Consider the following 205,663-nt stretch of genomic DNA (forward strand, 5'->3'; position numbering starts at 1 on the left):
ACACTTCTATAATGTAGGCCAGTATGTCAGACTGGTTAAGGTCCCAGCCGTGGCAATAATGATGTGCAAGTACTCTCATGGAAAGAATTTGAACTGTTAATGCACTTAGGGGTCAATCCAAACACCTGGCCAGCAGTGACAGGGCTTGATGGCATAGCCACCACCACTTCCACAGCCCCAGCTTAGTGCACAAAGATGCCTGGATCAGGCCCATTGCCATTATGTGACAGGTTAGCACAAGATGCAGTGGATATTGTACTATGCCAGCCTGCCCGGGCCTTTCCCCTGAAATATTTTGGGGGGTTTCTGCAGCCTACTACTGCCGAGAATGCCACTGGCTTCCACCCACCATTTTGGCTGGCAAATTGGGGCACTCCTCACCAGCACAGCTTCCCTGTTGGTGGTGGCAGAGGGACATTTTTGCCTCATTCAAGCCCTCTCCAGTATGGCGGATCAGGGGTTTGGACTTCTTTGCCGGCTTTAAAGGCATCTTAATGATTGGCTGTGTACATACCAAGCATTTGAAACACACAGTGCTCATTTTTTTCTCAGAACACTTCTGTACACATCACTTTGCAGTTATACATACCTGTGTACTACACCAATAGTTGAAACAGCAACTATATCACTGCTATCCATACACATGGGCAGGCATGTACTTTGCAGGTACTGTACATCTGTATTCCATTGTGGGCATGCACACAGGTATTTGTTTACCTGTACACACACCTTTTTATTTTTGAGATATAAGATTTTGTATATATCAGACTTTCCCAAAACAGTAGGTTAAAAAAGAAGTGTGAATCCCACCCAGTCCCACCAGTAGCTCATCTTCCCTCAGTTCTGGAAACCTGAAATCCATTATGGGTATGTCTGCAGGTACCTGGGTGTGCATGGCCAATTTAAAAAATATATTTTTGAGATATATGTTTTCCAGTATATGAGACTTTCACAAAACAGCATATTAAAAAAAGAAAAGATGTGTCATTCCAGCCACACCAGTAGCGCACTGGTAAAGCAGAACCTAAGGTTAAGGTGGAGGTGAATGAACAATCAGAAGCTAAATGATGGTCCCAAGGGGCAGAAAGGAAGTGGGAGGTTCCACTTTGATACACATCCACTGTAATGTCACTGACCGCCACAAGAAAGTACTGTTTACATGCACTTTCCTTTAGACATACATCAGCTGAAGTGTGAATTTATTCAGTGTTAAAATCTCATTTTGCATCAAAACTGGTTGGTGAAAAAATGCATTAACTCATCAAGAGAAACAGTATATTCTGGATCTGGCTTGACATTGTGTGCACGCACACAAGAAAGCACACAGAGCCCACCAACTGTAGCGTTTACACAGCTTTATCACTGACCTACTTAAGTATCAAATCACTACTGACTACAGTGAAATTATGTCCAGGGCCTATAAAGAAATGTTTGGAGAACCTGAGGCCTTCCTTTGAAGATCTATGCTGGAAATCATAATGTTTGGGATCAATTTTATTTGCTAACATTTGTCATTCACATTGGATTTTTCCAAGCAAGCGCTAGAACATGCGAGTTGGTTGGTGTTGTTGCTTCTTTTCTTCCTCCTCCAGTTTTCTTGGCACTGCAAAGCAATATAGCTACTTCCCACACATTTACATTATTTCTGTTAGATTCTAAAAGGGGGAAAGTGACAGGAATGAAACAGGAAAGCAAACAAATTCAGGCCCTAATTCTTCATAAAGTTAAGTCCTGTTCAGGTGTTTTATGCTTCATGCGATTAACATCGCACAGTATCCCTGTTGTCATGTCTCGTACCCATACTCTGTCCATATGTTGGGTGCAGGGAGGGGAATTCACATTTGGATACTAACTTACCTAATTCCCACTTCTCAAACAATACAGTACGGCCCCGCTTTACGGCGCTTCATTCATGCGGCAGTTTTCAATTAGGGAAAGGCCCCGCTCTTACAGCGCTTGTTCCGCTAATACGGCGGGTTTTTTCCATCGAGCATCATTTTGACGTCATTTTCGCATGACATGGCCCATTATAGTCTATGGGGCCCCGCTTTACGGCGATTTCCGCTTTATGGTGGGGGCCTGGTCCCTAACCCGCCGTATTAGCGGGGCCCTACTGTACACAAATGAAAACACAGGTATCCTTCAAGATCTACACTTCTCTGAATTTTGTGTTCAGTCTTCCAACCACGTGTACAAAAATGCATATACTGTGAGAAATTGTGGATAAAACCTACGTATGAGTGAAAAGAAGATACAAAAATGCATTATACTAGGGGAAATAGCTCTCAACATGTATGTATATTAAGCAAAACTGCATGCAACACATACATTTAGGAGAATGGTTTTGAGGATTAACAAACAAAAATAACAAATTGGGTTGTCTCCAACAAAGTTCTACTGAGAGTAGACCCACTGAAATAAATTGACCTCAGTCAATGATCTCAATTAATTTCACTGGATCTGCTTTGAGTATGACTAACACTGATTGGACAGAATCCATTATTCCTCAACGAGAAGTCCCATTCTGTTTTAAATGGGAACTATTTTGAAAGCATTTCCTCAGGGAAATCTTTTTTTATTTTATTTTAATACTCTTGATCAGGGGTGGGGAATCTTTCACTGAACTTTGTGAACTACAGCTCACATCAGCCTTACCAAGCGTGGCCAATGGCCAGTGATGATGGGAGCTGTAGTAGAGTAACATCTGGAAGGCCAAATGTTCCCCACTCCTACTCTAGATCAACATATTGTCTCCAACCTGAACTTGCATCACCTTTGATTACTTAATCAAAACTCTAAATTTCTTGTAAGAAGTAATGGACACCTTATTATGACAGTTCTTGCTTAAGGACAAGTTTAAATCCAACAAATGAGCTTAAGCATGCCTAACTCTGTGTTGGATTTAGGCCAATACACTTTATTTCAAAGCATAAGAATTACCACAAAGTGGAGCCTGGGAGACACCCTCTCTCCTACATCTTTTCTGTTCTACAGTCAATCATCCATTCCTTCTTCCCCATACTCTTGAGTGTTGCAAGGCCACATAGAAGTAGTGTCCTTGGAAGCTGGCCTGCAGTTCTTTGGTTTCTTTCTTATGGGAGAATAATCAAAGTCTACAGACATTAAACAATTCTAAGAATGGCATTTACATTTCCCAAGACTAAAACAAATGAAAGAAGCAGCATAGATCCAAATACCTGCTGATTTTAAAATAGTTCCACAGTATTTGAATTATATATTGTTAAATATCAGTGGCTGAAACCCAAACTTACATGTTTTCTTTAAAGGACACCTCCCATAATTCTCAATAAATTAAATGCTTTGGGGCTCACATGAATGGAACTTATGAGGCAAAATGGCACCATGATTTTGGGTGCCTTTTAAGAATTCTCTGGCAATATGTCCCCCTTTATAGATTTTCTGAACGAATACAGTTAAACTTTTGGGATGAAAAGGTATCAGAGACAGATCATTTTTATTCCAGCAAATTTGTCTGATGCACAAAAAGAGCCTCTGCATACCTACTTGTCTGTGCAGATAGTCTGAAGCAATGCCGTGATGCTGTAATGCTGTCCGAAGGAAGAATTGTGTGGTAAGAGCGCCCGGTTCTCCTGGCCTTGATGTCACTTGCTCTGCAGCCAAAGCTGATTTTTTGGGTGTGTGTTGAGAAGGGCTGCTCTCTTAGATAGCCATAGCACAGAATTATTTAACTGTGTTACAAGCACTGTAACTTTAAAATCTGATGCCTAAGCTTGCTTGCCCCTCTTTTCACTACCAAGCCTTTTTCCTCTGTGTGCCAAGTCTTTTTAGATTGCAGTCCTGAGGGCAGGGCTTGTCTTTACTACTGACAATTTTTCCATTAATCATTCGTTCATCCCACATTTTCAATGCACTTCCCCGCCACTTTTCAAACTGCAAAAAAATCCATTTTTTAAAAAAGTTGATTTGTTACACTAAGGTGACAAAGTGTTTTACTCCACCTTAAATGCACAAATATAAAGTTCTGGTATGGGCTTGAATTCATCCTGCAAAATAGGATGAAACCTGAGGATGTAAATGCAAAAATTCAACAGCTTTTTGAATCAGCTGCAATGCCTGTTTTGTACCACATTTTATTTTGAAAAATACATCAAGCTCCGTAGCTCCCCCTTGTGCTTTTCAAATCACAAACACTGTGCACCATATAGTCATGTTTTAAAATACACCTATAAACTGTAGAAAATAAATTTCATTATAACAATTTAAATATTAATCATTCCATATAATTTAACCTTGTTGCAAGTCATCTCAGAAATGCTGAGTTACAAGTGCTAGGGGGGATAGTTGTCATTTCTGATTGACACATCCAACAACCACTCATTGTATAAAGACCCAAACAGACTAAAATGATTAAGAATTGTGAATAAAATAAAATTGAATGCTAAAATTCATTGCAAGGGCTTGTATCCAAAGTGTATTCAAGGGAAAAGGCATGCATGTTCAGCTTATGGTTTTCACTGCAGAAGTTTCTACAAGCAAAGACACTAGCAGCCGTGGGATCTACTACAATAAAAACAGCAAGCAAGGCTTTGGCTGCTTCTCCACCAGAAACAGAAAAACTTTCACAAGAATATATAATGCTCCTAACTTCATCCAATGAGCTGATGCCGACTTACCTTGGGGTATTTTTCAGCCATGCCTGCAAATATGTAGAATGTGAAAAGAGATCATTTTCTGGGGTGGGTGGGTGGCTAAAGTCCTTTAGCTCCCCTGAATCGGGATATAAATTAGGCTTGATGGCAAGTTTCACAACAGTATAACACAAACTTAAGGGGAATGCCTACAAGCCCACTGTTGTCTCAGGCTAAATTTCCATGGCTTCAGGACCTACCTGAAATCCGGCTGAGTGTAGAGGAGCTGTTAAGCATTGACAGTGAAATAGACATGACAGGCAATGGAGGAAAGGCCCAAAAGGTGTGAAATTGACTAGCAAGGCTCTAACCGCTCCTGAATCTGATGAATATATTGATAAATGGCATAAAGTACTCTCTCAATATTGGGCAAAAGCTCTGGAACCGTGGAAACTAAAGTCTCTGCCTTCCCCTCAAAACTGGACAATATAGCCAAGACTGCCAATGAAGTTATGAATCTAAGCCTGGAACTTCAACCACCAGTTAAAGAGCTAAAAATGGTGAACATGGATCTGGACTATTGCCTGGCAGAACAAGAATACAGAAATCATTGTCAGAATATTAAATGGAGAGGCATTCCTGAACGAAAGGAGGGGCAGACATGTCAGTGTTTCTGGCTACTTGGCTAAATATGATTCAATTGGGCTTTACTGTATCAGTGGATAATATAGAATGGGCACACTGAGTCCTTGGCTCCAGAACACCCTCGGATGACTATCCGAGCAACATTATTGCCCACTTTGAATGCTTCAAGGTTAAAGATAAAGTCTTCAAAGCACTCCAAAGTATTAAAGATCTTTGATACCAAGATCACCTGGTCTAAGTCTTTCAGGACCTCAGTTTAGAAACCTTAAAAAGATGCAAACAATTCAAATGAGTTACAACAGTGATGTGGGAAGAGGGAATACCTTATTGCTGGGGATTGCCCTTCGAAATGGTTGTTACTTAAAAGAGCAAGTTGCTCAGTGCACATTGTGTGAAGCAAGCTGAAAAAATCCTAGTACACCTTGGGATACACTTAGCTGCTCCAGGGTTCGAAGACGGAAACATGCGGCATGCGAGGAGAATCAGTTTTGGAAGAGGAAAGAGAAATGCGATAAGGTGCCGGGGGCGACAGGAAATCTTTCATATCATACTATCAGCCTTAAGAAATTGCATGTATTTTTCAAACTAGCAGTCATTGAAGATCTAATATTGACTATCTGCATATCCTGAAAAAGGGGTGGGCTGTTAACATCACTACAGGACTATTCCAAGTACCCACAAGCCCTCCCCCACCAGCCTCACGGCTGAGGCTTCCAAATATGGGAAACACTGCCTGAAAGGGATTTCAAGGTTGAGTGTTTGTTATTGGTTGTTTAATTGTTTATTATTTGTTAACTGTTGTAGAGTACAGATTCTAATGAGTTTAGGAGTACTTTCAAGTGAAAATATGGGGTAAATGAGCGTTTGGATGAATATCCAATATGGCAGGTGAGCGGCTCAAAATTGTCTCTTTGAATGTCAATGGATTGGGGACAGTTGATAAAAGAGCATGAATCGAAATGGTGCTTATGCGAAAGAACCCAGATGTTATTTTACTGCAAGAGATCCACCAGTGAAAGCGAGCAGTAGGGCTGATATTGAAGGGAAAATGGTTGGAGGCGCAAGTAAGTGCTCTGGGCACCTCCAAGTCCAGGAGGGTGGCCATACGTTTTGCAAGCAAATGCCCATTTGTTACAGAGGACTCTATTATTGATGGGGGGGGTTTGATATGTCTTTGTTAAAGGGTTCTTTTATGGAGAGTTTTATACATTTGTTTCAGTATATGTTCCAAACTCGGGGCAATGGGAATTTCTAAAGAGGGTGTTTGCCACATTGTCTAGTTAGTTAGGGTAGTTAATTGTTGGAGCGGACCTAAGTGAGATGATAAACCCAAGTCTAGACAGAGGCAAGAATACTTTACAAGATTCTAAGGGTCCATCCAAAATGATGAAACATCAGAGACAATGATTTGATTGATGTCTGGAAGGAACACCATCCAATGGAAAGAGATTATACTTTCCATTTTCTGAGATTTAAAATGCATTCCTGTATAGACCTAATTCTGGTTGATAAGGAAGTTTGAAATAAAGTGGGAGACTCATGAATAGGGACAATAACGGTTTCTGACCACACCTCTTTCTGTTTCACTGGAGAGAACTGACTCTCATTGCCGTTCATTTCAATGGTGTTTCCCAGTTCAACTTTTAGCGCATTAGGAGATTTGCAATTCATTGAAAGAAAATATTTAATCTTACTTCAAGACCAATGCAACTCCAGAGGCGGAGGGTAGTCTTGGATGCTGCAAAGGCAGTTCTAGGGGTTTATGCACAGGGGAACTGAGTTGCCTAAATATTCCCAAAAGGGCAGCAAGAGAAGCATTATTATATGACATAGAGTTACTTAGTATGGAATATAACAGGACTGGCAGCTCTAATACCTATAGATTACTGTCTGGTAAAAGTACTGAGTTGCAATCTTAAGATGCGAAAAAAATACAGAAGAGGCTTGCTTATGTTTGTAGCAGGTATTATGAATTTAGTAATAAGGGGTCCAAACTATTAGCACATGAAATAAAAAAATAAAAAACTTCATAATGTGCTAAGTGGAATCAGGAATGGGGAGAGGAATATCTGCTATAAGTCCATGGATATTTCACTAGCATTTGCTAAATTTTATGAAGATTTATATTCCTCTGATTATCCCGACCCAAGGTCTATAGATGCCTATCTAACTAAACTTAAACTTCCACAACTATTACAGGATCAGGATGCCATGCTGACAGAGGCAAGTATCTGAACAAAAAATTAAGGATGCAATTGCTCAGGAGCAGCATGGGAAAACTCCAGGAATTGATGGTTTCAGCAGGGAATTCTATAGAACATTTAAACAACAACTGCTTCCCCACTTACATCAGTTGTTTAATTTCATCTTAAATGGTTCAGATATCCCCAATTCCTGGCAAGAACCCTACATTGTTGTCTTGTTGAAACCGGGCAAGGACACCATGCAAATGGGGTCTTACCTCCCAAATTCACTAATAAACAATAATGCAAAGTTGTTCACCTCTATTTTAGTTCAATGTTTAAGCACATTCATGGGCATGCTAGTCACTACAGATCAATCTGGATTTATACCACAAAGACAAATTGCAGGCTCTATCAGGAGAGTTTTTAACACAAAAATACACAGCTAATGTTGAGCATAAAAAAGTTGTATTACTATATTTAGATGCTTTTAAGGTGTTTGATAGGATGGAATGAGTTTTTTAAAATAAATTTGTTGTGCCTATGAATTAGGTTTGAGCAGCTCATGGACCATTTGTACTCTCCCATCTCTGCGAGAATACAGGTAAATGGCCAGACTCGTTTCCTATTTGTATTCTGAGAGGCACTAAGCAGGGGTGCCCATTGTCCCCCCTGCTCTTGGCTGCTATTATCGAGGTTTTGACAATACAGTAACAATCTGTTCCTGTTGTTGAAGGACTAACAGCAGGGGGCAAGCAACAGATTAGCAACCTGTACTCTGATATTTTTCTGTCAGTTGTAATGCCCAGCAGGCAATTCATCCTATTTATAACATTTTCACAGAATTCAAGGTGTCAGGCTTGGAAATCAACTGGTCTAAATCAAAACTTCTTTGTACAAATTTTTCTTCTGATGACCAATTGGACTGGTGGTTTTTAGATATTTAGGGATAATTATTACAAAAGATTGGTGTCAACTTAAAAGAAACATGAAGCTAGTTACTACAGAAATGGTTAGTAATCTGGTCATGGGAATATCTTTCTTTGTCACGGTTCAGGAAATGGGCAGTGGTGAAAATGTCAATATTGCCAATTTTTTTGTTCATTTTTCAAGTACTGCCTATTGTTCTCTTTGAAAAATAGCTTAAAATGTGGCAAGGTATAATTGAGAAGTTCATACATGGGGGAAAGAGGAGCCGCATTATTCGAAATACATTATACAGGCACAAACTGAAGGGTGGCTAGGGCTCCCACACCTTCAATCTTATTACCATGCCTGTCATTTCAAACAGCTAATTCACATAATCAAAGGTTCTGATTCAGTTGCTTGGTGGATTTGGAACTGGGCCTTTTCCCATTAAAATTGAGAGCTTTACCTTTCTATATGTTGAATAAGAGGGTGTTAGGGACAATAGAAAACCTGTTCCTTAGGGCTACTATGACAGCCTAGAACAAATAGGCTAAAAAGTCAGCCCCATTGCCTTCCCTCTTTCTCCCCATTCTAGAGCACATTAAGTTCAGACATGATGCATTTCTTCAATACAAGGACTGGGAGTCAAAAGGAATTTTCCAAATTTGTGACCTCTATAATAATGGGCAACCGTCGTCAGAAGGTGAACTCTGTGAGAAAGGGGGGTTTAAAGCTCTCCTGGCTTCAGATTGCCCAAATTCGGTCATTTGCTCAAGCTCTTCTCACTCAAGGGGATACACTCAGAGATCCAATGTGGTATGAATGAATATCTTTCAATGTGGATGGTAACTGCAAAGGGTTAGTTTCAAGAATTTATCATGCTTTAACTGAGGAAATGACTAGAGATTCCATGAGGGTTAAAAGGGGCTGGGAGTTAGATCTGGGTTGTGAAATATCTGATGAAAAGTAGAACTCTATTGGGGGGAAAGCTTCTTTCAAAGCAATGTCAGCTAAAATCCAGGAAGAACCATTTAAAATAGTTCACAGGTGGCACTTGACACCATTGAAACTTCATAGGATCAACCCAACCATTCTGGGGGACTGCTGGAGAGGCTGTGGGGGTGGTTCATTTTTCCATTTATGGTGGGAATGTAAGTTTGCTAAAGATTTTTGGATTAATGTTTTCACTAAAATCTCTGATATCACAGGACAATTGCTTGTGCCAGAACCATCACTGGCTCTTTTGTTGTTAGATTTTTCTGATGGGCCCCAGCTGATTCATAGGAAGTTAGTTGCACTCCTCCTTGCCGCTACAAGGCAGGAACTGGCCTCCCATTGGGAAACTACTGGCTTTTCTATGAAGGGGTAGTTGGATAAAATTTGGGATATGGCTCTTTTCAAATGCCTAGAATATCAGAACAGGGCTGTCTATGGGTGAGCCAAGAAAGATAAATTTAACGCTATATGGTTCCCTTTCCTGTCTTATGTTAATTGTGATGATCAACTACTGCAACCACCTCTAACTTAAATATAATTATGGTAGGGGTATGTCAGGAACTAATATGTTTACTTTTTCTATATCTTCTCACATTTTTATTTTTCCCACATGATGCAGTGAAATGGCTTCACACCCATCAGATTAGTCCACTGCAAATTTTCCCTGTGCTAATTATTTTGTCTGCCTATGTACTCAATTTAATGTTTTCTTTGTTTTATACCAATGCTTCTTGTTATTTGTTGATGCTTCTTTTGAAAACAAATAAAAACGTTTTAAAAGTTCATTTTCTCAACTCTCAAGTCTTTCTGTTTTACCACATCCTTCTAAACAGGCAGCCAAGTTTATAGTGGGCACTTGCCAATCTTCTTCAGAAACAGCAAACAACATCAGGTTTCAGAATGGCCAAACACACTTAACACTGGCTTACAGTTTGCAGCACATGGCATCTCCTGCTTAAAATAGAAAGTAATGTGAAAACCATATTAGTTTCTCCTGAAATTGTCTTCGACAGCAACAAGACTTTCAGTATGCTAAAATAATCAAGGCTTTGTGTTTTGCAGCCTTTTCATGTATAGTTTGCCAACACTGGCATCAATTGGTTTGGCAATCCAAGCCCCTTCAATAATACCAAATGTAGCTTTGTTTGTTATTCAGAAGCTTGCTTACAAGAGACATACTAATGGCTACATTTTATAACTTCAAGAAATGGGGCAATTTTCACTGACACACTTTGGAAACTGCCTTTAGGCAGTTTAGATGCTGTTTCTTTAGTAAATATTTAGGCCTCAGGCTGTTCTGATGTAAAAATACCAGTTAAATCTTCATATGAAGTGTTGGTATATACAGCTCTTGCTCTATTCTTCTTGGTTGATTTTTGACGTGCTTTTGATTGAAAGAAGTTCTGAATTGTATTTTGTCTTTTTATTTCTCTTGGAATTAACTCAAATACATTAAATGTTGTGTTAAACATAATTTAAACATAATGTTAACAGAAAGTTAATGCAAAATAAGCCAAAACACAAATAAGTTTAATTTCTAAAACAAAAAATGTTTTTAAATGTTGATACTGTCAAACCTATTATGCTTCAGCATGTACATGTATTTTAATCTAAGAATTAACTAATAAATGAGGTCGAATGAATCCAATGGCAGGTTTTTAATGGAGGAATTTAAATTGCCATTTAAGGAGATCAGAGATAAAGCCTGAGTTGGACTTCAGTTTCCAAAGAAGTTCTTAAAAAAGGTCCTCAAGCCAAAACAAAAACAGGGCAGCAACTGTGTTACCCACACATAGTGTTTCAATTTCATTTCACACTCTCAATCAACATGAAACTGAACAACACTAGATGTGTTTTTTAGGTAAGTGTACATGTCGGGAAACCATTGGTCTCCATTTCAATACTACAGAGAACTCACATGTTATCAAGACACAGCGAGTAATTATAAAATTATATTTTCATATATCGTTAATGATAAGAGTCTGCGAGCATCTAATTACCTTAAGTCGGTACAACACAGACCAAACAGAGCTCAGAGAGGAACAAACATCAAACTGTCACCTCCCTTTATTATCTTCCTCTCAACCCACCGGCAATCAATTGCTTGCCCGTCTGTCCCTCTTACACAAACAGCCGTCGCGCTTTCTCCTCTTACTAACCATGCAAAATGGAGCTTCCCAACCTTCAAACAGGAAATTAGGGGGCGTGAGTTTTACTTCAGTTGCGAACACTCGCCCGCGCTCGCTCTCTGGACTTTTAACGTAACTTCCGGTTTCTCTTTGCCCCGCCCCAGCTCCTGAACCAATCGTATCGTCCTTATTTTCTCCTCCTCCCACTTTCCCCACCTCCTTCAATCCCACCAGTGCCGAGATGCCCTATTGAGGCTATCGCCGGAGTTCGCTCTCGACGTCTGCGTGCGCGTTCTTCGCTTCCCCCGCTCCTCCTGCCCCCTCCCGGCGTACTCACGACTACCAGACGCTGATGTAGCAAAGGAGAGATGGCGGTGCCGAAGGAAACCGTGGTGGGCAGACCGAGGACAGAGGCGCCGCGAGGGCTCCGTCTCGAGCTGTAACCGGCCTTTCTCCTAATCCGCCCCCCGTGCCTTTCGGCACACCGGAAAGGGAGCGACTTGCTCCCTCCCCTTCCGAGCGCCCCTCAGTGCTGTAAAGGGGTAAAACCGGCCCACCGGGAAGCTTCTGGTTGTTATTATGCCTGGCTCCTCCGTACCGCTCCAGGGCGCAGAGAGCGTCTCCGCTGCTCGAGGCTGATGCTAATTATTCTTCTGGCTCCGGCCGCCGCCGCTACCACCGCCACTTTGGGCTCCTAGTACCGCGCCAGGATAGACGGGCTGTTCGCCAGCCATGTATTTCCTGAGTGGGTGGCCTAAGAGGCTGCTCTGCCCCATGGAGGCTCAGGAGTCCCCGCTCCGTATTCAGGCGGACCCGCAACGGACTTTGTTCGCCGTGTTGTCCCCGTCTCAGCTCAACATTTGGTACAACAGGGTGAGTGGGAGAGACCCTCGCTGTGTTGTCATCACCTACTTTTCTGCACCAATCTTCTCCAAGTTGCTTTGCTCTCTCTCTCTCTTGTCTACTGGATCTTTCCATCTGTTTTAACTGGGCAGGATAAGATCAAAAGTATGGTTTTTATGGGTTTGATCCAAACTTTGAAGGTCTGAGTTCAAATCCTTGCTCAGTCATGACTTTAATGTGTGACTTTGGCTATCCTCTTTCTTTTTCTAGCTTCTGTTTTCCAATAGCAAATTTGGAAATGATCTCTCTCGCAGAGCTGGTGTGCTGGATTTTGAAGTGCATTTCATGTTAAATTGCGGTATTAAGGGGACGCATCAAAAAGACCCATGGGGACTACCCAGTGTGTTTGTGTTGCAGGGTATAGATCTGTTGAACTATTAGCGGAGGGTCCATTAAGCTGAGGGATGCTTGCCAACCTAGCCTCATCCATATAGCCTTCAGACGAACTCATTTCAGGGTGTTGCTTACATTCATAAGTAGCTCTGCAAATAAGAGAAAGTTGAGATTAAAGTATGCTTATTTAAAGGAACATAGCCCTGCAGGAGTTCTGGGTGTCTAGGTCTTTGGCAGTGTAAATAGTTGCTGAAGTTGAAGTCTCTTCTCTCTGTTTTTCCCCACAGTCTTCAATTCAGTGTATGGGTATGTCTGATCTGTGTTTCACTTCTGTTTTCTACTATGTTATAGCAGTGACTTTTGTACATGCAAATTAATATTTCCAGTGATCTCTTCACTAAACGTCTAACAGCAACAGTCTTTTTTTAAAGTAGGTTTTTAAAGAACTCTCTAGTCCCTGGAAAGTGTAATGGTAACCTGTATCTACATTTTGATCCCAGATGATTGGTCTTTGTGCGTATTCACTTTGTATATGTTTGGAAATAATGAAATAACAATTCTGGTTGTACACCTGAAGCTTCATTGTTAGGCTTTTGCACAGGCTCCTGTTAAGAAACAGACAAGTATCATTTATTAGATCTGGAAGACTATATTTTGTTTGAATTTTACACAACCAGTCTGTACCTTTCAACCACAACTTGGCAATGACAGTTCTACTGCCAGTAGTTACCAGTTTCACCATATGGCAGGAATGGGGAGCTGCTGGCCCTCCAAATGATGTCTGATTCCACCTCTCATTGGCCCCAGTCAGCATGTCCAGTGGCCAAGAATGATGAGAAGTGCAATCAAACAACATCTGGAGGGTCACAGCTTTCCCATCTCTGCCATATGGTGTTCATGCTTTAACAAAATACTCTAGTGTTGAAATTTCAAAGTCTGTGGTGGAATTGGATTCTAGTATCCTATCAATCTGTTGCTTTAAGTTGGTCAGAATTTTGTTGACTTTTTGAAAAGGGCAACAAAAGAAGGCAAATTTCATATGCCAATAGATTGTTTAGCTTCTACTTCAGCTGATGCCTATGATGCAACATTTTACAATGTCACTTTGTCACTTGGAGCACTGGCTGATGGCTTACGATGAGCTGAGTCTGCATCTCTGATGCTATCACAGTCACATTTCAGGACTGTGATCTTAAATACATTTATGACCAACGTCCTCATGCCAATAATTTGTGGTAGTCATATCTACTTGGGAAAGTTTTATTATGGATCTGGTTGCTGCATATAAAAAGGATATTATAGATCTGGATAATATGCAGAAAAGGCCAACTAATATAGAGATGAGTACAGCACCTTTCCTTTGAGAAAAGGCAAGCATTTGGGGCTTTTTAGTTTAGAAAAAGGGTAGCTTGGGGGCCTCATGAGAGAGTTAAAAAAATAGCAAGGGGACACAGTGTTTTTCCATGTCACAATACTAGAACTTACCCAACCTAACTAGAGGCTACGCAGATAAGTTAGTTAATGGTAGGTTCAGGGTAGGCAAAAGAAAGTACTGCTTAATTCCTGGTATAATTAACTGGAATTCACTGCCACAAGATGTGGTGATGACTAGCATGTTGTTGTTGTTGTTGTTATGTGCCTTCAAGTCGATTATGACTTATGGCGACCCTATGAATCAACGACCTCCAGTAGCATCTGTTGTGAACCTCCCTGTTCAGATCTTGTAAGTTCAGGTCTGTGGCTTCCTTTATGGAATCAATCCATCTTTTGTTTGGCCTTCCTCTTTTTCTACTCCCTTCTGTTTTTCCCAGCATGTCTTTTCTAGTGAATCATGTCTTCTCATTATGTGTCCAAAGTATGATAACCTCAGCAGCTTAGATGGCTTTAAATAAATTAGGGTGCATTCCTATGCACACTTACCTAAGAATAAGCCATGCTGAACACAAAAGAATTTACTAATGGGTAAACAAGGTTAGGATTATTTTGTTAAATGCTTCAGTAGTCTGTTTTCTGTCTACACAATGGGACTTCCCCACAAAGCAGTTCTAGGAGTTTTCCTTACCCTCTGGAGCAGATAAGGGGGATGGCTCAGGGGACAATTGACAGTAAGGGCAGTTCAGCAATGGAACCGACTGCCTAGGGAAGTGGTGGGATCCCCTTTGCTGGATGTCTTCAAGCAGAGGCTGGACAGCTATCTGCGGTAGATGCGCTAGCTGTGGATTTCCTGCTGTGAGCAGGGGGTTGGCCTCGATGGCCTACAAGGCCCCTTCCAACTCTATGATTCTATGACAAGAGAAGAGAAATTCCCCATTGTGCAGACACAAGTCCTTGTGCTAACAGGACAATTTTGTTGGATACAGTCCTTATGCTGGTGTCTTGAGAACTGGGTTACCAAGGTATGTCTGTATAGATAGGGCTTCTTCTGTCAAATGTCAAACCTCACATATAAAGACTGAGCAGCAGATGGCTACTTGAAAGTCACTTTGTTGTCCCTGAAATGTGTACCTTTTCTAAGGATTCTTCAGGGATAGTCCCAAAATGCACTCCCTTTTGTTGAAAAATTCCAATGCCTTGTCTTTAAACTGTGAAATAAATATTGATGGCATTAAAATAATTGTTAGTGTAGAAGTGGCAGTAGTTGCAAAGAACTTCTTGGAGCGTCAGTAAGATGAATTTTCTTTGTTTTGCATTGTAGTTTGAAAATAATTTTTCTTAATTGCATTGCCCTCTGCCACCATATCAAAGATTATCGCTATTACTAGGGTTTCCAGTGTGGCAACCATGGACACAATAACATCCTCAGCTATCCCTTGGTACCTTTCAAGGTTCCCTGCCTCTCCCATTTTTTTTAACTAATTGAAGTTTTTGGTTGTTCAGGGCAATTGCCTGTTATTTGGGAGATGGCCTGCTTTTTTGTCTGTGTTTTGAGGTGTATAGGTATCTAGCTTTTTTGGTAGAGAGTTCTGAGCATCTCCAGTTTTTCTTTTGTGAAATTGGTATTTTGTGATGCCAATGACAGCTTCTTAGATTGCCACATGTGGCTGTGGACCCAAAAAGGTTGGAGGGCCCTGTATATGTGCAGGTAGGATGCTAGTCATTAGCTTGATGTCTTGAAATCCTCCCAGACCTGAAGTGCCAGGTTCAATGTGGCCTCATGCAACAACTTATGATGTGGAAGGAGCCAAAGTTCAGAAGTAGAACATCAGTTTTGAATGCCTGAAATGCATGACTCAGTCCCAGAATCTCTCTTTCAATAACTTTCAGATATAGCAGGACAGGGAAGGATCTCTATAGACTTTGGAGAGCCACTGCTATTTAATACTGACGGTAGTGAACCTCTTGATTCAGAAACTGGAAGTGCAACTTTGTGCATACATTGTAAGCAAATAATAACTTGTAATGCAACATTTCAACTCGCTTCTGTTTATGGTACAGCCTTCAGTATGCTGTACATTGGACTGCATGCAGCTTGCTGTTGCATAATCATTTTGTGCAGCACAGAAATATCAATATGGCAATGCTGGGAAGTACTGCTGTGCTGGAATTGGGGGAGAGATGAGCTTGCAAGAGTGGAACTAAGTCTGTTATGGTGCTGAGACCTTATCGCCCAATCATATTACCTGGGGTTTGAAAAGCTGCTGAAACGTCACTTTTCTTCACAGGGGTGTTAACATCGGTTCCTTACTGTGAGTGAGTGTGATATGTAGATATATACACGCACACATATGGTGACTTCAGAAAAGATGTTAATTCTCTGACTCTTCAGTTCATTTGTATTATAAGTTTGAAATACTTCTGAAAATCTTTCAGCAGGGCCAGAAAACACAAGACTTGACAAGTTGGGGTTGGCTTGTTTAAGTCATTTAACTATATATGCATTTTGAAAGATAAAATCAAATTAGGTCAGGGATTTAGTATTAGTAATTAATACTGAAGTGCTTCAGTTGCTATATTATACTAATTATGCTGACTTCCAAATGTAGCAAACATTGGATCAAATGTTCTAAAGACAATCTGTTGGTTAAATGACAAGGAGAGGCAAGCTTTCTTCGAAATAATTGTGTAAAAGTTCTGTATATAGAAACAGAAAAAAGTCTTTTCTTCACCCTTGACCCAAACAAGTTGTCAGCTTTGTTTCCTGATTTAGAATATGGCAATTTTTGATCAGAAGGATTAACGTTTAAGTCTTATTTGTATTATATATTGTGAAATACATTTTTAGATTTACCTAAAGATTGGATAATTTTATACCTCAGACAAGCAATGGTGGTTTACTGCTATTTAGGAAAGTGATGTGCAAGTGCATGTGTTTGTGGGTTAGAAATAAAAATTGAATAAATTAAAATGGAACTGTTCATATTCTTATAAAGTTTAAAATATTAAATGTGTTTTCTGTAGTTTGGTAGGCTTAAATCAAAGCATGCTTGGGAAGAGCTGACATTTGTTTGTAGAACTCTGAAAGTAAACACTGTAGTAGGCAGAAAGTAAAGGAAATTCATAAATCAAGAATGCCTAAAATAATTAGGGCTGTTATAAGGTGAAGGTAGCAAAGACAATTAAAAATAGATATTCTGCTTGGCTTTACAAGGGTGCCACCTTAATTTCAGGTAGGAACTTGTTCTCAAAGCATGAAGCAACTTGGGCTTCATAGAAAAACAGTACAAGCAAGAGGACCCTTTTCTTTAAAATGTATTTTTCTTTAAAAACATTTCTGCTATCCCCACTTTGGACTTGGACATCTCTCCTCTGTCCATAATGTTCCCAGTATGAGAATAAAATCAAGTGGTAACTGACGCTAAATCAATAAATGTCACTTGTCAATAACACATGAAATGTTTTCTAGCTCCTAAGGTCTGAATCTGCCTGAAAAAGATGTGTCTTTTGAATTGCCAGGCATGCATTTAACTAGCTTTCTCATACTAATTATGAGCATTGAATGTTTGGTATCCTGTGTTGTGCGCAGAGCAGCATTGTAAAGCTTAATATATGGTCATTCTTGTTGATACCTGTCAGACAGGATAGTGTCAGTATGTTGCTGACTTGCAGTGCCACAGAATGTGGGACAGGGTTGTCTGCATGATTTGCCAAATACCCAGTATGGTGCATTTGCTTCACCCATCATGATAATCCTGGGGGGGGGGGGGAGTAGAACAAGTTTCTTTTGTATGGTGTTCATAATATTTAAAATGTATATAAATTAAAAGCATTTATATTGAGCCCAATCTTTATTTTAATTGCTGTTTAGAATGGTTATTTTCCAAATTCCATTTTGGTGTTAAAACTAGTTTCTTTGTAACAGTTTCCAAAAGGGAAGGAGTGTTAACCTGTTGTAGCAAAAACAAGAGTCTTGTGTCGCCTCAAAATCTTAACAAATATGTTATGTCATGAGCCATGGATGGAGAACCTGTGGCCCTCCGGATGTTGCTGGTCTACAGATCCCATCATCCCTGATCATTAGCAATGCTGGCTGGGTTGATGGGACTTGGAGTTCAACAATGCCCCATCCTTGGCATTTGGAGGGGAATGCTATTGTCACTAAATGAAACTTTTTTTAACAGTAGACTTTTTACTTTTGAGTTCCTTAATAGGCTAATTGCATTGAGAGGTGTATATTGTCAAAGGAACTATAAAAACTCAATACATTTTGAAAATGTAATGTTTTTTACCATGTTAAATCTCTTTTCAAAGTGTATTAATAAATATCACTGCTTTTACTGTGAAATTGCTCTGAGATGTTTTATGGTAAGCAATTCATAAATAGAATCCAGTAATATAGATTTTATATCAGAGTCTCTGCATTAGATGCGTCCTGTTGCTGTTTGAGAGAATTGCATCCATGAAAATATTCAGTAAGCTTGGTTGAGTTTTTAAAGTTTGAAATGTGGGTGATTTAACTGTATCTCCTTGTCCCCCCAGCCCAGTGTGTTAATTGTAAGCTACAAAGAATCACCAAAAGCAGCACTGCAATTTGGATCGTATGATCAAGCTGAATGGAGGCCTGATAGCACCATGATAGCTGTTTCAGTGAGTAAAAAAAGCTGGGTTTTTTAATGATATATTGGTAATGATTTAATGTCCAAAGGAATCCACCATGCTATAAAAACACATTATATTTAAAGGAAAGCTATTATCCTTTATTTTTAGAAAATATTACATACCTGCGTTACTTCTCTGCATTACAGTAATGTACAATTTATAGGCAAGGACTTAACATTGCTAAGTGGGAACAGCCTAAGGGGAGTTATCCACATTACTTTTTCCTATTAATGTATGTAGAAAAATGGTTAGACTCGGGGAATGGTTGAAGAGATATTTAGTGTATGACTAGTTGGACATGGCCCACAGCTTCTGAGTGTATGCACCACCAAGTACTACAGTTGAAACCTACAAGACAGTAGTATCCATGACTAAAATGAGGTGTTGTGTTATAAAGGTGTGTTTCTCAGGGCATTACCAGCTGCTTGCTACAAATGTGACTAGGAAAGGGTGATGTAGGGAGCTGGCTTAAATGTAAAGTAGTCTCTTCCCAAGAAATCTTCAGAGGAAGGTATGCATCTTGTAAAATGAGTGTGCTTTGCTTGGTAAGAATATTCATAGCCTTGTATATATTGGGCAGGAGAGCTGAATCCTATATTATTATTATTTATTTACTTATTAAATTTATATACCGCCCCATAGCCGAAGCTTCCTGGGCGGTTCATAGTAAGATGAAAAACGGCATGTTGCATGCATATGTTCTGTATAAGCAGAGCATGTGTCTTTATTAATATGTAAGGTAGAAATATTTGTGGTATTGAAAGGAGAGAAAGAGAGAGAAGGAATAATGGGAAGTCTTGATCTCATTCGTTTAGTGCCCCAAACTAGAGCAATTATTAGGCCTCCAAACTGTAATGGGTGTTTTTAATTGCAGTTGGCAGAATTTTTATTGTTGGAGATGAAAGTTAATGCCCACCACTGTGGTATTTTAAATTATGGCATGTTACTGTAACTGTCATTTTACTATGACCAGGAAACAATGCTAATGATAAGTCTGACAGTTCATGTTGTCTTCAGTTGAACTTTCAGCTAGGGTGAGCCTGGTGTTGCAAACTGCTTGAATCTCTCTTTGTACCTGAAATTGGTAAAAAAAAAAATCCATACTTAGTCATACATGCAGTAGAGCCATTGAAATTAATGCAATGTACATTATCTATGATAAGTTTCATTGATTTCATTGGGTCTTCTGTAAGTATGACTTATGGAGCTAATCTATAATGTCGAGTTCTTATTTTCCTTAAGTTCTGGGCATGCTAACATTACTAAAAAATTTATACCCCCTTTCAAAAATGCCAAGATGGTATCCAGCCCCCCCCCCAAAAGATGTAGTTTTAAAGTATTTCAAATGTAACAATTTTTAAAATTCTGTCAAGAACTTGAGGGCTGTACAGAAATGACCTGCAAAATCTATGTATGTTCAGTTCTGAATGGTTAAACGTGACACTTTTTTGTTGCTTGTGTTTGCTAATGCACTAACATTTGGCTGAGTAGCTGCCACTACTAGAAACTGCTCAAGTCTGAAACACTTAAGGGCTGTAGGTTTCACTTTAGCAGGCTCATTTACAGCAAACGTAGCCTCATGAGAGGTCTAAACCAAACAGTGCACTCTATGTTTAGGAAGACTTAACTTAACATAGATGTCTTAAATATGCAAAAACTTCATACGTGCCACTGATGTTTTCAATTTGTTCAAGAATGTACTGGCCTAAATAAGGATTTTCAATTCTTCAAGAAATTCCTGCCCCGACCAATTTATAAATAACTACTTTCATGCAGACTTTCATTTTATATAAGTGGCATGTAGTATTCTCATTTTAGGCTGCAATCCAATATCCACTGACCTGGGAGTAAGTTCCATTGAACCCAATGGAGCTTATTTCTGTTGGGTTGCACTGTTAGTTCTTAAAAATGAATGCCTTTGAAAAGGTAGATGTTCTTAAATTGTTCACTTTGTACTTTGTGTAATTGCTCCTCTGCTCTTCAGTGACAAGGCAGTGAATCTCTTCACATTCACATAAAGTTCTATTTTTAGTTGTGTAATAGTGAATTTCTTTTGGAAAGTTGCTCCCCTTAAGCATTGTAAGTAACTGAAGTCTCATGTAATGGCTTATTAAGAAGCAGTAAAAAATTCATCTGAGACTGCAGCTTTCAGATGCTTCACTAGCTAGCTTTATTTAGAACCAAAGTTGACTCTTGGTAATCTTTTTGCTGAGTTATATTCCGAAGTACTGTATTGCCAGCAGTTTTGATTAAATTGCTGGCAATAATTAGTAATGGATATCCTAAATTATTTCAGGCTTGCAATTTGAAATCGTCTTATCCCAGTGATGGCTAAATAGACATTGAAACAGTTAAACACTTACTCTGAAACACGTACTCTGTATTTACCACAAAGGGATGATATTAATGGAACCAAGCTACAGCTTAAAAATGTTGATATCAGTATTGTCTGATGATGTGTTCAGTTATAGTACCTTTAGGCTAGAGCAGTGATTCCCAACCTGGGGGCCGTGACCCCCAGGGGGGCCGCAAAGAAATCTAGAGGGGCCGCGAACAGTAAAGAAATTAATTCTTAATTTTTTTTCAAAAGGTCTTCACTGCCTGGACGTTGTCTGCTTCCCACTGCCGCTGCAGATGACACCTCCCCCTTGCTCCAAGCGAGAGGGGAGGATTTTTGCTGAAGAGCCAGAGCATCCTTCAGGCGCACCGAGGGCAGGCTTCTGCCTACAAAATACATGGCAAATGCCAAAGGAGGATGAGGGTGTAGATATCAGGAAGAGTAGGGGATTACTATCACCAACTCCCATCTCCTCGCACTGCTGCTGCTGCTGACACCCTTACTCAGAATGAAAGGAGAGGGCTTTTCGTGGAGCAAAAAGAAGCAAGGCTGCAAGGAAAGGCTGCTTTTCTCCTTCCTTCCTGGTGGCCAACCTCCCTCCCTGGGGGGAGGGGGTCATGAAATTTTTGAGCTTAGAAAGAGGGTCCCACGCTCATAAAGGTTGGGAACCATTGGGCTAAAGGTTTTCAAACTTTTGATTGTAGAAATGGAGTGTTAAAATTTATTTGAACATGTTTGTTGATAATTTGGTCTGTGGCTACAGTTCTTGTTAAAGCACACTGGCTGCATTATGCTGATGATTAACCATGGTTAGGCAAATTAGTTAATGCATGCAGCCCGCGTACTTCTACTTTGCTCTGTTGGAGAGCACAGGTGCGTTAGCTTATGCATAAGGCATGAGCTGTGTAGTGGAACATGACAAGGTGGTTGTTAAACTATGCAGTGTTCAGACTGTCTTAAATGTATATTTAAACTAGCTCCTTTCCATTGTGCTTGAAAGACAATACAGAGCCAGGTCAGGTGCTGAAACAATGTAATCTGCTATTGCTGACCCACTTCTACCAGGAATGGAAGCTTTTGAACAGTCTTCTAGAGCAGTGTCTAATACAACACATTACAGTTGTCTGATCTTGAGGTTACAAAAGTATGAATGACATCTGAAAATAAAGGATCACAATGTTTTCACCATTTGTTGAAAAACACTTTTAGCCACAATTGCAAACTGGATAATTTTTTGTTTTGTTTTTTGAACCAGCTGAATTGTTCTCTGGAAACCTCAAACTGGTGCTAAAATGTTGCTCGGAGCTGGCTCAGAAGAGGGCTTGAAACTGGGAAAACTGAATGCAAGTGTCTTGTGTCGCCACCCTTGGTTTTCTCAAATGTAAGCTTTCTCTTGTTTCATACAAGTGAATGAAGCAAGTATGCTCAATTCACTTGGATGGAAAACATTTGAATGAAAGCTTTGAATTCTACCAGCGCTCACAGGATTTGGTGGCTTGGCTTTGTCAGTTGCAGAAACTAGGTGTTTGACTCAAATTTCACAGTCACTGAAAGTTGGTGACATGTCCCAAACTATCCAGTATAAAATAAGAGCATTACTGAACGTTTACATAGCACAATGTAGGCTAACTATATTTTAGGCTAATTGTGATGACAGTGTAGACAGAAATGAGCCTTGTAATATTATCAACTAACATTGAGGATGGAATTCAAGAAGGTCTTTTGTGCATTAATGTTAAAGTGAGAGTTCTACATCGTATTGCCTTACTCTTCCTGCTGGCATAAGGTAGCTAGTGAGTATAAATTATTTAAAGATGACTAAAAAGTGAAGAAAGCAAGTTAGGATTAGGTAGTGTTATCTTTCACTTTGTATTTGTTGTTCTGCAAGAATTGTCATTAAATGGAATATGATCAAAAATTGTACTTATTTTGCAGTTCAAGAAGAAATCTAAAGATATGTATTTGACTTGGATTTTTTAAAGTTCTGCTTCTAAAATTGAAGGAGTGTTCCTGGTGGAACAATTAGAGAAATAGGTTAACAAGTGTGTGTGTTGCTTCTACATCTGTATCCTTAACTGAAAAACAGGAAACCATGCATGGAAAGAAACCTGAAACCTTCAGTTTTCCTCCTTCAGTCTTACCACTCTCAGAAGCATACTCGACCAGTATTAAATGACTGAAATGGGAAAAGTAGTTAAGACCAGCTTTCTCATTTGGATAGATAACGTCCACTGTCTGCGAAGCTGCTTTGGATTTTGGATTCACTCAGCTTCTGTGTTTCACTGCTAAACAAGTGTAGGAATATCTTATTTATGTCTTATTAATTTCATGACATTTACCTCTAAGTAACTTCAGGACACTCAAATTCACAATTAAGGGGAAAATAGGGCTAGATGAATATAGTAATCAAATATTTTGGAACAGAAGAATGCTTACTGAAAAATCTGTGCCAGAAGAAATATCTGCCATTCCCCTCTTCCTAAATTTCAACTCTTTCTAGTTCAGTCCATTACAGATGTACAACTCATTCCATGGAAAAAGGGTTTTCGCTTACTTGGGAGAGGAGGCAGGGATTGAAATATAGGTAACAGTACCTATCACACTTGACTACTATAAGAATGTGTATTATGTGTAACTTAGAAAATAACATTATACTGTGTGAAAATGTTTATTAATATGAAATTTAGAAATAAGAGGCCCTGTTCAGATGTAACGGGAAACCATGGTTTCCTGCTACATAAAAGAGGTTTATGAGTCTTGGACTCCTCTCAAGTTGCTATGGTCCATACAATCTTCATTTCGTTCGTAAGGAAACCTCTCCATTCAGGGTGGGCTATGAGCGCCTGTACCTTGCTTTGTTCAGTGGAATAGATTAAAGCTGCTACTGGTGTATTACCCACCTTGCTATCTATTAGAATACCTGACTGAGCTGATGGAGGTTGTCTCAACTGTGGTGTTGGAGAACCCTAGGATGCTGGGAGACTTCAATATTCATGCTGAAGCTACCTAGATTGGGCCATCTTGGGATTTTATGGCCTCCATGACAACCATAGGTCTGTCCCAAGTTCTCCTTGCCCAATGTATAGAGCAGGACATACCCTTGGTTTGGTCTACCTTGGGGCATGAGGCAGGTAGTCTAGATGGGGGGAGCAGATTTGAATTATGATGAGACCATTATCTGCTGAAGCTTGGTCTTGCAGTGCCAGTCCCTACTGTGGTGATGGGGGACACTTTAGGGTGTTTTGCCCCTGGAGACTAATGGAACGGGAGGGATTTCTAGATGTTTTGGGAGTTTTCTAGAAGCCAAGCTTGTTAAAGCCTTGTTCTTGCTTAGAGATGTGAAGGCCTGGGGAAAAAAATAGAAATATTGGACCCAGGTTCAGGCTTTCACATCTCTAGTCTCATTGTACAATGGCAAGATGTACTGGGCTATTGACATGGTTGCTCTTGAGTGCCTTCTCTGATACTGTGGAGCCCAAAAGACTTCCTGGTTTTCCAGGGAGCTCCAGGCTGTGAACAGGTTGGGCAATGGCTAGAGCATATGTGGTGTAATGACCGAAGCTGATTGGACACATGCTAGAACTTACAGTCATGCCCATTGCATGGTAGTGAAGGCAGCAGAGAAGGCTAATTTCACTGCCTTCGTTGCATTTTTGAGGAGCTGGCTGGCAGAGATATTCCATGTGGTGAGAAGACTGTTGAATCTGTCCTAGGAAACAAGAGTGCTGGAATCATTGAAGGCCTTCTGTGACAAGTTTACCAGGGACTCTGAGGATAAAATAACTCATTTCCATGTTGAATGCTACTATTATCACAGAGCCAGATGAAGTGTCTGACCTAACATCTTACAAACTTGTGGGATCAGTTTTAGTTGGTGAGGCCTGAGGACATGGACAGGTTGCTTGTAGTGGTTCAGTCCACCATATTATTTATTTATTATTTGATTTATATCCCGCCCTTCCTCCCAGCAGGAGCCCAAGGCAGCAAACAAAAGCACCAAAAACATCATAAAAAGACTTTAAAATACATTAAAACAAAACATCTTTAATTTTTTTTAAAAAAGCTTTCAAGACATCTTTAAAAAAAAAGGTTTAAAAACATATTAAAAAGCAATTCCAACACAAATGCAGACTGCTTTCTCAACCCCTGCCCATCATGGCTTATTTAAGCTAGCTGGGGCGGTGCCTAGCTGCATCCAGGGAGTGTGTGTATGTAGGGTGCTTGGTGCCTTGAAGGAGACAGTAGCATGGCCACTCCTAAATCAGTCTTCTGTGGACCCTGATATTGATGGCTATCACCAGGTCACAAATACCCTTTTTGGGGCTAAGGTGCCTGAGACAGTGTTGGTATTCCAACTGCATACTGTCTTGGAGGAAACTGATTATCCTGTCCCATTTCAGTCTGGATTCAGGCCTGGTTTGGCTACAGAATTGCCCTTGCTTGCCCTAATGGATAATCTTCTTTGGGAAAGGGACGGAGGGAGTGTGACCTTGTTCTTGCTTGATTTCTCACTGTCTTTCAATACCATTGACCACAGTATCCTCCTGCACAGTTTCTGTGAGTTGGAAGTTGGTGGCACTGTGTTGCACTCCAGGTTCAAAGAACAGTGATGGAGGATTATCTGTCCACCTCCTGGAAACTGTGCTGCAAGGTGTCACAGGGCACTATTTTATCTTCAATGTTGTTTCATATGTATATGAAGTGTCTGGGAGGGGTCATTAGGAGATTTAGGTCATGGGTCTATTTCTCTGGTGCATCTCCATCAGGAGAGGCTGTGACTGTTTTGAACTAGTGCCTGGATGCTGTGGTGGGGCTGGATGAGGTGTACTGAGACTGAATCCTGGTAAGATGGAGACTCTGTGGGCAAGTGGTTTCTAGGTCCAGAAGTTGAGTTCACTGGTTCTGCATAGGGTTGCAATCCCTCTGAAGAAACAGGTACATAGTTTGAGGGTGCTTCTAGATCTATCTTTGGTAAGATTAATCAACTTAGGTTGGTACACCAACGACACCCTTTCCTGGACAGGGAATTGGTCGGCCACCGTGATTTATGCATTGGTAACCTCACAATTGGACTACTGTAATGAACTCTGTGGAGCTTTCTTGGGATTGATCCAGAAGCTGCAGCTGCTGCAGAACACTGCGGCTAGTTGGAGTGCAGCTCCTGGATGCGCACATATTATATCTGTGCTGAGGGAACCGCCAATCAGCAACTGGGCTATGCTTGAGGTCTTGTTATTAACATATAAAGTCCTAAACAACTCAGGGCCAGGTTACCTGAAAGGACACCTCTCCCTGCATACTCCTGTCAGATCACTTAGCTCATATGGGGAAATTCTACTCATGGTTCCACATCTTTCAGAATATGGTAGGACTGTGACCTGGAATGGGTATTTTCTGCTATTGTTCCTGTACTGTTAAATGCCCTTCCCTCTGCCATCCTTGAAGCAGCAAGCACAAGTTGCTTCAGTTGTTTGCCCAGGCTTTCCCTGACTCATAAGATCCGAGCAGTTTTGAGTCCATGAATACCTGTTTTTATGTGCTTTTATACTACTGTTTTGTTGGTTTTGTATTTAATTACGTTATTTATTTTATGTAGTACGCTGCTTAATTTTTTTAAAATATGAAGTGGTTTATAAATGCTTTTGAATAAATACATAAAAATTAAACCAGGATCAAAGCCCACAGAGATGTTTAAGTCCATTGATTTCAGTGGATCTACTCTGAGTATGACCAACGTGGGATATCACCCACATGTTTGAGGGCTTAAGCATCTGTTTGCCATTGTGTGAGTGTGCTATTGTGTGTCTATGTGGACAAATGTGTGTGCAAAGTTCTATACTACTATATTCAGCATGGTTAAATGTAGCTTCTCACAGAAGGTTCCTCTGCCCAATTTTGGGGTATTCCCCACCCCTACAAATATCCCTTTGCATCACGGCCTTCCCCATTCAGCAGGGTTACTAAATCTCTGGGAGAGGCTTTTTAGGGACTGAAAAATCAACTTCATTTGGATCCTATCCATAGGCTTTTCTTTTGATGGTAATGATTTATTAGATTTTTATCCCACCCTTCCTTCCAAAGGATCCCAGGGCAACAAGCAAAACAATACAAAGATTTGAAAAACATTAAAAACAATCACGTAGATACAACACATAATGCTTTAAGCTAGATCAAAGTTCATGTGAGAACTTTTTACGTGTGAATCTTTTATTGTAATATCTTGCTTCTTTCAGACTGCAAATGGATACATCATGTTTTTTCATCTTCCATCAGCAAGAGACAAGTATCTTTATGAGCCAGTTTATCCCAAGTAAGTGTTCTAATAAGCACTTCACTTCTTTCCATTGTACAGTACCAAAAAAAGTTTCAAACTTTCTTGTAAAATTTCTGGTTAAGGACTGTATAAAGTAAGTTATTCAGTGCTTTGATGTATTATTGAACAGTGTTACTTAATCTGAACAGCTGATCACAGGAAGAAATTGCTAATAGGACCACACTTTGACACCTGACACACAAAATATTGTATCAGCAAATCTTCTCTCTCAAGAAGAAGGGACTGAAAACTTGTGGCCCTCCAGATGCTGTTGGACTACAGCTCCCATTTTTCCAGACTAGTAGTCTGGAATTGGAGTCCAATCACTTCTGGAAGGCTATATGTTTCCCATTCCTGCTTTAGAGAGTGTACACTTGCAGTTATTGTAGCGGCTGATGCTTCTCCACCTGAAAGACTGGTACTATCCAAATTGCTTTGGGCTTTAGTGCCCCCACTTTGAGAGGTAAGATTGATGGTCAGGGCTGTTTCTGTGGTGGCACCCAGATTTTGGAACACCCTCCAAAGGTATATTCATCAGGCCTCTATTATCTTTTAGTTGCAATTAAAACCTTTGTTATTTGCTCAAGTTGTTAGTGACATTTTAACTTGTGCTACCTTCTTACATATAATTTCATGGCAGTTGGTTTTCGTTTGTAACCAGTCTTGGGAGTCTATATTGGTTGAAAGGCAGGATAGAAATTAAATGAATGTATGTGTGATATATACAGAGGGGGGAGGGGGAGGCCTTGAAAGTGCAATGAACAGGAAGGGTCCTTTTGTTCATGGAAGTGCTTTTGATCCAGTGGAGACTTCCATGTTGTTCATCTTCCATGTTGTTCCATCCAGAGCAGACTTTATTTGAGTGGGGTGCACAGAGGGAAGGGAGAATCCTGTCTACCAGGAGTTGAACTTCACTCACAGGCAAACTGGATTCAAGCTCACATACAGAATGCTGATGTGGTCCGTCAGAATATAAATGTGTCCCACTGGAATGTTTTTATCTGTTTTTTAATATACAACACAAACCACAACTAACAAATTCCCTGGAATATGATTTTTAAAATCACGTGTTGCACATTTTAAAACTTGGTGTTGGTTGGTTGTCAGCATTCTAAGATACTGCCAATAAACGATAAAACAATTCACAACACTTCTGTGCTGTAAAATAGTTTCTAGTTTGTCTCAAGAAATTAAATAAAAGCTTCTGTGAGCCCATAGCACCGGTACAAAGAGGATCTTTGCATGTCTTGCCTACCTCCATTCAGGAGGTGCAGTTGGAACAGTGATGCATGCAGAAACATAGGGTGTGAAGTCATTTAGGTCCAGGTAATTCTTGTTCTTTTTATGCTATTAAAAAAAAATCCTCAGGTGTAAACAGAGCCTTCAATTTTAATTCATAAAATAATTGTACCTTCAGTCAAAAATGTTTTGGAAACACTGCTATAGATCTAATTACAACAATAGGGCTATAAATGATTAATACTGTCAAGAATGCCTGGTTTGAAAGGGTGTTAGCTAAAATGGTTTGTGGTAAGGAATTGTGGGGAAAACATCTTGCCTGAATTAGGGCCTCTGGGAGGCTGTGAGACTGTCAGTTCTCAGTGAATTAAGCAGTAAGCAATAACACCTGCTTAATAGTCTGAGACTGGTACCTCAAAGCCACAGGCCTGGGAAGGTTCCTGGGGAGGTTGGAGAAGTGTATGACCGACCATTGGGTACGAAAACTCCAGAAGGTTTCATCATCAGAAATTGGCTAATTAATTCCTGGTTGATTGGCTAATTAATTCTTGGCTGTTGCTGGGCCTTTCCCCATAAAAGTAGAACTAAGACTCTAGGTCTTTGTTCCCCAATGTTCCTTGGTGCTACCTGATGTTGGGATTCCATCTTCCATCTGCTATCCAGGCTATACACCTCTGGGGAGATGTGGAATCATGGAGTTACTCTGCTGGCTTACCTATATTACGTGAGTATAGATTAGGCTAGACAGCTTTGTTATTTTTATCTGTGATTTGAACTCTCTACCTTCCATATTTTTACCTAGCCCTTGCGGGTGTTTGGTTTAAGGAATTATTTTGCTGCTCTATTTTTGCACTTGTATTTTATTTTAATAAAACTACCTTTTATTTACCTGTGTGTGTTCATTTCAGGGGGAAATTGGCTCTGAATCCAGCACCTTGGCTAATTAGCCACAGACTACTGTATAGTTTGGTATTTTGCCTTCAGGCTCCAAGACAAAGAGTGCGTCTTTGGCTCTTGTCTGTTGGAATCCTTGATAGTTCTATTTCTGGCTCTTTCTGTTTCCCCTTGGCCCAGAGTGGGTGACTAGGTTTAAGGGGTGGTGGCAGTCTACCTACCTTGCAGGGTTGGTGTTGGTTTAACTCAGCCCTGGTAAGGGAGGTAGAGGTTGTGCCTGGCTGGGGTCAATTGTCCTGGATTTGAGAGTTGACCCCGATGGAAACTTGTGAGTTCTTGACACTTACCAGACTGGCACTAACTGGAAACAGCTGGATGTGATGTTGACTTTTTTCCATTTATATTTCTGCTTTAAAATGGCAAGCAAAATGAATGTGTTTTGCTTACATCACAAGTACTTACGTTAAGGGGACACATTTTGTCAGTGCCCTTACAAGAAAGAAGGATAGTAGTCTTCTATTCACAGACTTCTGCTTAAGTTCAACAAATACTGAAAGCTAGTTCTGTAAATTGATTGGTGTTATCAAATAAGGGAGGTTATGTTATAATGTCAAGAAATCATTCTCCATGAAACACTGACTCTTCACCATATCTGTATTTTGTAAAATGTGCTGTACATTCCTATGTCTACTCAGAAACCCCAATGAGTTCAGGGTGGGTTGGTGGGACAGCAGAATGACTACCATGCCTCAGAAGCCTGCACCCTCATCTGTTCCATACAGATGAGATTCTGTTGTCATTGGAAAGATTTGTGAAAGTGTAGTGCGAAAGCAAACATTCAGTTGGGGAATGATTGGGCTAATTGTTTAGAAAGGCCCACAGACATTATTTTGAAATTGGTGTTGCTGGCAGTTGTGTAGTATTGGGCTTTAAGGGGTTGTTGACTTCTTCTGCTAGACTATTCTACTTAATTCATTGGAGTAAAACCCAAGAATAAATAGGAGTTGATATTTGAATGGAGCCAAGACTACAGGTGGCTCTGTTCCAGTTGCTGAGTCTTTCTTCCATTTCAGAGTGGAACTTGGAAGATTGTCAGTGTTGGCCTTAAGCCATGTTCAGGGATTCTGTTCCCAAGTGTGTTTAAAGAACACAGCTCAGTCTTCAACCTAAATTTTAGCATGGTGATGGAAAGCTGATTAAAATGTAAGTGAAGCCAAATTAAAATCACGTGAGAAGTTAATGCTAGGCAAAAAAATTTATGAGCATGTCATGTGTAAATTATGTGAATTCAGAATTTTATTCAGGATGGTTCCACAGGGATACAGTTATACTGGAGATATGCCTGTTAAGCGTCATTGACATTATGTTCCAGTGTTTCAGTAGATGTTAACAACTTAAAACTAATTGATAAATAAAAAATGACATATTGCATGCTGTGAGTCTCTTACTAACTCTAAATAAGACTTTCCTCTTGATCTTGTTGCCCCATCCCTTGAATTTCCCTACACCCTCTTTGAGATACCTTTGAGAAGTGACAGCAGTCAGTAAAATGTTATGTTTGTATTAAGTGCATACTTTGTGTCCTGTACTGTTATTTGTAATATATAGAAAAAATCCAATAAGAATAATTAAAAAAAAGAAAAAAATAACAACAATAATTTGGACAGTTGCCGATGTGGCAACACAGATGAAACATTCCTTCCTGCTTCTGTCACAGCATACATTCATAGTTTAAAGGTTAATTGAAATACTGAAACAGATTCACAAGGATGTGTGCCACATTTAAGCACTTAAAATGTTTGTGAGAACCTTGCATATGCCACATGCCTCTCTCCCAGTTGTTGCAGCCAAGGGAGCGAGAGTGGAAATTGAGAGATCCTATCTCCTGCCCTGACTGTTCCAGAACTGCCACTGCCTGGGACTGATTTCTGGCTTGATTCCCTCCTAGTAAGGTGATACTGAAAAGAGAGCAGGTTTTGCTGGAGAGCAATGTCACAGCCCTGTTGGTTACTTGAGGCATTTAAGAGTAACATTTTATTTGTTTATTTATTTGATTGATTGATATCCCACCCTTCCTCCCCAGCAGGAGCCCAGGATGGCAAACAAAAGCACTAAAAACACTTTAAAACATCATAAAAACAGACATTAAGATACATTTAAACAAAACAACTTCAAAAAAAATTTTTTTAAAAAGCTTTGAAGATTTTTTTTAAAAAAAAGGTTAAAAACATATTGTTTTTTAAAAAAAGGTTTAAAAGCATTTTAAAAAGCAATTCCAACACAGAATCAGACTGGGATATGGTCTCAACTTAAAAGGCTTGTTGAAAGAGGAAGGTTTGGAATTTAGATTTTCTTTTTGAGGGAGAGTAAGATCCTATTTATCTGGAAGGGCAGAGTAATGAATTGGATTTGTGGGGGAGAGAAAGAAGATAGAATCGGCTGTGGCACTGGAGGGAGGCATGAACAGGGAAGGAAAGAATGCTGGATGTGACAACATTCAATGATAGGCTGGGAGCTGCTGCTTTGGGTGCTAGACAAAGGAAATGGAGTTGGAACAAAACTGTGTTTCTCCTTGGCTGCATTCTAGCTCCTCTTAGTTGAAGCATAGTGATTTATTTTTTATTTATTTATTTTATTTTATTCGATTTATTAGTCGCTCATCTGGCTGGAAACCCAGCCACTCTGAGCGACGTACAAAATAAAGGCATATAAACATAAGACTTAAAAGTATATAAACATCAAAAAAGAAGCAATAAAACTACACAACATAGTAGAAGCTATCCCCCAACCCACACAGCCCAACCCAAAGATCAGAAAGTCCTCCTAAAGAAAGAAAGTCCTCCTAAAGTGATCCCAAATACATCTCAGGCTTTCATGCCTCTTGTCCCCCTGGGAGCTCCTGTCCCCTAGTAAGAGTAATAGAAACACTGTCTATTACCTTTGCAAAATCATGGAGGATGGGTGGATGATTGGAGGAGGGCTAATGTTGTCCCTATCTTCAAAAAGGAGGAACCTGGAAACTACAGAACAATCAGCCTGACATAAATCCTTGGGAAAATTCTGGAGCAGATTATAAAGTGGTCAGTCTATAAGCACGTTGAAAACAATGCAGTGATTACTAGAAACCAACATGGATTTGTCATCAACTCCTGCCAGACTAATCTTATCTCACTTTTTGATCAGGTAACCTTCTGCTCTGGACATAATATATCTCAACTTCAGCAAAGCTTTTGACAAAGTGCCCCATGATATTCTGATTAACTAGTTAGCTAAATGTGGGCTGGATGGAACAACTATCAGGTGGATCCATAGTTGGCTACAGAATCGTACTTAAAGAGTGCTTATTAATGGTTCCTTCTCAAACTGGGGAGAGGTAACAAGTGGGGTACCGCAGGGCTTGCTCCTGGGCCCTGTGCTCTTAACATTTTTATTAATCACTTGGATGAGGAGGTGCAGAGAACGCTTATCAAATTTGCAGATTATACAAAATTGGGAGGGATAGGTAATACCCTGGAGGGCAGAAACAAAATTCAAAGGGATCTTGATAGGCTGGAGCATTGGGCTGAAAACAACAGAATGAAATTTAGCAGGGATAAGTGCAAAGTTCTACACCTAGGAAAAAGAAACCAAATGCACAGTTAAAAGAAGGGGGATACCTGGCTCAGCCATACTACATGCAAGAAGGATCTTGGGATTGTTGTTGATTACAAGTTGAATAAGAGCCAACAGTGTGATGTGTCTGCAAAAAAAGGCAAATGCTATTTTAGACTGCAGAAGTATAGTTTCCAAATCACATATAGTACTAGTTCCCCTCTATTCAGCACTGGCTAGTCTTCATCTTGAGTACTGCATCCAGTTCTGGACGCTGCACTTTAAGAAGGAGCCAGACAAACTGAGACAGGTTCAGAGGAGGGCAATGAGGATGATCAGGGAACTGGAAACAAAGCCCTCTGAGGAGAGACTGAAAGAACTGGGCATGTTTAGCCTTGAGAAGAAAAGACTGAGAGGAGATATGATAAAACTCTTCAAGTATTTGAAAGGTTGCCACACAGAGGAGGGGCAGGATCCCTTTTTGATCATCCCAAAGTGCAGGACACAAAATAATGGGTTCAAGTTACATGAAGCCAGATTTCGGCTGAACATCAGGGACAATCCTAACTGTTAGAGCGGTATGACAATGGAACCAATTACCCATTGAGGTGGTGGGCTTTCCAGCACTGGAGGCAGCTGGACAGCCATCCATCGGGTATACTTTAAGCTTGATTCCTGCATTGAACAGGGGGTTGGACTCGATGGCCTTATAGGCTCCTTCCAACTCCACTATTCTATGATTGTCATTGTTGGGCATCAGAGATCAGGAGGGGAAAATAAAGGGCACCAGTTTAAAATTGTGGTGTGTATGGTTATAATGGGGAAAGTTGTTGGAAGCAAAAACATGAAAACTATTTGACAGATTTATAAACTGTCTTTCCACCATTTAGATCTTCAAGATGGCTCAACACATGTTCCCGTGACACATTCCTTTCACATCTATAGATGTTTAGGGTTTTCCAGTGTTGATTCTGTCTTTCACTGTCACTATTAAAATGATCAACGATAAACAAAGCACCAAAGCTTTATGAAGCATTTGAACTCACATTTATCTAGAGTTCCAGTCAAGCTCATATTGGGCAAGGATTTGTGATGCTATGGCCTACTGAAAGTGTCGATGACTAACTCAACTGGCGTGAATTATATATATATATATGTTTTGGTTGGTTCTTCTGCTATACACCAAACTCCTTAAATCAAGCTTGCTTTGAGATGAGGTCACACAGGCTAATTTGTTGTAACATACATGCCATGGCAGGCATTCCTGGCATTGGTTCTGATTTTTTGGCCTTTGACTAACTGCTTGCCTGTTGCATCATGCATGATTCTGTGTTCTCTGTGGGACTGGGTGGAAACAAGGTGCTGAGATGATGCTGTTCTGACCCTTCTAAGTCTAGTGTCTTATTCTTCTGGCTATATTGATACAAGAAGGGTAGTCAAGCTGTGTTCCTCCAGATGTTCCTGGACTACAGCTCCGATTATCACTAACCATTGCGCATGCTGGTTGGCTGGGGCTGATGGGAGATGTAGTCCAACAACATCTGGGGGGCACTGGTCCCCCATTCCAGACTTACAATACTCTCCTCTCAGTAACTGATTATATATCTTGCCAGAATACTCTGGGCCTGGGGTAGCCTATGCAGTACTCTCCTGACCATTAGCCATGCTGCTGGGGGATAATGGATGCTATAGTCCAAAATATCTGGGTACCATGCTGGCTCCTCCAGTTCTGGGGCAGGGAGATCTACCCACCAGTCTTGATAGCTTCCCAGTCTCTACTCTATAAGCTAGAGTGCAAGTAGCACTTGTTGTAGTCAAAAGGTTGTGGCATTTTTTTAAAGGCACTGGAAGAGCTCCTGGGAGCTCTCTTTTGAGTCAGTATGTTGGTGATGGAGAAAAGTATTTTATTGAACACTAAAGCATCCATCTGCTGAAAATAACCTTTTCCTGACCAACCTGGATAATTGTTATCCTGAAAAGCAATGCTGCTCCCGTGAATAGTCCTCTTTCCTTATAAAGATAATCTTAGTATGATAGAAATAATTAAGTGCTTGGATTCTAGTGCAAAGTAGCTCACTCTTATAGTTTTATCTAGCAAATGATCAGTAAAACAAATAGTTTTGTTCTAGTGAAATTCAGTGTCCTTTAATAAATAATTTTAAAATAAGAACTGCAAGGAGATTCAAAGGGATATATTCACTGAGTACAATAATTGTGCCCATGGGATCAAAGTGCCTTCAGTGCTTGTACACAGTAGAACTTGGATTGCTGTGTCAACTATCAGTCTGGCTGTTTTTCTTCATGTGAATGTTTCTAGACAGAGCTTTGTTTACGTTATTGTAGAAGATTATTTTTAAAACAAGGGGGTGCCTTTATACTTAATTTGCTGCATCCCAAGGATATGGACAGAATGCTCAGTGAGGCCGACTACATGTCCTCTTGATCCCTGCCCATCATGGTTGGTAAAATGTAGTAGGAGGAGATTGACTGGATGAGTCCAGGGAGTAGTCCAAGACACTGGGAAGGAATTATGCCCAGTGCCTTGAAAGAGGTTGTGGTACAACCCCACTTGAAGAGGTCCTTTCTGGATCTAGAGGTTTTAGAAAACGACCACTCAGTCTCTAATCCTTCCTGGGCAAGTTGATCGAGAGGGTGGTGGATGGCCTGCTGCAGGCATTTCTGGAGGAAGCAGATTATCTAGATCCATTCCAGTCTGGTTTCTGGCCAGGTTTTGGGAAAGAATAGCCTTGATGGCCCTAATTGATAACCTTTATCAGGAGAGAGATGGGCAATGTGATCTTGTTGACTCTCCTTGATTTCTCAGTGGCTTTTGACACCATTGACCTTCTGGAGTGACTGAAGAAGGTGAGAGTTGGCGGTACTATATTGCAGTGATTCCACTCCTACCTGCAGGACCACTACCAGAAAGTAGTACTAGGAGATGGTTGCTTGGCTCCATGTCTTTTTGACTGTAGGGTCCATTCCGTCTCCTATGCTGTTTAACATCTATAGGAAACTGTTGGGAGCTATCATCCAGGGATTTGGTGCATGGTGTCATCAGTATGCTACATTCTCAATGCATAAGCAGTATCTCTCCATTCCATCTCAATCTGGAGAAGCTGTGAAAGTGTTGGGCAGGTGTCTGGAAGCAGTGATAGCCTGGATAGCAGCCAACAAACCGAGGCTAGCTCCTGATAAGACAGAAGTGCTGTGGGTGGGTGGTTCCTGTTTTCAGAAATTAGGTGTATGACTTGTTCTGGGGGAGATGCTACTTCCTCTAAAGAAACAGGTTCATAGTCTGGGAGTACTCCTGTCACTAGAATTCCAAGGGGCTTCGCTGGCTAGGAGTCCTTATGGCCAGCTGAGGTTGATTTGCCAGCTATGGCTATTCTTGAACGGGGATAGCCTGGTCTCAGTTGTCCATGCTGTAATGATTTCCTGTCTGGACTACTGTAATGTGCTGTATGTGGGGCTGTCACCCTGGGTGTTCAAGATATTTTGTTTCATTGTATAGCCTGTTTTCAAGTCAGAAGCTGACTTCCAGTTGGGTCTGCTCACGTAATAGGACTTCTTGTCTTCCACCCTGAAGCTGCCTGCATGCCCATCAAATCTGTTCTGTAAGGTTAGGGGACCTTCTGGAGTGATTTGAAGTGCAGGGGACGTCAGTGGGGAGGAGAAGGGGAAATTACCCAGCATCTGCATCTTTATTTCAAGAATTGATTGAAACAGCCTAGTAATATTTAGCATTGAAAAGATTTTTTCATTTCAGTGTTCTGGGTTTGTTTGTTTTTTAAAGAGGAAGCCCCCATATGAAAGGAACACCACACTATAAGGAAGAACAATGTGCCCCATCATTAAATCTGGAGAAGAAGCAAGTATTGGATTTGCAAGCATCTATAACCAGGTATGGTAAATCATAATTTATTCATCTGCTTCAGTGCCAGTGCAGAATGTGTGATAGCAGTAAATAAGGAAATACTGGTGTAACACTTGAGACATTGAGAATATGGGATTGTGTGATGCCAAGCAGAAACATGGAAACTGGCTATCTGTCCTTCTACTCTGATCAGCAGCAGATCTTGGGGTTCTTAGGCAGAGGGTCTTTCCCAGCATCTGCTACTGATTCTTGGCAGATTGCACAGATCAAACCTTGGGCCCTGTAAATCATGTGTATTGTCTGTTTCTCTAACCCTGCATATCACATCCGCAGTGTTTCTACCTTTTCATCTATGATACAGATTTTTGGATGTTCTGGAGAGTACTTGATAAAAGCATCAATAATACACCTTGCACCAGACCACCTATCCCCCACCAGGAATTCTGATTTGAAAGCCGAGTTGCGTGTAAGGGGAGGAATGGTATTTTTGCTTCAAGTACAGCAGTTAACTCATCTCAAAATATTAATGGCCCAATTAGTGGTATTGATTTTTTCCCAGTTAATATTGTGCTTATCCTCTAACTCTGTAAGCAAAAGATAACTTAAGTGCAAACTATGAGCCAAGTTGATAGCAATGCACTTTGGTAGATAAATAACACATGGCAACATCCTATAATCATTAAAATTGTCCCCTTCATAAGAACTTATTTCTTTGCCCAAAATTATGCCAAACTTTGATTGTCACAAATGTGAACATGACTGCTTCTTAAACCATTTTCTTATTTGGTATAACCTTATGTATGCTGACTTCTCTTGACAAACAACTCTGTCAGTATACCTGTTGACTTGAGAAATTATCTTCAAGCAGATAATTTCCTCCTTTCCTGTCTGCAACTCTCTGCTTAATCGGTTTATTGATTAGGATGTTGTGAGCCTGACAACTTGAAATAAATGCTGTTAGTTGATTCTAGTCACTGTATTGGAATACAGCTTTATTCTTTGATTGGTCAGTTAGTTCTGCTTTCTCAAATGCTTTTTTTCTAATAGGTTGTCCTATCCTGGAGGTTCAGAATAGCTTGAATACTCCTGAAAATCCTCCAGCCATTTGAGATGCATTATTCTTGATACGTTATTGTGGAGAAAAGTAGTGTGATTGGAAATCCCCTGAGATAATGAAGATGTACATAGACATGCAGCAGATGGCAGGCACTCTGGTTCAGCTGGGAATAAACATGGAATTGGTTGTTGGCAGTTAGTATCATGTTGGTGTCACCAGCATGCGCTTGTTTATCAGTGTTAAGTTCTCAGAGACCAGGACTGAAAGTGTGTGGTACCAGAGCAGGGTTTGAAACTAAGACATCCTAATCCTCTTCTGTACAGTCCTGTGCACTTCAGATTCTTTAAGTATACTATAATAAAATGGGATTCATAATTCCATTTACTATCACTCTATTTTTAAAATCCCTTAAGCACTAATTATGTAATAAATTTTTATCTCATGTTTAAAAACTTGATATTTTCATTACATATATTAACAAGGCTTTATATAGTACCAAGGTTTTAGTGGCTTTACTAAATTTGGAATTTCCTACAACTTTATCTATACGTTTGGTTATTTAAAAATATACCATAAATGTTGTATCTAAAACGAGAGATACTGGGATTGCCAGTAGTGTAGATTCTATACAATTGAATTTTGAATTTAAGATCACGCATGCATGCACGCTGCTACTTACAGTTATGAAGAAACCCTTCTTTAGTTTGGATAGTAGAAAATTAGCCTGGTAGAATCTGGTGCTGATATACATAACCAGAGCTTGGAAAAGTTACTTTTTTGAACTACAGCTCCCATCAGCCTAATCCAGTGGCCATGTTGCCTAGGGCTGATGGGAGTTGTAGTTCAAAAAAAGTAACTTTTCCAAGCTCTGCATAAGACATATTCCGTGCACAAGGAAGAATAAGCTGTTGCAAGTCTTGGGATTGCATGCTCCTCCTCTCCTCTCAGTTTCACTTTTGCTTATGGTATACCACAGCTTGCCATGTGGTCTGATCCTACAACTGTGGTTAGCATTAACACTGTGTAAACAAGAAACCACAGCCAAAGCTGGCTTGTTTTAAGTTAAGCATAATTAATATGAGTAGCAGTTTGTTGGTCTGCACAGCACTAAAGCCACACTAAAAGCAGAAACAAAAGGCTGCAAACTCCTCCTGGCTCCGTGTGTGTGGGGAGAGAGTACACAAGTCTGCGGCTCATTGCCACTCATTTGTGCTTATGCATATTATGCTAAAACATGGTTTTGTATGTCATGTGGACACAGCCATAAATGTGCCAAAATTTTCGCCTGCCTTTAGATGAGGTTAGCTTATTACTGTACATTTTAGATATATTTTTAGCAAGTCCTGCCACTTTTTTATTACCTTTGACCTGAAATTCCGTTCTTATGCTTTGGGAAGGTTGAGGGTACACTCTGCCCTTCTGAAAGTATAGAGAAAAGGAAATAGGAATAAATCAAAGAATAACATTGATAGGAGCACCATTTCAGTTTACGTATGGCAGTTGGGGGAGATTGATAGCAGTGTTCAAAGATGTACTCTTAGATACATTGAAGAAGATGATGATGATAATGATTAAGCAGTACAATAAGAACCTTTCTTGTGGGTCGCTTCTAGGACACCTAATAACTATGTGCTCTGGGGAGAAATGGGGGGTAGAGGGTCTGCCTCACTTCCTAAAAGATGGCCTATGTTACAGGAATACTTGCTTTTATTTTCAGATTTATGTCTAAAAAATGTCCAGTAATCAGTCACTGTGGGTGAACTTACTGCATTGGACATATGCTCATTAAGAAACGGGAAGAAATTTTTAAAAAAATATGAAATAAGCTCTAAAATGTGTTTGTATGTTGAATAAATTAACCCTTCTCTTTCATCTTCAGTGTCTGATATGTGCTTTTCTTGTAGCTTACAGTCCATGCTGGAGGATCTACTTGTTGCTACTATTGATGGTTTCCTCCATCTTATTCACTGGGATGGCATGACGAATGGAAGGAAAGCCATAAACCTCTGCACAGTACCATTTTCTGTGGATCTGCATTCTTCTAGAGGTATTATTTCTCTGTCTGGGCATAAAAAAGTGGAAAATTCTTCACTAAAATGAAACCTACGTTTTCCTGTCCTTATAGCTAACATGAACCTTTTTTCCTGTTCTGTACAAGTGGGTAGTTCCACTTGTTGTACTACTTTATTATGTGGAAAAAGAACAAGTGACAGTAAAAGAAAAAAATAGATTGAAGTGTGACAATGGCAGCTTTTAATAATTGATCCTATTTACCGCCAGGTTCATTCCTGGGATTTGAAGATGTGCACATCAAAGATATGGAATACTGTGCTACTCTTGATGGGTTTGCTGTCGTGTTTAATGATGGCAGAGTTGGTTTTATTACACCAGTGTCAATTGGATTCACAGCAGAGGTATGATTAGTTGCTTGTCTGCATTTTCTAGACTGTAATGGAATATCCCCAGTCCTGCATTAGAGTTTGTATTAATCAGTTCTAATCCTTTAACATCTGCTTCCTTTCCAACATTAATTCTGCATTATTTGCCTAAATTGGATTTACACTCTCCCCTCATCTTTTGCACGTTATAAATTGATTATTTTAAGATCCTCTGTTGGACAGTATTTATACATTCTGTGTTTTTAAAGTAAAGAGACATGCCTTTTAGCACCTTATGGATTCAGTAGTCGTGTACTGAACTGCACTTTTACTGATTATTGTAACCTGTTAATTGTTATGTTCCTTTATAGTATAATTTGTAAGCCTTGCAGAATGGCTATTTGGTTCATAATAACATCAAGCTGCTTTTCAAAATACAGCTGTGAAAACTATTTCAGCTGCTGCTTTTTATGCTAAATAGTACATCTTTTCAAAGAACTGCACTGGCCAACAGGATCTGGAAGGCCATAGGTTCCCCATTCCTATTGGATGCTGAATTGCCAGTTATCTGAGTACTTGGTATCACTAAATTTACAAATAGGTGTACAGTATGCATGGCTTCAAGTTGTAGCACATTGTGGCAGCCTTTGCATTTTTGGCCTATTAAGCCAAGATGTGCATAACCTTCAGGCACTAGCACAGCTGCTTGCTCCTCTCCTTGGATGAGTGGCAAAATGAGCTGGAAGTCACAGTTAAGCGTCCTATTAAGTCTGCACCAGGAGACTGCAGGTAGTGGCCTCCAAGCCACAGTCTGGAAGCTATAGTTTATAGCTGGTTTCCAGTTCCTGGCTTGTTTCAAAGGTATTAGTCATAGCTTCCAGTTCAGGCATAGTAGCTAAATGTAGCTTTCTGGTAGTTTACTTGCTCACACAAAGAAAAGAGTGAAGCATGAGAAATGGGGTACATGAAGCTCATGCGTGTTGCAGCTTATAAAACTAAGATTTGATTGTGCAAACTTGGCCTTTGTTTAAGACTATAAACAAGTTGCTTGGATAAAACCTTTGTAATATGTCTTGCAGCAGCTCCATGGTGTTTGGGCACAAGATGTTTTGGATGGAACCTGTGTGGCTGTGAACAACAAATACAGATTGATGGCATTTGGGTGCACAAAGTAAGTTGCATGTCTTAATCTGGAATGAAAAAGGAACGAACTTGGTATCTTCTTCTGTAGTATATCTACTGTTAAAGCTGTACTTAGAGTTTCTGAATCCCTGGTTAGGACGTCTCCTGAGGGAGTTTGTTGCACTGTTCTTTAAAGATCTTGAGCAAGTGTATCTTGGGACACATTAATTAGTGAAGTGAAGCACTTTGCAAATTACATGCTAGATTGGAAAAAATGAGCTGTCAGTTGTTTACTATAGTCTTGCCACCATAACAAGTAAATGCTTCACATTCCTCCATAGTCATTACAGTCTAAATATATAAAACTAGAGGGGCTCTTCCCCCCTGCTCGCTTCACTCGCCAAACTCCATCCCCAAACACACACCTCACGCACCCCCAAACGCAGACACACCCCTGGCACCCACAAACGCTCATAGGGCCTTAACACATAAGGACTCTGAAGCACACACACTTGCAAATGCACCCCTCAGGTAAAGGCAAATGCCCTCAGCCACCCCACTCCCCTCACCAACCCCCCTCAGTTTTCCCCAGTGCCTTCAAACATTGGAGTGCACCAGTCGCCATGGGCCAGCTAACGCTCTTCGCTTGTCCCTGTGCTGTGTTGCTGCCCCGCTCTGCCACTTTCCCCTCAATAAACAGCACTGCTGTGCAGCATGCCTAGGCCACCTCCCCACCTAGGCCGTTCACTTGCCCCCCTCCCAGCTGCCACCTCTGCCACCACTTGCCTCTGGCTGCTCTCCTTCCCCCCACGGCTGCTTGCCTGCTTGCTCCACCCCTACTCAATCGCCTGACTGCGCCACAGTTGCCCATTCACCTTGCTCACCCTACACCCAGCTCCTCCGCTTGCTTGGTCGCTTGTCCCCTACCAGCCACCCTTGTTTCCCTCATGCCTTCCCCTTGCTTGCACCCTGCAGCCATGCCTGCCCCATGTGATGCTGTGTGATACCGTGACGGCTTAGAAAAAATATTATATAGTTTGATAGATATCAGTGATCTGGAACATAATTTCCTTTTAGAGCTGGCAGATGTGTTTTTAGTTTAGTTTCTGTTCTCACTTGGTCACTTAGTAGAGTACCCTAGTATATTATTCAGATTTTATTTTTGGAGAACATTCAAGTGAATATATTATTTTGTTAGGAAAATCCCTATGTGATACTGCTTTTGTGGCTGTTCATGAAATATGTCTGGTCTTGTTCCCAGCAATATTCGTTGTGTCTCTGGGCTATCCTCCATCCCAAATTGCATTTATCAAAATGTTGTTTCAGGATTTAGTGATGTTGTTCATCTCTGAAACATGTAGACTTCTTTCCTCAATTATGATTATGAGAGTGCTCCATAGATGACTAGATAATAATAAATCCTAACCATATTCAATCTGAAGATGTTTGTGCTGGCAATTTTAGATTGGAGTATACTAGCAGCAGCACATGGTTTTAAAACATGACAGTGTAGTTGCAGGGACTTCACAACAGCATTGCTGGTGGATAATTCACCACAATTTCCAAAAAGAGCAACATCTTTTTAACTTATTAAACAAAAAAGCAATATAATGTCTAAGTCTAAGATTTGTGTCAAGTCATTGTAACTTCCTCTTTAATACAAGTGTAATTGAGTGGTGCTTCATATTTCATTGCAAGGAGCTAACTAGAAAGATTGAAAAGGGTGAAGTCAGCCAGAGTTTTTCCTGTGCCTGTATTACTACAGAATGTTTTCAATTTGTAAAGAACTATGCCATATGCCACTTTCCACTAACTTTGAAAGTTAAAGCACAGACAGTTGCTAAAAAATCTTGGCTCTTATTATTAATAGTACTGCATGGTTTGACATACTTAAAACCTGAATTTGGTGTGATGGTGGTTATTTAAAATAGATGTGAAACTGAGCCCTGTTTTAGAAAGTTGAGATACTGGCCTTGTTATGTAGATACTCCTAAATGCATCTCTACAAATCTGTTCTTGTTCATATTCTCTTTTTTGTGTTTCTAGGATGTGTACAGTCTAGCTGTACCTGTGTCTGAAAATATTTGCAAATATAACACAACAGCTTTAATACATGTATATAATACAAAATTATATAAGGAATTTTGTAACCAGGCAGAAACCCAGTCTCATACCAGCCTTCTAGCACTTGCCTTTGTAGCGTGGGAGGTGATCCTATAGAGATGCTACTGAAGTGTATAGAAGTGGCAAAACAGTGTGAGAAATACCTCATGAATGAGCTGATAGAGCAGGCAGCTTTAAACATTTCCTTGAAGAATAAACAGGATTTTGGAATGGGGACATCAACTCCTGTTACACTTGGTTGCACTTGGCTTATAAATATTGGGAACCCTAAAATAAATATGCACATACCTAGTATGCACCCTTGAAATAACTTTCATTACTCTTGAACCTGATTAGTAGAGCAAAGCTATACAGTAAACTTTTAACAGATGAATATAGATTGGAAGATACTGTCTTCATGCATATCAGTTGCACTGTGATTTATAATTTCATTTTCACATACCTTTAGTGTTCTGACTGAATAAAATCTTAAGATTTAGATCTTGCACTGGAACTATTTGTAGAGTAAAAAGCACCTTGTTAAATTAGAGAATGATAATATTTAATTAAACCATTGCTGGGAGGAAGCACCCATGCTGATTAACTCCAAATTTGTAAGACTTTAATTCCTTTTACACAAAATATTATCTGAAATAAAAAAGACTGTCTTACATTCCTATTTCCCATGGTCTTTTTGTCATTCCTTAGAATTTATGCTTGTTGCGTAACGCCCAGTTCAGGCCTACAATTGAAAGGAAGGTTTAGGGGTTAGGAGCAAACAGTGGGGATTGCATGGACTTTCCCTCCCTTTATTTATTTATTTAAAATATTTCTATCCCGCCCTTCTACCCTATAATAGGGCACTCAGGGCGGCTTACAAAAATAAAATAAAATATATACATAATAAAATTGTAAACAGTAAAATCACAAAAACATTAAAATAAATTTAAAATACATAAAATACAGTTAAAATACATTAAATACAACACACACACACATACACTAAAGGGACGCAGAAGGCATAAAATCAGTGTCAGGCTCTACCTTCAATCCTTCCCAAAGGCTCTCCGGAACAAGATTGTTTTCAGAAGTCTCCGGAAAACCAACAGGGAGGGAGCAGAGCGAACCTCTTGGGGTAGAGTATTCCAAAGCTTGGGGGCCACAGCTGAGAAAGCTCTCTCCCGCGTGCCTGTCAGTCTAACATCTTTCACTCCAGGCACGCAGAGGACACCAGAGGCAGATGATTTTAAATCCCGGGCAGGTACATATGGGCGTAAGCGGTCCCTCAGGTACATTGGTCCAAGGCCATTCAGGGCTTTAGAATTGGGCCCGGAAGCAAATTGGGATATGCTCCCTGAGCCATGCTCCAGTTAACATTCTGGCTGCTGCATTTTGAACCAACTGCAATTTCCGAACCGTTTTCAAAGGCAGCCCCACATAGAGTGTGTTACAGAAATCAAACCTCGATGTCACCAATGCATGTGTCACTGTGGCCAAGTCAACTGCCTTCAGGAACAGACGCAGCTGGTAGACCAGTTTGAGTTGGCCAAAAGCACTCCTGGCTACCACAGCCACCTGATATTCAAGCAGCAGGGCAGGATCCAGGAGGACTCCCAAACTGCAGACCTGCTCCTTCAAGGGGAGTACAACCCCATCCAGAACAGGTTGCAACCCCGTCCCTGGTGCAGTTTTTCCCTTGACCAGCAGTACTTCCTCCTTGTCTGGATTAAGTTTCAGTTTGTTAGCCCACATCCAGCCCTTCACAGCCTCCAGGCACCAATTTAGGATGAGCACTCCCTCCCTGAAATCAGGTGGCAGGGAGAGATAGAGCTGAGTGTCATCAGCATATTGATGACATTGTACTCCAGATCTCCTGATGACCTCTCCCAGCGGTTTCATATAAATGTTAAAGAGCATGGGAAACAGAATGGAACCTTGCGGTACCCCACAGGCCAACGGCCAGGGGGTCAAGCAGTAGTCTCCCAGCACCACTTTCTGGGTCCTGTCTGTCAGGTAGGACCGGAGCCACCATAAAACAGTGCCTCCCAATCCCATCTCAGCTAGACCGCCCAGAAGGATACCATGGTCGATCGTATCGAAGGCTGCCAAGAGGTCCAGCAGCACCAAACAGGGATGCACTCCCCCTGTCTGATGCATGGTGTAGGTCATCAAGCAGGGCGGCCAAGGCAGTCTCTGTCCCATGACTAGGCCTGAAGCCTGATTGAAAAGGGTCTAGATGATCCGATTTATCCAGGAAAACTGAAAGCTGAGCAGCCACTACCCTTTCAATCACCTTGCCCAGAAAGGGGAGATTAGAGACTGGGCAGAAGTTGTTAAGATCTGCAGGGTCTAATGAAGGCTTTTTTTAACAAAGGTCTTATCACAGCCTCCTTCAACAATGTTGGCATAGAACCTTCCCTTAGGGAGGTGTTGATTAAATATGCCAACCAGTCAGCCACTCCCCTCTGGCAGATTTGATTAACCAGGATGGGCAAGGGTCAAGGGAACAAGTAGTGGCCCTCGATTCTCCCAGAATCCTGTCCACATCCTCAGGCTTCACAAGCTGAAAAGTATCCATAGAAAAATGACAAGAGGACGCTTTGGGGACATCTGGCACAACTGTAGTTAATGAGGAGTCCAAGTCAGTCCGAATGTGAGCAATTTTATCTACAAAGTGCCTCGCAAACATGTCACAGCGAGCGACTGAGGGCTCAGAGTCTAATGAAGGGCCAGAGCCCAAAAGACCCCAGACCACCCGGAAAAGCATCGCTGGACGACACTGAGCAGACGCAATGGTGGCAGAGAAGTACCCTTTCTTCGCTGCCATCACTGCCACATGATAGGCTCAAAAATGGGCTCTAGCCTGTGTTCGATCGGAAGCAGACTGAGTTTTTCTCCATTGTTGCTCTAGCCGTCATCATCCCTGTCGTTTCATTAGGCCCAAGGTTGAGTAAACCAAGGCGGGCTTCTCCAGGTGACTGCTTCCGGTAAGACACATTTTTTCTGCCCTGCGATTTATGTTACTTAGAGACGTTTAAAAACCTCGTAAACAAAGGAAACAACGATAAAGTGCTTGAGCTGAGATATAGTTAACACAGAGCATCTTTTTTTCTAAACCGAAACTGGGCTGCCAGCTGTTTCCTGGAGGAGTTGATGTAATTGCTGTGGAAAAGCTGAACTGCAAACTGTAAATCATAGGGACTGTTTCATCCCTTACTTTGTATTTTCAGTCAATCTCAAAGCAAGGAAATAAAAAGTGAACTTCTAAGAAGTACCAAGGTTAAGGCACGGATATAACATGTTATAATTTGCTGCAATTGTCACCCTAGCAGCAGATAAGAGCAACCAGTAACTTTAGAACGATATATATCTCTGTTTTACACGAAAGAGAAGGTGGATGTTACAGTGGAATTATACACTTAATATTATAAATGGCTTATAAAGCCAAAATGAACCAGGATGCGGGAATATTTTTAAATGATGACACTATCTCATCTGGTGTACAATTAAAGATCACAAGCTTCTTTCCTACAGTATCAAATCTGCCACGTGTGCCCTTTAAGCCACAGCCAAACCATACTGCATCCTCAACGCCGAAATTAACCCATGAATGGTCATTGGAACACCTTGCTATGGTTAACAATACGAAGAAAAACTACACAGCCAAAAGTCTTGCTGAGGAATTAAAAGATGCAGGCTTTAATTCCTCCCTAAACTCGTTTTATGAGGGACCTCCTTCAGAAATTTTGACCATCGATTCTTATCAGCTGCACTCTGAGCAAGATTCACCCCTTAAAAATACAGAAGTAGAATTGACAAATCTCATTCCGGAAGAAGTATATTTAAAATGGCAGAATCCACTAATACAAGAAATACAACTCCTCAAAAATTACATCCTAGAAACAAATAATCTTCTCACCACTTTGGTGCAAGAAATGGTCCCCAGGCGATGCAATAACAAGGATGAGCACAAATTTGATGAGAATATAAACTCAGGACATACAAACAAACCCGTTTGCGTCCCTGATAAGAAAGAAAAGACCCAGTTAAAGAAAAAAACTCAGTCACGTAAGAAGAACAAGGAAACTAAAAAATCAAAAAATCTTAAAAATCTGAAAGTCACCAAATCCAAGAATTTTAATTTTAAGCCTTTGTTTAAAATAATGGACTTTCAATCTAAAGTGAACTCCACTAAACTTGATCGACATGTTAATTCTGCCAAACATATATCAAGAAAGATTAAATTAATGTCTGACAAAGAGGATAGCTTATCAAACATCGACCTTAGTGCTAATTCGAAGGAAATAAGAATTACTTCGGGAACAACTCGTGCCTCTTCCAGCTTGGAAGATGGATATGCTTCACTTAATATATCTCCGTTATTCTGGAATTTAGCATTACAACCTGATAAGCTGGTAATATCTTATAAAAAAACAATAAGAGGTAACAGCTTAAATTTCCCGAGTTTCTTCTTTTTGGACCAGTGCTTGGGAAAAATGTTTCACAAAGGACCACGTATGAACTATATTAAATCATTGGTGAATATCTCAGTAAACCCTCTCGAATGGAGATTGGTAGCGACCTTCCACTCTCGATATATGGCCAACCAAATCTTCCATGCAAGGGAGGTTTTGATGAAAGATAAAGGTATTAGGATACATAGATATTTCGTCAACATCGCGCCACCGGGACCGTTGGTGGCCTTATATGCTCCTGATACCTGCGACCCACTAACAACTATAGAAGGGAGGAAAAGACAGACTTCTTTACAGACAGTTTCGGAATTGTCATCACTAGCTTTGGATCACTTAACTGAGACAAATCAACTGTCACACTACATGAAGGAATTGGAACCGGAGGAGATAGAATTAACAGAATTATATGCTCAACTGCCTGATCAAGAGAGGACAATCTTTATTAACAAACTGAATAAGCTGATACAGCAACTCAAGTCACTTGACTCTGAGACAAAGCAGCAAAGAGACTCATCTGAACTTAAGACATCTTCGGCTCCAAAGTTGAGGAGCTTTTCAAACAACTTAACCAGAGCTAGTAAAATCAACACCCAACATAGACTAATTATGGTAGGTGATGACTGGAATAATGCCAAGTTTTTATATCCGGCAGAATTAGGTTCTCCTTCCTGTCAGAGTGATGTCTTTACAGATAACAACATTGAATCCCTATCAAGTAATGAAAGTTTCTTTTCTGAAAAAGCCAACTGACATTCTTTGTCTACAAACAAACACGTCCCTCATCGTGACGACATATCAACTTTATCCTCTGTGTACAATAAGACATTCTTTCAAACCAATGAATCCATCTCCTTTCTATCCTGGAATATTTCGGGCTGGAAAGCAAAGGAAAAAGATCCGGAACTGTTAGCTTATATTAGTAAATATGATATAGTTGCATTACAGGAGACTTGGTTAAACCTTACGCCTTTTTTAAATGGCTATTTATCCTATTACCTCCCTGCCATCCCCCCAGATAACAAGAAGGGTAGAGCGAGAGGCGGTCTGGCTGTGTTTGTTTCTACTGCACTGATGGCAAAACATACAGAATTACAAGCCAGGGGAAGCTTTGCCATGTCAGTTCTTTTGACTTTTCAGACAGAGTCTATCTTGATAATAAATCTCTATATACCCCCTACGAATCAAAGGAATTATACAAGTTGGATTTGGAATGACATTGAAAAATATCTCTCAGAACTAGAATGTAAATATCCAAATGCAAATTTAATTCTTCTGGGTGATTTAAATGCGAGAACTGGGCCCAACAACAAAGCTCTCCTCACTTCCAATTTGTGGGGTGGAGAAGATATAGAATACTATACTCCCTCCCTCGAGAGGACATCTAAAGACATAAAAATAAATTTTGGGGGAATATGTTTAACGCGGTTAGTGGCCATTCACGATCTCCAGATACTAAATGGTCTTACCTATATATCTGGTAGCGAGGAATTCACCTTCATTTCAAAAAATGGATGCAGTGTAATAGATTATGTTATTGTATTGAAACATTTATTAAGATCAATTAATACCTTTAAAGTGGGAAACAAGCATAATAGCGATCATTTACCCCTTATTTTTTTGCATCATTGTTCAGAGAATTATAGATTAAAAGCTGAGTATAATCCTATTTTAAATTCCACTTACCTAATACATAAAAAGACAATATGGTCTCCGATTTTAAATATAAAAATGCAAAAATTTTTTAATACGTTCTGGGCTCTAAATACTCGCGACCAGATAATGAAGGAAGAGAATATATGCACACTTCTGAAAGAGTATGAACTATTAATATTACACATGAACTCCATTTTACTGCCCAAAATAAGTAAAATTAAACCAAAATTGAATGTAAGAGCAAAAGCCATTTGGTTTGATAATGAGTGTTTCGAATTAAAACGCCAACTACGTGAAATCTATCGACAGTATCGACACTGCAACACTAAATTTTTACCGGCAGAATATTATGCTATAAAAAATAAATACAAGTTGACCTTGGCCAAAAAGAAAAGGCTCGCCATACTAGACGATTGGAAAACTCTAATTGAGGCGACTAGATCTCAAGATTCAAAAACTTTTTGGCAAATTATATCTAACTCGCTAAAATCCTCAATCTATAATCCATGCACTATTCCTCCCCAAAAATGGGAACAGTTCTTCTTGGAACTCTACACAAATGACTGTACCAAGTATTATAACACCAATTTACCCCCTGATTTCTCTGATTTACCCCAATGGGATCCAGTTACCCCTGGTGAAATTAGAGAATTAATAGCAGCTTTAAAACCTGCTAAGGCTCCTGGCCCTGATAATATACCTCCAGAGCTTCTGAAAAATTTTTCAGATTGGTGGGTCCCGTTGTTAGCGAATGTTTTTACCAAAATTAACAACACTGGCCACATTCCAGACAAATGGCGAAAAGCTATAGTGGTACCGATCTATAAAAAAGGAGGAAAAGAGGATCCATCAAATTACCGTCCAATTAGTCTACTCTCTACAATTGGAAAGCTCTATTCATCCCATTTAAAATCAAAATTACATAAATGGTTGGAAGAAAAAAACATTCTTGGTGATGAACAGGCTGGGTTTAGAATAGGGCGTTCAGTTTTGGATCACAGCTTGTTGTTAAGTTTTCTCGCGGAAAAATATAGGAAATCTAGAGGAAATGGTCTCTACGTGGCATTCGTGGATTTAAAGGCAGCATTTGACTCCATTTCAAGAGAACACCTTTGGAGCAAACTTGAAAAATACCAAATTGATAAACGGCTACTCTTTTTAATCTATAATTTACATTGTCAAAATTCTATGCAGGTTCGCTGCGGCCCCGAGGGTAGATTAACTTCTCCAGTTCCCATTGCCAAAGGCGTAAGGCAGGGATGCATTTTAGCCCCTTCACTGTTTTCACTCTATCTCAATGACCTAAATGCGTTATGCACAGCAAGTGATTATCATTCCCCAAAGATTGGGGAATTATCCTGCCCTCTTTTATTATATGCTGATGACGCTGTTTTACTGTCCCTTTCCAAGGTTGGTCTTAAACGCCTTCTAAGAACTTTTATGACCTACTGTACACGTAATTATTTAACAATCAATTTTTCTAAAACAAATATCTTAGTCTTCTCTCCAAGGAAAAATACAGGTACTTGGACAGTAAACGGCCATCAAATAGCTTTAGTTTCTCAGTATAAGTACTTGGGCATAATCTTCCATTCGTCCTTATGTTGGGCTGCGCATATAAAAGCCATGATTGCTAAGGCACGGATCTCAATAAATCAACTCCTACGTTACTTCTTTCATAAAGGGGGAAATTACGTTCCAGCAGCTATCAGGGTTTTTAAATTAAAAATCATCCCCCAGCTGCTATACGGAACCCCAATATGGATTCATGAGTTTAAAGCTTCAATTGAAGCAGTGCTCTCTAACTTCCTTCGCCGCCTGTTGGGAGTGCCAAGATGTGCACCAGCGGCTGCCCTCAGATTGGAAGCTGGCATTTCGTCTATTGAATCCCAGGCATGGTTGTTAGCTTCAAAATACTGGGTTAAATTATCATACGAGCAGCCTCAGGGATATTTAAATCAAATATGGAGTGACACTTACGTGGCAAGTTGGAACAAAAATATGGGGTTGAAATTTTCTTCTATAGGGCTATCAACTGCCTATTTATCTACACAACCCCCTAATATGGCCAAACAACAAATTCGTACACGTCTTAAAGATATTGATTTCCAACAAAATATCTCAATGGCCACAAAAACTTGCTCTCCATTATATTTTCATTTAAACTTTGATACGTTCCACTATGCCCCATATCTAGATTTTCTTATACTCCCTAAACTGCGTCTGGCTTTTACGAAAGCCAGATTCAACTCATTACACTCTTCTCTTTTAATAGGGAGATACCAAGGAATACCATACGTAAATCGCCTATGTCCTTGTGAGTCTGAAAAAATTGAAACGCTTTATCATGTGATATTTGAATGTCATTTATACGATTCTATACGTGCTCAATTTTTATCAAGTAGTATAGATAATACATCCTCAATGTCTCCTGAGAATAGGTTGTGCTATTTATTATCCGGACTAAACAAACAAATTACTTTGAATATGGCTAAATTTGTATATACGGCTCAATTACAACGCTTGGAAATTTAGTAGACCCAGATCATGTAAAAATAATGTCGCTGTTTTTAAAAAAACTTACTGTATTATTTTTAACTCTATTTTAACTAAATTGTCTGTACAATGTTTTGATAATTGTTGGGTCCATGACCGCAAATAAATAAAGAGTAAACCAAGGTGTATTATGGGCCTTCCCTGGTGGGAGAGGGTCCTTTGGAGCAATAGTGTCCACTGCCTGGGTCACCTCCATATTCCAGAGATTGACCAGGGCTTTGGCAGTATCACCAGCCATGCTAGGAATATCCCCTAGAGCATTCAGGAAGTCTTCTGGATCCATGAGTCTCCAGGGGTGGACCATCTTAATCAGCCCTTCACCCCTGCGAAGGTTACTGGGGGCACAAAGTCTAAACCTTGACAGGTAGTGATCTGTCCATGACAACAGAGTCACTTAGAACCCCTCCACCCTCAGATCACCTTCTTCCTGTCCCGAACAGAACACAAGATCCAGTGTGTGTCCTGCCACATGCGTTGGTCCAGATGATATTAGAGACAGCCTAATGGTTGTCATGGCAGCCATGAAGTCCTGAGCTGGACCTGTGAGTCTAACCTTGGCATGTATGTTAAAGTCACCCAGGACCATCAACCTGGGGAACTGCAACACCAACGCCGAGACCAGCTCCACCAGTTCAGGGAGAGAGACTGTTGGGCAGCGGGATGGACGGTACACCAACAGAATCCCTACTCTGTCTCCCTGACCCAACACCAGGCACACACACTCAAAGCTGGAGGTGTTAGGGACAGGGTACCTGACAGGGAAGATAGATTCCCTGCAGACAATTGCGACCCCACCTCCCCGTTCCCTTGATCTAGGCTGCTGGAGTGCCACAAAACCTGGTGGGCAGAGCTGGGAGAAACCTACTCCGCCTTGGTCATTTAGCCAGGTTTCGGTAATACAAGCAAGGTCAGCGCATTCATCCAGGATTAAGTCCTGAATTAAAGTGGTTTTATTAGTCACTGACCTTGCATTCATCAGCAGGACAGTAAGATCCAGGGAGTTCCCAGCATAGCTACCAGTGTCCCAAGGGTTGGAAGGGGGACCGGGAGGGATGCTAGCACGAAGATGTCTTATATCCCTTCCCCTGTAACGGCCAGTCTGCCTCCCACCGCTATTACATCCCCTGCCCAGTATTACCTCAATGGCAGGCCCCCGACTACTCCTACCCTGGCACATGTTAAAAGAAGCCTGACCCCGGGGGAGGGGGGAGCCTTGGCTAGAGGTGGCTCTTATAAAAGGGAGCTCTCTTCCCCACCCTCTGGCAGTTGTCTTCTCCCTTGCTAGCCCCAACTGGCTTCAGCTGGCACCCAGGCCTTGCAGGGGGTAGCAGCTGACACCCGAGGAAGCCTGCAGATGGAGTTTTGCAGGAGGCCACAGCAGCAAGGTGTAGGTCCTGCTGGGATTCTCTCACCTTCCTCAGGGCTTATGAGTGAATTTACCCCTCTTCCCCATCTAATTTCAGTATTGTGTGTGGGGTCAAGCTCCTAAGTTCCTTTTGAGAACTGCTGGTTTTAACTGGTTTGTAGATGTGTACATGGTTGTGCTTTAACCTGGTCTGTTGATGATCACATAAGAATTTCACTTGTAGACTGGATTGCCTTTCAGTCTAGATTTCAATCCAGTTTTGGGGACTGAAATTACCTTGGCTGCTGTGAACTGGTCAGGGTGTATGTTGGTTCATGTGGACCACTCTGCAGCTCTTGATACCTTTTGACTATGGTATTCTTCCTGATCATCTTGGTGGAACGGGAGTAGAGGGGTACAGTTTTGTGAAGCTCTGTCCTTTCCTGGAGGGCAAGTTCCAGACAGTGGTGCTGGATGATTTCTGGTTGATATCTTGGCCAGCTATGGTATTTTGCAGGGTTGCTTATGAGATTGCTGGAGGAATGCCCGGAGAAGTTTTGAGCTGGCTGTCACTGACATGCAGGTGATTCACAGCTCTAAATCTGTGTACCAATTCAGTCTGAGACACTGTGTAGCTTCTCGAGGATTTTCTTGTCCACTAGGCTTTTGAGTTGTCTGTTTATAGTTTTGTTGAATTCTGGCTCTTGGGGATATATCAGTTTAAATGCATTATTGCTGTCTTTTGTATTTTAGTGATTGTTTTTATTTTTATGTGTTTTGCTTGCTAGCCACTTAGGCTGCCTCTGTTTTGGAGGGGGAAAGTGAGATAGAAACCAATGTATAAATATAAATCAACCAACCCTTCTTGACAGCTTGATTTTATGCATATTTATTTGAAGTTAGGCCTTACCTACACCATACCGTTAAAGCACTATTTATACCACTTAAAGCAGTCTTGGCTTCCCTAAAGAATCCTAGGAACTGTAGTTTGTAAAGAGTGCTGAGAGTTGTTAGGAGTCCCCTGTTCCCTCATGGAACCGCAATTCCCAGTGTTCCCTGGAAAGAGGGGTTGATTGTTAAACCACTCTGAGAATGGTAGGGATTTTTAAAATGCTTACTTGCCTGGAAAATGTGTTTTACATGGAAAATAAAGATTGATGAACAGTGTTTTTTTTCAGTGGTTCGGTACAAGTTTATACAACTGATCATTCTACGGGGGCTATGCAGCTGTCTCATAAACTGGAGCTAACACCCAAACAATATCCTGGTGAGTCTGAGCACAATAAGATTGATGTGGAGTTCTGTAGTTCTTCCCCCCCCCAATATATAGTCCATTCTGATTCAATGTAGAATTTAATTATTTTGCAAATGATGGCAGGTGGTAATGAGCATTATCCTAAAGGCTGCACTGTGTTTCCAGTTGGCACAGATTTTATCATGGTAAGCTCATGGACTATTTTGAGTAAATTGAAACCTGTGTTTGCATATGGAGCCAGTGCTCTGGATTGTAGCAACTGCTGACTATTTTTTTTACTATCTTTATGATTGAACAGTGAATACATTTTAAATAGACCTCCATTTTTATTGCAAGATTTTAAACCATTTTTTAAAACAAAGGAAGAAATGTAAGAGATTTTAAAACTTTTTTATACTCCTCCTTTATTAAATCAGATTTGAGGGCTGTGTGCAGCATACATTATTATCATTATCATTTTAATTGAATTTATATCCTGCTCTTCCTCCCAAAGGAGGCCAAGGTGGCAAAACAAAACAATTTAACAAGAAAAAGAAAAGCATATTAAAAACGTTCCAAAACACAATTACAATTGAAAACATTTTGAAACACAGCTTAAAATACAACCCTGCTCCCAAAGAAAATGGCAGATAAACTAAAACTTCTTTAGTTAAATCAGTGAAAATGACTGGATATTTTTTTTTTTGCCTGGCTGGTGCCTAAATAATTTATTTATTTATTTATTTAGTTGCATTTCTAAACCGCCCTATAGCTAGCAGCTCCCAGGGCGGTGTACAACATGATAAAACCACAATATTTAAAATACAGCAAGTGTGTATTGCGCAGACAATATAAACATTATATAAACAAAGTAAAAGAAAACTAAAAAAAAAATAAGATTAAAAGCTTAAAATACTTTAAAATGCCTGGGTGAAGAGGTGGGTTTTTACCTGGCGCCGGAAAGATGACAGAGAAGGCGCCAGGCGTATCTCATCTGGGAGGGCATTCCATAATTCGGGGGCCACCACCGAAAAGGCCCTAGATCTTGTTACTGTTCTCCGGGCCTCTGTATGGGTTGGGACCCGGAGAAGGGCCTTAGACGTCGAGCGGAGTGAACGGGTAGGAACATAGCGGGAGAGGCGTTCCATCAGATATTGCGGTCCAGTGCCATTAAGGGCTTTATAGGTAAGGACCAACACTTTGAATCTGGCCCGGAAACATATTGGAAGCCAGTGCAGTTGGGCCAGAATAGGTGTTATGTGGTCGAATTTCTTCGTCCCAGTAAGAACTCTGGCCGCAGCATTCTGCACTAGCTGAAGTTTCCGAATCGTTTTCAAAGGTAACCCTATGTAGAGAGCATTACAGTAATCCAATCTAGAGGTTACCAGAGCGTGAATAACTGAGGCTAGGTTCTCCCTGTCCAGATAGGGTCGTAGTTGGGCTACCAGCCAAAGCTGGTAGAATGCATTTCGTGCCACCGAGGCTACCTGGGCCTCAAATGACAGAAGCGGATCTAATAAGATCCCCAAACTACGGACCTGTTCCTTTAGGGGGAGTGTAACCCCATCTAGGGCAGGTCTGACATCAACCATCTGAGCAGAGGGCCCCCCAACTAGCAGCATCTCAGTCTTGTCAGGATTGAGTTTCAGTTTGTTTGCTCTCATCCAGTCCATTATCGCGGCCAGGCAGCGGTTCAGTACAGCAACAGCCTCACCTGAAGAAGATGAAAAGGAGAAATAGAGCTGCGTATCATCAGCATATTGCTGGAAACGCACTCCATAACTCCTGATGACCTCACCCAGCGGCTTCATATAGATATTAAAAAGCATGGGGGACAGAACTGAGCCCTGCGGGACCCCATACTGGAGCACCCAGGGACTCGAGTAGTGTTCCCCAAGCATCACCTTCTGGAGACGATTCCCAAGATAGGAGCACAGCCACCGCCAAGCAGTGCCTCCAACTCCTAAATCCGCGAGTCGCCCCAGAAGGATACCATGGTCGATGGTATCAAAAGCCGCCGAGAGATCAAGGAGAACCAACAGAGTTACACTCCCTCTGTCTTTCTCCCGACAGAGGTCATCATACAGGGCGACCAAGGCTGTTTCTGTACCAAACCCCGGCCGAAAGCCGGATTGAAATGGATCCAGATAATCAGTTTCATCCAAGAGGGCCTGGAGTTGGCGAGCGACCACGCGCTCTAGAACCTTGCCCAGAAATGGAACATTTGCTACCGGCCTATAGTTGTTAAAATTATCAGTGTCCAAGGAGGGCTTTTTTAGGAGCGGTTGCACTACCGCCTGTTTCAGGCAAGGTGGGACCACTCCCTCTCGTAACAAGGCATTAATCACCTCCTTGGCCCAGCCGGCCGTTCCATTTCTGCTAGCTTTTATTAGCCACGAGGGGCAAGGGTCCAGAGCGGAAGTAGTAGCCCGTATCTGTCCAAGCACCTTGTCCACATCCTCGAGCTGTACCAACTGAAACTCACCCAATAAAAAAGGACAAGACTGTGTTCTGGACACCTCATTAGATTCAACTGTTACAATATTGGAGTCAAGGTCCCGACGGATGTTTATGATCTTGTCTTGGAAGTGCCTCGCAAACTCATTACAGCGGGCCATTGATGGTAATATTGTGTCCGGAGAACCAGAGTGTAAAAGTCTCCGGACAACCTTATAAAGTTCCGCTGGGCGGTTACAAGATGACTGAATGGAGGTAGCGAAGTATTGCTTCTTCGCCATCCTCACCGCCTTCACATAGCGCTTCGTGGAGGCCTTCACAAGTGCATAATTACAGCCGTCGGGAGTTCGTCTCCATTTACCCTCCAACCGTCTCCTTTCTTGCTTCATCACTCTTAGCTCCTCGGTAAACCAAGGGACCAATTGAGCTCTGCAATGGAGAGGGCGTACCGGGGCGATTGTGTCAACTGCCCGGGTCATTTCCGTATTCCACAGAGTGACCAGGGTTTCGACAGGATCGTCAGTTTTATCAGCCGGAAAATCCCCCAGAGCCCTCTGAAATCCTTCAGGATTCATTAGTCTCCGGGGACGGACCATCTTAATTGGTCCTCCACCCTTGCAGAGGGGAGAAGACGATGTGAGTCTAAATCTCAAGAGGCGATGATCTGTCCATGACAAAGGAATAGATGTAAGATTCCTCACTGCCAGATCATCTTCCCCCATTCCAGTGGCAAAAATCAAGTCTAGAGTATGTCCTGACACATGCGTTGGGCCAGTAACAAATTGAGACAGCCCCATGGCTGTCATGGAGGTCATGAAGTCCTGAGCTGCTCCAGAGGCGGCCTCGGCATGAATGTTGAGATCCCCCAATACCAAAAGTTTGGGAGATCGCAACACCAAGTCCGAGACCACCTCTGTCAGCTCAGTTAGGGAAGCTGTTGGGCAGCAGGGTGGACGGTACACCAACAGTATTCCCAGTCTGTCTCGCTGGCCCAACGTAATGTGCAGACACTCCAGGCCATTAGCCACTTGGATGGGGTGCCTAACAAGAGAGATGGAACTTCTATAGACCACATCGATTCCCCCTCCCCGACTCTCGGATCTACCCAGATGCTGAACCGAATACCCAGGTGGGCACAACTGGGAGAGATTAATAATAGTGTATGTGTCAAGTGACCCTCTTTGGGAGGGCATTCCATAACCAGGGCACCAGCAGTAAAATATTCTAGTACAAAATATCTCCAAAAGGATATGTGAGGGTATGTGTATGTACTTCACACAAAAATGCATGAAAGGACAGTGGCTAGAATACCCAAAATGAAATAGTTGAACAGTAATAAAATGGCATGAGAAGGTAAAGAGAATTTGTGGAACAATTTCAGTACTAAATTATAGACACTCCAGATTGCTTCACATGCACATGATCATCGCTTGATGACTACATCAAATTATTACTTTCATATATGATCGAGTTACCATAGGCCAAACTTTCATTGCCTCCTCTGTCAGCTTCAAACATAATTATCAGTGGAATCACTGCACACATTCATTTGCTAGCGAAGAATTGAATAAATAAGCAGTGTATATGCATGTGTGAAATAGCCCACATAAGGCTCCCATAAGCACAAGAGATAACTAGCACCACTTTGTTGCTGCCATGTTATTTTTGTTTTGGGGGATTTTGATACTTTGAAATTAGGATGTTGCTTGGCTTGTTCTCAGTCAATTTGTTTTCGTTTGAAGTTTGCAAACTACTGTATTCATTTTCTTACACCTTTGAAAGTCTTTCAATTTTCTTCTGTCAAAAGCTGGAAATTTTGGCAGTCATTAGGGCATCCAGCATCAGTTGCCAAGGAGAAAAGTAGAATCAATTACAACAAATCTGGTAACATGTCTTGGTTATTTATATATGAGGTCCTCCCAAAGATATTGATTCATTAAGCAGTTCAAGCCAAACATAAAATTCAAAGACTAACAAGGGTTAATTCAGAAATGACTTGGAAGTAGTTATATTCTCTTCTCTACTTTAGTTGTGCCTGCTTGTTCATTGCTGTTGAAAATTGGAACAATTGAGTTTTTATAGACATTTAAGTTTAAATATTGTCATAGAACTCTACAGAAACTCCAAGTTGAGAAACAGACTAGTAGTTCAACATGCTTGACTAATTTCCTTCTGCTATTTATACAACATGAATATATAATGAATTTGTTTTAGTAATAAAAATACACATGGAGTGGCTGGTTACCAGGAAGAAATGTGTACTTAGCATCTCCATGGAGGGAGGCAGGATGCTTCTAAATACCAGTTGCTGGAAACCACAGGAGGGGAGGGTGTGCTTGCATGCCTGCCCTGCTTCTGGGCTTCCCACAGACATCTAGTTGGCCACTGTGAGAACAGAATGCTGGACTGGCTGTCTCATCCAGCAGGGACTACTTATGTTCTTAACATTTTTAGATCAAGTGTATCCTGTAAAATTGAGAATCTCATTTTGCTTTCTGGAACAATGTGCCTAGAGGGCAGCTGTAAACTCTGCTCATGCTGTTCCAAGATGGTTTACTAACCTGAAAGGAATTGTGGTAGGGACCCAAAAAGATAAGAGCCTGTTGGTATGCTGTAAGAATAAGGATATGGTAGGCATATATCTCCCACTCACCTTGTTAATTCCTTGGCCTCTGTATGCACAGCTAGGGGTGGGGAGATATTGCTCTGTTGAGCTTATGGAAGTCTTCCATGAGTCACTACAGCTCACTTGACTGGATTGTGCCCCTTGAGTATTAATGGCTTATAAAGTCTGCATCTGTAGTGGAATGGCTTTTTAAGACATTTTTAATGTTTTATCACGTGTTTGCTGTCCTGGACTCCCTTTTGGAGGAAAGGTGGGATATAAATGTAATAATAAATAAACAAATAGTTCCTCCCTTTAAAATACTTTAAAAACAAGAGCATGTTTTTGTGAGGTTACATTGTGGATTTTTGTGGATTTCAATAGATATCTGGAACAAAACAGGAGCTGTTAAACTAATCAGATGGTCTCCTGATAGTTGTGTTGTTATGGTGACTTGGGAATGTGGAGGCCTTTCCTTATGGAGTGTATTTGGTGCACAGCTGATCTGTACTCTTGGAGGAGACTTTGCGTAAGTATCTTTTAAACCATATTGTTACTGAGGAAGTTGAGTAAAATGGTCTGGCATGTCTTTTGTTCAGCTTTTTGTTTAGTGCACATAGTTCTGTATTTTACATAACATTTTCATAACTACAGCATTTCTCCTGGCTCATCATTTGATAACTATTTAACATAGACCTCTGAGTGGACGAGTAAAATATTATAGGTTAGGCTGCATTTGTTTCTATCAGAACAATCTCTCTGACACTTAAAAAACCCCAAATATTATTATTATTAATGTCTTGGAATAAGACTTTGTCCCAAGCTACAAAACCTAATTCTTTCTGAATCCCATTATGTTTCTCTTGCCTCTTTTCCTTTACCTCACCACCCCTCCACTCACTTTACTTTCATGAACTTATTGTATCCCTGTTGCTCCTAACACTTGCCATTTTTAGCCTCATCAATCTATGCTTGACTGTCTTGAAGCTTCTGAAAGGGATCAGGTGTTTCCCACTACAGTTGCAAAGTGTAGGTCTCGTAGGTTTCTGTGGTATTTTTGCTTTTTATGTTTGGAGTGGGACTTATCTAGGCTTACAGGAATACTTCCTGCTTGGCTATATATCCAATATAGGGGCCAGATTTGAGAAAATTGAATTTCACTTGCTGTAATTGTACTTCTTAAATATTAACTGCTTAGAGAAAATGTTTCTTGTTTTAAAGAATTTTAAAGAATTTAAAGGGGGGGGGAAATGCCTCTTGTGATATCCTGAAAATAGAAAAGAAGGCATGTACTTTCCCAAAGGTAGGGCTTTTCCTTCAGTTTAATATATCTGGGTTCAGAAAGAAGGATCTGGGAAGTGTGTGTGTGTGTGTAAAGTTTGTTTTTTAAACCATTATGAATGCTACATAAAAACTTCATGTCTGTTTTTTAAAAGCCTTGTTTGAATCTGTTTTTTTTAAGTCATCGGTCTGATGGTACCAAAAAAGACCCTTTAAAGATCAGCTCTATGGTAAGCACTGTTTGAGCATATCTCTCTTGTATACAAGTGGTGTGATCAAATTTCATTTAAGTACATTCAATATTAATTTATCTGGATTTTATACATTGTTTTCAACTAGTTTTTGTCTTCCTGTTTAATGGTATAATTCAGGAGTTCTCAGGATTACTTTTGTCACCTAATTTAATCAGGAAAAGACATTCAAGTTAATTGAGGCTTGCCAAAAATTATTCCTTTGTCTGAGCCAGTCTTTCAGAACTTGGACACATGCCCCGCTTGGCATCACCTTGTAAGCCAAAGAAGTAGACGATACGGTCATATAGTTGCTAGGGTATGATAATGATGGGCAAGGCTTTTCATGCCTGTGCTGGGCAAGGCAAGTGCTACTGATATGGGGGGTGGTGTCTAGCTTTTATCCAGTAGTCTCATCTACTATTTCCATTGGCCTGAGGCAAGCTTGTATGTGTTGTCTCTAGGCCATGGGAGTTGCCAGAAGAAGAAGGCCAGCCAGTGACAGATGGGGAAGTATAAAGGACTAGTAGCAGAGGGGATAGTGAACAACGAGGAGGAAGGCGACCTACTGTTTCCAAAAAAAAATTGCTACAAAATATTTCTCCTCTAGTTTTCCCCCCCAGTAGTTTTAAGCAATTGATAAAGTTTTTTTATCTTGTTTTCCAGAGTTGGGGAACAGAAGGTTATCATCTATGGGTGATTGATGCAAATAGCTCTGGGAATTCAGTGACAGAGAGAAACTGTAAAAATCAATCCCAGCATTTTGGTATATTGCAGTTTCAGTTCATCAAGAGTGCACTCACAGTTAACCCTTGCATAGTAAGTATCCAAGAGTCTTCATGTTTAGTTGTATGATAGTTCTAAGTAACTTTTCATGCACCTTTGGCTAAGTTTTAACCTAATTTTGATTACAAAAGTTTTCCTTGTTTAAAAAAATAGCAAGAAAGAGTTCCCCTAGTAAACCTGGTAGCAAACCCTGCTGTGCAAAGTCACTGTCTGATTAAAGCCTTTCAAAAGTGAATGTGATCACATTTTAAAACAAATTTATTTAGTAATTTAATCCATTTTAATTGAACTCTTATTGATATCTTTTACTGTTTACTGTTTGTTAACTTGAAGTATTTATTAATTGTTTCATAGAGCAACCAGGAGCAGGTCCTCCTTCAGGGAGAAGATCGCTTGTACTTGAACTGTGGTGATGCAATACAAACTCAGAATCCTAGAAATTCCTCAGCGCATTCTGAACATAAAGCTCTCAAAGAAAGAGGACAGTTTTCAGATGGCAGCTTAGATTCTCAGGGGTTAAGCACTTTATTAGGGCACAGACATTGGCATGTTGTACAGGTAATGTCCTTTCTTGGTATTTTTACTGCTGACTTCCATCTCATCTCTTATTTATTATACACTTGTATCATATAGGTAGGAGAGGATCAGGTGAAGGCTAATGACTTTCCAAGAGCACATAACGAGCTTTTTGGCTGACTTGGAATTTGAGCCTGGGTCTTCCGTATCAAGATCCAACATTCAATCCAGTAATGTCTGTCCTTCCCTAGGAATAAAGAATCTTGATCATTATAAATCTTACTTTCTACAGTAGCTTCCTAATTGAAAATGATTTCTTGTGGCATTTGAAGAAATATAAAATGCTAGTCTCAAAACATATAAACTGTCTTGCTTTGAGGTTGAGCAGTACCTCTGTATTGTTTATAATTGTATAAATTATTTTTGCTGTTGCTTATAATCAAATTATTTTTGTTACCAGTATATCATGGAAATCACAGAAGGCAATGTTCTAGTGAAGTAATTATTCTCTCTGTCTCTGCCTGGGTACAACCAGAGCATTGACTATTCAGTGGAGAAGGATTCAACTAAACAGTTAGAATATCAACAGTTAATTTCAAAGGCAGGGGGCCCCAATAGTTAAAAGTTGGCCACACGTTATGTTGGAGTTTCATGCTTGGAGCCCCCATTGGAATTTTATTTTTGTAAAAACATCTGTGGAAGGTCACCATTTCCATTTGGAATTGGAGAGAGTGGGAGATCTTTGGGAGAAAAGGAGCCATGGTTTAAAAGCTTAATATCCTGACTTGTTCACTGATTCATGGGGTCGCCATAAGTCGTAGTCGACTTGGAGGCACATAACAACAACCACCACCATAGTTTCCCAGTTTGAATACAGTAGGGCCCCACTCACACGCCAGGTTCCGTTCCGGACCCCTGCTGTAAAGCGGAAATTGCTGTTAAGTGAAACCCATTGCCGATAATGGGATGCATCATGCGAAAATGACGTCAAAATGGCACATGACGGAAAAAACGCCATAAAAATGGAACAAGTGCCTTGATGCAGGGACTTTCCCTAATTGAAAGCCGCCGCATTGGCGAAGCTCTGTAAAGCGGGGCCCTACTGTACAACCAGAAGGTATGGTTAACTTTGGCTTCCAGCTTGTTTTGCTGCTCGTGCACAGGGAGGAGTTAAGCAGCTGGGTGCCCACGCAGCTGATATTTCCAATACAGATTTGAAGGTTTAGCTTTGAAGCCACGTAACAGTTTACAAGGTGGAAAGCAGAGATACTTGAAAGAAAAACATAGACTTTCATGAATAGTAGCAGTTTTTATGATCTGCCTTCTTTGTTTTTTGTTTTTAGATACACAACACCTATTTAGAGATCAATTGGCCTATAAGGGTGAGTTGTTTAAAAAATCTTTATATTTTACAGCTTTAGATTGCCTTTATATGTAAATGTTATAAAGTTAACAAAATGATATAGGTTAAGGAAACTTCCATTCAATGTCATTACAGAGGCGGGAGTAAAGGGGGCAAGTAGTGAACTAGTGCCTCATTCTTCCTATTAAGACTGACAATTTGTATTTGTTTCCCTCCTGTGAACAGTTTTCTGCCATTGATAAGATGGGACAGAATGTAGCTGTAGTTGGCAAGTTTGGTTTTGCACATTACTCTTTGCTTTCCAAAAAATGGAAACTGTTCGGAAACATTACCCAGGTGAGTGGTGGTTTTAGTGTACTTGAAGGAAGAACAAAATAATATATTACTGTTTTTAAAAGTACTTTTGTCAGTTCAGAGAATGAAGACCATTAACTGCTGCTAGTCCATTCTAAGTTATTACGTTTCCTGAAATGTGAGGCACTCTGCATGATTTTGAATTTGTAGCTGGTATCTTCTCCCCATAACATAAAGGATCAGGAGTGGCTACAAGTTGGACAAATATAACTTTGTAAGAGAAGAGGGAATGTTTACTAAGAGATAGAGCTTTCTCATAGTAATTTCCTAAAGGGTCCAAAACGGCAGAGCTTTTGGCAGAAGCACAGAGCAGTAGGCTGGTGCAGTGGTGCTTCTTCTGAAAAAAGAGAGGACAGAGGAGATCATGCTGTCTTTGACTTCTCCTCACTGATACGCTTGTTGTAGAAAGAGGATGCAGGCCCCAAGGAGCCAATAGGGCCAGGATGTCATGGAACTTGCTGTTTTTTGTACTCTCAATCAACAGACTATTCTGATGAAGTTTGGCTGGGAAGGGAAGAGCAGAGATTACTAAAGAAACCATTGGGGGATCACCCCTTCACTAGAGCCAAACCAAACGGCACATGTTTAATAAAGGTACACTTGTCTGCCTCTCTCTAAAGCAGGGGTGGATGATAAATTTTGTGTACTAAGTGGACATAGGGAAGGGGGAAGCAAACTTCCTCCACCTTTTTTGCAGTGCTCTTCTGCTTTAAGCCATTCCCCTGGCCTGATTTTGATCCTAGAAATGAGCTGGCAGGGAGAAAACGGCTTAAAGCAGTGGAATGTAGTCATGTAAAGTGGGGGAGGTGTTTGTTTCCCCCTTTCATGCATTCTGTTAAACCCCCAGCCACAACCGCTTTTATAGCCAAATGACTGCATCTGGTTTGGCTCTGAGCCAGGCAGCATTGCACTCCTTGCTTGCTGTGGATTTGGTGAGACTGAAACACTGCTTGGTCTGGATCTTGGCCAGGCAGCATCACGTTACCTGCTTACCGTGGATGTGGTGAGACTGGAATGTTGCCTAGTCATTGGCAGAGCTCGTACTTTGTATGCTGGAAGGTCCCAGGTTCATTCTGTGGTTTCCCCAATCAGAAGGATCAGGCAGCAGTTGATATGGAAAACCCCTGCTTTGAGATTCTGGAGGGCTGTAGCCAGTCTGAGTAAACAACCCTAGGCTAAATGGACAAATAGTCTGACCTGGTATAAGACATCTTTCTTTATTTGTTGCTGTTTCTCTTTTTTGTGAGCCATTCAGTGCTATTCATTTGAGATGTGAGCGCTTATCAATGGTTCCTTCTCAAACTAGGGGGACATAACTAGCAGGGTACCAGAGGGCTAAGTCCTGGGCTCTGGGCTCTTCCACATTTTTATTAATGACTTGGATGAGGAGGTGCAGGGAATGCTTATCAAATTTGCAGATGATACAAAATTGGGAGGGATAGCTAATACCCTGGAAGATGGAAACAAAATTCAAAGTGATCTTGATAGGCTGGAGCATTGGGCTGAAAACAGAATGGAGTTTAACAGGGATAAGTGCAAAGTTCTACATCTAGGAAAAAGAAACCAAATGCACAGTTATAAGAAGGGGGAAACTTGGCTGAGCTATACAACATGCAAGAAGGATCTTGGAATTGTTGATCATCAGCTGAATATGAGCCAACAGTGCGATACGTCTGCAAAAAAGGCATATGCTATTTTTGGCTGCATTAACAGAAGTATAGTTTCCATATTGCTGGCTAGGCCTCATTCTTCAGTCCTGCATCCAGTTCTGGACACTGCATTTTAAGAAGGATGCAGACAAACTGAAAGAGGATCAGAGGAGGGCGACAAGGATGATCAGGTGACTGGAAACAAAGTCCTGTGAGGAGAAACTGAAAGAACTGGGCATGTTTAGCCTTGAGAAGAGAAGACTGAGGAGATACAGGAGAGCATTCTTCAAGCACTTGAAAGGCTGTCACATACAGGAGGGCCAAGATCTCTTCTCAATCATCTCAGAGTGCAGGACACTGAATAATGGGCTCAAGTTACAGGAAGCCAGATTTCAACTGAACACCAGGAACATCTTCCTAACTGTTAGAGCGGTATGACAATGGAATTAATTACCTAGGGGTGAGCTCTGCAGCAATGGAGGCATTCAAGAGGCAGCTGGACAGCCACCTGTCAAGTATGCCTTAATTTGGTTTCCTCCATTGAGCAGGGGGTTGGACTCGGTGGCCTCATAGGCTCCTTCCAACTCCACTATTCTATGATTCCATGATAGGACTTATTGTCTTGATATATCTGTCATCTACTGTGAACATGTGAAACAATAAAGTGATTAGCTTAATCTTTGTGATCCTAATTTTTTATTGCTGCATACTTTATTGTGTTTAGATTAGTTTTCCTTGCAATGATGAACATAGTTTACAAATGTCTTTGGCATTTATAGATAAACTATTTAACTGACAATTGATTTTTTTAAACAAATTATTGAATCCTCCCCCCCCTTTTTTTTTTTTTTTTTACTTTAAGGAACAAAACATGACTGTGACTGGTGGCTTAGCATGGTGGAATGATTTCATTGTTATTACTTGTTATAACTTAAGTGACCGCCAAGAAGAGGTAAGGCATGGGTCTTTAAAATAGACAATTTGCTGTCCCATTGAGCAGGTGACTTTATTGGATACCCATTGTTGCTAAAGATGAGAGACTGGCAAGCCCAAAAAACATTCTGACAAGTCTCAGTTTTCTGTTTGTACAAATGTGGTGATGAAGGTTGTGTGGAATTTTATGAGATGTTAAGTTCATCTCTTAGTGAGTTTAATGGCAGAAATTGACTTCTCCCTTCAGAGATCAATAAGGAGTACTAAAGAATTGACTGTGCTTATGGGGGTGCTTATGGGGAGGTTCATAATCATTTTTTCCCAGAGATACCTATGCAGAAGAACAGGGAAATGGAGGACTGAATGTATCCATGCAAGTGTCTTGGCTGATTTCTTTTATGTAAAAAGGGGAGCAGTCATAGAAATAACAGGTTATATGTGAAGTAGAATTTATGAAATATCTTTTTTTATCCTCTGTATCTGATGGTCTGGCAAGGCCCTAGGTTCTGCTGACCAAACTATAGATCAACAATAGGCTGCTTAGCATGTTTGTCTTGGGGATGGAGCTTGAGAATTAATTTTCTCTTTATTTATTGCATTAGACTCATAATCTGTGATATATAGTTCACAATAGTTGTTGTTTCTCTGTTTCATGTTTTTTCAGCTACGGGTATATTTGCGGACAGCCAATCTGGACAACGCATTTGCCCATATCACCAAACTGCAGGCAGAAACATTATTACTCAGTGTTTTTCGGGACATAGTAATTTTGTTTAGAGCAGACTGTTCTATTTGCCTTTATAGTATTAAAAGAAAACCCGATGGGTGAGTTTAATATGAAAGTTATTTTGTAACCTAGTTTCTTTCCTTGTTGCTTTTAGAGTGAGTGAGTGTGCGAGCGCGCACAAGTGAGTGTGTTGGGGATAAAATTTAGTACCTTTCCTACAACATCTTAGAAAGTAGGCAACTTTTACAAGATCAGTTGTACACCACAATTAGCACTGAGCCAAAGAATGGTATGCATTTGTGGCCATTTCTGACATCGTGCCACATTCCACAAGGTTCCTCAAGGAATGGATCCCAAGGAAACAGACTTTAAGCATGAGGCCTCATTTTTCCTTAGCAGTACTGCTCAGACAAAATTAAACTTTGGTTAGTTATGAAATTAATATCTTACTGCAACATGGTTAGAGTGTTGTGAAGTAGTGGAGAGAGGTAGTGTGGTGTACTAGGACCAGGGAACCCAGGTTCAAATCCCCACTCAGCCATGAAGCTCACTTGGGGTGACCTTGAGCCAGTTCCTATTTCTCAACCTAAACTACCTCAGAGGATTGTGGTGAGGATAAAATGGAGAGGTGGAGAACTATGTATTGGAGGAAAGGTGGGATATACATGTAATAAATAAAATGCTATACTCAGACTGTCCTCAATTTAATTTTGCTTGAACAAGACCTGGGGAACGATTACCTGGAATATTTACAGTATTGTTGATTATAGTATTTGAAGATTAACAAAACTGATAAATTAAGGTATTAGAGGATCTATAACAGGGATGGGGAATCTCAGGCCTGGGGGCCAAATGTGGTGTCTTTACCTGGCCCCCAGAACTCTCCCCAGGCCACCCACACCCCTCCTCAGACTGCACCCCCCACTGGCCGTGCTCTGTCTCCTGCTCAAGTGTCCTTTGCCTAGCTGGTATGTCCTTGAACTGTGAAAATACCTTGTTTGCCTGGAGGGGGGTGGTGTGCGCAGAAACCTCATGCTCTTGCGTAGTTGGAATGTCTGACTATGCAAAGGGAAGAGTCACGCCCATTTTGCATCTAGCCTCACCTGCTTTTGTTTCCAGATCCATCCACCACTAGCATATGGCCTCTAGAAGGCAACCAATAAGGATGGGGGAGAAATTTGATTCAGTTCATGCTTAAAGTTGCAATGTATCCAATCTGCACTTTCTGAAATATGAGAACTGAAATCCAGCCATTGTTTGAAATTTGCACTTATCCAAATTGTGCAGTGCAGTTCTCTAACCAAACAATTTTTACAAAAATGAATATATTAGGAGAAAGTGTGCATAAATATGAACATATTTGTGGAAATAAGATACAAAAATTCATTATATTAGGAGAAAATGCTTGCAAAAATGTGTACATTAGTCAAAAACTGCATATAAAAACGTGTTAGGAGAAATTTGCATTAAAATATTGAAAAACTTGCCTGGAGGATTTTCCTTTAAAAATGTTGCAAATTGCTGTAGAAATGTGAAGAACTAAATTTAAGAATGGAAAGATGTAAACTGGAGGGAACTGAAATTGGCACATCCTTCCATCTCTAGCTGCCCAAGATGGAATGTGACTTAAAAGTTCCCACTCCTGATCTATAAGTTCTATGAAAGGAAATGGACTGCCTTCAAGTCGATTCTGACTTATGACGACCCTGTGAATAGGGTTTTCATGGTAAGTGGTATTCAGAGGTGGTGTACCATTGCCTTCCTCTGAAGCTGAGAGGCAGTGACTGGCCCAAGGTCACCCAGTGGGCTTCATGGCTGTGTAGGGATTCGAACCCTGGTCTCCCAGGTCATAGTCCAACACTCTAACCACTACACCACACTGGCTTATAATTAATATTCTATACAGTTAGGAACATTGTCATCATTTTTGCCTTCATCTTTCAGCCCTAATCCTACCACCAGTATTCAGGTTCTTCAGGAGGTTTCTATGTCACGATATATTCCTCATCCCTTCCTTGTTGTGTCTGTTACTTTAACGTCTGTGAGAACAGAGACTGGCATCAGCTTGAAAATGCCGCAGCAGGTATGTACAGATGCAGTATTTCAGAACTGCAGATAAAATGATACAGTAGCACCGCTGTGTGAACTGGTACAGCTTAAGGGCTGTTCCATAAGTTAGATATTCTTAGTACAGTAGGGCCCCACTCATATGGCGGGTTAGTTTCCAGACCCCTGCCGAAAAGCGAAAAACGGCGTAAAGCAGAACACAGCATCAAAATGGCGATAAAAAAGGCAGGCAAGTCTGACAGCACCATGGTCCTCAAGGGAGAGCAATGGTGGCCGTCATGGTAGACAGGTGCCGGGGGGGGCATTGACAGGTCAACCACCCCTGCAGTTGACTAGCGGAGCCAAGAACCGCCGCCGCACACTCTAGGTGCTCTGTGCCACCAAGTGCTGCCGCCTCCCTCCTCAACCGGAGCCACAACCGCAAGCTCCGAAAAAAGAAAGGGGGGAAGGGAGGGAAAAAGGCTGTCGCCAGGGGAGAGAGCCGCCGCCGTGAGCTCCAAAGGTGTCGCAGTAGCGAGTACAAGGAGCCTTTGCCACACGCCCCAGGCAGCTGCAGTAGCAAGCCATGGAGGGAGGTAGCCGTCGCCGCGAGGCCAGGTGGGAAGAGGACAGACCATGACACGGTCAAACAGGTCATGAGCAGAAGCTGCTGCCGCCACCGCCAGCTTCACACTCGCCACTTCTGGCTGCAGGCGCAGAAACAGCCCTGGAGGAGGGAGAGACGTTGCTGCCGCAGCTCCAAAAACAGAGGCAGCACCAGAAGCCTTCACCGTCCCCAAACAAAAGAGGGGCAGGCAGGGTAAAAATGAAGAGGGGGGAACAACTGAAACCAAACACCCCAAACCAGCTCCACGAACGGATGAAGGTGAAAGAGGGAGGGCGGAAAAGCTGGGACAAAACCCCCAACAACAACCGACCCGCAGTCCCAACACACTCTCTCACACACATTACCCATGTGATGGCATGCTACCGCCATATTAGCAAATTGCCGAGAAGCGGAACGCCGAGAAGCAGGGCCCTAGTGTACAATATTTTAGAATGGAAGCTGAAAACTAAATAAACAAAAAAAGCTGTGTAGACTAGTGACAGAGAGGCATGCATTTTATAATTTCAGTAGCATGTGATTTCCTTCTATGATTCAAGACCTGTAATTTCAGCAAAGTGTTTAATAAAATCTGTTGGTCACAAAATCTGATTGGAATGTTCAAATGCGGTGGGTAGGGAAATGGGTACATTTGGGTAGAGAAGTGTGGAATTGCACACATGCACCCCTGAGGGGCCATGTTTGCAGTTGGGGTTTTTACTGGACTCAGTGCTGTCTGTGGAATCATGGGTGGTGGTGGCAGCCAAGAGTGTCTTTCAACAACTTAGGTTGGTACACTGGTTATGTATCCTGGATAGGAAAATGCATGTGCTAGTTTTACTTATGTGCTCTAAGCAGAGCTGCGTTTGAATATATCCTTGAAACTTGGTTGTGCAAAATGTGGCTGCTTGCTTGTTTGGGGCTGGAGAGTCAGAATATATTGTACTGATTGTGTACCAGTTACATTGCTTACCAGTGTATTTCTGGGCCCAATTCAGAATGCTGTTTTTGACCTGTAAAGTCTTAAACAGTTGGGCCAGGGTATTTGAAGAAGTGCCAGAACCCATATGAAGCTGTCCATGATTTAAAGTCTTCAAAAATCAGGTCGACATGCACTAGGAACAGGACCTTCTCAGCAGTGACCCCTACCTTATGGAGCTGCCTCCAGGGGAGGTTCAGTTGGCTTCTACAATTGCAGTATTCAAAAATACTTTTAGAACCCACCTATTTACTTTTAGAACCCAAGCTTTGCAAAATGTACACTTCAAAAACTCCAAAAACAATTGTGGAATGATGGCACTGACTATTCTGCAGCATAATCTCCAGTGGATATGAGGAGTGTCTCAGTTTGCACAAGATAAAAAAGTGGGAGGTGAAATATATTCTAGCAAATTTCTAGGTGTGCTGTTTTTAATTGACCGTGCCCACTTTTCCTTAAGTGGAGTCGTTTAAGCACAGCAGGCTGAACACATACATCTTGGGCAGGCCAAGTCTGTGTGTTTCCAGCAGCTGTATTCATTGCTTAAGTAGCAATATATTGTAATCAGTCTGATTTTACATCAAACTGCTGTTTCAGATTCAACTGTTCAGGCACCCAAAATAGAAATAGAAGATAACCTCCAGTTTGAAATGCAAAGGGCTGTCTTCACTATCATATGACACTGACCAATAAAAAGGCTTTGAAATTAATCAACATAAATTTGACACAGATTTCTAGGATGAATAATGGTTGTAAACCGCCCAGAGAGCTTCGGCTATGGGGCGGTATACAAATGAGTAAATGAATAAATAAATAAATAAATGAGAGAAATACATAATTTTCTAGGTTAGATTCTCTGTAGAAATAGTAGTCACACAGGAAAGAAGCAAAGAAGAACACCAACAAACATACAAAAATATAATTTTCTATCTTTGGAGACGGCAGGTGTTGCCACCACTCACCATATGCTCAGAGGCACACGTTACCAAATTCTTTCAAGCTACACAGGAAGTGGATTGGACTGTGAAAGACCAACCCAAATTGTCTTTGCATTTTGACAAATTTGTAGGGCAGTACTATATCTCAGAGAGGCGGTCAGGTTTCCTGCTCCCCTGGTGCATTTACTATAGCTGCCCAATTTCCCTGCTTTTTAAAGTTTGATAGAAAGATCTGTGGGCTATAGGTACCTTCTTAAACTGCAAGTTTTTTTGCATGTTAGTGAATTCCCTGCTTTTTAATCCAGGAGGTACGAAATGGGATCCTGTGCACGTTTGCTGAGAATGGATTGATCATTTGCATGCTTATTGAGTTCAAAGGGATTTACTTCCCTGCAGTCATGCTTAGCATAGGTGAATCTGACCATGGGGAAGGAGGCGAAGAGGGAGGGAGGGCTGAAGTGGGCAGGGGAGGAGGAGAGAAGGGGGAGGAGGAGAGGGGGAAGGAGGGGGGTCTGATCATTTGCATGGTTATTGAGTTCAATGGGATTTACTAGCTAAAACCGAGCATGGAGGAGGAGGAGGGAGAGCAGACAAGAGAGGAAAGGACAAAGCAAGGAGGAGGGGGAGGCGATTTGAAGGGCAGTGAGAGGGGATGGAAGGGGCAAAAGGGAGGGGGATAGGAGAGAGATGGGGAAGTTTGATCATTTGAGTGCTTTTTGAGTTCATGGGATTTACTCTAGTACAATCATAGTATAGGTGTGGGATAGGATAGGTGAAACTGACCCGGGGGAGAGAACAGTGGAAGGGTAACAGGAGGGGAGGAGATTGGGTGGGTGGGCACTGGGCAGAAGGAAAGCCTCTTTCCAAACAAAAAACTCTGAACAGTATTGTTTTTCATGGTTCCCCCACTTTTTTATTCTACAGCAGGCCCATGTAGTCTGCCACCCAAATTTAAACCAAAGCTGCCACTGATCACATCCACACCAGACCTTGATTTCACTTTAGACAGTCATGGCTTCTCCCAAAGAATCCTGGGAAGTGTAGTTTGTGAAGCATGCTGAGAGTTGCTAGGAGATGTCCTGTTCCCCTCACTGAGCTACAGTCCGTAGAAGAGGGGCTGACTGTTAAACCACTCTGGTCACTAGAGCTTTGTCAGGGGAATAGAAGTCTCCTAACAACTCTCAGCACCCTTCACAAACTACACTCCCCAGGATTCTTTGGGGGAAGCCATGACTGTCTAAATTGATGCATTTTTTCTGGAGGGACATATTGCAGCCCCATTGAAGGAGACAGTTGTTAGGCTCCTAAAAAAAACACCACACCCTGATCCTTGGGGAATTATTGGCCACTTTATAAATATGCCTTCGATTCCTTGGGGAACTTGATCGCACAGCCAAGCCAGCTGGTTGTCAGGTGTTTGGGAAGTGCTTTGAAAAGGGTGTTCATGCTTGGCACTTTCCAAGCTGCTTTCTGCTGGTATCGGCTGTGTGGTAAGGTTCCCCATGTAAGCTAAGACAGATTTAGAAATAGATCCCCAAATCAGAAGGAGCAGGGTTTTTTTTAAAAAAAGAAGGAATCTGTCTCCTTCAGTGGGTCTGGAATATGCTGAGCACAGAGCTGACAAAGCCCCTTGTGCTGCAGAGCACTGCATAAGGGATTTTGAGTGGTGGACAGGATGCCCCACCTTGTTAATCATCTGATGTCATGATGACATCAGGTGATTGACAGGTAGCTTGTCCAACCCACCTTTCAAAGTTGGCCCATGGCGGGGACAGGTAGGGATCTGGCCCACTGGACCAAAAGGGTTCCTCACCCCTGGTCTACACGAAACCACTAGGAGAGATTGTTGGGGAGCGTGGGGTCAGGTGTCAGTATGCTGATGATGCCCTGCTCTGGTTTTCCTTTTCACCTAAGCCAGGTGAGGCAGCGAGATGCTTCAGTTCATTTCTATGATAAGTGGTCAACTGGGTGAGGATGACTAAACACTTTCAAATGTTTTTATAAATATTGTGTTGTTAACGCATTTGCAGTTCAGCATAAACATGGAAGATTCTGCAGAGCTGAGAAAAGTAATACTGGTTTCTCTTTCTTTAAGGCCTGCGAAGCAGAGAGCATTATGTTAAACTTAGCAGGACAGTTAATTATGGTGCAAAGGGATCGGTCTGGTCCACAGATACGAGAGAAGGAGAGTAGTCCCAACCAAAGGAAACTTGTGAGTTAACCTGAGAATATCATCTTCTAAAACAGTAAAAGGAATGTGCAGTGTGAATGAGTAGTAGTAGCTTATAACACAAAACAGCTAGGATGCTGTATGAATAGACAGCTCCAAAATTTGTATGTACTCAAATTATTTACAAGCCAGTTTTTCTAGCTGTTTTGTGCACAGATTCTCACTATAAACTGTCTAATGTTTTGTTTTTTAAATGTCTGCCTACCATAGCCACTAATGGGAGACTGACTCTTATTAAACTAGCATTGACTGGTCAATGTACAAGGCCATTCAAAACTATTTTATTTGTTCTATAATTTCATACTTTATTGCTGTAACCATCCCTGGGTCCTTGTGATGAAGAGTGGGTAGGATATCTAATAAACAAATTCAGATATACCTTTGTCACAAAATCAGAAATAATTATGTGAAACATGGTGGTACCTTCGCAAATCGAGAAAGAAAGGTAATATGAGCCTCTAGAATCCATCACAAATACTTAGACATTAGTTTTGTAGTACTTTATCAAACTTGAGCTTTCATCCCTGTGTACTTACAGGCAACCTATGTTACTACTGGAGATAACACACAGGTAAATAATAGAGAAAGCTACCTTTAAACAGTGCTATTCCTTGATATTTATAAAATAATTCTATGGAGAAGTATTAGGGATAATGAGAGACATGTGAAAACTGTTCAGCTGGGAAAAGATCTGGAAAAACTGGATCCATTACAAAAACTGACACCTGAATGTATTTATTGTGTGTGGAGAGAGAGAGAGACAGAAGTTGGTGGAGTGGTTTCTGTGTGACTTGTACAAAACCTTTTAAAGAACTTGTATGAAAAGGTAGAAGAACATAGTTTTTAAAGGAACTCCTTTTTTTTTTTAGCTGCCATTTTGTGCTCCAGTTGTACTTGCCCAGTCTGTTGAAAATGTTTGGACTACATGTCGTTCTAATAAACAGAAAAGACACTTATTGGAGGCTCTGTGGCTCAGCTGTGGTGGCTCAGGTATGAAAGTCTGGCTTCCTTTGTTTCCCAGGGACCACCGCAAACCACATTCCTTTCTGTCAAGACGGATCATGCTGCCTTTCCATATTAACATATACCCTTTGGCTGTTCTGTTTGAAGATGCCTTGGTTCTTGGTGCTGTCAATGACACTGTGCTCTATGACTGTTTATACACTCACAGCAGCGCTGTAGAACATTTAGAGGTTCTCTTCCCTTTCTGTATTGTTGAGAGAACATCTCAGATCTACCTCCATCACATTTTGCGCCAGCTTTTGGTGAGGAACCTGGGCGAACAAGCCTTGCTTTTGGCTCACTCCTGTGCCATGTTACCGTACTTTCCTCATGTGCTAGAACTGATGCTTCATGAAGTGCTGGAAGAAGAAGCTACCTCGCGGGATCCAATTCCCGACCCTCTACTGCCCACTGTGGCTAAATTCATTACAGAGTTCCCCCTCTTCCTGCAGACAGTTGTTCATTGTGCTAGGAAGACAGAATATGCCCTGTGGAATTATCTCTTTGCTGCTGTTGGGAATCCGAAAGACTTGTTTGAGGAGTGTTTAATGGCCCAGGACTTAGACACAGCTGCTTCCTACCTTATTATTCTTCAGGTAACTGTTCTCCTGTACATGTAAGATGATCTCAGGTGGGTTTTGAGCTCACTATGACAAATTTACTTTTTTTTTGTTAAGTTTGTTGTATCCAACTTATGTTCTACTCATAATAGACATACTGAAATTAATGAGTGTGACTAATGTCAGATCAGAGCTTGGAAAAGTTACTTTTTTTGAACTACAACTCCCATCAGCCCCAGCCAGCATGGCCACTGGATTGGGCTGATGGGAGTTGTAGTTCAGAAAAGTAACTTTTCCAAGCTCTGTGTCAGATACAACCCTGTGTTTACAGAACAACTGAAACAAAAATGATTTTGGAGATGGGAGGGGAAGCTTCTGGCATTGGTCCTATCTTTCTCGTTAGGGATGTTTAGTGGCTTTCATGCATTAATCTTTGGGGGTTCCCATGTGGAAGCACTGATCCATACAACAGGTGGCTCCAGGCCATCCTACTGACAACCCCGTGATATCCATGGAGTATCTAAGTAGTGCTGTGGTTATTTAGATTCCCAAAATGAACTGAAAGCATGCAGCCTGAAGTGTTTAAGATTTCTGCCAGAAGAATTCTATTTCTTGAACCTTGTAGGAGAAACAAACACATCATTGGCTCCCATCTAAAAGTGTTTTGTGTTGCTTCTAGAACATGGAAGTTCCAGCAGTTAGTAGGCAACATGCAACTTTGCTATTCAATACTGCTTTGGAGCAGGGAAAATGGGATCTTTGTCGGCACATGATCAGATTTTTGAAAGCCATTGGCTCTGGAGAATCGGAGACACCCCCTCCTACACCAACTACTCAGGTTTGTTAGAGGAACCCAATAGAGCTGTCATAGATACTATTGGGTAATTATAAAGAAGTAATTTCATGTATAGTTACAGCTGAAAGACTATATTGCCTATAACACTGAATGGTATTGTCTGTTCTCCCTAGAGCTGAATGGGAGACTAAACGATATGATTACGTTGTATCCAAATTGACAGGCTACATTTAAAGAAGGGAGTAATAACTTTGTATGACTTACATGGCTGATGATAATGGATAATCAATAAAAAATGTAAATATTGATTTTAAAAATCTGATGTGTATTGTCCTAGTTCTCTGGCAGCATTTCTCCCTGTTGTATATTTTCTTGTTGCTTTCTTCGATGTAGGAACCTAGTTCAAGTGGTGGCTTTGAGTTCTTCAGACATCGCAGCATTAGCTTGTCCCAGTCTGGAGACAGCCTTCCTGCTGGCAAGTTTAACTTACAGAAAACCTTGAGCATGCCCTCTGGTCCATCTGGCAAAAGGTAATGTGATACCAGAGGTTACAATTGGTGTGATGGTAGCATTTAATTTGTGAAATCGCTTCCTGTTCTCTTCCTGTTTCAGCAGAGTCTAGTTACGTTACATAGCAGAATTTATATATCAGTAATAATGCTATATTTAATGTCAAAATCTGATAGTAGTCCAACAATATTCTTGAAAGATAAGGCATAGATCAGCAAAAAAGTTTAGTGGCAGCTAATATTAAATTAATTTGGTTTTATTCATATCTTCTGATTTTTCTGTGCTGCATAGGTGGAGTAAAGACAGTGAGTGTGCTGAGAATATGTACATTGATATGATGTTATGGAGACATGCTCGACGCCTTCTAGAAGAAATCCAACTTAAGGACCTTGGGTGCTTTGCTGCACAGCTGGGCTTTGAGCTGATAGGTTGGTTGTGTAAGGAGCGCACCAGAGCTGCCCGTGTAGAGGATTTTGTAACAGCATTGAAGAAACTGCACAATGATTTTCTCTGGCCATTTCCAGTTATTCCAGTTTGTTCCATAAACTCTCCTCTCAAGAATGGAAAGTATAGGACAGGTACTGTATCATCAACTTTAGTTTGAGTAACTAGGCAATAAAAGCACCATTAGGCCTAACAGAAATGTGGAACAAAAGCTGAATAACCTTGAGCTTCCTGTTCCTCTCTATTTCCAAGTTGGTTGTATGTGTGTTAAATCCAAGGTTGATCTCACTATGTAGATAGTTTCAGAGTCCTGTTTGCATGCAAATCACATTGCACTGAAATAATTAGATTAAGCAAATTTTAATTGTTTGGTGAATCTTTGAAACCCCTTCTATAATCATGTACTTGCTGAGAGCTACTTTAAAAAAATGAGTTGGCAGCCAATATAAAAATGCAGCAAATGGTTATTGGAAGAGAATCGTGAACATTATACAGCTTAAAAAGTGTAGTATAGAGGGCGTGTGTGCACATGGGTGTGTGTACACACACAGAGATTCAAAATCCTCCAGGACTATTATATGAACTAGGCATGAAATCTTGGACCAGTGTTTCTTGGCTATCAGAGGCATAGATTGTTCATATGTTTTCTTTTCCAGTAATAGGTGAACAGCTCTTAAAATCACACTCCGCTGACAGCTTTTTGAACATGGAAATGGACACTGGCATTCCCAATGTGCCACGAAGTCACAGCTGGCTTGGTGCCATCAATTCCTCCCAAAGAGAGATGGATGCAGCATCATCCCACGGCCCTCACATGCAGGAGGCATTCCTCTCACCTTTGTTAAACAAAGGTGTGTGACTACATCATTCCCATACTTGGCTTTCTTCAAGTTCTCTGTAAATGCATTAAGTATTATTTTTTCAGTGGGGGTGGGAATAATGTTTTATACCATCTTAGGGCTGTCTTTCGCTTTCTGGTCCAGTATTTTGTTTTAATTCTTAGGGAACAGAAGGAAAAATGATTAAATGTTGGAACACAAACAGTGCTGATAATGACTGGATCTAGGTTTACCAAGCTTTAGAGTAGACCCATTGAAGTCAATGGGATGAAGTCTAAGTCTAATCTGCAGTGTTTGAAATTAAAATTAGGTAGCAACGTTAGCAACAGAACAGATCGTGCTGCAAGCAGTGTGAGGCAGATCTCCCCTAGAAACCGTAGGAAAAAGTTGTGTATAAAAAGAAGGAAATTTTAAAAAACACCACCACCAGATCAATTTTTGGGGAAAGTTCCTCTAAGAAAGAAATATCCTGTCTCCTTGCCAACTCACGTGTTAGAGGAAAATGATTTGAGAGAGGTGCATTTTTATTATGAGTTTTTTTATCCAGCACTAAAGTTGAGAGAAATGCAGAGACCTATCTTTCAAAGAAGGTATATTAAGGGATTTCTTTGGGAGCGGAACAACTGTGTGATTCACAGTAAATGAAAGAGCACATCATGCTCAGAGGTAGTATAGAAATCAGCATGTCTGTAGTTGTACTGCAGAGTATTGAGAGTGGCCTCTAATGCAGAATCTGGTAGGCACAAGAATCACAGCAGTCTTTATTTTAGAAAACCAGACAAGTGTTGTGTCAGAAGGAAAGTGGAGAGCAGAGCAATCCTAACCTGGCCTGGGAGGAGCAGAGCAGCAGATCCACTGTTGCATTTGAAGCCCAGCCAGCTGGTGTTGGCAGAGCAGGAGCTGGGGAGGAGATTTTTCTGCTTTTTACTGCACCAGCTCCAGTAGCTGAGGGGTCTGGCCCCTTACGGGAAATTTGTAGGTGCCCTGCCCTGAAACTCCCCATTTTGGGGCTTAATGCTTGCTACTGCTTGGCATTCCTCTTCACTGGCAAGGAGAAACCAACACACCATCCTAACCAACCTCCCTGAGCAAGCAACATACGGGGGTCTTAGGATCATCCTCTGAGCTATTCTGATTAAATGCTTTGAAATTAGATGGTTTTGGGGTAGGACCTGGTAATCAGGAGGCGATCCAACAATGTCGCTAAACAGAGCTACCAGTTCACTTCATATCCTCCAGCCTCCCACCCATCAACCTCTACATGTATATTGTTCCCAAATATTGTGTGCCCCCATCCTTCTTCCCCTGTACTTGGCAAAACTCTCCAAAGAAATGTGTACTTTTATCCATTTTGCACAAATGTTTCTAGTTTGCAAAACATTTTCCATCATACACTTGATTTATTATTTAGTCAGAAAAGGGGAGGATAGCAAAAAGGCAATTGTTGTCAAAAGGTGCTAAGGATAGTTGCTTGTTTATTGAAGCAGTATGAGTTCTTGCCTAACACATTTTGGGTTTATCATACTTGTTATCGGATTCAGTAGTCACTTCTTGTCTCCTGCATGAGTTCCTTCACCTTCTTCATATGTTATCTGTTGACTCTTTCCTGGGTTATCACACAGAAGTCATGCCTTTTCCTTGAGCCTCCCAATGTTGCTTTATTATGTATTTGTTTTTAAGTGGAATTCATTTCAATTCCCTAGAAATTCATGTTGCTTGTGCCTATATGGCATCGATCTGGGTCACTTTGCTCCTTCCACTAGTACCTGGAACAGACAAACCACAATCCCTGTCTTAGAGCTCTTTCCAACCAAAAGGCATGGTTTGTTTCAGTCCGGTCTGTAGCAAAGATTTGTTCTTGGCTTACAGATCGTGGTTTGAGCATAGGAACCCGTGATGCCAGGTTTGAACATAATATTAAGCCAGGGATCATGCATCGTTGCTCCTGTGCCCGAATGGGGAAGCTGCAAAGTAGCTGAGATAAGCGCATTCACAGTGCATGAATGCACTGGCTTACTGCAAGAGTAGGGAACCTTTTTGGCCCAGTGGGCCAACTTTGACAGGCCAACATAATAATTTAAGCCAGCTGCATGACATCAGGTGATGGAGAATTTGGCTATCCTGCACACCTGTCAGAGTTGGCCCATGGAGATGGGTGGAGGAGATAGTGACCAAGCAGGATTGACATCACCGCCCATTAGCTGATGCATGAGGAGTTCTATCCAGCTTACTGCAGAATGTACTGTAGCTGATCCAGCACATCTCTACCTGCCCCATACCTGATGTTATATGTAATTCAGGTGTGGGACAGGTGGCCATGGTTTGGGTAAAATGGCCTCACACAGTAAATGGAGAGACCTGGCAGGCCAAATTTGGCCCACGGGCTGAAGGTTCCCCACCCCAGCATACTGTGACCTGCAAATTGAGCCATTGAATGAATATGTGTGAACTGAGCCTTCACTCCTGAATGCATTTGTGTGTTTTTTCTTGGACATGTTATTGAGAGAGAAATATATCTGATTTTGAAGTTGGTGCCTTAGGCTAAAAGCTAAACCTCTGACTAAAGCTAACGTGGGAACCATGTCATAACCAGTTGGTCATTGCAGAACATTTTAAAAATATAAGATCAGTATTTTATTTCCTACAAAATAAAAGCAGTGAGACCTAAATAAGCCCTGCCTAATTGCTTTAAAAATAGGATTGGAGGGGGAGAAAAAGATTTACAACACAAATGCTATCTTTTGCTATGGTCACTTAAGAGTCTCATTAATTTACAGCTAAATCCTAACCATGTCTACTCAAAAGTAAGTCCAATTGAATTCAATGGGATTTACTCCCGGTATGTAGAATTAGCATTGCAGCTTTACTCTCAGAAAATTGAGTATTAGATTAAAGCTTCATATTGGGAAGGTTTTCAAAACACTGCCCTCTTCTACAGCCCTGAAAAATTTAAACTTGACTCCTCATAAATAGAAAAGCATAACACATTGTAATGGCATTTAGATCTGCACACAGAGAGAAAGCTATAAACTTAGTTTGAGATTTTCAGACAAGCTGGAAAAAACATTTTTCTGGACTTGCAATTGGTTCTAGCTATTGCCTTAAGGTCAACAAATCAGTTGTCAATCACAACTGCACTTATTGGCTGCAAACCTGAAAGGGAGGGATTAGAGCAGCCAGTTACGAGCTCATTTAACAGAAGTTGTGGAGGGGGTGGCTGATGTTTTGGTGTATATTTCTTGAACCAGACCACCTAGAAACTTATTTTTTAAAAAGATGAAAGCCAGGAGTCCAGAGATTGAGGTGACTTACCTGGAGTCCCAGAGGACCCCAAAAATCCAGAGTCTCTGGGCAAAAACCAGAGACCTGACAACCCTATCCCAGAGTGCAGGACCCAGAATAATGGGCTCAAGTTACAGGAAGCCAGATTTCGGCTGAACATCAGGAAAAGCTTCCTAACTGTTACAGTAGTGAAACCAATTACCCAGGGAGGTGATGGGCTCTCCAACACTGGAGACATTCAAGAGGCAGCTGTACAGCCACCTGTTGGGTATGCTTTAAGTTAGATTCCTGCGTTGAGCAGGGAGCTGGACTCAATGGCCTTATAGGCCCCTTCCAACTCTACTGTTCTATGATTCTGTGACTAAAGCTTGTAATACAGACATGCACATATTATGTTAGTCTGGGTTTCTGCATGGCCATAGAAGAAATAGTTTGACTTTTAGAAAATGTTTTAAGGCTACCTATTCGTTTCCGAGCCAGATTCAAGGTGCTGGTTTTGACCTATAAAGCCTTACACGGTGTGGGACCGCAATATCTGATGGAACGCCTCTCCCGCTGTGAACCTACCCGTTCACTTCGTTCAGTATCTAAGGCCCTCCTCCGGGTACCAACCCATCAGGATGCCCGGAGGATTGTTATTAGATCTAGGGCCTTTTCTGTGGTGGCCCCTGAACTATGGAACAGCTTACCTGAGGAGATACGCCTGGCGCCTACGGTACTTTCTTTTAGGCGCCAGGTTAAGACCTGGTTATACTCCCAGGCATTTTAACATTCATGTTTTATATTTAATGTTTTTATTCTACTTTGTTGTGATTTTGTATGTTTTATTGTAACTTTGTATTTTAACTCTGCTGTTCACCGCCCAGAGAGCTATTCGCTATGGGCGGTCTATAAATAAAATAAATAAATAAATAAATAAATATACTGCCACAGAGAATCTTCAGGACATTCTTAGTTTAATTAGCATCCTAGATTTGTTTTAGCTGAATTCTGAAATAGCCTCTTGGAAATCCCTAATCCATTAATGCTTCTCTTAACCTTTTGTTCCAATCCAAGTTGTACACTAATTAAATGAATGTTTTGACAGGTGATGAATGCAGTATTGGTTCAGCAACAGATTTGACAGAAACAAGCTCAATAGTGGATGGAGACTGGACTGTGGTGGATGAAAACTTCTCAACACTGAGTTTAACACAATCAGAGTTGGAGCATATCTCCTTGGAGCTGGCCAGTAAAGGACCACACAAGTCACAGGTTCAGCTGCGGTAAGTTAGGTTGGACTTTATATTAGAGGGATGGTATTTGATATGAACCACTCTTAGCAGGTGGGCACAAAAGGGCAGCAGTCATGTAGTGGTACTAGAGGTTTCTTTTGCTTTTAACTTTTCACCTTGTTTTTCTGTAGATACTTGCTTCATATTTTTATGGAAGCAGGATGTCTGGACTGGTGCATTATTATAGGCCTTATTCTCCGAGAATCTTCAATAATCAATCAAGTTTTCAGCCTAATGCAATCTTCAGAGGTTGATGGAGAGATGCTGCAGAATATAAAGACGGGATTGCAGGCAGTAGATAGATGGGCCTCTACTGACTGGTAAGTTTCATGAGCCTTGTCCCTTTGTCTGCTACCTCAATCTGCATGCAGTTGAATATAGCATTTAAGTACACCGGATTGTGAACCTAGTTATAAAAGATGAATTCTTTAACTTTGAATAGGAATTGTTTAATGACTTGAATAATAAAATCTTCTGAGGCGTGATCTGTTTTGAAGCCCTTTCAAAACAATCTGTTCTACCTTTATTTTTTTTCTATTTCAGTTGCTTTCTAACAGCAGAGTTCTTGCCTCAGGTTTTAAAGAACTGCACAACACTCTGAAAACAGAATCCTGTATTTATCTGCAGAATAACCAGTATATGAATGTACCTCACAGTCTCTTGAAGTGTGCTGGGTGTGTGTGGGGAATAACCAGTGTATGCATACACTTCCAGCTTTCATGGTATGGGAGAGTTGGACACCATATGAGTAACGTGGGCTTTCATTGTTTGAAGTGTTTCCACAGTCCTTAATTTATGAGCAGAGCTCATACAAGTTCAGTACATCCAGTTCTGAATTTTAATGACCAGGAGAAGGTCAAAGCCTGAATTAAGAGTTTTAAGATAACTAAAATGACTTTCCTCCTTACTTTATGTTCTTTAGCCTTGGGTATAAGCCATTTTTAACAGTCATCAAGCCACAACTGCAGAAGCTGAGTGAGATAGCAGAGGAACAAGTGAAACAAGAAGCCTTTCAACCTGCAAACCTGTCAAGGGTAACTGAACAAGCCAGTCCAAGGGCAGAAGAAAGTAGAAGTTCAGCTAGCCACAGTGCAAGTCCTCAAAGTGACACTGGCAGTAGCACTACAATTCGACATGATGAAGTCATGATTGGAGAGGAGGAGGAGGAGGATTCATTCCAGGAAGCCAGTTATGACTGCACTGTGTCCTAACACAACATTGGAACATTTGGCTGATCATATTAATAAGAGCACAGCTTCATAGTAATGGCATTTAAGAATACTGCTTTTGGGAAAAAAGTAATCAAAGCCTTCAATACTTTAACTTGTTTTTTATTTTAATGCTGATTTTCTTTTAGATGTGTTAACTAGAGAACGTTCTTAAATCTGTGAATGCTTCATAGTAAGCAGTCTTGGCTCTTTCATTTATAAAATGGCTGTATTGAAAAGCAAGAGTATTGTAATTGTAGTTTTCATACCAAGATAAATTTATTTTGAAGACCTTATTTTATTCCCCTCTGTTCCTCACAGATTTCCCTGTTACATTTTGAGTACTTGATCATGCAGAAGGACATCTTTTCTATACCAGTACACAAGATCACTGTTGGGTTCCTTTGGGATGCTAGAACAATGCAATCTAATATTTGGACATTCTGAATTAAATCAGTCCCCCCTGGAGAATGAGACAATACTTAAGAGGAGTGTTTGTCTAATTTTCAGCTTGTTTAGGTTTTGAACCCCAACTTTAAAAATTCAGCAATAAAGCTAATTAGGATGACAGCTTGGTACATTCTGCTTAGCTTGATTGCCTGAAACAAATGATGGCCTGATTGAGCTAGGCTGTACCTGTTTTATATATTATGCTGTTTGATATGACTAAACTTTTTATATTAAAGAATTGTAAAATAATTATGTATGTTTTGTGAATACTCTTGTATATTCTGTTCATGCTTTTGGTGCTTGTACCACTGTGGAGAGTAACCCTCTCTAACTTGCATGCTTGGACCTTTTATTCCAGGAAAATTAAAAGCAGAGTTACACTTCCATCAGGATGCGACAAACTTTCACTGACTCTTCATGAGTAGTAGCCGTTGCTAGGGACTTCATTTTGTCACTGGCCCATTCAGATGTATTCTAACCAAATTTTAAACAAATAACTGATGGTTCTTATTTATTTCACTTGTAAATTGTTTTTCTCAAGATGAGTTTTATGTAAATAGAACCACCTTCTATAGTACTGTTGTTAAGGCTGCATAATGACAATGTACAGTGTATATACTTAAACCACCACCTTGCAAATATTTTATAATACATATACTTGTAACTAATTACAAATGTTTATTTTAACTCTGATACAACAATGTTATGAAAAGCTGGCTGCAGCAGAGTCTCATGGTTGCTTTGAGGTACTTATTTTTTTCTGTCTGCTGTCCCTAATATGTGTAATATGAAATACCCATAACAGTATTAACATTTAAACATTGGTTGGTTTCTACTGTGCAATTGAGGGTGGGGGGAGAGAAGTGCAACACTTGTACTTTTTATACAAAAACTAACACTATTTTTATAATGTGGATATAATGCATACTGATATGGACCAAAATCATCTTATTATACAGAAGTATGAGCATCATTGTCTGACACAACCTTGGTTCAGTTACTCAGTTTGTTCATGCAGTTCTCTCTATGGATACTTAACTGGTAATATGTTCTGAACATTAAAAAAGAACTTTAAATATATAGATTATAATTTTGTATATTCCTCCGGAAGACAAGAAAGAATGGTCTTTTAATGGATAAATGTAACTAGATAAGTTTTTTTTGCTGTCGCTTAGCCCTTACCATTGGTAAGACTGTTAGTACTGGTACATGTGCAATATTTTTTAAATAAAAAGACAAAGGGTGGAAATGATGTAGCAGATCCATACTTCTTGTTAGTTTGATGTGCTACTTTGTGTAACATTAAGAATGTAAGTATCTATTTTTATTTCTTCGGGAAGAAATATTCAGCTTTTTTCTACGTTTGATAGGTTTTAGAAAGTTGACATTGCATATTTTGGGGTAAGAAGAACACAGATGAGTACTGCTACACACACCATTAGTTTTGTTACAGGATTCAGAAAGGTTTCAGTCTGCTCTCTAACGCTCATAACTCTTACCTAGTTTCAAAAGTGTAGTTGTTACTTCCCATGGAAGCTAAGCAGTGCCTTACCTTCTTCCTACATTGGAAACATTCTGCTGCCTTTGAAGGCAAAATGCTCTGAAATTAACCAATTCGCTTTTGTTTGTCCAAGCACCTGTTTGCTGCCCTGGGCTCCTTTGGGAGGAAGGTGGGCTGTAAATTTAATAAATACCGCACAACTGTAGAAGAGTTGAAATTTTTTTTAAAGAGGAGCTTAACTAAACAGAAGAAGAGGGGATATGTCATAACCTCAGATTCATGTTCCTTTGTAACATTTTATACAGAGTTAGGGTCCCACTTGTCACAGAATCTGCCAAGCTGCAGGACAAAAATCACCTCCAGTGGCGGAAGTTATAAAGGAGTGGGCTGCTTGAAGCAGGGCTTTTACAATGGAAGCATACCCTCCCTACCCTGCTGCTGTAAAGTCTGGTCCCTGTCTCTTGTCTGCTTAATAGAGCTCATCTGTTACTTTCTTTCATTGACTGGTCTGTTCTTTTCATCCACACTCCTAATTGTAACCATGTGCCCTCTACCAGACTCATCCTCTAGCACCTTTTCTAATGTTTTTAAAAATTGCCATACAACCACTCCCTTGACATCACTAACTACTGGCCAATTTTCATTTTCCCCCTTGCATCCAAACATCGAGTGCATACTATTCATTTTCCATCTTGACTTTCTTTTCCAACTTCTTGTCCCTCTCTGCACCCTACTACAAGTGTCCTTGCTAAGATCACAGTGATCTTTCTGCTAAACCCCAAAGTATCTGGTTTTGTCTTCATTGATTTCTGCCTCTGAGCACTTTCTTCCACTTCATTCCTGTAGATTTCATGACAGTATTAACTGGCTGTCTTCCAGTCTCAGATTGCTCATTTGATATTTTCACTCACATACACACCACCTCTGCTTTCCTTCTATCTGTTGGAGGACCCTCAGTGTTGTGTTCTTGCTACTCTCTACTTATATGATGTTGGGTGTGGGTCACATAAAGAGAAGGCTCAAAAAGAGTTTATGGGCATGGCTAATCAGCTGTGCCAGCAAAGTCCTGTGCATACCCCTTAAGCTCTGATGATCACCTGAATGTCAGGATTTGTGAAACCCAGTGGGTATGGCTTGACCAAAATGGATTCATGAGCCAAATGGGGAGGCCTGGTGGCCTTAATTAAGCCCATGCCGTGTAGGTTCCCTGCTACTACTCTACATGTAGGGTAGTTAACTGCAGCTTTCCAGATATTGCCAGATGATGATTCCCATCATCGCTGGCTATACTGGCTGGGGTGAGAGGAGTTGAGAGTCCAACAGCTCCTAAAGGACTAAAGGTCACCCTTATGCTAAACTGTTTCCTTCACTGACATCAAATCACCTCGCTTTCAGGACTACCTCTTTAGTGGTGCTATCCAGAAATACTTATGTTCCTATGTCTTCCTTGTCTGTCCAGTTTCACATCTGCAGCTACTGGTCCGAGATGAGACCTTCAAATGAATATATTAAACTCAACAAGTCAAGACTGAGCTGCTACTATTCTCCTAAGCTCTTATTATTTATTTATTTATTTAATTAATTACATTTTTAAACCGCCCTATAGCAACAAGCTCTCAGGGCGGTGTACAAAAGATAAAAAACAGGTTAAAACACAAACATAAAAACAATACAATATAAAAAGATATAAACAAGATGAGACAAAAACAAATTAAAATAAAGTTTAAAATTTAAAATTTTAAAATGCCTGGGCAAAGAGGTAGGTCTTTACCTGGCGCTGAAAAGATGACAAGGAAGGCGCCAGGCGTATCTTGTCAGGGAGGGCGTTCCATAACTCGGGGGCCACCACCGAGAAGGCCCTAGCTCTAGTTATTACTCTCCGGGCCTCCATATGCGTTGGAACCTGGAGAAGGGCCTTTGATGTCAGGCGCAGTGAACGGGCTGGTACATAGCGGGAGAGGCGTTCCACCAGGTATTGTGGTTCAATGCCGTTAAGGGCTTTATAGATAAGAACCAACACTTTGAATCCGGCCTGGAAACATATTGGTAGCCAGTGCAGCTGGGCCAGGACAGGTGTTATATGATCGTATTTTTTAGTCCCGGTAAGAACTCTGGCCGCAGCATTCTGCACTAGCTGAAGTTTCCGAACCGTCTTCAGAGGTAACCCTACGTAGAGTGCATTACAGTAGTCCAATCTAGAGGTTACCAGAGCATGGATAACTGTGGCAAGGTTCTCCCTGTCCAGATAGGGTCGTAGTTGGGCTACCAGCCGAAGCTGGTAGAACGCATTCCGTGCCACCGAGGCTGAGCCTCCAGTGACAGGTGCGGATCTAATAAGACCCCCAAACTATGGACCTGCTCCTTTAGGGGGAGTGTAACCCCATCTAGGGCAGGTCAGACAGCAACCATCTGGGCAGAGGGCCCCCCAACTAGCAGCATCTCAGTCTTGTCAGGATTGAGTCTCAGTTTATTAGCTCTCATCCAGTCCATTATCGCTGCCAGGCAGTGGTTTAGTACATTGACAGCCTCACCTGAAGAAGATGAAAAGGAGAAGTAGAGCTGCGTATCATCAGCATATTGCTGGAAACGCACTCCAAATCTCCTTATGACCTCACCCATATCTTCATATAGATATTGAAAAGCGTGGGGGACAGAACTGAACCCTGTGGGACCCCATATTGGAGTACCCAGGGATTCGAGTAATGCTCCCCAAGCACCAACTTCTGGAGACGATTCTCGAGGTAGGAGCACAGCCACTGCCAAGCAGTGCCTCCAACTCCTAAATCCGCAAGTTGCCCCAGAAGGATACCATGGTCGATGGTATCAAAAGCCGCTGAGAGGTCCAGGAGAACCAACAGAGTTACACTCCCTCTGTCTTTCTCCCGACAGAGGTCATCATACAGGGCGACCAAGGCTGTTTCTGTACCAAACCCCGGCCGAAAGCCGGATTGAAATGGATCCAGATAATCAGTTTCATCCAGGAGAGCCTGGAGCTGGCGAGCGACCACGCGCTCTAAAACCTTGCCCAGGAATGGGACATTTGCTACCGGTCTATAGTTGTCTAGGTTTTCAGGGTCCAAGGAGGGTTTTTTTAGGAGCGGTTTCACCACCGCCTGTTTCAGACAGAGTGGCACCACTCCCTCTCGTAAAGAGGCATTGATCACCTCCTTGGCCCATCCGGCTGTTCCATTCCTGCTAGCTTTTATTAGCCACGAGGGGAAAGGATCCAGAGCAGACGTGGTCGCCCGCACCTGTCCACGCACCTTGTCCACATTCTCAAGCTGTACCAACTGAAATTCATCCAATAAAACAGGACAGGACTGTGCTCTGGACACCTCATTAGGATCAACTGCTACAATATTGGAGTCAAGGTCCCGGCGGATGTTCATGATCTTATCTTGGAAGTGTCTCGCAAACTCATTACAGCGAGCTGTTGATGATATTACTGCGTTCTGAGGACCAGAATGTAAAAGTCCCCGAACAACTTTATAAAGCTCCGCTGGGCGGTTGGAAGATGACTGAATGGAGGCAGCAAAATACTGCTTTTTTGCTGCCTTCACCGCCTTCACATAGAGCTTGGAGGAGATCTTCACAAGTTCACAAGTTATAATCATCATCGCCAACCACTCTGACAGAGCAACTAACTTTGGCTTTTAGCTTTGAATGTAGAAATCTATAGGCAAGAGGCAATTGGTTACCAAATTGTGTTGCTTTCTCTTCTGTACCACATTTTTTAAAAAAAGAATTATTAGTATATCTCATATCTTACCTTTATAGCAACCTTAGCTCTCGTCTGTATCACCTCTAAAATTCACCCAGCAAACAGCTATTGCTCAGACCTCTGAACCTCTCACTAGTCTCCCACCCCCTAACATACAGAGTATAAACTCCTTCCTTAGCTTTGTAAAGAAGCCCCATTGCCCTTCTGCTTTGTCTGTAGTGTCCCTGCCTATGAACTCCATTCCCTCCAGTCCCACCCAATATTCTAAGCTAGCATTGTACAAACTGCCCCCTCTACCACATAGGTAGCCATAGGCATGTTTGGCTACTCCCCTCCTGCTACTGAAATTAAGCTTGCAAGGCACATTCTATGGTAGCCAATAGAATATATTGCAGTGCCCACAACAGTTTCTCTATTATTCAAATGTGCCCACAGGCCTAAAAAGATTGGTGACCCCTGATAATTTCAGTGCTGAGGTATTTCCTCACCAATACCTGTTTTCCCTTTAAACAACTCTAACAACAATCCCTGTAAAGAGAGCCCAAGTGGTAGTGCTCCATGGCAGAGGACTCTAAGAATGAAACAGTTTTCTAGCTACAGGAAACTTAACAAAATAGGATTTCACCAGAAAACAAAATTTCTTCATAAAATTATTTTATTTAGCATCTGTGATCTTTTACATACATTCTAGTATCTGTTTGGCCTCTTATATGTTTGTCTCTTCCATAGCTCTTCCAACACACTTGTATAAATCATGACCTGGTTCTCAAATAGAAGACAAGTTAGCAAGCATACATCTCTTTAATATATCACTTTAGGGAGCAGGTGAGGGCTTGGAGGTTGAATGCTTGGTCCCAAAAACAGTTCTTGCACAGAGGACTTGTATGGCTGGGAGAAGGGGAAACTAGGACCTAACTCCTTTATTTATTTTTTTAGTTTTCTATCTGAAGAGGTGTGTTTTTGGTATGGTAGAACACATGAATCACATTGAACCTTATATATGCACTCTGAAGTGATACATTTCAAGCACAGGTTTAACAACTCATCTACTAGTCCGTAATATGTTTACAAAAACCAGGCCCATAGTTAAGCCAGCTAGACAAAAGAAGTGGGTTTTTTATGCAGTAAACTCAGGAGTTTTGTTCACAGACACTCACTTTGTCATTCAGAACTTTTAAGCTGAAGAGGACCACACTGGGCCCTTCAGTGGAATACTGGAACAAGGGAAGACAAGATAGAATGATCAACAACAGAATTCATGTGCTAAACAACTACATTTTTTTTTTAAAAGGCAGTTCACAAAAAAGGCATCCCACTATTTCTTTCAGCTACTGAATAAATGATGCAACCTGAGTCAGGCAAAGTTGCTTTTCTTTCAAGGAACAAAAAAGTTATTACTTGCCCTGATGTTCTTCCTAACATGCTCTGAGATGTTTAGGTATTTTTCATTGTTCCATATGTACATCATGCAGAGAGTTATTTTTAAAATGTTCTATAACTTTAGAGGCACATTGTAAATCAGTTCAGGAAAGGCTTTGGATTCTTAATTTCTCCATTCCCAGTTTATTGGAGAACTCACGATGTACAAAAAACAGTGCACTGATTTTTAACACAGGTTGCAAAAGCAGTTACATCAAGATGCAAATATCTGCAAGACATTTTAGGATAGATGAACGGTACTTCCTCTACATTTTTTAAATGAATGCAAACTGCTATATGCAAGACCAGTTGCTTTAGGACCATGAGTTCATGCACATATTAATGTAGGCTACATTTGGTGGGCTTTGCTTGAAATGTTTGGGTTCTAAGTACAAAGCAATACTGTTACTTAAGGCCAACTGAAGTATTCCACTAAACATGTGCCACCATACAACAGCCATACATTTATGTTTTCCCCTCTAACTGCTAGTAGAACTCATCTTGTGTCCTGATGTTGTGACATTCTGCATTTCCTTGCAGTCAACAACCAAGGCTGTGGAGCAGAAGCAGTAAAAAGCAGACAACAATGTCACCATAGAAGGCAAGTTCTACAAGAAGCTATGGAGAGGGAAGGGTGAGCTAAATGCACAGCTGCTCGTTTCAGCAGCACACAAGCATCTAGAGTAATACCTAGGTTGGCACTGGCCCTAACTTGAATTATACATAAGCAACATTTTCCAAGACACTGACCAACATTAAGTTAATGCCGATCAATTCAGAATTATTGGCTTTTTAAAATAAAACTGACATGGCAAATCCTTCCTATGGGAAAATTGAAGAATATAGCCCATTTGACAATCAAGCTGAAGTCCTAGGGATTTAGGACTGGATCAGGATAGCATCACCTTTACTTTGAGGCAAGTCTCTTGAATTGAACTTACTTTGGAGTAAAATTCTCATCTTGCCCTTTGCATATGGTTTTATTGCCACCCTACATTTGTGAAAGCCAGTCCAAACACATGATTTGGACTCTGTGTGATTTGCCATCTTTGCAGCAACATCACAGACCTCAGCCTCAATGAACTCAAAGGGACAACATAAGCTTACATTCTGTTACTAGGCTTAACTGGGTAATGGTTATCTTCCTAGCGCCGCTTCTCTCTTCATATGCTACATATATGTTCACAGCTGTGAACATCTACTCACATAGAGTAGTAACCTACACATTTTATAAAAGAGGTTCCCTGGGCATGTCAGCAAGTGCAAGTTTTTCGCATCCTACAGTTGGGGGGCTCATGTTACTTATACTAATGCCCTGAGCAGAAATAAAATGGTATATTCTCTTCCTCTTAGCTGTACAAATAAAGTAGAAGATGCAATTAACTTAAGAAGGGGGGAGGGGCTGCCATTTGAAGTACTTTCTATGTTTTGACCAGAACGTTTCCCCAAAAGAATTATTTGACAGGACCTGAAGCTTCTGTCCCAAATTATCATTGCATACCAATTTTAAGCAGATCTTTTTCTGCTTTTTATATCCCTTCACATTTTGCTTCTTTCACCAGCAAATGGCTTCAAATTTATGTCAGACTGTTTTCAGCCTACTTTTAGAGTAAAAAAAAGAAAAAGCAATTCTCTCCAACATATTCTCCTTCTGAAACACATTTTCCCTTACGCCCTGAAATCTTTGGGCTTTGAACGTTTAAGAGCAAAATCCAAAACATTAATACCATTAAAACAAAACATAGCTCTTCAAAAACATTGAGTTCAGTGGGGCTTACTCACATGAAACTGGGCATACTAGTGTAGTCTAAGAAAATCAGTGGAAAAAAGAAAAAATAGCAATTCGGTTACCAGATGAGAATAGTATGTTCAAAATCTGACTCAAGAGTTGTTCATTCCAATGTCTTGAGAAAAGCACATTTTATACATTTCCTGTGAGTGGAAGCTTATAGTTTTCATTAACTTATAGGAAATCAACTAAATAAGAGTTGATAACTAACAATTCAGCAACTACTGAATAACTAAATAATAGGAGTTAATAACAATTCAGCAACTAACAATTCAGCAACTGTTCAGCAGTTGCTGAATTGTTAGTATTGCTAACAAAAACAAAACACACAGATGTGTACACAGAAGGCCAAAGTGGATAGCTCAGTGCTTACAAGTATACAAGTTGGTGCTATGTGCTTGCATCAGATATATAATCTAGCCTTCATGCCACTTGATTCCCTTAGAAAAGTGAGCAGAAGATGGGGTTGATCCAACTCCTACTCAAAGACACTGTAGTAGAACATTAGTACAAGGCTCCAGAAAGGGAATACCAACATTTTAGAAAGGCAAACAATAAAACCAGCACAGGCAAAATCAGCAGTCCGAAAAGACTAATCATCAAGTCCTCTGCTATTAGAATTTAAAGAACTTTGATTACAGAGTGAATTCTAAATAGGTATTAGTAGTTCAGAACTGTGATCATCATGAACACTCCTTTGTCTTCCATGATGTCGTCTTAAAAGTCTCTGAGAGCTAACACCTTACTTTAGCTAATTAGAACAGATCAAATTAAAATGTTACTGGAGAGCAGCACTCATATTGTTTAAAGCCTGTGAAGTATTTTACATTGTGCTTGGAATTCCTGCACAAAGCCCCTTTTATTGCAAAATGCCCAGGAGGGCTACTCTAAAGTCACTTCCCCAAAGGCAGCTGTCATGTTAAGTCGACTACAAGTGAACTGGCCGTTCAAGTGGGAGCAGGAGGCAACATTTTTTATAAAAAAGCACAGGTTTCTCTCTCCACCCACCACCCCCAAAGGAAATATAGTAGCTTCTTATGTGTATGTATTAAAGCTGCCATAGAAATACACGCATGTCTAAAGTATTTTTCATAGTATTTTTGTCAATACTACTCTTTCTTCCAACTTGCCCAAACTTCCATTGAATGAAAGTTGCATCCAACAATGTAGAAACAATAATTGACCTTTGTGTTATTTTTGGATTAAAAGATAAATTGATCATAGGTGGAGACCCAACTTGTGGGAAACGTCCAGTTGGGAAATCTTTCCATTAAGGCATGCAATTGAGGTGACATCTGATCTTCCCCAAAGAAATAATGGGTAACTACAGCAAGGGTGACCATTCCTTTCGTGGGCTTATCAGAGGCCTGAAAAACAAACAAGACAAAAGGCATATTAAGCAAATATGTTCCATATGTACATAAGTCAGTGTGATGTAGTGGTTAGAGTGTCAGATTAGCAACTGGGAGACCAGGGTTAAAATCCCTACTCTGCCATGAATCTTGCTGGGTGACCTCAGGCCAGTCACAGTCTCTCAACGTAACCTACCTCACAGGGTTATTGGGATAAAAAGGAGAGGAGAATCATGTATGCCACCTTGAGCTCCTTAGAGGAAAGGTGGGATAAAAATGAATAAAAATAAATGAAAGTGAAAACTTGATGGCTGACAAACCATAGCCTTCCAAAATCAAGGGCAAGGAACATAAACTGTACAATTTAAGACAATGGATTTTGAACTGACAGAGTAGTTTCCTGCCCATTCTTTACGGGAAAGCCCAAGCCATAGAAGACACCAGGCCACTTTAAAAATGCTATGAGAAGGGGAGAGATCAGAGACAAAATTATGATGAAAAGCAATCAGCAAGACAGTCTAGACTGCTGGGATTGATTTAGAGATGGATTGTGGATTTGGCCTTGTGAGACAATTACAAATAGTAGGTTGGCTTTAAACACAGTGCAGACTTTTACATTTGACTAATGTTTATCATGGTTAAAGCTCACCAGATTCCTTCATAGCCAGAGTTTGTTAACCCACTTTATACACTGATTTCAAACTCTGGACTATTCTGATTAGTGCTGAAATACAGCATAGCAGATATATGGAACACGCAAAATTCCTCTCAAGTTCTATAAAAGTCAACTTGGGGGGGGGGGACTTCTATCCCAAACACATTCTCTTTTACTGAGTAGGAAGAATATCTCCCCCACTCTAGCAATATCAGTAGCAACAGTGGCTAATTCCCTCTGTTATCATGGCTGCAAGCTCAAGAAATACATAGGCTTTGAATTGGCTTAGGATATGGAACTTAATATCTGCTTCAGCAAGACACATGTCTGATTTCACTGACAGGCAAGTGTCTCGAAATGGAAGAAAAAACCCAGCGGCGGCTAATCTTTTTTGGGCTGATGGCAGCACTGACCCACAGAACCCTTCAGGGCCTGCACAGGAAAGTGGCCATAGCCAAAGTGTTAAAGTGAGTCTTGTTAAAATGTTTTTTAAGGGCACATTTTGGGAGGTCAATAATATCTTTTGGCAGCACAGAATTGCAATTTTATTGATGTGGAAGCAGTCAGGTTTTTTTTAAAAAAAACCCGACATGTTTTGGATGACTTTGCAGTTCAAGGGTATACTTTTATTCAATGGACTAATAGACAAAGTGAACGGATTCCATCTTCCACATATGGGATTCTATGGAATGATTTGCTAGGATAAATAAAACACATGGCTTTCCTACTCAGGAAATGAAACTAAGATTGTTCGTCACCTACATTTATATTGCAAAAAAGATGTACCACATGTTATGTTTTTTCAATATAATGAAATAGTTTAATTAAAAAATGAACAAAAATTCATGGGGGGGCACAAAAAAACCTGTTTGCATCACAGCGGGGGGGGGGGAACCTTAGGTACAATCAAAATTGTGTGTGTGTATATATGGACCACTTTAGGGGTGTCTTGGGGGCTGATAAAACCCCTTTGGGGGGTCAGATATAACCCTCAGCCCACAAGTTAGCCCCACTCCCAAAGTAAATGCTCTCTTTATCAAGGACACTTTGAAGCCAAGGTTTGCAAGCAGCAGCCACAAGCTGGGGGGAGGGGTGAGTTTAGAAATGTGCAGCATAGAAAGAAAGCCTGTAAAAAAAAGATTAATCAATAAAATATATTCATAACTATGTTCCCAAAAGGCAAATATTTTAACAGAATTCAAGAAGGAATTCTAAGAAAAAAAGACTGTATGTTGATATAGTCTCACCTTCAACTCTACCCAGAAATGCCACGGCAAGGCCTGGAGTCCATGTGAATAATATACAAAATAATCTCCGCCTACGTTATTAGCAACAGGTGTTCCATCTCCAAGAGACCACCTGGACAGTGTTGATCCTTGATGTGGTCGCAGATATACCGACATGTAACTTGGACCTAAAGCACCAGGCAGACAAAGATTTCCACATGAACGTAGAATAAAGAAAGGAGGAGCTTTTGCAGGTATACTAGAACTGGCATGATTTTCTTCATATCCCACAGGAAATTTCCTCATGTCCCTACTGCTTGTTTTAAGAATAGAAGAACCACCTTGCTGGATCAGACCAAAAGGTCCATTTTGTCCCACATTCTGTTCCCACAGTGGCCAATCCTATGCCTATGAGAAGCCCACAAACAGAACACGTGCACAAGAGCTGCTCATGTTCCCCAGCAACTGGTATATGGAGGCATGCTGCTTCTGGTGCAGGAAGTATCAGCATCCCCGCTCCACTCACAGGTGTATTGCATAGCAAGAAGTCTTAACAGTTCGAGATGTCACTAAGGATATGACCAATCAAACGATTCAGTCAACCAAAGGACAACTGGAAGTGTCAGTTGTGAGTCTCGTATTCTTTGCAGTTTCACAAAAACTACAATTTCCAGATTTCCTTGTAAAAAACTGTGACTCCTGTTAGGTAAAAGTTAATTAATTAATTACATTTATATACTGCCCCATAGCCAAAGCTCTCTGAGCCATTTACAAAAATTAAAAACAATGAACATTAAAAACAAATATACAGTTTTTGTATATTTTCAAATTCATAGTATAAATATGATAAACTAAGCAGCAGACAGTGGAATTCGAAGAGCAAAAGGGCTCCAGAACAGAAGAACACTGTATGTGTGTGTGTGTGTGTGTGTGTATTTTATTTGTTTTTAATCTATAAGTGAGTGCGTATCTGAGCATCTGAGTGCTTGTTGCTCGCTCCTTGGGGTTGCTGTCCCTCGAGACAGCTGAAGTCCCTAGTAAGGGAGGGATTGAAGGTAGAGCCTGACACCGATTTTATGCGTTCTGCATTAAATTTTACCTTTGTAGTCCCTTTAGTATATATGTGTGTGTGTATTTTATGTATTTTAATTGTATTTAAAATTTATTTTAATGTTTTGTGATTTTACTGTTTACAATTTTATGATGTACTTGTTTGATTTTATTTTTGTAAGCTGCTGTGAGTGCCCTATTATATGGTAGAAGGGCAGGAGAAAAATATTTTAAATAAATAAATAAATAAGCAAATAAGTGCTGCAAGGACTGGGACCCCTGCCTGACCCTGGCTCGAGAGAGAGGCTGCAGTTAATCTTGCAGCCTCTTGTATCTGCTGCTGGCTGGGGCAGGAGGCATAAAAGCCCAGCTGCCCTTGGGCAGCAGGTTTGCTGCTGGCAGAGTCACCACCGAAGGGGCACCTTAGGGAGTCCAGAGGGCGAGGGCGCTACCCCCTTCTATTACCTTTTCTTTTTAATTTGTTTTCTTTTAAACTAATCTAGAGGAGATTGGTGGTGGGGAGGGTGTGTGGTGCATGTGTAGTTCCTGCACAGGGTGGGAGCCTGTGCAGTGAACTGCATGATAGGAGAAAGTCACCAGATGCCTTCAGAGTGAGAGTCTGTTACTGGCAGAAGGCTGGCCCTCCCTGGGTGTGAGACAGGAGGGGGAGTAGATGGGCCCTGTGTGAAAAAGCTTGAATGGGTATGACTGTTGCCAATTCTCTCAGAGGCCTACTGGGATAATGGGTTCCATCAGGCTTTGTTGGTGGGCTCGCATTGGGTCCATATCGGGTGTTTAGGAGGAGTTTTAGTATGGAGGAACATGGGTGATGCTACCCCAATTTCAGTGATTATGGGCAGAGGGAAATATAGCCATGGGGAGGTGGTGAATTACCATAGAAGACGAGGGCAAGCCTATCTGCGCCTTGTTCCTTGCTGCCACTCCTCTCATGGATGGCTTCCTCGTTGCTCATCTGCTGTGCCCACTGGCCTGTGCATGTTGTTGTTTAATGCCAGATCGGTACACAATAAGACCACTCTCATCCATGATTTGACTGTGGATGAAGGTGCCGATTTGGTGTGCATTACCAAGGCCTGGGTGGGTGAGCTGGGAGGAGTTGATCTGACGCAACTTTGCCCACCTAAATACTCGGTGCAACACCACCACAGGCTGCAGGGACGGGCGGGAGGAGTTGCTGTGGTCTACAGAACTTCCATCTCCGTCACCAGGAAACTACTCTGTCTTGGAGCTGGCTGTGAGGGTCTGCACCTGGTGTCAGGCCGAGGAGACAGTAAACTAGGGTTGCTGCTGGTGTACCGTCCACCCTGTTGCCCAGCAGCTTCTCTGACCAAGGTGGCAGAGGCCGTCTCAGCTGTGGTGTTGGAGCCCAGAAAGATAGTGCTGGGTGATTTTAATGTCCATGCTGAGGCTGCCTCTAGTGTTCCAGCTCGGGACTTCATGGCCTCCATGATGACCATGGGCTGTCTCAAGTTGTTACTACCCCAACACATAGGGCATGGCACACCCTCAACTTGGTTTTTGCTCCAGATGGAGGAAGGGGTGGTCTAGAGATAGGGGGGTGGATGTCACCCCATTGTCATGGTCAGATCACTTCCTGGTGAAGTTTAGACTTATGGCTCTGATCCTTCCCTGCAGGGGTGGTGGACAGATTAAAGTGGTCGTCCCCCCCCCGAAGCCTATGGCATCCACAGGATTCCTGAATGCCTGGCGGTAGTTCCCAGTAGATAGAGCAGGTGACCCTGCTGAAGCCCTCGTCACGTTGTGGAATGCCCTTTCTGGCATTGTGGAGCCCGGCTTGCACCTTGGTACACCAGTGAGCTAAGGGCAATGAAACAGGCTGCACGACGGCTACAGCGTGAGTGCTGTGAAGCTGATTGGGCACGAGTAAAACATCATAAACGTACCTACTGTGTGGTGGTGAGGGCGGCGAAGAAGGCCCACTTCTCTGCCTCCATCGCATCCTCAAGTAGCCATCCAGTGGAGCTTTACTGTATCATCAGGGGTCTGTTAACATCAGCTCGAGGAAATGGAGTTTTAGACCCTTCGGAGGCCCACTGTGAATTGTTTGCAAGGCACTTTGAGGGTAAAGTTGCTTGCCTCCGTAGCAGTCTTGATGCCCCCTCCACATTTACTGTAGTCCCCAATGAGGTGTGTAGTGCAATGTCTGCTGCAACTTCTTGGGAATGGTTTCAGTGGATGAGGCCTGATGCCATAGAAAAGGTGCTTGCGATGATGTGGCCAGCAACATGTCCTCTCGACCCTTGACTTCTTGGTTTATTAAAGTTTGACAAGGGGGTCTGACCGAGTGGATCCAGGGAGTGGTCAACGCATCATTGCAGGAGGGAGTGGTTCCAGCCGCCTTGAAAGAGAGCTGATCCGACCACTCCTGAAAAAGCCCACCCTGGACCCATTGGTTTGTGACAACTACCGACCGGTTGAAAATATCCCCTTTTTAGGGAAGGTGATTGAGAGGGTTGTGGCGCAGCAATTGCAAGTAGTCTTGGATGAAGCAGATTATCTTGACCCATCCCAGTCTGGGTTCAGGCCTGGTTATGGGACTGAGTAGGCCTTGGTCGCCCTGATGGATGACCTTTATTGGGAGAAGGACAGGGTGAGTGTGACCCTGTTATTCTTACTTGATCTCTCAGTGGCTTTTGATACCATTAACCATAGTATCCTTCTGGGCCGACTTGGTGAGATGAGTATTGGAGGCACTGTTTTACAGTGGTTCCGATCTTATCTCCAGGGTTGCTATCAGTGAATAGCATTGGGTGACTGTCTTTCGGCCCCCTAGCAGTTGTGCTGTGGGGTGCTGCAGGGTACCATCTTGTCCCCCATGCTGTTTAACATCTATATGAAGCCCTTGGGAGCGGTCACAGGAGATTTGGGGCAAGGTGTCAGCAGTATGCTGATGATGCCCAGCTCTATTTCTCCGTAACATCTGAATCGGGAGAGGCCGTGCAAGCCCTGGACTGCTGCCTGGACTTGGTGGTGGGCTGGATGAGGGCCAATAAACTGAGTCTGAATCCTAGCAAGACGGAGGCACTGTGGGTTGGTGGTTCCCGAGTTCGGATAATTGGTCAGTTGCCTGCTTTGGATGGGGTCGTACTCCCTCTGAAAGAGCAGGTCTGTAGTCTGGGGGTGCTCCTGGATCCATCTTTGTAGCTAGAGGCCCAGGTGACCTTAGTGGCTAGGAGTGCCTTTTACCAGCTTCGGCTGGTAAGATAGCTGTGGCCATTTGTGGACCGGGATAGCTTGACTACTGTTGTCCACACACTGGTAACATCCAGGCTGGATTACTGTAATGTGCTCTATGTGGGGTTGCCCTTGAGGTTGGTCCGGAAGCTGCAGCTGGTACAAAATGAGGCAGTGAGACTGCCCACTGGGGCAGGGTATCGCCAACATGTCACCCCGCTGCTGAAAGAATTGCATTGACTGCCCATTTGCTACTGGGCCAAGTTCAAGGTTCTAGTTTTGGTGTACAAAGCCGTATACAGCTCCGGACCAGGATATCTGAAAGACCATCTTAATCCTTATACACCCAGTCGATCACCGCGCTCTGCAGGTGAGGGCCTTCTGCAGATACCATCTTATCAGGAGGTTCGTTCTGCACAATATAGGAAACGGACCTTTAGTGTGATGGCACCTACCCTGCGGAATTCCCTCCCCTTGAATATGAGGCAGGCTCTGCTATCTCTTCGGTGCCTTTTGAAGACTTTCCTCTTTCAACAAACCTTTTAAGTTGAGACCTATCCCAGTTTGCATCTGTGCAATTCTGCTTGTTAATATGTTTTTTTTAATGTTTTTAACCCATTTTTAAAAGCTTTTAAAAGCTTTTTAAAAAAATGTTTTTAACATTGTTTTAATGTATTTTAAGGTCTGTTTTTAACATGTTTAAAGTGTTTTTAGCATTTCTTTTTGCCGCCCTGGGCTCTTGCTGGGAGGAAGGGCGGGATATAAATCAAATAAATAAATAAATAAATAAATAAGCAAGCTGCTTTGAAGGCCTTCAAGCACAATACATATTTAAATAAATTCCCAAAGGGTAGCCTCTTGCTGCAGAGACGAGAAACTTGTCACATCTCAGAGACCAACAAATTTATTGTGGCATAACTTTTCATAGGAAAGAACGTGTTTCAGATGCGCTTTATCACGTGCATGTTGCAGCTGTGACATGATGCATTTCCTACGTCTGGGAACTTGGACAGGCAAAACAACCCTGATTTACTCTCCATACTTTAGGCTTGGCATTGCTAGCCGCAAAAGCCAGGACACTTCCTACTGAAATGTTACAAATCAAAGAAGAATGGCCCATCAACTCACCTGCTATTTGAAAGGTTAACTTTGTAGAATCCCAGGGCATTTGCTCTTTGGAAAGAAGCTGAAAGCGAACAGGTTCCTTGGGAGTAATAACTGGAGCAGGAAGATACCAATTCTTTCTATAAGAAAAAAGGTTGTGTTTATAATTTATGTGACTCTCCTAAACAATATTTTTAAAGTACCCTAAATTATTGCTTAGTATTAAATCTGACAAACTGACAGACTCTGTGCAGTGCAACTGGCCATATTACACTGCGAAACACTGACAGGTCTTAGAGTCAGCCACAAACACGCTAAAGAAATCTAATTCTGCATGTAAAAACCAAAAACAAAACAACAAGCATTTCATAAATCAAAGGTTTAATCGACAGATTCCCAAAAGAAAAGAATTATACTTTTAAAAATCCAAAACTTACTCAAAGATTATACACATAAATACTTTTCACAGTGAAACAGCAGATTTGCTTAACTGTTTTTAATATTGAATTTTAAATTGTTGTAACATGCCCTGGGATCTGCTGGTGAAGGGACGGTAATAAATGTAATAGTAATAATAAATGTTGCTTGGGTAGTGTTGGAAATGTAACACTAAATTTAAAGTTTTAAAGAAGGCAATTGTAAGATAAACAACTAAGTTTTTAAGATGTAACATTGCTATTCCCTCTAATATGGAGGAACCTCTGCAGTCCCATGCTTACAAGTTGGGCCAGTCAAAAATAAAGTAGTGGTTGCTGTATGCAGAAGTATATTAGTTTGCAAATTAAAAGAAGATGCCACTGCCATCATCTCCCCCTCCCCCCAAAGGAGCAATTGTTCAGTGGCTTTCAGGAATTACTGAATCTTGAGGGTAGGGGAGAAAAAAGAAAAGAGAAAAATGGAAAAGTGGGGTGGCTGTGTTGGGCTGATTTTATACTGCACTTTATTCCATTATTCTGACTATTTCTTACCTGGTAATTTGCACATTATATTTGATATTTCACAAGACATACAAGCTAGCTCCAGAATTCTAATGAAATGTAGTGCAAGTTTAGCACAAATTTCTGTGACAAGATACCAGAAATAATCCACTAGCAAGGCTGGGAACCCAGAAGATCATGGGAGTTTTTTGCTAGCTGCAGCCACTCACGTGACAGGCATCCCAGCATGCAGTGCGTTCCCACCCTTTAGTTGCACAGGGGTTTTTTGCCTGATGAAAATTGTACCGGTATTCCGGAATTGGCTCAGATAGCAGCAGCATTTCCCACACACACTCTTGTGTCAATACAACTAAAATAATTTTAAAAGTCAGATCCTAAAGGGAGAGGGCTTGCATGGTGATGGGAGATAATCTTAGACCTCCTACACAGTGGGGAACAGTGCGCATGCGTATAATGGGTGAGAGAAAAAAACAAGCCTTGTGAAAGACAGTTGCACAAAATGCCGGTATATTGGCTGAAAAAGCTGCTGTTCCTTTATGCAAAAAGTACGCAGGGTGAAAGGGATTTTAGAAATCGGGACAGAAGCGCTACCTTTTAATCCGTTAAACTAATGCAATCAGCCCCATGTGTGAAAGCAGCCATGTGGAATGGTCAGCTTCAGTCCCAACAACTCAGATTATCCTGGAAGGTGGACATGAGGGTTGGGGGTGAGGTGGGGAATATGCATCGTGTGGTTTAAACAGTCCCCAGCCCTGAAAAAGTCCCATACAAGGAGGCTCTGGGAGGAAGGAAAGGAAAAAACAGCCTTTCCCCTCCCCCCTCTTTCTAGCCACCCCCCCCATAGCAATAAAGCACAAAGATCTAGTACTGGCTGCCAGCCCTGAAACTATATAGCACAGCATGTGAAGCTTTCAGGATGGTAGGAAAGAAAGAAAAACCTGTCCCTTTTCCTTTCGCTTCTCCTGAAAATCCCACCATCTGCAAGCCCTAAATTGCAGTACAAGACTTCTGTTCCAGGCTAGTTTGAGCCCTAAACAGGGGCACTCCTCTTAGGAATGCTGTAACATTTTGTTGCAAGTCCCCACTTGTATGCATTTCTTGCAAGTCCTCACTTGTATGCATTTCAATTTAACTATTGCTTGTAAGTCACTTTGGGACTTTTCATGGTGGAAAACAATTCACACATTCAATAAACCTAACCTAAGTAATTAAATAATTGAAGGTATTTGTTGATTTTTGAAAAGTCTTCCATAAGTTGATAGTCCTATTAAAAATTGAATGGTTCATTGAAGAGATGTTGCTACCAACCTGAATAAATAGTCAACTGGAAGGATCCAAGGTAAGCCACAGAGAGGCGATTCTTCCTCACATTTTGTTCTAACAGAGTCATTGAGTTCAGGTATATGTGGAGTGACATGAGACATTCCACCATAATCAAGCCCATTAATCCATATCCCAGAATCACTTTTTGCCAAGTGTCCATCCAGGCTATGAAATCTTCGACTCATGTGCTGGAAAAGTGACCAAACAAACCAGAAAATTTGGATTCCTGATATCTGTTCAGCAGCCATGCTATGACAATCCATAAAAAGAATATTAAGTGCTACTACTGAGGCAACAATTTTGCAATACAGAGTTTATTTTCTACCCTCAAGGGAAAAAACTAATACCCACTTGGATGATGTCAAAAATATTTTGGAACAGGTAATCACAGAATGTTCTGCGGGTCTGACCTGAGTGAAGGGTTCAGTAAGAAGGTGCTTGGAGTTTGCCTAGAGAGACTATGGAGGCAGGTATGGATATCAGAACCTGAATTAAGATATGCTAATCAAGCTTCAAGTTTATACATAGCTCAGAAAAACTATATTAAATTAGATGCCATGAGTACCTAAGTTTGAGAAGTATCAATAAATACTTTCAGTTCGGGGGTCAATGGGAACACATTCAGACTTGAAAGAGCAGTAAAGGTGTATTTGTTACCCACTTAAGAATACATCACGAAAGAAATTTCATCTTGACCCCAGATGGAACCACTAAGGTTAGTTTCTAGATTCAAACTGCAGTTTGAATACAGGGGAAGATTGTTTCCCTCTAGTATCATCACCACCTTCCTTTGTTTATCCATAGTATATTTAAACAGCAGCACAGTACATATGAACCAGCCGTGTCATATACTTACTGAGTCTCATGCACTGCGTTTCAAACAGCAAGGCCTGGAGGCACGAGCAGCAAGTCATTCTTGTTTTCTAACCAGCCATATCCATACTTGTGGACTGGCAGCAATGAACATCTGTTTTACACAAGGCTGTAAGGCACACCCAGTGACATGTCACAGACAGATCTAGGGCACCTTCGTGTAGAGATGGGCAAATCAATCAGTTTTGGTTTCTCATTTTTCCAATCTTAAATTCAGTTCTCCACATTTTTATATCAGTCTGCTCCATTTTAAGTCCTCATGAAAATTCACCAGCATTTTAGTGCTGATATTTCCTAATATACACATTTTTGCATGCAATTTTGTCTCACATACATATTTTTGCATGCAATTTCTAATAAACACATTTTAATGCAGTTTGCTATAGTATATGCATTTTGGTATGCATTACTTGGCTACAGAATTGCGCTGTACAATTTAGGCTTGCGAATTTTGAAGGATGTCTGAATGCCAGTTTGCGCCTTGTGGTGGAAACTGCAACTTAGGAAGGTTTGCCTTTACATGCAAACTGATCCAAATTTCCCCCAATCCCAACTTTGGTGCAGAAATATATTCCACCCCCTTTCAAGCAATATGCTGTGCTGACCATCCAACCACCCAGTGCACAAAACAAGGTTCATAAAGGTGGGCAAGCTGTTACTAATTTGGGTAGGCTGTTAAATTATTTGTCCCAATCTTCTGGGTGTTACTAGCCCCATTTCACTGCAGGGGAAATTATAAATTGCCAAGTGATGAAAGATCAGAAGCAGAGTCGCTATAGCAAGCTATACAAGCTCTCAGGCCACATCTTTCATTACAATTACATGCATCCTCCTTTGCATTTCTTACCTGAAGAAAGATTCGCTTAGGCCTTGGGTTTGCAGAATCTGAACTGTAAGGGAAGAAGATTCCACTGCAAACAAGGATGAGCGTAACTGCAAAAATGGTTGTTAATGTTATTATTGTCATCTTTGTGCTTTTGGCAAGGTAGATAAAATTAAGCTGAAAAACAGAAGAAGAAAAGCAAGGATAAGAATATTTCGCTTATAAAAATGCATCTAGAAAAACAGCTTAGTGAACTTGCAGCTTTTAAAAAAATTAGGTTTATGTTATACTATATCACAAGGACTTCTTATCCTCATTATAGCTCTGGGGAAAAACCAGGAGTAGCACTGTAACAAAATTCCAGGGCTGAGCACCATATCCCTTAATTCTAAGAATATGCACTTGGCTCCAGTCAGCAGACTTTCGGGTTCTGGTAAGAAAACAATGCTGAAGTCTGCACATGTCTGACTTAGAAACTGTCATATTCAAGCAGAGATCTGAACCTGGACCTTTCATGTATGTGCTTTAGTAAGGTCAAGAGTCAGCGAGTAGGCATAGCATTTACTAGAATGCAGCATTCTGAAAATCTCAGCTTTTGTAAAAATAAAAGATTCTCTTCCTTGGAGCTGTGAAGAGAGTAAGGGCAATGGTTAGTGAAATCTTAGACGCCTGAGGAGTTTTGTGCAGAATTTTCAGTGGTTGGAAGTTGGGTTTCAGTGCTTTGCAGAGTTCCTTACCCTTCCTCATAACTAGCAGTAGCAGCATGAAGTATGTCAATTAATAGACATGATTCACTAGAAAAGACAATAATACTGGGAAAAACTGAAGGGAGTAGAAAAAGAGGAAGACCAAACAAGAGATGGATTGATTCCATAAAGGAAGCCACAGACCTGAACTTACACGGTCTGAGCAGGGTGGTTTATAACAAATGCCACTGGAGATCACTGATTCATAGGGTCGCCGTAAGTCGTAATTGACTTGGGCACATAACACAAACACATAATTTGCATATATTGGAGCAAAAAACGTGAGTGTACACAGTTCTGCTGATCACACAACCATCCACAGAACAAACAAAGGTTCAAGAAGCGACTGACCTGCTAATTTTTGTCTGTGTGGGCTTAATTTTCTGGGGTTAATTCTTTGTTTTTATCTGCAGGGTATAACCATCTCTATTTTACAAGAGGGAAAACTCTAAAAATGTGACCAAAGATCAGAAACAGTCCATAACAAACTGCACCTAAGACCCAAGCTCTCAGGCCACACATTTTTCATGGACAAAAGAAGAGAGATGTTGAGAAAATAGGCTCAGAAAATTCATTGTTGCATTTATGGAGATTCTACTACACCGGAGCAAAATTTTACATGTGCATTTAAAAATCACAGAACTGTCTGAGGGCACATGATGGCATTTTTAAACCTACAGATCAAAGGTTAAGGCTGTGATCCTATACAGCAGGAATGGGGAACTGCTGGCCCTCCAGATGTTGCTGAACTACAACTCCCATCATCCCTGACCATTGGTCATGTTTGCTAGGGCTGATGGGAGTTGTAGTTCTGTAACACCTGGAGAGCCAAATGTCCCCCATTCCTGCTATACCTTGAATTCACCTTGAATTCAATGGGACTTGCTTCTGAATAGGCATGTATTGGATTGCACTGTAAATCAGCTTATTTATAGAACACAAAGTATTTCTTAAAGCATTCTTACAAAGTAGGAAGACAGAAGTATAGACACTATAACAAAAAAAGCAGCCAATATTATATCAGGTGGAATTTCTGAACCACTGCGTCCCATGATGGGAACGAACATTTCAAATATAATCCAGTTGAGGTATATTAAATAGAGGTGCGGAATAAACATCCCCAGGAAGTAAACTGCAACAAATTTCATTGTGGCACCTACAAGACAGAGAGAGAGAGAGAGAGAGATAAATAAGCAGCTGGCAGTATAGGAATTCTAGACGTCAACATCATCTACTACATTACAACATAGATACCATTTGACATAGTCACAAAACAAAGTACAACTTGTCAGCAAGAGCCTATATAAGCATTATTTTTGAGTCAACATGGCTCTATACAAACAGCATGTAGAACAGATTTTCCGACAATGTGAACTGTCATATTGATTTAATTTTTTTTTAAAAAAATAAATTGTGTAAGTCTACAGAGCAGGACCGGCACACACAAGAGGGAGAAACATCAGGGCACATTGGGAGACCATGCTTTCTTCAAGTTAAACTAGCAAGAGAGTGCAAGCATTAAACTCGTGAAAAAAGAGGATGGTATTTCAAGGCTATACAGCCCGAACAGTGCACTTTGTTTTGATGACTCTGCCAGGCACAGGTTGGCAGTGGCAGGTGGGAGTCTAGCCAAGAGCTTTATAAAGAATGGCATGTCAACCCAGCAGGTTCCATCATGGGAGGAGTCTTGTGAAGGCAGGAGTCTTGTGAAGGCAGGAGTCTATAAGCAGAAGCCTTGCAGTGGGCCTCTGGTATTGCAGAGACCCTGTGAGCGATCCGCAGGCCCCTCAGCTGTCCCACATTCTTTGGTGTAACAAAAAAAGCAGAAAAAATGTTGACCTTTCTCTTTTTGCCCTAAGAGACCAGGGGTTGCAGTCAACCACGTCCTACTCAGAGTAGATCCACTGAAATTAATGAACCTAAGTTAATTGTGCGTATTAACTTCAATGGATCTACTATGAGTAGAACTAGCATCCCAAGGGTTCAAATCCCCATTCGGCTATGAAGCTCATTGGGTGACCTTGGGCCAGCAGCTGCATCACAAGAGCCAGATGGTGCTGAGACTTACAGCTTGAGAGTGGGAGAGTGCATGAGCAGGAAGCACCAGCAGCCCGCATGAGCAGCAAGGCCTCCCCAAACCAGGTAGCTTGGAGACCCATGGGAGAGGGAAGGAGAGCACCGCGGCGAGAGGAAGAGCAACCACAAGGCCTGAATGTCAGTGACCCCTGGGGAGAAGAGCAGGATGCTATACAACCCATTTGGGCTGATGGAGGAGAAAAGGAAGCTTCAGCGCATGCCAGCGCTTGGAGGCACTGGGGAGATTGTGAAGAGGAGAGCTGGCAAGGGGCGCACATTGCCTGCAGAGTGTTTGGGAGTGCCTGGTTATGTGTACTTAGGTAGGGGTGTGTGTGTGTGTGTCTGGGGAGTATCTCTCTCTCTCTCTGTGTTTTTAGCTCTCTCTGTGTGTGTGTTTTTGGGAGTGCCTGGGTGCATGTTTGGGGGCACCTGTGTGTGTGTGTTTGGGGGTGCCTGGGGCTGTACGGGTGTGTTTGGCAGTGCTGTAGGGTGAGGTGGGGTTGGCATGCAAAGTGTGCAGGGGCAACAGCCCCCTAAATAAATAAATAAATATGCAGCGCTGGGTTTGCTGTTCTGTTGCTCCTCAGCCCCAGTTTTGATTGCCATTACTCTTTAGTTCCCAACTGTGTACATTTCCACTAGCATTTCTGCCTTAATAAACCATAATAATTTATATTGGAACACTTTAAAATCATTTGCAGACATTGCAGTCCTTACAAGAACCCTGAAAGGGTCAGTCTTGAGCCTTATTATCATACCTTTTTCTTTGAATTCCTTATATGTCATTAATTTTGTGAGTAGAGGAAACACTACCCATATTGCACTGACAAATGCTGAGGAAAGTCCTAGGTAAGTAAGTAAAGCTAGTGTAATTGACCAAAAAACCAATGGAATATCAAAAAAGATCTCTCCAAGGAACTGTTCATTTGTATTCTGGGAAAAGAAAAACAAAATCAAATACAAGTTTAAATCCCCATGCATTTACTTTTAATGGCAAACTTTCCGACCATCTTAAAAAGCAGACTTGCAGTGCAATTCAAACCCAAGATCTGCTGGAATAAGCAAGTTTGCAGTAGGTGGATCTTGAGTTTGGAATAGGGGTAACTGATGCCAGCATAACTGAATGTGAGTTCCACCAGTTTCCTATATTTAGGATTGCTCTGGAACAGCTCTCTCATATGCATATCTACTGAGACGTTAAGTGCCACAATGTTCAAAGGGACTTACTCCCAGGTAACAGGGTAAAGGAATGCAGCCTAAGCCCTTTTCTGTGTTTTTCTTAATGTTTGTACTAATATGGCCTGAAGAACCTTGATATTTTACATTAAATTCGAAGCTTGTGTTTGCTTTGCCTTAAGATTGCAAAAGGATTCTGGATTTGGAAGTTTCTCTTAAGGAAAAGGGTCGTTCAGATCTGAAATGTGCCAGGCTTTAATAAACAGCTTCTATTTGACAACAAAACATTTTTACTGCCTTGGGACTGACCTTGGCATTCTTGGTTTCCTCTTTTGGTTTTCTTCTTTACATCATGTCTACTGACATCACCAATATATAGCTTCAAGTTCTAAACTAGCTCATGAAGAATATAATACTGTTCATCTGTTGCAATTCACAGTGCTTTTATTATGCACTATGTTTATTATTAAGGCTGATATTTATTATACTAATTAGCTTTATTTAACTAATACACTATTCAACAGTCAAGCTGTAACTGTGTATTTGAATTTACTCCCCGACTTCAGAATGAAAGATGATTGACGCGCAGAGTTTCTCCTGCCAAGACACTGCCATTGCCTGAGGACTCTGTCGTCCCCACTCACCCGCCCGCCCACCACAGGCAGCATGCCAACCTAGAGTTTTCAGCCAACTATCATTAGGCTGCTGGCTAAATATGTGTAGGAGGAGGACAAAACAAACTTGGCCCCTGAATCTTGTAGCCTGGACAAGATAAGCACAGAAAGCAATCTAGTCTGTGGACAGTCAGTGAAATACAGCTATGAGTTTTGTCTCAGTACTCAATGGAAGGAAAGGGCCATAGCTCAGCAGTGGAGCACATGCTTGACAAGCAGAAGGTTCAATCTCTGGAATGTCTGCTTAAAAGGAATCAGGGAGCAGGTGATGGGCATGACCTCGGCCAAAGATGCTGCAGAGCAGCTGCCAGTCAGTAGACAACACAGGATAAAGCAGCTTTATGACTAACTCTGACACAGAATGAACGAACGTTGAATTTAGGCTTATATGTTTATAATTAAAGGAAAACCAGAGAATAACTATTTTAAATCGAATTATACATGCACCACTTACTTTAAAGTAGAATGTCTTGGCTAATGTATGTAGAAGAATTAGTTTAGCCAAAGCTGCAGTTCCATACAGAAAAACTGAGACATAGAAGTGGGAATACCAAGAAAGCGAGTGTCCAATGAGAGAAATAAACACTGCTACAATAAGGATTCCAACCAAGGTGGCAATCCAACTAAGGACTGTGAAGCCAAAGGCAACTGCAAGCACCTTCAGATAACTAACTGCGGAAAGAGAAAGAAAAATAGACAAAGCCCAGATTAATACATTTCTTCTAGCAGAATGCTTCCTCTAGCTAGAATGTCTAAAGCTGCAGAATCCAAGCTAACAGCACCTCACCCAAGAAACAAAGGACTCTTTTCAGGATTGGGGTGTAAATGACCAGGCAGTCTTGTGTCCTATTAAAATCAACAGCATGCCTAACCTTGTTTAGATTAGTCCCATGGGCCTCATTTCAGAGCTTAAAACTCTCCAGTGGCATTTCAATGTGCAGTACACTCTCCTATTGCATAGACAGAGACTCCCTTTGCTCACAGTAGCAATCGCTACAGTGTGATGCCTCTACAATGTACAGCCCAGAGGCAAACTATTTTCCTGACTGTGGGCAGCATTCAATGCACTTGTTTCATTAGCCCAAGGATCTACACTTGTGCAACAGCACTTCTCTCCTCCCCTCATGCATGCTCCATGCCCTCCCCATATCTGCTCTAGAGGGTTGGGTGAACATGTTTATGAGGTGTTTGGGGGGAGGAGAGGGTGAGAAGTTCCACTGTGCAAGTGTAAATCCTAATGCTAAAAGAACTTGCTACTTAGTGCTATATTGGATACAAGCCTGTAAATCTGCAGCCATTAAGGATGGCTCTCATCCTTTTATATTGTAGTGCAATAGCTACAGGTAACCCATCACAGCATCCCACTGGATACTAGGAAAGACAGAGTGGTGCTTTTGGTCAATAAGAAAGCCCATCCAGGAACTGTTATTCAGCTGGTTCTGGTCAGATAGTGCTCCCTCTTAAAGATCATATTTGCAAGCTGGGAGTGCTTCTGGACCCAGTCCTGCTCCTGGAGGGACCAGGCTGCAGCTCTGACTAGGAGAGTGTTTGCATACATACAGCTGAAGTTTTCACTGTGGCTCTTTCCAGAGAAAATAGATCTGGCCTCTCTCACACACATGTTTAAATAGCCTACTGGTTCCATTGTTGTCATGTAACACTCCAAAATGAAACAATTAAATGTTTAAGGGCAATAGACCGGGTGGCACCAAAACGTCCTCTCCCCCTGAACAGAACTCAGACTGCACCCTGGTACACACCACGGTTACGCCGTCTGAGACAGGAGGTGAGACGACTAGAACGCCGATGGCGGAAGTCGCGCGCTGAAGGCGATCGAACACTGGTTAGAGCGGCAATAGCGGCCTACCAGCGGGCAACAAAGGCAGCAAAGAGGCATTTTTTTGCTGCCTCTATTGCGTCGGCAGAGTGCTGTCCCAGGAGGTTGTTCCAAGTGGTCCGAAGCCTGGTCGGTCCAGTTGCTCAGGAACCTATGGAACATTCAAAAGCCTCCTGTGACACATTTGTAAAACACTTTGCCGATAAAGTCGAGCGCCTAAAGGGCAAGATTCCGTACGTCGTGGTTACAAGTAGTGGTCCAGAGACGGCCAGTTGCAATCCGGTCTGCTGGGATCGGTTTCAGCTTCTTCTCTCTGATGACGTGGACAAGGTGCTCTCTACTGTGAAACCAACCACTTGCTTGCTTGATCCTTGCCCTTCATGGCTCATTGTAAGCTGTAAAGAGAGACTGGGCAAAGGGATCAGGGCAATGGTAAATGCATCCTTGGAGGAGGGTGCAATGCCATTAGCCCTCAAGGAGGCAGTGATAAGACCTCTTTTGAAAAAGCCCTCCTTGGACCCCCAAGATTTAAACAACTTTCGCCCAGTCTCCAATTTACCATTCTTGGGCAAGGTGATTGAGCGTGTGGTGGCTAAACAGTTACAGACACACTTGGAGGAAGCAGATTATTTAGATCCTTTCCAATCAGGCTTCAGGACTGGACATGGAACTGAAACAGCCTTGGTCGCTCTGGTGGATGATATGAGGAGGGCGTTGGATAGGGGAGAACATACTTTCCTCGTCCTCCTGGATCTCTCAGCGACTTTCGATACTGTTGACCACGGTATCCTGTTAAATCGCTTGGAGGGATTGGGAATGGGAGGCACTGTTTTACGGTGGTTCCGTTCCTATCTCTCCAACAGATATCAATGAGTAGCGTTGGGGGATGAGGTTTCAGACCCTTGGCCCCTTAATTGTGGTGTGCCACAGGGCTCTATCCTCGCCCCCATGCTATTCAACATTTATATGAAACCGCTGGGAGCTATCATCAGGAGTTTTGGGCTGCAGTGTCACCAGTATGCGGATGACACGCAGCTCTATCTCTCGTTTAAATCCTCACCAGAGTTGGCTGTGGAAACCTTGTCCAATTGCCTGGAGTCCGTAAGTGGATGGATGGGAGAGAACAGGCTGAGGCTGAACCCCGACAAGACCGAGGTGTTACTGGTGGGGGATAAGGGAAGGTTGGGAAACTTTGACCTGGTGCTTAATGGGGTGAGACTGCCCCTAAAGGACCAGGTCCGCAGCCTGGGGGTCATTTTGGACTCTCAACTGTCCATGGAGCCCCAGGTAGCTGCAGTAAGTCGGGCAGCCTGGTACCAACTTCATCTGGTACAGAGGCTGCGACCCTACCTTCCTATACATCTGCTTCCACGAGTGATACATGCCCTGGTCTCCTCTCGATTAGACTACTGTAATGCGCTCTACGTGGGGTTACCCTTGAAGACGGTCCAGAAATTGCAGCTGGTACAGAATGCGGCGGCACGCTTAATAAAGCAAAGCCATCGCTGGGATCATGTCACCCCAGTGTTGATGGAGCTACACTGGTTGCCAGTTGTATACCGGGCCCAATTCAAGGTGTTGGTATTAACCTTTAAATCCCTAAATGGTTTCGGCCCAGTTTATCTGAAGGAACGCCTCCAGTATCACCAAATATGCCGCCAAACAAGATCGGCCTCACAAGACCTTCTCTCGGTCCCACCGGTGAAAACAGCTAGGCTGGTGCGGACCAGAGAGAGGGACTTCTCGGTCGTGGCCCCCACCCTCTGGAACTTGCTTCCTTTTGACCTTCGACATGCCTCCTCCCTGATGGCTTTTCGTCGAGCCTTAAAGACCTTGTTATTCAGGCAGGCCTATGGGATTTCTGGGGTGGGTTAGGCTATTACTAACAGGTGGTTTACTGTTGTATGAATATGTTTTAAATTGTGTTTTATATTGTGTAAGTCGCCCAGAGTGTCTGTTAAGTCAGACAGATGGGCGACTAACAAATAAAATTTTATTATTATTTATTATAATGGGGAAAAGTAAGTGCTACCAAGCATTCCCTCTTGGGTGATTTGACAAAATGTCATAAAATGGTACCAGCAGGATCCAGAAACCAGCAGGCAGAGCTTTTGTGTGTGCATCACTGCTTCTAAAGGACCCCTTTCCATTGCTCCTCCAAGACACCCTGAAAGTTAGGGGTCCTTCCAGAACAACCTTAACGCAATGCAAGGCACTGCAATTGGCAGAAGCAATTCAGAAAAAGCCCCTGTTCTTGACTAGGTATCTTGGACTTTTTGGATCTCAGGCTAGGTGTCTTGGGTTCGTTTTTAGGGTCTGTCACATGTAGCTGATGCTCTCTCTAAAGAGTTCATCCTCTCCACCTCCAACAGTTTAAAACTTAGCAACCGCAGCTTTCTTTGTAGGATGTGGGAGGCGCAGCAGCAAAAACTACAGCCAGTGTGGTGTAATGGTTAGGGTACTGGACTATGACCTGGGAGACCAAGGTTTGAATTCCCACTCAGCCATGAAGCCGACTGGGTGGCTTTGGGTGAGTCACTGTCTCTCAGCCTAACCTACTTCACTTTGCTGCGAGGATAAAATGGATAGGTGGAAGAGTGTGTACACCACCTTGAGCTCCTTGGGAAAGAAGGTGGGATATAAATATAATAATAACTTAAAATAAAAAAGAAAGCTTTGATCACACAAACGGCTTGTTTGCCTGTGCATAAATGGGATTTACCATAATTAAATATAATTAGTCCCACTTTGTCAGAAAGCCATACACAGAAGTGGACTTACCTCTTTTTCTGGGCTGCAATGTTTTTTTTCCTAGATAAAGAATGGCAACTGCTATAATGATATAGTTCATAATGGAGCCAACACGAGCTGGGTAGGCCACAACGAACATACCAAACACATCAAAGAAGACAACATTTCCATGTCGATATTCATGAGATTTGGCCAGTTTGTCTGACTTTGCTAAGTATCTTAGCATACCCAGAATATTATCACCTTTGGAAAAATATAAATGTGTATTTAGGATTTGTCTTTTCCTCAGCATTTTCACATACAATTCCATTAAGTATATGACAGAACAGAGCATATCTTAAGGAAGACATCGGGACCGTTTCAGAATCTGAGTTTCTTTATCAAAAGAAGTCAAAAAAGGAAAGGAAAGTGAACCATAACTGGACTTTATGCTGCTGTTCTTAGCACTATGAAACTTTACAAATTAATACTCTTAATGAATTGTTGTCTCTAAAATATAGTGGAGAAAACTACAGTGTGAAGAACAAATAATTCCCCTTCCTATCTGAAACACATTTTCAAGAATGATAAAGAAAGCAGATAAAACATAACCAAGTAGACAGTTCAAGTAAAAGTGTATAAAAGGGTGTGAGATCTATAAATTATCTTCATTAATTAAAGTTTAAAATTAACTTCACACAGCCCAAATAGTGCGGATCAAGACACAGAGCCAATTAATGTAATTTGATTTTCTGTTACATTTATTTATTTATTATTTCAGTGTGTATGCCGCTTTTCCACATCCCATGCACAAAGTGGCTCACAACACATGAGCAAAATATGCACCTCAATACATAGTTACCTCAATGCATCATGACAGTAAGTCTAATGCCAATTTGTTTCAAAATAGAATATGACAATCCAAATAAATAAGTTCATTTGGACAACATGGATATTTTAACATATTTAGATTTTCTGCCTGTATGTTTGCTTTTTTCAGAATGTTATGATAAAATAAGGCCTGTGGTTTTAAGTTAACAACCAACATGGAAAGTAATATTTCAGGTTTGCACTGCTATAAAATCCATGAGAAACTTTCAATACCAACCTGCCCTCTGAATAGAATCTGTCAGAATTCGGTCAGCTGTGTCATACTTCGTATGGTAGATGTAACCATTTTCAATGAAAGCCAGATCTATCCCTATCAATATAATTTAATTATAATGTTATCAAACTAAAAATATTCAACTAAACCAAATCACTTTAAAAAAACTAATAAAATTAATTATAATCATCTGTTTTACCAAATAGCCATGTTCAGATGCATGCCTATGACTTCAACAACCATGGCTGTGTGCTCTCCCTCACTGCCTCCCTCCCCTCCTCCTCTTGTATGCCAGATTCAGCATGGAGGAGTTCTCTGTTAGATCTGATCAGTAGCAAACTATGACTTTGCTGAAAAAGTCATAGTAGGTTGGCTAAAGCTTCCGTTACCCTTATTCATTCATTCTAACAGTTCACAGTGCCCACTCTGTTTCTGTAGGTTTGACATATTAATTAGGGAACTAAAGAACGCCTGTATTTCAGATGGTTGTGGAACATTAAGGTCCAACCAGGAACAGTTTTCTGTATTGCAGCTTGTATTTATTTTGATAGATTTTAATATGTAGGCTGAAACGTACAGTGAACTTCAAACCAACAGTGATATTTTTTGTTTCATGTATTTTACATAGAGCAAATGCAAATATCTTGCTTAATTAGTGCAGCAGTTAATCCCAGATTTTGGGGCATAAGTCTGGAGTCCTTGCAATCCAGTGTGCCCCCAAACAACCAGACAGTCAGTGATGGCATCAATCTGTGGTGAGCTATGAATCACTGTGCTGTCAGCCAAGGCAGAAACCACCTGATACCATTTTAATATACTGAACTTCTCCCAAAGTGACAAGAGTAGCAGCCTATTCAATGCCACTTTTGGGGTCATGGGACCAATGAGATCACTGAAGCAACAAAAGGGCAGGCTGAGCACTCTTGGCATTGGATTAGCTGACTTCACTGCCACACTCGTAACTTGGTAAATTAAAATGGTGGCAGGCAGCTGCAGACATGGGTGCCAGTGCTGTGAGCTTGAAGGCACCCTTGCTCTTTTGCGAACCCAGTCCATGGGGCAGGGAGGGTCTGAGCCTGCCCAGATCTCAGTCTGCCCCACTCTCATCACTGAACTGCATCAAGCCCAACTTGAGCCTGATGACCTCCTGCCTTCCATCCCAGCCAGTGTGAGCAACAGGGCTGCAGATGTGGCAACGGCTCTGCCACTTTGTTGCATCTGACTACTGCTCGGCCAGGATTTCCTGTAACAGAACTGTAGTCACAGTGCTTTCATGGTGCAGTTTATCATTGTTGGTTTGAAATCTGTGCACTGCATGCATCTCAACATTAGTCATATTGCCCCAGACAAGAAATACCTGAAGTTCCTTCTAGGTTGCACTAAAAAGCTAAATCTGAGCACTAAACATCCAGATCACAAGTATTTGCTTGCATGACTCACATAGATGATCATCTTTCCACCTGCTTTCCTTTGTCCTTCTTGATATCCAAGCAAGCACAAATAATTGTCCAATAAAACTAGGTATCAAACAACATACCTGGAATGTTGCCAAAGTCCCTGTAAATACGGAAATCTGTTTCTGCAGGGATAATACCACTCTGAAACACTTCTTGAGCCACAACACAACCAAAAGGGTGCTTTGCAGCAGATATATATGCTTGTACCAGCCAGGGGTTTTCAGGTCCTGCGATAATTAGAAAACAATTGCAAAATGAAGAGACATTGAACTTAAATTTGTGTCATGTATTTGATCTGCAGCATGCCCTATCCTAAAGACACAGGCTTGAATCATAAGACAAGTTATGGGAAATAACTTAGGGAATGGGGATAGGGACATTTCTTTGCCTGCACTTCTCTATCTCACATTGCTCAGTCAGAGAATCTCTTCATAGGGCACAGCCAGGTGCACAGGGGAAGCGGAGATTGGAAGCTTCCCTTTCACGAACCTCCTTTCCTTATCTTAACATCCAGTCCGTAAGGTGTAGAATTATAAAGAGCAAGAAAATACATCTTGATTTTAGTTTTTAGTTCCAATAAAGATGAACATAAATATCCTTGAAATATGGCAGTTTATATCCTTTGAGCTGGCTCCAGAGATGTGTGAGCAGAGTTCTGCTGGTGGAACACTCCTACTCAAGGAAGGGGATGGGGCAGAACAGGCCATTTCTGCCAGGTGTTTTCCCCATTGTAGCCCCTTCGCGCTTCCCAAAAATTCTGCATCAGAGGATTGAAGGATCTTTGGGAGCAGTATGGGAGATGGAGCAGGAGACTATATGGAAGCTTGCACTAGATTGCAGAATCTTCCATAAATATTTTATTTATTTTTATTTTATTACATTTATATTCTCCCAAAGAAGCTCAGGGTCATTTTTGTGTGTGTTATTTTGCAGAAGGGCTATACTGGATCCAATCCTTTGAATTGCATCACAATCAGTTGTGAACTATGTCAGTGCAACACTATCAAGTCCATAATGTGGGACAGTTGCTTTTGAAAAAAAGTGCTTGTTCCTCTGCTTCATTGCTTGAGGAGACACATTAGCTGTTTAATTATCTATGTCTATATCGCTCTTCATAAAAATCTTGCCCAGAGCAGTTCACAAAGTAGGCTGAAACAGTAATAGCAATAAAAATATATGATTTTCATTCAATAGTCATTCAGCAACCAATGCACACAATTCAATCAATATAAAATAATCCAATAGCACAGTAAGACAAACTCCTTTCTAGTGGAGTACTATTTGTGTCATTCTTCATTATTCAATGCTTATAAATATATAAGAATATAAGGAAAGGAAGAAGCACATTCATTAATCTACTTGCAAACCGGAATGTGATCCACTCTCTCCTCACAACTAGCTCATTGCCTGCCTCTGTTTCACAAAGTTGTATTTCTCATTCGTAACTTAAATTTCTACTCCACTTTAGGTGCACCAAAGGATTTGGATTAGGGTTGCCAGGTTCAATCCCTGAGACTGATCCTGTATCTTTAGGAGAAGAGAAAGTCAGCCAAGTGCAGATGTTCTTGCAACCCTGTAATGGGAAAAACCACAAGGTGGAATTCTCCCTTCCCCCTGCACAACTTTTAAAGATACAGAAGACCTCTTAGAGGCTGGGCCTGGCAACCAAGAGGTCTTCTGTATCTTTTAAAGTTGTGCAGAGGGAAGGGAGAATTCCACCTTGTGGTTTTTCCCACTACAATGTTGCAAGAACACCTGCACTTGGCTGACTTTCTCTTCTCCTAAAGATACAGGATCAGTCTCAGGCCCTGAACCTGGCAACCCTAGTTCTAGCCTAGCCTTCTCTTATATGCTGATGTGGAAGGATTTGGGGTGGGGATATGGAGGAATATTCAGTCAGGTAAGCCCCCATCTACAGTCTGAAATGGTATAGATCAGGCACAGATTTAATTTGCACAGGGAGAACTAGACCAATAATCAGAGCCTTGCTGAGCTCTCGAGTAATGAAAGAGGCTTGCTTAATGTTCAAGCCACTCCCTTCAGCTAAGTTTTGACTGGATTTTAAAGTGCAGAGCCTGGGACTGAAGCTTGTGCCTAAGTAGCCTCTTTTAAAGATACAGAAGACATCTTAGAGGCTTGGCCTGGCAACCAAGAGGTCTTCTGTATCTTTTAAAGTTGTGCAGGGGGAAGGGAGAATTCCACCTTGTGGTTTTTCCCATTACAGGGTTGCAAGAACACCTGCACTTGGCTGACTTTCTTTTCTCCTAAAGATACAGGATCAGTCTCAGGGATTGAACCTGGCAACTCTAATTTGGATATATGACTGCCAGATACCATGTGATTCATCACAACCTGCTCTCAGGTCTAAGATTATAACCAAGTGGACCCCAGGCAAGCATCCAAAACTGGGGAGCTACTGATGAAAATGCCATCTTTGTTGTTCTCACAATAACAACACCAGAGACGAGTACACTTGGGACTCCAGGCAGGCAGGCACAGAGATTATTTGTGAGTGTCAGCAAAGGTTATGTACGTGAAGAGGCTGTTTCGCAGGTACTGAAGCTCCTTGCAGTTGCCCCAAGAATCACTGTACACTCAACAGAGTCAAGCTGGAAGGGCAGGTTTAGCTACTACGTTGGAGTCAATTCCTGCTATACCTGTACTCACCACCAGAATGGCAGGTTTACAGGCCAAAAGCTGGTGCACTGAGCAATATCAGAACAATACACTGATTATTAAAACGTTAGTGTTCTCCAAGAGAAGGACCAGGGAAATCATGATACAGCAAGCATATTGCCAGCAGTCTCATAGTCCTATGCTACTTTCTACGACCTGGGAGACCAGGGTTCGAATCCCCACATAGCCGTGAAGCTCGCTGGGTGACCTTGGGCCAGTCACTGCCTCTCAGCCTCATGAAAACCCTATTCAGAGGGTCACCATAAGTCGGAATCGACTTGAAGGCAGTACACACACACACACACAATACACAGATATGAACAATCTCTGTGAAAAACCATTTAGATAGAAAATGGATTATAATAAAAGTTTTTTAAAAGGGAGTGGTGATTATAAAGGCTATTGGGAAACAATAATAGGAAGCACCCTCTCCCCAAATGCTGCCTTTTTATGACTACTGTAATCAAGACCACATTACACTGCTTAGGTTCAACTGCACTTTTACTGTTTTACTCCATTTCATTCGGCTACTTTTACTTTTATTTTTGACACTCACTTAAGCAAACATAAATCTCAATGAGGATCCAGACTTAATCACACTTAGAGTAGACCCTTGAAATCAACTGAATTTGTTAGTCATGATGAACTGAAGTCCCATTTATTTCAGTGGTTTACTCTAAGTATGGCTCTGGCCCAGATCCCATGTAATGCTAAGCCTAACTGTGGCTTGCACAAACAAGCAAACATGCAGGCTCCTGACACAAAATGCAGGGGTGCTGTGCTTGTCCTCAGTGCTGCTGCTACTGTACTACCAGTGGCAAAGCAGGCTTGAGATTTTTCTCCATCTAACAAACCACAAGTGGTAAACAAAGAACAAACTTTGGTTACAGCTTGTGGTTTGTCTGGAGTGAGACAAATTGTAAGCCTGGTTTAGGATGCAACACAAAGCCAAAGAATGGCTTAGCCCTGCATAGTGCTGCTGCAGCAGCAGAAGCAGATGAGGAGCAATCTCTGGGAACCCAAACATCTGTTTGTTTGCACTAAGGCATGGTTTGGTGGAGTCTTATATGCAAACTAGGTCTATGTCTGGATTCAACCCAATATTTAAATACACGTTAAAGGGACCCATTACAAAGCATTACCCCCACTCAAGCTATGAGAATATTTATAATAAAATTTTACACTGTTACCCTTCAGGAGAGACCATAAAAGGCTGAAAGGGGATGCTAGGAGTAGGGACATGTGAGAAATTCAATTCAGTTCATATTTCAAGCCAAATCTATCAAATTTGCACTTTCCAAAAACAATATGAGAACTGAAACACAGCCATGCTTTGAAATTCACACTTATGTGAATTTTGCAATGCAGTTTGCCAACCAATGTTTACAAAAATGCATGTGTTAGAAGACAGAATGCATAAAAATGAATATATGAGTGAAAATAACATTCACAAATGCATTATATAATGAGGAACTGCTTGCAAAATATGTACATTAGTAAAAACCGCCTACAAAAATGTATTTATTGGGAGAAATGTGCATTAAAATGCTAAAGAATGTCCATGAGGATTTTTTTTAAAAAGCAAATTGTTGCAGAAATGTGGAGAACTGAATTTAAGATTGGAAAAATGAGAAACTGAGGGAACTGAAATTGACAGATCTTTCCATCCCTAGCTTGACTTGAGCTGCATGTTGCCTAAAACATGGCTGCCACTGAAAACAACCAATGAAGTAGTGGGCATGGGGAAGGGATGCATGTAGATGTGATGATCATGACATAAAACAAGTTGTACTAAATGTTGCTGAAGAGAGGGCAAGATTAAAACACACTCACAGCTGCTATTTTAGGTGGCAACTACATAGCTGGGATAACTTGTAGTTGCAACCTTAACTGTATCATTATCCACAATTTGAATTAAGTGCAGAATCTGTAGTTCAATTATCTTTCACAGTTTAGATAGCTTTGTTTTATATTTGCTCGGTTTGCACAATAAAGAGAAAGTTGTACAACAGGCTTTCACAGATCCTGTCTCTGATCTGCAATATTTTTTCCACCAGACAGGAGCCATCATCCACAGATACCATACTTATGCAAAATGGAACCATTCATACAGCCGGTGCTTTCCTTTGCAGCTCTGACTGTTCCAGCTCTCTGGCTCAATGAGGCAGGCTACTGTCCACCTTTTAAAGCACCTTGCCTCATCAGGTGGAAGATCTATGCCACAACAAAAACTCCAGCTGCATGCATGCTGACACAACTCTCATGCACATACTGAAATAGCAGCTTTAGATCAAGAGAGTGTGAGATTGCTCTTTAGCTCTGATCCCATCAACCTATGCTTGAACATTAAAATGTCCTAATTCCAGTTCTGTAAAACAAGCGACAATTGAGAGCCTCTCTCCATCTCCAAGCTCTCATTATCCCTCTTCCTCAATCCCTATCTTGGCTGTAACTGGTCAGGGAGAGTTTGGAGAGGTGGAAGCTGCCGCTCTCCAAGATTATCACTGCAGAACAACCTTGAAATTGCAACAGTGAGTAGTGTCACTTTCCAATAGCTTATACAGGCCTTATGTAAGAAATACATTGTTTTGCTGATCTTTTAAACATTTAATACAGAAATTTCATCAGGTTGGCCCATCTGTGGTTGTCAAACCAGTTTAAATGCTGTCATAAACATCAAATGCTGATGGTTTAAAATTAACTTCTGAAGGCTGACAGCAGCCAACCCATTAAGGAGATGTATAGTTGTATTTGCAACACATGTTATTTATTAAAAAAACACTTTATTTCATCAGAAGGATGAAAACAGAACTTGGGCATTCCTGACTTCTAGTTCTAACAGGCTACCATAAAGATTATACAGATTCTATGGTTGTCACAGCATAAATAAGCAACATGCTACAGGTGTACTGAGCAACACAGTATGCCTTATTTAGCACTGGTTGACTGGTAGTCTTGTTTTTGCTACATTTTGTACTGTTGCAAATGAGTTGTTATTACACTGCAATTTTGGTTTTTGGATTTTTGCTTTGATATTTTCTATGTACATCACCCTGAGGTTTTTTAAAAACATGAAGGGAGGTATATAAAAGCTAATAATAGTAATGATAATACTTGAGCAGTTCTAGTCATGTATTAATGTAGACATACGTAATATTTGAGCCAGGTAATCACTGATAAAATTGTCTCAATTATCTTAATTTTATTATGGTCAATAGTTACAACCTAAAATTAGAAACTGTTATGCTGGAAATATAAATTGGGTGAATAACTGGCTGAACTGCAGTTGGTAATTATGCCATTTGAAAGGTCTACAACCAAATTTCAATTAAGATCCTTTTTGTTGATTTTTATTGATTTATGTTTAATACTATTTATTCCTCATCACATTTGTTGTCCAGTTTTATATTGTGATGACCTATGGCTTTAAGCAGCAGATCTGAACTGTCACCAAGGAGGCTAGAAAAACTGCTATAGAAAACCACAAGAATTGCTGCTAGGCAAAGCTCTAATTTTCTAGCCTATATAACTCTACACTAGGGATATACTTGAATTTTGCAAAATTAGAATGTGACACTGGATTTCCTATTTATTTCCTTTTTTATCCCCTCATGATCTGGTTTTTTCCTAGTGATTTTCTGCAGCTGGAGCGGATTTTTTTAAAAAAATCTCAAAATATTAATATTAATATTGATGTTTTCCTCAAAATATTAATATTAATATCACTGTTTCCTTCAAAATATCAATGTCAATTTAATATTGATATTTCATTTAAAATATTGATTTTTAAAAAATCTATGAATTAATATTTTTTTAAAAATCAGTATTAACGTTTATATTTTTGCAGAAAAAAACAAATTGGTATTTATAGCAAATAGAAAACATTGATCCCTGACAAAGCAGTACTGGAAGGAAGTTTGATGGAGCAAAAAACAAACTGGCACCGAAATGCAGATCCCATCCCTAGTCTAAAAGCAGATGTGCCCGAGGACAGCTATGCATGGCACACACAAGCGGAACAAATATTGTGTGAATTACTACTTACAAAATAAATTGACACCTTCATTCTCAAGTGCATTTTGGTGATGGATGACACACATACACTATCACTGAGAAACATTACACTTTCTAAGTTGTCTGCTATCTGGGCAGATCTTAAGAGACATTGTCAGAGCCACAATGAAAATTCAACTATATGTTTAAAATGTTGTTATAATAATAATGATTAGGGATTCCACATCAGTTGTATTCAAGTGGAGTTTTGTTTGAGGGTTGCTGTTTTTAAAAAGAAAACTGTCCTGGGGATACACAAGAGGTGCTAAGCATCTTACCTGTTTGAAACACAAGCTCTTTCCCTCCTACGCCAGCAGCCTCCAGATTAATAAATGCTCTGACTGATTTAGCCCAATGGTGCTGTGTAATGAAGCCATGACTAGCCTTGATAAAAAGCAAAAACAATAGATGTCAAACATGACAATACTTTCGAACTAGCGTCTCGACACACTCAAATAATTCTTGTTCCGACAAAATGCTAGGAAAGAGCATGGCAAGGCAGGCAAACGGTTTGAGAGCACAGAAAAAGTTAAATTGCAAAACACAACACAGAGAATCAAGAAGGAAAGGAGAATCACAAGGAGACTCATCACAAAAAAATCACTTTTTAACTCTTTATCCCTTTAGCCACCATCTAAACTTGTGCCTCAGGTGTATCACTTTAGACTGTAGGTGGCGGATCATATGACTGCATGTTCCTCTGTACAGTACGGCCGCACTCACATGGCGGGTTATTTTCTGGACCCCCGCTGAAAAGCGAAAACCGCTGAAAAGCGGAACTTATTTAATAGAATGGTGCGCGACACCCAAAAACCGCCATAAAAGCGGAACAAGTGCCGTATGAGTGGGGCTTTAGTCTAATTGCATCTAATTGAGACTGCCACATTAGCAAAGCACCGTAAAGCGGGGCCCTACTGTACTAAAAATTCCATCCACACAGAAAACTAGCACGTCAGGAAGAGTTCTAGTCTAGCCTTCCCCCTGAAGTGGCAGTGGGCTGGTATGCATCCAATATTAAAGTACTATGTGGACAATCCTCAACAACCCTGGGCTCAAATGTTCTCCCCTCTGCCATCCTCACAGCTGGAAGGAGGATTTCTATTCATCTAGTTTCACTCAATAGTTTAGCTTTATCTACAAAGTTACCCTGGTATCCTGGTTAAAACAAACTGTGGCTAGATTAGTGTCAGCTTCATAACTCATGTTTTGAAGTTGGCTTATTGTGAAACTGACCAGAGTTTGAATTAAATTAGTTCATATCACTAAGCCAAGAGTTTCTAAAAGTAAACCTAAACTTGCCACGATCCATGCTCAGCGGGAGGAGAGGGGGGAAACCATGAGCCTCACTGAACTTTGTCCACATAGTGCTAAGCCATGGTTTAGCATTAGATGCTAATGTGTAGGAGTGTTTGTGGGGGGAGAACAACATTTCTTCCTGTGAATCCTCACTTACAGACTAAAATGATACAGAGCAAATAGAAGTTCACCACCTCACTGGGTACTAGGTCATTATTAGAGCAGCATGTTGAATAATAATCACTCTGAGCCAATTTCAGAAATCTTTATTTAATATGATTTAAAGTCCATATTGCACCATTCACAATGTAAGTAAAGGAGCATAGTAAAAGATTTAACACTGATAAATAATAAGCTAGCATATTTATTTGATATTAGGAGTTATGTATTATTCTCCCAATAAATGGCAATATGCACATCAGTCGTGCTGAATTCAGGGGAAAAAATTAAGTTGGTGGCAGATTATCAGTTTCTCCTAGAAGAATTTGTGGATTGATATCTGAAAACTTCCTTGCATTTAACTGGTGCATTTATTTATTAAACATATTTTTTTCTAGAAATGCACACACATGAAATCTCAGTGTAATTTAAAACATTTAAAATTGTGCTACATTAATACAAAAATATACTAACAAGAAAAAAATAGAAACACTTTCAATTATTATTGGAGCTAGCTAAGTGTAACTAAATATGCTGTTCACCTGTAAAATAGGCATAAAGTACAGGGATCTGATCTAACTCTCCCCATAACCCAAAAACACAACAGGAGCCTTTAGCTTTACAACAAATGTCCTCTTTCTTGCCAATATTCAGTCATCTCTCTAGCGTAACAGTTCTGAAAGCATTCACAGCAATCTAAGGATCTACACATTACATTAAGCACATGGTTTGTTCTTGAGGGTAATCCCCACCACACACATATAAATAGCTAGTGTGGGTCCCTGGCATAGAGGTAAGAAGATTTTAACCTTTTGCTCCAGTTAGAGCGTTTGTTCCATGCAAACAGCAGGTGTGGATCTGATTTCAATCCAGGACAGAAATGGTTTTGGTTGCCCTGGTGGATGATCTACACTGGGAGCTGGACAGACAGTAGTGTAGTGGCAAATTCAGAAGTGCAGGGTCCCTTCATGATAGTCACAGCCATGCCCTCACCCATCTTTTTTTTTTTTTTGCTGAGAATGAGATCCTTGTTAATGCAGACATCCCTAGGAGCCAAAATTCATGAAGGGGAGAGTATTAGCTGCTGAATAGAGTCTTCTCAGTGATTATTCACCTCCTTTCACTGACTGGCTCCAAATCAGCAGGAAAGGCCAAGGTAGAAGACTCTTCTCAGTGGCTAACCCACTCTCCTTTCTTGCCAATTGGCTTATAAGATACCAGAGACATAGGGACTCTGCTCCCAAAAAAGTAAGAGGTCTAAGACCCCCGAGTCCCTGGACAACTACGCCCCTGTGGACAGGGGAAGTCTCTTTTGGTTCTGCTGGACCTCTCAGCAGCTTTGAATACCATTGACCATGATATTCTTCTTGGCCACATGAAGGGATGGGTACTGGATACACAGTTTATGCATCAAATGATTGTTGGCTCCGATCATTCATGGAGGTCAGTGTACACACCATATATTTAAAGCACATGATTCCCCCCCCCAAAAAAATCCTGGGAACTGTAGTTTACCTCTCACAGCACTACAATTCCTTGCACCCTTTATCAACTACAGTTCCCAGGATTCTTTGGGGGAAATCATGTGCTTTAAATGTATGGTGTATATGCAGTCCAGGTCTCAAAAGGTAGCATTGGGAGACTTATTTATTTAAAGCATTTTATCCCAACCTTTAGCCAAAAAGTATCCATGAGCAGACAATATCAAACAAAACTTTTAAAATGCATTGCCACTGCTAACATAATTCAATATTCACTGACTGCCAATGACTAAGGTTTCAGGCAGAAGTCAATCTCATTGCTTGCATGTTGTTAGCCACTCTAAGGGCCCTTTTAAGGGACAAAGATGTGGGATATAAACCAACTTCATAAATAAATGAAGCTGCTCTTTGGATCTGGGCCTAGGTCTTGATTTTATTAATGTTTCATAAATCCCCCTATTGTTTTCTTACCTGCAAGATACTTTCTTCTGCACCATTAAACAGGAATATAACAGCATGCTGCAAGGGTTCAGGGGACTTTGAAAGAGTGTGCAATATCTCAAGCATCACAGAACAGCTAACAGCATCATCACTGGCACCTTAATAGGAAAAGATACTTAGCACAATAAATTCCTCTGTCTTGAAATACAATTCCTCTGCTATAAACAACTTTTTAAAAACTCATCCATTTGAGTAAACAGTTTAAAAGTTTTCTTTCAATCCTATATTGTTATAAGAAACTCCCCAATAGGATTATGAAAACGTTTGTTACAAAAAGAATTTCCTCTCCCCTAGCCAAGTGTGAGTATTTGAAAGCACTTGGCATAAAATCAGTTCCAATCCTTCCTTTTCTTAGTTAACATTTCAAAAAGTAATAGGGAAATGATTGTGGACAAGCACAAAACTATTAAGAGGTTTTTGAGCAAGGATGGCCTTTATCATTTTAATGGTTTAATAAAACCAACCAGTTTTAAAAACTACTGTAGTAAAATTTCATTATTTAGACTCAGAAATGTCTGTAGATAAGTCTTTAGAGGCAGGCTTAGTCCTGTTAGCAAAATTACCTTTCTCTAAAGTTTTTTTAATGTTAAGCTGACTGTTAACCTTTTTGAATAACCATTAAATTACACTAACTGTTGTTAAGTCATACTCTACAGAAAAAGAAAACATGGTAAAAATTTGTATACAAATTCACCCTATTAGTACAGGCTTCTGAATAGAAGCAATACTCTCAGTGTGCTATGGCCCTGCTACTGACTAGAAAGAATCCAAAAATTAAGTCAGAATTTTTAACAAAATAAGTAATTATAATTATGTTTATGCCATTTCAGGAAATTGCAATAGTGAAGAATTATTTTTAGACATCCTAGAATTCCTTCACCAAAGTCAGTAAATAATAAGATTTGGTTCTTAGTTGGGATTCATCTCCTATATAAAGAAGCAAACACAAATGTCCTATAAAGTGGCATTTTTTTCCTCATTACACAAAACTTTTCTGATACACATACCTACAGTATTTGGTACAGAGTCAAAGTGACAGTTGGACAGCACTGCATGCTCAGCTCCAGTTCTGGGTTCCAGTTTAACAACAACATTAGTAATATTATCATAGTAACTGGTGAAGCCTCCAAGAAAATCAATACTGAAAGTTCCTGTTGGCCTCTGTATATCTACAGAAATTGTGTGCACGTGACTACTTTCAATTTCAATAGCTTTCACTTGTTCCAAGAGGTAGTTGACTGTGAAGATTTCATTTTCTGGACTTCCAACAGCTCTGGGCCCAATTGCAGTAATATTTTCTAGATATGTCCTGTAGAAGACAATATAAACCATCCAGAAGCATATGTTAACACACAAGTGCATGCAAATTTGGCTGCAAGAGAGTAGTTACTCTAAATAACTTTCAAGCCAAGAAAGAGAAGGTTTAATCTATTGGTGTGTACAATGACATAATTCCAATAACATTCTTTATACTATTAGGGTCATGAGGTAAAGGTCCAGAACTTAACATTCCAGTGACTACCATGAACAAGGAAAAACAAATCACTGAATAAGATGTCACTATAGCAGCTTATTTTCCATGTACCCTAAAAGGCAGGCCAGAAGAATTCTAAATAATACAAATATATGCACATCACTGATAGTAATACTTCAAAATAACAAGAGGTGACATCCACTGATGCCCACCCAATTGTGCAGTTCTCTGAAATCAACAGGATTTATAGCTAAAGCGGTGTCATGAGCATCGCTGCCAAAGGCTGTGATTCTATACATAGGCATTTGGAACTGTTAAACTGAAGTCAGTATGATCCAATTCCAAATACATTAGCTCAGGTTTCAGGTAGAGATGCAGATGTTGCTACAAAGAACAGTATGCCCACATTGCTTCCATGAAAAAACATGTAGGATACAAGTTCATGTGTATGTGTAAATCAGAACATGAGCAGATTTCATTATCAATATAAGGTTGCACAACTTTAGTTGAAGGTTTAAACGAAACTACATACTTTACATGTAGCTACACAGATAATCAAATGCTGGGTGGGACAAAGCTTAATCCTATGACAGTCCCAAAACTCCACATGATGACTGATAACTAATTTGGTTCTTACCTCACTTTATTCAAATTAGCATGGGCAAGATGGGAAAGCCTGTCCATCATGAACTGGCTCAATATGGCCTGAAAGACCCTAAGCAAAACATATTCACCTTTATGGATGTGTACCTGTTGTACCCCAAATCTTTTGAAGGTGGGAGAAACTCCCACAGAAGGATGGTCCTAAATCCTCCCACTCAGAGGTCAATGTTTGCTAGGATTGCTGGCTAACCAGATGAAAAATTGCCTGATGAGCTTTTTGTTGTTGTTTTTAACTAAAGATTAGAGGGAACTGGTGAGAAGGTATTGCACTACTTCTTTTCCTCTTTAAAGAGTTGCACAAGAGACCTTGTCTGCTCCCTTCTCAAGTCCTCTGGACATGCCAGACTCATGCTACTTCTGCAGAAGTCTCAAACAAAGTGAGATAAATCCCACTTTGCCCCAAAATCATGGGGCATTGAGGGAGAAGTCAATGATATTATGTCAAATATGCCAGCATGGATTTTTCGCACTCTGCAATGTTAAATTGAAAATACCCCCTACATTTTGCTGCTTCCTATAAGCTCATTTCAAAACAAAATCTTACAAAACATATAGCCCTTAACTTAGAAATGCTTGCTTAACAACCCTCTAAGTTTTCAAGGCTATACACAAAACCCTCAGACAGAATCAGGAGTTCAAAGGGTAAAACAAGAGGGAAAAAATCCAGACCCCTGTTGTACTTTTTTCTGTCGGTGGTCTCATAATTTGTTGAAGTTAATGAAAAAATTCATGTTCACAGAGTACCTGCAATCCTGTTACTGACCTTGCCTGATACTCTGACCATCATCTGCCTTTTAAAAGTTCAAAAAATGCCTGACTGATTTTTAATTAATTTAAGAAATTTAACATTGGACACTATAATAGTGCAGGCATGCTCAGTAAGAGCCAACTATCAGTGTGCTAAAACCCAGACTAACAGCTGTTTGGCACGGCTAATCAGGAGGCCACACCCATGCCAGACATTTATTCCACTTTAATTCTTGGCTTCCCCCCAGGAAGTGTAGATTGTGAAGGATGCTGAGAGTTGTTAGGAGACTTATATTCCCCAGACAGAGCTCCAGTGGTCAAAGTGGTTTAACAGCCAGCCCTCTTCTCAGGATTGTAACAATGATACTGTTCACAATGTTTCCCTTTTGGAAAGGTAAGGGGCTTCCCCTCTACCCAGCAATCTCCTCCCCCTTCCTCCCTACTCCTACCCTTCCTCCCCCTCTCTCCCCCTTCCTTCTCCTTGCCCCTCCCCCAGGTCAGTTTCACCTATCCTAAGTATCATTGTACAGGAGTAATCCCACTGAACTCAAAAAGCATGCCAATGATCAAATCTGCCCTCCCCTCCTCCTCCTCCTTCAGGTAAGGCTTGCAGGTAAGGCTTCCTTCACATCCACGCCTTAATGAAATATTAGCATGACTAAGCAATACTAAGCAATACTAAGCAATCTTAGAACAATTACAATGCTTGCCTCAAGAAAAGGTGTGAACCCTTACGCTGGGGCACCTTCAAAAGACAAATAAATGGTTGGCTCCCAAGAAAAAAATATGTAAGTGCACAGGCTTAATATTGACTTATTTATGTATAGCAACTATGATCAAAACAATTTGGAAACATAATGACCCAACATTTGGAGCACTGTGTGGATCACAGTGGAGTGTCATAGCACAGCCCATTTGGAAATGGTAGTGAGCAGCATTATTCTTTATGGTCAGGCAGCACAAGCTATGCATAAGCTGAGGTTTCCTACCAAAATTGAGGGGTGGAGTGGGGGAAGAGTGCCTAGAAACACTTTTAAGTCTAGGGTTTTAAAAGAACCAGATCTGCCAGGCCTATCTGCCCTGAAAAGATTAGCCGAGAATCACTCTGAAACCAGCAGGTACCAAGGTAAGCAAGTCTAGCAGCCAGGGCTGTGGAGTCAGAGTTGGAGTCGGAGTCATGGAATCAGAAGCAATTTTGGGTGGAGTCAGAGTCGGTAGAAATGTACCGACTCCGACTTCAAAATAAATTTTGATTGACAAATTTTTTAAAATATAAATTCAAAATGTCAAAGAAGCTTCCCATGAAGTCAGCTGTAGTTGAGCATTTCACCATAACTCAAGATGGAAAACATTTTGTGTGTCAGTGTATGACACAGGACCCGGATGAAGACAAATGCTGTGATGCCAAGATCAGCGCATATTCAGGCAGTGATAAAAATGCTCCCATGAGAGCTTCCAATTTAAAAAGACATTTACAGCCCTTTCCAGGGCTGTGGAGTTGGAAGCAATTTTGGGTGGAGTCGGAGTCGGACAGTAGTAAAAATAGCGGAGTCGGAGTCGAAGGTTTGGCGTACCGACTCCACAGCCCTGCTAGCAGCAGCCTATGTTTAATCTATCTACAGTATTTGGTAAATGTATATCCCTCTCCTCTTCAAAGGGTACCTAAAACCATATCCAGACACACTAATTTAAAGAGCAATTTTTTAAAAATTAGGCATTTTACAGTGCCTAAATGACCCTATCCACTTCCAAAGGCCTGTACAAAAAAAACCTACTTGAACGTGGCCAAGGAAGGGGACTTCTTGAGGGCGTTCCAGAGATGGGGTGCCACCATAGAAAAAGCCCTTTCTCATGTTTGCATCCTCCTTGCCATCCACAGTGGTGTGGTACTGTGAGAAGAGCTTCTTCCTCTGATCATAAACTGTGCATTGGGACAAATGTTTTTGCAAAAACTTTAAGGAGAAATAAAGATTTGTATATCAGCTACCCAGGGAAACATATTCGTACTCTGCTGATGGTTTATCTAGAAGAACTACTAAGGTGGGTGGGTGTTGAGGAACCATCCTCCTCTCATCAAAGTCACTGCCACTTACCAGGATCCGGAGGAAGAGGGCAGTGCCAAGATCAGGGTTATTATTATTACATTTATATCCCACCTTTCCTCCAAGAAGTTCACGGTGGCTTTCAAACATGGCTCTCCCCCTCCCGATTTTATCCTCATAACAACCCTGTGAGGTAAGTTAGCTGAGAGACAGTGACTGGCACAAGGTCACCCAGTGGGCATCATGGCCGGGTGGGGATTTGAACCCTGGTCTCCCAGGTCCCAGTCCAACTCTTTAATCACGACACCATACTAAGCTCTCGCTGGTTATGTGGGCACACCAGCAGCGCCAATCTAGTGCTCCCATTGGTGCACCTGCCCAGGCCAGACCTCATCACTACCCTATCCCCACATCATCACACTGGGACTGCCTTCAAGTCGATCCCGACTTATGGCTACCCTATGAATAGGGTTTTCATGGTAAGCGGTATTCAGAAGGGGTTTACCATTGCCTCCCTCTGAGGCTAGTCCTCCCCAGCTGGCTAGGACCTGCTCAGCTTGCCATAGCTGCACAAGCCAGCCCCTTCCTCGTCTGCAACTGCCAGCTGGCCTGGGGGGCAACTTTTGCAGTACTGCCCCATCCACATCCACTAAAATGGATTAACAGACCCTGCCCAACCTCCCCCCAGCCCAAATGGTGCAGGGTCAAGAAGCAAGAATGTTGGGCTCATCCACCCCCTGCAGTAGATGACATTTTTGCAGGAACTAACCCCCCACCCCTAAAGTATAACCTACACCCATTGCATTTCTCTGTTTTACACAACTGAAATTACAGATCCGGGAGGCTTGCTTTTCTGTGCACTTTCTCAAAGATGTAAATACATAACCCATCTATGAATTCATCTTGTGCATGTACCCCTAGAACGGGTGTGAGGCACTTTTCCCCCTCCACATGTTGCTGAACTGCAGCTCCTATAATCCCTGGCCACTGGTCATGCTTCCTGGGGCTGGTGGGAGGTGTAGTTCAGCAACATCTGGAGAGCCAAGGGCCCCTCACACCTCCCCGAGAAGGGCAGCAGCAGGGAGGAGCCGATGTCACCCCCAACAATGCCGGTGTGGAGGGGGGAGGAGGCGGAGGGGAAGGGTCCAGCAGTCAATTACCTGGCGCGAGGGGCATTGAACTCCTTAGCGTCGCGCGCCGGCTGCACAAGCCGCTGGAAGGACATGTGCACGAGCCCTCGCAGCCCGAGGAAATAAAGCAGCAGCACGAGCGCCGTGCGCGATTCCGGCAGCAGCGCCAGCCGCCGCCGCCGCCTCCCTCCTCCCTCCCCTCCCGGCTTCTTCCAGTCCCGTCCGTCTTCCTCCTTCTCCCCTGGGCGCCACGGCTGCTGCTGGTTTTGGCGGGGATGGTGATGCTGAGGCTGCGGAGCCTGGGTACGGAGGCGCCTAACGGCACCCACCGCTGCCGAACTCCGCTCCATGAAGCCCCGAAGCCGGCTCTTGCTCGGGCAGCCAACAGCAAAGCCGGGGCGGCGGCAGTAGCAGCAGTAGCACTACGGCAGCGACAAAGGGCCAAAACTGCCAAGGCGGGACCGGCCCACCTTCACTTGGCGTCTTGGCGAGCAGGCAGGCAGGCAGGCAGGCGCCGGAGTCTCCTCGCAAGGTCACATGGGGAGAAAATATCAGGGCGCCGCCCCACCTCCTGCCAATCAGCACGGTCACTCGCGGTGGCTGTCTGAGGCGGGCGGAGAACGAGCTAGAGGCTCGCCCTCTACGCAATTCACGGATTCGCACCAGTTATTACCCACGGGGAAGGGGTTTCCCACGGTGAATCTGATGCCAGTGTTTATGTGCCCAATATCTGTTTTCAAGCACCAGGAGGAAGTCCTGGAACAAATGAAGTAACGATAAAGAAAAACGTCACTGAGCACCTAACATGCTGTTTTGTTTTGCTATGTATTTTATTTGGAAGCCACTCTGGAAAAAAATTATTGTCAAATGGCAGCATATAAATTCTTAACGTTAGTGGATAAATGAATTAAACTAATTTTAATTAGTCAAATTTAAACGATTAAAATTAATCGGCAACCAGCTTGGTCACATTTGAAACCTGCTGAAAGTTGAGGCAGAAATGTTTCAGATGCTTTTAGAAACGAAGCACTGAATTATTTTTATTATCTATTAGCAGCTGGGCTCCTACTTAACGGTTTAAATAACGTTTGTAATTGAGTGGTGTGCAGTGCAATCCTATACATCTCTAGTCAGAAGTGAGCCTTGCTGAGTCACAGTAGCAATAATCAAATTATTATTTATACCCATTTTCCACAAATAATTTGTGCTCAAAGCAGTTCACATAAAAACAGCCTAAATATAGTGCAATCATAATAATGCATGATAAAAATATCACTACAACATACTAACAATTCAACAATTAACAGTTCATATAACATATATGTAAAAAAATTAAATGAGCCTAAAGCTTACCAATAGGGCAAGTACCGATATCCAATAACTTCACATCCAAAAACACCCCAAAGGTGATGACAGTAGTACTATACAATGCCTTCCATTAAAAAGAAAATGGCTGACTTCAATAGTATTGCAGTCTCAAACTCTTTGTATGTCATTTATTCATCTCAGCCAATAAGAGCATGATCTTTTTTATTCGTGTTGATTGATGAACAAACACTTCTATTATGTTTTATTCTGTGTTGTGGATTTTAAATGCTTGATAAATTCTGTATTTTAATATTTTAAAGTTGCTTTCAGATGTTTTGTAAAAAGAAAGTGGTGAACAAATATAATAAATATAACAGATGGGGAATTGAGGAACCAAAATAGTAGCTTGCCCAAGGCCACACAGATTCAGAGTTGCAATCTTTCTTTAAACATCCATTGACATTAATGTGACATAGTCATTCATTCATTGGCGATCACTCGTGGCCAAGTAAGATTGTATTCCAAGATAAGGTCTTTAACGGTGGGTCCATAAGTGACTGTGGAGGCAAATTCTGGATCCACACAGCCTCCCACAGTGAGGACATAGGTTTCCAGATGGAAGATGGTCACGATGAGGATTTGCTTGATGTGCCTTTTGCTTAGCTCATTTGTCCCTTTCGCCCTGTACTCCTGCTTCTTCAAAGTGCATAGCACCTTTGATAATGGCCGACCTCCAATTGGGATGCTCATGGGCCAAGGCTTCCCAGTTCTCGATGCTTATGTTACATTTTTTTAGATTAGCTTTGAGGACATCTTTAAACCTCTTTTGCTATCCACCGATATTCCGTTTTCCATCCTTAAGTTGGGAGTAAAGTAGCTGCTTTGGAAGACGGTGATCAGGCATTTGAACAACACGGCCGGTCCAGCGAATTTGATGTTGGAGGATCATTGTTTCAACACTGGTGGTCTTTGCTTCTTCCAATATGTTAACATTAGTCCACCTATCTTCCCAAGTAATTTGCAGAATTTTCCGGAGGCAGCGTTGGTGGAATATTTCAAGAAGTTGGAAGTGGCGTTTATAGACGGTCCATGTTTCACAAGCATACAGTAAGGTCGGTAGTACAATGGCTTTGTAAATAAGCATTTTGGTCTCCCTGCGAATATCCCGATCCTCAAACACTCTACACTTCATTCGGGAGAATGCGGCACTCGCAGAGCTCAGACGATGCTGAATTTCAGCGTCGATGTCAGCTTTTACAGAGAGATGGCTGCCAAGATAAGAAAAGTGATTGACATTCTCCAGCGTTGCACCATTAAGCTGGATTGATGGTGCTACAGAGGGATTGGTTCGCACTTGCTGATGAAGCACTTTGGTTTTTTTGATGTTAAGCGAGAGGCCAAGCTTTTCATATGCTTCTGCAAAGACATTTAGGATAGTTTCTTCCTCTGAATGTGCGGAGACTACATTATCATCGGCATATTGAAGTTCTATGACAGAGGTTGTAATTACCTTACTTTTTGCTTTCAGCATACTGAGATTAAAAAGCTTTCCATCTGTTCAATATGTGATTTCCACACCAGTGGGAAGTTTCCCCTCAACAAGGTGTAGAATCATGGCGATAAAAATAGCAAATAAGGTCAGAGCAATGACATATCCCTGTTTGATGCCTGATCCCACTTTGAATGGATCACTTTGAGAGCCATTGTTATCCAAAATTGTTGCCGTCATGTTGTCATGGAGGAGTCGCAAAACATTCACAAATTTATCAGGGCAGCCAATTTTCAGAAGGATGGTCCAGAGAGCAGTCCGATTTACAGTATCAAAGGCCTTAGGCAGATCAATAAACACCATATACAAAGGTCGGTTTTGCTCCCTGCATTTTTCTTGAAGCTGTCATGCAGTGAAGATCATGTGCACTGTTCCCCTGGAAGGGCAGAAACCATTTTGGGATTCAGGGAGGATGTCTTCTGAGATAGGTAGGAGGCGATTTGCAAGGATCCTTGCAAGGATTTTACCTGCGGTAGCAGTAAGAGAAATGCCTTGGTAGTTCCCACAATCTGTTCTATCACCCTTCTTGAAAAGAGTGATAATTATGGCATCCCTAAAGTCTTCCGGGATCTCCTCCCACATCCAGATTTTTTCGATGAGCTTATGAAGTTGTTGTGTAAGTTCAGGCCCACCTTCTTTAAAGACTTCAGCAGGAATCCCATCAGGTCCACTAGCTTTGTTATTCTTCACTTGAATAATGGCTTTACTGACTTCATCCAAATTAGGGGATATTGCAAGCTCATCTCTAATTTGTTGTGGGATTTGTGAGAAGACCTCAGCAGCCACAATAGAGTTACGATTAAGGATATCTTGGTAATGCTCTTTCCAATGCAGTGCAATAGACTCTTTGTCCTTTAGAAGTTTGGTACCATCAGAGGGCATTTTTGACTGTGGCCCCCACCCTCTGGAATTCCCTTCCTTTCGATCTTCGCCATGCCCCTTCCCTGATAGGTTTCTGCCGGGCCTTGAAAACCTGGCTGTTCAAGCAGGCCTACGGGACCCCTGGGGTGGTTTAGTTTTAATACTGATATTATTAATTATTATGATGATTCTTGTGGTTTTATTGTATTTATTGATGAAATTGTACGTCGCCTAGAGTGGCCATTGATTCGGCCAGATAGGCGACTCAGAAATAAAATTTATTATTATTATTATTATTATTATTATTGATCGTAAGGGATTTGTACCATAATATGTTGGTCTGTAGATGGCCTTTGTGGCATTAAAAAACCCCATGCATCATGAGCATCTGCAAAATGCTGGATTTCTTGAGCTTTCTTTATCCACCAGGCATTCTTAAGTTCTCTAGTTCTTCTTTGGACCTCAGCCTTTCCACTGGCATAGATATTTTCTTAGCAGCACAGTTAATGTCTTTTTGCCATATCTGGAAGGTTTTCCTTTTCTTGTCAATGATATGTTCAATCTCACTATCACTATCATCAAACCAGTCCTGATGTTTCTTAGTTTGGTATCCAATAGTTTGTTCACATGCTGCAATAATGGAAGTCTTCAGTTTAATCCAGTGTTCCTCAGCGTTTTCAGGGAGTTCCGTAAGTAGATGTTTCTTGAGAGTTGTTTGAAAGCAAGCTCGCTTAATAGGATCTTGAAGGGCGTGGATGTTCATTTTATGCCTTGGTTTTCTTCCTTGGAGCCTACGTTGAGGAACAATATTAATGGCCATCGTGGATCGAATTAATCGGTGATCTGTCCAGCAGTCATCAGCACTTGTCATGGCCCTGGTGAGGAGTACATCACGACGATCTCTGGCACGGACAATTATGTAATCCAGGAGATGCCAGTGCTTTGACCAAGGGTGCTTCCATGTTTTACATTTATCTTTCTGGTGAAAGAGTGTGTTTGTAATAACAAGATTTAGTCAGAAGTAGAATTCCATTCAGGTTGCTATTGCCAACTCCTTTCCCAATGTTTTCTGGCCATAAATCAAAATCACGCCCAACTCTTGCATTGAAATTACCCAGGAGGATAATTTTATCCCTCTTAGATATCCCTGATAAGATGGTGTCTAGCTGGATATAAAAAATTTCCTTGATGTCTTCATCAGCATCTAATGTTGGTGCATAAGCACTTAGAATAGTTGCCTGCTGGTTTTTGGTGAGTTTTAAATGGAGAGTTGAGAGTTATTCATTAATGCCAGTAGGAACTTTTGATAAGAGCTTCACAAGATTATTTTTAATAGCAAAGCCTACTCTATGTATTTGTTGTTCTTGTTCAGGCAGTCCTTTCCAGAAGAAGGTATAACCTCCTTTTTCTTCCTTCAGTTGTCCCTCTCCTGCTCTTCGGGTTTCTTGGAGTGCTGCTATGTCAATATCAAAAAGTCTCAACTCCCTCGCAATGATGGCAGTCCTGCGTTCAGGACCTTCACTATCTGTATTATCTGTACACTCCCTGTCTAAAACCCTGGAGAGCCACTGTACCAGTTAGAATAGACACCACTTAACTAGATGAGCCAGCGGGCCTGACAGCTTCCTGTGTTCCTGAGTGGAACAAATAATTCAGAAGCAAACAAGTGGTCTAACACAGGCAAGGGTCATGAACCAAGGCAAGCAAACAGTAGCTGGGAACAATTTAGGCAACAAGTTGCTCAGCTTGCTCTGAGGTCGGGGCGTGACCAGAGACTGGTCATTGTGATCAGCTGACTAAATCCTCAGACAGGACTAGCACTGCAGCCAAGATGGTGCCCTTGAGATAGAGAGTTCAAGTCTGATGAGCTTGCATTGGAAAGAGTCCCACCATTTCCTTGTTAGGACCAACTCATGCCCAGAACAGACAAGGCTTCTTTCTTGCAGAAGGACCTCATTCCCAGGTCCAACACATATAGGGACTTGGGAGCCAATGAACCTTGGGAGACACCCTGAAACCACTACGCTGGAAGATGCCCAACACATGAAGTCTGTAGAGTTGGTAGATCTGATGCACTTCAACTGGTCACCTATCAGAATCTCCATCTGCAGTGGAGGCAATGATAAGTCAAAGCTAGAGACAGGTCCAAAAGATGCAGTGCACATCTGAGAACATAAAGCCTTTGGGCTTGGAGCTCCACTCAGAACCATGAACTAAAGCATTCTTCAGACAAGGGTCCCAATTATACTTGAGAGAGGAACAAAGCAGCAAGTCCAACTTCAAAGTCTTCCATTGCTTGCCTGGCTGTTGTAATGCAATAATTTTTCTGCTTAGCCCCTAGTCTTGTGCTTCAGGTCTGACTCCTTGGCTGGCTGCTTCAGTAAACCTGTTCCTTGCCTTGCTGGCCTAGCAACTTGGCCTTGCCAATGAGATGAAGAATCCAAGTCACACAGCTGTGGCAACAGCACAAATACAAATTTACTATCTGTAACTCAGAAACGCTTGCTTAACAACCCTCTAAATTTTAATGGTGATAAACAAAACAGTCAGAGAGAATTGAGAGTTCAAACTGTAAAAAGAGAGGGGGGAAAACAGGCCCCTTTGGGACCTTTTTCTGTTAGAGTTCTCATAATCTGTTGAAATTAATTTAAAATCAGCCATGTGCACAGAGTACCTGTAATCCTAATACTGACCTTGCCCCATACTCTGCAGTTTAAAAGTTAAAAAAATGCATCGCTGATTTTTAATTAATTTAAGAAATTTAACATTGACGTCTATTACTGCATCAGGCATGCTCAGTAAGAACCGTCAGTGTTCTAAAAGCCAGACTCACAGCAGTATGGCTTGGCTAATCAGGGGGCCACACCCATGCCAGACCTTTATTTCATTTTAGACAGTTCTGGCTTCCCCTAAAGAATCCTAGGAAGCATAGTATGTGAAGGGTGCTGAGAGTTGTTAGGAAACTTCTGTTCCCTTGACAGAGCTCCAGTGGCCAGAGTGGTTTAACAATCAGCCCCTCTTCTGTGGATTGTAGCTCTGTGAGGGGAACAGGACATCTTCTAGAAACTGTCAGCATCCTTAACAAACTCCACTTCCTAGGATTCTTTGGGGGAAGCCATGAAATAAAGGTCTGGTGTGGATGTGGCCAGTCACAGCTTTGGTTAAATCTGGGTGGGAGGCTAAATGTGCCTGTTGTAGAATAAAAAAAGTGGGGGAAACCCTGGAAAAAGAATGATATTTTTATTTTATTTATTATTTAATTTATATCCTGCCCTTCCTCCCAGTAGGAGCCCAGGGCAGCAAACAAAAGCACTAAAAACACTTTAAAAATCATAAAAACAGACTTTAAAATATATTAAAACAACACATCTTTAAAAACATTTTTAAAAGCTTTAAAAACTTTTTTTTAAGAAAAAGTTTAAAAACATATTAAAAAGCAATTTCAACACAGACGCAGACTGGGATAAGCTCTCAACTTAAAGGACTTGTTAAAAGAACAAGTTCCTTATCACTTGAGGCTGCAGTTTTCCCTGGTTGAGTAAGCCCCATTGAATACATTGGGACTTGCTTCTGAGTAAACAAACATAGGATTGCACTATAAATATCTTTACAGGTTATATAAATAAACATATTTGATAGTCATGCTTATATAAATATTTTCATAGGATCATAGAATAGTAGAGTTGGAAGGGGCCTATAAGGCCATCAAGTCCAACCCCCTGCTCAATGCAGGAATCCAAATCAAAGCATTCCCGACAGATGGCTGTCCAGCTGCCTCTTGAATGCCTCCAGTGTCGGAGATCCCACTACCTCTCTAGTAATTAGTTCCATTGTTGTATGGCTCTAACAGTTAGGAAGCTTTTCCTGATGTCCAGTCGAAATCTGGCTTCTTGCAACTTGAGCCCATTATTCTGTGTCCTGCACTCTGGGATCATTGAGAAGAGATCCCTCTGTGTGGCAACCTTTCAAGTACTTGAAGAGTGCTATCATATCTCCCCTCAGTCTTCTCTTCTCCAGGTTAAATATGCCCAGTTCCTTCAGTCTCTCCTCATAGGGCGTTGCTTCCAGTCCCCTGATCATCCTTGTTGCCCTCTTTTGAACCTGTTCCAGTTTGTCTGCATCCTTCTTGAAGTGCAGAGACCAGAACTGGACACAGCACTCAAGATGAGGCCTAACCAGTGCTGAATAGAGGGGAACTAATACTTCACATGATTTGGAAACTATACTTCTGTTAATGCAGCCTGATATAGCATTTGCCTTTTTTGCAGCCACATCACACTGTTGGCTCATATTCAGCTTGTGATCAACAACAATTCCAAGATCCTTCTTGCATGTCGTACTGCTGAGCCAAGTATCCCCCATCTTATAACTGTGCATTTGGTTTCTTTTTCCTAAGTGTAGAACTTTTACTTCCACCCAGTTTTGTCATGCTGTGTCCCTATAAGTATCCATTTGCATACTATGGTTGTACAATACTTCCTTTACATTTTAAGTATGCCTTGGGGTAGTCATGGTTCTCCATTGTTTTCATCCTGAGGGGCAGATAGGCTGAGAAATGGTGAGTAGCCCATGGTCACCCACTACACTTTATAGCTTATTTCCATTTTGAAAAATTAATTAAAACAATTTACATGCAGGCAAAATTTATTAAGCGGATTCACACAATATGTGTAAAGCACATCCAACTCGCATTTAAAGCGCATGACTTCCCCTAAAGAATTCTGGGAAGTGTCATTTCCCCCTCACAGTTATAGTTCTCACCACTCTTAACAAACTGCAGTTCCCATGATTCTGTGGTGGGATTCATGTGCTTCAAATGGGTGTTGAATGTGCTTTAAAGGAATGGTGTGGATCTGCCCTAGGTATGATGTTCATTCAAGAGTGAATTGAAAATAACAATTTTAAAAGATACTTCTTACTCTTACTCATTTTTCAGACCTCTTTCTGAAGTAAAGGGTCAAATCTGTAAAAACGTTTGGAGCAGCCACATTAAAAGGGCAGGGTATTCCAGGCAGGGGGTTGCCAACCCTGCTTGGATATGGATGTCTTTGCAGAAGAACCCTAGTCAAGGTTTACCAACAGCACAGTCCAAACTATATCTACTTAGAAGTCAGTCCTGTTGAGTTCTATGGGGCTTAATCCCTTAGTAAGTGTGTTTAGAATTGCAGCCTTCAGGAGCCTCCATCTTTACTCCCCAAAGCTCCCATCTAACATCTCCACAACACTAGGCTCCTTTGTCTCTGCTGTGGCCTTCTGGTGACTGCCCTAGCCTGAAGGCACTTAACCCTTCTTGCTGAAAGCAAGTAGGCTAGATTAAATGTTCCCTACCCAGGCTCATATATATAAAATATAAACGGCATTTTGTCAAAAGTATTTTTGTCTACATTTTATACCTCATCCTTGGTTTTCCAAGCTTGGCATGGAATGCTTCTCATACAGAATTAATTTGAAATGCTGCATATTTATTATCATAATCATCATATTCAAAATAAAAAATATATGTACCGCCTTCAAGTTGATTCCAACTTATGGTGACCCTATGAATAGGGTTTTCATGAGGCTGAGAGGCAGTGACTGGCCCAAGGTCACTCAGTGAGCTTCATGGCTATGTGGGGATTTGAACCCTAGTCTCATTTTGTTCTCACAACAACCCTGTGAGATAGTAGGTTAGACTGGCCCAGGCAGGGTTATTTAGTGAGCAAAAATGATGCAAATAGGATCTCTTTTAATTGTGCTATCGACCTGCTTACTTCCACTCTGACTGGGGGATCTTGCAGCATGGGGAAGAGATGGGGGCACATCACAGCTGAAGTTCACCCATATAGGAGCATTATCTCTTGTTTATTACAGAGACGCCTGTTGCAGGTTTTGCTGCTGAGAGCAGCAGTCAGTTAGTGCGGCCACTTGCATCACAGCTTGTTGATCCTGAGGAGGCAAAACTAGAAAGTGAGGTTCAGAAAGGAGGCCCTGTGCACGAGGAGGAGGAGGGCATGAAGCGGTGCCAGTTGCCCACAGCCACATCTGCAGAACAGCAAGTACCATGGTTTGGCTTTGAGAAAGCTTGTACATTTGTGAGCCAGAGTGGGAAAAATGTTGTTGTACGATGCAATTACTGCCTTCCAAGGATCAAAAATCTGAGATCAGCTGTTTCCTCCTCATCCAATGTGAAGAAACATTTTGAGGTAAGCCTTTGTCATGCTGGTCCTCAAAGAGTGTCCATTGTCTATTTATGTTTAAATTGTGAAGTTCCTCTTCCATTTTTTCTTGGATTCATGCTTTGTTCTTCTTCCTCAGAGGGCACACCCTGAGAAGCTGAGAGCAATTGAAGAAGCAATAAAGGCAAGGAGACTTGGCCTTCCTGAACCAATGCATGACACCCCTCCTCCCAAAATGTTGAAGCAGCAGCAGACAACCCTTGAGAGGTGGGGATCTGGCAGGGATCTGCTTCTTCTGGCAGCCTGCGTACACCCTCGCTTCAAACTAGATCGGCTGGAATCGTGTCAGGCCACCACCCATACCAACAAGTAAGAACATTAGGGAAGCCCTTTGGGTGGATTACTCCAAGGGAAATGTTGTCTCAAGGGAGGCATCAGAGGGCTTAAGGTGGTAGGCAGGGGCTGGGCCTTTTCTTCCTGGGGCTCCTCATCACAACCTTGGGTTGCTGCAGGTAATCCTTAAGGGTCTGCTGTGCTGCCCCATGAGTGTGGTGACTTGGTCACCTTCCTACCTTCCATGTCATCATCCACAGGCTCAGGCTGGACCCTGAACCAGGGGACATGACAAGCATCAGGAAATGAAGAGCAGATGATGGTTTCCTAACATATATGTGTTAACATATCCTCTCTCTTTCTTAGATACACAATGGAAGCCTTGTTGAAAGCTGAAATAAAGATGGGTGTACTTAATGAGGACAGTGGTCAGTCTTCAGATAAAGACCAGGAAGGAGATGACTTAGAAGATGACTTCTTTAACTTTCTGCCCCAGGGCAAGAAGTCAGCAGTGGACACTGCTGAGGAGGAACTGGTGAGGTACCTGAGGTCTCCCAGCAGGGAAGTGTCATCACTCCATGGCTTTCCACGTGTGCTGCGGTGTTTTTTGCAGCACAACACAGGCATGCCTTCAAGCGCCGCAGTAGAACGCCTGTTCAGTACTGGTGGCAACGTAATGACTGTAAAAAGACATTCCTTGTCTGACATGCTCTTTGAGCATCTTGTTCTTTTGAGACATAACAGAAACATATTATAAAAGCATTTCAAGTGTAAAATTTGATTTCAAGAGTTGGGGTATCTTCATTGCTTGGGGGGATGTGAGATTCTGTTATGCCATTATGTTAATCTTATGGATAATTTTTTTTATTCTACTACCCCCTGTGTGTGTGTGTTTATTTTTAATATTGTTTTAGGCTTCTTAGATGTGCAGCAGCCAAGGTCAGCACCTTGTAGGAGTTTTTTTAAAAAAGTAACTGAAATGTAATTGTAGCGATTACTTTTGAGAAAAAGTAAAGTAATCAGTTACTTTCAGAGCAATTGTAATTGTAACGGTAATTACTACTTTTTGGGCCAAGTAATTGTAACTGTAATTTATTACTTTTTAAAAGTAATCTTCCAAGCTCTGGTTGTAACATACACATTGTTATCCACCTGTTCTGCCGTTGAGGACTTTCTTGGATCATTCTTTGTTTGGTTCCTCTCCCTTGACCTTACCACCATGGGTGACCCTGCTGGGAGTACATGACTTCCGGCGGCATCGCTCACAGGGTTCATTGGAACACGCAAGCCCACTCACCACTGCAAGGTGATGATCCAGTGAGAGGTGTGACATAGTAAACTTGTTCAGGATTGGGGTGGAGATCTCCTGAGTTCCAAACTATTTTCTATTCTCTGTATACCATCATCAGAAGTCATCTTGTCCAGAACTGCTTGTCATCCTGTCTAGTACATGTTTCAAGTCTACACCTAAACATATAAGCTTTGGATGTGACAGACACATTCCAATGTTGTCAAACTGGTTCAAGGAGACAGACTTGGCTGCATCTCTTCAGAAATACAATTTATCATCCCTTTCTATACCTTCCTACCCTCAGGGCTGCTGAAATATAGAAACTGAGCAAGCACAGTACTTAGGATAGAGACAGGCTTTCTGAATAATTACTTTCATTCTTGCTTTTTATCTTTCCAGTTGAGTCATGGGATTAGCAACTGATTGCATGACTACTTTGCTAAACCAAACATGAGCAAAAGAGGTGGGAAAGTGGTGCCTCAATTCCTAACAAGTTTCAGGAGTTCAAAGTTTCCATATTTTAGCTTAGTAAGTCGTCTTGTTTGATGAGTATTCTCATCTCATATTTATTGATGAGATGTTACACCTCATTGAATGAAGCTGTAGACCTGTGCATGTAGTAACATAGGGCTGATTCACACGGGAGGTGAACCTTGGATTAAAGATGCAGCTTTTGCCATCGTGATAGATTTGCAAAGTTCACACTACCTTCCAATCCACTGTTTTCCATGCACATAGTTGGTGTTCCTATGGAAAGGTTTAGCATTGCTGTTTCCTTGTGGCCCCGCCCCCAAATTTACATGTTTACTCCGTCCGGAGTATTGCTAGTGGAGAAGGGGAGGGGTTTTTTTGCTTCATTGTTTCTTGTCAATTGCACGCTGAAGCCTGGAGAGCATGGGGGTGCAATTGACACAAAAAACTTTTTTCTGTCAGTTTCACTTCCTCCTGAAATATTTATGGCAACCCCCTTTTTTATTAAGTACATATAAAATGCAATTTTTAGTGGAAGTGTGTGTGTGTGCGTGCACCTTCTGTCACATTGCTTGCACGGTGCACAGGATTATTTTCTAATTATCTCAGGACAGTCACTCCATGTGGAGTCAGAACTTGCCTTTCTCTTTCGCCATGTAAGGCCAATGATTATTCCCCTTCTCCTCCTATTCTGCCCACTCTGTCTCCCCTCCTTTCCCCTCGGACTTGCCTGGAAAGCAAAGTCTTAACTGTGGGTCTCACCCTGAATTTTCCCTTTTCTCTTTTGGTTATTGCTGATCTCTGGGGAAAGAATGGGTGATGGGGGAGCAAGAGAGAGAGAAATCAGCATGGGTTATGTATGTGTGCATGCTTGTGTGCAGCTGCCAAAGTTGTTAGTTGTTATGTACTCCGGACTGCCCTGTTTCTATCGAACCAGGGCATTGCCGCCGCCACCACATGCATTGCAGCCCAACATTTGCTTCCTTCCTGCAGATCAGCAGCACTGTGCAGGAAAGTTGCAGGGGTAGTTCAGCTTTGCTTTTGCAAAGCCAGAGGTAGTTTTGGTAGAAAGATTTCAAACTGTACTGAAGTTGTTTTTTTTTTTAAAGTAAGAACAGTGTCAGTGATAGTAGAAGTAAGCGCCAGTAACAAATCTCTTCCTCCCGATGCGGGAGGACAGAGCAAGTTGGAAGTGGCTGTTTGAGCCGCCGGAAAGAAAATGGAATTCATGGAGAGTTTAGTGGATGAAGAAAGGGGAGTATGTAAAAGTGATGATCCACCCCCCAACAAAAAACATCGGAGCAAAGCACCTACACATGGAGTAATGCTGCAATGGTTTTTCTTTCACTTTTCACGTTATCCCTGGATTGATTTACTGCAGATTTAAAGGGAAAAACTGTGTCCTAGCTTCCCTTTGCTTGCAATGTCATGTGAACCATGCGAATTAAACAAGGATGCAATTAAATGGCCAATTAAACAGTGTAGCATCAATCTCACAGTAAGTCACAGTGTGAACAGGCCCATAGTCTCTTTTTGGTTTTAAAAGGGGAAGAGTCCAAGAATTCAGACAGTAAAGGCAAGAGGCTTGCAGGACAGAGTGAAATCTCCCTCTCACTCCCAAGTCTCTCCCCCCTCCAGAAAAAGCAGCTTAGGCAGGCAACTATGAGGCATATGGTGGAGGGCCTATGAGATGGGAGTTTCCAATGCCTACAAATTGGGAGCACCATTCTGTAATGTACAGTGAATCCAAGAGCTACCCTTACAAATTGGGGGTCCTATAATGTAAAGAGATGCTTCTTTCTTAACAAATACTCCTTTTACTCTCATTTTGCTGTATCCTACTTGTCATTCTGCAACCTAATTAAAATGGTTCTTTATTGATTTTCCATATAAAATTTACAATATGATGTAACAGAAGTTTTTGTTGTTTCTTCTAAGAGGGTAATACACACATTGTAGTTAATTGAGAACATACATCTTTTACACAAATGTCAACTTCAATATAACTAATTACAAGCTGCTCAATAAGGGGATGTGGGGGGGAAGAGGAAAAAGAAAAGAAGGGGGAACAGAAAGGGGAAGAAACAATGGTGGATGAAGCAGATGAGCAAAACAAATTCTAAATTCGTTTAACGTTAGTTGCTCCAAATTTTTGCATAATAAGATGGTGGATTTTGATTGTGCTCTTTATTGTTAACATATTGGATAAAAGAAAACCATGTTGAGGTAAATTTGTCAGTTTTAGAAATACCATGGGCAGCCCTTAGTTTGTATGTTAGTTTTTCCATAAAGGCAATGAACCAGATCTTGTGATACCAATATTGTATTGTTGCACCTTTTAGGTGTGGTGTAGTGGTCAAGGTGCTGGACTATGACCTGGAAGACCACGGTTCAAATACCCACATAGCCAAGAAGCTCGCTGGGTGACCTTGGGCCAGTCACTGCCTCTCAGCCTCATGAAAACCCTATTCATAGGGTTGCCATAAGTCAGAATCGACTTGAATGTAGTACATTTACATTAATGTTTTGCTATTGTTAGACGGGCCGCCATAAGTAGATGTCCAATTAATGGTTTGTTCCTCTCATCCACATCTACATCGGTGAGGAGATTAAGGAGCGCCACCTGCAGAGTCCTGCCCACGGGCCCAGGCACATTCAATTGGGTTTCTTCAAATACCAGATTCCAAAATGACTGGGCCCGAGGGCAAGGCCACCACATGTGAAAATATGTGCCCCGCTCCCCACAGCCCCTCCAACAAAGTCCAGACATTGCTGGGTTTATTCGGGACAGCCACACCGGAGTGACATACCATCTATGCACCAATTTTAGCATATGTTCGTGTAGTTGGTTGGAGGCTGATTTTATTATAGGCTTTTGCCAGTAAATGCGCCACACTCCTTCATCTATGAAAATATTCTCCTGTTGCATCTTGAGATTGGATAAGTCAGAGCCTTCAAGTGATAGCAGCATTAAGTATATTTGAGAAACAATGCCTCTCTCACCATTATTTGCAGCTACAATCAGTTGTTCAAAAGCTTTTAATCGGCAACAAGCCTGTTATTTGATTTGTGTCCTTGATAAAAAAATTGTGCATCTGATGCCATTGGATCCAAGTAAAATTCATGTCACCCAGCGTATCTCCAAAAGATTGCTCTGTTATTAGTTGGTTGTTAGTGAAAAAGTCTTGAATATGGAAGAGTCCCCTCAGCTTCCATTTCTGCCAGGCTATATATCTATTTTTATTATAAAAATTGGGATGGAAGAAGAGAGGAGTCAAAGGGGAATTTAAATCAACCAGAGTTTTTTCACACTTCTTCCAGCATTTAATCAATGTGGCCATGAACGAATTTCCCATCATGCGTTGCAATGTTGTTTTAATAATTTTTCTAAAAAATAATGTGTTCAAAGGTAGGCCATCCACCAATACATTCTCAATTTGGACCCAACACTTTCTAGTGCTGTCCAGGATCAGGAAAATAAGATGGTAGAGTTGATTGGCTTCATAATATAATTTTAGGTTGGGCATCCCCCACCCTCCTGCCTTTACCTGTCAGTATATTAATTTCTTCCTGATTCTGGGCCTCTTGGATTTAAATACGAAGAATTCCCACTCTTTTTGCCATATTTTAAACTGTTTGTCTGAAATCCATATAGGGAGTGTGTTAAAGAGGAAGTTGAATTGGGAAAGTGCATTCATTTTAAACGCTGCTATTTTTGCTGTTAAAGAGAGATTTAGTTTGCTCCATCTTTTCATGTTCACCTTAATCAACATTCATATAGGTCTGAAATTTGCTTGAAATAGTTTGTTAAAGTTCTTAGGTATCTGTACTCCCAGATAACGTACTTGTTTTGGACAGAGTTTTATACCTAAAATTTCTCCAAGTATATTTTGATCTCTAGGGGGTAAATTGTTGTTCTTGTTTATATTTGTATACTGCCCCATAGCCGAAGCTCTCTGGGTGGTTTACAACAATTAAAGACATTAAAAACAAATATACAAATTTAAAAACACTTAAAAAAAACAATTTGGGGGAGATTCCTGCCTGGCCAGCTCTGCACCTTGAACACAAGCCCATCTGTCTGTTCAAGAACATGAAGGACAGTCTAGCAGCAAAAGTGGGTAGGTCTCTCTCTTCCCTCCATCCTCAAAGGTAGCACTCTTCCTCGTCCATTTTAACCAGAGGCTGGTAGTGAGGCTCCCCTTCAGAGCCTTCCTCTGCAGCCACCTCCTGTGGGGCAGCTGCCTGAAGCAGAGCCACTTTGTAGGAGGCTGAAGAGGGGCCAATTCCACAGAGAGAGAGGGAGGCTGTCCAACACCAGGCAGACAAACTGGCTTCCACTGCTGCCATGAAGAAGGAAGGAAGCCAGAGGACCAGGGTTATGTCATAGATGCAGGTAGTGTCAAAAGGTCACTCATTTGTTATCACAGTGCGGGCATCAGCTGGAAGGGCAGAACTGTTGCAACTGGTAAAGAGATGATGTCCACCATTGACAACAGTGAGGGAGATGGCAAGTGCCAGCCCCACGTAGCAGGCTCCTGAGATCAGGACATTTGCCAGGAAGATAACAACCAGGATCCAAAGCAGGGAACGGTGGGAGAAGCTCCGGGACACCAGGATTACCAAGACGCCGGCAGCAATGCTCAAGAGCCCAGAAGCCACCACAATGACATTAGCCACGGCATACTCTGAGGTGATGGTGTGCGCAGGCCGGGCCACGTGATGCAGGAGGGAGCCGTGGATGATGGCCCCCAGTACCAAGTTCAAGTGGCCCAGGACCACCAGTGAGATGCCGCTGCAAGCTAGCCGCTGGGCTCTGCAGCCCGCCTCTGGAGGGAGGGAGGGAGGCTAGTGAGGAATGTCGTGCCATGGGAGGCAAAGGAAATGAAAACATAATGCCTCTGATTTTTTGAAATTAACTGTCAATCCCAATACCTGAGCAAATTGATCAAGTTATTTTTTAATGTGAGTGGCCGCTTTTACCAGAATGGTGATCAACAATGCCATGTCATCAGCGTAAAGACTTAATAAATGAGTGTTGCCTTTTATGGAGATCCCAGAGATGGCACTGTTGCTCCTGAGAAGTTGTGCCACGGGTTCTATGGCTATTAAAAACAGGAGAGAGGGGACACCCTTGTTTTGTACCCCTACAAATAGAAATTAAATTTGAATCAATTCCATTTACTCTGACAGATGCAAAGGAGGTACAGTATTGTATATTTTGTCTATGATTGATAACATTGTGGGGTCAAAATTCATTCTATGCGCAGTTTCCTTTACAAAAAATCCAGTTTATGCAATCAAAAGCTTTAAAAATGTCAAGACATAAAAAAGCAAGGGGTAATTTATTATCTTTACAATGTTTAATCAAGTTTAAAATGCATCTAATAGGATCAGCAATTTGTTTCATTGGAATGAAGCCTGATTGGTCGGGATGGATTAATTTTGTGATAATTAAATTCATTTGTTTGGTTAAAATAGCTGTAAAAATTTTATAATCAGAGTTCAATAATGAAATTGGTCTGTATGACTCCATGTATAGAGGATTTTTTAAAGGTTTTGGTAAAACCACTATCTTGGAGTATCTCCAGGTTTCTGGAAAGGCGTCACCAGCTAATATTCCATTAAATAAAAGCACCAACCTTGGCGTGAGAAGCTCCTTATAATGTTTATAAAACTCATTAGTGTACCCATCCAGGCCTGGAGATTTATTGGTCTTTAAGATGCTTATGATTTCATCAATTTCTTCAGATTGAATAGAGGCTATCAGTGTCGCTCTCTCCTCCCCTGTTAAAGCTGCCAACTGCACATTCGATAAATAGTCCTGGATCGCGCTCATTGAACTACTGCTATCCTTATATAGTTCGCTATAAAAATGAGTAAATTCTCTATTAATTGCCTTAGTTTCCCATATTAGCCCCCCATCTTTTTTTGTAGTTTGTGTACCACCCTTTTGTTTTGTTTTTCTTGATCCAATTCGCCAATAATCTAGAGCCTTTATTTCCATATTCATAAAAATGTTTCTTTGCATATGACAGAATGACCATTGTTTTGTTTACCTCTAGTAAATCCAATTCCTGTCTTTTTATTTCCATGAAGCGTAGTATTTTTCTAGATCCTGTTCTCCCATATTCCACTGTCAATATTTCCAACCCTCTTATTATAGCATCTGTCGGTAACCTGCTTTTTTAAATATTTGCTAATTCTTTTATACAGATGCCGCACACCACGGCCTTCATGGCCTCCCATTGGGTAGTGATAGAGGTTTCTGGAGTTTCATTTTCTGTGAAATAATTTTTTTAAGTGTCTTTTATAGTATTTGCGCTGCCTGGGGTGGTAAAAAGGATTGGGTTAAACCTCCAAACTGGGGAGTTTTGTTGAGTGCTCAGGTTTGAAAAGGGTGCTGTGACAGGGGCATGATCAGTGATTCTAATAGTCCCTATGGTGGCACTTGCCACCCCTGTCAGTAATGTCTCTGATACTAGGATGCTATCCAGGCGTGTCTGAGTTTGATGGGTCTTGGAAGAAAAAGTGAAACTATGGTCCCCTGGGTGCAGTTCTGGCCAAACTTCTTTTAGCCCAAATTTATGCAGCATTTGTAGAATTTGTAGTTTTTTCTTTAATGTTTTATGTTTGCCTTTAATAATTGATTTTTGCAGTTTGGATTTAACAAGCAATTCTGGATCTAGCCCATTAAAATTTAGATTTAGGTCTCCCTCAAGAATAAAGTCCCCTTTCCCAATTTTCTTTAGTCTCTGAAATGCTGTAGTTAATTGTCCTGAGTTTAGAGCATATAATGTGCCTATTTTTATTGGATGGGAACCCTCTAATAGGCCCACTAAACAAATAAAGCACCCTTCTTTAACTATTTTTTTGCACTTCAAAAGGGAAATTTCTCTTGAATACAATTGCTGTACCATGGGCCTTAGCTAGGGTTGTCAGATCTCCAGTTTTCAGCTGGAGACTCCGGCATCTGAGGGCCCTCTCCGGTCTCCAGTCAAATCACCTCCAAATACCTGGATCTCCGGCTTTTCAGGCTCCCGCCCAGCCACGCATACGTGATTCATGCATACGCCAAATGCTCCGGCTGCCCTTTCCCAGAGGAGCCATCCTAATACTCTCTGCTTGCTGGGAAGGGGTCTGGGCAGGCCACTGCCTCCCCTCCCTCCTTCCTGCCCACCTGTTTGTTCATGCACATACGCGCGTGCACTCGCTCGCCAACTCAGGCAGGCAGGGCTCTTGAGGCCACCTCCTCTTGCTCCTCCCAGGCTTCACATGACAGGCTTTCCTCCCTCTCTCCTGGGCTGGGCTTGAGGCTGACAGAGGCAAGGAGGGAAGGAGGCAGGAGAAGGGTGTGTCATGGCGGCGCATCTGAACTTGGGCTGGGTCAACTTGATGGCACTGAGGGAGGCCAGCTGCAAGGAGCTGCACAAAAGTGCACCGGCTCCAAGGTGAGTCCGGGGCTCTGGGTGGACAGGAAGGCTGGAGCCTGCTCCCTTCCCCTCAGAGGCAGAGAGAGCAATGGCTGCCATCGCCAGTTCCTCCTGCCTAGCTGAGGGTGCCACTCTGTGTGCACTTCCCTGGGAGTGAGCATCCCACTGAATGTAGTGGCCTTACTCCCAAGTAAACATAGAGCCATGCTCTTGTCTGGCCTTCCTTCTCCTTCGCTGCTGTTTCTGCTTCTCTTCTCTCCTCGGAGAAAGTCCCCACATTTCTTCTAGCTTTTCCCTCTCCCCTAAAATCTTAGTCCTTTCAGCGGAAGGGGAGTCTCTCTCCTTGGGACCCCAAAAAATGGGGGAAGCCACCTTGGGCTCCTGCTGGAAGGAAGGGTGGGGTATAAATAAAATAATAAATAAATAAGAGAGTGAGTTTCCCATAGAGCTCTAGGATCTCCCCCCCAACCCTTGGGGCCCATTAATGAGGCCCACCAAAAACCCTTCAAGGTCTTTATTTCACAAGCAAGGATGCCTTGTACATATTTACTTAGAAATGCATCTCGCGGGGTACTATAGATTACTACTCACTAGGGCAGGGTCCCCGATCCTTTTTGGCCCAGAGTGGAGGCATTTGGAAATCTAAGAAACTGTTGTGGGTACCACAAAATGCCTATTTTTGCAGAAGAGGCAACTATTGATGCTCAGATACCGCCTCTCCCCACAATAACAAGTGACAAAACACCCACACGAATCACAGAACAAAATAGATTAAAATACAGGCAACACCCCCGCCTGCAAATAGACAACAACAACAAAAAATAATTTAAAATAAAAATTAAACATTGAGAGGAAGAAGGGCTACAGCAGGTGTTCATGGGCTTTCTGGTGGCCACCGGTGCCATGTTGGGGACCCTAGCCCTAGGAAGTATGTTTAGGACTGCAGTCTTGGACTCATTTTCCTGAGAGTAAATTCTATACTGAATTATGCCACTTCTGAGTCACTGCAAACAAGCCCTATGCCACTGCCTTGACCAGCTTGGACGTGTGGGGGGTCACCAGGGCTGATACTGGTTGCCTTAGCATCCTTCCTATTTTTAAAATGTTCTCTAGTCAGGGGGCACCCAGCCAGGAAAATGCATGGTTATTGCTTTTAACTTTAAAAATAGATTAGACTTTTCTGCAACAAAATGGTGCTTTTCCCCAACTAAATGTGTTTAGCATTAGGGCAGGAGCAGGAACCCCCATTTTACTCTAGTCGTGATAGCCCCATAATTTGAGTGAGTTTAAAATGCAAGGCTGCACATGTTCAGAGTATTTCTTGTTTGTTTTTTGATCTAGCATGTCAGGAATATAGACACAGGTTTAAGCATGGGATGGCAATGGAGAAGAAAAATGTGAATTGTGTGCTTTAAACTGAAGTGATATACATGGCCATCGGAAGCCCCCCCCACCACTGGCTGCTGCCCTAGTAAAACCATTAAGCCCAGGGTCTAAAATTACCTAGCCGCACTGCTATTCCTGCGAGTAAGTCCTAGTGGGTGTGAGATTTATTTCCGAATAAGCATGCATAAGATTGCACTTTAAAACAGTAACATACAGACTTTTATACCTGCATCTAGCAGTATAGTGGTCCAGAGTCTCAGGGGATCTTAGACCCTTTACTTTTTTGGGAGCATCCTACATCTCCAGCATCCTATGAGCCAATCAGCATGGAAGGCGAGAGAGTCTTCTAACATGCTTCCTTGTCCTTTCCTGCTGATGGAAGCCAATCGGAGTAAAAGGAGGAGAGTCAGCTACTGAGAAGACTCTTCCGGCCGCCCTTTCCCAGAGGAGCCATCCTTGCTCTCTGCTTGCTGGGAAGGGGTCGGGGCAGGCTGCTGCCTCCCCTCTCTCCTTCCTGCCTGCCTGTTTGTCCGTGCACATACGTGTGCGTGCTCACTCACTCAGCAACCAGCCACCACCACTGCATCCCTTCCTCCCTGGTACCGACTCGCCCTGCTCCCTCTTCCTGCTCAGCACCTGACACAAACGTTAGTCAGGGAGTTTTTTCTCTCCCCAAAGCTCAAAGCTTTTGGTGAAGAACAGCAGGCAGAAGGATTGTGGCCAAAAGGCAGGCTTCTACATGCCTGGATATGCTTGCCTAAACAAAAATAATTTTAGCAGGTGCTGAAAAGAGGCGTCTGCCTAATGTCAATAGGCAAGGAGTTCCAAAGCATAGGTGCTGCCAAATTACAGGACTGATTTCTTACAAGAGCAGAACAAGTACTATGTGGCACCCATAACATGGAAAGCACACCTTGAACTTGGCCTGGTAGCAAATCAGCAACCAATGCAGATTTCAGAGCAGAGGTATTATGTGCTGATAGGATCTCACTCCTGTCAGAAATCATGCCACAGCATTCTGCATTAATTGACTGGCTGCCAGGATTTTTTTAGTTTTGGTTTTCGGTTTTGAATCCTGACTGATTGTGGAATGCTGAGTTGTCTGCCTTAATCATAGGAATCTTGTTGTGGTTGGTATGGTATTGCATTTAGGAAAGCATCACTGTCTTTTGTTTTTCATTTTCTGTTTGCATTTCATTTACCTTTAACCTCACTCCCTTACATCCATAGAAGCAACAGCAGTGGATGCATGTGCCCAGCTCAACCCCCTGAAACCGATTGATGATTCACCTTGTTGGTTGCATGGCAGTTTGTTTCTTGCTCAATAGTGGTAAAAGAGAATTCACTTATTTGGAAGTGTGGCTACAGTTGTTGTTCCCAAGCTGCTGCCTGTAAAGGTAGATCAAACCATGTGTGTTTTCTCTCTGTCAATTATTACTCACTGGAATTGGGTTGGCTGTCAAAGTGAGTTTATAGCAGCCCACAGGGTAGACAGAAAGGGTAGAGAATCTTCTTACTCTTACTCATTTCTCAGACCTCTCTCTGCAGTGAAGGGTCAAGTTTGTAAAGAAGTTTGGAGCAGCCATGTTAAAAGATAGGGACAGGGCATTCCAGGCAGGGGGTTGCCAACCCTTGGATATGGATATCTTTGCAGAGGATCTCTAGTCAAGCTTTACCAACAGCACAATCCAAACTATATCTACTCAGAAGTAAGTCCTGTTGAGTTCTGTGGGGCTTAGTCCCTTAGTATGTGTGTTTAGAATTGCAGCCTTCAGGGGCATCCATCTTTACTCCCAAATGCTCCCATCTAACATCTCCACAACACTAGGCTCCTTTCTTCCTACAATGGCCTTCTGGTGATTGAACTGGCCTGAAGGCACTTAAACCCTTCTTGCCGAAAACAAGTAGGTTAGATTAAATGTTTCCTACCCAGGCTCCATCTTTTAGCTAAGATTTCTATCTTAATTTCCAATCAGATAATGTTTTTCAATTGTATGCTCCAAGCAACTGTGATTGATGCTTAATGTATCATGCTTAATGACATCACTATGGCCTGCCCTTGTAACATCACTAGGGCCCACCCCTGTGACATCACTAGGGCCCACCCCTGATATCTCAGGTTTTGGGATGCTTCTGACCTGGCAACGCTAGCCTTAGCAGAGCCAACTGCTAAATATTGCTTGTTAAAATAGCTATGCTTCAAGAGCGTTTCAGAGGTACAGGGTGAGTGAATTTCTTGTAAGAAGGTAATATCAGGAGCCATACCTTTTATATAACTGGTTATTCCGTGCCTCTTTATGATGTCACCTAGCCCCTTCAGGGTTAGAACTTTTACATTAGTCATGACATCTTGGGGGGTTGCCCTCTTCCCCCCTTCTTTCTCCCCTCCCCCCCCGCTCCCTTAACATCCACCATGGACAACCACCAATTTAACTTGGAATACATCAATGAAGGTATAATAATAGCAACCAAAATAAGCCCCCTTTCCTTCCCCACGAGCCCTTTCCCACCCCAAACCTTACCCAACGGGGTCTAACTGATGAAACAAATGCTAAACGTGGACAACATACCAGCACCTTCCTTACAGGGAGTAAGTGCCATTAGAGTAGTGCCATTAGAGGTCTGACCTTGCAGACTTGGTTGAAAACACAGAGTCCACGTCTATGCAAAAGTGCATAGATCGAGGGCTTAGGCCCTTGTGATAAACACAACTTTTTGGGGGGGAAAGGCCAAAAGGTAAAAAAAGAATATGGAAAGGAGAAGACAGCTGCAAAGAGCTGCCATCTCCTTTGTCCCCCCCCCCCCGGGATTGAACATGAGTTAAAAAAGAAGAAAAAAGTCTTGGGGACACATGGGAAGGAATGAAGAAAGAGGGGAGAAAGAAGTATCATTCCCCCCTCCTTCCCTCCCATGCACCCCCTCCCTTTAATATTAGAAGCAACCAAGATTAATATATGGGTGACTTGCGTGCTATTTCTCAAACAACATCATTTTGGAGGTTTAAACGCTGGAGAATTTGTCAAAAGTATGTGAGTATTGATGCCCAGTCTCTTCATCTTGCATTAGAAGGACTTGGTGTGAGATTGAGCTTCTGCATGGATATTAGCTGTTGATTCTGTAGGGGTGCATTTGCAAGGGTGAAGATTTTCTTTGGCTGCTTTCCCAGTGCCTGTTATATCTCTGTTGTGTGTCATTTTCATTAGCTTCTAGGTCTTCCTTTTGGATCCCTTCCAGCGATGTTGCATGCCGTCAGGAGTGATAGAGCCTCTTTCATGATGCTCGCTGTCAGCAGCCCTCCATTCTTAAGGACAATCAGTCAAAATGGGAATCTCCAGCGGTACCTGATTCCCTCCTTCTGCAAGAGGGTGGTGACCAGTTTAAAATTTCTTCACTTTTGCAGCGTATCAGGGCATAAATCTTGTAATGCCATAACAGGCTTGCCAACAAACTGCAAATCTTTAATCTTTCTCAGGGCTCAGATTAAATCTTATTTCTTTGTGAACCTTGTAAAGCAAGCAATAAGATCCCGTGGGGTGCTTTATCATTGGGTTTCGCAGCTAGTGCCCGGTGAGCTCGTTCGAAATCATTTACCGATATTTCTAGACCCAAGAGTACAGAGTTTAACCACACTGCCAAAAAGGCAGCCATTGACGCAGAGTGTTCTTCAGCCCCTTCTTTAATCCCACGAAAACAAATATGCAATCTACGTACCCGATTTTCAATGTCCTCCAGCTTATTTTTTATAATCTTATTCTCATGTCGGAGTAGCAATAGTTTCTCTGAATTGTTAGGCTCAGATCCAGTTCTTCTGATGATGATTGCGCTACATCAACCAAACGTGCAGCGAGGTCCGTCAGTTTAACTTCCAAGCATTGAAAAGAGGCATCCCAAGTACTTGCTATGTCCAGTTTAAAAGACTGAAATTGCTTAGCTAGCTCTTCCTTCCATGAAGCAGCTGCAAAATTCACATCTGCAGGTGCTGTTTTAGGGCTTTTCTGAGATCCGGGAGCCATCTTGTCTAGTAGTTGTCTCTTTGCTGCCCTTGGGCTTTCTGTGTCTTGTGGTTTAAAATAGTCCTCCAAATTGCCTTCTCTTCCTTTAAATATGCTGGGCAGCATTCCCCCCTCGAAATAGCTTTTATTTATGAATAAGACGATGTCCCAATTTAATATTAGGGAGGCTTTTCCATCTGGAGGGAACAGAGCAGTGAAGTTAAGCAGCCATTTTGCAGCTCTGCTGGCCACGCCCCCCCCAAAATGGTTCTTAATATTCACAAACCACTGAACATATCATTTTTGTCAAAAGATTAGGGGGAGCTCCTCAACTCTGACATTTAACACAGCTGCTGCTGCCAGAGAAAGAGAACACACACACGCCTGAATAAGTGATGAATGGATACATAAGGGATAACAAACATGAACTTATGTTAATCATGTTGTTTGTTAAATCACGAATGAAAATTGAACCAAATTAGTCCCAGTTGTCATTAACCCATGATCCTAAACATAGTCTGTAGTAATTTATGAGGATTCTTATGGGGTCACCATGAAAAAGGAGCAGGTTTAGACATGACCCCCATCAGAAATGTCCCAAGTCATTTTTGCTCCTGAGGCAGAAAGTCCAAATGACACTCCAACGGTGGTAAAAAAATTACAGTAAATCAAATAATAGGCATCTTGCTGGGCTTTAATGGTACATGGAGATCTAATGCTTCATCTTACTCCAAGGGATGTTCCTCCTTGAGTGCACCCTAAATGCAGAGTATAAAGAAACACACTACTCTGCCCTTTTCTGCATTGCAGAGGTCTTGACTCTGCCATTTACCATCCATAATTACATGCCTTTTTTGAGTAGAATAAATAATTGTGCATGTTATTCTAGTATTTTATCTAAGCACCGCCCAAATAGTGAGAAGGATGGGTAAGGAAAACTGGAATGTACATGATACGTGCTTATTTTATGAGCAGAAAAACTGCAAGCATGGTGATCCTACCATCTATGATTATCCAAAGATTAGCCAACCTGTTTCCCAGGGTGATCAGTTACAAAGTAGAACAGACCAGTATTCTGACATTTAAAATGGGACTGTGATTTAGCCTCACCCTTGCATGACTTGCAGTTCTCCATCATGTTGGGACCATTGCAGATGCATAAAAACGTGGGGTAGATTTGTGAGCAGTCACTGTTAGTAAGGTAAGCATCAGTGTACCTTTATAAATTTCATTTCCTTCTGCCTTCACTGTTTATACCTCAGAATGACACTAGGTCATTCTACCAACACAATTGCTGATACTATACAGCCATGAGAGTGGCTGTATACTATAGTCAGCAGGGATTTTTCTCATTGCTCAATGTTAAATTGAAAATACCCCCATGCCATTCTGATCCTTCCCATAAGCTCATTTCAAAACAAAACCTTACAAAACTTACAGTCCTAAACTCAGAAACGCTTGCTTAACAACCCTCTAAATTTTAATGGTGATAAACAAAACAGTCAGAGAGAATTGAGAGTTCAAACTGTAAAAAGAGAGGGGGGAAAACAGGCCCCTTTGGGACCTTTTTCTGTTAGAGTTCTCATAATCTGTTGAAATTAATTTAAAATCAGCCATTTTCATCGAGTACCTGTAATCCTATTACTGACCTTGCCCCATACTCAGACCTTCATTTTCTGCAGTTTAAAAGTTAAAAAAATGACTTGCTGAGTTTTAATTAATTTAAGAACATTTGCATTGAACTCAATGATAATGTTGGGCATGCTCCGTAAGAACCAACTGTCAGTGTTCTGAAAGCCAGACTCACTGCTGGGCTTCCCTAATCAGGGGGCGACACCCACGCCAGACTTTGATTTCACTTGAGACAGTCGTGGTTTCCCCCAAAGAATCCTGGGAAGTGTCATTTGTGAAGGGTGCTAAGAGGAGACTCCTATTCCCCAGACAGAGCTTCAGTGGCCAGAGTGGTTCAATAGTCAGCTGCTCTGACTGAAGGTCTGTGAGGGGAACAGGACCTCTGCTAGCAACTCTCAGCACCCTTCGTTAACTACACTTCCCAGGATTCTTTGGCAGAAGCCATGACTATCTAAAGGGAAATAAAGGGCTGATATGGATGTGGCCAGGGACAGCTTTGCTTTAAATTTAGGTGGGAGGCTACATGTGCCCACTGTAGAATAAAATGGTGAGGGAAACCATGAAAAAGAATAATACTTTTCACAATGTTTTCCTTTTGGAAAGGAAAGGGGCTTTCCCTCTGCCCAGTGCCCACCCCCAATCTCCTCCCCTCCCCCTTCCTTTGCTCCCCATCAGTTTCATCTACCCTAAGCATGATTGCACAGGAGTAAATCCCACTGAACTCAAAAAGCATGCAAATGATCAAACCTGCCCTCCTCTCCTCCTCCCTCCTATCCCCTCCCTCTTGCCCCTTCCCTCTCCCTTCCTTCCCCCCTCCCTTCCCCTTCCCCTCCCCCATCCCCTTCCCCTCCCCTCCTTCCACCTCCTTCCCCCTCCCCTCAGCCCCCCCTCCTGCTCCTCCATGGTCAGTTTTACCTATCCTAGGACTACGGCCTGGGAGACCACTGTTTGAATCCTCACACAGCCACGAAGCTCACTGGCCGACCTTGGGCCAGTCACTGCCTCTCAGCCTCAGAGGAAGGCAATGGTAAACCACCTCTGAATACCGCTTACCATGAAAACCCTATTCATAGGGTCGCCATAAGTTGGAGTAAGGCAGTCCATTTCATTTTCAAGCATGATTGCACGGGAGTAAATCCCACTGAACTCAATAAGTATGCAAATGATCAAACCTGCCCTCCCCTCTTCCTCCCTCCCATCACCTCCCTTTTGCCCCTTCCCTCCCCCTTCCTTCACCCCTCCCCTTCCAATCCCCCTTCCCACTCCCACTCCTTGTGCTTCCCCCTCCCCCTCCTCCCCCATGGTCAGTTTTACTGCTCCTAGCCATGATTGCACAGGAGTAAATCCCACTCACTAGAAAAGACAATAATGCTGGGAAAAACAGAAGGGAGTAGAAAAAGAGAAAGGCCAAACAAGAGATGGATTGATTCCATAAAGGAAGCCACAGACCTGAACTTACAAGATCTGAACAGGGTGGTTCATCACAGATGCTACTGGAGGTCGCTGATTCATAGGGTTGCCATAAGTCGTAATCGACTTGAAGGCACATAACAACAACAAATTCCACTGAAGCATGCAAATGATCAGACCTGCCTTTCCCCTCCATACCCTCTCCTTTCCCTTCCTCCTCTCCTCCCCTCTTCCTTCTTTCTCCTCCCCTGCCCACTCCAGGCTTCCCTCCCCATGGTCAGTTTTACGTATCGTAAGCATGATTGCAGGGAAGTAAATCCCACTGAACTCAATAAGCATGCAAATGATCAATCCATTCTCAGCAAACTTGCACAGGATCCCATTTCTTACCTCCCGGACTAAAAAGCAGGGAAATTTACTAATAGGCAAAAAACCTTGTGGTTTAAGAACGTACCTATAGCCAACAGATATTTCAATCAAACTTTTAAATGCAGGGAAATTGGGCATCTATAGTGAATGCACCAGGGGAGCAGAAGACCTGACCTCCTCTCTGAGATATTGGACTGCCCTACAAATTGGTCAAACTGCAAAGACAATTTGGGTTGGTCTTTCACAGTCCAATCCACTTCCTGTGTAGCTTGGGAGAATTTGGTAATGTGCCTCTGAGCATCTGATGAGTGGTGAAACACCTGCAGTCAGTCCAAATAACAGAAACAAGAGATGTGCTGTGCTGATCTTGTTTTAGCAGGGAGGAAGCAACTATGTTAAATGCCAAATGCAGGGGTTCACAGAGGCATGCAGCTAATGAACAGATAAGTCCAGACCATAAACCTGCAAGGCAGGAGGAACCACGGGGTCAGCCAGCGTGTTTTACCATTTGGGAAGTGCCAAAGGAGGAGGCAGAGAAGTCCTTAAGGGAGTCCAAATGTTCAGAAGCCAAGAGATCTGATCAGGCAGGGCAGGATTCAAGGCACAGGTTTAACAGGAGAGCTGGAGTAATGTCTGCAGCAAGGCTTGATGTTGACTCTAGCAAGAATTCTCCCTTTCCTTCCAGCCTTTTGTACTCTGCATGCTGACCCAGGTGCTTGCAATCAGCCTGTGTTCTTGTGAGCTCTCCTGCTCCTTAATCACACTGATTGCCTTTGTTGCTGCAACACCTGTTGGTGTCTTCTCTCTGCTGGGGAAGGGGCAGCCTCCTGGTCACTTCCTGATTCTGACAGGCAGACTCCCTCAGGGGCTTGTCTCTGATCTGGTGAAGAGTCCTGGGCTGTGTCTCTGCTTTTCCCCTCTCCTGGGTCTGCGGTCTCCCATTCCTCTTCCTCATCAGATGAGTCCTTTGAGGGGGGCATGACACTATCCCCCGCCCCAGAGCCCTCCCCCCAACCCTCCAGCCCTGGTTTGGCCAGGTAACGAAGGTGGAACTGGCGGACCAGACAGGGGGCATGTACCTGAGATGCATCTTCCCAGGATCTTTAATCCGGGCCATATCCCTTCCAGTCTTTCAGATCCTGGAGCCGGCCCTGATGAATGTGGGAGTCCAGAATCTGGGACACTTTAAATTAAGAACATAAGAACATAAGAAGAGCCTGCTGGATCAGGACAGTGGCCCATCTAGTCCAGCATCCTGTTCTCACAGTGGCCAACCAGGTGCCTGGGGGAAGCCCGCAAGCAGGACCCGAGTGCAAGAACACTCTCCCCTCCTGAGGCTTCCGGCAACTGGTTTTCAGAAGCATGCTGCCTCTGACTAGGGTGGCACAGCACAGCCATCATGGCTAGTAGCCATTGATAGCCCTGTCCTCCATGAACTTGTCTAATCTTTTAAAGCCATCCAAGCTGGTGGCCATTACTGCATCTTGTGGGAGCAAATTCCATAGTTTAACTATGTGCTGAGTAAAGAAGTACTTCCTTTTGTCTGTCCTGAATCTTCCAACATTCAGCTTCTTTGAATGTCCACGAGTTCTAGTATTATGAGAGAGGGAGAAGAACTTTTCTCTATCCACTTTCTCAATGCCATGCATAATTTTATACACTTCTATCATGTCTCCTCTGACCCGCCTTTTCTCTAAACTAAAAAGCCCCAAATGCTGCAACCTTTCCTCGTAAGGGAGTCGCTCCATCCCCTTGATCATTCTGGTTGCCCTCTTCTGAACCTTTTCCAACTCTATAATATCCTTTTTGAGATGAAGCGACCAGAACTGTACACAGTATTCCAAATGCGGCCGCACCATAGATTTATACAACGGCATTATGATATTGGCTGTTTTATTTTCAATACCTTTCCTAATTATCCCTAGCATGGAATTTGCCTTTTTCACAGCTGCCGCACACTGGGTTGACATTTTCATTGTGCTGTCCACTACAACCCCGAGGTCTCTCTCCTGGTCGGTCACCGCCAGTTCAGACCCCATGAGCGTATATGTGAAATTCAGATTTTTTGCTCCAATATGCAGAATTTTACACTTGTTTATATTGAATTGCATTTGCCATTTTTCCGCCCATTCACTCAGTTTGGAGAGGTCTTTTTGGAGCTCTTCGCAATCCCTTTTTGTTTTAACAACCCTGAACAATTTAGTGTCGTCAGCAAACTTGGCCACTTCACTGCTCACTCTTAATTCTAGGTCATTAATGAACAAGTTGAAAAGTACAGGTCCCAATACCGATCCTTGAGGGACTCCACTTTCTACAGCCCTCCATTGGGAGAACTGTCCGTTGATTCCTACTCTCTGCTTTCTGCTTCTTAACCAATTCCTTATCCACAAGAGGACCTCTCCTCTTATTCCATGACTGCTAAGCTTCCTCAGAAGTCTTTGGTGAGGTACCTTGTCAAACGCTTTTTGAAAGTCTAAGTACACTATGTCCACTGGATCACCTCTATCTATATGCTTGTTGACACTCTCAAAGAATTCTAATAGGTTACTGATTCTCCTCCTCATCGACATTGAAGGGGGGTGGAGGCCACAGCTGAGCACTCAAGGGGTGAGGTGGGCGAGCCGGACTGAGCAACGACCGGTGGAACACTGGATGGATATGTAGGGATGCTGGGAGCATCAACTGGAAAGCCACTGGGTTGATCTGGAGGGTGATCAGAAAGGGGCCGATGTGTCATGCATCTAGCTTCCAGGTCGGCCCTTGGGGCTGCAAGTACCTGGTGGAGAGCCACACTGGGTCCCCTACTTTCAATGAAGGGCCAGGCTGGTGATGACAGTCTGCAAAGCTTTTGTATGCTTCCTTTGCCTGGTCTAATTGGTTTTTCAGGACTGCCTGGGTGGCCCATAATTCTTACAGCATGAGATCTGCAGCAGGGACTGGCGAGGGAGGCGAGACTGATGGGGAAAACTGGGGGTGATAGCCATAAGTCACAAAGAAGGGGGTTTGTTGTGTGGATCCATGCAGAGAGTTATTATATGCAAATTCTGCCACAGGCAGCAGATCCACGCAATTGTCCTCCTGGAAGCTGGTATAGCATCACAAGTATTGCTCCACCATGGCATTTGTGCATTCTGTCTGACCATGTGTTTGAGGCTGAGGAGCCAAGGACAAATGGAGCTGGATGTCTAGGGTTCGAAACAGGGCTTGCCAAAATTGGGAGGTGAACTGGACTCTTCGGTCGGATATCAGATGATTTGGAAGGCCATGCAGATGGAATACCTGGGCAAGAAACATCTGGGCTGTCTCAGGCACTGAGGGAAGTCCGGTACATGGGAGGAAGTGGGCCATCTTAGTAAACAGGTCTACCACTATTAGGATAGTATTCATTCCCCTGGAGGCAGGGAAATCCATGATGAAATCCAGGGAGACCGACTGCCAGGGTCCTGGGGGAGTCGTGAGTGGAAGCAGGGGCCTTGGTGGCTTCCCGGGGTGGCCCTTTGCCCTCTGGCAGGTATAGCGGGCGGCTACATAGTCCTTGACATCTGCATGGACTTGGGGCCACCAGAACTCCCACAACACTAAGTGGAGGGTCTTGTAGGTCTCAAAGTGCCCAGCTGGCCAGCTGTCATGGCACAGGCAAAGCACTTCTCTTCTTAGGACCCCCAGAGGCATGTACAGCCGGTTCTGGTGGTACAAGGCACCATGGTGTAGCACGAGTGGACTATCAGTGCCTGGGGCTCCTGACGCAAGGTCTTGCAGGTGCTTTCGTGCATACTGGTCCTTCTGCTGATGTTTTCTCACCCGGTCCTGTATGGACTGGGGTTGCTGGGTGGCTGCAAAATTATCTGGATGTAGGATAGTGCACTGGGGAACCTGGTACTCTGGTTTGTGGGAAAGTGCACCTGCTTGTTTGTTCTGATGGCCAGGAAAGTAGGAGACAGTGAAATTGAACTGGGAAAAGAAAAGGGACCACTAGATCTGGTGCTGATTCAACCGTCGGGCAGTCTGCAAGTACTCTAGGTTCTGATGATCAGTCCGTACTTGCACCGGATGACATGCCCCTTCTAGATGGTGGTGCCACATTTTGAATGTCACCTTGATTGCTAGCATCTCTTTTTCCCAAATATTATATAGTTTTCTCTGAGGAGTTGAGTTTCCAGGAATGAAACCCAAATGGGAGCAGAGTCAGTCCCTTGTCTACTGGCTGCAGCAGTACCACCACTACGGCTTTCTCTCATGCATCAGCATCCATGATGAAGGGCCTAGCAGGGTCGGGCTGCTGGAGGATGGGTTCCAAGGTAAAGGCTTCCTTGCGGTGATGAAATGCCTGCTGAGCCACATCAGACCAGTGGAACTTATCTTTAGACCGGAGCAGATCTGAAATGGGAGCAGTTAGCTTGGAGAAGTGAGAGATGAACCAGCGGTAGTAATTAGTGATGCCCAATAAGCGTTGCACGTCCTGCTGCCATTGTAGTATGGTCTCTACCTTAGCCAGGTCCATCTGAATACTGGAGGGGGAGATCCGGTGGCCTAGGTAAGTCAACAGCGGTCTGATCAAATTTACACATTTCTAACTTGCCGAACAGCTGGTGTTCTCTCAGACGCTGCAACACAACTCGGATGTGTTGCTCATGTTCTTGGGGTTTTCAGGAGTAGATGAGGATGTCATCCAGGTAAATCACCAAGAAGCGGTCAAGCAAGTCCTGGAAGACATCATTCATAAAATGCTGGAAGACCGCTGAGGCATTGCATAGACCAAACGGCATCACAGCATACTCGAAATGCCCATATCTGGTGCGGAAGGCTGTCTTCCATTCATCCCCCTCCCAAATGTGCACTAGGTTGTAGGGCCCCCATAGTTCCAACTTTGTAAAGAATCGGGCCTCACAGAATCGCTCCAGGAGTTCTGGGATCAGAGGCAAAGGGTACCAGTTTTGAACAGTGATCCGATAAAGGGCCCGGTAATCATTGCAAAGCCAGAGCTCTCCACACTTCTTTACAAACAACACCAGTGCAGCAGCTGGCAAACTAGAGGGTTGGATAAAACCTCAACGTAGGTTCTTATTAATGAACTCCCTTAGGGCCGCCAATTCAAGTTCAGATAAGGAATAAATCCTCCCCACAGGAATCTTGGTGTCCTGTTCCTGGTGTCCTGCCAAGGTCAACTCTAAAGGTGCGGTCTCCTTCACCAATGGTCCCGAGGTCAGGAGCTGCCCATCAATGGTTTCCACCAGTACAGGCTGGGTGGTAGACTATTGTGGGACATGGTGCAGGGTGGCAAAGGAAATGTCCATAAAATTGCTAGTGGAGCCTGAATCCAGCATGGCTTCCACTTGCAGGATCCCCTGTTCAGGGATCTTCAGGGTGACCAACACAGTCAGGTGCTGGGCCGGGGGGGGCGGCTGAGTTGACAGGCCCTCTTGACAGTAACCTCACCCCAGTCTAGGGGCCTGTTGTACCCGGGGTGCTGCGATTTCCTGGGGTTACTGGTGGTGGGCTTTTGACTGGACACCGTGCTGCAAAATGGCCCAGGGCCCCACAGTACAGACAGAGGCCATTCCTCTTCCTCCTCAGATGAGTCCTCTGAGGGGGGCATGACATTAAAACAGTTGATATAGTTTGATTTACTTATATATATATTTGATTATATATATATTATTATTATATTATTATATATTACTTATATATGTTTGATTTACTTGCAATTTTAGTGAAGTTTCCTATAGTAAATCATAGAATCACAGAATCATAGAATAGTAGAGTTGGAAGGGGCCTATAAGGACATCAAGTCCAACCCCCTGCTCAATGCAGGAATCCAAATCAAAGCATTCCCGACAGATGGCTGTCCAGCTGCCTCTTGAATGCCTCCAGTGTCGGAGAGCCCACTACCTCTCTAGGTAATTGGTTCCATTGTTGTATGGCTCTAACAGTTAGAAAGTTTTTCCTGATGTCCAGTCAAAATTTGGCTTCCTGCAACTTGAGACCATTATTCCGTGTCCTGCACTCTGGGACAATTGAGAAGAGATCCCGTCCCTCCTCTATGTGACAACCCTTCATGTACTTGAAGAGTGCTATCATATTGTTTTCATCGTATATTATTATTGTATTTTATCGCATTGTGTTTTAACTGTTTATATGTACGTCGCCTAGAGTGGCCATTGGCCAGATAGGCAACACATAAATTAAATTTATTTATTTATTATTTATATTTATTTATCTCCCCTCAGTCTTCTCTTTTACAGGCTAAACATGCCCAGTTCTTTCAGTCTCTCCTCATAGGGCTTGGTTTCCTTGATCATCCTTGTTGCCCTCCTCTGAACCTGTTCCAGTTTGTTTGCATCCTTCTTGAAATGAGGAGACCAGAACTGGATGCAGTATTCAAGATGAGGCCTAACCAGTACTGCATAGAGAGGAACTAGTACTTCACGCAATTTGGAAACTATACTTCTGTTAATGCAGCCTAATATAGCATTTGCCTTTTTTGCAGCCACATCACACTGTTGGCTCATATTCAGCTTGTGATCAACGACAATTCCAAGATCCTTCTCACATGTTGTATTGCTGAGCCAAGTATCTCCCATCTTATAACTGTGCATTTGGTTTCTTTTTCCTAAGTGCAGAACTTTGCATTTATCCCTGTTGAATGTCATTCTGTTGTTTTCAGCCCAATTTTCCAGCCTATCAAGGTCCCTTTGAATTTTGTTTGTCTTCCACAGTATTAGCTAAGCCCCCCAATTTTGTATCATCTGCAAATCTGATAAGCATGCTCTGTACCTCATCCAAGTCGTTAATAAAAATGCTGAAGAGCACTGAGCCCAGGACCCCACTCGTTACTTTTGCCCAGTTTGAGTAGGAACCATTGATAAGCACTCTTTGAGTACGATTCTGGAGCCAACTGTGGATCCACCTGATAGTTGTTCCCTCCAGCCCACATTTAGCTAGCTTGCTAATCAGAATATCATGGGGCACTTTGTCAAAAGCTTTGCTGAAGTTGAGATATATTATGTCCACAGCATTCCCACAGTCTACTAGGGAGGTTACCCGATCAAAAAAATGAGATAACATTAGTTTGGCAGGATTTGTTCTTGACAAATCCATGTTGGCTTCTAGTAATCACTGCATTGTTTTCAAGGTGCTTACAGATTGACTGCTTTATAATCTGCTCCAGAGTTTTTCCAGGGATTGATGTTAGGCTGACTGGTCTGTTGTTCCCCAGTTCCTCCTTCTTGCCCTTTTTGAAGATAGGGACAACATTAGCTCTCCTCCAGTCATTCAGCACTTCACCAGTCCTCCATGATTTTGCAAAGATAGCAGGCATTCTCTTTTGCTTCTGTTTCTGTGAATTTGTGGAGTACAGCAACACTTTGCAACACTAAAAAAAAGCTCCAAAACCAATTGTGGAATAATGGCACTGTTCTGTTGACTATTTTGGAGAATAGTCTCCACTGGACATGAGGAGTGTTTCAGTTTGCACAAGATAAAACAGTGGGAGGTGAAATATATTCTAGCAAAATTCTAGGTATGCTCTATGTTTTTAATTGACCATGCCAACCTTTCCTTAAGTGGAGTAGTTTAAGCATAGCAGGCTGAAAACATGCATCTTGGGTAGGCCAAGTTTGTTTTTTCCAACAGCTAGAGTCATTGCTGAAGTAGCAACATATTGTAATCCATTTGATTTTACATCAAACTGCAGTTTCAGATTCAACTGTTCATGCCCCCACAATAGAAATAGAACATAACCTCCAGTTTAAAACACAAAAGGCTATCTTCAGCATCATATGACATTGACCAATAAAAATAGCTTTGAAATTAATAAAAATAAATTTGACACAGATTTCTATGATGAATAATTAGAGAAATATAATTTTCTAGGTTAGATTCTCTGTAGAAACAGTAGTAACACAGAAAAGAAGCAAACTTAGAACACCAACAAACATACAACAATGTAGTTCCCCAACTTTGGAGATGGCAGGTGTTGCCACCACTCATCATATGCTCAGAGGCACATGTTACCAAATTCTTCCAAGCTACACAGGAAGTGGATTGGACTGTGAGCGACCAACCCAAATTGTCTTTGCATTTTGATAAATTTGTAGGGCAATACAGTATCACAGAGAGGAGGTCAGGTTTCCTGCTCCCTTGGTGCATTCACTATAGCTGCCCAATTTCCCTGCTTTTTAAAGTTTGATAGAAATATCTGTTGGCTATAGGTACGTTCTTAAACTGCAAGTTTTTTTGCCTGTTAGTGAATTATCTTGTACCGGAGCAACAACAAAAAATAGAAAACAAATAGAAAAAGAAAGAAGCTGTGCAACCGCCATTGCTAATGGTGAGTCTCATATCGAAGAAACTGTTGGAGAATTGGTTTCATGCACCAGGATTATTAACAACAGCTGTACAGCATCAATCCTCTTCACATTTACTAGTAGGAAATAAACCCAGCTGAGCATAGAGGGCTTGCTTCTAAGTAGATATGCATAAGATTGCACTGTAAATATTGTATGATCTGTGGCAGGATGGTCCTGCTTTAGGTCAAGAGTCTGACGGACCCTTTTGATTTTTTGTTTACTTTTACTCTGCTCTCAGTCATATACAATATGTAAAAATAACCAAAGCCTAATAACCAAGTGAATACTTGTAGTTGAATTCTGCCATTGTCCTAATTATTTTATTTGTGTGCATCATTTCTCAGCAATGATTTATGGCAAATCTTGATCAAAAATGTCTAGGGAAGGGATTGCTGGCTGTATTTAAAGGAAAGAAATTGAATGCATTGGTACAGTAATAATAATACTTTGATTATCTTCAAATCTTATTCTCTATTTCCTGTTTGAATGCTTGATGGATAAATGTTGTTTTTCATGCACAAGGCTTAATAAATATTTTGAATGAGTAAGAAATTTATCTAAAGACAGTTTGGCTAATAACCCCACCACCACCTTTCCATGTTTGTCTTAGAGTGTGGCGTGACATTCCTGTAACCTCTTTCTTAAACTTATGTCTTGTCTTATGTGATTTTGTGGCATATTTCTTTTCTTGCTGTGATTTAATAAGAAACACAACATGTCACCATAGTGGGCGAGGCTGTGACCAGGTGACAGTCTGCTGTCCAGGTGCTGTTTGTGGTCATTTTCAAGGCCCCTGCCATTTGAATGGTTTTTGAATTTAAACTGGACTTGGGCCAAACAGGCCTTCAAACAGAGGACTCCTTCAAACAGATAACTACAAGGAGCTCATCTACATGGGATAGGGTTGCCAGGTTCAAGGCCTGAGACTGATCCTGTATCTTTAGGAGAAAAGAAAGTCAGCCAAGTGCAGGTGTTCTTGCAACCCTGTAATGGGAAAAACCACCAGGTGGAATTCTCACTTCCCCCTGCACAACTTTTAAAGATAGAAAAGACCTCTTGGAGGCTGGGCCTGGCAACCAAGAGGTCTTTTGTGTCTTTAAAAATTGTGCAGGGGGGAGGGAGAATTCCACTTTGTGGTTTTTCCCATTACAGGGTTGCAAGAACACCTGCACTTGGCTGACTTTCTCTTCTCCTAAAGCTACAGGATCAGTCTCGGGCCTTGAACCTGGGGACCCTAACATGGGACCATTTCTTCACAGCAAATACACTTCTTTTACCTTCTCTATTGATCTGCACCATCTGCAGTTCCTGCTCAATGGTAGCAGCCAATCAGTTTTTTCTCTTCATATGAGTAGGCATTCCTCTGGAAGGATTAGTCTCGCTGTGTCCTTGTGGCCCCATCCTCTAATTATACATTTCCACTCCTTCTGGCTGCTAGGTGACCAAGCATGCTCAGTCTGTTCTACCAACTGAGGTTCCTTTAATAAAACTTGGAAGTGCTAATATCAGTGTTTTCCCTGCCTATGGTTGGTAGAATACAGCTGAAATACAAATCTTTGTTTGAGCAATGTTACACTTTTGTGCACAAGTTAGGGGGGGAGAAAATAAAGGCACAATTTACAGCAACATAAAAAAGGCCAGCAGAATGGAAGAGAGCAGCCGGAAGTTGCTTGTCAGCCCACAGGAAACAAAATGAAAGAAGAGAGGAGGAGATACTGAGAGTAGAGAAAGGAATGATTGACACCCACCTAAAAATGGAAGCAAAGTATCTGCAACCACTAGAGCAGACTTTCCCAACCAGTGTGCCTCCAGATGTTGTTGGACCACAACTCCCATCAGCCTCAGCCAGCATTGCCAATGGTCAGGAAAGATAGGAATTGTGGTCTGGAGGCACACTGGTTAGGAAATGCTGCACTAGAGAAACGGAATGGAGACTTTTTTCTCCCTTTCATATTATCAGTGGATTAGGTTAGTACAGGTTTACAGGGAGGAAATAGTGTGATAGCTTCTGTTGGCCAGTAACATCATGTGAACTATGTAATTTTAAAGGAGATGTGAATAGCACCAAACATACAGTAAACCACTGTCTAGATGACCCCAAGGTCATCTTAACTGAGTGTTCTTTTCAGTGCTTCACCTTTTGTTGATTTGTACTAGCAAGCAATGGCTCAAAAAGCAGGGATGGGGGAGAAATTTGATTCACTTCACATTTAAAGCCAAATCTACCAAACTGAAACCCTTTGAAATTTGCACTTCTCTGAATTTTTGCAAGGCAGTTCTCCAGCAAGTAATTTGCCCATTCTTATCAAACAGCAAGAAACAGTATATACAGTAGGGCCCCGCTTATATGGCGGGTTAGGGACCAGGCCCCCGCCGTAAAGCAGAAATCACTATAAAGTGGAACCCATTGACTATAATGGGTCGCGTCGCGTGAAAATGTCGCAAAATGCCGTAAAATCACAAAATCGGCTTTAAAATGGGGAATTTCCCATAATTGAGAGCCGCCGCATCAGCGGAACACTACAAAATGGAACGCCGGTAAGTGGGGCCCTACTGTATTGGATACTTCAAAGCTATTGCCATGTTTCAGTTAGGCTGTAATCACCAGCGGTTACACCTTTCCACTTTGAAGTGAGCTCTGTGTTGCTGCTCAAACATACCACCTCCAAATGAAATTATAATTGTCTTCTTTCTACTTCAGACAGGCTGTCTGATTTGTTTTTCTTTGCTCTCTCAAGTGTCTTCCATGTTTATATGATCAAATATTTGTTCAGGACTTTTTATACACTGATTTTAACACTTTTTACACACTTTTTATACACTTTTTAAGCACGTGAAAAACTGTTTGGGGAGGTGGCTTCATGATTGATACAAGGGCCAGCCCAGCTCAAAGAAATGAAGACAAGATGGCTTGATAACTGAGCAAAAGGCCAGCCACTCAACAGTGTGTGAATGAAAATCCAGCTTCTGCACAAACTAGAGAAACAGATAAATTTCCCTTGAGTTCAATCGGGGGAGAAAATTCTACATGTATCTAAAACATGATGCATTGGCTTCCAAAGCAGGCTGAAGTCACCTCTAAATATATCAATGTGAAGACATAGATATATGGCATCCATTGCATACCCTCACTGCCAATTGTTTTCAATGTACTATGCAGTTTGATATATTTTTTCAGTAAATGCCCCATAAGCTAATGTCTGTTTAACTCAAAGCAACCTGAAGTACTCATGAAATACAAACCAAATTGATCCACACTAAACACCAGCAACTATATAAAAAAGAATCAATAGATTACAGTTTACAGTATTGTCAAATTCCTTTGATCATATTCAGAACAATATACTAGTAATAACAATGTCATTTTCCAAGTGTGGATCCTTATGATACCATCTATGCCCAACAGAGAGATATCAGCGGGCTCAAGAAAACCCAACCATTTGCAGAAGTTCAAAAAAATCTTTAGTAAAATAACCCAAGGGGAGACCCCAAAAGAACCCAATGAAGACTTAACATGCTCAGTGGCTATAGAATGCTGAGTGACTATTCGGGTGTGTGGAGAGACTGGAAAATGGGAGGTGAGGGGGAATGTAGTATAATGCCTGACAGGAAGCCTGAACAAGAGCACTCCTCAATGCAAAATTTTTCTATTTGCTAATAATGAAATCATTGAGTGTAGATCTTTCTGTAGCCAAAAGAAAATTAAAAAGCAACATAAAAGGGGGATTAGGATTCTGGGTACTCCTAGTGGGAGTATTATGCTATTGGCATTGAAAACTGATTGGGAGTAATATTATGCAAAGGATAAAACATGTTTGGGATATGTTTTGACTGATTATACAATAAAATCCTAAAATTACATCCTACTTTGTATCTATTGCAATCATTGAGCAGAAATGAATTTCATAAGGAAAGAATAATCTTGTGTTGAAATAAACTCTCTGCAACCTTCTTAGCATGGGCAGGATGGTAAAGAAAAGGCAAGTGACATGTTACTAGAGCACCCTCTGGAGAGTAAAAGAAATAATAGCGTTTCTGTATCAGCTGAAAACTAGGCATACTGCAAACCTCAGAATAGAAGGGCAGCCCATAGGCTCACTGTATTTGACTGTGTCGGACCACAAGGGAAGAATTAAAAGAAAGGGAACAAATACATATAGGAAATATTTTCTATGAACAGGGAAGGTTAAAAGCCAGTAAGACAGGGACGAGGACCTTGTGCCAATCCAGTAGTCGTTGGACTCCATCAGGCCCAGCCAGCATAGCCAGTGGTCTATAAGGGAGGAGGGGAGTTGTAGTCCAACAACGTCTGAAGGCCACGGGTTCCCCATCTCTGTAGTAATTTAAAGTAGATAGCTTTATCAAAATGATTTCTTCTTTCATTTATGATTATTAAATGCCCATTTATCAAAAGGACCAGAAAGTATTCTGTGCTAAGGCAGATGCCTTCATATATCAGAGCACCGGAGGTTAAGCTCAGGCTGCAGCCTAATTCTCGCTGAGACACTGAACCTTTGTCTCTGGCCTGAACCACTTCAGACTGCAGGTGGGGGCTCACATTACTGATTGCTTCTGTAGTGATCTTGCTAGTATAGTTGGCACTGCAGAACCAAGTGAGGTGTCCAATGACACATCTGGCCAGGTATTATGGGAATAATTTCAGTTGACATGGCCTGAGGACATCGATAAGGTGCTTGCTGCTATGTGTCCAGTGATGCACTTCCTTGATCCCTGTCCCTCACGGTTAATAAAAAGTAGCTGGCAGGGCATGTCTGGGTGAGTCCAGGGTAGGGTTACCAGGTCTCCAGTTTTCACCTGGAGACTCCAGAGTTTTGGGGTCCTCTCCTGGTCTCCAGGTGACTCATCCCACTCTCTGGACGCTCAGCTCTCATTAATTCATTCTTTTAAAAAAAGTAAGTTTCTAGGTGGTCTGGTTCCAGAGAGATATACCAAAGTGTCACCCACCACCACCAGCTCATAGCTGGCAGGTCTAACGCCGCCCTTTCATGTTTTTAGCCAATAAGTAAAGTCAGGGATTGACAAGGGATTTGTTGACCTTTCGGTAATAGCTAGAACCCATTGCAAGGCCAGAAAACGGTTGTCTTGTCTTCCTTGTCTGAAAACCTCATAAATTGTGTACAGGTCAGTAGATGTAGAACAAAAAACCAAAGCAGGATCTTGGTAGGCAATTGTTTACTGTAAACAATTTCATTTATGATCATAATAAAAGTGGACATGCAGGGTTTTTTTAATTACTTGCAAAAATAGCATATCATACCCTTTATCTTTCAAATAATTTTTTAACAGAAATTTAAAAGAAGTGTACATGCAGCTCATGATTACAGTGTGTTATACTTTTTGTTTGAGGAGTCAAACAAGTTTAATTTTTTCCGGGCTGTTGAAGAGGGCAGTTTATTTTTGTAATTCATAGTCAGTTTTGAAAAACTTCCCAATATGAAGTTTTAATCCTATACTCACTTTTCTGGGAGTAATGCTGCAATGCTAATCCCACATACCAGGAGTAAACCCCACTAAATTTAATAGGACTTACTTTTGAGTAGACATGGTTAGGAATGTGCTGTAAATCAATAGGACTTTTGAGTAAACATAGCAAAAGATTGTGTTTGTGTTGTAAATCTTTCTTTCCTCCAATCCTATTTTAAAGCAATTAGCAGGGCTTACCTAAGTGTCACTGCTTTTGAGTAGACATGGTTAGGAATGTGCTGTAAATCAATAGGACTTTTGAGTAAACATAGCAAAAGATTTTGCAGCTAGTGCAAAACGCAGCAGCCAGATTATTGACAAGGACCAGTCGGTCCTCACATATTACACCTGTTCTGGCCCGTTTGCACTGGCTGCCAATTTGTTTCCGGGCCAGATTCAAGGTGCTGGTACTGACCTATAAAGCCCTACACGGTGTGGGCCCACAATACCTGATGGAATGCCTCTCCCGCTATGAACCTACCCGTGCACTTCGTTCGACATCTAAGGCCCTCCTCCGAGTACCGAGTCATTGAGAAGCTCGGAGGGTAATGACAAGATCCAGGGCCTTTTCTGTGGTGGCCCCCGAATTGTGGAACAGTCTCCCCGAGGAGGTACGCCTGGCGCCTACGTTGTTATCTTTTCGGCACCAGGCTAAAACCTTCCTATTCTCCCAGGCATTTTGAATGCATTTTAAATACATTTTAAATATATTTAATATATTTTAAAGTATTTTGATGTGTTAATTGCTTTAGTTGTTTTGATATTGTTCAGCGCACTTATATTTTATATTGTACTTTTATATGTTGTACACCGCCCAGGGAGCCATTGGTTATGGGCGGTCTATAAATAAAACTAAATAAATAAATAAATAATTGTGTTTGTGTTGTAAATCTTTCTTTCCTCCAATCCTATTTTAAAGCAATTAGCAGGGCTTACCTAAGTGTCACTGCTTTTACTTGGTAGGAAAATAATACTGATTTTTTTTAAAAAAAATGCTCTGCAATGACCAACTAGTTTTGACAATACACTAGTATATGGGGGGTATGTATTTTTACATCTCCAGTGTGTGTGTATATGGAATCTTTCTAACAACCCTGTGAGGTAGGTTTGGAAACCAAGGCAGCTCACAAGAAATAAATCCATTTAAAATCCAATGACCATAAAACAAATATAAAACAGTTACAAAACAGCTTAAACTGGCATGTTTCTGAATTTTGCATTGGGTGAGTGAAGTTCCTTATCATTTGAGGTTGCAGTCCTGTGCATGATTCCTTGTTTGAGTGAGCCTGATTGAATACATTGGGACCTACTTCTGAGTAAACATGCATAGGATTGCACTATAAATATCATTACAGGTTGTGTAAATAATAGACATCTTTGAAAGTCATGCTTATATAAATATTTCTTCATACTATGTCCCAATAAGTATCTGATTTCACACCATGGCTATACTTTATTCTTTCCTCTACATTTTAAGTGTGCCCTTCTTCCTTGGGGTGATCATAGTCCCCCTCTGTTGTTTTCAACAGGAAGAGGAAGACGATCTTCAAGGGCAAGGAGAACATAACTAGATGCTGGAGGCAGTTTTTGGCATTCCTCACTGGCTAGCCGAAGCACAAGCCAAGGTCTGGATCTAACTCTGTAGATCAGCCTTTCCCAACCAGTGTGCCTCCAGATGTTGTTGGACCACAACTCCCATTAGCCTCAGCCAGCATTGCTGATGGTCAGGAAAGATGGGAGTTGTGGTCCAACAACATCTGGAGGCACACTGGTTGGGAAAGGCTGCTGTAGAGGGATATTTTTAGTCAAGAACGGAGGGGGATAGTGGTTATCCTGATTTCTTGTGCTTTTTTACCTATATGTATGCCCCTCACCTCTGAACCCACAAATACCCAAACAATAATGTCTTATGGTATCAGGAGTTGTCCTGTTTCTTCTGTAAACAAACATCAGTCAGTCCTGAAAGTCTGCATGGCAGGCCCTGTTGAGCGCAATGTAAAAGGGATGATTTTTAAGCCATCACCTGAGTGATGCTTATTAGGCAATCTTGGTGAAAACAGGAAAAGCCCAGTGTTTGAGGCACTACAAGTTTGATGAGGCAGCAAGAATAGATGATCCAGTGGTCCTTGCTCTCATGCAAGTGTCACTGAGTTGGGCTTTACATTGGTGCAAGAGCCATTGGGTTGTCCTGTTAGTTAGTGACCTAGGCAGATTCATAAATGAATCATTGCTGTATAGTAGATAAGAACTACTGACTATGAAGAAACTGTATTGATACAGAGAGTAATCAAGGAGCAAAGCATGCTGTGTGTTTGACTTTGTTTTTTATTCTGTGGGGTATCCAATGGGGAATTTGTGCAGTTGGAAAATTGTTCTGGCAGTGTGAATAGCATAAGGTACAGCCCCTTCTTTGAGCCTTATATGTACTGGTGGTGTCTTCAAAGTTCCAACTGTGTCAGGAATTTCTGTGGAAAGCTCATCTAAATGTTGCACCAACCCCATCATAGCTGCAACATTTATTTTTTATTTATTTTATTTATTTCATTACATTTGTATACCGCCCCATAGCCAAAGCTCTCTGGGCGGTTTACCATAATTTTGTGTACAAGTTCAACATCTTAAAGCAAGAACTACAAAAAAGAATGCGATACAGTTAACTGAACAAAACATCCTCTTTAGTATCGACGTAATATAAACATTGCAGAGCTTGGAAAAGTTACCTCTTTGAACTACAATTCCCATCAGCCCCAGCCAGCATGGCCACTGCAATGGGCTGATGGGAACTGTAGTTCAAAAAAGTTACTTTTCCAAGCTCTGAAACATTATAAAATTAAGTACAAGGGAAAAATTATAATATACATCATAGACTAAACAAAATATTCCCTACGTTTCAAGGAAAAACAAACCGGTTAAAACAAGCTATTTTAAAATATAACAGAAGAAACAAATCAGATTTCTTAATCACCGTATAATAACAAAGCAAAACAATTAAAGCAGCCAGCCCCCATTATATAAAAATTTTGTCTTTCTACCATGGGGGGGGGAATTAGTTTACTAAAACACAGCCTTACAAGATGAGCACATTCATGTTTAAACATATTTACAATCAAAGCCAACACACTGACACTTACCGCAAATCACACTCTACAAGTACTCACATAATTTAACCACACAGCCTAAAAACAGCATACTCACATGTACACCCATGACAACCACTCAAATCTTCATACAGACAGGTAATGCACACAAATATTCTAAGTACAATATTCATACCTAACTCTCATAGCAAACACTCCCCCTTGTCTCTCACTCAAGTGGGCAGAAACTATGCCCACCAGGCTCTCACCCTGGGGGTACAGAAACCACTTTTTCCAACATAGTAGACAATAACACTTCCCTCATCTCTCAACTGAAGAACAAAAACCATTCAAATTCCAAATGTTCACCCTAACAAAGGGCAGGCTTTCAAGCACAACAGCTCATTGGTTTGCTTTCTCTCCCAGCATTTGCAGCAATGATTTCTCTTGGCCAGCAATGGATTCCAGACCCCAAGATGACTCAACAAGAAAAAATGCCCACTCTGGCCGATAAAGGACCCAGATTCTACCACCATCCCAATGTTAGGATGGTAGCCAAACATTTTGGTGCAGGTAGCCTGCAAGAATCTCCTCTTTTCCTCACCAAATATGATGCCAGCCAAACAATTTTCAATCAGTTTGCCCCAAACAACCTGCTCTTCCCCTCATTCTGACAATAAAAACTGCCCATTGGGCCCAGAAAGGAACCAGATTGTACCCCCATGACCCGTTAGTATGGCAGCCAAAAATTTGGGGGCTTTTTTGTGACAAAGAATGTCCTTTTCTCACCCTGACAATGAAAAATGCCCCCTTTTGGCTCATAAAGTAAGCAGAGTCTCATGGAAGAACCCATTATGATGCAAGCTAAACCATTTTGGAGCAGTTTCCCGCCAAAAACCTCCCCCCAACCTGACAAGAAAAAGCACCTCCGGGCGGGCGGGCCTGCAGCCCTCTTTCTCATGCTCCCCCCACTCTATGGAAGGAGGGGAGGCGGCCCCTCTGCGTGCTCCACACCACCTTGGCTGCAGCTGTGGTGTGGGGGGACCCTTCAAGGAGGTGTGGCGGAGCTGTATTCCCACAACATCTGGTGGGCGCCACTTGGGCTACCTAGGAAAGAGCAACTAAATCATGCTGAGAATTGCCTGCTGTGCTCTGGGAGGACGCCGAGCCTCCTCTCAGCCTCTCCCCTCCAAGCGCCCAGCCGAGGAGGCGCTAGACAGGAAAGCGTGGGATGGCCCTGAGGAAACTGGGGAAAGCATTCCCAGCCACACGTCTGGCACACGTCTCTCCCCCTCCCTCACAGCCTGACCCTTTCCCTACCTGGCCCAGCCTCCTGGTCCTTGTCTCGCCTCGCCTCTCGGCTTAGGAGGTTATTAGTCTTTGCACAGATCACATAGACCTTAAAGTCATCGTCATTGTCTCTATAGCAGGTTCTTACTATGAAGTATCCCATGCAATTTAGAGTCTGTCCGCCAGGACCAGTTAAAACTGCTGTTGTTTGCTAGAGACTAGGCAGGTTAGAAAAAGACTTGTAAACAGACTCAGAAATTATGCTGACATCTGCACCAGTGTCCATTTTAAACTTTATCGAGAGCCCACTAATTTGTAGTGATACTTCCCAAGGATCTGTGACCCATGTGACTGGACCCAGAAAAAATTGTTCTTGATTTTTCTGCTGCTCCAGTTTTACTCACCATTCTAGTGTGGCACACAGCGGCAAAATGACCTATCTTCTTACATTTGTGTAATTCTGCAGCCTTTGCAGGACAGACTGCTCTTTGTGTATGCCCTTTCCCATCTTGTGCATCTAGGGGCTCTTATTTGAGCATTAGATGTTTGGCTGTATATTTGTTTCTGGTATTTTGGAGTTTGGGGTTTCCATTTCTGCAGGGGTTTCTTGGCTATTTCTTGCAGCCCTTTTAACGCACCCTGGTCTTGGACCTGGCCTTTTATAAGCTCTGAGTTTCTTATTGTCACCACAGCCCTCTCCCAAGTGAGATTGGATTCCATCTGCAGCTTCTGGGACAGATCTTTATCCAAAATTCCCACTACCACCGGTCTCTGAGCATTTCACTCCTGGTGTCCCCAAAAGCACATTCTCATGCAGCCATCTTATGCAGGACTCTGCAGATTCCTCTGGTTTCTGATGGTGAAAGCATGCCCTCTCATGAATGATTTTTTTCTTAGGCACAAAATACTCATCAAATTTCCCCAGGACTAGGAGACAGTCAACCTAGTCCTCTGCAGCAGCAAACTCAAATGATTTACATATCTGCTCTGCTGGCTGGCAGATGGCATAAATCAAGGAGCATACCTGAGTTTCTTCCTCCTCTTCATTCAGTTTTGTAGCAATGAGGTACCTGGAAAACCTCTGCTTCCAATCCGGCCATGCTGCAGGCCTGGTGAAATCAAAGGCCTCTGTAGGGTTGCCAGGTCGGAGCCATCCAAAAACCTGAGAAAATGGGGGCGGGCCCTAGTGACGTCATGGGGCGGGCCCTGGTGACATCATGGGGTGGGCCCTAGTGACGTCATGGGGCGGGCCCTGGTGACATCATGGGGCGGGCCCTAGTGACGTCACGGGGCGGGCCCTGGTGATGTCATGGGGCGGGCCCTGGTGATGTCACGGGGCGGGCCCTGGTGACATCATTATGATACATTGTATCAACCGCAGTTGCTTGGAGGATACCATTCAAAAAAAAATTATCTGATCGGAGATTAAAATAGAAATCTTACCTAAAATAGGGTGTTCCTAGGTCCATCTGAAGTGACAAGGTCATTCTTTCTCACAAGCTTAGGGTGATGCAAAATGGAAATGGACTGCCTTCAAGTTGATCCCAGATAGGGTCTTCATGGTAAGCAGTATTCAGACAGAGGTGGTTTACTATTGCCTTCCTCTGAGTCTGAGAGGCAGTGACTGGCCCAAGGTCACCCAGTGAGCTTCATGGCTGTGTGGGGATTCAAACCCTCGTCTCCCAGGTCACAGTTCAACACCTTTAGGGAACATTTAATCTAGCTTACTTGCTTCTGGCAAGAAGGGTTTACGTGCCCTCAGGCCAGGCCATTATTGGAAGAAAGGAGCTTAGTGTTGCAGAGATGTTAGATGGGAGCACAGATGGATGCCCCTGAAGGCAGCAACTGTAAACATGCTTATTAAGGAACTAAGCCCCATAGAACTCAATAGGACTTACTTCTGAGTAGATATGGTTGCAGCCATGTTAAACAAATTAAACCAGAACTATCACTAGAAGCTAAAATGATGAAACTGAGGTTATCATACTTTGGGCACATAATGAGAAGACGTGATTCACTAGAAAAGACAACAATGCTGGGAAAAACAGAAGGGAGTAGAAAAAGAGGAAGACCAAACAAGAGACGGATTGATTCCGTAAAGGAAGCCACAGACCTGAACTTGCAAGATCTGAACAGGGTGGTTCATGACAGATGCTCTTGGAGGTTGCTGATTCATAGGGTCGCCAAAAGTCGTAATCGACTTGAAGGCACATAACAACGCCTTCTTGCCTGCACTATCTAAAAGTAACGTTTGTAGGGATGAGAGAGCTGTTTTATGGCACCAACTATCCCAAATAAAAGGCACAATTCAAACCATGTCTGCTGCTACATACATGCTTTAATCTGCTAGCCCATAAGAGACTCCCATGAAAGCACTATAGTCCAGGAGGCCTCCACCTTAGAAAGTGCCCCCACTACATTCCAGATAAGTTCCAGCCGTGGGAGGGGACAACTATATTAATAGGTTGCTCATTGCTATTGTTGAGTGGCAGATGCCTACACAAAAGGCATCAATGTGCCAATTTTACAGTAGCATTAAGTTACTACAAACAAATAATGCAGCAGAGTTACAACACCAGGACTGCACACTGCTGCACCCATGTTACTGCTCCCCATATTGGTGTCTCCAATAATCCCTTTAGCTGTTTAGCAGGCAGGTGGGTGTTCTCACTTGTAATCTGCATTTCAGAAGATCATTAGATCCAGAAGCGTAAGCTCCGAATCTTGCATTAAGATCCACAGACTACAAAAAAAATTCATTCATTCTATACCACGATTCAATCCACAGCCTAATCAATTTGGACAGATACTGAGATGGAAGGGGTATTTAAAAGCCTAAGTCTGTGGGAAAATTCTGCTAACGTCTGTATGCTGTAGTCCTTTAATCCAAATACTCTCTTAGTGTCATGGATATTAACTGAACTTGCTAAGCAAGTTACAGCATGAAGTCTTTTCCCCTGCAAGAATGAGATTTTGTAGGAGGGGAGAAAAAATGACAGGAATTAAGAGATTTCGAGGGGCATGAAAAAAACTGTCATCTCCTACTGTGGCCAGGCTTATCTGTGCACTGATAAACACTCTTCTAGTTGACAGGGCCTTAAATGTAAAAGCTTCTCAAAGCAGCTGTGGCCTAATGAGCAGTTTTAGCAAACAGCAAGGAACCTGCTGGTTAAAATATTACGAAGAATTTTAATATGGGAAAGGCTTACAGGGAGCCATTATCTAATATCTACATTTCTTAAATTTGGTTAAGCTACTTGACTCTACCTTTCTATTTTGATTTTTGCTTTGTGAAACCCAGCGAGGTTTAAAAGCTTGCTGTTACCAAATGGAATTTCTGCCTGCCAAGGTTGAACAAATTTTAAGAATGGAGATGAGTGCATTACAAAAACAAAGTAAAATACAAGAACCAGTCATCATTATATTAAAAAAATACAACATTATACATTAAAAGGCCTGGGAAAATAAGAAAATGTAATATTGGCTACCAAGCAAACTTATCTGGAGAGGAAGATCTATAAAGAGGGTGTCACAACTAAGAAGGCACCCTCTCTGGTCACCACTTGCTTCACCTTGTCATTTCGTAGTAATATTGTGAATTTACAGTGTAGCTTTTTAAAACTTAGAATTCTGAACCCAGGAATAGATGTTGCAGTAGGTCAGTTTGAACAGTCATTTGAGACTTCATAAACCCATGTTTTATGAACCTGGGAATGAGCATCCATTTTTAAAAAAATGTTAATCTTTATTAAGTTAAAATCAGTACAATGTCCAATTCGTTTTTACCTTCATTTATCACAGCAGGGGAACTGGCTCTGAGGCTGCCATGCCGCATGGGCGCCGTCTCGGCAGCGGTTGCTAGCCTCAGCCGGTTCCCCTGCTCCGGAAAGGAGCAGCGTGGCGCCGATGGGCGGGAGCGGCCGCGATGGGGCTGAGGAGTCTGTGCGTGCGGTCGTTCTGAATCTGGTTGCGGGAAGAAGGCCGCTGGTGGAAGGAGCCGATTTGAGGCCGGGTCGTTTGTAGGCCGTCGCGCAGAGGGAGAGAGGGGGGGGAGGGAGATTTGTCTTGAGTCTGCTATACTTAGTGAAGCTTGAGTCTCCTGTATTTAGTGAGCGGCCTGCCAGCCTCAGCCGGTTCCCCTGCTCCGGAAAGGAGCAGCGTGGCGCCGATGGGCGGGAGCGGCCGCGATGGGGCTGAGGAGTCTGTGTGTGCGGTCGTTCCGAATCCGGTTGCGGGAAGAAGGCCGCTGGTGGAAGGAGCCGGTGGTTTGAGGCCGGGTCGTTTGTAGGCTGTCGTGCAGAGGGAGAGAGAGATTTGTCTTGAGTCTGCTATATTTAGTGAAGCTTGAGTCTGCTGTATTTAGTGAGCGGCCTGCCAGCCTCAGCCAGTTCCCCTGCTCCGGAAAGGATGACCGGCCGCTTCACTAAATACAGCAGACTCAAGCTTCACTAAATACAGCAGACTCAAGACAAATCTCTCTCTCTCTCCCCCCCCTCTCTCCCTCTGCGCGACGGCCTACAAACGACCCGGCCTCAAACCGGCTCCTTCCACCAGCGCCGCGGCCTTCTTCCCCCAACCGGATTCGGAACGACCGCACGCACAGACTCCTCAGCCCCATCGCAGCCGCTCCCGCCCATCGGCACCACGCTGCTCCTTTCCGGAGTAGGGGAACCGGCTGAGGCTGGCAGGCCGCTCACTAAATACAGCAGACTCAAGCTTCACTAAATATAGCAGACTCAAGACAAATCTCTCTCCCCCCCTCTCTCTCCCTCTGCGCGATGGCCTACAAACGACCCGGCCTCAAACCGGCTCCTTCCACCAGCGGCCTTCTTCCCCCAACCGGATTCGGAATGACCGCACGCACAGACTCCTCAGCCCCATCGCGGCCACTCCCACCCATCGGCGCCACGCAGTTACGGCCTCCACTCACCACCCTCACTTCTCTGGCTGGCGGGAGCATCCAGGCTCTGCTGCACATGGGGGGCCACGGCGGTAACTCAACTCCTCCTCCTCTCTCTCTGCAGTCCCTCCCTCAATTACAAAGGGCGGGGTGGGAAGGTGGCCAGCCACAGCCTTCACGCATGCGTGTGTCAATCAAAAGCCGGAGATTAGCCTTTTTAAAGGAACTATGGCCAGAGGCCGGAGACGGCCCCCTTTTGCTGGAGACTCTGGCAGAAAACCGGAGACCTGGCAACCCTAGGCCTCTGGTGGAGAAAATTTGCCATTGCTTGCCTTTGGTTTTTTTTTTTCCAGTTGTCCCAGGAGTTCTGCTACTCTGGAGACACTATGAGGATTTCTTAACTTCTGACACCATGTTATATTGATCAGGAAGAGGCCGAGGATAAAATAGAGCTTCTTTATTTAATAATTCTTAAACAGTAAAACATCTGCGCTTCTGGCCTCACCCTGCACATACACACTGACTCACGAACTCCAGTAACTAAATCAGTCTAGCTCCCCCTGTGTAATACCCTCTAGAGAAAGTTAACCATTTCTTTGCTGTGCATCTAACCTAAAGACACATTTCACTACAGCAACCAGCAAGAAATACCAGGCTACCTGATTGCTGCCTCTTGTCTTGTGGGGCCTTTACCTTAAGTTGTAGTGCGGGTGGTTGTATTTTTTTGTGGCTTTCTGGACTCATTCTCCTCATCTTACAAATTTGTGAAGTTCAGGCTGTGAGCTGGACTATGTGGGCCATTGTCCTGTTCTATCAGGCTCTTAAACTTTTATGCTCACTGCTCAGCCAGTCTCAGTGCAAAACTATCCCATCTCCCATCCGTCTGCAGGCAGAACAACAATGTGGATGTTGTGGAATCATCTTATTAAATGCGAGTAGAGATTCCTCACTGGCAAGGCTGGTGCACTTTGTACTTGCTCTTCCCATTTATTTCTGAGGTTGATAATCCCTAATAATCCCTGCACATTTTCCTTCTCAGTAAGACAAGTGGCAAAAGCACTGTCTTTTTTTTTTTAAGCCAACCCTTCATTCTCTCTGCCATAGGCTCATTTCATGGTACTGCGTATATATTACTCTAGTTCACTTTTAAACAAAGGGGTAGCCAATTAGCCATGTCTTACAGTTGAAACAAAACAATAGTTTGGTAGCACTTTATTAAGGCTAGCAAATGTATTATTACATAAACTTTCATGTATTACCAAGAATAATAAAGTAGACTGTATTATCATCATAGTTTGCTAAAATTGTACTAAGATCTACTTTACAGGATTGTTATGAAGCTTAAAAGAGCATTAAGGCATTTTGGCAAGTCTAAAATGCTATTTCAAAATATAAGATGGTGCAGGGGATGGTGCAATGACACCTTGTGTGCAGAGCCTATACGTAGTACAGGAGCAGGGATTGCACTCACACCCCACCAGTGCAGTCCTTCCTGGCAGACAGCCACACACTGGATTTATGGAGGATCTGCATGTAAAGTTCAATATTTGTAGACCTTAATATTCTGGTTGTGTCCCAGATTATTTTTTCTTTGATTTTTAGCATGGGTTATTTAATTGTTCTAAACTTGGCCACACATAAACACTTTCCCCAATTCAAAATCAAGGGCAGGCAGGCTGGAGATAGACTTGTTATCTATCAGCATTGAGTTTGTATCCATACCACATTTCCTCCAAGTGAACTTCATGACTGAGTAGCGATTTTAGCCCTGGTCTCTCAGGTTCTAGGCCACTTAATATCCCTCTATCTTATCACACATTATGGGAGGAAAATATTTAGAAGTGATTTAGAATAAGATGGGGGAGAAGAATATTTTTTTTCCACGGTCTGGAAATTTATAGGGTCCCTTGTTAACAGTCCTGTGTGACATCTTTAAGACTAATTCAGGCTGCAATTCTGTGCACATTTATCAGGGAGCATTCCCCATGGAACTCAGTGGGGCTCACTCCTGAGTAATTTATAGTTATTGTGACAACAACCCACACTAGCAATTGGGACAGTGAAGTAAGACACATAATATTAATAAATGTGGTAGTGTTTAAGTGTCCACTGTTACTTTGCAAAGGGAGAAGATAGGGAGAGAACTGGAAGGGGAGAGGGGGCACACACCATTTGTCCCAGCAGAGAAGCAAATGGGACAGCAGGGACCCCTTCCAGACACATTTCAGTGTACGTACGTGCTCAATATTTGTACAACTGCAGTGCTGAAGTGTCCATGGTATCTTTGCAAGTGAGGAAGATAGGGAAAAAACTGGGACAACTGGCTACATCCCTGTGTGACCTCATTGCCCACACCTCTACGACTTTAGTAGTCCCACCAGGTCTAAAGATTATCATCTGCAACCAGGGAAGGGGGCACAAGAAGAAGAGAGGGATGGGAGAGGCATCTTATAATCTATCAAGATATGAGGTCCAGCAACTCTTTTTACAAACAAGAAAAAAAAGCACTGAGCAGAAGTAGAGTTTCCAAATTGCATGAAGCATTGGTTCTCCTCTATTCAGCACTGGTTAGGCCTCATCTTGAGTCCTGCATCCAGTTCTGGACACCACACTTTAAGAATGATGCAGACAAACTGGAACAGATTCAGAGGAGGGCAATAGGGATGATCAGGGACCTGGAAACAAAGCCCTATGAGGAGAGACTGAAAGAACTGGGCATGTTTAGCCTTGAGAAGAGAAAACTAAGAGGAAATATGATAGCACTCTTCAAGTACTTGAAAGGTTGTCCCATAGTGAAGCACCAGGATCTCTTTTTGATCATCCCAGAGTGCAGGACACAGACTAATGGGCTCAAGTTACAGGAAGCCAGATTTTGGCTGAACATAAGGAAAAACATCCTAAATGTTAGAGCGGTACAACAATGGAACCAATGACCTAGGGAGATGGTGGGCTCTCCAACTAGGATTGCCAGGTCTCCGGTTTTCTGCCGGAGTCTCAGGGAAAATGGGGCCGTCTCCGGCCTCTGGCCATATGTCAGTCAAACTGGTGGATCTCCGGCTTTGTAGCGGCCCCCTCAGCCACACATGCGTGAAGAGGCGGTGGCTGTGGAGGCCAGGCTGGGCTGGCTCCTCCTTAGGCAGTTCCCCTGCCCGGAAAGGAAAAGAACTCTTTCCGGTGGCAGCTCAAGTTTAGCAGACCCGCAGAGCTGGTTCGCCCGGTGGAGAGAAGGCAGCGACTCTCGCCTGGATTCAGACACCCCAATTGCTTCGGCTAGCGGAGCCCAAATGCACAGGAAACTGTTCAAGGTGAGGCTGCCTTGATTTAGCCCTGTCCACTTTGGAACCCGTTTCCTCACTTTCGTGTTATGTCTGGCCCCGAGATCTCCCTCCCCTCCCCCTTCGCTTCTCCCTTTCTCTCTCCGCCCACCACCTTTCCCTGGTAATAACGACATGTATGCCCTCCTGCCCACATTCTAGCAACCGGGAATGTGCCAAGCGCCGCAGCAGGCAGCTGCTGCCACCCACTCGCCTTGCCTTGCCTTGCCCTGCCCCCTCGCACAATGCAACGGACCCCCACCCCGGAATCCTGCACCCCCTCCTTTCCCTTGGGAAAAAGGGGTGAGCCGGCGTGGAAGGGGGCTCTCTTTCAGCCTCCCCCCCTCAATTCAGGGCTCCCAAAGGCTCCCGGTCTCCTCTCCCCGCCCGCCAAGCCCCCGATCGGGGGGGGTCAAGGCTGGCATCAGCCGTCCTCCCTTCCCTTCCCCTCACCTGCTGGTCCCCGGCCGGCCCGTGCGGTGCCTGGGGTGCGCGCCTCCACCGCTGCGATGCAGCCACTTGCGGCTGTCAACCTCTCGCTCAGCCCCTCCCTGCCGATTGCAGCTCTCACACACTCACACACACCCGCTCTCACACACACGGTGCCGGGAGGGAGCACGGCGGCACAGTCAGGGCTCCCAAAGGCTCCCGGTCTCCTCTCCCTGCCTGCCAAGCCCCCGATCGGGGGGGCAAGGCTGGCATCGGCCGGCCTCCCTTCCTTCCCCTCGCCTGCTGGTCCCCAGCCGGCCCGTGCGGTGCCTGGGGTGCGCGCCTCCGCCACTGCGATGCAGCCACTTGCGGCTGTCAACCTCTCACTCAGCCCCTCCCTGCCGATTGCAGCTCTCACACAATCACACGCACCCGCTCTCACACACATGGTGCCGGGAGGGAGCGCGGCGGCACAGTCAGACAGTCGTAGCCAGACTCGGTGAAGCTGGCGGGCGAACACTCACGCCCGGAGCCGCCACCGCGCGTGCGCGCGTGCCCACACACCGAGCGAGGCAGCCCGAGCCGCTGCTATAGTCCGAGTGGGAGCTGCAGCTGCAGCTTCTCCGAGCAGCATGCTCTGGGAGGGTGGCATGGGTAGCTTGCTGGCTGGCCAGCCGATGCCAGCCTTGCCCCCCCCATCGGGGGCTTGGCGGGCAGGGAGAGGAGACCGGGAGCCTTTGGGAGCGCTGACTGTGCCGCCGCTCCTATAAGGAGTTTTGTAAAGACTGCACTAAAGAGTATCAGAGAAGCTATTGTATAGTGACCAGCACTATGGAAGCCCCAAGTGTGTTGACATCAAAAGTGAAGGAAAACCTCTACATAATAACAAAGAAAAACAACAAATTTTGTGGAGGCATGTTGGGAATGCTAGTGAAATGGACAATGGAAAGGAGGACATTGGATACTCCTCTTTGTTGGCCAGTCAGCACGAGCCCACAGATAATGACGATAGTATGCTACTGGCAGGAAACATAAGTGATACACATATATGCATATTCTTTATCTTTTAAGGAGGCAAGTCCTAAATGGGGGGTGGGGGAGAGAGAACACACACCTCTGCATTATTTTAGAACAATGAAATGGTATATAAATAGTCCCCTGAAAATATATATAGGTGACATTGTGTACTTTGTAAAGCCAGAAGCAAGTAAGCTAGATTAAATGTTCCCTAAAAGTGTTGGACTGTGACCTGGGAGACCAGGGTTCGAATCCCCACCCAGCCATGAAGCTCCCTGGGTGACCTTGGGCCAGTCACTGCCTCTCAGACTCAGAGGAAGGCAATAGTAAACCACCTCTGTCTGAATACTGCTTACCATGAAGATCCTATCTGGGATCAACTTGAAGGCAGTCCATTTCCATTTTGCATCACCCTAAGCTTGTGAGAAAGAATGACCTTGTCACTTCAGATGGACCTAGGAACACCCTATTTTAGATAAGATTTCTATTTTAATCTCCAGATAATTTTTTTTTGAATGGTATCCTCCAAGCAACTGTGGTTGATACAATGTATCATGTTTAATGATGTCACTAGGGCCCGCCCCGTGATGTCACTAGGGCCCGCCCCGTGACGTCACTAGGGCCCGCCCCTAGTGACGCTGAATGGGTGACCTTGCCAGGCTTGTGCCGAAGAAGGCTCCGCAGACGTCTCAACCTAGAACAGAAGAGGGAGAGGTCAGAATGAGGCCCCTAACTGGAAACATTGTGGGGAGGGGAGGGCGGGTCTGGAGAGATCAGGGATCAAAATCGGCAAAAGTGAGATAGGAGCGCCTATGTTTCAACCTCTTTCAGAGCAGATATTGCCTTTGTCATTTCAGGTGCATCAGAATCATTCCATGTGTGTGTGCCTGTCTGTGTCTGTGGGCTCATAATACAGGAGCTAAACTTCGTATTAAAGATGCAGCTTTTGCCATTGTGATAGATTGGCAAGGTTCACATTTCCTACCTCCAAATCCACTGTTTTCCATTCACACTAGTTGGTGTTCCTCTGGGAAGGATGTTTACTCCCTCCTGAGTATTGCTGTTGCTAATGGAGAAGGGGATGGTGCTTTTTTTGTCAGTTTCATTGTTATTAATTGCACGCCTCTCCAAGTGTTGGGATGCAAACTGATTAGAGGGGGGAGTGAGTGAAGTAGGCAAACAGAAGGGGATGGTTGTTTATTGTCAATTTCATGCCTCTCCTGGCTGAAGCGGTAGAGCGTTGGGTGCAATTGACATGAAACTGATTAGAGGGGGGAGTGAGTGAAGTAGGCAAACAGAACTTATTGGCTCAAAACCTGAAAGGGCGGGGTTATAGCAGCCAGCTATGAGCCCATTTAACTGAAGTTGCGGGGGGGGCTGACATTTTGGTGTATATCTCGTGAACCAGACCACCTAGGAGGTTAATTTTTTTTAAAAGACAAAAGCTGAGAGTCTGCAGATTAAGATGACTCACCTAGAGAGGACCCCAAAAATCCAGAGTCTCCAGGCAAAAACCAGAGACCTGGCAACCCTAGTGCATTCATTAAAAAAAATAAGCTGATGAGGTAGGGTGAGTAGGCTTATTTAAGGCCTGTGCCACCTGTATTGGGGTGGGGGTGCTTGGGGGCTTGCACTTTGCTATCCATGGCAGTGCCAGGTCACTGATTCCCAAAACCCAGTGCTGCTGCAGATTGCCAAGCAGGAGCTTCACTCCCCCACCCTAAGCAGGGCCCCCTCAGGAGCCCCTCTGGGCCACATGGGCCCTTCACCAGGGCTCAACCTGGCCACCAGCTGGTGCCAGGCCTGTGAGGCAGCATCCTCCATTTTACCTGAGACCAACAGGCTAACTCAAGGGCATGTAGGATGAGGCATGAGGCACACACAGCCTTGTCCTCCAACACCTTACTGCCACCTCTCAGTCTCTGCCACCTGAGGCAGCTGCCTCACTCTGCCTAATGGGAGGACCAGCCCTGATGTGCACATACATGCTGCTCTGCACTTAGGTATACCCTGGAATTGGCAGAAATACACTGGTATGCTGGATGGTGCCAGACAACAACAAAAAACAAAAACGGGTATTTTTTAAAATGTCAGAAATAGGGGGTGTGGCCAGCAAAAAACGCCTGTGCTTCAACTCAAGAACCTGGGACTGCATTTCCTAACCTTCGTGAAGAATTAGCCACACGATTTAAATCCTTCAAGGAAGTAATAGAATGCAGCTGGGAAGCAAAATTAAACCCATTCGAAGACAAAATGGACACTTTTAGCAACAAGCTGGAGGAAATAGCAACCTCAGCATCAGAAGCCTTAGACCTGGGGCTGGCAAACACGGAAGAGATTCTTCTGTTTAAACATGAGAATAAAACAATAAAAAATAAGCTCAAAGAATTGGAGGATCGGGCCTGTTGCTTGAACATAAGTTTTCTTGGCATTAAAGAAGGCTCTGAGGAGCACTCAGCATCTATGGCTGCCTTCATTGTGGCATGGCTTGCAACTACAATCCCTGAATTTGAACTCAGTGCCTCAGACTTAGAAAGGGGAAACCTGGCATTGGCAGCTAAACCTAAGGATGGGGCTTCTCCGAGGGACATTATGGTATGCTTCGCCCAAGACACTAAAAAGGAAGAGCTTATGGCACAAGTGAGGAAGATGAAGGAATTAACATACAATGGACAGACTGTACTGGCTCTACACAATCTCTACCCTGAGACGCTGAAGTGACGAAAAGAGTTTCGCCTGATTACAGCGTCTCTACAAGCAGGTTTAAAATACTGATGGGGGTTTTCTTTCAGACTGATAGTCATGCGTAATGGCCAACAACTCACTGCAACATCACTTGAAAACTCTCTACCCTCTTCACTGCCTGTGGCTTGGAATGGCCAGAGAAAACAACAGAGAGTGGGGAGGATGCGGACGTGGAGAATATCAGACAAAGCAAAAATCGGAGATGGGAAACCAAACGTCTTAAAAACACATCCAAGAAGTGCAACACCTCAGCAAAGGATTCCTCACGACTGCCAATCCGAAGCAGCGATAGCACCCCAAGTACCGCATTGAACACCTAACCTCTTTCTTCTCACAGCAGGACATAGATCTCCCTGGACATTTCATTGGACAAAGGCTGCCAACTCAGAACCACAATAGGTGGTGATTAACATTTTTCCTTTCATGTTTGTTTCCTCTAACGTATTTCAGATTTTTTTAAAAAAGATTTTTTTTTAAAATGGGAACTGGAAAAAACAGTGAAAAGAGATTTTATGCACTGATTTAATTAATATAGTTTATCCGGAGGAGGGAAGGTTTTCTGGGGATCATGGTGTAGTGGTTAGAGTGTTGGACTATGACTTGGGAGACCAGGGTTCGAATTCCCACACAGCCATGAAGCTCACTAGGTGACCATTTAGCCCAATGCTATCTGCTCTAACTGTCAGTGTCTTTCCAAGCATCAGGCAGGAGCCTTTTCCCAGCCTTGCTACTTGGGATCATTTGAACTGGAGATAATAGGGACTGAGCTTTGCATACACTTCATTCTTGAACTGAGTCCGCTGTCCAGCACACTGTCTTTAATATTTATCCTGATGAGTTGCCTGGCTGAGGACAAATGAATATTACTGCTCTTTAAAAAAGGAACTGTTGTATGTTACCTGCTGTTTTTCATTTACCCGTTATCTGATCCAAGGCTCTTATTTCTACTTTCACTTCACTGTTGCTGTAATACTTATCGATGGCTAGTTTACTGCAGTGTCATAAGTGTTCTTCCCTTTGGAAATCACTGAAATGTTTAAAGTGATGGTACGAAGCCTCTAACCCACAGGCTTAATTAGACCTGCCTGGCCATTGTGAGTAGGCCATGCCCACGTGTCACTTACCTGACGTCATATAATATTAGACATGGGACAGGTAAAGCTGTACATTAATGTTTATTGCAATGGTTGGGTGATACTATCTATATGTAGGGTCTAAGAGAGGCTATTTCCTATTTTACTTTTTCAGAACCTCTTATTTGCAGATACAATTATAAATATCACCCTCAGTGTATTGCCTTGTGTTTGCTGATTTTGGACTTCTGTAAAGTATATACATGATTATTCTAAAATCCCAGTAGGAGTTACTAATTTTAATAGCACAATATTTTAATGAACAATAGTTAACTCTTGGATTTTACTCAGGAAGCTATTGAAGCATTCAAAGAAGCACTGAAGCAGAAAGCAGATTTCATAGATGCTTATAAAAGTCTGGGGCAGGCCTATCGGTAAGCAACTTCAAAATATTTTTTCAGTTTTGCAGTTTGACTCTCAAATGTGAATTCTATAAGGAACATATGATAAAGCATTCACAAGCTGGGACATGTAGAGAAGGGAGGTTTTCAGCCAGACTGTATTATACTGGCCTGTTAAAACACTCACATGTCACTCCATTGACACGGTAGTATTTGCATCAAACCTTATATCACGAGACTTCAAAAATATAATGGGAGGGGGGAGTTATTTTAAGTTTGGAGTAAAACTACTTCCTTTGCCTAAAATAATGTGTAATTTTAAAATCATTTTCCTGATTGATCTTTTTTCATACCTTAAGCATATTAGATTAGACAGTAAAATCTGATACATGTGTACTCAGATGTAAGCCCCTTTGGGGTCTAGTCCCAGGTAAGTGTGCTTAAATGAATCACAAATGTATTGTTGACCTTATTTCTGATATGAAACTGATTTTTAGAGTCTACATTGGTTAATTTCAATAAAAAAAGTTTCACTAAATGAAAATTATAGTTATTTTTTGCTTTTTGCTGTTCATATATCACTTTAGAGAACTTGGTAATTTTGAAGCTGCTTCAGAAAACTTTCAGAAGGCACTGATGCTAAATCAAAACCATGTTCAGACAATACAACTTGGGGGAATGATGCTTTATCATCATGGTAACCTGGATGAAGCTCTGAAAAACTTTAAAGTAAGCACCGTTGCAATTGTGATGAATAACAGTTTTATCATATATGCTAATGACATCTGTCTGTACATGGTTATTGTATAAGCAAACAGAGCTGTGTATAAATCAGACACTAAGTACCTATTAAGCTCTGCTGTGCACATACTATCATATAAAGCCCTGTACATCCTTAGTCATACATAAAACAAGTCTCTCACTCAAACATGCAGCTTTCTTGAGTACTTCATTTAGAAAGGCTGGCTAGATATTTAAATATAAATTTCCATCCAGTGGACTGCAATAGAATTCGACAGAACAGAGGCTGTTGTTTCTTGCCCTATGGAAGGTGTTTTTTTTCCTAAAGAGAAAAAAAAGCTGGAGCATCACTCATGTTTTATATTCAATGTTTTTTACTCTACCTTGTTGTGACCTTGTATGTTTTATTGTAACTTTGTATTTTAACTCTGCTGTTCACCGCCCAGAGAGCTATTTGCTATGGGCGGTCTATAAATAAAATAAAATAAAATAAATAAATAAATAAATATACAGCATATTTTAGTTTTCTTTCTCTCAAGGAGTCTTCCCCTTATAATTATAAAAGATGTGTGCAAGGTTTAATTTTAGAGCATGTGCCATGAGGTACATGCGCTGGCTGGGTTACAGACCTAAAGTCAGCTTTCTCAGGTTGGATGTTTTGGGTTTAGAATGGTTCTTAATATTTGTATGGTTTTGGTCACTATGGGGTTTGTTGAAGGAGGTTGGGAATTGTTGGGCGGGAGGGTTAGAGGAGGGGGGCAGCCCAAAGGCACATACGTCTGTACGGCAAAATATAAGTTTATTTTCTTCAATTAGGAAGAAAGATGATGGTAATCTCTTATTTACAATATATTTATGGGTGAATTACATAAGTTAAAAATTGTTGCGCTTAATGTTAAGGGTTTAGGCCATGACTTTAAAAGGAAAAGTATTATGAGCTATGTAAAACAAATGTTCCCCTCAGTAATTTTTCTACAAGAAATTCACAATCCAAAACCAAACGAAGCGTTGTTAAAGCATGGGTATTATGGCAAACAATTTTTGGCTGCTGGAACATCGAAAGCATGGGGAGTTGCTATAATTTTTAAGTGCAATTTCTTTTTCATCGTTCAAAGGATTTGGAGAGATCCAGAGGGATGTTTTCTTTTTGTAGCAGGATTGTTTGAGGGCAAGGAACAGTTAACCTTTGGTACAATGTATTCTTCAAACAAAGGGCAGATAAAAATTTTAAAAGGGTGTTTAGAAAACTTTCCAAATTTCAACTTGGTCAATTAGTTATGGGAGGTGATTTTAATATTAATATGAAGGGAATGTGAACCAGAATTCTAAAACTCAATCAAGGTTCCGGGGGAAAAGGAAACATTTCACGTCCCATGTGGTCAAGAAGCAATTTTTTTTATTTATTACATCATCACAATTTAAAAGAGGTGTGGTCAGCAGTACATCCTGAAGATCACAGCTTCACTTTTTTCCCTCCGGTATACCACACACATTCACGGCTAGATGGGATCCTCTTATCAGATACACTTCTCCACTCCCTTATACACCTCAATAGGGTCAATTAGAATAACAGATCATGCTCCTGTAACAGCAGTAATTAAGGCAAAATCGCATGTGAACCACCCCCTAGTTGGCGGTTGCATCCATGGCTCCTTACCTCATCACCCTATAAAGACACACTAAAGGAAGTGTTTAGTATGCCAATAGGTACCCAATGGGAGGCAATGAAAGTGGTAATTAGAGGAGTTTGTATTAAAGAATTGCATAACATTAGATGAAATAACAACAGACAAATGCAAATCTTAAAGACTGAAATAACAAATTTATTGAAAACTGGAGAGACAGGGTCACCCAGAACTCTTCAAAAGGTAGAATCAAAACAAAAAGAATTGGATTTTCTTGCCACAAATAAAATTCTGGCTAACATGTTATATACAAAACCGAAATATTTTTAATATGGCAGCAAAGGCTCCAGCCTCTTGGCAAATAGACTTAAGCAGAAATGTAGAGCTGCCAAGATATCCACTGTGCAGAAGCCGGATGGTACTATGGCCTGGACATCAAAGTATATAGGGCATACATTTGCGTCCTTTTTGAAGGACTTGTACCAGGAACATCAGGTGCTAAAAGAAAGGATAACCGAATATTTAAATGGCTTATGTCTTGAACAGTTGGAGGAAGAGAAAGAGGAAATTGTGAGAGATATTACTTCAGAAGAAATTAAAACAGTTATTAACGCTGTGAAAACTAACAAATGTCCTGGTCCAGATGGCTTTACTAATGAATTCTATAAATATTTTAAAGATATTTTGATACCCAAAGTATTAATTTTGTTTAATGGAGTCCACGTCCAGAATTGCGGTTATCCCAAAACCGTTCAGAAATCCTTCATTAGTTGATTCATACAGACCCATATCATTATTAAATACTGATTATAACATTTTTACCTCAATATTTGCACATAGATTAAAATCAGTTATAAAGAAATTAATTCACCCAGACCAAACAGGTTTTGTCCCCAGAAGACAAATTGCAGATCCAATTTGACATATTTTAAATTTAATTCATTACAATAAAAATAACAAATTTCCACTAGTTTCTACAAAGCATTTGATTGTGTTCATTGGCCATTTTTGATTGACGTGATACATAAAATGAATTTTGGTAACAAATTTATCGAACTTTTACATGAACTATACTCCACAACTACAGCAACAATATGAGTAAATGGTATGGAATCTACACAATTTACTATTTTCAGAGGTACAAAGCAGAGGTATCCTCTTTTCCCCCACCTTTTTCTCCTGCCCATAGAGCCATTGGCCATTTCTTTTTGTAGCAACGGTAATATAAAAGGGATCAAAATAGATCAAGAACATCACCTGCAGACAACATGGCCTTGTTGGTAACTAATCCCTTAGAGGCTGCTTACTACATTAAAAAGGAACTTCAGCAATTTGCTGATGTATCTGGATTAAGAGTTAATTTGAAGAAGTCTGAAGCCTTGTGTTTCCACTTACCACCAAACCTACAAAAACAATTTGCAGCTGCATTGGATATAAGTCTATGTTCAAGTCAGGTGCATTACTTAGGAATTCAGGTGCACAGGAACCTCAACAAATTATTTTTGGTCAACTATAGGCCAATTTGGTACAAAATCAGAACTGAATTAAATAGATGGAAAAAATTACAATTATCATTATCAGCTAAAATTGCAGCAGTCAAAATGACAACCTTACCTACATTTACCTTCCTTTTTCATTCTCTTCCAGTACATGTACCTGACAAACAGTTAAAGATTTGGCAGGAGGAAATATAAACATTTATATTCCACGATAAAAAACACAGAATCAGAAAGTTTTTGTTATACTGCCCCACCAAAAAAGGTGGATGGGGTATTCCACATCTGAAATATTATTATGATGCTAACCAATTATATCATTTAATCTACATAATGTTAGACTATAAAATCAAAAGATGGGTGGTATGGGAGAATGTATCCCAGCGGCGGATCCCTCTGGGAATGACTTTCTTCAGGAACATGTCTAAATCCACATGGAAAGAGTGGGGGGGGGAATCCATTCACCAAGACATTGATTCGGAGCTGGCGCCATTGGGGAAAGAAACTATTGTCGAATCCATCAGCATTAGCACAGTTATTTTTTCATCAAAACTTCTTTAATAGAAATAGATACTTACCGTGGGAATTATGGAGGGAACAAGGATGCTTCAGACTTTGAAATTTTTATGTCAACAGAGTTATGGTCACACCACAGCTTTCAATGCAGCTATAGGTGGTCAGGGTATACTCTGGCTACACTGGAGGCAGATTCTAGACTTCCTAACTCATCATGAAGCTACTGCAGCTCTCTCCCCATTTGAACATATCATTTTGGCAGCTAGAAACAGGGACAAGGGAATAACTTCCCAAATATATGGAGTGTTACTATCATTAGGTGGGGACAGCATGAATGGTCTGAAAAAGACATAGGAAGGAGATTGGGGTGGTGAGATTGATGGATTGGAAGATATCATGGAATAAACCACTTGTAAGCACATCTTCTCCTCAGGTACGGGAAGCTATGTTAAAAGTGGCACATAGGTGATACCTGACACCTGTTCACTTGTCCAGAATTAACTCGACACATGCTCCCATGTGTTGGAGGGGGTGTGCCTCGCTGGGGACTTATCATCACATGTGGTAGGAATGTGCTCAAGTGAGGCCTTTCTGGACTCGAGTCTTTGAGGAAATACAACACATCACAGCCTCGGTTCCAGAGAGAACTCCACATCTCACAGTTCTGAATCTTTTTGTAGGAGTCAATAAAGATCTCAAAAATAAATCTCTCATAGGCTACTTACTAATGGCCACTAGGATTACAATTGCAACTAATTGGAAGGATGTAAGTGAAGCCACCTTAGAGCATTGGTATCAAAAGTTCTGGTATATGGCTTTCATAGAAAAATTAACAACTAAACTTCGGTTAGCACAAGGTACAACCAAAACAGACAAATCTTTAGATACACGGTACCCATTTGTAAAATGTGTGTGCGTGTGTGTACTGCCTTCAAGTTGATTCCGACTTATGGCGAGAGCCAGTGTGGTGTAGTGGTTAAGGTGCTGGACTATGACCTGGGAGGACAGTGTTCAATTCCCCACACAGCCATGAAGCTCACTGGGTGATCTTGGGCCAGTCACTGCCTCTCAGCCTCAGAGGAAGGCAATGGTAAACCCCGTCTGAATACCGCTTACCATGAAAACCCAATTCATACATCAACCAAAATGAACATGGGAAAAAGCCACCCTCATATTACACTCATATTTGGAACACCTAAAAGTTGTTATGATAACTTGGAGTTGTTTAAAAAAAATATTACTTCACCATTGACATTTGGCTGTTGTCTTCCTCAGTATGTTCTGTAAAAGTTTTGGCTGAGAACTTTTAACTTTCACAAATAATAGATATGGAGACAGAATGTTTGTAAAATTTATAATCTAGAAAGTGCCAGGACGGGCAAGGGTGGGGTGGGGTACATTGAAGGGGAAAGGGTTAGTTATTTGTTATATTTTATTTATGCCTCTTTATTTCCAACTGTTGAATTGGTAATGGAAGATGTTTAATTTGAAAATCAATAAAAAATATTTATTTTAAAAAGTCAGAAATAGATCTCTAAACAGAGGGGAGCTGCCAGTTGCATAAGAGTTAAGATGATGTGTGTGTTAATAGAACAAATCTGGAACATTTACAAGCAGATCAATAAAGATGCTTAATCCAAGATCAGGATCAAGCCCATGTTTTCACCTTATGAACTACTCAGTTCTTATTACTTTTCCACAACTGCCTGCTCTGAAGGCATTAGTTAATACTGACAGTGATTTCTTCATAGCTCGAAAGAATAACAGCTCTTGGACATCTGGAATCTTAAGGCATCTGAATGTTAAATCAACCTATAGCAAAACACAAACGTACTGGCTGTATCATCATCACATGGGTTATTGGTGACTGCTTGGCTGCTGGTACTGACAAAGAACTCCTTTATGCTGCACTTCCTCTGAGAAAGAATTGTTATTAGACATAAAGAGTCTTGCACTGACTTTGGGTCTCATGCTAACTTTCCCCCCTTTCATTTTTTTCCATCTTTCATTTTTCTCTACTTTGCTTCTATGTGCTGTTTTACATTAGTGCATTATAAAATGAAGGAAAATGCAATGGTGTGCTAATTTTGATGGTATGTATGATTCCATGCAAGTGCTGATGTGGGCTTAAGGCACATACATATGTACAAAAATGGCACAGGCTGGGAACATTTAGGGAAAACCAAAAGGCAAGTATAGTGTTATTACACTCGAGCATCTTCCCTCCATTTAATCTTTTACTGCCAGACAGGACATTGAAAAACACAAGTTCTATTCATTAATGTATATGTACGATATTTCCTTTACATTTCTTTGCATGTGCCATGGCTCTGTATGGGCATACATGTACCTTTAAAGCATATACTGTTGTGAACTGCACTAGCATTTGTATGAAGGGTGGTATATAGATATTTTAAATAAATAAATTTTAATTTTAATGAATTTGCTGGCTGTAAATTTTATTTCTATGTGCATTTTTCTATTTGCTAAATTATCAAAATCCTTATAGTTATTTGATTATAATGAGAGCCTACATATATTGCCTATAATATACTGCCAGGCCCAGTTCAAGACTGCATATACACTACAGGCAGCCAGGTCAGATGAACCAACAGAGGTTTTTGTCCTCTTGTTGGTTTTGTATTTCCATACATAGCATTTATATCCATTGTTACATAAATCTTTTATTTAAAATCTTTGCATACATTTGGTTTAAAAGAATCTATAGGCTGAGCCCTTCATCAGCTTGCAGAAAAGTCTCCTCCCATATTAATCTCTCCTCCATTCTTTAAATGGGAGGGGCCTTGTTGCATGTGCTCTCTTTGAAGCTCAGGGTAGGGCTTTCTCAGTGGCATCCCCACAACTCTGAAAACCACTACTCCGAGAGGTTCAACAGGCCATCTGATTATTAGAATTCAGGTGTAGAGAGAACCCCTTTTTGTTTTCCCAGGCAGTTTCAGCTGAAATAATGTCCTTTGTGCTTGTATTGGAGAGTCAGTGTGGTGTAGTGGTTAAGGTGTTTGACTATGACCTGGGAGACCAGGGTTCAAATCCCTACATAGCCATGAAGCTCACTGGGTGACCTTGGGCCAGTCACTGCCTCTCAGCCTCATGAAAACCCTATTCAGAGGGTCACCCTAAGTCGGAATCAACTTGAAGGCAGTATATTTACATTTTTACTTGTATTAATTATTTATTTCTATTTACTTCTTTTTTAAAAAAAACTTTAACAGTGGCTTCAGTGAAATTGCCCCTGACATTTGATCAGAAGCTGCAGCTAGTGCACAATACAGCAATTCAACTGCTCATTGGGACAGAATATTGTCATCATGGTACACCACTCCTGAAAGATTTGTACTGGCTGCCAATTAGCTACACAGCTAAGTTCAAGGTACTGGCCCAGGTGAACAAAGCCCTATACAGCTCAGGACAAGGATGCTTAAAAGCATAATCTCATCTTTAGCGTCATGGCACCTTACCCTTTGGAACTCTCTCCCATTGCACATCAGACAGGCCGGGCGCCATCTTTTTAACACCTGTTGAAGATCTTCCTCTTCCAACATGTCCTGCCCAGAGCGTGAGGCATGAGACAGAGACGAGGGTGAAAGAAATTCTTGTTTTATTAGGGTAACTGAAACATCAAAGGCAGCACGCCTCATTAACTCGACTAACTAACTCACTGCAAGCCCTATCTAAGCTACTAAGCATACTCTGCAGCATATAAAGGAAGTTAACTCAGCACCCCAGTCGGGGGGGTGCAACCTTAAATAGGAAAGGTCTTCGCATGTAATCTTTCACTCCTTCGAAGAACCTCCCCGACTGGCGCACTTCTCACGACGTCTGGCGCGGGGTGAAAGAGGGCGTGCCTCCGACGGCTCATCTGACAATACCGACTGGACAGGTGCAGGCTGGAGGTCAGGAGGCGGGGAAGCATTTGAAGTGTCAAGAGGGGGATCCAGGGGGGTTGGAATAAGTGTGCGCGCCAGAGATTCCCCCAATGGTTCTGTTGACGTGTCTTCTTCAGCAGGAGGACTGTCTGTGGGAACTGGCACAGTGTCAAGCATACTCCCTCCCCCAGTGTCCTCAAAAGTCTCAGGCTCTGCCCCTTGCTGCTCTAGCTGAGGGGGCTGAAGCTCCTCCAGGCCCCTTCCTTGATTCCCCTGAAAGTCCTGGGGCTCGACACAACAAGGCTTTTACGTGGAGTTTTTTTATCCCAGTTTTTATCTGCATTGGATTGAAATTTTATTTATATATGTTGTTTTCCTTGTTAAGTTACTTCAAGATGTTTTATAGGAAGCCATCCATACACGAAATACATGTACAGTCTATTTCTGTACATTGCTTTGAGCCCCTTTTGTGAAAAAGTTAATTTAGGATCCACCCAATCCTATACCTTAGGTCTGCCAGCTTAGGGTCAATAGGATATGGTGCAATGCCAGATATACCACCAACATTAACAATATGCCTCATTGGAAAACCCAGATCCACCGGTAAAACACTCCACAGGCAGGACTAGTCCACCAGCAGATACACACCTGAGGAATGGCTGAAATGGAATGAGGTCATGGGTAGCACAGAAAGGAGCACAGTTAAGCCACGTCATGCTTCAGTCCATGACCACCTCCTATCATCGGCACAACTTTGTGTGTGAAATAAAAATTAGCCATTCTTGCATTAATGACTGGGCCACGCTGCCCACCTTGCCATGACCGATCATAGGACATGGTATAACTCAGCACCCACTATCAGAATGTAAATGCCACACAGGGACAACATAACTGAAATATCAGAGCACAGCATGGAGCTGTATCTCTCTACTTGGAGCTCACAAAGGGTTAATATGGTGAGGGGACACTGTGGTGAAAGGGACAACAAGGAAGGACTTGACACTAAACAACCTGCCTCCAGCACACTCATAGGGGCTTAGCCTATTGAGCATATTGCTAACACTTCTCTGCCTAGAACCCTAACTGGTAGCTCACCTTGGGATTCCAAACGGAGACATCTGAGAGCAACCTTCATTCCCTTCCAACAACAGGGTGGCAAGGCAGAGCACCTCACCGAGCCCCCTACACAGCTGAGCAAGAGAAGTGAGAACACACCCCTCCCCTATGGCCATATATGAAAACTGTGTCTTGTGTGAATGCGGAGGAGGCCATAGTTCAGCAGAAGAGCATCTGCTGCATGCAGAAAGTCCCAAGTTCCATACACAGCATCTCCAGGTAAGGTTTGGACAGTCTCCTGCCTGAAATCCTGGAGAGCCACTGCCAGTCAGTGCAAACAATACTGAGCTAGCTACACAAATGGTCTACCTTGGCTAGGGTTGCCAGGTTCTTGGCCTGAGACTGATCCTGTATCTTTAGGAGAAGAGGAAGTCAGCCAAGTGCAGGTGTTCTTGCAACGCTGTAATGAGAAAAACCACAAGGCGGAATTCTCCCTTCCCCCTGCACAACTTTTAAAGATACAGAAGACCTCTTGGAGACTGGGCCTGGCAACCATGGGGTCTTCTATATCTTTTAAAGTTGTGCAGGGGGAAGGGAGAATTCCACCTTGTGGTTTTTCCCATTACAGCATTGCAAGAACACCTGCACTTGGCTGACTTTCTCTTCTCCTAAAGATACAGGATCAGTCTCAGGCCCTGAGCCTGGCAACCCTAACCTTGGCATAAGGCAGCTGTTCCTATCTTCCTAACTGTACTGCTCTAACACAGTTCTGCCCACTCCTTGCTTCCTGGTTTTCTTAGCACCAAACTAGATGTTACAGTAAATGTGCAAAGCTGTGGGGAGGTGAAAGGCCAAGGGCCATAGCTCAGGGGTAGAGCATTTGCTCTGCATGCAGAAGGTCCCAGGTTCAATTTCTGGCAACACCACATAGGGCTAAGAATGTTCCCTGTCTGAAAACTTCAACAGCTGCTGCCAGTCAGTATATTGAAATATAGGTTGGACTCAGTATAAGGCATCCTGCTATGAGTCTTCGTGTATTTAACATTACATCTAGTATAGTTTTGAGCCTGCCTATCTGTCTAAATATTAAAGGAGTATGCAAGTTGGATTGCTGGAGGCTTGGAGCAGCTCACCTCTGAGATGGGGAGTAGGTTGTGTGCTCTGCTTTTTCCCTCTTAAAGGGAAAAATCTGACACAAGGGAGGCGGCTGATGGAGACTGGTGGAGGCTACGTTGAAGCTGCTTTAATTCTTTTTTACTTTTGCAGTACTGACTGGATGTGTAACGTGGCCTTCTATTATACGTTATATTATATTTATAGTGTGGTAATAATTCTTGTATTGTTGTAATATTTGCTATTTTTCTAAATTATGGTTGTATTATTTTGTTTTAAATTGTTTTGCAATTGTTTGCTCTTGTTATAAGTTGCAGTTTAAGTACGTACCTATAGCCAACAGATATTTCTATCAAACTTTAAAAACTAGGGAAATTGGGCAGCTATAGTGAATGCCCCAGGGGACTGGGAGACCTGACCTCTTCTCTGAGATATTGTACTGCCCTACAAATTGATCAAAATGCAAACATAATTTGGGTTGGTCTTTCACAGTCCAATCCACTACCTGTGTGGCTTGGAAGAATGTGCCTGTGAGCATATGGTGAATGGTGGAAACACCTGCAGTCAGCCCAAATAACAGAAACAAGACATGTGCTGTGCTGATCTTGTTTTAGCAAGGAGGAAGCAACAATATTAAGATACAGTTGATATTGTTCAGATAGTCACTTTAAACATGTTTAATTTACTTTGCAATTTTAGTGAACTTTCCTATAGTAAATCATTTTCTTTTCCTTCTTTTTCTGTGAACACTTTGCAACACTAAAAAAACTTCAAAAACAATTGTGGGATAATGGCACTGACTATTCTGCAGAATAGTTTCCAATGGACATGAGGAGTGTCTCAGTTTACACAAGATAAAACAGTGGGAGGTGAAATATATTCCAGTAAAACTCTAGGTGTGCTCTATGTTTTTAATTGGCCATGCCCACCTTTCCTTAAGTGGAGTGGTTTAAGCATAACAAGCTA

General features: G+C 42.1%; 2 protein-coding genes and 1 pseudogene across 5 annotated transcripts; 1 reads left to right on the forward strand and 2 right to left on the reverse strand.

Moving 5' to 3' along the window:
* The first annotated feature begins 11,692 nt into the window (after window positions 1-11,692).
* Window positions 11,693-86,231, forward strand: RIC1 (RIC1 homolog, RAB6A GEF complex partner 1). 3 transcript variants are annotated; one of them, XM_061629381.1, is made up of 26 exons: window positions 11,693-12,345; window positions 18,625-18,732; window positions 27,316-27,392; window positions 36,916-37,023; window positions 39,958-40,100; window positions 40,334-40,467; window positions 41,511-41,602; window positions 54,864-54,952; window positions 60,366-60,510; window positions 61,444-61,492; window positions 62,159-62,311; window positions 62,633-62,836; window positions 64,138-64,176; window positions 64,383-64,493; window positions 67,023-67,112; window positions 67,758-67,918; window positions 69,765-69,903; window positions 74,483-74,599; window positions 75,487-76,215; window positions 76,859-77,017; window positions 77,369-77,505; window positions 77,777-78,063; window positions 78,586-78,780; window positions 83,138-83,315; window positions 83,456-83,644; window positions 84,247-86,231. In XM_061629381.1, exons 1-26 carry the CDS (start codon window positions 12,205-12,207, stop codon window positions 84,533-84,535), a joined length of 4,263 nt encoding a protein of 1,420 aa, XP_061485365.1. In that variant the 5' UTR covers window positions 11,693-12,204; the 3' UTR covers window positions 84,536-86,231. The 3 variants fall into 3 exon arrangements, with proteins under 3 accessions (XP_061485365.1, XP_061485370.1, XP_061485378.1); XM_061629386.1 differs by having other exon boundaries at window positions 41,514-41,602; XM_061629394.1 differs by lacking the exons at window positions 11,693-12,345; window positions 18,625-18,732; window positions 27,316-27,392 and adding an exon at window positions 29,300-29,358.
* A 4,610-nt stretch (window positions 86,232-90,841) lies between these two features.
* ERMP1 (endoplasmic reticulum metallopeptidase 1) lies at window positions 90,842-134,538 on the reverse strand. 2 transcript variants are annotated; one of them, XM_061629405.1, is made up of 15 exons: window positions 134,026-134,538; window positions 128,947-129,248; window positions 127,910-128,037; window positions 124,781-124,886; window positions 117,854-118,000; window positions 116,320-116,412; window positions 115,263-115,475; window positions 111,099-111,316; window positions 109,553-109,727; window positions 107,684-107,874; window positions 105,997-106,149; window positions 104,262-104,464; window positions 102,040-102,155; window positions 96,667-96,833; window positions 90,842-94,779 (listed from the first exon to the last, which is right to left on the reverse strand). In XM_061629405.1, the coding sequence occupies exons 1-15, from the start codon at window positions 134,343-134,345 to the stop codon at window positions 94,615-94,617; spliced, it is 2,697 nt and encodes an 898-aa protein (XP_061485389.1). In that variant the 5' UTR covers window positions 134,346-134,538; the 3' UTR covers window positions 90,842-94,614. The 2 variants fall into 2 exon arrangements, with proteins under 2 accessions (XP_061485389.1, XP_061485398.1); XM_061629414.1 differs by lacking the exon at window positions 134,026-134,538 and adding an exon at window positions 132,599-132,720.
* Window positions 134,539-149,998: 15,460 nt separating this feature from the next.
* Window positions 149,999-153,030, reverse strand: LOC133376736 (keratinocyte-associated protein 3-like; annotated as a pseudogene).
* Between the last annotated feature and the right edge of the window lie 52,633 nt (window positions 153,031-205,663).

The sequence above is a fragment of the Rhineura floridana genome, chromosome 1 (genome assembly GCF_030035675.1).
Source record: "Rhineura floridana isolate rRhiFlo1 chromosome 1, rRhiFlo1.hap2, whole genome shotgun sequence".
Lineage (NCBI taxonomy): Eukaryota > Metazoa > Chordata > Lepidosauria > Squamata > Rhineuridae > Rhineura > Rhineura floridana.

Bases quoted from the DNA above. Each gene is read 5' to 3' on its own strand.
- RIC1 (XM_061629381.1), top strand. From the start codon at position 12,205: ATGTATTTCCTGAGTGGGTGGCCTAAGAGGCTGCTCTGCCCCATGGAG. The intron at 41,603-54,863 runs GTAAGTTGCATG...GTTTTTTTTCAG, and splicing joins ATGGCATTTGGGTGCACAAA to TGGTTCGGTACAAGTTTATA. The intron at 83,645-84,246 runs GTAAGTTTCATG...TATGTTCTTTAG, and splicing joins AGATGGGCCTCTACTGACTG to CCTTGGGTATAAGCCATTTT.
- ERMP1 (XM_061629405.1), bottom strand. From the start codon at position 134,345: ATGGAGCGGAGTTCGGCAGCGGTGGGTGCCGTTAGGCGCCTCCGTACC. The intron at 111,317-115,262 runs GTAAGTCCACTT...CTCTTTCCGCAG, and splicing joins ATTGCAGCCCAGAAAAAGAG to TTAGTTATCTGAAGGTGCTT. The intron at 96,834-102,039 runs GTGAGTTGATGG...CTGGTGCTTTAG, and splicing joins GTTAACCTTTCAAATAGCAG to GTCCAAGTTACATGTCGGTA.